The sequence below is a fragment of the Panthera tigris genome, chromosome F2 (assembly GCF_018350195.1).
Source record: "Panthera tigris isolate Pti1 chromosome F2, P.tigris_Pti1_mat1.1, whole genome shotgun sequence".
In the NCBI taxonomy this organism is placed as follows: Eukaryota; Metazoa; Chordata; class Mammalia; order Carnivora; family Felidae; genus Panthera; species Panthera tigris.
In genome coordinates, this window is record NC_056676.1 from 105,342 (window position 1) to 372,083 (window position 266,742).

The 266,742-nt window shown below is 44.5% G+C and overlaps 2 protein-coding genes, 4 long non-coding RNA genes and 1 pseudogene across 7 annotated transcripts; 4 read left to right on the top strand and 3 right to left on the bottom strand.

Annotated features, from left to right (window-relative positions):
* Positions 1–74,014: 74,014 nt before the first annotated feature.
* On the bottom strand, positions 74,015–134,418 carry LOC122235139 (nuclear pore membrane glycoprotein 210-like). Its single transcript, XM_042973607.1, has 12 exons — positions 134,357–134,418; positions 132,685–132,730; positions 132,339–132,518; positions 129,451–129,531; positions 128,247–128,378; positions 126,980–127,137; positions 123,965–124,037; positions 123,818–123,909; positions 122,033–122,207; positions 120,457–120,632; positions 113,969–114,059; positions 74,015–74,359 (listed from the first exon to the last, which is right to left on the bottom strand). The coding sequence occupies exons 2-12, from the start codon at positions 132,691–132,693 to the stop codon at positions 74,015–74,017; spliced, it is 1,512 nt and encodes a 503-aa protein (XP_042829541.1). The 5' UTR covers positions 132,694–132,730; positions 134,357–134,418.
* A 168-nt stretch (positions 134,419–134,586) lies between these two features.
* LOC122235096 (nuclear pore membrane glycoprotein 210-like) lies at positions 134,587–147,815 on the bottom strand. The gene is made up of 5 exons (XM_042973544.1): positions 146,963–147,815; positions 146,327–146,433; positions 144,453–144,557; positions 144,269–144,370; positions 134,587–135,920 (listed from the first exon to the last, which is right to left on the bottom strand). The coding sequence occupies exons 1-5, from the start codon at positions 147,327–147,329 to the stop codon at positions 135,693–135,695; spliced, it is 909 nt and encodes a 302-aa protein (XP_042829478.1). The 5' UTR covers positions 147,330–147,815; the 3' UTR covers positions 134,587–135,692.
* Positions 147,816–148,483: 668 nt separating this feature from the next.
* LOC122235140 lies at positions 148,484–149,564 on the bottom strand (annotated as a pseudogene).
* A 9-nt stretch (positions 149,565–149,573) lies between these two features.
* LOC122235031 lies at positions 149,574–166,332 on the top strand. Its single transcript, XR_006213115.1, has 3 exons — positions 149,574–149,683; positions 162,638–162,768; positions 166,301–166,332. It is a non-coding gene; the product is annotated as an uncharacterized LOC122235031 (long non-coding RNA).
* Positions 153,696–156,737, top strand: LOC122235030. The gene is made up of 3 exons (XR_006213114.1): positions 153,696–153,761; positions 154,181–154,470; positions 156,194–156,737. It is a non-coding gene; the product is annotated as an uncharacterized LOC122235030 (long non-coding RNA).
* Positions 166,333–166,410: 78 nt separating the features above from the next.
* Positions 166,411–203,529, top strand: LOC122235029. Of its 2 annotated transcripts, XR_006213112.1 has the most exons (7): positions 170,022–170,253; positions 171,368–171,486; positions 171,829–171,936; positions 179,613–179,718; positions 185,773–185,866; positions 191,584–191,678; positions 202,975–203,529. It is a non-coding gene; the product is annotated as an uncharacterized LOC122235029 (long non-coding RNA). The 2 variants fall into 2 exon arrangements; XR_006213113.1 differs by lacking the exons at positions 170,022–170,253; positions 171,368–171,486 and adding an exon at positions 166,411–166,447.
* A 1,250-nt stretch (positions 203,530–204,779) lies between these two features.
* Positions 204,780–241,099, top strand: LOC122235032. The gene is made up of 3 exons (XR_006213116.1): positions 204,780–204,839; positions 237,401–237,506; positions 241,063–241,099. It is a non-coding gene; the product is annotated as an uncharacterized LOC122235032 (long non-coding RNA).
* The last annotated feature ends 25,643 nt before the right edge of the window (positions 241,100–266,742 follow it).

Sequence of the window (266,742 nt, forward strand, 5' to 3'; positions counted from 1 at the left end):
GAGAGAGGGAGACATAGAATCTGAAGCAGGCTCCAGGCTCTGAGCTGTCAGGACAGAGCCCGACGTGGGGCTCAAACTCATGGAGTGTGAGATCATGACCTGAGCCAAAGTCAGATGCTTAACCGACTGAGCCACCCAGGTGCCCCTAGAAGAGGTTAGTTGAAAGATGTTTTCCCCACAGTGTTGTTTGACACAGTTGAGTATAAGGTACTTTCCGTGTAGGCCCCATATAAGTTTTCAAACACTTCTAACTTTGTGAAATGAGATGTTAATTGAAACATCGTTTTCCCACAGTTTTTCACAGAGCTGAATATATGGCACTTTCTGTGTAGGGCCCACATGGTTTTTCACACTCTTCTAACTTAATGAAACCAGATGGAAGTAAAAGATGGTTTCATAGAATTGAGTATATGGCACTTCCCTCATAGTTACCCACATGGGTTTTCAAATACTAACTTAGTGAAACAAGATATTAGTTGCAAAATGGATTCACCACAGTGTTGTTTGGCAGAGTTGAGTATATGGCACTTTCTGCATAGTCCCCACCTAGGTTTTCAAACACTTCTAATTTAGTGAAAACAGAGGTTAGTTGAAGATCTTTTCTCCACAGTATTTTTTTTTCACACAAACAAGTTTATGTCACTTTCATCATAGTTTCCTGCAAATGTTTTCAAAAACTTCCTGACTTAGTGAAACCATATGTTAGTTGGAAGACAGTTTCACCACACTGATGTTTCACAGAATTGAGTATATGGCATTTCCCGCAAAATTCCCCACATGGGTTTTCAAACCCTTCTAACATAGTGAAAAAATATTTTAGTTGAAAGATGGATTCCCCACTGTGCTTTTTGAAAAAGTTGAATATGTGGCACTTTCTGTATAGGTGCTGCTGTGGTTTCCAACAACTCCAACTTAGCAAAACGAGATGTTAGTTCAAAGATGGTTTTCCCACAGTGTTGTTTCACAGAGTTGAGTATATGGCCCTATCCACATAGGCCCCACATGGGTTTTCAAGCACTTCTAACTTAGAGAAGGCAGATATTAGTTGAAAAATGTTTTCCCCACAATGTTGTTTCATCGAGTTCACTATATGGCACTTTCCGTGTAGGCCCCACATAGGTTTACTAAAAATTCTATCTTTGTGAAACGAGATATTAGTTGAAAGATGGTATCCCCACAGTGTTTCACAGAGCTGAGTACATGGCACTTTTAGTGTAGGCTCTGTAATGGCTTTCAAACAATTACAACTTGGTGAAACAAGATGTTAGTTGAAAGATTGTTTTTCCCCACACTCTTGTTTCACAGAGTTGAGTATAGTGCAATTTCTGTATAGGCCCTGTATAGTTTGCAAACACTTTTTGCTGTTGAAAGATGGTTTCAACAAAGTGCTGTTAGAGAGATTTGAGTATATGGCACCTTCTGCATAGGCCACACATAGGTTTTCAAACACTTATAACTTAGTTAAACGAGATGTTAGTTGAAAGATGGTTTCCCACATTGTTTTACAGGGTAGAGTATATGGTGCTTTCCACAGAGGCTCTGCATAGTTTTCAAACAGTTCTAACTTAGTGAAACCAGATCTTAGTTGAAAGATAGTTTCACCACAGTTTTTTTTTCACATAATTGAGTTTACAGCACTTTTTTGCATAGGACCCACATATGTTTTCAAACACTTCTCAGTGAAACCAGATTTTAGTTGAAAGTTGGTTTTCCCAAAGAGTTGTTTGACAGAGTTAAGTATATGGCACTCTCTGCATTGCCCTTGCATGGGTTTTTGAACACTTCAAACTATGTGAAACTGAATGTTACTTGAAAGATGGTTTACCCCATGTTGTTTTGCAAAGTTGAGTATAAGGGACTTTATGCATAGGCCCTGCATGGGTCTTCAAGCACTTTTAACTTAGTGAAACCAAGTTAGTTAGTTGAAACTAACTAACCAACTTAGTTAGTTGAAAAATGATTTCCCCAGTGTTGTTTCACAGAATTCAGTATGACACTTTCCATGTGCACCCCACACAGGTTTACTAACCATTCTTTCTTTGTGAGATGACATGTTAGTTGAAAGATGGTACCCCCACAGTGTTTTATAAAGTTGAGTATGTGGAAGTTTTGGTGTAGGCCCCACGTTGGTTTTCAAACACTACTAACTTTTTAATTCTAAAAGGTGACTCTGTTTTTTGTGTAGCTCTGCAGATTTCCAAGTATGGTCTAAGGACCCCAGAGAGCCCCTGAAGCCCTTTTTATAGATGGCAGTGTATCTGAGAAGCACCTTTACCAAGTGTTCTCTGTGCACAGGGACACACCCACACACAAACTGGGGACCACTCTCTTGGGCGTGGTTCAAAGCACTGCTTCTGAGATACTTGCGGGCTCTTGGCCTGTGCCTCTTGGCCTGGCTCACCACACCAGGCTGTCCCCAAATGGGACCGTGCTTGAGCTAGCTCTGGACTTTATGGCACTTCTTCCATAAACACAGGGATCCAGACAGACTGAAAAGGGGCACAGAAGTGGCGGGGTGGAAGGGCCTTACTCGGGGTTAGTTGATGAGATTTCCATCAGTGGATGCAGGGATCAAGGGCTATAGGACTTACTGCAGCTGTCAGGATGGGACCAGCAGTGACTCAGTGACCTACAGGCAGGACGGTCTGGGCAGGAAGCAAGTGCAGGACATCTGAAGAGATGCCATCCTGGGCCCTCTATCTGCAGGTGTCCTGCTGTAAGCGGGCCTTTCAGTTCTCATGTGGGAGCCCACTCATTTCTCAGTGAGCGTGAGGCATGGCCCCAGTGCACCAGGTTCAAGGGAAGATGCCTGGGTGTTCAGGAGATGGATCTGTGTTAAGACATCTAGCACATCTCCTTTTTATTAACATTTGCAGAGTACTTCATTATGTCATTAACATATAGAACAAGTACTCTATTGACGTATGTATGGGGCAGCTATATATAGCCATTAACCATTCACATATTCATTAAGGAGCTGCCTAGTTATGAAATTAGTCCATCTCTCCCCACTGAACACTATTGTGTCTCTCCACCTGGGTCATCTATGCTCTATCTCTGCTGATGGAGTCTCTTTCTAGGCTGTCCCTTATCAAAATGGACAATACAAAGTAAATAAATTATAAAGAAGAACTGTAAATCTTGACAAGATATGATATTTCATGAAGTTAAGTGAAGTGAAATTAAAGATACTCTCTCACAGAGATTAAGCAGAGTCAAACACAGTCATCCACTGAGGAGAAAATCAAGGCTGGTGCCTAGATAAGCATTTCAAAGGAGAGCAAATGAAATAATAAAAGATTAAGGGTGGCCCCTGGACAAAGATGGATCCCTACTTTCCACTCTGTTCATAGCTACTATTGTTATTTTTCAAGGTAAAATCACATGCAATTGCACCCGTTTTTCATGTAATCTTGGTCTCTGTCTTAAGAGGATTAATTTCGAAAGGTCCATTCCCCGGTCCCCCTCCCCCAATCTATACATCTTTTGACTGACACTGCCACGTGAGGGCTGCACCTGCCCATGCGACATTGAACATGCACCCACCTGCCCACATCTTCCCCAGCAAGTGAGTGGTCCCCATTTTTCTCTTCATTTAGCTGATGGGTGAGTGCCAGTATGTTGGCATCCGATTCATTTTTCTTTTATTATAAATGAGGACTTTATCTTTTCAAATATTTAAAAGCATTTCTTTTTCTTTTTTGTGTACTGTCTCCCTATACTGTCATTTTTTTAACCCCTCTCTTTACTGATTTATAGGAAGTCATATGTGTTGAAAATGTCTTATCCCAGTTTTTCCTTGGTCTTCTAGCTTTTATACTATTTTTCTGCTTCTATCCTATTTTTAAATTCTGACATCAACTTTGGCAGTCTTTTGTGATTTGGGGTCCTTGCTGTGATTTTTGAAAACAACTTCTGACTCTGAGATCACTTTAATGATTCTGCCATCTTTATTTCATCTTTTCACACTTAAATGGTGCTTCATCTGAATGTTGGGGTAAGAAATTGCATCCAATGTGTTTTCTGTACATCTAAATAGCTTTCCCAACATGATCAGTTGGAGGGCACTCGTCTTCTCTATGCCGATGTCAGCTGTCACCTTCGTCGTGCCTCAGGCTCTTCCCATCACCTGTGTCCACTGCTAGACTGGCTTCTGGATGGCTGATGGGACTGGTGACAGGCTGGACCCAGTGGTCTGAGTTGGGAGCTTTATGACACCCTCACCAGTGTGTCAGGGTCTCCCTCATGTCCATTACTTGAGGGCCAGCACCAGGAAGCCGCATTTCACATGGTGCGGTCAATCAGGGAAACCATGGCTCTGCCCCAGATCAAAATGCCCTTCAGAGGCAGACAGGATTAGTTGAATGGGACACACTGGAGTGTTGGGGACTGAGCCCTCACCTCAGCAACTGGGAATGTCAGGGACCGGAATGTCTCACTCACATAGCAGGATCCAGCCACTCAGAGGGTGTGGGACTGACCCAGGGGCTGTTTCCCACTGACACTTCAGGACACATTAGGAAAAGTAAATTCAGGAGAAAACGGTAACAGACAGGAAATCTAGCCAGCCCCACCTCTACACCCTCACCAGAAGGAAAGCCCTGACCCAATGCACATTCTGGCTGAAGTCAAAATGGCACCACGTCCCAACTTGGAGAGCAGGGACTGTCTCCCTGTCTTGTCCAGGCTACATGTGTCCTTACAAACCTGGCCCAGAAGAGCACTTCCCCAGGTCCCCGGTCCCCTGTCCTTTTGCTTTGTGTTCTACTTTCCCAACTTGGAAACAAAAAGTCATGGTTAAAGGCAGATTCTGGAGCAACAGCCCAAGTTCAAACCCTGACCACACCACCCCCTACTGGGTGGACATTGATCAAGGCATGGAGCTAGGGTCTTGGTCTCCCCATCTGTAAAATGGGGATAATAGGAAAGCATGCCTTCCAAAGTGCTGCTGGGAGGGTTGAACAGACTCCTGTGTGAAGCCTAGAGACTGCCACCTACATGCAGGAAGATGACAGTGAGGGCCAGGCCATGAGCACCTTTACAGTAGTGGGTACCTGACAAGGCCATGGAAAGGGGGGTTTGGATGAGTCAAACTGGCCTCAGAAAAAAATTCAGGTGCACCATAGAGACTATGATAACAAGCACTCTAAAATCCACTGCCTTTCTAGATCACAGGGCCAGCTGCTGCCAAAGAGCTCCAGATGATGTTTTCTCAGAAGTTTGCAGCACACACAGACATGTGCCCTGTGTTCACAGAGACTTCAGGATCAGCTTGTCTGATTAGGAAAGTGTGTGTGTGTGTGTGTGTGTGTGTGTGTGTGTGTGTGTGTGTTAACCCTCTGTAGTCGGGATGGCATTTTCTGCTGAAGCTGGGATATATTTAGATTAACTCAGAATTATATTCTTCACAAAAACAGCCTTTCTAGCCACAAATAGAAAAGGTTTGTCTGTTCAAAGGAGCTGTAATGTCCCTCAGTATTTCTTGGCACTTAGGGTAGAGTTTGTACATTTTAAAATTCATTATTGGGTATACTTAGGATCATTGATTTTTTTAGTATGTGCATCATAATTTTTTTAAATTAAACTTTTTATTCTGAATCATGGATTCACATGCAGTTGTTCTTACAATCAATTCCGTGTGTCCTTTGCCCAGTTCCCCCCCACAGTGACATCTTGTAAACTGTAGGATGATCACTGGTAGGATGCAGACATTGATCCAGAGGAGCTCCTGTCTCCTGCAGGGTCCCTCCTGTCACCTCTCAGGGCCATACATGCTCCCTCAACCCTGCCATATCCTCAGCTGCCAGCAACAGCCCATCCATTATGTCCTTCTTTGAGTCTTTCCTTACAAGAATGCTTTGTAAGTGGTACTGTACAACGTGGGACCTTGTGAAATCGATGCTTCACTCAACATCATTCTTTGGAGACTCACTCAGGCTGCCCTGTCTCCATGCATTCTTGACCTGACCCCACCCAGGCTTGGACTTTTAGAAATGGTGAACCCCAGTCACTAATATTTTCTTTAGGTTGGTTTGCATTATTATGGATGAAACAGGGGTGTGTTCCTGTGTAATCCAGCCTTGCCAGATTTGGACATTGGTGGAGGCCGGGGTCCACTAGAGAGGCTCTGGATGATTTAATTAAGAATGTGATTATTTAAAAATAGATGCTCAAAAAAATTTTCCAGTGAAAAATTCTTTTGTTTTTTTTAATCTCCTTTTTTTAGCCACTTGACTGAGGTATGACTGGCATACCAAATCTGTTAATGATGAACAGGGAGGCATGAGGAGTTTGGAGAGAGGTACACGCCCATGAGACCATCCCCGAGATCTAGGCCATAAACTCTCCATCAGCTCTTGCCCGCTTTATCATCTGTATTATTATTATTTCAGAAGGGCACTCCACACAAAAACCGCCCTCCTAGGAGGTTGTGAAGGAGACCATGAAGTGTAGCTGAATGAGGGCCCTGCACCCTGGGACTGGTCCTAGCCCCGCCTGCCACTGCCACTCAGCCCCCTGCTCCCAGGGGTCTGGTTGTTCTGGAGCCCTCACATAACTGGCATCACCAAGCATGTGTCCTGCATCTGGTTTATTTCATTGTCCTCCATGTTCACCCCTGCTGTCACAAATGGTACAATTTCTTTCTTGTGAAAAAATTTTTGACAATGGCTCTATTTCTGAGTGTTAGGACACAGAAAGAAAGCCCTTCCATGTCGCTGGTGCTGGATGAAGAGTGGGCTAGAAGTAAGCAAGCCATCTCCCTGTGGAAAAGATGTGGGGAATGGGGAGCCCTGGGGCCATCTTGTGGGGGCAGAGATGGGTTCATTCCTGCCTTGAGTGCTCCCCCCAGAGAGGGCCTCACTCTCTCCTAGTACCTCATCTCACCAACAGCCCACTCAACTCCATCTGCCCCTGTCCTTCTTGCCATGTGACCCCTAATTGTCTTGAAGCTCCCTACTCACCTGAATGGAGAGGATGGTTCTTGGAGCCAGGGTTACTGCACAGATCCCCATGAGAGTTCTAGAGGAGGGGTGCAATCAGTGAACCTTCATGGCCTGAGGCTCCCTTGATAGGAAATGGGGCTTCATAAAGGCCCCCACCTGGTCCGGGTTGGGCCTGCCTGTGAAGCCTGAACGGGACTTACCTTTCCAGTTCTCTGGATGATTCAAACTGTACCCCCCAACCCCCACCCACACACCCTGAGCTAAGACAGGAAAGGGGCAGCTCAGGTCTGCAACTCCCATGGGCTCCCCCAAGGTGGATATATGCAGGGTCTGGGCTCTTAGAGCTGCAGGCTCTAAGGTTCTGCACTACCCTGAAGCAGATGGAAGAGAGGGTTCTGCCTCTCCCTGTGTGTGTGTTCTCCCACAAGGGAGATGTGAGTGAGCGTGCCAGGCCCTGTGCAGGCCTAGGAGACCAGCCAGGGGCAGCCCTGCCTTCTCAGAGGCCAGCCACTGTCAATTTAGGTGAAAAAAAAACTCCCCAGCTCTGCACACTCTGGGATAAAAAAAATAATCTTCGAACAAGGAGTCTGGGTGGCTCAGTTAGTTGAATGTCTGACTTCGGCTCAGGTCATGATCTCACAGTTCGTGAGTTTGAGTCCTGTGTGAGGCTCCGTGCTGACAGCTCAGAGCCTGGAGCCTGCTTCAGATTCTGTGTCTCCCTCTCTCTCTGCTCCTCCCCTGCTCACATGCTGTCTCTCTCTCAAAAATAAAGATTAAAACAATTTTTTTAATAAAAAAAAGAACAATCTTCAGAGATGATTCCTCCTACTTCCCCTTAGTCAGGCACTGCCCTAAACACTTTATAAACATGATCTCACTAATCTGCAACATCAGAGAAGCTTTTGAAGTAAGAACATTATCACTCTTGGTTTATACATAATCAATCTGAAGCTTGAAAGGTTAAGTCTAGGGCCCAGGGTCACATTGCTCATAGTGACCCTTGAGTGGTAGATCTAATGAAGTCACAGTGGTGCCTCAGACATTCTCTTGGTATTCCTTTAAGCAAGCTGAGCTCTCTCCTACTCCTCTCCCCTTCCTCAGGCTGGGAGAGACTCACCCTATGGGTCTTAGATGAAATGTCCCCACCTCACACTGGGCCACCAAGAACCCCATACCCTGTCTCCCATTATTAATGTCACCCAGTGTTTATTTGTGTTCGTTTCCTAGCTGTCTCCTGAAAATTTGAGAGGTTGGTGAGGGCAAAAACTGGCCTTTCTGTTCAGTGTTGTTATCTTCAGTGCTCAATCCATGTGGAACTCATCATGGCCCCTCTGTGAATGTTTGATGAATAAATAAATAAACAAGCGAGGGAGATTTGTGCCCAGGTCTGTCATGTATAGGATCCTGGCTGTGATCCATCATCCAAGAGGACCTGCTGGAGCCACATTGCCTGTGGCAGTCTTGGAGCAGTTATGAGGCCTCAGAACTATTTTTGGAGAGCCATGCTCTTCCTCCAGGGCTCATGTCATTCTACAGGCCACAGCAGATGGGAGTCCAGTGTCCACCCAAGGTCTCTAATCACAAAGAATCTCTTACCCAAGGCCCACTCCCTTCTGTTGCCATTCTAAAAGTGCAGAGAAATCAAATGCATGAAGTGTGATGATCCTCCAGGGGCCTTGTACAGAGAGGCTATTTTGGTTTTTATAAATCAAGAGACCGAGGCTTGGTGAAGGCAGATGTTCCTGGACAGAAAGTGGTGGCATCTGGGGAGGTGCTCAGAGAGCTGTACATGCTGAAGCCCTGAGTCTTCCTGCCACTGGACTGGATGCTGACTGTTCCTGGTGGCCAGAGTCCTGTCCTCCCCAGGCAGGAAGTCTGCCCCCTGCCTCTTAATGGCAAGTCTCCTCCTGTCAGCCATTAGATCTTCCTGTTCCCAGGCTCACTAGCTCAGGAGGTGTGGGGATGATGCAGTGTTAGGAATGAGGCCAACACCTGACTGAAGGCTTCTATAGAAAACTGGAGTGCTGTGGGTGTGAGAGCAGAGGGACAGGGACGGAGGGACAGGGTGGGGGGTCCTGGCACTGCCCTGCTGGCCTGAGGATGGGAAGTGGCATTTAGTTTGCAAGATAAGCCATGTGAAGGCCAGTATTTCCTTTAGTCCACTGTGCCTGTCACCACCTGCAAGGCTGGTCCTGGGGGCCCTGGCTGGCTGAGAAAAAGGAGGAATTGCATTATGATTCCAGCAAAGATGGTTTTCTTATTAAAACATGACTTGTTAAAACACAGAGCTTAGTCTGAGTAAACATTTCTAACTGCTGACAAGATGCAGAGATTTATAACACAGAGCAAGAATTAAAGAAATAAAATCCCCCTATATACTGACTGAGATGGTGAATTCTGCCCTGAAATACTACTTGATCCTATCTGCTCTTCATCTCTGCTCCTGGGAGCCTCAGTCACATTCCTGTCTTGGTACTCACAGCTTGGAAGGGCCCAGAGCCTGACCCAGGCCTTGGGGCCTCCAGGCTTGCTCCCAGGTTGAGCACCAGGTTGGCCCAGATGTCCTGGGCTCCAGGACAGCTGCACCCACTCAGCACGCCTGGACCTCAACCTCCACTTCACACACCAGCTTTGTTTACGTCCTCTCCCTGACCCCATGCTCACAGCTGCCTCTCTCTTCCAAACCATAAACACAAAAGAATGACCAAGATACACTCTCCACTGCATTTTTCTGAGAGAGACAAAACCTTATGAGAGCCTTTTGTTTCTTTCCACTTACAAGCATTTCCCTGGCAACCCTATCTCTCCATAGTCAACACCAGCTAATTTCATTTATCCCCTTTATCAAGACATTGTTTAGAGCAATAACTCATTAACTTGTCTCGCAACTTGGGAACCCTTTCACACAGGCTTTCAAGAGGCCTTCTCCCAGAGAAGGAGGCACACTGGGCTGATGGAGAGCAGAGCTGTGGGGGCTGTCTGGTCTTGGCTGGGAGACAGGCAGCTGTCCATTTATCCACTGTGCCCAATATCCACTGACTGGATTAAGTAACCTAACAAAAGGGGAACTGATGTGGCTGGGGTGACCTGCCCCATTTCTATCTCTGTGGCCTCTCCTCTGAGGCAGCCCAGGCGTGTGTGAGGGCCTGGAGCTGCCAGCATAAGACGGGCTCCAGGATGTCCCCAGGGGCTCGGTCCTCACAGATTCCCAAAGCATCCTCTCTCACTGGGACACATGCTCCTTTGGCAAAGAGACTATGTTCCAGAACTTTCTGGCTGACTTCTCCTCTTTTCCTTCATTTCCACTGTTAGGTGTTACAAAAAGCAATAGATTTGCTTCCTTGGTGTCCCTGAAGTGATTCTCTGGCAGAGGAAAACCTCTCGCAGAGGTGTCTGTGGCACCAAAGTTGAGGCTCGGGTTTTCTAGGGGGAGGATAGGATTGCTGGCCTGGCTGGGAGCTGGTGACTGAGACCAAGGACTTGCTTCAGCAGAGGGACCCAGGAGGAGCCCCATGGCTACCTTGCACATCTGCTTCACTATCTTCTTGCAAGCTGCTCTGGTCACAGCGGGGGCTGCCCTCTCCAGCCTCCTCCAGAGGGTTCCCAAGACATAGATTAGGGCTTTGCACAGACGTTTGTCTCTTTCAGCAAGTGGATTTGTGTTCCTAATCTACCCAGGACATTGTGGTTGCTCCAAGGGATGGAATAAAAAGTGAACTGGCTTTGGTTTTTAAACTCCTGCCCTATTCATTCACAACTTCCTTCCCCCACTCTGCCTCAGGTACTCCTGCTTCCTGGCTTTAAAATGTGTGCCTCTTGGGACAACCTGTGGGAATTACAGGTTGGGTGACAGTGCTCTCTATTGGTGCAGCTGGTCTGATGGTCAGACAGGGAAGGGGTTGCCTGCACAGGTCCCCCATCTAGACAGAACACCCCCTGTGTGGGGCGGCTAGCTTGACTCATGGGAACATGCGTTCTGTCTCCTTGCCAATGGGGGTTCTCAAACCCCTACAGCATACACAGCATGACCTGTCACACTCATAACCATGGGTTTCCCACTTCGGGGGCCCAGCCATGTCACATGGGGCCCCACTGTATCACTGGTGATGGACAGGGGTCAGAGGGCCTTCATTAACCCAGAACTGCAGCCTGAATGGGAAGCCCTCAAGATCAGTGTGCTTCCCACCAGATGGGCACACCAGCAGGCTCCTCACACGTAGGTGTGGGACCCTGGCCCTGCTGCATACTGTGGCTACCTACATGAATAACATTTTGTAGCTGCAAGGTGGGACAGAGTCACTCCTGGTGGGGTAGAGGCAAGGGCCCACACAGACACTAGAGGCTCCATGTGGCACATCAGCTTATGTGGGGGCCCTCCTGCCTATGCTGTCTGATCTGGGAGGGAGGCACCATAATAAGCCTCTGCTTAGATGTGGAAACTGAGGCCTCTGGACAGCCCAGCAGGTTACTCAAATGGACTCCTGGGGGCCTTGCTCTTGTGCAGGGAAAACTTCCCAAGTTGCAACAGCTGTTGCTGTTTACTGGCCCTCAGTGTGTGCATGGGGTCCCAGCCCCCACATGTGCCCTCACAAGTCACAGGATGTGGGCAGCCAAGCCTGGTGACCCTGGTTATGGCCTTCCACATGCTCCCTGCCTCCAAGCCAGGTGCTCTCTTGGATGCTGGGCCCAAGTCGGCCCCTTAAAACAGGTCCAATAATCCCAAGAGGTACCTGCTGGTTTTAATTTCAGTGTAGCGATGAGGAAAGTGAGGCAGAGAGAGGAGGTGGCCCACCTCACTGACACCCCCCCCATCTGCACTAGAGCTGGGATCCAAACTGGGTGGCCTGGAGCTGCTGTTTTGTAGCACCGTGGGCTTCCACTACGCCACACCTGCAGACTCAGCCAACCCCCATTACAGCCAGGCTCAGCCCTTCTGCAGAGGTGCCCAAGGGTGAGATGACAGGCTGAAGGTCATGCAGCAAGTCTGAAGCTGATCTGGGGGAGGGGCTGCGTTCTCTGCTTACCCCTCCAACTAACTGTGAGGGCTGGAGGGTACGCTGGCTCTGTTTGGACGAGCCCTGGGAAATGGCAAAGCATGACCAGGACAGTGGGGGCCACAGGACCCAGAAGAGGACCCCTGGAGGCCTGGGAGGCAGGGGTACCTTCTGCAGGATTTTGAGGAGCAGTTACCACCACCCCCTTCCATTGTGGTGGACTGCGTGCGAGCTGAGAAGTTTGGCCCCCACCTGTCTGTCCAGATGAGCCTTTGAGACTCCGAGGAGAAAAGCTGTGAGGCACAGGTGACTGGGAAGAGCCAGAAGCCTCCCCTTTTAATGTTCAAATAGCTCTGTCTGCTGACTTTCGTGCAGGGGGTCAGGGGGAGCAGCTTTGAAGTCAGTTCTTGGGGGATGTTCCTATAAACCTGGAACTCAATGCTTCTCTTGGGGTGCTCCACACCTTCGAGCCTGAGGCCTTTTTGGTGGCCTTGGGAAGAGTCCCACCTTGGGAAGTGGAGGGCAGAGGAGGGGGCAGCTCTGCCCGTCAGGGTGCATGCCTTCAGAGACCTGTGCCCCTTACTCTTCCTCCCTCCAGGCTTCTCAGCAGAGCCCTAGAAGTGGAAAGTGTCTGGAGAACCACCTGCTCTCCTGAGCCCTGGTGCCTTGCCCCGGCCAGCTGGCATGCCGCCCCACATTTCCCACCTCAGTCTTGGATTTACTCCTTTGCCTCATCTGCCAGCCTTGGAGCTCACAGAGGGGCTCATCCAATGGTCCAGGTTTCCCAGCACTGGACCTGCACAGGGGGACAGCAGGATTAATGAATCCATGAATCAGAAATCTGTTAGTGGGCTATCTTCTGGATTCTCAAACATCCAAACATTTCAGGACCAAAACATAAGCCAACAAATGGCCTGTGGCCCCAGCAGCTGGAATGTGAGGGGCAGCAGGGCAAATAGCCAGTCAGGGAGGGCAGTGCCAGACGAGTGGCTTCCAGGGACAGCTGCCCTTTGTAGTTTTACGGGAAGCTGGGGGTGGCATCTGGTGCCCTAACAGCCCATGCAGTGGGAAGCTGCATTCAGGGTGGCAGCTGACCCTCCATGTGTGTAGTTGTGGCCTCAAGCATCCCTCTTGGGCTCCCAGGCCGCCTTCTTCAATGACAGGGATTGTGGCAGGCCATGTGGCACATGGAGACAGGCTACTTATGAAGCCATGGCCTGTGCATGGGCTGAGAAGAGCTGGGTGAGCCCTGTGTCTCCTCCCTCTCTTGGTTCTGCATCAGTGACTTTTTCTCTCTTCCAAGGTTAAGATAGGGGACCCTGTGGCCCACCCCAAGAGCAAGAGGACTCAGTGAGCTGGTGTCCCCCGAGACTGGGCTAAGTCCTGCGCTGTCACTGCCCAGCGGTCTTGGGTGACACACTCAGCTTTGTGTGGCCAGGTTGCTCTTTGCTGTGCCCACTTATGCAGACAGCACTCCCTCCCTGTAGGGCTGTTTGGAGGATAACTAGTGGAACTTGAGGAAGTTGAGGCACTAGGAAGTCCAGGAGTGCCGTTGCTGCTGGGCTGACTGTTTTGCAGGTGACATGTCTCCCACACTTGAGAATGTCCCACAGCCAGTAGTGGGACCAGTGTGAGAGCAGAGGCCAGGATGGGGGCCCCAGGAATGGCTATGGGGCCCAGCAGCGTCTCCACCTCCATCATGAAGAAAGTGCTGCAGGGGCTGGGGTTTGAGCAAGAAGTGACACGAGGGGAAAGAACTGTGGGCACTGTGTGTGGGTGGCACAGGGTGGGCCTGAATGTGTATTTTAGTGCACAAGTTATGGGTGTGTGTTAAGAATGTGGGTACAAGGGGGTGATCTGTTAGACTTCTAAGGGGTTTCCACCCCATCCCAGTGGCTAAGGCTGGAGCATGTGTCCCAGAGCCCTCCTCCGACTCGGAGCTTACAGGGGACACAAGAGTCTGAGCCACTCCTCCCTCCGGGGTTCACTGGTGAGTCAGGGCCATGCATTAAAGTCCACCAGGTGTGGATGGAGGGCAGAAGCTTTGCGGAAGAAGTCCTGTCTCAGGCTGAACAAGCAGCCGGCCAAGGGAATGGGACGCTTTGTTCTGGATGCTCGAGGATTCCTGGCAAAGTGAGGTTGGGGGCTGTGCAGAGTCCCTCTCAGGGCCTTCTGGGAAGTGCGTTCCCAGCTCAGCTGTGTTTAAAAATTAGCAAGCAGAGGAGCCTGAGGTCCTGCAGTTAACCCCTTTAGAGCCTTTGAGGCCTGTTTGAACTGCTAATCGGGAAGGCTGAGCTGAGTTCCTTGAGGCTGGGCATCCGAGCCCAATAAACGGCGGCAGAGAACTGCTGTCTGCATGGGGTTCTCCAGGCACCTTGCCTCCTCCACAACTCCCATGTTGACAGCCTCTTTGTTTTCTCATCTCAGCCTATTCAAGGCTATTTTTAAGCTTACTGGCTTTCCATTAAGATTGGGGAGATTTTCCACCCTTGTGAGGTTATGAAATAGCAAGGACAAGACCTCCCCATGGGAGTTGATCTGGTTTCTTCCTGCACATGCTGCAGGGAGCGCCTCTTTGCTGCCCCAAATTTCAAGGGCAAAACGGAAGTAGAGGGAAGGCAGTGTGGGAAAGGGGCCTCTCCCTGCTGGCCCTGGGTAAAGGTGGCTGGTAAAGAGATATCCTGCAGGTGCGTACCAGGGGAGTCACTGTTAGGCCAGTGGCCATCTGCTGCCCAAAGTTAGGGAACCGAGTGTTGGTTCCAGGTGCTGTAGTCACCTGCCTCCTGGCTGTCACACCATTGCCATCTCCTTCCCAGGCTGTCCCTCCAGACTCAGGCCTAACACTGATCTCCTCAGGAACCATCTTGAGGCTGGCTCCTCTCTCTGAGCTGCTCCCCTAGCACCTGTGGCTTCTTGCACCATGTGTGGAGCCCTGTCTCCCAAATGTCTCTCCAGCTGGGCCCTCCACCCTCCAGACCCACATTCCCATTACCTGCCCCACAGTCCCCCTCCATGGCCTCTGTCATTGCACACCTCCATGGGCACTTAAAAGATGAATGTCCCTGTAGCTATGCAAGCTGGAAGCCCCAGGATCACTGCCAGCACTGTCCCCTCCTCACAGCAGCCTGTCACAGTGTCAGGCTGCTCACAGCCCTCCCCACACCAAGGACACCACAGTTTCCTGTGTCCACCTCCCGTCCATTCTCCACTTGGTAGAGGAAGATCCTTTCATAAAGCAAAACTGATAGGTATCCAAGGGGGTCCCTCACTGAGTGGGACCTTTCAGTGGCTCTGGGTGCTCTCAGCAAGGTCAGAGTCAACAGCACAGCCTCTCTGGTCTGGTCTCTGCCTACAGCTTCTCCCTATCCTATTCTTCAGCCTCTTTCTAGCCCTTGGGCTCATGGACTGCCTCCACCAGAGGGCCCTTTGCCTATAGCCAATGTCTGATGCCCTCCTCCCTACCTTCCCCAAGGGAGCATCTAGGACCCTAAGCTGATTCCCTGTGTAGACCTTGTTCCAGGTGGTTCCTGCACGGGCTGGCCTGCAGAACACTCCCCCTGAAAGTGTAGTAAAATACTTGCTCTCACACGGGTGGGTGGGAGACTCTCCCCTCTGGACTGTCAGGCCCTCCTGGAGGCTTTCACAAAGATTTGTTCAAGGACCAAATCAGTAAAAGGGGGCACTGATGCTGCCCTGCCTCTAAGACATAGTTCACTGCCTGGGAAAGCTCAAAGTTAGCTATGCTGTGGTCTGTATCGCCAGCAGGTGCACTTGGTGAGGGTCCACAGCCTCTGCACTGGTGAGGGTCCCAGATGGGTTACCACATACGGGGGCTCTGGAAGCACGAAGAATGAAGGAGAAGAGGAACCACACTGGGAAATGACTCCCTCCTGTCTGGAGGTAATTTGCTTCTAGATGACTTCATGTCATACCATCAGATGTTCTGTGCCTCTGCTCTCCTGAATGCACTCACACTCAGGCAGAAACATGGTCTGGCTCTGGCTCCAGTCAGTCCCCCTCTTGGGGGGGGGCACATGTCACAGCCCAGGGTCATCTGTGTGGCTTCTGGCCCCAACTGCTCCAGCACACACCTGCCACTACATCCCTGAGAAGCATGCCTGGCCACTCTCCCACCCCACCCCCGCCTTGAAGTTTGGCCAGGAGGGCGGTGAGGGCTAGTGGTGCCCCCCCCCATCTGCCTGGGGCAGCACTTCAGCCTGAGGAGCTGGGGATAGCCCTGTGTGCCAGGCACTGCCCCCCCCCCACAGGAAGTCCCCATTCTGTGACACTAAATGCTACAATTAGCAGGAGAAAGGCCTATTAGATCAGTTTCTTCTCCTGGCTGAGGCCCAGCTGCTGAGGAGGGCCAGCCCAAGCCCCAGCCTTTTTGGAGGAGCAAGGATTGAGGCCACAGTTATGAGGCCACATACATGAGGCCACATTTAAATTGCAAACAAGGGCCTCACCCAGCCCAAGGAAAGGCTCCCAGAGAAAGGCTTCAGTTTGACAGATGAAATGGCTGAGGAATGGGTAACTGCTTGGCTCCGTGAGCTCTCCTGGCTGACCTGATGGGAACATGGGTTCCTCCAGGCTTCTGTTAGTGTCCCGGTCCTTCTGGGGCCTGCCAGCAGGGAAGAATGTGGCAAAGGCCAGAGGGGGCACAAGGGAAGGAAGGACGGTGTTAGAAGCTCTCCCTGCCCTTGTCCTGCTTGGCTTGCTCAGGGGTGGTGGACCTTCCAGATCTGCTGTCCACTGAGAGCCACTCTCTCACTAGTCTGTGCCACTGCAGGAGGAGAGAGGGCCCTCCCGGCTTCCAACCAGGTGACAGGTAACCATGCCCAAAATGGCTTAGAGTCTGCAGCTGAGATAGTTCCATGGGGCCAGCCCACAGGCTATGGGACTCAAGGCACCCACCAGCCTTGAGTTATACCCCTGGCCAGGGAAGGGGATGCCTGCATCAGGGTCTCTCTCTCTCTCTACAAAGGTGAGGTGGGGCAATGTGTGCAGGGGTCTGGTAGTATGCAGGCCAGGGCTAGCTTCATTTAAAGTAGAAAAGACCATCCCAGTTCCCAGAGTGGCCCTCACTTGCAGTCATCCCAAGGGGACATTTGGCAATGTCTGCACACAGTTTGATTATCACAACTGAGTGGTTGCTACTGGTATCTCCTAGGTATCTCCAGGAAGAATGTGCCTGCCCCACATGTCCCCAGCGTGGAGACCAGGAAGTCCTGGTCTGAGAAGGACCCCCATGCACTGCTTATTTTCTGTGTTCTGAAAATGGACACAAACTTTCCTGGCCTGGCCCCTTCCTTTGTTCAGCAGCAAAGCCTGATGTACCCACTGGGCCGATCCTGTAGAGGAGACAACTGCTCTGTTATGAGTCCTCCCTTCTGGTGGAGGACACGGGCGGGCAGAGTGTGCATAGATGACTAAGGAACTAGAAAATACCATGGTGCGGTCTGTGCTTATAGAGGCTTGAGATGGAGTGCTGACCCAGTAAGCGGCTCAAGGGGCCAACTGTGGTGGCAGCTCAGAAAATGGCTCCCTGACAGGCATTATTTCAGGTGGGAACTGAAAGGGGAGAAGGAGTCACAGGAAATCTATGGGGATGAGATGGGCCAGGCAGGCAGGCATAGGGGGCTGGCACACAGGCCCTGAGGCACTTGGCTGGCTTGAGAAAGAGGCAGGAGGCTGGAGTGATGGGAACTCAGGAGAAGGACAGATAGCCGGCAGGGCAGATCTTATAACACCTGATGGAATTTGAATATTATTTCCTAGAGATATAAAACATTAGAGGGTACCTGGCAAGAGAGTAATGGGACATGCACACATTCGTTCATTCCTTCCTGGCTGTAGGGACTCCACTGCACAGGACGTGTGGTGACTCATAGCCCTAAGCCCATGAAACGCTGTCACTGAGGGCCTGTGGGAGGCAGTGTTCTATTCCATTCTTCACCCCGCCCTCTCCCCTCCCCCCCCCCCCCCGCCAAAAGACAGCTGCTTTGGTGTCATTTATTTCTATCCTTGTGCACCTGTGCCCTGGTGATTCCCGAAGTATCTTCTAGCAAGTCTGTGTGGTGTGTGATTTTAATTTAAATACAGAGATGTGGACCGAGGCCCTTGCTCTGTTTGGCATCGGTGTCACTTGGTGCCATGTTTCCACATGCCTCCAGTCTGTGTAGTGTACATCTAATCCTTACTTCTGACCACAGCACCCGGCTCCAGCCCTCTTCCTCCACAGGAAGGGCCCCACAGAGCACACATACACATAGCTTCTCACTGTTCTGCCAAGAACTGCCCTGGCTATTTACTTGGAAGGGAAACTGTTGGGTTGTAGGTATGAAATATTTTATTTGAGGAAGAATTGCTAGAAGGCACTCCAGAATATCTGTGCTTGCTTGACATTCCCACCTGCAGCACACAGGGGAGGCTTGTGTCCTGCATTTCTGCCAACACTTATCATTATCCTTCTTTCTAATTCTTCTCCAATGAAGAATACCTCTTGTGCTCATCTGCATTTTCAATGGCTGATGAACTTCAGGGTCTTTTGAGAAGTTTGTTATCCCCTGCCCCATGAAAATTGCTAATCACTATCACTCATCCACTGTCTTTACAGGCTTACTCTGTCTTTCTTGTTGGTTTGCTGGACTTCCCAGGATGTTTTAGTGATTCTTCCCTTAGCAGTTTTGTTTCAAGTATCTTGTCATTTGTCACAAGTAACCTGGGCAAAGTCACATGAGTGAGAGTGAAAATGGCAAGTCACATCTCAGTGGTGTTGCTGAAAATAGTTTTGACCTTTGCCACAATGGATTTGTTTAACAGAAATGCTTTATTTGCAACGCATTCGAGTTCATAAATTTTAGTCTTGAAGTTTGTGCTTTCTGGGGACCCCGTATGACCCCGGGGCTACCAAGGCCATGAAATTATTCTTCATGGCCTTCTCCTACTAAACAAACATCAAGGACCTTTTCCTTTTAACTCTTTCATCCATTTGGAGCCTGCTTTTTCCAGGTCAGGCAGGAATGCACATTCAGATTTCTCCACTCAGACTACTTTACCCACGGCCTCCACAGACAATCCATGGTACCTTCCTTTGGAAGCAAGGCAGTGTCCCCCACCATTCCTGTGACTGAAGCTTGGAGCATGCCCTGGGATCTGCTGGTACAAGGCCTTCTCTGTTCTCCTTTTTCAATATGGACTTGGTATTTGCAGATCTTTTTCTTTTATGTACATTTTATTTTATTTTATTTTTCAATATATGAAAATTATTGTCAAATTGGTTTCCATACAGCACCCAGTGCTCATCCCAAAAGGTGCCCTCCTCAATACCCATCACCCACCCTCCCCTCCCTCCCACCCCCCATCAACCCTCAGTTTGTTCTCAGTTTTTAAGAGTCTCTTATGCTTTGGCTCTCTCCCGCTCTAACCTCTTTTTTTTTCCTTCCCCTCCCCCATGGGTTTCTGTTAAGTTTCTCAGGATCCACATAAGAGTGAAAACATCTTTCTCTGTACGGCTTATTTCACTTAGCATCACACTCTCCAGTTCCATCCACATGGCTACAAAGGGCCATATTTCGTTCTTTCTCATTGCCCTGTAGTACTCCGTTGTGTATTTAAACCACAATTTCTTTATCCATTCATTAGTTGATGGACATTTAGGCTCTTTCCATAATTTGGCTATTGTTGAGAGTGCTGCTATAAACATTGGGGTACAAGTGCCCCTATGCATCAGTACTCCTGTATCCCTTGGGTACATTCCTAGCAGTGCTATTGCTGGGTCAAGGGTAGGTCTATTTTTAATTTTTTGAGGAACCTCCACACTGTTTCCCAGAGTGGCTGCACCAATTTGCATTCCCACCAACAGTGCAAGAGGGTTCCCGTTTCTCCACATCCTCTCCAGCATCTATAGTCTCCTGATTTGTTCATTTTGGCCACTCTGACTGGCGTGAGGTGATATCTGAGTGTGGTTTTGATTTGTATTTCCCTGATGGGGAGCGACGTTGAGCATCTTTTCATGTGCCTGTTGGCCATCCGGATGTCTTCTTTAGAGAAGTGTCTATTCATGTATTCTGCCCATTTCTTCACTGGGTTATTTGTTTTTCAGGTGTGGAGTTTGGTGAGCTCTTTATAGATTTTGGATACTAGCCCTTTGTCCGATATGTCATTTGCAAATATCTTTTCCCATTCCGTTGGTTGCCTTTTAGTTTTGTTGGTTGTTTCCTTTGCTGTGCAGAAGCTTTTTATCTTCATAAGGTCCCAGTAATTGATTTTTGCTTTTAATTCCCTTGCCTTTGGGGATGTGTCGAGTAAGAGATTGCTACGGCTGAGGTCAGAGAGGTCTTTTCCTGCTTTCTCTTCTAGGGTTTTGTAGGTTTCCTGTCTCACATTCAGGTCCTTTATGCATTTTGAGTTTATTTTTGTGAATGGCGTGAGAACGTGGTCTAGTTTCAACCTTCTGCATGTTGCTGTCCAGTTCTTCCAGCACCATTTGTTAAAGAGACTGTCTTTTTTCCATTGGATGTTCTTTCCTGCTTTGTCAAAGATGAGTTGGCCATACATTTGTGGGTCTAGTTCTGGGGTTTCTATTCTATTCCATTGGTCTATGTGTCTGTTTTTGTGCCAATACCATGCTGTCTTGATGATGACAGCTTTGTAGTAGAGGATAAAGTCTGGGATTGTGATGCCTCCTGCTTTGGTCTTCTTCTTCAAAATTACTTTGGCTATTTGGGGCCTTTTGTGGTTCCATATGAAATTTAGGATTGCTTGTTCTAGTTTTGAGAAGAATGCTGGTGCAATTTTGATTGGGATTGCATTGAATGTGTAGATAGCTTTGTGTAGTATTGTCATTTTGACAATATTTATTCTTCCAATCAATGAGCAGGAAATGTCTTTCCATTTCTTTATATCTTCTTCAATTACCTTCATAAGCTTTCTATAGTTTTCAGCATACAGATCTTTTACATCTTTGGTTAGATTTATTCCTAGGTATTTTATGCTTCTTGGTGCAATTGTGAATGGGATCAGTTTCTTTATTTGTCTTTCTGTTGGTTCATTGTTAGTGTATAAGAATGCAACTGATTTCTGTACATTGATTTTGTATCCTGCCACTTTGCTGAATTCATGTATCAGTTCTAGCAGACTTTTGGTGGAGTCTATCGGATTTTCCATGTATAGTATCATGTCATCTGCAAAAAGTGAAAGCTTGACTTCATCTTTGCCAATTTGGATGCCTTTGATTTCCTTTTGTTGTCTGATTGCTGATGCTAGAACTTCCAACACTATGTTAAACAACAGCGGTGAGAGTGGGCATCCCTGTCGTGTTCCTGATCTCAGGGAAAAAGCTCTTAGTTTTACCCCATTGAGGATGATGTTAGCTGTGGGCTTTTCATAAATGGCTTTTATGATGTTTAAGTATGTTCCTTCTATTCCGACTTTCTCAAACGTTTTTATTAAGAAAGGGTGCTGGATTTTGTCAAAGGCCTTTTCTGCATCGATTGACAGGATCATATGGTTCTTATCTTTTCTTTTATTAATGTGATGTATCACATTGATTGATTTGCAAATGTTGAACCAGCCCTGCATCCCAGGAATGAATCCCACTTGACGTGGTGAATGATTCTTTTTATAAGCTGTTGAATTCTATTTGCTAGTATCTTATTGAGATTTTTTGCATCCATATTCATCAGGGATATTGGCCTGTAGTTCTCTTTTTTTTACTGGGTCTCTGTCTGGTTTAGGAATCCAAGTAATACTGGCTTCATAGAATGAGTCTGGAAGTTTTCCTTCCTTTCAATTTTTTGTAATAGCTTGAGAAGGATAGGTATTATCTCTGCTTTAAATGTCTGGTAGAACTCCCCTGGGAAGCCATCTGGTCCTGGACTCTTATTTGTTGGGAGAATTTTGATAACCGATTCAATTTCTTCACTGGTTATGGGTCTGTTCATAACAGTGAACAGACCTTTGGAAGACTGTGTGTGTTTAGGAATTTGTCCATTTCTTCCAGGTTGCCCAATTTGTTGGCATATAATTTTTCATAGTATTCCCTGATAATTGTTGTATCTCTGAGGTATTGGTTGTCATAATTCCACTTTCCTTCATGATTTTATCTATTTGGGTCATCTCCCTTTTCTTTTTGAGAAGCCTGGATAGAGGTTTGTCAATTTTGTTTATTTTCTCAAAAAAACAACTCTTGGTTTCGTTGATCTGCTCTACAGTGTTTTTATTATTTTATTTATTTTATTTATTTTTTTTTTCTACAGTGTTTTTAGATTCTATATTGTTTATTTCTGCTCTGATATTTATTATTTCTCTTCTTCTGCTGGGTTTAGGCTGCCTTTGCTGTTCTGCTTCTATTTCCTTTAGGTGTGCTGTTAGATTTTGTATTTGGGATTTTTCTTGTTTCTTGAGATAGGCCTGGATTGCAATGTATTTTCCTCTCAGAACTGCCTTCGCTGCATCCCAAAGCGTTTGGATTGTTGCATTTTGATTTTTGTTTGTTTCCATATAATTTTGATTTCTTCTCTAATTGCCTGGTTGACCCACTCATTCTTTAGTAGGGTGTTCTTTAACCTCCATGCTTTTGGAGGTTTTCCAGACTTTTTCCTGTGATTGATTTCAAGCTTCATAGCATTGTGGTCTGAAAGTATGCATGGTATAATTTCAATACTTGTAAACTTATGAAGGGCTGTTTTGTGACCCAGTATATGATTTATCTTGGAAAATGTTCCATGTGCAGTCGAGAAGAAAGTATATTCTGTTGCTTTGGGATGCAAAGTTCTAAATATATCTGTCAAGTCCATCTGATCCAATGTATCATTCAGGGCCCTTGTTTCTTTATTGACCGTGTGTCTAGATGATCTATCCATTTCTGTAAGTGGAGTGTTAAAGTCCCCTGCAATTACCACTTTCTTATCAATAAGGTTGCTTATGTTTATGAGTAATTGTTTTATATATTTGGGGTCCCCGTATTCGGCGCATAGACATTTATAATTGTTAGCTCTTCCTGATGGATAGACCCTGTAATTATTATAGAATGCCCTTCTTCATCTCTTGTTACAGCCTTCAATTTAAAGTCTCGTTTGTCCGATATAAGTATGGCTACTCCAGCTTTCTTTTGACTTCCAGTAGCATGATAAATAGTTCTCCATCCCCTCACTCTCAATCTAAAGGTGTCCTCAGATCTAAAATGAGTCTCTTGTAGACAGCAAATAGATGGGTCTTGTTTTTTTTATCCATTCTGATACCCTATGTCTTTTGGTTGGCGCATTTAATCCATTTACATTCAGTGTTATTATAGAAAGATACGGGTTTAGAGTCATTGTGATGTCTGTATGTTTTATGCTTGTAGCGATATCTCTGGTACTTTGTCTCACAAGATTCCCCTTAGGATCTCTTGTAAGGTTGGTTTATTGGTGACGAATTCCTTCAGTTTTTGTTTGTTTGGGAAAACCTTTATCTCTCCTTCTATTCTAAATGACAGACTTGCTGGATAAAGGATTCTTGGCTGCATATTTTTTTCTCTTCATCGCATTGAAGATCTCGTGCCAATCCTTTCTGGCCTGCCAAGTTTCAAAAGAGAGATCAGTCACGAGTCTTATAGGTCTCCCTTTATATGTGAGGGCGCGTTTATCCCTTGCCGCTTTCAGAATTTTCTCTTTGTCCTTGTATTTTGCCAGTCTCACTATGATATGTCGTGCAGATCGATTCAAGTTAGGTCTGAAGGGAGTTTTCTGTGCCTCTTGGATTTCAATGCCTTTTTCCTTCCCCAGTTCAGGGAAGTTCTCAGCTATTATTTCTTCAAGTACCCCTTCAGCACCTTTGCCTCTCTCTTCCTCCTCTGGGATACCAATTATGTGTATATTATTTCTTTTTAGTGTATCACTTAGTTCTCTAATTTTCCCCTCATACTCGTGGATTTTTTTATCTCTCTTTTTCTCAGCTTCCTCATTTTCCATAACTTTATCTTCTACTTCACCTATTCTCTCCTCTGCCTCTTCAATCTGAGCCGTGGTCGTTTCCATTTTATTTTGCATGTCGTTTAAATAGTTTTTCAGCTCCTCCTGACTGTTCCTTAGTCCCTTGATCTCTGTAGCAAGAGATTCTCTGCTGTCCTCTATACTGTTTTCAAGCCCAGTGATTAATTTTATGACTATTATTCTAAATTCAATTTCTGTTATATTATTTAAATCCTTTTTGATCAGTTCATTAGCTGTTGTTTTTCCTGGAGATTCTTTTGAGGGGAATTCTTCCATTTGGTCATTTTGGATAGTCCCTGTAGTGGTGCGGTCCTGTAGGGCACTTCCCCTGTGCTGTGGTGTATAACTGGAGTTGGTGTGCGGGGCCGCAGTCAGACCTGATGTCTGTCCCCAGCCCACCCCTGGGGCCACAGTCAGACTGGTGTGTGCCTTCTCTTCCCCTCTCCTAGGGGCGGGATTCACCGTGGGGTGCTGTGGCCTATCTGGGCTACTTGCACACTGCCAGGCTTGTGGTGCTGGGGATGTGGCGTATTAGCTGGGGTGGGTAGGCAAGGTGCATGGGGGCAGGAGGGGCAGGCTTAGCTCACTTCTCCTTAGGTGATCCACTTCAGGAGGGGCCCTGTGGCAGCGGGAGGGAGTCAGACCCGCTGCCGGAGGGGTGGCTCTGCAGAAGCACAGCCTTGGTTTTTCGCATGGAGCAAGCAAGTTCCCTGGCAGGAACTGGTTCCCTTTGGGATTTGGGCTGGGGGATGGGCGAGGGAGATGGCGCTGGGGAGCGCCTTTGTTCTCTGCCAAACTGAACTCTGTTGTCCTGGGGCTCAGCAGCTCTCCCTCCCTTTGTCCTCCACCCTTCCTGCTTTCTGAGCAGAGCTGTTAACTTATGACCTCCCAGATGCTAAGTTCTGCTTGCTGTTGGAACACACTCCTTCCGGCCCCTCCACTTTTTCAAGCCAGACTTGGGGCTCTGCTTGGCCGGCGGGCCCCCCCTTTGCCCCGGCTCCCTCCCACCAGTAGGTGGAGCGTGCACCACCTCTCCGCCCTTCCTAGCCTCTTCCGTGGGCCTCTCACCTGCACTTGGCTCTGGAGACTCCGTTCTGCTAATCCCCTGGCGGTTTTCTGGGTTATTTAGCCAGGTGTAGGTGGAATCTAAGTGATCAGCAGGACACGCGGTGAGCCCAGCATCCTCCTATGCCACCATCTTCCCCCCAATCTCCCATGTACATTTTAGAAAATGTTTGTTAAGTTCCTCAAAAACTCCAACTAGAAGTTGAAGCAAAGTTGTATTCAATTTACAGATTTGTAAAAAACATGACCCTTTTTCTAACGTTAAGCTGCCGCGTCCAGAGAATGGAATGTCTCTCCATGTCAAAAGATCTTCCTTTAAATCGTTCACTAGCATTTTAAAATTTTCTCCATAAAAATCTTCCTTGTTAATTCTTATACCTTATATAAACATTGCTGCTATTCCAATTGCTGCTTTAACTTTCATTCTGCTTTTCAGTTCCTCGCTACTGGAATAAGAGCTTCAGGGAGTAGGGCCCAGGGGAGTTGGGCATGTGGATCTCATATCCAAAACCTTTGCTGAAGCATCTTTTTATTTCTAAAAGTTGACTCTGTTTTTCATGTAGCTCAGCAGATTTCCGAGTATAGTCTAAGGACCCCAGAGAGCCCCTGAGGCCCTTTCACACAAGGTCAAAACCATTTTCATCATGCTACTCAGATATCAAGAAGACTGGCCATCATAAAGATATAGTAGCAGTAAAATTTGCAAAATACAGAGATAAAAATACCCTGAGAGAAGCAAATGAAAAAAGAAGAAGACATTAAATTGCAAGGGAAGGGAAATGAGATTAGTAGCAGACTTATCAAAGAAGCATGGCAGGTCAGAAGAAGTTGCATGATATATTCAACATGCTGAATTGGAAAAGTATGCAGGCAAGAATAGTTGACCCAGGAAGTCTGTCATTCAGAATACAGGAGAGAGGAAGCGTTTCCCAACAAACAAAAACTAAAGGAGTTTGTCACCATTAAACTAGCCTTATAAGAGATACTAAAAAAAAAAAATCTTTTAGTGGGAAGGAAAGAAAAAAAGTGGCAAAAACTAGGAAAAAAAAACCAGAAAATCTCCAGAAACAACAAAAACAATTAATACAATGGCACTAAATGCGTATCTATCAACAATCAATCTGAATGTAAATGGAATAATCAAAAGACATAGGGTGTCAAAGTGAATAAAAACAAGGCCCATCTATATACTGCCTAAAAAAAGACCCATTTTAGACCTAAAGACACCTGCAAATTGAAAGAGAGAGGATGGAGGAAAATTTAAGATACAAATGGAGATTAAAAAAAAAAATTGGAGTGTCAATACTTTTATCAGACAAACCAGATGTTAAAACAAAGATTGTCACAAGATATAGAGGCATCTATAGCATAATGAAGGAGACTATACAACAGTAAGAAACAATTCATACCCCCAACTTGAGAGCACACAAATATATAAAGCAATTATTAACAAAAATAAAGGAACATACTGAAAATACTACAATAAAAATAGAGGACTTATTGCCCCACTTAAAGCAATGGGCAAATTATCTAAGCAGGAAAGTCCACATACTAGGTAACAAATCAGGCCTTGACAAATACAAAAAAGATTGAGATTACACAATGCACACTTTCTAATCACAACATGAAACTTTAATTCAACCATAAGAAAAAAATTGGAAAGGCCACAAATACTGGGAGGGTAAATAACATGCTACAAAACAATGAATGGTCATCAGGAATTCAAAAAAGAAATTAAAAAAGAAAAGAGGCAAAAAATGAAAATGGAAACATGACAGTTCAAAACCATGTGATGTAGCAAAGGTTGTACTAAGAGGAAAGTATAGAGCAATACAGACCTAATTCATAAAGGCAAGAAAAATCTCAAATAAACAACCTAACCTTACACACAAGAAGCTAAAAACAACCACAAATAAGTTCAAAGACAATAAAAGAAGGGAAATAAAGATTATAGCAGAAATAAGTGATATAGAAACTAAAAAAAAACCCAGAAAACATCAATGAAACCAGAAGATGACTCTTTGAAAAAAATTAACAAAATTGATAAATGTCTAGCCCAACTTATCAAAAAAAAAAAAAAGAGAGAAAGAAAGAACCCAAATACATGAAATCACAAATGAGAAAGGAGAAGTAACAAACAATACCACAACAATACAAAAACAATTATAAGAGAATATTATGAAAAACTATGTGGTAAAAAATAAAGCAATCTGTAAGAAATGGATAAATTCCCAGAAACATATAAACTACCATGCTGAAAGAAGAAATAATAGAAAACTTGAACAGACTAATAACTAGCAAAAAAATTGAATATATAATTATAAATTTCCCAAGGGGGAAAAAATCCAGGACCAGATGGCTTCACAGGGGAATTGTAACAATCATTCTAGAAGAGTTAATACCTATTTTTCTGAAACTATTACAAAAAAAAATACCAAAAAACAAAAAACAGAAATGGAATGCAAAATTCCAAACTGATCCTATGGGGTCAGCAGTATCCTGATGTCAAAACCAGATAAAGATTCCATTAAAAAGAAATACTCGATGAACATGGATTCAAAAATTCTCAATAAAATACCAGCAATTGATGCCTGGGTCACTCAACTGTTTAAGCATCTGATGCTTGGTTTCAGCTCAGGTCATGATCTCACAGTTCGTGGGTTCAAGTCCTGCATTGGGCTCTGTGCTGATAGTGCAAAACCTGCTTTGTATTCTCTCTCTTTCCTTCTCTCTCTACCCTTCCCTTGCTCTCTTCCCCTCCCACTCTGTCTCTCAAACAAAAACAACAAACTTAAAAAATATATAAAAAAATAAAATAAAATATCAGCAGTCTGAATCCAACATTACGTTAAAAAAATCATTCACCATGATCAATTGGGGTTTATTCCTGGGCTTCAAGCATGTTTCAATTGTTCACAAATCAATCAACATCATACACCATAATAATAAAAGAAAGGATAAAACCCATATTATCATTTCAATAGATGCAGAAAAGGGATTTGACAAAGTACAACATCTATTCATGATAAAAAACCTTCCAAAAAGTGGGGATAGAAGGAACATACCTAAATATATAAAGGCCATATATATAAAACCCATACCTAATAACATTCTTTTTTTTTAACGTTTATTTTTATTTTTGAGACAGAGAGAGACAGAGGGGCAGAGAGAGAGGGAGACACAGAATCGGAAGCGGGCTCCAGGCTCTGAGCCATCAGCCCAGAGCCTGATGCAGGGCTCGAACCCACGGACTGCGAGATCGTGACCTGAGCTGAAGTCGGACGCCTAACCGACCGAGCCACCCAGGCGCCCCCCTAATAACATTCTTAATGGGGAAGAACTTATAACTTTTCCTCTATGGTCAGGTACTAGAGAGGGATGCCCACTCTCACCACTGTTATTTAACTTAGTACTGGAATTCTTAGCCACAGCATACAATCCAAAAACAAAAGGCATCAATCAGCAAGGAAAAAGTGAAACTTTTACTGTTTGCAGCTGATATGATACTGAATGTAGAAAATATGAAAGGCTCCACCAAAAAATTGCTAAAACTGGTATACGAATTCAGAAAATTTGCATGATACAAAATCAATGGACAGATCTATTGTATGTCCGTACGTCAATAATGAAGCACCAGAAAGAAATAAGGAATGAATCCCATTATTAAATGCACCAAGCCATAAGATACACAGGAATAAAACTAACCACAAAGATAAAGATCTGTACTCAGAAAACTATAGAACACTTATGAAAGAGATTAAAGATAACACAAATAAATGGAAAAACATTCCTGTCATGGATTGGAAGAACAAATATTGTTAAAATGTCTATATTTCCCAAAGCAATCTACAAACTGAATCTAATACTTATCAAAATAACACCAACATTTTTCAGAGACAGAATAACCTAAAATATGTATGGAACCACAAAAGACCCCTAAAAGGAAAATCAACTGTGAAAAATGTAAGCAAACCTGGAGGTATCACGATTTTGGACTTCACGCTATATTACAAAGCTGTCATGATCAAGACACCATGGTATTGGAACTAAAACAGACAAATAGATCAATGGGAGATCCAACAGAAAACCCAGAAATGAGTCCACAAGTATATGGTAAATTAATCGTCATCAAAGTAGGGAACAATATCTAATGCATAAAAAAGATGTCTCTTCAAAAAATGGTGTCTGGAAAACTGGAAAGCAACATGCAAAATAATGAAACTAGACCATTTTATTACCCCATACATAAAAATAAATTCAAAATGGATGAAAGGCTTAAATTTGAGACAGGGTGTCATCAAAATTCTATAAGAGTGTCTCAGTCAGTTAAGCATCCAACTTCAGCTCAGGACATGATCTCATGGTATGGGGGTTTGAGTTCTGTAATGGGTTCTGTGCTGACACATTGAAGCCTGGAGCCTGCTTCGGATTCTGTGTCTCCTTCTCTCTCTGCCTCTCCCCCACTCACACCCTGTTTCTGTCTCTCTCAAAAATAAATAAACATTAAATTAAAAAATAATAAATTCTAGAAGAGAACACAGGTAGTAAACTCTTTGACACCAGCCATAACAACTTTTACTAGACATGACTCCTGAGGTATGGGAAGCAAAAGCAAAAATAAGCTATTGGAACTTCATAAAAAATCTTCTTCACAGAGAAGGAAACAAGAAAATAAAAGTCAACCTATGTAACAGGAGAAAATATTTTCAAATAACATATCTGGTAAAGGGTTATTATCCAAAACATATAAAAACTTATCAAACTCAACAACAAAAAAACCCAATCAATAATACAGTAAAAAAAAAAATGGGTGGAAGACATTTGGACATTCTTCCAAAGAAGACATCCAAATGGGTAACAGACACATGAAAATTTGCTGAACATCACTCATCATCAAGGAAATACAAATAAAAACTACAATAAGATAGAACCTCACACCCATCACAATGGCTAAAATTAACAACACAAGAAAGAAAAGTTGTTGGTGAGGATGTGGAAAAAGTGGAACCCACTTAACACTGTTGCATGAATACAAATTGGTACAACTACTCAAGAACAAAGTACAGAGGTTCCTCAAAAAATCCAAAATAGTATTACCCTATGATCCAGTGATTGCATACTAGGCATTTATCCAAAAGATACAAAAATACTGATTTGAAGGAAAACATGCACCCAGGTGTTTATGGCAACATTATCAACAAAAGCCAAACTATAAAAAGCGCCCGAAGGTCCATTGATTGATGAATGGATAAAGAAGATGTAGGATATATGTACACTAGTATATTACCCAGGCATCAAAAAGAATAAAAGTTGCCATTTGCAGTGGTCTTAATGGAACTAGAGAGTATTATGCTAAAAGGAATAAGTCAGTCAGAGAAAGTCAAATACCATATGATTTCACTCATATGTGTAATCTACAAATCAAAGCAAAAGATCATAGGGAGAAGAAAAAAAGAGAGGCAAACTATGAAACAGACTTGTTAACTATGGAGAACAAACAGACTTACAAGAAGGGAGGTTGAGGGAAAGGTTAAATGGGTGATGGGTATTAAGGAGAGCACTTGTGATCAGCACTGGATACTGTATGTATGTATTGAAACACTATATTGTACACTTGAATCTAATATTATCCTGTACATTACTAAATGGAATTTAAATAAAAAACTTAAAAATGTAGTTGGTAAAGAAAAGGAACAATATTTAAGCTTTATGCCAATACAATGATACAAGAGTGGCTAGAAGGTATTAATAATTGTACAGCCTTAGTTGTGATGATGATTAATAACCAAATAATCACAGACTGCCAATTACACAGACTAGCTTCCCTGCTCTAGACTTGAGAAGACCAAGAACAATAATCATTAAGGAAACTTGATGAGGCTAATAAATATTCGTAGGAAACCTAATACTCCCCAGGCACCATGACAGGCTTGAAGAGGAAAGGGGGAGGGACAGTAAGAACAAGGCAGTAAGGGAATAAAATATGGTCCCTGCCTCCAAGGAGCTGTTATCTTCTGAAGTATGCAGATGCATGCTTATGATCACAGAAACAATCAGTAGACATAGGTAGAAAATCATAACATTGCAATTAATGGTGTGTTTTATGGGTTCCTGGCATGGACCTGAGCATTCACAGTGTTGACTCCATTAATCCTCAGAACAACTATTCTATGAGATAAGTACTACTGCAAATAGCTTGAAGCAATAAACTCTGCCCATGGGTGTCTAGAGCATCTTTAGGGGCACTGAAGGACAAAAAGTAGTCTATCAGTGACAAGGGTGAGAAAGGACGTGTCAGGCAGCAAGAATAGCAAGAACAATGGCAGACGGAGAGTAGGATGTGTATGAGGACTTAAGAAAGGATCCATGTTTGGGGACCCAGCATCAAGGACGAGAGGAAATACATTCCTAGGGGAAGGGTGGTGGTGAGTTAGGTTGGGCACTAAATATGGAAAATACGAGAATTAAAGATGTTAGGGGTCATGAACGAATTTGGTATTTAGAACACTAATTCTAGAAGTCCTGGCCCAGACAGAATGTGGCAGAAAGAAACACAGGACAAGGCTCTTATAAGATTCTAGGCAACATTGCAGGAGAATGTCAAGGTTATCACAGCGTCATGCCAGCATTACATGAGGAGTATTTGGGGAAGAGACATTAAAAATTATGGAACTACTTACATTGAGTCTTGCTAAGACTCATGAATATTCAAATGAGTCCTGTGCACTGTTAATGCAGTGTCTATAAGCAGATAAAGATAGTCTAGACAAGCCTCCCTGAGGCTTGTGTAGAGAGAGGGAAGGGGTCCAGAGTCTTCAGTAGTGGGACCCACAGGACCTGACAATTGACTAGATATAATAGTGGGTCAGTACAGGGACTCAGATTAAGATGGGCAAGCAGGAGAGGAGAATGTGGTCCTGGGTGACTCTCCCATGTCCAGCTTTGGTCAGCGGATTAAGATATAATGGCACTACTAAGGTGGTAGAAGAAATGCAATGGGGAGCAGCCTGAGGCATTCATTCCAAGGTCTTCCTCTGGGTCATGCCTTGTCATATGCAAATACTCAGGCTCTGAATTATGCTGGGCCATAAAAGACACAGGATCTGTCTCTGAGTGTTACCATGGTGGTTAAGAGTGAGGATTTAGGGCAGGATTACCTGGGTTTGAATAGCAGATCTGCTACTCATTCCCTGTATGACTTTGAGGAAGCAAGTCCCCTTCTTCGTGCCTCAATTTTTTCTTTTGTAAACTAGAGATAATGATAGGACCTACCTTGTATTGTGGTTGTGAGATTTAAACGTTAATACGTGCAAACCACTTACTACCTGAACTAAAGTAATCACTGAAGAAAGCTTACCCCAGAGAAGGGTTCACTGAGCAGACAGCCAGGGGATCTTACCAGTGTTCCATGTACAGAATAACAGGGCTGATCCCACACACATATGTGAATACTCTCTAAGTCTGCAGAGCAAGGTGGTACAGATACTGTTTGAAAACTGGCTTATAACTAACCAGGGAGGGAGGATGGACAGAGAAATAGGCTTCTGTGCTGTGCAGCCCACCATGGGCTGAGATAAACAGAGACTCTGCAGCAGAGACTTTCCACCAAGACTTCACCTCTAGAGCCTTTCATATATAAATCTAAGGCATGGAATGCTCAACTTTTAAAAAATGACATTATGACAGAAATAAACATTGGAGAGAACATAATGTACATACATATCACTCAGCCAAAACATAGCTAAAGATCCTGCACTTCTCCCTGACCCATCATCCTCTTTCCATTCTAGAAATGACCACAGGTTCACATCTGGCTGTGTCATTCTCATGCCTGTCTGTGGACTGAACTTCAGTAAACAATCAATACTGTTTGGCACATAGTTTCTATATTCTTACAGGTATGTTCAGGAGGTGATGGTGCTCAGCCAGGGATGAGGAACTAATTTCATGGACTCCTGACAAGGTGATATGCTCAGGGCTCATCTGGAAGGTGTGTAGGAGGGCAGGGGAAGCAAGGAAACTTCTTGACATTTTCTGTGCAATAAGGCTCAAGAAAGAATGGGGTTTTCACCCCTCTCTCTCTTTATTCTCCTCAGTAACATGGCCATCAGGTTTACAAATCTTTGACCTGGTCTCTGGGTTGTGTGGACAGGCAGGCCTGTGCAGCAAACTCCAATGTTCAGGTGTTCTACATCCATCCCCATCCCCCTTTTCCCTTCCCTGCCTCTATTAAGGAGACCTAACATCTAAACCTTTGTTTTTCCAGATGATCCATGTGACTCAGATACAACCCATGGAAGTAAGTGTCAGCTGGGATCTCTCCACTTGCTTCTGGCTTCCTGATGAAGAGGGTTTTCCTGGGTATCACCATCCCTTGTTCCCTGGGTTAAACTGGGATGTGACAATAGAACAGTGACAGCCATTTTCAAAGTCTGGGGATCAGAGCTTATTTCTCCATTAGATGCAGGAAGCACAGTGTTTAGAACTACGATACTTTTAAGGGCCATGAAAATGTTTGAATTCCTTTTAAAATCAGAATAATAATAGAGCTCTGCTAGATTAAGCTATACCATCATAATCATAAAGTATAATTTCATTTTTTTTTGTTTTCTAGAGAAAAGAGCCCACAAAATCCAAAGTTAAGTGATAATGCAACCTGGAAAAAGAGAGATAATGAGAATCACAATTTGTCACGCCTGGTATCATTTAGCCACATAATCAATACTAGCAGCCTTCTGATGATTGCCTCATGTGACACATGAAATGTCTCTTTAAAACCTCTGTAAATCTGGAGGTCAGGTCAACATGGAGAAGTAGGGGCATCTGACTTACCGCATCTCTCAAACAAAGAAGTGCTGAAGCCAAAGGACTTTGAACTCCAAGAGTCTGGGAGGAAAAGAGACTGAATCCACCGGGAAGAAAAAGAGACAATTTGAGAAACTGTAAGTGGGCAATAGCAAACTGGGGGAGATAAAAATGGCCGAATAGGCATGGAGGAGAGGGATCCCCTTCTGCAGAGAGATAAAGGTAAGAGAAAGAGCTGCTGAGGAAGTGTATGACTATATCTGGAGAAGAGAAAAACCTAGGTCAGGAACTGAGAGGAAACCATCTCTAACTGTGGGGCTTTCTTCAGATTGGAGCTGGCTCCCTGTTCATGCACCTGGGGAGGAGAGGAGCCAGCCCTGGGTTCATTGGTAGAATAAGGGCATAGTCTGCAGTAGGAGAAAGCAGTCCCCTCCCTTGAGGGGTGCCCAATAGAACAGAGCCTGCATACATCCACCACCCCTGGGCTTAGTGGTTAAGGCAAGGGAACAGACTACAGGAGGAGAAAGCAAGCCCTCCCTGTAGTACTATGGGAAAAAAACAAAGCTTGCCTGCATCCGCCACCCTAGGGTTTGGTGGTGAGGTCAGCAGCACTGTCTGTGGCAGGAAAAAGCGGTCATCCCTGAAGTGTGGCAGAACAGACAAAGCCAGCCAGGACCACGTATCAGGCTGTACAGAGAGGCACTTCCCTAGAGCCAGAGTGCATGCAGCGGGACTTTGAATTGTAGACAAGCACCCGGCGGGCCGAGGGAGTTGGTGGAGTGAAAAGGACTGGCCTGTCTGCACCTACCACATAGTGAGGACAACTTGAAAGGAGTCCAGCAGGTCATGGAGAAGATACTGGGGGTGTCGCCATCCCCCCCCCCACCACCACCAGGCAGGGTCTCAGGGATCAGTCCTGAGGCCCATAGGGGAGGTGGAAACAGCGTACACCAAACCACACCCCTCCATGCTGGGTAACTGCATATCAGCAGGAGCCAGATGGATGCTATGCAACCAGAAGGCTCCATCCTCCAGACCTGTGATGCTGCATAGCCTGGATTAATTCCAGGACAATTCTTGTTATTTACATTTATTTTCCCTTCCTATCTCTTTCCTCCTCTAGGCTGGTTACTTTGGTTGTTGGCTTGTTTAAGCAGACATATTTAATCCATTCTCTTGATACATGTTCTACATCTCCTACTCTTCTTTCCTTTATCTCTGTCTGGAATAATCAAGCCATATAATTTCTGTCTGGACAATTTTATACTTATTTTTTCCTTGCCTCCTTCTTTATTTTCCTCTCTCTTTCTCTGGATTAAGCCATTTAGTCTCTCTGTCTAGTCAATGTTTATTTTCTTTTTGTCCCCGCCCCTGTCATTTCTCTCTTTGTATGTGCTCTTTCATCAGCACCACCTCCACTTTGTTCTTGATTTGTAGCTAGTGTTTCTGGTTTTTTTTTTGCTTTTAGACTGTTTATGTGTGTGTGTGTGTGTATGTGTGTTTGTGTGTGTGTTGGTCCATTTGTTTGTTTTAATTGTATGTGTGTTTGTGTTTCTTTGTTTCCTGTTTGTCTGTTTTTTCCTCCTTTCCAGGGCTACTTCAAGGAACAAATCAAAGCACACCTCGTGGAGGGTTAGAACCATCACTATGAGTAGAGAAATAACAAGAAAACAAAGTCACAACAGCAGAGAGAAAGTAACAGTCTACAAAAAACACCTCCTGAAGGGCCATGCCCTGGAAAGTGTATTACCCCCCTTTAATATAACAGTGCTTGCAGGTGCAGAGCACATAACAAACTTTTAAAACTCATAAGGGACAGAAATCTAGCCAAAATGATTAAACAGAAAAACTCCCCTCAAAAGAAATTCCAGGAAGAAGTGACAGTAAAGAATTGATCAAAACACATATAAGCAATATAACTGAACAAGAATTTAGAATGATAGTCATACTATTAATCATTGGGCTTGAAAAAGGCATAGACGGGGTGCCTGGGAGTCTCAGTTGGTTAAGCGTCTGACTTCAGCTCAGGTCATGATCTCAGGTTTGTGAGTTTGAGCCCCACATTGGGCTCTGTGCTGACAGCTCAGTCTGGAGCCTGAGTCAGATTCTGTCTCCCTCTCTCTCTGCCCCTACCCCTCTCATGCTCTGTCTCTCTCTCTCCTTCAAAAATAAATAAAAACATTTTTTAAAAAGGCATAGAAGAAGCAGAGAATTCATTACTGCAAATATCAAGGAACTAAAAAATAGTCATGATGAATTAAACAATGCTATAATAAGATGAAAAATAAAATGGAGGCAGCCACCATGTGGAGTGTGCCACTGAAGAGGCAGAGGGGAGAATAGGTGAATTAGAAGGTAAAATTAACAGAGGAAGCTGAGAAAAAGAGAGATTAAAAAAAAACAGGATCAAGAGGAGAGAACTAGAGAACTAAGTGATTCAATCAAATGGAAAAATATCCATATGATAGGAATTCAACAAGAAGAAGAGAAAGAGAAAGGGGTTGAAGGTGTACTTGAACAAATCATAGCTGAGAATTTCCCCAATCTGGAGAAGGAAACAAACACTGAAATGCAAGAGGCACAGAGAACTCCCTTCAGGATGTAACTTGAATTGATCTTCTGCATGACATATTCGTGAAAGTAGCAAAATACAAGGATAAAGAGAGAATTCTGAAAGCAGCTAGGGATAAATAGGCCTTAACATACAAAAGTAGAAATATAAGGATAGTAGAAGACCTATCTACCAAAACTTGGCAGGCCGGTAAGGAATGGAAGGATATCTTCAATGTGATGAACATGAAAAATATGCATCTAAGAATCCTATATCCAGCAATCCTGTCATTCAGAAGAGAAGGAGAGATTAAAGTTTTCCCAACAAACAAAAACTGAAGGAATTCATCACCACTAAACCCACCCTACAAGAGATGCTAAGGGGGATTCTGTAAGTGAAATGTTGCAAAGACCACAAAGGACCAGAGACATAACTGAAAGCATGAAACCTACAGATAACACAGTGACTCTAAACCCATATCTTTCAGTAAGAACACTGAATGTAAATGGACTATATGCTCCAATCAAAAGACATTCTGATAGGGTATCAGAATGGATAAAAAAATAAGACCCATCTATTTCCTGTTTATAAGGGACTCATTTCAGACCTTAGGACACTTTCAGATTGAAAGTGAGGGGACAGAGAAATATCTATCACGCAACTGGAAGTCAAAAGAAAGCTGGAGTAGCCATACTTATGTCAGACAAATTAGGCTTTAAATTAAAGGCTACAACAAGAGATTAAAAAGGGAATCATATAATAATTATAGGGTCTACTCATCAGGAAGGGCTAACAAGTATAAATGTCTATGCACTGAATTTGGGAGCACCCAAATAGTTTTAAAAAATGTTCACAAACACAGGAATCTTATTGATAAGAATGTGGTAATTACAGGGGACTTTAATAATCCAGACACAACAATGGACAGATCATCTAGACTCACTATCAGTAAAGAAACAATGGCCCTAAATGATACATTGGACTAGATGAATTTGACAGATATACTTAGAACTCTACATCACAAGGCAGAAGAATATAATTTTTTCTCAAGTGAACATGGAACATTCTCCAAGATAGACCACATACTGGGTCAGAAAAGAGCCCTCAATAAATATTTAAAAAATGAGATCATACCATGCACACTTTCAGAACATAATGCTATGAAACTTGAAATCAACCACAGGAAAAAGTCTGGGAAACCTCCAAAAGGGTGGCAGCTAAAGAAAATCTTACTAAAGAATGAATGGGTCAACCAGGCAATTAGAGAAGAAATTGAAAGTATACGGAAACAAATGAAAATGAAAATACAACAATCCAAATCCTTGGGGTGCAGCAAAGGCAGTCCTAAGAGGAAAATACATTGCAATCCAGGCCTATCTCCAGACATGAGAAAAATCCCAAATACAAAATCTAAGAACACACTTAAAGGAAATAGAAGAAGAACAGAAAAGAAACCCCAAGGCCGGTAGAAGAGAAATAACAAAGATCAGAACAGAAATAAATAATATAGAATCCAAACAAAAAAACAAAAAAACAAAAAAACAAAAAACCCCAGTAGAACAGATCAATGAAACCAAGAGTTTTTTTTTTTTTTTTTTTTGAAAAAATAAACAAAATTGATAAACCTCTAGCCAGGCTTCTCAAAAAGAAATGAGAGAGGACTCAAATAGATAAAATCACAAATGAAAATGGATTTATTAAAACCAATCCCTCATAAATATAAGCAATTATCAGGGAATACTATGAAAAATTATATGCCAACAAATTGGACAGCCTGAATGAAATGGACAAATTCCTAAACACCCACACACAACCAAAACTCAAACAGGAAGAAATAGAAAATTTGAACAGACCCATAACTAGTGAAGAAATTGAATCAGTTATCGAAAAATATCCCAACAAATAAGAGTCCTGGGCCTTATGGCTTCCCTGGGGAATTCTACCAGACATTTAAAGCAGAGTTAATACCTATCCTTCTCAAGCTGATCAAAAAAATAGAAAGGGAAGGAGAACTTCCGAACTCATTCTATGAAGCCAACATTAATTTGTTTTCCAAACCAGACAGAGACCCAGCAAAAAAGAGAACTACAAGCCAATATCCATGATGAATATGGATACAAAAGTTCTCCACAAGATACTAGCGAATTTTCAATTCAGCAGTATATAAAAAGTATTATTCACTGTGATCAGGTGGGATTCATTCTTGGGCTGCAGGGCTGATTCAATATTCATAAATCAATCAATGCAATATATCACATTGATAAAATAAAAGATCAGAACCATATGGTGCTGTTAATAGATGCAGAAAAAATATTTGACAAAATACAGCATCCTTTCTTGATAAATAAAAACTTTCAAGAAATTCGGGATAGAAGGAAATATGTAAACGTCGTAGAAGCCATTTATGAAATACACACAGCTAATATCATCTGCAATGGGGAAAAACTGAGAGCTTTCCCCTGAAATCAGGAACACGACAGGGATGTCCACTGTCACCACTGGTTTTTAACATAGTGTTGGAAGTCGTAGCATCAGCAATCAGACAACAAAATGAAATAAAAGGCATCGAATTTGGGAAAAATGAAGTCAAACTTTCACTTTTCCCAGACAACATGATACTCTACATGGAACACCCGACCGACTCCACCAAAAGTCTCCTGGAACTGATACATGAATTCAGGAAAGTCGGAGGGTACAAAATCAATGTACAGAAATCGGTTGCATTTTTGTACACCAATAATGAAGCAACATAAAGAGAAATGAAGAAACTGAGCCCATTCCCAATTGCACCAAGAACCAAAAAACACCTACGAATAAACCTAACCAAAGATGTAAAAGATCTGTATGCTGAGAAGTCTAGAATTCTTAGGAAGGAAATTGAAGAAGACACAAAGAAATGGAAAAAAAAATCGATGCTCATGGATTGGAAGAATAAATATTGTTAAATGTCATTACTCCCCAAAGCAATCTATGCATTCAATGCAATCCCAATGAAAATTGCACCAGCATTCTTATCAAAGCTAGAACAAACAATCCCAAAATTTGTATGGAACCTTAAATGACCCCAAATAGCAAAAGTAATATCTAAGAAGAAAACCAAAACTGGAAGTGTGGTAATCCCAGATTTAGCCTCTACTACAAAGCTGTAATCATCAAGACACCATAGTATTGGCACAATACAGCCACATAGACCAATGGAATAAAATAGAGACCCCAGAATTGCACCCACAAATGTATGGCCAACTAATCTTTGACAAAGGAGGAAAGAGTATCCAAGGGAAAAAGACAGTCTCTTTAACAAATGGTGCTGAGAGAACTGGACAGCAATGTGCAGAAGAATGAAACTAGACCACTTTCTTACACAATACACAAAAAGAAACTCCAAATGGATGAAGGACCTGAATGTGAGACAGGAAACCATCAAAACCCTAGAGGAAAAAGCAGGAAAAAACCTCTTTGACCTCAGCTGCAGCAATTTCTTACTCAAAACATCTCCAAAGGCAAGGGAATTAAAAACAAAAATGAATTATTGAGATCCCATCAGGATAAAAAGCTTCTTCACTGCAAGAGGAACAACCAAGAAAAATAAAAGGCAACCGATGGAATCGAAAAGATATTGGCAAATACATATCGGATAAAGGGCTACTATCTAAAATCTATAAGGAACTCACCAAAATCCTCACGCTATAAGCAAATAATCCAGTGAAGAAATAGACAGAAGACATGAATAGACATTTTCCAAAAAAGACATCCAGATGGCTAACAGACTCATAAAAAGATGTTCAACGTCACTCATCATCAGGGGAATACAAATCAAAACTACAATGAGATATCATCTGGTGCCAGTCAGAGTGGCTAAAATGAACAAATTGTGAGACTATAGATGCTGCACAGGATGTGGAGAAACGGGAGCCCTTTTGCACTGTTGGTGGAAATGCAAACTTGTGCAGCCGCTCTGGAAAACAGTGTGGAGGTTCTTCAAAAATTAAAAATAGAACTACTAAGAAGAAAACCAAATCGGGTGGCATCACAATCTCAGACTTTAGCCTCTACTACAAACCTGTAATAATCAAGACAGTAGGGTATTGGTACAAAAACAGAAACATAAAGCAAATGGAATAGAATACAGACCCCAGAATTGGACCCACAAATGTATGGACAACTAATTTTTGACAAAGTGAGAAAGAGTATCCAATGGAAAAAAGTCAGCCTATTTAGCAAATGGTGCTTGGAGAACTGGACAGCAACATGCCGAAAAGTGAAACTAGACCACTTTCTTACACCATACAGAAAAACAAACTCAAAATGGATGAAAGACCTGAATGGGAGATAGGAAACCATCAAAACCATAGAGGAGAAAGCAGACAACAACCACTTTGACTTCAGCTGCAGCCATTTCTTACTCGACACATCTCCAAAGGCAAGGGAACGCAAAATGAACTTTTGGGATCTCATCAAGATAAAAATCTGCACTGCAAAGGAAACAGTCAATGAAACTAAAATCCAACGGACAGAATGGGAAAAGATATTTGCAAATGACATATCGGATAAAAGGCTATTATCAAAACCTATAAAGAACTCACTAAACTCCACACCCGAAAAAACAAATAATCCAGTGAAAAAATAGGAAGAAGACATGAATAGACACTTTCCAAAGAAGACATCCAGAGGGCCAACAGACACATGAAATGATGCTCAACATCACTCATCATCAGGGAAATACAAATCAAAGCCACACTGCGATACCACCTCACACAGGTCACAGTGTCTAAAATGAACAACTCAGGAAACTACAAATGCTGAAGAGGATATGGAGAAATGGGAACCTTCTTGCACTGTTGGTGGGAATACAAACTGGTGCAGCTGCTCTGGAAAACAGGGTGGAAGTTCCTCAAAAAATTAAAAATAGAACTACCCTACGACCCAGAAATAGCACTACTAGGAATTTACCCAAGGGATACAAGTTTGCTAATGCATAGGGGCAAGTGTACCACAATGTTTATAGCAGTGATTTCAACAATAGCCAAATTATGGAAATAGCCTAAATGTTCATCAGCTGATGAATGGATAAAGAAAATGTGGTTTATATATACAATGGAATACTACTTGGCAATGAGAAAGAATGAAATCCTACCATTTGCATCAACATGGATGGAACTGGAGGGTATTATGGTGAGTGAAATAAGTCAGTCAGAGAAAGACAGATATCATGCATTTTCACTCATATGTGGATCTTGAGAAATTTAACAGAAGACCATGGGGGAAGGGAAGGGTAAAAATAAAAATTACAGAGAAGGAGGGAGGCAAACCATATGAGACTCTTAAGGACTGAGCCCTAACTATAAAATATGTGTGACTAGTCCTAACCAAAAAGGTAAAAAGTCTGTACACTGAAAACTATGGAAAACATATGAGGGAAATTGAAGAAGACACAAAGAAGTGAAAAAAAACAGTCAATGCTCATGGATTATAAGAACAAGTATTGTTAATATGTCGATACTACCTAAGGCAATCTACATATTCAATGCAATCCCTATCTAAATAATTCCAGCATTATTCACAGAGCTAGAACAAACAATCCTTAAATTTGTATGGAACCAGAAAAGACCCTGAATAGCCAAATAAGTGTTGAAAAAGAAAACCAAAGCTGGGCGCACCACAATTCTAGATTTCAAGCTGTATTACAAATCTATAATCATCAAGACAGTATAGTACTAGCACAAAAACAGACATATATGTCAGTGGAACAGAAAAGAGAACCCAGAAATGCACCCATAAATATATTGCCAACTAATCTTTAACAAAACAGGAAAGAGTATCCAATGAAAAAAAGAAAGTCTCTTCCACAAATGGTGCTGAGAAAACTGGACCACACATGGAAAAGAATGAAATTGGACCACTTTCTTACACCGTACACAAAAATAAATTCAAAATTGATGAAAACCCTAAATATGAGATAGAAAGCTATCAAAATTCTAAGGGAGAAATCACGCAGCAGCTTTTGACCTCAGCCACAGCAACTTCTTACTAGGCATCTCCAGAGTTGAGGGAAATAAAACAAAAATGAACTATTGGGATCTCATCAAGATTAAAAAAAAAAAAAAAAAAAAAAAAAAAAAAAAAAAAAAAAAAACCTCTTCGCAGTGAAGGAAACAATCAACAAAACTAAAAGGCAGCCAACAGATGGGAGATTATATTTGCAAATGACATATGGGATAAAAGGGTTAGAATCCAAAATGTATAAAGAACTTATCAAACTCAGCACCCCAAAAAACACATAATTCAATGAAGAAATGGGAAAAGACATGAATAGACAGTTTTCCAAAGAAGACATCCACATAGCTAACAGATGAAAAAGTGCTCAACATCGCTCATCATCAGAGAAGTACAAATCAAAACCACAATGAGATATCATGTCACACCTCAGAATGGCTAAAATGAAGAACTCAGGAAACAACAGATGTTGGCAAGGATGTGGAGAAAGGGGAACCCTTTTGTACTGTTGGTGTGAATGCGAATTTGTGCAGCCACTCTGGAAAACAGTATGGAGGCTTCTCAAAAAATTGAAAATTAAAAATTTACTCCACGACCCAAAAATTGCACTACTAGGTATTTATCCAAGGATGCAAAATGTAGAAGGCAACAATACATTAAATAAATTTTAATTCATTAACATACTGTGAAATATTAGTTTCTGGAGTGAATTCAGTGATTCATCACTTACATACAACATCCAGTGCTTATCACAAGTGCCATCTTTATTTCCCATCACCCATATACCCCATCCCCCACCCACTTCCCTCCATCAACTCTCAGTTTGTTCTCTATCGTTAAGAGTCTCATAGGGCTTGTTTCTCTGTCTCCATTTTTTCTTTACCCCTTCCCATATATTCATTTCTTTTCTTTTATATCTATCTATGTATTTATGATTTTTAAAAAATATTTATTTATTTTTGAGAGAGAGACAGAGTGTGAGGAGGGGAGGAGCAGAGACATAAGGAGACACAGAATCCAAAGTGGGTTCCTGACGTTGAGCTGTCAGCACAGAGCCCAATGTGGGGCTTGAACTCACAAACCATGAGATCATGACCTCAGACGAAGTTAGACACTCAACCAAATGAACCACCAGGCTCCCCTTTTTTGTTTCTTAAATTACACATATTAGTGAGATCATATAGTATTTGTCTTTCTCGGACTGACTTATTTCACTTAGCATAATGAACTCTAGCTCCATCCATGTTTTTGCAAATGGCAACATTTCTTTTTTTTTTTTTTGTTGGCTGAATAATATTCATATATGTGTACACACACACACACACACACAAACACACATCACGTCTTTTTTTTTTTAATTTGTTTTAACGTTTTATTTATTTTTGAGACAGGGAGAGACAGAGCATGAACAGGGGAGGGTCAGAGAGAGGGAGACACAGAATCTGAAACAGGCTCCAGGCTCCGAGCTGTCAGCACAGAGCCCGACGCGGGGCTTGAACTCATGGACCATGAGATCATGACCCGAGCCGAAGTCGGCCGCTTAACCGACTGAGCCACCCAGGCGCCCCAGGTCTTTTTTATCCATTAGTAAGTCAATGAACATTTGGGCCCTCTACATAGTTTGACTATTGTTGATAATGCTGCTAAAAACATACGGGTGCATGTACTCCTTCAAATCTGTATTTTTGTATACTTTTGGTAAATAGCTATAAGTGTAATTGCTGAATCATAGAGTATTTATATTTTTAACTTTTTTAGGTAACTCCATACTGTTATCCACAGTGGCAGAACAAGTTTGCATTCCCAAAAACTGTTCAAGAGTGTTCCCCTTTCTCTGGATCCTTTCCAACAGAGTCCTCTCTTGTGTTAAGTTTCGGCATTGTGAGATGTATGAGGTGGTATCTTATTGTGGTTTTGATTTATATTTCCCTAATGATAAACGATGTTGAGGATCTTTTCACATGCCTGTTATCCATCTGGATATCTTCTTTAGAAAAGTAACTATTCTTGTTTTCTGCCCATTTTTTCACTGATTATTTGTGGTGTGTGTGTGTGTGTGTGTGTGTGTTAAGCTTGATAAGTTGTTTTTAGATTTTGGGTTCTAACCCTTTATCAGATGTATCATTTGAAAATATCTTCTTCCATTTTGTAAGCTGCCTTTTAGTTTAGTTGAATATTTCCTCTGGTATACAGAAATTTTCATCTTGACGATGTCCCAATAGTTCATTTTTTGCTTTCCCGTGTCTCAAATGAAGTGTCTAGTAAGACATTGCTACAGCTGTCAGTGAGGTTGCTGCCTGTGTTATCCTCTAGAATTTTGATGTTTTCCTGTCTCACATTTGGGTATTTCATCCATTTTTAATGTATTTGTGTGTATGGTGTAAGAAAGTGTTCCACTTTTATTCTTCTGCTGTCCACTTTTCTCAACACCATTTGTGAAGAATTATCGTTTTTTCCTATTGGATATTCTGTCCCGCTTTGTCGATGTTTATTGACCATATAACTGTGGGTCCATTTCTAACTTCTCTATTCGGTTTCATTGATCTATATGTCTGTTTTGTTTTGTTTTGCCAGTACGAAACTCTTTTGATGACTACAGATTGTAATATAGCTTGAAATACTGAATCATGATGCCTCTAGTTTTGTTTTTCTTTTTCAGCTTTGCTTTGGTTATTCAGGGTCTTTTGTGTTTTCATATAAATTTTAGGATTCTTTTTTCTGGCTCTGTGAAAAATGCTGATGGTATTTTCATTAGGATTGCTTTAAACGTGTAGATTTCTTTGGGTAGTATTTGATCTTCCAACCAAGAGTAATTAATGCTTTTTCATTTTTTTGTGTGTCATCTTAAATTTCTTTCATAGGGTTTTATAGTATACAAAGTACAGATATTTTATATCTTTTTTTAAAAATTTAATGTTTATTTATTTTTAAGAGAGAGAGAAAGAAAGAATTCAAGTAGGGGAGGACAGAGAGAGAGGTCGACACAGAATCTGAATCAGGCTCTAGGCTCTGAGCTGTCAGCATAGAGTCCAACGTGGGGCTCGAACTCACAAACCATGGGATCATGACCTGAGCCAAAGTCTGATGCTCAACCGACTGAGCAACTCAGGTGTTCCTGGATATTTTACATATTTAGTTAGGTTTGTTCCTATGTATATTATTGTTTTTGGTGTAATTGCAAATTGGATTGACTCCTTGATTTCTCTTTCTACTGCTTCATTATTGGTGTATATAAATGCAACGAAATCTTCACATTGATTTTTTTGGGGGGAGGGGTGTGAGAACAGGAGCAGGGAAAGAAGGAGAGAGGCAGAAGAAGAGCTGAGAGAGAATCTTAAGCAGGCTGCATTCCCAGTAGAGCCCCTATGTGGAGCTCAAACTCATGACTGTGAAAATCTGACCTGAGCCAAATGCAGAATCCTAGGCTTAACTGACTGAGATGCCCAAGAACCCTGCCCATTGATTTTATATCCTCCAAATTTGCTGAATTCATGTATTATTTCTAGCATTTTTTTAGTGGAGTCGTTTGGATTTTCTACATAGTGTATCATGTCATCTGTAAATAATGAAAGTTCTACATCGTCCTTGCCAGTTTGAATGCATTTTATTTTTTTGTTCTGTGATGGCTCAGGCTAGGGTTTCCAGTAATATGTTAAATAGTAATAGTGAGAGTGTCCATCCTTGCCTGGTTCCTGACGATAGAGGAAAACTTCTCAGGTTTTCCCCATTGAGGATATTAGTTGGGGTTCTTTTGTATATGGTCTTTATGATGTTGAGGTATGTTCTGTCTATCCCTACTTTGTTGAGGGTTTTTGTCAATAACGGATGCTGTATCTTGTTAACTGATTTTAATGCATCTATTTTTTCTGTCTCAAATGAAGAGATCATATGATTCTTATCCTTTTTTTTAGTAATGTGATATATCACATTGCTTGATTTAGAAATATGGAACCAGCCCTGTAGTTCAGGAGTAATTCCCACTTGATCAAGGTGAATAATTCTTTAAATGTACTGTTGGATATGATTTGCTAGTATTAAACAGAATTTTGCATCTCTTCCTCAAGAGTATTGGCCTATAATTCTTTTTGTACTGTACTCTTTGGTTTTGGAATCAAGGTAATGCTTGCTTGTTAGACTGTGTTTGGATGTTTTCCTTCCATTTCTATTTTTTTTAACAATTTGAGAAGAATAAGTATTAACTCTTCTCTAAATGAGGGACATCCTCTGGGAAGCCATCTGGTGCTGGACTTTTTTGGTTTTTGGGAGATATTCTACTAATGAATCAATTTATTTACTGGTTGTGGGCACGTTCAAATTTTCTATTTATTCTTGTTTCAGTTTTGGTAGTTTTTAGGTTTCTAGGAATTTGTCCATTTCCTAGATTGCCCAGTTTGTTGGCATTTAGTTTTTTTTTTTTCTGTGGTGTTGTGATTTCTCCTCTTTCATTCATAATTTTAACTAGTTGGGTCATTTATTTTTCCTTTGTATTAAGTCTGGCTAGGGGTTTATCAATTTTATTTTATTTTTTGAGGAACCAGTTCTTAGTTTTGTTAATCCATTGTACTGATTTATTTGTTTTTATATCACTTATTTCTGTCCTAATCTTTATTATTTCCCTTTCTCTGCTGACTTTAGGCTTCTTTGCTGCTCCTTTTCTATCTCCTAGTGTGTAAATTTAGGTTGTATGAGACCTCTCTTCTTCTTGTGGTAGGCTGTAATGCAATATACTTCCCTTTAAGATTGTCTTTGCTGAATCCTAAAGGTTTGGACTGTTGTGTTTTCATTTTCATTTGCTTCCATTTATTTTTTACTTTATTCATTATTTTTAATGCTTAACCCATTCATTTTTTATTACAGTGTTCTTTAACACTTAACAATTTTTTTTTCTTGTAGCTGATTTCAAGTTTGATAGCATGGTGGTCTTAAAATATGCATGGTATGCCTTATTATTATTATTTTTATTTGTTGTGGGCTGATTTGTGATCCAGTATGTGATCTATTCTAGAGAATGTTCCATGTGCACTCAAGAAGAACGTGCATTCTGCTGCTTTAAGATGAAGGGCTCTGAATACAACTGTTTAGTACATCTGGTCCAGTGTGTCATTAAAAGCCATTTTTTCCTTGTTAATTTTCTATTTAGATGATCTGTCCATTGTTGTAAGTAGGGTGTTAAAGTCTCCTATTATTATTGTATCATTATCATTGTGTTTATTTGTGTCTGTTATTAATTGCTTTATAAATTTTGGTGCATCACAATAAGGGCATAATTATTTACAATTGTAAGATCTTCTTGATTGATTGACCTGTTAATTACTGGTTAATGCCCTTCTCCATCTCTTCTACGGTCTTTGTTTGAAAATCTAGTTTTTCTGAAATAAGTATGGCTACTTCTGCTTTTTTTTTAATGTAATAGATGTTTTGTCATCCCCTCACTTTCAATCTTTATGTCTAAAATGAGTCTCTTGTAGCAGCATATAGATGGATCTTGGTCTTTTTATCCATTCTGCTACCCTATGCTTTTGATTGGATCATTTAGTTTATTTACATTCAGAGTTATTAATGAAAGGTATGGATTTTGTGCCATTGTGTTGCTGTAGAGTTGGTGTTACTGGTGATGTTCTCTGGTCTTTCTATTTTCTTTTTTTTTTTCTTCTACTCAAAGAGTTTCCATTAAAATTTCTTGCAGGTCAGGTTTAGGGGTCATGAATTCCTTTAGTTTTTATTTGTCTGGGAAACTCTTTATCTCTCTCCTTCTACTCTGAATGATAGTCTGGCAGGATAAAGAATTCTTGGCTGTCTATTTTTCCCATGCAGCATGTTGAATATTTTCTTTCACTTCTTTCTGGCCTGCCATGTTTTTGTGGAGAGATCTACTGTGAATCTGATCTGTCTTACCTTGTAGGTTAAGGACTTTTTTCCTTGCTGCTTTCAGGATTCTTTCCTTATCTGTGTACTTTGTGAATTTGACTGATATGTCTTGGCAATGGTAGGCTTTTGTTGAATTTAATGGAAGTTCTCTGTGCTTCTTGGATTTTGATGTCTGTATCCTTCCACAGATTAGGGAAGTTTTCAGTTATAATTTGTTCAAATAAACCTCCTGCCCCTTTTTTCCTCTCTTTTCTTTTAATAGTCCTGTGATATGAATGTTTGTTATTCCATTTTAAAAGTTGCTGAGCACCCTATGTCTACCAACTATCCAATACCTTTATTTCCCTCTTCTTTTCAGCTTCATTATTTTATCTTCTATATCACTAATTCACTCCTCTGCTTTATCCATCCTCGTTTTTATGGCCTCCATTTGGTATTTCATTTCAGTTATTGCATTTTTAATTTCAGCCTGACTAAATATTGGTTATTTTGCCTCTGAAGTAAGTGATTATCTTGTGACTTCTATGTTTTTGTCATGCCCAACTAGTATCCTTATTATCATTGTTTTAAGTTCTAGTTCACATATGAGACTTATATCTGTATTGATTAAATCTCTGGCTGTGAGTTCTACTTCCTTTCCTTTCTTTTGGGGTCAATTTCTCCCTCTTATCATTTTGTTTAGAATATAAATAAATGAAGAGAAAGAAATAATGTTAGAAAGAAAGAAAGAAAGAAAACAAAAAACCTAGATCCTAAGTGGGTTTTGGTGGTGTTAAGAAAATCTCAATCCAGGAAGAGGAGTTAAGATGGCAGAGGAGCATGGAGACCCTGATCTTGTCTCATCCCTTAAACACAGCAAGATCACAACAAGCCATTTTGAACACCCAGGAAATTGATGAGATTAACACAACAACCTGCATAAGTTGAGCCACAGAACTCAGCAGGTATGTGGTGTGAAGAGGAGAACTGGAGGAGAGAAAGGCCACAGAGGGTAAGGAGCCATTTTCATAAACAAGGAGAGAAAGAGAAAACGAAAGGGGAAAGAGTGGCACATCAGGATCATGCAAGAAAAACACTCCATCAGAAAGTAGTTAGAAAGAGAGAGCAAAAACACTCGTGGGGAATTGCATGAGAAATCTGTTCCCCCAAGCCACTGACAGGGGGAAGGGAGAGGGTTTCAAAAATACCAGGATTCTATAAACATTGGAGCACATAGTCAAGTTTCAGAACTCAGTGCCTAGTGGCGCTCTGGTGACGAAGTAGGGCAAAACCACAGCAGCAGGCAGGGTGTCCTGAGGGGTCTGTGAGTCACATAGGAAGAAGCAGTTCCCTTGCTTGGAGTGCATTTGGTAGAGTTCATTCAGCCTCCCATAGGCAAAGATCCCAGCAGATCCTGGAAAGCAGCCATGTTTGCTGGTATTGGGACAAAAAGCCCAGAGTGCTGGAAAACCTGGCAATGGCTGTGTGTTGTGATTTGCCATAATCTCTGAACCTCTGCCACTGCACAATTGCACAAATGTTTTCTGTGGCAAGCTGGTGCTTGGCCATTGCTCAGCAAGACCCTCCCCCAGATAGTCAGTGTGGGTCCAAGACCTGGGAATATCTGAAGTGTGGCATTTTGAATACAACCCTATCTGAGATAAGGCTCTGGAGGCAGGTGCTGCCTGGCAGACAGGCAGTTTAACCACGGACAGGGTAGAGGAAGGGATTGGACAGAAACCTGAGACAAGGGAGGGGTGCTTGATTGTGGGTTAGTGAGAATCTGAATTTTCTGCACCAGAAACTAATGAGGCCATTTTGAGCTCTCCTGCACATGTACATGCCCACAATACACACTGACCCACTCCAGTAAGCTAAGCAGTGCCACCTACTGGAGAACAGAACCATTACATTAAGCTGCACCTAACTGCAGCCTCCAAGCACAACCCCCAGAAGCCCGGCACAAGTCTCTCCACCTGCTTAGTGTATGGACTATACAGTGGTCCACAGTTTCAGTTCTAGGGAACACTGAAAATAACTTCATTTGGGTTTCATTCTGTTTGTTCATCATTCATTTGTTCATTTTCTTTGCTCTGTTTTTGCTTGTTTCCTATTTTCTTTCTTTCCTTTCTCTTTCTAGGATACAGAAAGAGGAATTTATTTATTTATTTTTATTTTTTTAATGTTCTATTTATTTTTTTATTCTATTGTATTTGTTATATAATATTTTTTAAATTTTAAATTTTTTCTTATCTTTTCTGTTTTTTTCTTTTATTTCCCTTTTTTTTCTCTCTATTCCATCAAGGTTCTTTCAACAAGCAGACTGAAACACACCTAAGACCTAGCTTCCTTTATTTGGTTCTTTTGTTTTGTGTTAATTTTAATTTTTTACTTTATTAATGTTTTCTTCCTCCAAAATGATAAAACAAAGGAATTTACTCCAAAATAAAGAAAAGGAAGAAATGAGAGCCAGAGACTTAATCAACACAGATATAAATAAGATGTCTGAACTAGAATTCAGAACCACAATAATAAGAACACTAGCTGAGGTTGAAAACAGCATAGAAAACATCAGAAAATCCCCTTCTTCAGAGATAAAAGAAATAAAATTTCATCAGGCCAAAATTTAAAATGTTACAACCAAGATGCAATCTTGAATTGATGCCATGAAGGCAGGATGGACAAAACAGAGAAGTGACTCAGCAACATAGAAGATAAAATTATGGGAAATAATGAAGCAGAACAAAGATGGAAATAAAGGCAAAAGATCACAAGACAAGACTTAGAGAATACAGTGACTTATTGAAAATGAATAGCATCCAAATTATTGGATTTCCAGAAAATAAGGGAAGAGAAAAAGAGGTAGAAAATTTCTGGGAGCAAATTATAGTGGAAAATTTTCCTAATCTAGGGAAGGATACAGCCATCAAAATCCAGGAAACACAGGGAACTCCCACTAGATTCAACAAAAAAGACCATCACCAAAGCATATCATAGTCAAATTCACAAAATACATGGACAAGGAAAGAATTATGAAAGTAGCAACGGAAAAAAAAGTATTTGCAAGGGAAGACAGGTAGGGTTGGTAGCAGATCTGTCCACAGAAACTTGGCAGGTTAAAAAGGAGTGGCAGTATATATTCAGTGTGCTGAATCAGAAAATATGCAGCCAAGAATTCTTTATCCGGCAAGTCTGCATTCAAATTAGAAGGAAAGATTTCCCAGACAAACAAAAACTAAAGGAGTTGGTGACCAATAAACCAACCCTGCAAGAAATTTTAAAGGGGATTCTTTGAGTGGAGAACAGCAAAACAAAACTAATACAAAAAGCAACAAAGACTAGAAAGGAGCAGAGAACATCACCAGAAACACCAACTCTACAGGTAACACAATGGCACTAAATTCCTATTTTTTAGTACACATAAGTAAATAATAAATAAATAAACTAAATGCTCCAATAAAAAGACATACCGTATCACAATAGATAAGAAAATAAAACCCATCTATATGCTGCTTAAAAGACACTCATTTTAGACCTAAACACACCTGCAGATTGAAAGTAATGGGATAGAGAAACATCTGTCATGCTAATGTTGTCAAAAGTTGGAGTAGCCATACGTATATCAGACAGACTAAATTTTTAAATAAAAAAATGTAAGAAGAGATGAAGGACATTATATCATAATTAATGTTTATAACTACCAAGATAATTAAACAAATATAAATATTTATGACCCCAAGGTGGAGGCACCCAAATATATAAATCAATTAATCAAAAACATAAAAAAACCTCACTGATAATAACACCATAATAGTAAGGGGCTTCACCAACCTCCCCACCCCCCTTACAGCAATGGACAGATCACAATGGCTTTTGTTTCAGGGAGTGTGGCCGGAGTTGCAAAAGATGAGTCAGCAAACAAAATGAAGTTAAGTGAAGGTTGCTCATACTCGACTCAGAATGAGGCCCTAATTCCAGAATGAAACTTCTTTTTTATTAGGATAATTGCTAAAGACTATGTGCATAAAGTCAGCTAAGCAAGTGTGTTAATTAATTTAATGGTTTAGATTTTTCAAGGTTGAATTTCGAGTTAATTGTTTTTTTGTAACACTAGGAAGGGTCAGGTGTGAAGGAGAATCTGGCCTTGGACAATGTTAATGGATCCAGGTGTTCCTTATGAGCCGCAGCCACGTTCAGCTGTGTAAACATGTATTAAGGCCTTGTACCTTCTCCAGCCTTTCCCTTTTTTTTTAATTTTTTAATTTTTTTCAATATATGAAATTTATTGTCAAATTGGTTTCCATACAACACCCAGTGCTCATCCCAAAAGGTGCCCTCCTCAATACCCATCACCCACCCTCCCCTCCCTCCCACCCCCCATCAACCCTCAGTTTGTTCTCAGTTTTTAAGAGTCTCTTATACTTTGGCTCTCTCCCACTCTAACCTCTTTTTTTTTTTTCTTCCCCTCCCCCATGGGTTTCTGTTAAGTTTCTTAGGATCCACATAAGAGTGAAACCATATGGTATCTGTCTTTCTCTGTATAGCTTATTTCACTTAGCATCACACTCTCCAGTTCCATCCACGTTGCTACAAAAGGCCATATTTCATTCTTTCTCATTGCCACATAGTATTCCATTGTGTATATAAACCACAATTTCTTTATCCATTCATTAGTTGATGGACATTTAGGCTCTTTCCATAATTTGGCTATTGTTGAGAGTGCTGCTATAAACATTGGGGTACAAGTACCCCCATGCATCAGTACTCCTGTATCCCTTGGGTACATTCCTAGCAGTGCTATTGCTGGGTCATAGGGTAGGTCTATTTTTAATTTTCTGAGGAAACTCCACACTGCTTTCCAGAGTGGCTGCACCAATTTGCATTCCCACCAATAGTGCAAAAGGGTTCCCATTTCTTCACATCCCCTCCAGCATCTATAGTCTCCTGATTTGTTCATTTTGGCCACTCTGACTGGCGTGAGGTGATATCTGAGTGTGGTTTTGATTTGTATTTCCCTGATAAGGAGCGACGTTGAACATCTTTTCATGTGCCTGTTGGCCATCCGGATGTCTTCTTTAGAGAAGTGTCTATTCATGTATTCTGCCCATTTCTTCACTGGGTTATTTGTTTTTCGGGTGTGGAGTTTGGTGAGCTCTTTATAGATTTTGGATACTAGCCCTTTGTCCGATATGTCATTTGCAAATATCTTTTCCCATTCCGTTGGTTGCTTTTTAGTTTTGTTGGTTGTTTCCTTTGCTGTGCAGAAGCTTTTTATCTTCATAAGGTCCCAGTAATTGATTTTTGCTTTTAATTCCCTTGCCTTTGGGGATGTGTCGAGTAAGAGATTGCTACGGCTGAGGTCAGAGAGGTCTTTTCCTGCTTTCTCTTCTAGGGTTTTGATGGTTTCCTGTCTCACATTCAGGTCCTTTATCCATTTTGAGTTTATTTTTGTGAATGGTGTGAGAAAGTGGTCTAGTTTCAACCTTCTGCATGTTGCTGTCCAGTTCTCCCAGCACCATTTGTTAAAGAGACTGTCTTTTTCCCATTGGATGTTCTTTCCTGCTTCGTAAAAGATGAGTTGGCCATACGTTTGTGGGTCTAGTTCTGGGGTTTCTATTCTATTCCATTGGTCTATGTGTCTGTTTGTGTGCCAATACCATGTTGTTTTGATAATTACAGCTTTGTAGTAGAGGCTAAAGTCTGGGATTGTGATGACTCCTGCTTTGGTCTTCTTCTTGAAAATTACTTTGGCTATTCGGGGCCTTTTGTGGTTCCATATGAATTTTAGGATGGCTTGTTCTAGTTTTGAGAAGAATGCTGGTGCAATTTTGATTGCATTGAGTGTGTAGATACCTTTGGGTAGTATTGACATTTTGACAATATTTATTCTTCCAATCCATGAGCAGGGAATGTCTTTCCATTTCTTTATATCTTCTTCAATTACCTTCATAAGCTTTCTATACTTTTCAGCGTACAGATCTTTTACATCTTTGGTTAGATTTATTCCTAGGTATTTTATGCTTCTTGGTGAAATTGTGAATGGGATCAGTTTCTTTATTTGTCTTTCTGTTGGTTCATTGTTAGTGTATAAGAATGCAACTGATTTCTGTACATTGATTTTGTATCCTGCAACTTTGCTGAATTCATGTATCAGTTCTAGCAGACTTTTGGTGGAGTCTATCGGATTTTCCATGTATAGTATCATGTCATCTGCAAAAAGTGAAAGCTTGACTTCATCTTTGCCAATTTTGATGCCTTTGATTTCCTTTTGTTGTCTGCTGATGCTAGAACATCCAACACTATGTTAAACAACAGCGGTGAGAGTGGGCATCCCTGTCGTGTTCCTGATCTCAGGGAAAAAGCTCTCAGTTTTTCCCCAATGAGGATGATGTTAGCTGTGGGCTTTTCATAAATGGCTTTTATGATGTGTAAGTATGTTCCTTCAATCCCGACTTTCTCAAGGGTTTTTATTAAGAAAGTGTGCTGGATTTTGTCAAAGGCCTTTACTGCATCAATTGCCAGGATCATATGGTTCTTCTCTCTTTTTTTTTATTAATGTGATGTATCACGTTGATTGATTTGCGAATGTTGAACCAGCCCTGCATCCCAGGAATGAATCCCACTTGATCATGGTGAATAATTCTTTTTATATGCTGTTGAATACGATTTGCTAGTATCTTACTAAGAATTTTTGCATCCATGTTCATCAGGGATATTGGCCTGTAGTTCTCTTTTTTTACTGGGTCTCTGTCTGGTTTAGGAAGCAAAGTAATAATACTGGCTTCATAGAATGAGTCTGGAAGTTTTCCTTCCCTTTCTATTTCTTGGAATAGCTTGAGAAGGATAGGTATTATCTCTGCTTTAAACAAGTCTGGTAGAACTCCCCTGGGAAGCCATCTGGTCCTGGACTCTTATTTGTTGGGAGATTTTTGATAACTGATTCAATTTCTTCGCTGGTTATGGGTCTGTTCAAGCTTTCTATTTCCTCCTGATTGAGTTTTGGAAGAGTGTGGGTGTTTAGGAATTTGTCCATTCCTTCCAGGTTGTCCAGTTTGTTGGCATATAATTTTTCATAGTATCCCCTGATAATTGTTTGTATCTCTGAGGGATTGGTTGTAATAATTCCATTTGCATTCATGACTTTATCTATTTGGGTTATCTCCCTTTTCTTTTTGAGAAACCTGGCTAGAGGTTTGTCAATTTTGTTTATTTTTTCTAAAAACCAACTCTTGGTTTCGTTGATCTGCTCTACCGTTTTTTTTAGATTCTATATTGTTTATTTCTGCTCTGATCTTTATTATTTCTCTTCTTCTGCTGGGTTTAGGCTGCCTTTGCTGTTCTGCTTCTATTTCCTTTAGGTGTGCTGTTAGATTTTGTATTTGGGATTTTTCTTGTTTCTTGAGATAGGCCTGGATTGCAATGTATTTTCCTCTCAGGACTGTCTTTGCTGCATCCCAAAGCGTCTGGATTGTTTTATTTTCATTTTCGTTTGTTTCCATATATTTTTTGATTTCTTCTCTAATTGTCTGGTTGACCCACTCATTCTTTAGTAGGGTGTTCTTTAACCTTCATGCTTTTGGAGGTTTTCCAGACTTTTTCCTGTGGTTGATTTCAAGCTTCACAGCATTGTGGTCTGAAAGTATGCATGGTATAATTTCAATTCTTGTAAACTTATGAAGGGCTGTTTTGTGACCCAGTATATGATCTATCTTGGAGAATGTTCCATGTGCAGTCGAGAAGAAAGTATATTCTGTTGCTTTGGGATGCAGAGTTCTAACTATATCTGTCAAGTCCATCAGATCCAATGTATCATTCAGGGCCCTTGTTTCTTTATTGACCGTGTGTCTAGATGATCTATCCATTTCTGTGAGTGGAGTGTTAAAGTCCCCTGCAATTACCACATTCTTATCAATAAGGTTGCTTATGTTTATGAGTAATTGTTTTATATATTTGGGGGCTCCGGTATTCGGCGCCTAGACATTTATAATTGTTAGCTCTTCCTGATGGATAGACCCTGTAATTATTATAGAATGCCCTTCTTCATCTCTTGTTACAGCCTTCAATTTAAAGTCTAGTTTGTCCGATATAAGTATGGCTACTCCAGCTTTCTTTTGACTTCCAGTAGCATGATAAATAGTTCTCCATCCCCTCACTCTCAATCTAAAGGTGTCCTCAGATCTAAAATGAGTCTCTTGTAGACAGCAAATAGATGGGTCTTGTTTTTTTATCCATTCTGATACCCTATGTCTTTTGGTTGGCGCATTTAATCCATTTACATTCAGTGTTATTATAGAAAGATACGGGTTTAGAGTCATTGTGATGTCTGTATGTTTTATGCTTGTAGCGATGTCTCTGGTACTTTGTCTCACAGGATCCCCGTTAGGATCGCTTGTAGGCCTGGTTTAGTTCTGAAAAATTCCTTCAGTTTTTGTTTGGGAAGACCTTTATCTCTCCTTCTATTGTAAATGACAGACTTGCTGGATAAAGGATTCTCGGCTGCATATTTTTTCTTTTTAGCACACTGAAGATATCGTGCCAATCCTTTCTGGCCTGCCAAGTTTCAAACGAGATCAGTCACGAATCTTATAGGTCTCCCTTTATATGTGAGGGCACGTTTATCCCTTGCTGCTTTCAGAATTTTCTCTTTATCCTTGTACTTTGCCAGTTTCACTATGATATGTCGTTCAGAAGATCGATTCAAGTTAGGTCTGAAGGGAGTTTTCTGTGCCTCTTGGATTTCAATGCCTTTTTCCTTCCCCAGTTCAGGGAAGTTCTCAGCTATTATTTCTTCAAGTACCCCTTCAGCACCTTTGCCTCTCTCTTCCTCCTCTGGGATACCAATTATGTGTATATTATTTCTTTTTAGTGTATCACTTAGTTCTCTAATTTTCCCCTTATACTCCTGGATTTTTTTATCTCTCTTTTTCTCAGCTTCCTCATTTTCCATAACTTTATCTTCTACTTCACCTATTCTCTCCTCTGCCTCTTCAATATGAGCCGTCGTCATTTCCATTTTGTTTTGCATTTCGTTTAAATCGTTTTTCAGCTCTTCCTGACTTTTCCTTAGTCCCTTGATCTCTGTAGCAAGAGATTCTCTGCTGTCCTCTATACTGTTTTCAAGCCCAGCAATTAATTTTATGACTATTATTTAAATTCACTTTGTGTTATATTGTTTAAATCCTTTTTGATCAGTTCATTAGCTGTTGTTATTTCCTGGAGATTCTTCTGAGGGGAATTCTTCCGTTTGGTCACTTTGGATATTCCCTGGAGTGGTGAGGACCTGCAGGGCACTTCCCCTGTGCTGTGGTGTATAACTGGAGTTGGTGTGTGGGGCCGCAGTCAGACCTGATGTCTGCCCCCAGCCCACTGCTGGGGCCACAGTCAGACTGGTGTGTGCCTTCTCTTCCCCTCTCCTAGGGGTGGGATTCACTGTGGGGTGGTGTGGCCCATCTGGGCTACTTGCACACTGCCAGGCTTGTGGTGCTGGGGATCTGGCGTATTAGCTGGGGTGGGTAGGCAAGGTGCATGGGGGCTGGAGGGGCAGGCTTAGCTTGCTTCTCCTTAGGTGATCCACTTCAGGAGGGTCCCTGTGGCAGCGGGAGGGAGTCAGATCTGCTGCGGAGGTTTGGCTCCACAGAAGCACAGAGTTGGGTGTTTGCAGGGAGCAAGCAAGTTCCCTGGCAGGAACTGGTTCCCTTTGGGATTTGGGTTGGGGGATGGGCGAGGGAGATGGCTCTGGCGAGCGACTTTGTTCCCCACCAAACTGAGCTCTGTCGTCCGGGGGCTCAGCAGCTCTCCCTTGCTTTGTCCTCCAGCCTTTCCGCTTTCTGAGCAGAGCTGTTAACTTATGACCTCCCAGACGCTAAGCCCCGCTTGCTGTTGGAACACACTCCATCCGGCCCCTCTGCTTTTGCCAGCCAGACTCGGGGGCTCTGTCTGGTCGGCAGGCTGCCCCTCCACCCCAGCTCCCTCCCACCAGTCCGTGGAGTGCGCACTGCCTCGCCTTCCTTCCTACCCTCTTCCGTGGGCCTCTCGTCCGCGCTTGGCTCAGGAGACTCCGTTCTGCTAATCCTCTGGCGGTTTTCTGGGTTATTTAGGCAGGTGTAGGTGGAATCTAAGTGATTAGCAGGATGCACGGTGAGCCCAGCTTCCTCCTATGCTGCCATCTCCCTGTCTCCAGCCTTTCCCTTTTGAAGTCTTTTCCTTTGATGCTTCTCTCCTGCACCTCCCACAGGCTTTGAATGAAACACTTGACCAGATGGACTTGACAGATATATTCAGAACATTTCATCCTACAGTAGCAGAACACTCATTCTTCCTAGTGCACATGGAATAATCTCCAAAATATAGCACTTACTGGTACAAAAATCAGCCCTCCACAAGTACAAAAAGTTCGAGGTCATACCTCGCATATTTTGAGACCACAGTGTTATGAAACAAAAGCAATCACAAGAAAATTTTGGAAATACTTGGAGATTAAGGGACATCCTACTAAAAAGGAATGGGTTAAATGGTATTAAAGGGGAAATTAAAAAGTTAATGGAAGTAAATGAAAATTAAATCATGACAGCCCAAAATCTCTGGGATCCAGCAAAGGTGGTAATAAGATGGAGGTATAACAATCCAGGCCTTCCTAAAAAAGGAATAAAGGCCTCAATTACACAAGCTAACATTGCACCTAAAAGAGCTGGAAAAACAACAGCAAATAATGCCCCAAACTAGCAGAAGAAAGTACATAATAAAGATTAGAGTAGAAAACATTGATATTGAAACAATACAAACAAACAAACAAACAAAAAACAGTAGAACATATCAATGAAACCAGAGCTGGTTCTTTGAAACAATTAAAATTTATAAACCCCAATCGAGGTTGATTAAAAAGAAAAAGGAAAATAACCAGATAAATAATATCACAAATGAAAGCAGAGAGGTCACAATCACACAGACATACAAACAATAATAAGAAAATATGAAAAATTACAAGCCAACAAATTGAGAAAGCTGGAAGAAATGGAAAATTCTTAGAAACATATAAATTACCAAAACTGAAACAGGAAGAAATACAAAATTTGAACCCACACATAACCAGAAAGGAAATTGAATCAGTAATAACTAATTTCTCAAAAAATAGAAGTCCAGGGACAGATGGCTTCCCAGGGGTATTCTACCAAACATTTAAAGAAGAGTTAACACCTATTCTTTCAAACTGTTCCAAAGAGTAGAAATGGAATAAAAACTTCCAAAAACATTATACTAGCCAGCATTACTTTTATTCCAAACCAGGAAAAGGCTCCACTAAAAAGGAGAGCTACAGACCAATTTCCCTGATGAACATGATGCAAACATTCTCAATAAGATACTAGCAAGTGGGATCCAACAATACATTAAAAGAATTATTCACCATGATCAAGTGGGGTTTATTCCTGGGGTGCAGGGGTTTGTTCAATATCTGCAAATCAACTAATATTATACATCACATTAATAAAAGAAGGGATAAGAACCACATTATCCTCTCAATAGATGCAGAAAAACCATTTGACAAAATATAGCATCCTTTCTTGATAAAAACCCTCATGAATGTAGGGATAGAAAGATCAAGATTTAAAGGCCATATATGAAAGACCCACAGTGAATATAATCCTCAATGATTAAACACTGATTGTTTTCCCCCTATGGTCAGGAACATGACAGGGATGTCCACTCTCACCACTGTTATTCAGCATCGTGTTGGAAGTCCTAGCCTCAGCAATCAAACAACACAAAGAAATAAAAGTCATTCAAATCAGCAAGAACAAAGTCAAACTTTCACTATTTGCTGATGACATGATACTCTATGTGGAAAACCCAAAATACGCCACCAAAGAACTTCTATCACTGATACATGAATTCAGCAAGGTTTCAGTATATAAAATCAATGTGCAAAAATAGGTTGCATTGCTATACGCCAATAAAGAAGTAGCAGAAAGAGAAATCAAGGAATCTATGTCATTCATGATTGCACCAAAAACCTTCAAATACCTAGGAATAAACCTAACCATGGAGGTGAAAAGTCTATGCACTGAAAACTTTAGAATGCTTATGAAAGAAATTGAATAGAATACAAAAGAATGAAAAAAAAATCCATGCTCATGGATTTGAAGAAGAAATATTGTTAAGATGTCTACCCAAAGCAATCTACGCATGTAATGCAATCCCTATCTAAATAATGCCATCATTTTTAACAGAGCTAGAATAAAGAATTCTAAAATTTGTATGGAACCAGAAAAGACCATGGATAGCCAAAGTAATGTTGAAAAAGAAAACCAACACTGGAGGCATCACAATTCTGGACTTCAATCTGTATTACAAAGCTCTAACCATCAAGATAGTATGATACTGCCACAAAAACAGACACATAGATCAATGGAAAAGAATAGATAACCCATCAATGCACCCACAAAGGTAGGAACAACTAATCTTCGACAAAGCAGGAAAGAACATCCAATGTAAAAAAGATAGTCTCTTCAGCAAATGGTGTTGGGAAAACTGGACAGTGTCATGCACAAGAATGAAACTAGACCACCCTCTTATACCATACACAAAAATAAATTCAGAGTGGGTGAAAGACCTAAACATAAGAAAGGAAGCCATAAAAATCCTAGAGGAGAAAAGAGGCAACAATCACTTTTACCTTAGCTGCAGCAACTTCTTACTTGATATGTCTCTGGAGGCAAGTGAAACAAAAGTAAAAATGAACTATTAGGATGTCATCAAGATAAAAAGTTTCTTCACAGCAAAGAAAACAATCAGCAAAACTAAAATTCAACCAATGTAATGGGAAAATATTTGCAAATTACATATCAGATAAAAGTTTAATACCCAAAATCTGTAGAAAAACTTATCAAACTCCACACCAAAAAACAATCCAGTCATGAAATGGACAAAAGACATGACATGAATTGACACTTTTTCCCCCAAAAAAGACATCAGTATTGTTAACAGACACCTGAAAATATGCTCAGCATCATTCAACATTAGGGCAATGCAAATAAAAAATATGAGATACCACTTCACACCTGTCAGAATGGTTAAAAGTAATAATTCAGGCAACGTCATGATGCCGAGGATGCAGAGAAAGAGAAACACTTTTGTACTGCTGGTAGGAATGCAAACTGGTGTAGCCACTCTGGAAAACAGTATGGAGGCTCCTCAAAAAATTAAAAACAGAACTATACTATGACCAAACAATTGCATTACTAGGTATTTACCCAAAGGAAACTAAAATTCTAATTTGAAGGGGCACATGCACCTCAATGTTTATAGCAGCATTATAGCCAAAGTATGGAAAGAACTCAAATGTCCATCAACTGATGAATGGGTAGAGAAGATGTAGTATGTACAAATACAAGGTAATATTACTTGAAGATAAAAAATAAAATTTTTCCATTTGCAACAACGTGGAAGGAACTAGACTGCATTACACAAAATAAGTCAGTCAGAGAAATACAAATATCGTATGATTTCACTCATGTGTGGAATTTAAACAAAACAGATTAACATGGGGGAAGGGAAGCAAAAATAAGATAAAAGCAGAGAAGGAGGCAAACCATAAATAGAACAAACTTAGGGTTGCTGGTGTGGTGTTGAGTGAGGGAATGGGCTAAATGGGCAATGGGCATTAAGGAGGGCACTTGTTGGAATGAACACTTGGTGTTATATGTAAGTTATGAATCACTAAATTGTATTCCTGAAATCGTTATTACACTATATGTTAACTAGATTTAAATTAAAAAAAAGAAAATCTCAATCCCAAAATAAAAATGAATCAATAAAAATATAAAATATAAAATTATGTATATAAATTATAATATTGATAATAATAAAGAGATTGAAAAAATAAGAACATAAATGAAAAAGTAATAAAAATATAAAGAGTAAAAGTAAGATGGAAGCTAGGTCGTATTTCCCCTAGATCTGATGTTTATCCTGGTCTTTTGGGGCAGAAGCCTGCTGTGCTGATTCTCACCTTGACTTCAGTGGAAATGCACCTCCAGGGTGCAAGGGGGCGGTGCTTGATGTAAGCAGATCAGGCCTCCACTATGTGGCGCTAATTTGCTCCCTGAAGTCTTTCAGTGTTGATGGGCAGGATGAATATGGCAAAGCCCAGCCCTCTAGCCCTTGTGCTGAAAATTCATGCTGCCCACTCTTCAGCGAGCCCTCACAGTAGAGTTGTCAGTCACCACTTTTGAGTCCTCAGTTTCATTCTGAGGACTGTTTTCATCTTACCTATGTCTGAACTTTTTTATCTCACACACACGACTGAGTTTCAAAACTCCATATAAAATGTGGGGTTCCCTACATGTAAAATTTGGGATTCTCTCACTGCGGACCCATGCTGTTCCTTTGGTGGAATGTCTTGCTGCACATTTGACATTTTCTTGAAGGTTCTGGAGAGTCGTTGCATGACTGCACAGTGGTTCACATTTTATGACAAAATAGAGAGCAGAAATCTGGCACCAAGACATATTGCTCTAAATTGGATTCCCAGAACCTATGCCTGGGAACGGAGCAGGACATTGGTGGCACGTGATCTTCATGTGACACAGGGGATCCTCAGACCACCTTTTTCATTACTAGGATTCTGCTCCACTTTGCTCTCTGAGCATCTTTAAGCCAGGCACATCCCCCATGGTAGCAGACTTCCAAAAGTTCATATTTTATACCCTACTGTTTATAATTCTTGTGGTAGCCTCCATAAGCAGGCTCCCACTACTACCCACTACTACATCCACAGCTGTCTCCCTCAAGTCATTTTTCCATACCTCCTACCTTCCAAAATGTGATCAGTTTTCTACTTGTAGACTTGCGGTTTTGTTCTGGCAGGACTCCGATTGATTTCTTGGGTATTCAGAATGATTATATAATTATCAAACTGTGTTCAAGGAATGAGACAAGCTTAGGGTTCCCCTACTCTTCTGACATCTTAATTCTTCCAACTCTTCTTTAAATGTTTGTTAGAATTTGCATATGAAGTCATCTGGCCCTGGGATTTTGTTTGTTGGAAGTTTTAATATTTCTTTATTTATGGATTTATTTATTTCACTTTATTTATTTTGATAGAGAAAGAGTGTGTGCAGGGGAGGGACAAAAAGAAAGGGAGAATGACACAGAGTCTGATGCAGAGTGCAGACCCTGATGCAGGGCTCCACCCTATGAACCCTGAAATCGGGACCTGAACCAAAATCAAAAGTTGAACACTTAACTGACTGAGCCACCCAGGCCCCCTGTTGGGAGTTTTAAAATCTATTCAATTTATTTGTTGGTAATCAGTCTGTTCAAGTTTTCTATTTCTTCTTATTTCAGTTTTAGTAGTTTATGTCCCTAGAAATGTATCCATTTCTTCAGGTTGTCCAATTTATTGGGAGATAGTTTTTCATAATATTCTCTCAAATTGGTTGTATTTTTGTGGTATTGGTTATTTTATTTCATTTATTTGGTTCCCTTCTCTTTGTGTTTTCATAAGTCTGGCTAGAGTTTCAACACTCCAGAATCAATTTTATTAATTTTTTCTAAGAGCCAGCTCTTAGTTTCATTGATCTGTTATATTTTACTGGGTTTTTTTTGTTTTTGTTTTTTTTAGTTTCTATATAATTTATTTCTCCTCTAGTCTTTATTATTTCATCCAGCTTGTTGACTTTGGCTTCATTTGTTGTTCTTTCTCTACCTTCTTTAGGTGTAAGTTTAGATTGTTTATTTTAATTTTTCTTGCTTTTAATGTAGGCCTGTGTTGCCATATACTTCCCTCTTAGCACCACTGTATCTGCATCCTAATGATTTTGTAGCCTTGTGTTTTCATTTTCACTTGTTTCCCTGTATTTGTTTTATTTCTTCTTGGATTTCCTTGTTGACTCATTCATTGCTTAGTAGCATGTTCCATACCTCCATGTATTTGCTGTATTCCAATTTTTTTTTCTTGTGGTTGACCTATAGTGTCTTAGCGCTGTGGTCAGAAAAGTTGAGTGTTTTGTTACCTCAATTTCTTTGTATTTGTTGAGTTCTGTTTTGTGGAAAAATTTGTGATCTACTTTGATAAATCTTCCATGTACATTTGAAAATTAATATGTATTCTGCTGTTTGAGGATGGAATATATCTGTTTGAATATATATATATATATAATTATAATAATTATAATAATAATTATAATATATATATATAGTTTGAATATAAAGTCTCCTTCCTGTGTGCTAATCATAATCATCGTTTCCCTTTTAATTTTCTGTTTACATAATATTTACATTTATGTGAGTGGGGTATTAAAGTATCCTACTATTATTGTATTATTATAAATCATTTCCTTTAGTTTTTTATTGTTTTATGTACTTGGGTGCTCCCATGTTGGGTGAAAATTTACAATTGTCAGATCATATTGTATTGTCCCCTTTATTATGATATTGTGCCTTTTCTTATCACTTGCTACCGAGTGTTTTTTTAAGTCCAGTTTGCCCAATATAAGTATTGCTACAGTAGCTTATTTTTGACATCCATTTGCATGATAAATATTTCTCCACCCTGTCTCTTTCAATCTTCAGGTGTCTTTCAGTCTAAAATCAGTTTTTGTAGGCAGCATATAGATGGGTTTGGCTTTTTTAATCCATTCTGACATCCTATGTGTTTTGATTAGAACATTTTGTCCATTTACATTCAAGGCAATTATTAATAGATATGTATTTAGTATCATTTTATTAATTTTTTTGGTCATTTCTTTAGATTTTCTGATATTCTCTGGTCAGCCCTCCTCCTTTGGAGATTCTTCTTCCTCTCCCTGTCCAAGCATCTGGAGATTCCTTAGACTCCTGCTTTTTGTCAGATTCTTCTCCACACACTTCCTTGACCATCTGGCACTGGGATTCTCCAAATGTTGGCAATTCCCAAATCTAGATCGACAGCATGGAACACTCCTCAAAGCTCCAGACCCAGAGAGCCACTAGCTCTTTGTCCTCAAGACACCCCCAACTTCACATGACTGAACATAATTTGTCTCTTGTGTCCCCATATTCAGTCCCCTGCAATCCACCCACCTTAGCTATCTGAGGGGCTGTGGCATTTACCCTACACCGGCCTGTATCATTACTTGTTGAATTCACACATGGATTTATTATCTCCCTAACAGTTATGTAGTAAAACTCCCTAATGCCTTCAGAACACTTAAACTATACCCATACTTCTTTTTTTTTTTTTCCTAAGATTGTGGCAGTTTTATTTTTATTTTTATTTTTTTATTTTTTAATATATGAAATTTACTGTCAAATTGGTTTCCATACAACACCCAGTGCTCATCCCAAAAGGTGCCCTCCTCAATACCCATCACCCACCCTGCCCTCCCTCTCACCCTGCCCTCCCTCCCACCCCCCATCAACCCTCAGTTTTTTCTCAGTTTTTAACAGTCTCTAATGCTTTGGCTCTCTCCCACTCTAACCTCTTTTTTTTTTTTTTCTTCCCCTCCCCCATGGGTTTCTGTTATGTTTCTCAGGATCCACATAAGAGTGAAACCATATGGTATCTGTCTTTCTCTGTATGGCTTATTTCACTTAGCATCACACTCTCCAGTTCCATCCATGTTGCTACAAAAGGCCATATTTCATTTTTTCTCATTGCCACGTAGTATTCCATTGTGTATATAAACCACAATTTCTTTATCCATTCATCAGTTGATGGACATTTAGGCTCTTTCCATAATTTGGCTATTGTTGAGAGTGCCGCTATAAACATTGGGGTACAGGTGCCCCTATGCATCAGTACTCCTGTATCCCTTGGATAAATTCCTAGCAGTGCTATTGCTGGGTCATAGGGTAGGTCTATTTTTAATTTTCTGAGGAACCTCCACACTGCTTTCCAGAGCGGCTGCACCAATTTGCATTCCCACCAACAGTGCAAGAGGGTTCCTGTTTCTCCACATCCTCTCCAGCATCTATAGTCTCCTGATTTCTTCATTTTGGCCACTCTGACTGGCGTGAGGTGGTATCTGAGTGTGGTTTTGATTTGTATTTCCCTGATAAGGAGCGACGTTGAACATCTTTTCATGTGCCTGTTGGCCATCCGGATGTCTTCTTTAGAGAAGTGTCTATTCATGTTTTCTGCCCATTTCTTCACTGGGTTATTTGTTTTTCTGGTGTGGAGTTTGATGAGCTCTTTATAGATTTTGGATACTAGCCCTTTGTCCGATGTGTCATTTGCAAATATCTTTTCCCATTCCGTTGGTTGCCTTTTAGTTTTGTTGGTTGTTTCCTTTGCTGTGCAGAAGCTTTTTATCTTCATAAGGTCCCAGTAATTCACTTTTGCTTTTAATTCCCTTGCCTTTGGGGATGTGCCGAGTAAGAGATTGCTACGGCTGAGGTCAGAGAGGTCTTTTCCTGCTTTCTCCTCTAAGGTTTTGATGGTTTCCTGTCTCACATTCAGGTCCTTTATCCATTTTGAGTTTATTTTTGTGAATGGTGTGAGAAAGTGGTCTAGTTTCAACCTTCTGCATGTTGCTGTCCAGTTCTCCCAGTACCATTTGTTAAAGAGACTGTCTTTTTTCCATTGGATGTTCTTTCCTGCTTCATCAAAGATGAGTTGGCCATACGTTTGTGGGTCTAGTTCTGGGGTTTCTATTCTATTCCATTGGTCTATGTGTCTGTTTTTATGCCAATACCATGCTGTCTTGATGATGACAGCTTTGTAGTAGAGGCTAAAGTCTGGGATTGTGATGACTCCTGCTTTGGTCTTCTTCTTCAAAATGACTTTGGCTATTCGGGGCCTTTTGTGGTTCCATATGAATTTTAGGATTGCTTGTTCTAGTTTTGAGAAGAATGAAAATGGAATGATTACAACCAATCCCTCAGAGATACAAACAATTATCAGGGAATACTATGAAAAATTATATGCCAGCAAATTGGACAACCTGGAAGAAATGGACAAATTTCTAAACACCCACACTCTTCCAAAACTCAATCAGGAGGAAATAGAAAGCTTGAACAGACCCATAACCAGCGAAGAAATTGAATCGGTTATCAAAAATCTCCCAACAAATAAGAGTCCAGGACCAGATGGCTTCCCAGGGGAGTTCTACCAGACATTTAAAGCAGAGATAATACCTATCCTTCTCAAGCTATTCCAAGAAATAGAAAGGGAAGGAAAACTTCCAGACTCATTCTATGAAGCCAGTATTACTTTGCTTCCTAAACCAGACAGAGACCCAGTAAAAAAAGAGAACTACAGGCCAATATCCCTGATGAATATGGATGCAAAAATTCTTAATAAGATACTAGCAAATCGAATTCAACAGCATATAAAAAGAATTATTCACCATGATCAAGTGGGATTCATTCCTGGGATGCAGGGCTGGTTCAACATTCGCAAATCGATCAACGTGATACATCACATTAACAAAAAAAAAGAGAAGAACCATATGATCCTGTCAATCGATGCAGAAAAGGCCTTTGACAAAATCCAGCACCCTTTCTTAATAAAAACCCTTGAGAAAGTCGGGATAGAAGGAACATACTTAAAGATCATAAAGGCCATTTACGAAAAGCCCACAGCTAACATCATCCTCAATGGGGAAAAACTGAGAGCTTTTTCCCTGAGATCAGGAACACGACAGGGATGCCCACTGTCACCGCTGCTGTTTAATATAGTGCTGGAAGTTCTAGCATCAGCAATCAGACAACAAAAGGAAATCAAAGGCATCAAAATTGGCAAAGATGAAGTCAAGCTTTCGCTTTTTGCAGATGACATGATATTATACATGGAAAATCCGATAGACTCCACCAAAAGTCTGCTAGAACTGATACTTGAATTCAGCAAAGTTGCAGGATACAAAATCAACGTGCAGAAATCAGTTGCATTCTTATACACTAACAATGAAGCAACAGAAAGACAAATGAAGAAACTGATCCCATTCACAATTGCACCAAGAAGCATAAAATACCTAGGAATAAATCTAACCAAAGATGTAAAAGATCTGTATGCTGAAAACTATAGAAAGCTTATGCAGGTAATTGAAGAAGATATAAAGAAATGGAAAGACATTCCCTGCTCATGGATTGGAAGAATAAATATTGTCAAAATGTCAATACTACCCAAAGCTATCTACACATTCAATGCAATCCCAATCAAAATTATACCCATACTTCTAATTTAAGTCACCAATAAGTTATTTCAGAAACCAGCGTGTGAATCACACTTTCCTGCAAACGCAGAGGAAACTGCATCCACTAGTAGCTCTTGGCTTTTTTGATGTTTCTACTTGGAAGAAAAGTACTAGGTTCCATTAAGTTTGTAGGTCACAAATAAAATCTCAGAAATAAAAAAGTGGGGAGCATGGGATCCTTGTTTTCCTAGGACTTGAATAAACACTCGAGTTTTGGCTGCGGCATTATCACTATAGTCCTGGAATTATCACAGATGAGGGGTACACAGTGTATTGCACAATCACATGTCTATTTATACACCTGGCTTCTTTCCCCGACTATATACTAGGTAGACGACAGGTTACAGTCCCAGAAGCCCAGACCTGTGCTCAATGTATTAGAGTTGCCTGACTGAGTAGATGGACAAGTAGACAAAAAACTGGTCTACTGATTCTTAAGTAGGCCTTTCCACCTTAAGTCCTAAAAATGGGCTGGAGAGATTAGAACTGGCCTCACACTTCAAGAAGCTCTCAGATGAGATCATCTAATTCAATGAATGCCAGAACCCAATGATCCTCTTTGTGTCCGACCATGATCTCTCCTTACACAAAGCAAACACAGGCTCTGTCTTCTCCATAAATCCAGGGGTTAGAGAGTACATATATCATGGGGTACTTGTCTAGCTCCCTCATTAACTTGCTCCTGAGTGCCGATTCCATACAGTGCAGCAACATCACTGCTATTGTCCTATCTCGAGTGGCCCAGTGAGTTATTGGTTTGAACTTCATCAAGATGTTCACTCCAGCTCTGGTGGGAGTCAGCTGGCAGCCCCCAGGAGGCTCCCAGGCAGTACAATACAAATGTACAGGTGGGTCCTTTCCCAACACCTGAGCTAACTCAGTCTGTTTTGTCATTTCCAAACCTTCCAAGTCACAGACTTTCTAAAGCTTTTCCTTTGAAAGCTATTCTGTATTAGAAGCTCCCACCTGGCTGAAGCCAGGGGCCAAGAATGGGTCCTGGCTCCTCCAGTGGCGTTTCTGGTGAGATATGCTTCTAAGATGGGTCTCTGAGGCCACTCCAGGCCACCTGAAAAGCCTGTCTCTCAAATGCCCCCATGGAGGCTCTTTCCAGCCTCCTGAATGATCACCCCCACCAGGAGCTGTCAGATGCCTTCTTCTCTGACAAAGGCTTGGGCTAGGAGTCTCAACCCCTCTGTAGTCAGGCTCTGTAGTGTATGGCAGAACCTGGCCCCCACCCACCCCGCAGGAAGCTAAGGTTCCAAGGCAAAGTGCCTCCCTCCCTCAACTGAAGGCAAAGCAGATGCAAGGTGGTGGGGGTGATAGCTGTTTGTGATTTCCTTCCTCTCTGACCTTCATTGCACCTGGAGCATGCTCAGAGGGCAGTGCCACTGACCTGCAGCTAGGGTGGCATGGATCATCGGGCCTCCATCTGTCACTGACAAGCCTGATGGCTTCAGCCAGAACAAGTACCCTGCATCTCATCTATCATGCAAGATAACACCTTTCCTGCCTTTCAGAGTGTTGTAAGGATCCAGTGAGATTAGGAGTACATTTGGGAAACACTTGCTTTCATCCAGGTGTTTTCCATATTGCTATGACCAATATGCCCCACTAGTGAGAAGCCACTCTCAGGGTTCTTCCTTAAATTCAGTTACCAATAGATTTAGGCAATATTCTCCTGGCTCCCTAGCAAACTAAACATTCCCTATTTTTCTCTACTTTCTTTGTCAATGTGCATTCCTGTGACCGCTGAGCCACACTGCCTCCAGTTCTTGAAGCCAGATACCATTAGCAGTTCAGATTCCCAAAGTCTCCGAAAATGCACAGAGGCTCTGAGTGGTCATCTAACCAATCCATCCTCTGCCTTTGGGTAGGGCTTACAAAGAATACTCCTTAAAATCAATTTCTCATCTGGCCTCCAGGGTTTAGCAGAAACGAAACCACATACAGCCCAGGAGCATGCATCCCTTGCCGGGACTGGAGTCACAGCTGCTTCTAGTCACACTTAGGATTTGGTGACCCATTTTCCCAAGGGACCATCATGCTCTGCATCCATAATGCACTTCTGAACCAGCAGCACACTCATCACTTAGCCCTCTGCAGGCGTGATCTACTCCGAGGGCCTGTTTCCTCAGTGATTCATTGGTTTTGTTTTTGTTTTTGTTTGTTTTGAGAAATGTTGGGGAAGGTTGTATAGCAGTAGGGCTGGGGAAGGTGCTTACAGAAAAAAAGACACATGGTTTTTGTTTGTTTGTTTGTTTGTTATTTAAAGAATGCATCACTTCCTAACGTTGATTCATAAGCCTTTTCCCTAGATTCCAGTCAGAGGAAATTTGTAAGGAAAATCCCTTCAGGCTGACAGCGCTGAAGGTGCATATCTCTTTGGTAAAGGCAGAAGACACAGGCCTTTGCTTAGGTTTGAGGAACAGTGCACTGCTGTGGGCCACCTACAGCAATTGGTGCAGCTAATGTGGAAAACAGTGATCCACTCAAACACCTTCCCCACTCCCAACTCTCCCCTGCCCTTACACCCTTCCTCCCCCTCTGCCACTGCTCTGCCCTCCTCTGATAGGTGGGAAGGAAAAGAAGGATGGAACTAGGAGTGTTCAGGGAGGGCCTGCTACATGCAAGACCATCCTAGGCTCTTCAACGTGCACCATTTCACTTTGCACTGGTAGCCACCTGACTGAGAAGTCAAGGCGTCCAGGTACCAAGAAGCCAACAAAGTCCCTGAGCTCCTGAGTGGAAGATTTATGATCTGATCCACAGCCTGCCTCTAGAAGAGGTGCTCCCAGTTTCCTTTCCACTGCACAGCTGGAACCCATATGCAGTGCCGGAGAATGGGTACATTATGGTCTTCCTTCCAGATGGCAAATCCTTTTGGAGCAGGATTCCTGTCTGAGTACTCTCTAGATTCCCCACCACCACCTCCTCTCATTTCCCAGTTACCCCACCTGGAACAGTGCAGGCAGTTGTAGGGACTCCAAGAGAACTGGGTCCCAGTAACACTGGCCTTCAGAGCCCATTTTATGGTGAGGCTCTCCTTGTGCTTGGTCACTTTTTTTTTTTTTTTTTTTACACAGCAACTTAGCAGTACTTTTCTGCAATCATTAACTACAAAAGAAGCTTAGAAGGGATTATTTTCAGGTGTCTTGTTTTACTGTAAGTACCCTGTGGGGTGAGTTTCAGGGCCCTGCTCACACATTCCTGGGCACTCGGATGGGGGCAAGTTTACCAGCAGGGGCTGCTCACAGACATGCAGCTCTGTCACTTCCACTTTGCACATACTCAGAAGTGTCATTCCAGCTCTATTTGAGGGAGAAGGCAGTAGATGTACTCTATGGCAACTGGAAGCAGTATGTGAAATAGCCTAAACAAGGTTTGGGGAAAATTCAGTTGTGGCTGGCCACCTGTCCATCCCACCTTGTCAAGGCCAGTGGCTTGAAATGCCTGCCTGAAGGCAAAAGAAAGGTGTGGTGACCTGGAGGAACCATTCCAGAAAGGAGTCCAACATGAACCACACAAATGACCCCCTGCCTGGCTTTTCTAAATGCTTCCCTGAGGGATGTCAACCTTGCCAGGAAAACCAGGCAAAGTGTGTGTGCACACATGTGAAATTGAGAGAAAGTGAGAGAACAACTAACTTACAACACATTTTCTAGCTTATTTCTCTATGGCTTGGTTTTCTCTGACTTTGTTCACTCTATTCACTTTTTCTAAAAACACTTTTTTAAACTTCAGAGCATTCTGAGCTACACACTTAGGCAACAATGTGACCACTGTCATTTCAAGAAGACTCTTAACACAGCTGCAGGAAGGCCACACTATGAGTGTCGTCTCTGGTATGGCATCACAATGCCTGGGCTGGGGTGAATTATGACCCAGGGGATCAGCAACTGGTTCAACTAATTCCACTCCATATGAATATGCACCCACATCCCAATTCTGTCTCCCCCAGCTCCCTGTGATCCTGGCAAGCTCATCAACCAATCTGAGCCTCAGTTTCCTGAAGATGATAATCTTTTATCTCATAATGGCTTTTTGAGTATCAGATAAGATAATGGTGGTGAACGTGCTTTGTAAAATAGAATATAACCGACAAATGGAAAACAGTGCTATTATCATATTATTAATAAATGCAGGGTTTAATGCAATTAGGTTGCATTACTAATGACGTTATTTTAGTCAAACAACTTGCTGTTTTTCCTCCCTAACCTTCTTCAGAGTTCAAAGAGACAGTGAAAGACAGAAACCTGCATGGCTGGCTGGCTGGCTTCAAGGTCAAAACTCAGGCATGCATTTTTTGTGGCACAAAGGGTGGCCAATCAATTGAACACAGAAATCAGGGCGCTAAGTAGAAAGCTACCTGAACAGATGACTGCAGGGCTCAGAGGATGGAGCAGGAGGTACCAATCTGCCAGCTGCACAGCCAGGCCACTCCCCTCTCTCTAGGGATGCACCCACCCTGGAGGATAACACTTCCCTCTCGGGAAGAGCAGAGCAATACGCTCTCAGAGAGGTCCTCCACTTTTCCCCAGTAGGACCTCACCAGCCTGAGTGAGTTGTTCCCATCTGGCTGGTGTTGAGAAACCTGTGAGCCCAAGAAGGAAAATAAAACCCATGCACAACATAAATAGAAGCAGTGCACACTGATGGGAAAGATACCTGGCCCATGCCCATGCACCCTCTACACCCTCACCACTGGACCAGGTTCATGAACAGTGCATGGGCAAGACTGGGAGCTGGGGAGAAATGCAGAACCTGTGCCTGTACTTGGACCCACTGAGTCAGAACCTGCATTGTAATGTGATGCCCGGGCTCCCCTGGTACAATTCAAGTCCAAGAAGCTCTGCTCTTGTACCCAAGGGGTAGGAGATGGGGTGAGCACTCCTTGGCTCGTGTTTGGTGAGCTTCTCCCACCTGCTTTGATTCTGATGAGTTCTGGCAGCCCCTGCCTCCTGATCACTTGGTACAGAGCAGGACCACCACCCGGAGTGTGCCACTTTTCGGCAAGAAGCCCATAGGCCAGGTCAGCTTTCTCATCCTCTCCACCCAGGAATAATAGGTGACCTCAGCCTCTTCAGTGCTGTGGGAAATTCACCTTTCCTGTTCACTAAGCCTCTGTCCAAAGAACTTGAGAGGCTGGAGCGGTCACTTCCAGTCATACTTCCTTAGCAGTTGGGAGCAGGCTGCATGCTGGGCCTTTAAGCCTAGACTGTGGGGTTGGTCCCCTCTGCAGGCTGTGCAGTGCCTGGCCTGCAGTGCAGTCCCCTCCTCCATCAGGGGCTTGGCTGCTTCCTGGGCACTTACTTCCTCCAGGTGATTAGGACTGACTTTGTCATCTGTTAGTTTGTATTCATCCCATGCCCAGGGGTTGGGTCCCTACAGTGGATGACGAGACTGGGAAACTGAGGGAAAGTGGAGAAATTCGGATGCAATTCCTTCCCCTCTGAAGGTGGTATGGTCGATGGCTCGGCTCCTTGGTTTCCACCCTGCCCAGCCACTAACCAGCCATGGACACTCTGGCAAGTTCTCCAAAGTCCCCTTGTGTTTTCCCCATCTCTAAAATGGGGTGAAAGTCCCTCTACACCTTAGAGGTTTGTAGAAGATGAAACAGAATTACAGGAAATGAAAACTTGGATGAAAAGATCATTCTGGACAAGGTGTTTTATTCATTAAGATAGGCTGAGGGCACAGCTCTCAGCACCTTAAGCATACTGAACCTGAGTTGGCACAGCAGGGCCTGGTTTAGGATGAGACCCAGAGACCCAGAGTCAAGGAGTTTGCCCATGGTCACCCCTGTGGAAACTGGCAGAGGGGTGCTGTGATTCCAGGTGGAGCTCCAGGATGGTGTTCCACAGGGACTCAGAGAGGAGTCCTGCCTTGACAGTTGTCTAGACTGGCTCTCAGGCTGGGGGAATACACAAGATGCATGATAAAGGTCAGCCACACCCTCTTCATCCTCCTCCACCAGGAAGCCCTCAGAGAAATGTGCTCCATCCTTGGCTACCACCTGGTCAGGGACAAATCCAGGCAAGTTTAGTTTGTTTGTTTGTTTGTTTGTTTTCTAAATGCACAGGAGAGTGACCCCCAGGAGCTCTTTAGAAAACACACAACAGCCTCAAAGAAGTTCTTGACCTCTGAACCCAAATACATTCTGGAGCATTCAAATGTTTCCTCAGTATCTAATTGGTCTTGCCTCTGACTCCTGAAAGTTGCTCAACAGGGGGTTGATTTATTTCTCCCTTTGCCAACTGCCAATCCACTTAAAACCCTATTACTCCAAGTCTGATGCTCTGTGATATGTAAGCCTTGACTTTCTTCTTTCTCAGGCTTTCTCCTCCATTGCTGATCCAGTCACTTCTAGAGCCCATCATTTGACATTTGCTCTTGAGCAATTTAACTTACCAGATGCCCCCTGGACTCCTTTCATTTGTCTTTTACCACATACCTCCCCTGTCTTGTTCTGGAGCTGACCAAGGAGGCTTCCCCACATGGTGCCTGTGGGGGGCCATGAGAGATTTCCCCCTATGTGCCCCCTACAACTCACCAGGGGCCCCCCACCAGGTTCTCTGGATCTGGACTGACCAGCAGAATACAGTGTGGCCTGCATGGAGGACAATAGGCAGACACCTTGCAAAACCCTGCCCCAGCCAATGGTGGGACAGTCTCCAACAGGAGTTTCAGTAAGTCCTGGTTTGGGCCCCTCCACCAGGCTTGCATGCTCAGCCAGGCATCTTGGAAGCTGCTGGAATACTGACACCCAGGGGCAGAGGCAGCAACACATCATGGTATTTGCTCCTGCTGCCCCTTAATCAAGGGACATGGGGAGGAGCACACCACCCTGTCAAGGCAGAGACAGCCGCCCCCCCCCCCCACACTTCCCAGCAGTAAGATCGAGGGGTGACCCAGAGATAAACACCATCCAGGCCTGTGTTCAGAACCAAGTGAAAGACAATCAGGGAAAGCACGCACCCTGCACCCTCCTTCCCACCTGGGTTAAACCAAGGCGTGCATAGCCCCACAGATAGAAAGGGCTCACCTTGGTTTAACTGTGGGAGTTTGGGCTTTCTTTTAGTAAACACACAATTTTAAATCTTCAGAGTCTCTCAGAGCAATTTTGCAGCTGGTGAGCTATAGGGGTTTAATTAGCCTAATTACCTTCAACTTCCTGCCTCCAGAAACCTGTTCTGTAAACGTTGGCAGTGACCTGGCCCTGCGGTCTCGGCCCAGGCAGGGCTGCCTGTACCCTGTGAGCTGGGCTAGACTCTCAGACTCAGCATCGTCATGCCTAGCAGTGACCCCGATGGGCAGGAGATGCCCAATAGTCCAGGGGCCAAGACTGTTCAAGTGTCCATGGCACAGCTAATTAGGAGAATCCATATGAGATTCCCACGTACTACCACAAAGCACATCCCTCTCCAGACCTAGGGACATGCAGGTGGGAGGAGCTCCACTGAAGGCAGCCCTCCTCCAGACTCCCCTCAGCCCATGCACACTCGCACACAGACACACACATGCACACACATCATGCTATGCACAAACTGCCCTCCTCCCACTGAGATTCTTGGAATAATGGCCTTAAAGGAAATGCCTTTCCAGTGTAGATGCCATGTCTCACCCAGCTTGGGATCCTGAGAACAGAGCTGGGGAAGCAGTTCAGGGAAAGACATGTGCTTCTGGACTGCAAGGGGCAAGAGCCAGTACCCATGAGCCCTTCAATACACATCCTGCCTTCACATCACAGTTGAGAGGATTTGCCCCCAGCCTCCACCCTCATGTCAGGCTCCTGTTTACCCCAGTACCTGCAGAGGCTTCAGCTGGGGACCAAGCCAACACCTCTGTCTTTTAGGAAGAGCCCACAGGGCCATGATACAGGGCTCAGCTCAGCCTGCTCTGGCAGGCTTTCAGGAAACCACAAAGGGTTCCGATGTGTGGAAGCTGTGTTTTGCTAGATTTCAGGATATATTTAGCTGACTATAAAGTCATGGTCTACTGTGGCCCATCAACAACCAATTTGGCCCCACTAAAATGGATTCCAATTCCCTTAATACTAGTCTCCTAGCAGTCAGCTCATCAATATACATCATGTGTAGAAGCTGGGATATTGTGGGGCGCCTGGGTGGCTCAGTCGGTTAAGCGTCCGACTTCAGCTCAGGTCACGATCTCGCGGTCCGTGAGTTCGAGCCCCGCGTCGGGCTCTGGGCTGATGGCTCAGAGCCTGGAGCCTGCTTCCGATTCTGTGTCTCCCTCTCTCTCTGCCCCTCCCCCGTTCATGCTCTCTCTCTGTCTCAAAAATAAATAAAAAACATTTAAAAAAAAAAAAAAAGAAGCTGGGATATTGATTGTGGAATTTAATGGACTCATTATTTAGGATTCAGCTTGACCTCTGGAATAAACTTTTTTGGAGCTCCCCTCTCTTCCCACTACCAAATTCCAAAATGGGTGGTGGTGTGGGGCAGCAGGGATGTTGAAGGACAAGCAAAGAATTTCCTGGGGCTTGACCATAAGTCAAGGATGCTCGTAATCCAGGGTTTTCCCCCGAGCCCACATGAAGTGGCCTATACCACTGCTTGGCCCCAGATTCACTGAATTAACAAGCAGCTGCCATTGCCCTAGGATACAGCAAGCACCAGTGGTGTGATTAACATGGGTGGCACCAGTGTGTCACAATGCCTGCAGAGGCGACTTGGAGTCCATGCCAGTGCCTGTTCAATGATCAACAGAAGCTCCATGCCCCGACCCTCATATATGGTCCCCACAGCCTAGTTTCCCAGTGTTCCCTGACTCCTCACTCAGGGCCACCAACACCCATTCACTGCACAGGAGCTGCCCCCAACCTCCTAAGTCCCTGCTGTCAGGAGCATGTCCCACACATAGCTGGGGAAAGGTGGGCTCCTGGGGCAGAGAGGAAGTGGGGGGGGGGTAAGTCATCAGGAAGAGGAGGATAGCTGCGGTGGGCAGTCCAGCTACCCAGCAGGTCATGGGGAGACCTTTCCCACAAAGAATTTGGTTTGATTCTTTCTCCTCCTGATGATATCCCTGAGCAGAGACCGCTGATAAGGCCTGACCTTTTAGTAACAACCATCCCATCACTAAACATGGAACAGAGATATTCCACTTCTCAGCAGGGAAAGGGACACCAGAGTCTGTGTATCCCAACCAAGGATAGCCCTCCCTGGCCAACCTCCATTTACAGTTCTTTTGGTTTCAAGACTTTTAGGTTCAGACACAACTGGCTTCTTCCTACAAAACTATTGGCTTTTTTCATTTTCAGATCTGTGCTTTGGGGAGTAAAATTTTGATTGTGACATTTGTTTGCCAAATTGTGTGAACCAAATAAAGGCTATGACCTCTCACATACAAACTCTCCCATGCCCAGGAGAATGTGGGTGACCACAGGGAGGGGGCTTGAGGCTGTAGTCACACATCTCCTTGGAGGGAGGGCCTAGGCTCTCAGGAACTTGGCATACATCCACTTTACCTTGCCTTTACACTGTTAGTCACTTTCTGGTCCTAGAGTGGCTAGGCTCCCCGAGCATCTCAGAAAAGAGTGTAAGATTTAGAAAATAAAAAATACCAGATGCCTTGTGAACTTTCAATTTCAGGTAACAATGAATAATTTTTGTGTGCGATTATGTCCCATGCAGTACTGGGGACACAGTTATACTGAAAAATTATGCAGAGTTGACCTGAAATTCAAATGTAGCTGGCATCCTGTATTTTATCTGGCAAGTCCTCTGTGCCAGCGAACCTCCAAGGCTCTGTCTCTATAGTGAGGCTATGCTGTGGATACAACATTTTCCCCCATATTTTAAGAGAAGCAAGGGCATAACAGTAACAGAGACAATATTTTGTAAAGCCTTTGTTATGTGTGTATTCATATCCTGGGGAATAACTTCTGAACAAAGATAGTATTTAAATCCAAGCTCCATCCTTGAAGGGCCACTTATTTGCTGGTTTCTTTAAATGAAGTCCCTCTAAAATCCTTCCAATGAATCCACTATGGGCATTCAGACCACTGAAAACATGACTTTATTGCTAGTGACTTGCACTGAAAAAAACACATGGAAGTAAAATCATTTAGGTTAGCATTTCCCCAACTCAATTACATTCTTTGCAACCCTATTCCTGCAGGAACCTCCTGGAGAAAATACATGGTTTGTGGTCAAATAAACAGGAAACTGCATGTTATGTATGCCCATCTGGGAAAGTCACTGTGAATGTCATCATATAAAAGGCCTGAGGAGTATTGCAGCAAGGAAAATCACATTTGCTTATTCTAGCACTATCCAAACTTATTTGACCACAGAGCCCACTGGCCTCCAATTCCCCCTTTTAATACTTATGAGCCCTACAGATAACACTTTGGATATTAGAAACAGATGAATGCTTGCGTTAACTAACAACTAACCCTGGAGTTAGTATTTCTATTCCTTACTTGGATCCGGGGTTCTTCTGGGTTCTTCCAAAGTCATTTCCTAGCCTCGCTTACAGACCTGTTCAGTTATGGCCCTCTGTCAAGGACTTCTCCAAGCTCTACATGCTCTGAAAAGGTCCCTGACCTCATACCTCTTCAGCCCAAAGTGACCATTCCTTGCTTATCTGATCTTTCAATCAGCACCTATTGTTGACACATATAGCTTGCCTTGAGGGATCCACATATCCTGCTTTGCCTTTATATGATAGCTTGCCTTGATATGATCCACATATCCTGATTTTTTAGCTATTATTTCCTGATTCTTTCATTTCTATATATTTTGGCTCTCCAACCAGACTTGAAGCTACTTCGGGGCAAGACTCATCCTGCTTAACTACAGCCACTTAGTGCAAAATGGATTGGGCATCCAATGGGCCTTGGTAAATGTTTGTTGACAGAATTATGTCTATTCATGCACCCATATTCTAATTGTTGTAAATTTCGGGGGGGGGGGCAGGGGATGGACGGTTTCCCAAGAAGAGCCATGAGATGGCTTCTCTCCTGCACCATGAATGATCAAAGATCAATCTCAGACTTGTCTCCTGAGCCATGCACAGTGTACCCCTCACATCAGTCACTACTCCCCTGGCAGAAGCCCCAACTCTGACCCAAATCCCCAGGATGAGAAATACTTGATTTTCATCAGCTTTCCAATGACTTTCCAGTTAGTTTATATGTCAAAACTCCCAACAATTATGGGACCCACAGCCCAATGTTTGGTCCAATGCTGTGTCTCCAGTGCCTAGGTCTGGGCCTAGCAGCATCAATTTGTAAACCACTTGCATTAAAAAACGTTTAACTTTATTGTGACAAAATATATAGTACATAGCATGTATTAATTTAATCATTTTAAGTATACAGTTCAGAAGCATTAAGTACGTTCACTTTATTGTGCAAGGCATCACCACTGTCTATCTCCAGAACCTTCTCATCTTCCCAGACGGAATCTGTACCCATTAAACACTTATTCTCCATCCCTCCCCCCACCCCCCACCATTCTACTTTATGTCTTTATGAATGTGACCACTCTAGGTACCTCATATTAGTGGAAAGATGCAAGATCTGTCCCTTTGTGTCTGGCTTGTTTCACTTTGCATTATGTCCTCAAGCTTCATCCCCACTGTAGCCTGTGCCAGAATTTCCTTTCTTTAGAGGCTGAAGAGAATCCCATTACAGACATATGCCACACCCTGTCAAGTCATTCATTTATCAATGGACATTTGAATTGTTTTCACCTTTTGGCTATGGTGAATAATGCTGCTATCAACAGTAGTGTACAGGTATCTGCTCAATCCCCTACTTTCAATTCCCTGGGGTGTCCATTCGGCGGCAGAACTGCTGAATCTTACAGTAGGTTCTAGGTTTAACTTTCTGAGGAGACATCATTCTGTTTTCCACCTGCTTCTAATTTCTCATCATCAAAACTTGTTGTTTTCCATTGTTTTGTTTCTTTGTTTTGGTTTTTCATATTTTGGGTTGTGAATTGCATTTTACTTGCACCAATTGTTCCTCCTTATGTCTGTTGTAGATCAATGGATCTAATGAGAACAACCTTTGCACGTTATTTGGCGTACCACCTAGTGCATAGTCAGCAGTCCCAAGCCACTAAACAAAAATAATTTAACTTCCACGGTTCAGCCTGAGCTAATTAGCACAGGATTACTTCTGAATATTTAGACTCACCTTACACTATACCTGCCAGCAAGTGAAAGTAAAGAGAACCACTTGCTGGATAGCTTTCTCCTCATACTAGTGTCAAACAGCCCCAGCAAACAGCAAGAGGGACCTCAGGCAGTAGCTGCTCTGTGCAGCATTAACTTCAGGCCTGTCACTTGTGGACGAGCATGAAAAGGACTCTGGAAATGGTGTGGTATGGGCCATTAAGACTTGGAAAGAACAAGGAGTGAAATTATGGCCATCTGAATCCAACTGCCTGGCTTTATCTTTGCCCGACACTATGAGAGCCTATAAACAACAGCAGAGGGAAAAAGATTTAATTTCTAAAGACATAAAATTTTTAGGGCTATGTGAACTCTGAGAGTATATGGCCATCTGAGAAAACTATTTCCTGCAACTCAAACCTAGGATTCAGGGGTGAGGCCACCCGCCAAGGCTCAGTCTTCTACTCGAAATGACTGCATATCAGTCTTTCCTGCCTACCTAAACATGTTGCCACATCCCTTAGTAGAGGGCCAGATACCCAGCTGGGAATAAACACATATTTCCTGAAGCAGTAAATGTATGGATAACAAGTCTAAGAAAACCGGGGACTTTCTGGTTCCAAAGGTGAGAGAATGTTGCCTTCTTGGTACTTTCTACCCCAACTGTTGCCTTTCTCAAACGCTAAGCCTCAGTGTTGCGTAAAGACCAAGACAGCAGTCCTTCACAGAAATCCCTAATAACTGTCACAGTCTCACATGAGTTTATGGTCAAGACGGCCTTCTCCATTCCTGCCTTGGAGCCAGCCCTAGGGAATACTAATCTGGTCAGAGTAGTTTTCAATCCCCAGTCCATTTTTATGCCCCACTCCTTCATCTCACAGAAGTACTTCCTTCCAACAACAACAATGGTCATGGTGATAATGATAGCAACAATCAGCTTCCTTTATTACTTTATGGTTTACACAGGGCCTTCAACGGCATTACTTTATTTGATCCACGGCATAACCTGACAGGAAAACCAAAGAGGACCTGGATTTACCAATGGTAAGTGAGGAATATATTGTAGAACCAAGTTTCTAGATTCCAAACACTCACTCCTCTTTCTTGTTAGTGGCTTCCTATTCCTGAAATACTACCCAAGCTCATACTAATCTCAAGACCAAAACTCTCATTCTTTAGGAATGTCTTCAATTACCCTCTGAGAGGAAAGATGGCTCCCAGTGAAGAGATGCTAACCATACTAACTAATGATGACTGCGAATGATCTCACATGTTCATGGTTGTTTTAAAAATCTGTCCACAAATTCATACCCCTCTCTTCCAAAGGGGGAGTTCACTACCCTACCTTTCAGTGTGGGATGGATGGACTCAGTGACTTGCCTCTAATGAATAAATAAATTGAAATGATGTGTGATTTCAGAGACTAAGTCATAAAAGCCCCTGTGGCTTCCTCCTTGCTCTCTCTCAGCTCACTCTCGGTGGGGGAAGCCAACAGCCATATTGTGACAACATTCAAACAGCTCTATGGACATGGTCACATGGCAAAACCTGAGATCTCCTCCCAACACCCATGAAAGGGTGTTTGCGAAGTGGATCCAACAGCTCCACTCAAGCCTTCAGATGACTGCAGTCCCAGCCAGAAGACTGACTACCTCATGAGAGTCCCTGAGTGAGAACCAGAAAAACTAAGCTTCTCCTGAATTCCTGACCCACAGAAATTGTAAGATAATGTCTTTTGTGTAAAGTAGCTAAGTTTGAGGGTAGTTTTTTTGTACAGCAATAGGTACCTAAGACACTTTTCTACCACTTTGGGACTATACTTTAAGAAAGGTTGTCCATAAAAAATTATATTTATGACATTAATGTATGCTTATATTAGAATTTTAAGTATACACGAGAAAAAAGACACATTTAAAAAATATCCATATTCTCCTTCAAAGATAACTAATTTTATCATTTTAATATATAGTGTTTCATGCTTTCTATTTGTGTATGTTTTTCTTACAAAAATGAACTCATATTACTTGGAATCTGCTTGATCATTAAACAATACTGAATAATATCTCAAGTCAAAGAAAATTAGAATAATATGTGGAATAGTGCATACTATGTGCATAGTATTTTATTGGATAGGTACACAAAATATACTTAATTTTTTAAGGAGATTTAGGCTATCACCAGTGGCTAGCCATCCATGTGGCTCTTATGTGCTTTCCCAGGTATGTCCTTAGCGGTGATTGATAGAAGTACAACTGCTGGGTAAGAAAACACACATACTTCTTAAATGATTGACATACATACATATTGACATACATATTGCCAAATTACATAAAATATTGGGCAAATTTAGATCCTTCTAGCAATTTATCAGGGTGTTTCTCCCACCATACCCTGGCTAACAGCAGTGCTCATCAGAATCATTAACGGCCAATTCTAAATGAACTGAATCCTTAGTGGTGGAATTTATAGAAGACTAACAAAAAGATATCTGGGCAGCTGAGAAAGGATCTCTCTCCAATCATACACCATACTGCAATATTCCCTCTTATCTATGTCCCTCTAAGCTTCCCCTTGACTCCTCATACTTCAGCTACACAGACCAGGGGAGGAGGCAGAGGTAATCTCTGCCATGAAAGTCCCAAATGCAGTTGTAGAAAACGTGGCACCATCTTCTGGTGCCCCTCCAGACAGACAGCAGTTATCTTGGACAAAATGCACCTTTTTCTTCTGAAGATCGTCAACTGCATGCTATTCTCTAACACTAGTTATTCATTCATCCTTTTAACCTACGTAAACTCATTCTCTGATTTGTAAAATAAAAATTTAAAATAAAAGCCACCAAATGACTTATTTCTCTTGGCATGGACCAAGATGGGTAGGCAGACCAAAAGGAAGAGCTTTGATTCCTCAGACCCATGGACATGCAGCCTTGAACAGTATTTACCAGGCAGGGTTCTGTGGAAAATCCTACAAGAGGTCTAAAGGTAGGAGATAAGAATCTGGGGGATGCTCACATTACATGGATGGATGGATGGATGGATGGATGGTTGGATGGATGGATAGATGAAACCAATAGAAATGCCTATATTAGTTATGGAACTAAAGAACTTGCTAAATTATTTAAGTGTATGTTTAATATAATTTTAGCTATTTCAAAGGACATAATATTACATGTAATGATACTACCAATCCAGTTAATGGTCATTATTTTTCTCTCGTATACCCCTGCAACACATGAAGCTATGGGCCACAGTGGGTCACTGCTGGTCACCTACAAACATGTATATATTTATCTCAGGATTATTTACCAAGTGTGTATATTTTCTCCATAATCCATTCAAATAAAAATGTGTGTGTATTTTACTCCTTTGATAAGAGGCAATTTTGAGTTGATATACACTTATATGGAAAATATATATATTGTGCTGTTTGCCAGTTTAAAAAAGCCAATGTCTTGATTCAAAAGTATAAATCCGATATATATCCAAAGCCAGGGAAGGGGAATACAGAAAAGAAGCTGAAGGGGAAAAACAAGCATTCAGATGGTTGGTCACACTATCCTTGAAGCAGGATAAGAAGGTGAGACTCCCAGGAGACAGAATGGAGCAGAGAGGTGCTTGAGCCTGTGTAGACCACCTGTAGGCAGAGCTACATGTATTTGAAAGAGGTTACCATGACTCAGATGAGGTAACGGTGCTGGGCACCATGCAGGGGCAACATCCATGTAATAAACACACCTTTGTGGCAGACTGCCCCGGCTCAGGCATGTCCAGGACAGCCATCCTAAAGTGCTGTGACTCTCTGTCAAGTGCCTTCGACACCTGAGGCCTTCCTCATGGACACATATTCATGCAGAGAGCCTTGGCCATGGCCCACACACCGGCTCCTCTGGAACCCTTGCTCATGCCCCCACCTTTCCATAATACTGGCTCCATCCTCCGTGCCCCACAGCACTTCTGTACCCCTGTACCTATCTCATCTTGCCAAGACAACTCCTGGTTCCCTGACACACTGGGATGGGAAGCGTGCCCTCCTCCACTTGGGCTCCCCAGCCCTTAAAAGAGCAGAAGGGCTCTGTAACATGTGACTCGGCTGAGATGGCAAAGCTTACATCACCCGCCCTACATGCCTTAAGAGTAACTTCTACCAAATAATGAATAAAACATGATCACTTTGCATAAATTCAGAGAAGCATTTTTCTCCTAACCAAACTGAAGAAGTAAAGAATGAATTAGGCTTTCCTCATGTCCTACAGTTACTCTTCTTAAAATCACCACATGGCTGTCTTTCTTGGTCCCATGCACCATTTACCCACACAGTCTGAGGGCAGTCAAATGCCATTAGAGTACCCGGAGACAGCCAGGCCTACTCTCACCGCCGCTGGGGAGCTACCGTCGCAGCTGTCTGTGTTCTGGAGGAACACACCAACACCCTATCGTGTGACCACGAGTGAAAATGAACCAGAACAGAAATCAACTTGTGAAAACACACCCAATCTACACCCTTTATGCTACAAAAGTTACATTTCTTGGCAGACATTCTTCTCAGCATGCAGCCAAACCCTTACAACTTAATTCCGTCAACAGGCACTCCTGTCCATCTAAGTTCTTGAGTCTACCCAGGCCCAGAAAGGAGCATGGATAACAGGATTGGACCCACTTTGAAAATGGTCAGGTATTTCCCCTTCAGAGGGAAGTGGTCACATCATCTAACTGTGTGCCAGGCAATGGGGAGAGTGTCTCACATACACAGCCGAGTCTGTATTCACATCAACTCTGAGCACTGGCATTACCCCCACCCCAGGGTTAAGAAAAGCAGCTGGTACACTGAAGAAGGTGAGAAAGCTTCCTCCCTGACACCCTGCCAGGCTGCCTCATGCATCCCAGCTACTCTTCCTCTTAGGTTTATCCTATTAATTTTTATCTTTCCCTTTACTGAATGATTAACTTCCTCTCTCTTAAGAGGCCTCTACCTGGCATTCACCAGATATTCATTCCTCAGCAAAGCAATTAGTTACCTTAATCTTCCTTTATCATCAAACCTGCATCCTTAATCCCTCAGCATAAGTTCCAGGTCCCCCCAGTGATTCTAGATCCAAATGCTAGCAGGATGAAGTCAGAGCCCTAAAAGAAACCTTCAAAAACAGATGCCATTAAACTCTCATCACCATCCACCAGCATGTATCGACAGAACAACTATTATGCACGGAACCTGTGTGGTAACATGTATGGGCTGCAGGGGAGGGGAGGGGGTGCTCATTTGGACAGCATGTGCTGAATGCCCACTATAGGTTGACCTCTTTAATTAGATACGTTTGTGTCCTTTTTACAAATGAACACACTGAAGGTAAAGACTTCTTCACCTGGAAGCAGAGAGGCAGGATTATGACCCTAGAGCTGGGCCCTCCCCCTTCCCCCCATGCTGTTTAGCACAGTGCTAAGTACCCTAGGGCATACACAGAACAAGCCAGTTCCAGGCTCCAAGCACCAGCCTGGCTGTTGAACAAAAAGAGGGCCCATAATTCAAGTGAGTGTTTGCATAGGGATGAATGGCTGTCTGAAAAGAAGGGACCTGCCCCTGAGGCAGGAGAAGATGGGCTTCTGGGGAGGCCCTGAGCAGAAAAGACACGAGCCAGCTGTGATGAGGGAGATAGAGGCTGATCCTGAAGGACAACCTCACTTCAGTGCCCCAGCACATTGACCCCACCGGATGGAAGTCATTCTCATGGGCCTTTCCTTCCACTGCCCACTCACCACAGGCCTCAGGAGGCACGGGTCACTCCTCTGCTTCCACCAATTGCCCAGCCTGACACTCTCTTGGTGCCCCTACTCTTCCTTCTCATTCCTCCCTACTTGATCTTTGCTGTGGACATGGCCCTGAGGGTTCTGTGAGGGATGTAAATTGTCAGCCCAAACTGAGGGCCCCCTTTGAACACTTTTCTGGACAGATGAACGAGACTTATGGGAAAGTGGGCAGAAGGCCCTGGACTGCATCAAGGTGATTTCCTGAATGCCTGAGGATGCTGCCCATGAGAAGTCACCTGTCATCAGCAAGCCCAGCCAGCAGGGTGGGAAGGTGAATTAGTGACACCTATGCATTTCTGAGCTCTCTGAACCCTCCTGCTGCAAAGACCACAATGATCTATCTCAGAGTTCCCCACTGGTGCTCGAGCACATGCCACTCTTGCCTCTATCTAAACAAAAACATGCTGAAATCTTCAGAAAGTCTCGCTGCTGGACTCTCGGCCTCCTTCGGAACATCGTTTCAAACCAGGTGGTGCTCAGAGTACGCCCGGAGCACACAACCCAAGTGTACTCCACAAACAGAGCAGATACACAACCACCCCATCTTCCCAAACTCACCTTCCATGCCAGCTTGCCTGACCTCAACTTAGGCTCATGGTTTTCTACCTCTGCGTTTTACATTTGACCTTCCCTGCGTCTAATGTTCCCCACCCCCCCCCCCCACTCTTCATTCCTTCTTTGAAAAAATAAAGCATCAAATGTCCGGGGATCTCCCATGTGCTCAGCACAATGGTGGCATGTAAGAGAAATACGAGGAGCTGCAGCATGCTGTCCCATGAGCTCATCAGTCTACATGAACACACGTGGGGCATGAAGGGGCCCAGTAAATGCACACACGTGCCACAGGCTGAATGCAGGCAGTCCCCTCTCTCTGGGGATGTACACGGAACCTGAGTGGAAGAGAACTTTGCTGTGTAGGCAGCAGCAACTAAGGTCTTCTGGACAACAGAACTGTCAGCGGACAAATCACGAAGCCAGCAAGGCACAGAGTATACCTGGGGACCTGCTTAGTCAGGGAGAAGAGCTTCCAGAATGACAGACAAGGCTGCAAATGGAGACCAGATGTCGACTGTGGAAGGCAGGGCCAATGGAAGGAGTCAGTCTTCATCCTCCAGGCAACAGGAGGATAGCAAAGAATTTTCGAGCCACCGTGCTGTTTCGTGGGAATGGGTGCAACAGTGGCCCCGAGTGGGAGGCCTGCAGGTGGGAGCCACCAGAAGGAACCTGCTCAGATGCTCTGAGACACCTGCTGGTGAGGGGGCCCTGGGCTCTTGAGGTTGCCATGGGAACAGAAAAACAGGAGTGACGAATGTAAATGGCTTTCTTAAGGAAAACGAAGATGTTGTGACCCTGCTGAGAGCAGTGGAGAGAGAACAGTCCACGAAGACAGTGATGCTCAGAGTGGACACTTCTGTTTTGAGGGGCTTAGCATCGAAACCCTTTTCTATCTCAGAAGAACATCCCCCACCCCATCGCATGCTTCTTGATGGAAGGCAGAGCCCATATCTTCTAGAGTAGTTGAAGGAGACAGACTGTCCTCTCCCCCTCCCCTTGGCAGCCTCTGTTCAGAGGTGTGACCTCCCCCAGATGGTCCCACCTGAATGCAAAACTCAAGGGGTGACAAGGACATAGGGACAGTTTAGGATTCAGTCCCAGGGGAGGCATCCAGCAGCGATCAGGGCTGGACCTGGGGCCGTAATCAAGCCAGAGAGCTTCTGTGGTTTGACTTGGGCCGGGCTTCCTGTAGTCTGACAGACTGTGGTTCTCCAGCCCTGCTTCAGCCTGGAGATTCCTGAGTTACTCAATAGGCCCCCAACAGATTCCTTTAGTCAGAATCATACTGGTAAAAATATTAAATCTACCCCTGAAATCCTTGTTGCACTATATGCTAATTTGGATGTAAACTTTAAAAAATACAAAAAATAAAATCAATCAAATCCAATCCATGCTCTGTGCCTCTCCTCAAAGCCTTTGTCCCCAAACACCCAGATGGCACAGCCTCTTGTCAGTTGAACCCTTCTAGCTCCTCTGAACAGATGCTCACTAGGTACCCCCTTTGTACTCACTTCTATTAGCCAGAGATACACTGACTAGGCTTTAGGTGCCGCCAGGACAGAACCCACATTTTTTCAGGGTAGGGAGGGGCAGAGGGAGACAGAATTTTAAGCCATGTTCAGGGCAGAGCCCAACATGCAGCTCGATCCTGCATCCCTGGATCGTGACCTAAGCCGAAATCAAGAGTCCCACTGAGCCCCACAGGCGCCCCCACATCTTCTCTTAAACTTACCTCCGTTGCCTTTCTCTACCCCACCCATCAAAACCTGGCCCACTCCCACACTAGCACAACACTGTGGGTAGGGCAGGCACTCTGGATACACCTACAGAAGGATCTGAATTTCATTTGGTCACTCTGGGAAAAATCTGAAAAGCCTCTCACAGGAGTTAAAAGTCCACAATGATGCAATGTTTGGAAAATTTTTTTGTAAAAATATTGAGAGATAAGGTAGAGAAAGAAGAGGGCTGGTAGAGTAACATCAAAATATATTTAATGATAATTTTGTCCTCAAAATAATCCAGGCGAAAGAAGAACTGCGTACAAGTATAGATTCAACATGGGATTTATTTTACTATTCTCTTTAGTTTTGGTGTTGAAAATTTCCACAAGAAAAACCTTAAAAGATTCAAGATATCAAAATTGAATGGCTGTCTTGAGAGTCTAAGCATGAATGGAGAAGGGATTGAAATCTCCCATGACCGTGTGATAATTGCTCAGGATGGATAGTAAGCAGTGAGCTCCATGCATTTAGGAAAAGCTTGCATTTAGTCATAATGCAAAAACTTCCATTTATTAAAGAGCTTACAGGGGTGGGAGGTGGGAGATAGTGCTTCAGTAACGGAATCAGCATGGAGGGATTTCAGCCCAAAGAGCACACCAAGGGGAAGCAGTGGTGATAATACCCACTGTGTAGTGCATACAGTTCCCTGCCCCATCTTCTCCTCAGGGTGACTTGAAGGAGAATGACTGATACCCATGATTTACCTTTGTATACATAAGAAACTGCCATCCATCCCATAATCTCAGGGTCAGTGAACCAGAGCACATAAAGATACAAGGAGTCAGAAACATGCTCACGACCACAGAGACGTAACCTCCACCTTTTGATCGTGTAAATCCCATGTCCCCCTTCCTGGGAAAGCTGCCTATAAATCTACTTAAGGCATGGCGGACTGACCTCCTATGGGAACCCACCTGGTGTTCAGAAACAGAGGTGTACACTGAGATTTTTTCAAAAACCTGGTGCATCATTTCAGTGCTTTGACCGAAACTTCCTAAAGGGCTGGCTTGAGAATGACACACCCTTGCCACAGATGAACTCTGTGTCAGATGGTAAAGGCAGAAAATTAAAATCAATGGAAGATGAGCTATAAGAAAGAAGTCCATCTCTGAAGGGTTCTCCTCTTACACTCTTCTGCATCACTGGAGTTTCAGAAGGTGCTTACTGACTACATTTACTACTGGTCCAATCCTCATCTCCATCGCTGGGATTTTGCCACCATCCTGGCTGCAAATTCTTCTAAGCGGGGGTCTGTCTTTCCCTGCCCTCAGCTGCAGCTGTCACTCACAGAGGTCCCCTGCACTCATCCCTGCCTCCCCCTCTCTACTCAGGACACTCAGCAGAGACTCTGAGCTCCCTCTCCTGCTGACTTTATTTTCCTTGAGCTAAATGCAATTCCTTCCCTGCAGCACCACCTGCTTTTGTAACAGATCAACACACATGAGATGTGGCCTATCGCTGATTAACAGTTTATTATGGTTGTAACTTCTAGTGATTACAAGCCTACTTCCTTAGAGGCCCCTAAATGTGCCATCTGGGTGCCTAAGGGAACCCCCTCTGTCCACACAGGCTCATTTCACTAGGCAGGTGAATGTCCCCTCCTTTCTGGTTCTCCTTGAAGGACACAGCGTCACCCTCCCTTTAGGAAACCCTATCATTTCGATGGTAAATGTTCCTGATTGAGGCTACAGAAAAGGTTCAGTTCCTTGGAAATAAAATAAACCCCTCCTCCAAGGAACTCCCTTGCTTCCTCTTTGAATTAGAAGGAATGTGTGTTCCCCCACATATGTTAGGGAACACTACTTCTATGTCTCTTAAAAGCAGGGCTTTCCTGTGACCAAGTTGGGAGAAACTTGCATTCTGTATTCTCGCTGAGGAGAGATTCACATGCATATTAGTATAGTAAAGACTACAATTAGGGCTGTAATGGATCATTTCCCCTAATAGCATCCAGTGAGATTAGAATTTTCTAGAACTCCCTTGATTTTCAAAAATACGTGTCCTAGAATGTTCATGGCAGGGACAAGTGTTGATAACCCATCCACAGAGTCACGCACTGTTAAAGCATTTGCCTAAAATCTGCTCTGTGCCCCAGAAGACCTCAAGCAAGCTCAAGGATTCCAAGCTGCTCTGCAGGAAAGGGAAAAATAAACTTCAGCTCTGCATAACACTGACAATTAGGGCAGAAACTTCCAAGGAAATATTCTCAGGACTTTTCCCAAAAGTTGGAGCCTGCACATTCCCCCAGGAGATGCTGGGGGGATGATGGTCTCCCCCATTCCCCTGCCTGAGCTATGCCCTGATCTCCAGTGCCCACTCCAGCTGTGCAGAAACAGACTTGCCAGCCCTACCTGCCCTTCCCCACAGTGTGACAGGGAGAGAAGAGAAGTCCCTCCTAAGATATGGACTAGACATGATCCGCGCAGGGATGGGAGACAGGCACTATAGTCGTACGGGCTCACTTTTAGCACATGCCATGAGAACAGCTATCAATGTGTGAAAAATACAGTATAAATTTAATTCCTCCTGCCCAGAAAAAGCAAAACCCCATCCAGAAGAGCCGGGAGGAGGAGTCCAACAGAATGGCCAATGCAGAGGGAAGTAGCTCCATCTGTAACCCTAACACACAGGGAGCTCACCCCAGGAAGCTTTCACACTTGAGGCCTAGCTCCCTTGGGGCATCAGCCACTGGCCACAGCTCAGGAGCCTGTAGTGGGCCTGGGGCCCTCACCCACACCCTGGGGCCAGCCAAGGGTCATCCCTGCAGGGCCCTCAGAGTCCTCTCCCAAGTGCCCTGCAATTGCTCTACAGTTTCCAATCAACGCAAACTCAATGTCCAGTTAATCTCTACAAAATCAAAATCTCTACTTGGCTCTATTCATGAGCAATCTTGTAGGGAAGCCCCCACATGGCCAGCTGAAATGCTGTGAACACACACAATGACCACGCACATTGTCTGGCTACACCAGTGACAGTGAATACCTAAGACTGGGACTAAGACATTCACTTGTATATGTGAGTTGTTTTGTTTCATTTCGTTTTGTTATCCCCCCACTAAGATTTAAAGCCCAGATAGCCAAATAGTTTTGTGGAGACTGGTCATTGCTACACATTGCAGGTCTGGAGTAGCAAATGGCAAACCTTTAGATTTCCAAATGGTGGCCAGCTTTATTAACAATATCCAAGTCCTTCTGAAGGAAGCCTGCTTTCCTCCACACAGGTTGGCCCTGCCAGGGCCAGCGACAGAAGCCAGAGATACCCAGGAACCCGTGAACTCAGAGGTGCCACATGAAGACTTCAGAAGAAATTGCAGTGCAGGCTCCAAAGGGCCAGGTGGAATCTTGAACTCTAACTCACCAGGCACTTTCCATTCACTTTCCTCATCATTTTCCTCCATTTGTGGATAGGTCCCCAGGGTCAGAGAGTTGCTGAGAATTAGGCTGGTTTTGGGGGTAATGCAGGAAAAGAAAAATGCCCACCAAAATATCAAGGTGAGGAAAGGCATTTGGGAAAAGGCGATCAATGACTTTTTATCCCACAACAGAAATTTTCCAAGCATCATTTTCCCCCCATCATTGAATGCAAATCTCCAAGACGTCTTTGTATTCTTGGAGCCCAGCTCTTTTAGGAGGACCCAACACCACAGAGTAGCCCTCCAAACGAAGAAATCCTCAGAATCCCACAGCCTCAGATCACTGTGTGACTTACACTGTCAGGGCAAAGCTGTTGCATTAACTCCCACATGTTCCTTCCCAGCTTCTACATAGTCATGTACAACGTGACAGCCACACCATGAAAGCTGGAACCTGCTCTCCAGAGGAGTAACTGCATCCCCACAAAATACAAAGGAAGTAGGCGAGACATGTCACCAAAGAAGAGAACCCCTTCTAACATAGCCATTTATTCTTTACACGTTAAAAAAAATACTTATTTTTGTTTTTTTTTTCTTTCCACAGAAAAACACCATTTCCCTAAGCCAGCCAGACCTGACACAGTTTTTTGTTTTTTTTTTTGAAATAACTCAAAAATCCAATGGAAGGCAGGAAAATGCCCCTGCAGAGGCTATGGCATAAAGATGCACAGAGCTCCAGAGGTCCTGGAGCTACCACTAAGCATCTTAGTCTTTGGTTCACATGCACAGCGCCACGCAGCCCTGGATAGACTCAGAAAAGCCACTTAGGATTCAATCTTGTTCCTTGCAACACTAGAGTGGGCGATTAAGAAGACACACATCAGAGCCAGAGGGAAGGGCTCTGTTCAGATCTTGATGCTGCCTCTTACTCTGTGATCTAGTTACTCCAACACACTGGGCCTCAGTTTCCTCAACTATAGAAATGGGGATGATAAGAGCATCTACCCCACAATATTGAAATGATTAGATAAATTTATAGAACATAGTTAATATACTTCTTGAGATATAGCAAGCATGATGTAAGTGTTGCTTATTATTTTTTTTAAATTAATGTTTATTTACTTTTGAGAGAGAGAGAGGCAGAGCATGAGTTGGGGGAGAGGGGGCAGAGAAAGAGCGGGAGACACAGAATCCGAAATAGGCCGCAGTCTCTGAGCTGTCAGCACAGAGCCCGATGTGTGGTTTGAAATCCCAAACCATGAGATCATGACCTGAGCCGAAGTCAGACGCTCAACAGACTGAGCCACCCAGGTGCCCTAAGCACTGGCCATTATTAGCTAGAATTGCTTAATGCACTGAGGGCCTACTAAGGACTATGAATACAAAAGCTTCTAAATTGCAATAATAACTCTATTCATAAATTTCTGACTCGGGTACTTGAAGGTTATTGGTGCTATGCATTATCAAAATATACTAGTGAGGCCTGCAAATTCTGTCGATTTGAAATGTGTACACCTAGATATTTTTAAAGGTGTACACCTAGACTTCCAGATGTGCTCACCCTTTGTTTTTCAGGATGTACGGGACAAAATTCAAACACAGCATGTCTTATATGTGGATTGGCTTGATTCTGTGGTTTGGTCTCTTCTGGCAGATGCTGCATAGAGAAGGTGGGCATGTTCAAATGCCAGCTGCAGTCCCTGAAATCTTGAAAGGCCTGTTCCAAGCCCTTAGGATCTAGCTCTCACTTACTGATCCATGAGAATGTGACAAATTGTGCTTCTTGATAGAACTGTATTCAAACCACCATAGTCCTTTGCATCTAGCCAGAACCTACATACGCAACAAATACTCCTCTGCATTCATTTTCTTAGAGACCAGATATTTACTGTGCACCTACTATGAATGAGACGCTGTGCTAGACATTGATATACGTACACTCTCTGCCCCCACATAGCCATCCAGGCCGATTTTTTTAATCATGAAAATACACATAAAAGTATAAATTGAGATAAATGTATGAAGATAAAAACAGGGTTATGAAAGTGTATATGGAAGAGACATAATGGACACTGGCCTTAGCCAATTCTCTGCTGGAGAAGTGACATCCAAAGTGAGACCTCCAGTTTCTGGTAATGGTAGACTAGGTAATGGTAGTTGGGCCAACTGTACCACCAAAAATAATGAGCAGATTAAAAAAAATGTCAGATAAAATTATTCTTTAAACCACTGAAAAGCATAGGGGTGCCTGGGCGGCTCAATCAGGTAAGCATCCAACTCTTGATTTTCGCTCAGGTCATGATCTCGTGGTCCATGAGATTGAGCCTGCATCGTCCGGCACTGTGCTGACAGCATGGAGCCTGCTTGGGATTCTGTCTCTCCCTCTCTCTTTGCCCCTACCCTGCTTGTGTGAGCAAGCGCTCTCTCTCTCTCTCTCTCTCTCTCTCTGTCTCTCTCTCAAAATAAATAAATATTTGAGACAAAAAATAAATAAATAAAGCATCAAAGTGTAGATGAGATAGTAGTGAAGAACTAGGGAAATTTCAGAGAAATAGGAACACAAGGAGCCACTTTTGCCCTGAGGGTATTTGCCAATTCTGAAAAATTTGTTGTTTACAAGCCACTCAAACTATGGTATTTTGTTATAGCAGCCCAAAGAATCTAAGACAGAAATAGCAGCCTGGATGGGATAAGACAGAGACTCCAGCCCTGAACTTGGCTTAAGTTGGCTCTGGATACGAGGCATTAAGCAGAAACAAATACTAGAGGAAGGCACCTTCGTAACAGGTCCCAAATACAAATCAGCACAAAAACCAAAGATAACTAAGTCCACAAGGAAAGAAGCACCATGAGTAAGAACTAGTTGAAAATAATAATAATAAAAACAGAACTACAAAAACTTCAAGTATTGGAACTGTCAGACCATAAACTCTGCTTACAACATGGGAAGATTTTAAAAAGACCACTTGGAAAATATGTACCAGGAATAGGAAAACCAGTGAACTAAAAGATTTAAAGAAGAACCGAATAGAAATCTAGAAATTAATATAGTACCAACAATTGAAAACTCAAGATTTTAATACCAAAATAGATACAGTTGGGGAGAGATTTGAAAAATCAGACGAAATTATCCAGAGTATACCATTTAAAGACAGAAAGGATGGAAAATACAGAAGACAGGATAGAGAATGCAGAGGAAGAGAAAATGAAGTGTTCTGTAATCAAGACCTCAGAAAGAGAAAAGGGGATGCGGTAGAGGTAATACGTGAAGAGATAAAGGCTGACATTTTCCAGAATTTTTGTTTCTGTTTTTTAATCACAAAAATTTTTTTTACATTTACTTTTGAGAGTCAGAGCACAAGTCGGGGAGGGGCAGAGAGAGAAGCAGACACAGAATACGAAGCAGGCCCCAGGCTCCGAGCCATCAGCAAAGAGCCCGACGTAGGGCTTGAACTCACAAACCGTGAGATCATGATCTGAGCCGAAGTTGGACACTTAAGCCACTGAGGCACCCACGTGCCCCTCTTAAATTTTTTTTAATGTTTGCTTTTTAATATAATTATTGTCAAATTGGATAACATACAGCGTGTAAAGTGTGCTCTTGGCTATTAGGGTAGATTCCTGCAGTTCATCGCTTACATACAACACCCAGTGCTCATCCCAACAAGTGCTCTCCTCAATGCCCATAACCCATTTTCCCCTCTCCACCACCACCCCCATCCAATCAACCCTCAGTTTTTTCTCGGCATTTAGAGTCTCTTATTTATTTTTGAGTGTCAGAGCATGAGCAGGGGAGGGGCAGAGAGAGAGGGAGACACAGAATCCAAAGAGCTGTCAGCACAGAGCCTGACACAGAGCTCGAAACTTGAAATCATGACCTGAGCCAAAGTCAGATGCCCAGCAGACTGAGCCACCCAGGTGCCCCTCCAGAACTTTTGAAAGACATTAATATGTAACTTTAAAACCTCATTCAGTTCTAAGAAGGAAAAATGAAAAGCCAAACCTTAACATAATACGATTAAAATGTACACCACTAAAGATAAGGAGAAAAATCTTAAAGGCATCCTGAAATAACGCCAAACATATTACCTTCAATAGTGACAGCCTGACGGGTATCCTCTCAGTGAGGACAATGCACGATAGTGGAATTTTTCCTTTAATGTGCCAAAAGAAAATAACTCCCTACCTAGAATTCTATACCAACGAAAGCAACAAAATCATCCAAGGATAAAGGTAATCAAAATATTTTTTTAAAAACCAAGAGTGTTTGCCATCAGCATACTGAAATGTGAATTGTAAGGGCAATTATAAAGGATGTACTTTAGGCAGAAGTATCCTAAATGATAGACTTGAAGTATAAGAAAGAACAAATGGCAAAGAAAGTGGTAAATATGTGGTACTATCAACAAAATATTGGCTATGTAAAACAATAACAATAATGTTTTATAGTCTCCTTTAATTAAAATTTTTATCATCAATAAATAGCATGTAAGATGAGCCTGGAGAAAATAAATGTAATTATTCTAAGAGCCTCGTATTATCTGAAAAGAGGGTAAAAGTTTGATTAAACTTGAAAGTTTGAAAGTTTGAAAAATTAAGTGTTAATTTCCAAGGTAATTACTAAGAGAAAAAGACACTTTCCAAACTAGTAAATGGCAAAAGTAAAATGGTAAAAAAAATCAAGAAAGGAGGTTAAAATACCAGGGTACATGTAGAAAGAATAAAATGTTAGGTTTAAATCTAAATATATCAGCAATTACATTAAATGTGAGTAGATAGAGATATTCTAGTTAAAAGGCAAGAACTATCAGACTGGATTTTTAAAAAAATTCCGCAGTATGATATTCACAAGAGACAATGTATAATATAAAGAATCAGAAGTTGATCTGGCCAACAATAGTTTTCCAGGCAGAAAGAATAACATATGCAAAAGACCAGCAGTAGGAAAGCCCAACTGATAGGAGGTCAGTGTGGAAAGGTGTAGCGATTAAAAAGAAATACAGTCTTAACTGAGCTGGAGGTGTAGGCTTAGTCACTCCACACAGGTGCAGGCAGAAAAGAACAACAAAATTTATCCTAAATGGCTGAAAAGTATTGGAAGAAGTACACAAGACACAATCTAGGATCTCAAGCTGCAATGCAATCAACTTAAGCACAAATAATAAAAGAGCTAGTGCTTCTAAGGGCACCTTGGTCCATTTGTGAAATGGTGTGGTTCAACTATGAATTCTGAGGTGAGGATAAGCTGAAAGTGACCTGGGAAGAACCACAGGGATGATGGAGGGCTTGTATTCTGATAAGGGAATGTAGACTTGTACCTTGCAGGTGATAGGAGACTGTTGAAGGATTTTAAGCTGTAGAGTAATTTGATGAGAAGTGCATTTAAAACTAATCAGGCATGACTGTGGAAGATGAAATAAGAGGGGGAATGGAAGTAGGGAGACGAGTTAGACCACTCATGACTTCAGAGCCACTGTCATTGTTTCTTACTACCTCTCATACTCAGCATTGTACAGAGCAACAAGCACTCTTTAAGTTTATGTATTTATATGTTTTGAGAGAGGGAGAAACTAGGGAAGGGGGGAGATAGGGAGAGAGGGAGAGAGAGAGAAAGAGAGAAAGAGAGAGAGAGGGAATATCTCAAGCAGGCTCTGCACTGTCAGAGCATAGCCCAATGGGGGGCTCAAAATCAAGAGCCTTAAGATCATGACTTGAGCCAAAATCGAGTCTGGTGCTTAACTGACTGAGCCACCCAGGCACCCCAAGAAGCATGCATTATTATCTCACATTCCCTAGAGGGACCAAAATCAGAGAAGCAGAAATGGATTTTCAAGCACCCATAGATTATTCCCACCATGGTACCAAAAAGTAGAAAATTGCTTAATTTTGAAATTATAAAATCTACCCACTGTACTATTAATTAGCAAACATTAATTTAGCATTTTCTGAGGACTAGGTATCTGCTAACATGGTGGGAAATACAAAAGACTTAGCACTTTTAACTGGGAAGAGATGTTATGTCATTCGCTTTCCATAATGGCTGTGAGGCGTTTGACAACTCATTAAGTTCGACCCTCCAGGCATTGCCCAAACCCACTGTAGGTCATTATCTCGAGGTTCTGGAGTTCAAACCCTGCATCAGGGTCACTACTGTCAGCATAGAACCTGCTTCGGATTCTCTGTCCCCGCCACACTCTCGGCCCCTCCCCTGCTGTACTCTTCCAAAAATAAGTAAGTATTAAAAAAAAAAAAGCTCCCAGGTGTCACGCTCTCCTCCAGCTCTCCTCCAGACTTACAGTTCCATAGACTGCCTACCTGCTTTCGACTCCTCAGTTCATATCTCCAGCCTGGACCTCTCCCCTGAGCACCAGAGCCATATATCCTGTGGCCTACTTGATGCCTACCCTCAAGATCTCCCAGACATCTCAAACTAAAACGTTAACAAAGGCAGAGCTCCAAAATACCCACCACCCCTCTCGGTCTCTCCCATATCAGTTAATGGCCAACTCCATCCACGCAATTGCTCACACCAAAAATCTTGGAATCATCCTTGATTTCTCCTTTTATCTTGCAACTTCCAACATGTAAATAAAATTTTCAACTTACATGCTCACATGTATCCCAAATGCAACTCCTTATCATCCTCACCACCATGATCCAGGCCACACCATTCCACTGCTGGCCTGACTCATGACTCTGGTTCTGCCTTTGCTCCTCTGCTTTCCACTCGTGCACGGCAGCCAGAAGGATCCTGTTAAAACCCAGATCACCTCTCCTCTGCTCAGAACATTCCAGGCTCCCCACGCTCCCCCCACCTTTCTTCAGGGCAAAGGCAAGAGTCCCAACTGTGATCTGCAAAGCCCTATGTAAGCGGACTCTCTGCTGCCCTCTGACCTTGCTTTTTATCCTTTGCCTCTTTATTCTCTCTGCTCCAGTCACACAGGCTCCCTTACAGTCTTTCACTTGCTGTTCTCTCTGCCCAGAATGTTCTTCTTCCATTTCCACAGAACTCATCCCCTGATTTCCTTCAGGAATGTACCCAAAGATCTCCCTGGTCCCCTAACATCTCAGGGTCCGCCACCCCCTAAAATTCATATCCCACTTTCTTAATGTTTTCTCCTTAGCAGTTACAATTAGGTAATGATCCCTCATCTTGTTCACGGTCTGTCTCCCCCACCACAATGTAAGCGCTCGAGGGCAGTGATTTTGTGTTTTGTCCAGGGTCCAGCCCCAGGGTCTACTACAGTGCCTGGAACAAGGTAGGTGGTCAACACATCTGTGTAACAAGGGAAGGAGTTCTGCGGGTCACTGGTCTAGCTGGTCCAAGGTCTTCTGGTGGCCCCTTCTCCACTTGGTCACCAGACCCAGACAGCAAACATCTCAGGCCTAAGGGGACAATTCCAGCAAGGCATGATAAAGGCCCATCCCCATAGCTTGGGCACGGTCTTGGGAGGGGACTGCACAGACGTCCGCTCCTCACAAATGCCCCAGCTTCCACAGCTGCTGCTGTGCACCCTCATCTCTGCAAAGGAAAACACCCCCTGGGATGTCTTTCAAAACCAAGTCCCATGTAAACCCTTCAGCTGTTTACCTGAATTCCTTTTAATCTCCTATAGAGATGCCACTAAATAACCAGCTCTCAAGGACTCAGGGGGGGTGGGGAACACCAACTCCTCCTCAGAAAATGTTTTTATCACCCTGCTGCTGAGAAAACAGGATTTAATTTCCATCAAGAGAAGTACAAAGCAATAGAGCAATTATTCATATTTTTCCTCAGTGCTGGATTATCTAACCAGGGGTCTCAAAGCATTTAATCTCCAACAGGTAAAGGGTTTTACCCAGGCAAATGGACCTTCAGACAAAGATCTCGAGCCCCACTTGCAAGCTTGTGTGTGAACCTGCTGGACCTTCCATTTGACCTCATCATGGAGGTCATGAAATACTCTCAAAGACAGAGCCATTCACAAATGAGAACTTTCTCTTTTGGGGTAGGAGGTGGTGGGCAGAGAGGGTCTCTTCCATCTCTGTGGTTCCATCATGGGATGTCTGCTGTCTCAGTCCACATCCAATGGCATTCCCTCTGAGAGGAGCAGGACACCCCAGTGGATCTCAAGACAAGAAGCACCTGGAAGGCCCTGAGGCACTCTACTCTCTGAGAAGTCCCTTGTACAACGTCCCAGACAACCGGGACCCCAGGTCCACTGTTTTCCCAAATGCTTCTGGGGATAGGGCATTCACTCCCCGTCTTCTGGAAAGCCTGTTCTTCCTAAGTGCCATTGGTCCCCCGGGATTACTCTTTTCAAAGATCCTGGGTCTTTGTAATCACTGAGTGTTCACACTGTGCCCAGCACTTTACATAAGTTACCTCATTTAATTACTCTAGTCTGAGGAGAGAATTGCCATCCCCATTTTCAGATGGGGAAACGGAGGCTTCCACTACTTCCATCCCTTCCTAGTCGCTCTCCTTGTGACGTGGATTCTAATGCAGCATTTTATTTTAGGAACGCTGCAACCATGACTGTAATCTCTTTACCTCTTATTCTAGAAACACAGGCTAGCACTTGTAAACATACTAAAGTCTTCAAAGACAGGGAGAAAAAAAAAAAATAGCATGCTTAGCCTAAACACCAAGAAAGAATCTGAAGAAACTCAGGTTCATCACAATATCAAATAATGTGGCAGGTCAGCCTCTCAGCTGATATGACTCAAAATTAGATGCCGACCCTGTGCACCTTAATTTCACCAAGGCCCTCTATCGTCTTTGAAATAGCTTTTAGAGTAGTTTTAGTTTCATGGGAAAATTAAACAGGAAGTACAAAGTTCCAAAATACCCCCTGTCCCCAGAAATACAGTTTCCTCTCTTATTTACATCTTGTCTTAGTGTGGTACATTTGTTATAACTGATGAACCGATATTGATACATTAGCATCTACAGCTTCCTTTAGGGGTCACTCTGTATTATGTTCTATGGGTTTGGACAAATATATAATGACACGTGTGCATCATTACTGTATACAAAATAGTCCACCGCCCTAAAAATCCCCTGTGCTCTACCTGCTCATTCCTCCCTACCACCCCCCCTCCACAACTCCACCCTCTGGGAACCGCTGATCCCAAATGACAAGAAACCCTGGAACTAATAAGCAATTAGAGCAAGGTTGCCTAATACAAGCAATTGCTTTCCTATATCCTAGCCATGAACGATTGGAATTTGAAATTAAAAACACATTAGCAAAAAACAAACAAAAACCAAAAAAATGCTCAGGTATAAACAGATATGAAGCTAACAAAATATTAACATGATGCATAGGAGGAAAACTATAAGCCTCTGATGAAAGAAATCAAAGATTTACATAAATGGCTATTCCTTCGTTGAACTTGAAGAGCAAATCCTCCAATCCCCTCTGTTACCCCAATCTCAAATTGTACCAATAGTTAACAGACAAAATCTCCAACCAGAGGTAGCCCCATGGATGTGCTGCTACAAAGTTTAGGCCCTCTGCCTACTGTGGGCTGTGGCAGGGAAAGAGGTGCCCAACGGCGAAGGCATATAAAATACAAACAAGTGCTTAGTATGCATACGTCCCAAACATTGCATGGAACATATTGACACTAAAAAATTAGAAGGTAACTGTTAGTGTCAGGCGTTGTGCGGGGTAAAGATAGGAGTGTGAGTCAAAAACAATTTTTGCAGTATAAGGCCTTATTGGGAACTAAGGTTCCAGGCGAGGTTCCATGACTCAAGGAGGGAATCAGGGAAGTCGCACCCAGGTATGGTGGGATAGGGTTTTTAAGCTGTAGCAGTTCCGGGTTTAGGCTCAGGTGGGTCTTTCTCTCCTGCCAGGTTGTGCTGTTGCTCGGTAATTGGTTGACCTTCAGTTGTTCTGGAGAGCCGCTGGGGGCTCTCTGTTGGGTTGTGCTGGCGCTCGGTCATTGGTTGCCCTTCAGTTTCTTCTGGCCCGCTGGCGATGTTTCTTCCTGTGTGCTGGCGAGAGGGCCGTCCCCCTCCAGGGACATCCTAACAGTAACTTGTACTAAAGCTAAATTTAAAATTTACCTGGCGCTCCCATATGTTTATTTGCAGTATCTTGCAACCCTACTCCAATGCCTCACTGAAGCCAGACTGGGGGTGGGAGGAAGGAAGACAAGGCAAAGTAACAAACCTGTTATTGTACCCAGTGCTTCCTATTTTTCAAAGCTTTTTCAACTCTGTTTCTCCAGATTTGCTACATGTCTGAGAGGAAAACAAGACAACAATCTCCACCCTCATTAACCAGAGGAGAGGGGGAAGACAAGCACCAAGCAATGGAGCCAAGACTGTGAGAGTCAAGAACACAGCTGGCTCTCATTATGCCTTAGCCCACCTGTTCAATTAGTCCAGTGGTTGAAACGTGGGATCACCTGGCGAGCTGCCAAAAGCCCCTGAGGCTTGGGCCCCACTCCTAATGCTTGGGGATCTTTTAAAAAAACTTCATGATAGGGGTACCTGGATGGCTCAGTCCTTTGAACGTCTGAGTCTGGCTCAGGTTATGATCTCACAGTTCGTGGATTAGAGCCCCGCATCGGGCTCTGTGCTGACAGCCTAGAGCCTGCTTCGGATTCTGTGTCTCCCTCTCTCTCTGCCCCTCCCCTGCTCATGCTCTGTCTCTCTCCCTCAAAAATAAATAAACATTAAAAAAAAAACTAAAACACTTTGTGGAGGAACTGCTTTTTTAGTTTTTAAAAATGTTTAGTTGATTTCAATCAAAAAGTCACAGGCACCTGGTGGCCATGTATTGAATACCACAGATCAATAATCTCACCCATTTCTCCCCACCACCATGTTTTTCATTTTTAAGTTTTTATTGAAATTCCAGTTAGTTAACATACTACCATGTTGTTTTAAAGCAAATCCCAAACATATTATTTAATCCATGTACCAATATCTTTTAAAGCTTTCCAGATGATTGAACTGTGAAACCACGGTTGGAAACCAATCACTAGTCTATCAAATACTCAAAACTGTAACACTTCGTTTAATTAGGGGACTTTCAGCAACTTCACAACCTTGACAACCTGGTTCTAACCTTGAGTGCATATCCAATCACCTGATGAGCCCAGACTCCACTCCCAGAGATCTGGATTTGGGGAGATAACTTTTTCTCTCCCTCCTCCTCTTGCTCCTTCCCCATTTTTCCACAAGCTCGTTATGTGATTCTAATGTTCAGTCTGAATTGAGAAGCACTGCTTAAAAGTCTTTCTATATAAAGCATCTTCCACAGACCAGCCTCACCTGGAAGCTGGTTGAAAACAGCAGAATCTCGGGGCCAAACCCAGACCTTCTGAATCAGAATTTACATTTTAACAAGCTTCCCCAGGTGCACACTGAACATGCACACTGAAGTTTAAGGAGTACTACTCTAAAGCAGTGGTTCTCAGAGTGTGGTCCCCTGACCAGGACCCTTGGGCTGCAAACTTGTTAACGGTATAAGTTCTGGAGCCTCATCCCAAGCCTACAGAATCAGAAACGCTGGGGGTCAGGCAGAGCAAGCTTTATTTGTACTTTCACCAGCCCTCCTGGTGATGCTGATGCACATTCTAGTTCAAGACCCACTGCTCTGGAGTCTAGAACTTGGCTGTATTGCCCAAGCAGCAAGTACTGCTTACAAAAACAACACTTCACTTCAAAAGAGAAGCTGAAGCCATCCTTGGGCTTCTACACAAACAATTCTACATAAATTAAGATATCTCTTTTTAACTCTTTGACCTATGAAAACAAGGAGTGCAATTAAAAACAAAGCAACCTGGGATCCTTAGGAAAGTATAGGCCAATAACTGATGTTCATAAAAGCATCCAAGATACTAAACATGTCGGTGATGTTCCATACATTCTCCTTGAGAAGGCACCCAAGTTTACATTTTAGAAATAGTTCTATTACAATGTTGTACATTTCTTCCAAGCAAAAAAGAATTGCTTAGAATAGTCTATTGTGTCACATAGTTCATTCCTAAAATGGAGAGGTGGGGAGGGGCACAAGAAGAAAAGTCCTTCTAGGATGGCATGGGAGGACCCAACACCACTCTCCGGAGAAGCTCCTGTTAAGCTTTTTGAGGTCTTGAATTCTTCTGAGAACCGGAGCAAAGACCTTCTGCCTTTAAAATGCGTGTCCAGAATGTACATAAAATTTTTCACACAGTGTCAGAGGAGTCAAGGCCCCTAGGCCAATGGGTATGATGCTGAGGATGCCTATTCCGGTACAGAAAGCAGGCAGAGAGAAGAGAATGCAGCTGTCTCCGGGGGAGAACCATCAGACCCCTGCCAAATCCTAGCTTATTCTCTCACCAGCTAAACAACAATCAGAGATTCATATTCCACTGAAAAAGTGGGTGCAGGAAGGCCGGTTTTACTGCTGCCATCTATGAGTAAGGAAACTGAAATCCAGAACAGTGAGAGGCTAGTCTAGGTGGGCCAGTGACAGTCAAACTCGGGCTTTCCACTGGCCCATCTCCTGCATACTAGGATGTATGAACTCTGCCTTCCTCACAGCTCCAGGACTGCCGGGCACACCGGTCTCTCTCTCTTTACTGCCCACCTTTTAGAGCCCATCTCCCACACAGTCACAGCCTGCCACCCATTACCCTTTGTCCCCTCCTGACCAGGGAAAGCCCATTTCTGCCTCCAAGCCTCTATTCCAAGCTGGGTAGGGTTGGCCAGCCCATCCTTGAAGCCTCAATGAATCCTGAACAGGAAGAAGTCTTAAATCAATGACACTCTGGCGCTGACTGTTGTAATGCCTTTTCCCACAACTAAAAGCATGAGATCCTTGCGAGTAGAGTCATGTGCCTCATCTCTGCATCCCCAGAGTTGGCCAATGAGCACTCAACCAACCGATGAGGCAGGGAGGTCAGACACCACTCCAGACTGTGGAGATGAATAATGGAGAAGACTTCAGGCCTTTGCAAGTGTTAGTTTACCCTGGTATTGTGTTTGCGGACAAGGCTGCCTCCAGGACTAAACTTTAATCCCCTGAGGACGCAGGTGAGTTTCCTATCTTTATGTGAGAAGTACCAAGGGCCATGTTGTATAGGTGTTATATATAGAGCGGGTGGCCTTAAGACCCTCCATTTTCCTGAAGAGTCAAGTTCTTCCAAACAAAGTAGCCATAGGGTCTAGGCTGAATGCTAACGAGATATCAGGAAATGGGGAGCCTAATCCTACACACCCGCCTTTCAGGAACCCCAAACACACATTAATGGGACAAACTGCAGGTCCGGCCGCCCTCTCCCACAGCCTCACAGCTCCTCAAACCACACACACTGTCCCCAACTTCTCTCTTCTCCTCCAGCAGAGCCCCAGCAGGCTGCTCTTTGCAAAACTGTTCTCATCCATCATGCTCTGACCTGGGGTGGGAGGGTGCCTGTGTTTCCAGCACCAATGTCGCTTCTGAAGAGCTTGCGGAGGACATGGCATCTGGCAAGCTTGGAGCCCAGGGGCACACCACACAGGTGACTGTGAATGCATGTGAATGTGTGTGTACGTGAATGTGCACAAGCGTGTACAAGCACAAGTCTTGGGAGCTGGAACACAGTTGACTTTAGTAACTGGCTGCCTGCCCTGAGTCCTAGCAGCAAGCAAAGCCCTGGGTATTGCGCCCTTATTCCTATCACCTGTAAGGGGATGAGGTAGTATACGTTTCCCAGCACAGCAGCCCTTGGGAATGGGCCTCAGAGGTTGTGACTCAAGTTCAGCTCCAGGAGCACAGACAGCCCAAAGCGCCAGGCAAAGAGATCCTTGCCCCTCAGGCTGCAACTTGATGTCTCCTCGTACAGTGTCACTTTCTCTCCTGACAGTCTATTTGAAGAGCAGTGATAACCGTGAAATAAGGCAGAGAACAAGCTAAGAGAGGCCTAATGTATTGGTAAGCTGTGCAGTCAGAGAGTTCTGTGGGGCTTCAGAAATGAGGCCAAGCTGCACCTTGCAGAGGGGTCCCGGGGTGCTATGGCGGGGGGGGGGGGGTGAAACTTGCAAATGTGACGGAGGAGGTAGTAGTCATGTATGCTAGGAGACAACATGGTGAGGAGTGCAGATGAGCAGATTACAAATATATTCTCAAGATAAAAAGGACATGGGTGCAGGAAAGAGTCCTTTGCTCCCATTCCAACTTGTCAGAGGTAAAATTTTGTGTGTGTACACATGTCCAGCACATATATGTGTGTGTGTTTCTTTTTGCATGATCATACCATATCTATGATTTCAACTTACTTACTTTACTCAACCATTAGTTTTGAACATCTCTCCCTGTTAATATATAAAAATCAGCCTGAAAATTTGTAATGGTTGCTTATTCCATTACAGGAGGGTACGGAATGCCCCTTAGCTGTAGGATTTTTGTTTGTTTCCAATATTCTGCTATTTCAAATCCAGCAACTTGTCTTTGCCAGTGGGATAACCCTACAGAAGAATTTCTGGGTCAGGGGCAACTCCAAGTACATTCCTACCAACAGTTCAAACGACACTTACTGAGCATTTACCATGTGTACACAAGCGGTAAAATAAAACGGCTTTTATTTTAATGGCACTGAAAGTGAACTGATCCTGAGCTACTGACCCCAACAAGGAGGAGACCATTTATTGAGGGATGAGTTCAGGGCCTTTCTACTCTTTGTATATATTTTTCTATTGCATGCACATATATATTTTATTATAAATATTAAATGTGCATTCTAACATGTGAGTTATGAAACATCAGTGCATATCAGGTAATTACATGGCATATTTACCCCAATCTAGTACACATCATAAATTCTTTTCACTGTCTTCAGCACAACCCAGTGTGAGATTAAATTATGTGCAAAAAAAAATTTTAACCTTCACTTTTTTAGAATTCTCTCCCAGGGGTTGCAAGAATTGCCTGTGGGTGAGAACCAAATTAGTCTGTAGCCTCAAACCCACTCCCACCCCTCATACCACCCCAGCATGAAGGAACATTAACATCAGGCAATAGTTCAGCTTGCTGATTTTCCAGCTGGAAAACCAGTGAGTAGGAAGCAGGGCTCCGCACTTGGGTTCTGATTTCCTACAAAGCCAAATTTTCATTGCTCTCCCCGCGCAGACCCTTTCTCTGCACCCACCCTTTGATCAAAAGTGAAAGTCACTGCCACAGCACACAAGCCTTGGCCTCAAAGATCCGTGTTACTCACTGGTTCCCAGAAAAGCACTTGTCTGGGACACGGCTTAAGGAGCAGCCAAGAAGAGTTCATTGATCTCTGTCTCCAGGGCTCAGTGGCTTTGGCACCAAGAGGGACCAAGACTTTCCAGATGTTCCACGGAATGGCTGGACCAGCTCCAGGAAAACCCTGCAGACCTACAAAGGGACGCCTGTTCCCCAAGTGTGCGCCATTCTAAATCACAAGCTCTCTGAGGAGAGCGCCCTCCAAAGCAGGCAGGGCCTTCATAGAGAGGTCTGCAGGGTCCTCACTCCGTGTCCTGGGCCACCACCCAGCTCTGGAGCTCTGCCACTTCCATGACACCCCTCCCCCAGCATTCACATGCACAAACATTTCCCCCAAACTACCAGCTCTGGTTTCTATAGCAACAAAGCAAAAGCCAACAGGGTTTGAAAAAGCAGCACACTTGATGGCAACCATGCAGATGGGCAGAGAAAAAATCCTGGGAAACTCTGGCCTCTTCCTAGCAATCTGCCCTCAGAGGAGTGCCAGCCCACCAGGGGCCAGACTTACAAATCTAAAAACAGAGCTCTCTGCTCCCAAGGGTGCAATTCCCTTCCTTTGGCTCCACCTACCCTCCCTGGAAGAAGAGGGCCAGAGAATACACTGAATAATGCCCTACACAAGTTGGAAAGTTATCTGAACAGGGAAAAAATCCTAAATACAGCATTGGGACAATCACACTGCGATGATACCGTGACTGCTACGAATACCACTGGCTCAAACTCACTGCACATTTTTGAGCATGTCGTTTGTGCCAGGCACTAATCCAGATTGCCAGGAATGCAATGACAACCCAGCAAGATAAAATATTTGCCCTCTACAGCCTTTATGCTAGAAAAGCAAATAGATAACAAGTGAAAAAAAAATGTCAATAATAATTTCAAAAGGCACCCAGTGCAAGTAAAAAAAAAAAAAAAGCAACTCAACAACAAAAAAGATTTCCAGAGAAGATGTTATGGTATAGAAATGAAGACTGTATGACAATGTAGAAAAAAGTACACTTTCCATCTATGTGTATGGTGCTTTACTTTCAAAGTGGGTTTTCATGCATATAAACCCCTCCCACCATCACTCTCTGTTAGTGAGTAGGATGGGAATGCATCAGGACGCTCACTTGATTGAGTAGAAACAGAAGCCCAACCGTGTGAAATGACATGTTCTAGGTCCACACGTGTCACTCCTAGGATCTCTATTTACCAGATGGCCATAGAGAGAATGTAAATATCAGCCTCATATAAACATTAGGGGAAGATATTGACAACAAATGTAACTGACTCTGAAGCTATAAGATTTAGAAAAAAGCTATGTAAAAGTTTAAAAAGTAACGAACAACTATCTTTCAGGAGTGATCAAAAACCTGTAGATACATAAAAAGTTTCTCAATATCACTAATAATCAGAGAAATACAAATTAAAACTCCGAGGAAGCATTCCCCACCATGCTAACAGAAATGTAAAAGTCTGATAATACCAACTATGAAGCTATAAAGCGATTGGAAACCGTAAACATATCTGGTGGTAGCAGCAACTGGCATGATAGTTTGAACAACAATTTATCATTACCTAGTAAAGTTGAACATACACAAAAATATTGAGCCATCATTTCCACACGAAAAGAAACCTAAAGAAACTGTAGAAGCAAGTATGCCCCAGAACACAGTATTGTCCCTGATAGCAAAAACTTAAAAACGACCCAGGTATCCTGAATAGAACACCTAAATGAATTTTAATATATTAATGTAATAGAATAAAAAATGAATGAACTACGGCCACCCACATCAATATGGATGAATCTCAAAAATATAACACTGCATGAACCACAAAAGAATTTACATAGGATGTTACCACTTAAATAAACCTTCAAAAGTAAGTAAAAACAGGGGTGCCTGGGTGGCTCAGTTGGTTAGGCGTCTGACTTCAGCTCAGGTCATGATTTCACGGCTCGTGAGTTTGAGCCCCACGTCGGGCTCTGTGCTGGCAACTCACAGCCTGGAGCCTGCTTCGGATTCTGTGTCTCCCTCTCTCTCTCTACTCTTCCCCCACCACTCATGCTCTGTCTCTCTGTCTCAAAAATAAATAAACAGTAAAAAAAAAAAAAAAAAGAAAAAAAAAAGAAATTTAAGTAGGTAAAAAAAAAAACACACAATGTATTATTTAAGGAAACATACATACAGGTGGTCAAATCATAAAGAAATGGGAGAAAACAACACACAATTCAGGACAGTAGTTACCTTTGGGGATAAATGGTGAAGACAAGATCAGCAAAGGGTCACAGGGGACTACAAAGGCACCAGAAATGTGCTTTTTCTCTATCTGGATCATAGGTACATATGACCCATGATATATAATATATAATTTCCAAATAAAAATAGTGGGAAGAGAGTAAAGGAGAGAGAGAGTGTAAGGCTGATTTAAATTAACCTCAAAGGAGAGATTGATACAAGGGAAACAGATCACAAGAGGGTCTTATTTCCTCCAGTCAAACCAAGAAATTATCATTTTTCATTTTCTAAGGCAAGACAGTCTGGTGAGGGCCTCGGGCAGTATGGGAAGGAAATTGAAACTACTCTGGTTTGATTTATGTTCTAAAAAAATTAAAAATAAAAACAAAATAGGTCCTTCTGCAGTGCAAGCTAGGTCTTTCTAGTTCGCCTGGCAGTATAGTGGCTTCAAAGGCCATAATTACAGCCAGGGAGAAGTCCAGTGGCTAGACGGACATCTGTAATTAGGCAGGTGAAGTCTGCCTTACAGGCTCCAGGTGCTTGGCCGACAACCCTGCTGACCCCAAACCCACCTATGACAGGCAGTTCTCGGCATCCATACATTTCGCATTCTGACAACACACATGGATGCTCGGCTGACAGCTGGAAATCGCGTTTCGCAGTGGTGTTCTCTGCCTGCCAAGCCACTGTGCCACCTTCAAGCCTTCACCATCCTTTCCTGGACAACCGTCACTCATTAATTCATGCAACAAACATTTCCTAAGTATGCCTGGACTCTGGTGCTGTGTGAGGCCATGAAGGTAGAGCAGAGAACAAAACAGACATCGTCTCGGCCTCCATAGAACTTAGAGTCGAAAGAAAGTGATTTTGCAATTATCTTAATATTTTGCTGTTTCCTGCTTTTTGTGTTGTTAAATGAAAATAATAGTAAGAAAAAATGAGGATATTGGCCTTTGTGATAAGATACATCTTTTCTACTTCGGAGAATAGATTCTAATATAGCAAATCAGCAAAGGGTCCTCAGGGGGCTGCAAAGGCTCCTAGTTAGCCTCAGCTGGACCCTCCCAGCCTGTAAACAGGTCGACAGGTTGCCCAAATGACCAAGTGGGGAAGAATGCTGCAAATAGGATTAAAGACAGTATCTAAACAACAAGACACCATGAGAGCCATTTTAGAATATATTTTTGTTCTCTGACATACGTAGAAAAATGCTGCTACAGACCACGTCAAAATAAATTACTGCCTATACTTTGTTCTAATAGATTTATGGTTTTAGGTCTCAACATTTAGGTCTTGAATCCATTTGGAGTTTAGTGTTGTGCATGGTATAAGAAAATGGTCGAGTTTCTCCTGCATGTAGCTGTCCAGTTTTCCCAATATCATTCAATAAATGATATTGAAAAGACTCTTTTCCCCACTACCTTCATCATAGATTAGTTGGCCATAAACATGTGAATTTGTTTATGGGCTCTCTATTCTGTTCCATTGATCTCCATGTCTGTTTTTTGTGCCAGCTCCATATTGTTTTGATTACTACAGCTTTGTAATGTATCTTGATATCCGGGATTGTGATACCTCCAGCTTTGTTCTTTCTCAAGATTGCTTTGGCTACTCAGGGTCTGCTGTGGTTTCATACAAAATTTAGGATTATTGGTTCTGATTCTGTGAAAAATGCTCTTGGCATCTTATAGGGATTGCACTGAAACTGCAGATTACTTTAGGTAGTGTGGACATTTTTTTTAATGTTTATTTATTTTTGAGAGAGAGAGAGAGAGAGAGAGAGAGAAAGAGAGAGAGAGAGAGAAATGGGGGACAGGCAGAGAGGGAGGGATACAGAGAATCCAAGGCAGACTCCAGGCTCTGAGCTGTCAGCACAGAGCCTGACACGGGGCTCAAACTCATGAACTGCAAGATCATGACCTGAGCAGAAGTCAGACTCTCAACCAGCTGAGCCACCCAGGTGCTCCAGTAGTGTGGATATTTTAACTGTATTAATTCTTCCAATCCATAAGCATGGAATATTTTTGCGTTTGTTTGTGTTGTGTTCAATTTCTCTCATCAGTGTTTACAGTTTTCAGAGTACAGAGCTATTATTTCCTGGTTAAGATAATTCCTAGGTATTTTATTCTTTATGGTGCATCAGTAAGTATTTTAACTCTCTGCAATGTAATCTCCCATTACAACATTAACTCAGTTATTCAAACTTTCACTATTTTAACCTCCAGACACCTTTTTAGAAGTGTGTACAAATTTAAGGACCTACCTACAAACATAGCTGTTGGTTCTCTGAGCATGAGGAAATTCAAGAGATACTTAGGATTTCATCTTTCTGTAAGGATTGGTCTTTTCTTTTCTTTTCCTTTTATTTCTTTATTTCCTTGTTTCTTTCTTTACTTCTTTCCTTTTATTTCTCTCTTTATTCCTCTATTTATTCCTTTCCTTACTTCTTTTTTTTTTAACAAAGGAATAGTTAGATATTCCATAAGTATCAAGAGGTTAAACCAGCAACACATGAAAGTTCTGAAGGTAAAATATCAAGCATTTAAAAATATATAGGTAAACGTTAAGGGGAAATGGGTCACGTGCCTTCCTGGTGCCTCAGCTCATACAGGCAATAAATTATTAGTTGGAGTCTTTATACCTATACATCACAAACCATGGAGAGAATTTATCTATTCAAAATCAAACCATTTCTCAGGGCAAGAAGTTAAGTCAAGTCTAACCACAGGAACTTCCATTCTTCCTACATCTATAGCTCCTAGGCTTCTTAAATCTGAGGAGAAACTCTTTACTCACGGCACACATGAACTGATTCTGTTTCCCCAAAGCCTGAGGAGAAGATGCCCTCAGCACGCATGAACTGATGATCTTTCCACTGAGTCTAAGGAGAAACTCCTGAGGCCCAGCACACATGATCTGGTGCTGTTTCCCTCAAGTCTGAGGAGAAACTCCTTACCCCCAGCACGCATGCACTGATGCTGTTTCCCCTAAGCATGAGGAGAAACTCCTTAACCCTGTACACATGAAATGGTTGCTTTCAGCCTTTCTTATTGCCAAGTAGCATTCCATTGTATATACAAACCAAATCTATTTTACCCATTCATTAGTGGATGGACATTTAGGCTCTTTCCATAATTTGGCTATTGCTGAATGTGCTTCTAGAAGCCAAACCATGCCATCTGCAGCAAGATGGATGTAACTGAAGGGCATTATGCTAAGTGAAATAAGTCAGGCAGAGAAGGACCGATATCATATGTTTTCACTCATATGTGGATCTTGAGAAACTTAACAGAAAACCTTTGGGGACAGGAAGGGGGAAATTAGTTACTAACAGAGAACAGAGAAAAATTAAAGAATAAAAAAATAGTTTTAGACAGATTTCTTTTTCTTTGTATATAATACTATTTTGTTGTAAATGATAGGCACCCATAGATACACGTTTAAGTAATCAATGATGAGGTTCTCCACCAGGGACACCTGTTATATTGATACATCCCTTCCTTATTTAAACCTAGCCCAGGAAAACTTTGTTTGCTGTTTTATTGTTGTTGTTTGTCTGTTTTCACAAGTGTAAGCCAAATATATTCAATAAACATGTTAAAATAATAGTTCTGTTTCCAAAAGACCACTGAAGTCAAAGTGTTTTAAATTAATTCTATTTGGATTTCAATCCATCTTTCTTTGTTTTTGAATCCAATTAATACTAATTTGGGTAAGGGGCCTGGTAAAACCAGAAAGGCCCTTAACCCTTTCTATGTTGGGAAAACTTTGAAGTGTATGTCACTAAGACTGAGAGTCTTTAATTATAACACTGGGAAGTACAGGGGTTACACTGCAGTGATCAAGGCACTTGTCTTTCACAATCACCTTCTGTGCTCATGTAAGTACAGGGAGGGTAATTCTCATCCACCCACTGGGTCACACTCTGATTCCATATATTCAAGAAGGCAGGTATGCCAAGGGGAACCCTGAGGTGTGCTGTGTCCCAGAAATACACCTACCCTAACAATGTATTTTTCCCTCAGGGTTCCCACGCGCTAGATCTATGAAAAGAACAGAATCAGGGCCCAAGCCTGGCACAGAATGATTCAGTGAGAAGCCAAGACGTTCCCCATGCTGCCTCCAAGGCAATGATGGGGCTACAGAAGGGGAGTTTCAACTCAGTCCTACACACTGCCCACATACTTGGCCGGCCCCCGAGCCCAAGCTCTCAGCCTGAACTGCAACCTGAACCTCCCCTCATCTCAGGCATCCTGGGGAACCACTGCCTGCTGTTGCTTTGGATCATGTCTCCGCCCAGGACCTACCCTAACCATAGCCTTGCCTCTGGCCTTAGGTGTCCCTTGTCCTAGCTCTGAGGAATCAATGGAATTGAGGCCTGTGACCTCGCAAATCTTGTCAGGGAAGAAGGGGGAAGATCACCATGACATTTTCATGTATGGGATGGAGCTCCAGAAAGGGATCCCCAGCTAAAGCATAAGCCTTTCCCACAGGATCCACCAATGCCTGAACCCAAATCCTAAGGCTGACCGGCACCCTCACATTGCCCCCAACTCACCCTGCCCTGGAGATCACTGCACAGCTGGCTGTTTTCCCCTTGCCACCTCTGGGAACCGAACCCTAACCCCACGATGCCACTGTACATGCTCCTGCAGATAGGAAGAGAAAGACAAAGGTCATTATTTCATCCCATGTAAATGTGAACTAAACACTTCTTTCAGATCCTCCATTCTTACTAAGGAGCTTCTATTACCATAGAGCAAAAGTCAAACTTATGAGATCTATTCAGAATTTAACCCAGAAATGACTTTCAGAAAATTTCTTTTCAGAAAGAGCTTTAAGCAGTAAAAGATAAATTCTAGATTCCTTTTGTCTATGTTCATGAATTTATTTCTTACTCAACTCTTTCCCTTACCATTTATGTAAAATGAGCTTTAGATTTCAAAAAAATGCAAAATTTTCATAACCAGTTGAAAAATACATTGATAATTAAAGACACCATAAATTAGTGCTTATAGGCACTGCATGAAAGGAAACTGGATAGTCAAACCTAATTCTGTAACCAGGCATAAACTGGTCACTTTGGGAAATAATGATTGAAAAAAAAATGTCCTTTTATATTTCACTTTAATCCCCTATATTTTCAATGTTCTTAACATCAGCAAGTTGGCAATCCATAACCTGTATGCGCAAGTTCAAAAAGAGATGTCCTCCAGACATGGTCCCCTGTTTCACTGCTGGTCTAGAGAAGAAATAGGTGCGATAGCCAGAATACAGGATGAGTTGAGTGCTCAGAAAAAAATCACAGCATGGACATAGCAGGAGAAGGAAAGAACTCTTCTGACCTCTTACTCTAAAACATGATACAAATCCAGTTCCAGAATCAATTCCCTTAGTTAAAAGATGTACCTAAGGAACTGAGAATGTTGTAAGATGCTGTCCCATATTTGTAGGGCATTTCCTAAAATGATCCAATTAATATTAGCAGGGTCAGTTTATACTGAGAAGCTGGTGTCCTATACTGCATCCTGGCTTTGCACTTTCGGTCCAGGTAAAGTGGTCATGAAGCTTGTGGCCATGGTGTACTGGGAAACACATGTCTGGAACTTCATCACTGAAAACAGCTTAAGACAAAGTGCCCTCATTTCTCATCGACTGAGGCTACAGAACACCACCATGAGTTGGAGATATAAAGAAATTTAATATCTGAACTATCGAAGGGCCCATATAGTGGGAGAGGCAGATACATAAACAGATTGTTTTAAAAACACTGTGGTCAAAGGTAACACCCAAGATTAAAAAGTTGCAAGGTAGCATGAGAAGTTGTTTTGAGAAATGACGAAATAACTCACGAAGCAGCAAAGGTTGAAAGTGGCTGCCTGTAGAAAAACATACTGTTGATTGTTGTAGACTGCTGACTGGTATTCTAAGGTTTGTGTACATGTAACTTTGATGACAAACACATAAAATTTGTTTCTTTTGCTTGGTTTCAACATCCCTGGGGGGAAAAAAAAACACCCATCACCAACCCTTGATATACATTCTTTTATTTTTTTCTTCAAATTTCCTCAAAGATGTTTTGTTCAATCCTTTGTAAAAACATACAGTGGCAACACAATGCACCCAATTTTTAAAAAATTTTTTTGAAATTTGTCGTCAAATTGGTTCCCATACAACACCCAGTGCTCATCCCAAAAGATGCCCTCCTCAATACCCATCGCCCACCCTCCCCTCCCACCCACCCCCCATCAACCCTCAGTTTGTTCTCAGTTTTTAAGAGTCTCTTATGCTTTGGATCTCTCCCACTCTAACCTCTTTTTTTTTTGTTTTTTGTTTTCCTTCCCCTCCCCCATGGGTTCCTATTAAGTTTCTCAGGATCCACAGAAGAGTGAAAACATACGGTATCTGTCTTTCTCTGTATGGCTTATTTCACTTAGCATCACACTCTCCAATTCCATCCATGTTGCTACACAGGGCCGTATTTCATTCCGTCTCATTGCCACGTAGTACTCCATTGTGTATATAAACCACAATTTCTTTATCCATTCATCAGTTGATGGACATTTAGGTTCTATCCATAATTTGGCTATTGTTGACAGTGCTGCTATAAACATTGGGGTACAAGTGCCCCTATACTTCAGTACTCCTGTATCCCTTGGGTAAATTCCTAGCAGTGCTATTGCTGGGTCATAGGGTAGGTCTATTTTTAATTTTTTGAGGAACCTCCACACTGTTTTCCAGAGTGGCTGCACCAATTTGCATTTCCACCAACAGTGCAAGAGGGTTCCTGTTTCTCCACATCCCCTCCAGCATCTATAGTTTCCTGATTTGTTCATTTTTGCCACTCTGACTGGCGCGAGGTGGTATCTGAGTGTGGTTTTGATTTGTATTTCCCTGATGAGGAGCGACATTGAGCATCTTTTCATGTGCCTGTTGGCCATCCGGATGTCTTCTTTAGAGAAGTGTCTATTCATGTTTTCTGCCCATTTCTTCACTGGGTTATTTGTTTTTCGGGTGTGGAGTTTGGTGAGTTCTTTATAGATTTTGGATACTAGCCCTTTGTCCGATATGCCATTTTCAAACATCTTTTCCCATTCCGTTGGTTGTCTTTTAGTTTTGTTGGTTGCTTCCTTTGCTGTGCAGAAGCTTTTTTATCTTCATAAGGTCCCAGTAGTTCATTTTTGCTTTTAATTCCCTTGCCTTTGGGGATGTGTCAAGTAAGTAATTTCTACGACTGAGGTCAGAGAGGTCTTTTCCTGCTTTCTCCTCTAGGGTTTTGATGGTTTCTTGTCTCACATTCGGGTCCATAATCCATTTTGAGTTTATTTTTGTGAATGGTGTGAGAAAGTGGTCTAGTTTCAACCTTCTGCATGTTGCTGTCCAGTTCTCCCAGCACCATTTGTTAAAGAGACTGTCTTTTTTCCTTTGGGTGTTCTGTCCTGCTTTGTCAAAGATTAGTTGGCCATACATTTGTGGGTCTAGTTGTGGGGTATCTATTCTATTCCATTGGTCTATGTGTCTGTTTTTGTGCCAATACCATGCTGTCTTGGTGATTACAGCTTTGTAGTAGAGGCTAAAGTCTGGGATTGTGATGCCTCCTGCTTTGGTCTTCTTCAAAATTACTTTGGCTATTCGGGGCCTTTTGTGGTTCCATATGAATTTTAGGATTGCTTGTTCTAGTTTTGAGAAGAATGCTGGTGCAATTTTGATTGGGATTGCATTGAAAGTGTAGAGTGCTTTGGGTAGTATTGATATTTTGACAATATTTATTCTTCCAATCCATGAGTATGGATGTTTTTCCATTTCTTCACATCTGCTTCAATTTCCTTCATAAGCTTTCTATAGTTTTCAGCACACAGATCTTTTACATCTTTGGTTAGATTTATCCCTAGGTATTTTATGCTTCTTGGTGCAATTGTGAATGGGATCACTTTCTTTATTTGTCTTTCTGTTACTTCATTATTAGTGTATAAGAATGCAACTGATTTCTGTACATAGATTTTGTATCCTGCAACTTTGCTGAATTCATGTATCAGTTCTGGCAGACTTCTGGTGGAGTCTATTAGATTTTCCATGCATAATATCATGTTATCTGCAAAAAGTAAAGCTTGACTTTATCTTTGCCAATTTTGATGCCTTTGATTTCCATTTGTTGTCTGATTGCTGATGCTAGAACTTCCAACACTATGTTAAACAACAGCAGTGAGAGGGGACATCCCTGTCATGTTCCTGATCTCAGGGAAAAAGCTCAGGGAAAAACATTGAGGATGATGTTAGCTGTGGGCTTTTCATAAATGGCTTTTATGATGTTTAAGTATGTTCCTTGTATCCCGACTTTCTAGAGGTTTTTTATTAAGAAATATTGCTGAATTTTGTCAAATGCCTTTTCTGCATCGATTGACAGGATCATATGGTTCTTACCTTTTCTTTTATTAATGTGATGTATCACTTTGATTGATTTGTGAATGTTGAACCAGCCCTGCATCCCAGGAATGAATCCCATTTGATCATGGTGAATAATTCTTTTTATATGCTGTTGAATTCGATTTGCTAGTATCTTATGGAGAATTTTTGCATCCATATTCATCAGGGATATTGGCCTGTAGTTCTCTTTTTTTACTGTGTCTCGTAAACGGTCTCGTAACGGTCTCTGTCTCGTTTAGGAATCAGAGTAATACTGGCTTCATAGAATGAGTCTGGAAGTTTTCCTTCCCTTTCTATTTTTTGGAATAGCTTGAGAAGGATAGGTGTTATCTCTGCTTTAAACATCTGGTAGAACTCCCCTGGGAAGCCACCGGGTCCTGGACTCTTCTTTGTTGGGAGATTTTTGACAACTGATTCAATTTCTTCGCTGGTTATGGGTCTGTTCAAGCTTTCTATTTCCTCCTGATTGAGTTTTGGAAGTGTGTGGGTGTTTAGGAATTTGTCCATTTCTTCCCAGTTGTCCAGTTTGTTAGCATATAATTTTACATAGTGTTCCCTGATAATTACAATGCACCCAATTTACATGAATCAACACGTCAACAAATCGTCATACATGATTTTTGAACAAACAGTACTAAAGTAGCTCATGTTCTGTTTAACTAAAGTTATGGTGCTTTCAACAAAGAAATAGCTAACATGAGAAAGAAGATTCCAGTTTCAATCTGAAGGAAGGTTATTTGTGAGAAGAACCATGAAACAATGATTTTATGACATCATTATCTTAAAGAGTACCATTTTTCAGAAGTTACAAAGCACCAATACTCATGTAGAATAAGATCTTGAAAAGATGTAAACTTAAGGCAAAAGGTCTCCATTTTTTGAAAATTAATTATCTGAATGATTTGAATTTTTCTTTCAATAAATTAAAAGATCTTTCAACATGAAGGAAATATATACTATGTTCTGACACCTCAACTAATTCTGCAGACATTCAGCTCAGCTGAAAGCTTCTGTAGGACTACTTTCAAGACCAAAAAGTGGAAACCAACAATCAAAAGCCCTTTCTATACTCACAGACAAGGACTCTGGATATGGGATCTAATGAATACGAAGAAAATTTAAGTATCACAATAAAATACTTTTTAGAAAACAGAAAGGACTGGCAATATACAAGTTAGGAACAAAAGCATGTATATGTTTACCCCCACTCCCCAAATTGTTTAAATATGCACTTGAATCCTATCAGCTAAAGTAACAAAGAAGTTCTTTTTGGTGTGCGTGTGTGTGTGTGTGTGTGTGTGTGTGTGTGTGTAGTACTAGGTGGAAGATAAAACCACAATTCCGTTTAAGCAGTCAAGTTCTGTAATTCTAATTTGATCAAATGAGTCTGTTTATTACGTGTTCATAATAAGAAAGTTCTACATTAATTTGTACATTATATGATTTATTTTCTTCTTTTTCCTCGAAATCTATGATTAAAGGATAGCTTTAAATTATTTTGAAACTCACAGAGCACAAATTATGTCAAATGGCTTTGTAGGAAAAAACAGCCCCTCTGAAAATAAGAGGTCTAAGTAATTATGTGCAAATAAACTTCAAAATAAGGTAGCTGCCCCCCATAGGCCCTAGAACCCCTGCCCAAGCCATCCTTCTTCCTATGCCTGATGCTTCTCTCTCCTCCTCTGAGCTAGTCTGCATGCCCCCGGGGGCAGTAGTTCTCAACCTTTAGAATCGCCTGGAGGTCTAATTAAAACAGACTGATGGTGGGGCCCTGGGTGGCTCAGTGGGTTAAGCGTCCCACTTCAGCTCAGGTCATGATCTCCCGGTTTGTGAGTTCAAGCCCCGCTTCGGGCTCTGTGCTGACAGCTCGGAGCCTGGAGCCTGCTTCGGATTCTGTGTCCCCCTCTCTCTGCCCCTCCGCACTCACGCTCTATCTCTCAAAAATAAACATTAAAAAGAAACCCCAGGTTGTTGGGGTATTTACAGGGCCAGCCAAAATGAACCTCATGTGGAGCCTGGTGTTCAAAGCCCGCGTGACCCTGAGCAAGTGGCTTGACCTCTCTGGGCCTCTACAAACATGCGGCAGTGAGGAGTTCGCGAGATGTCACGTGGAAAGGCCTGTACACCCACAAGGGGATGCAGTGAAGGTCAGACCCCTTCCTCCCCGGCACCAGAGCATTGGAATGTGTGTGCCTTGCTCTGACCAACTTTTATAAAGTCTGTGATCACTGATTTGCATCCGCTGATCACAGGGCCAGTGCAATGGCCAGGGTGGCTACATCTCCCCTGCAGTCGGCTTTCACGGGTACACCAAAGTTTATCACAAACCCCAACACCTGTGTCTCACCTCCGGCCCGCCACAGGACATCGCCAACAGCTTCCCGCCACGCGGTAGTACAGGCTCTGTGCCCTGCCTTCCCCTCACCGCTGCCTCCTGCCCAAGCCCAGTGCTCCCCCTGTGGTCCTGCAAGCACGACACGCTCCCTCCTCAAGACTGCAGGGAACAAAGCTCTCCTTCCAGTGGCACGGAGGGTCTAGTGGACTCAGCCACCCCCATACATCAAATCCAAGTACAACTGACACACATCTTCACGGGGGAGAAGAGCCTCACCCACACCCTACCTGTTGGTCGCAAAGCTGAGGACCGAATTGTGAGCATGGAAGGTGTCTCCGGAGTTGTCGTGGAAGTGGACGGTGAAGGTCACGGTCATTCCCAAAGGCAGGGCTGCCAGAGCCTCCTTGTTCTGGGTGTGCAGGGTGGGGCTCATGGAGAGCCTCAGGTAAGACACAGGAGATACCTGGGGACAGTGAGCAGGTGTGGTGATGACTGCCCTGGGGACCAGCCTCCCAGGGAGGAGTCACTTGCCCCCAGTGGGGCCCGCCTTGGGAGGGATCGGGAGGCTGATCGACTCAGGGGTCATGGAAAGAGAAAAGGCCTTGGTCCGCTAAGCGTCCCAACCTAGCGACAAGAATCCCACCTTCCCACACAGTGGGCTGGCCTCACTAGAAGAAAACCCCCCAATCTACAAGAGTCAAAACCCATGACTTTGAAAAATTAGATCGCTATTCACATTGGCAAAAATTCCCCCTGGGCTTTCGATGTTCGGTTTCCTTCGAAAACCTGGCTCTCTGGGTGTTTAAAGTGGAAGTAATGCCCACTTGGACGGCAGAGGAAGTATTAACCAGGAGCCACGACGTGCTGACAGGTGCTCCAGGGAAAGAATCCCAGAGCCCAGAAACCCAAGCTCCAGGGAGAGCAGCCCTGGCCCTCCAACTCCGGGTAAAATCTATCCTGGCCAGAAAGTTAGCTCCGCTCAGAAGACCCAATTTCTTGGATAAAGATCGGCGGGTGCAGCAACCTCTACTCAGCTGGTGCTCACTACATACTTGCTGAGGTAGGATGAGCAGGAAGCTGCTTTCACCGACTCAAAAACCAGGCTGAAGGTTCCCTGCCAGGCATTAATTACGGAAACAAAAAGACATTAATTAAGGAAACAGATCTGTGACCACGGCAAAATCTCGAACGTGAAGTCATGTATCTTGTCTGTCACCCAGGATTCAGAAAGTGGCTATGACGAGATAGTGGAAGGAAATTCCGGGGACCCGACCCGAGGATGCTCGAGGAGGAGAAAGTCCCCGTCACCACGGAGCACGGAGGGCAGAGGGACATGGGAAGCGCCGTGATGCGGCCGGATGACCAGACCCTGACTCTCCACCACTGAAGTGACTCACTGAGCGAGTCATTTCCATGGTGAGTCCCAGTGTCCTCCTTGCCTGTAAAATGGGTCACTGAACTGCACATGCTGCCACATGTATAATGCAACCATTTCTGTGTCGGGTGCCCAGCACATGGAGTCAATGTGCATAGGCACCTATCACGTTCCAGGTGCCGGCTGCCCAGTCAGGACATGGGTGCTGGTCCCAGCAAATCACGGGCCTTGCTGGGCCTCAGTTTCCCCATCTATGAGATGAGGCCACTGCAATCCATCTCCAAGGATCTTCCGCTCTGACATCTAGAAGATGCTAGAACTTTTCAGCTAGGACCTCTGCTCCCAAGTTATTCTTCAATAAATTCTTACCTACAATTTCTCAGCTGGAAGGTGATAGATCTATTTTATACCTGCGAGGGGAGATTTTTTTTTTTTACCTCGACACGATTGCTTTTATTACTCCAAAAAGCAGGAGAGCATGAACCTACCTTTACAGCAAAGAGGATGGTCTGGTTGGCCCCAAAAGGCTCTTGGGCAGTCACTTGGATTGTGGACATCCCAATCACGGACCCTGACGTCAGGCAGCCTTTCTCGTCAACATGCACGACAGGAACCTTCTCCGGCCCGTCCAGGACACGGTAGCTCAGAGATGCTGCTCCGTCCCTTTGGAAAAAAAGCAGACTCGGTTTTTCAGAGTGTGGGAGCGGGTCACAGCAAGGGGCCCGAAATCCCTGCCCTGAGATCCAGCCATCTGGGCTTCCCGATGGCTCCTGGGAGAAGGAGCCTGATCTTAGCCCCACTGTGCATTAGGACCTGGGTGCTCAGCTCAACTTCAGCCTCATCAGTCACCCACGGGAAACTTAATTTGCAAAACCGATGGTTCCAAAGAGGGCGCTGCTTCTGGGAGAAGAGGCTGAGGCCTGAGCTCCTCTCATCAGCTGCATGGGACATATGCTGTCAAAGATCGTTTCTGGGGCAAACTTCCCCATTTGCTGCCATAAGGCAGCCTGGCACAGTGAAAGACCATCGCCAGGCAGAAGCTGAGTGTAGTCCCAATGCCCCGCAAACAGCTGCATGCCTCCTCTCTTGGCCTCCGTCTCCCCAGCTGTGAAAGGGAAGCAATGGTGTTGCCCTGTCCTGTTTCCAAGGGCAGGGAACGGGATGAAAATGGGCTGCTGGCTCAGAAAGTGGTTTGGGCTGGGTGGGAGACACATCTCAGTGTTTCATACTCTCTTTTAGGCTTACTACAGAACAAAGAAACAGCAGGGAGCAAAGGTGTTCAGCCCCCAGGGCCTGTCCCCCTCCCCGTGCTCTTTGCGTGCAGGCCGACAGACCCTCCTCAGATGACCTTAAAGTAAATGTTACTGCTTCTGCTTCAACTTTCTCCCCCATCAGTAACCCCTTGCTGGGAACCTGCAGAATTCCTCTTCATCCTTTAATAGCTCAAGCCTCACTATCTCAGACAGGCCTCCCCTAAATCCTTGCACAGAAGGCCCTTCTTTGGGCCTTGGCTTAACCGTTATACCTTGTTTCGTTGTCCCCTTCTCGTGCCGTACTTCTCGCTTCCCCACCAGCACGTCATGCACCTGTTCCAAGAGCCTAGCACACAGCCTGGCATCTAGACACGTGCACGAATGACCACCACATGTGTGCGCTCCACGGAACACGCGAGCACTCCTGTGGTCCTTACAGCCCCTCCCCAACCATGCAACTGTAGGTCACGTGCAAGTCATTGCCACCAAAGGCACCCCATTTGAATGCAAGGTGGGAATGACATTTGCAGATGTGTTTTACACCTGTGCCTTGTAGACAACGATGTGCATCCCCATCGAGTGGGGGTCTTGTTACGTGCAGGTCTGGGGTGGGGCCCGGGGTCTGCATTTTAACCGGCTCCCAGGTGATGCCCATGCTGCTGGGTCAGGAATTATTCACACTGAACAGCAAGCCTTGAAGACAAAGGGGCATTTGAAAATTTAACACTTCCAAGGTAGCACTTCTTTCCCTTTAAGGTAGCGGGTTTGAGCAGTGGGCATTCAAACCTTTCGAGGCTACGGGGAAGATAAGAAGGACCCTTGGGAACACGTGATGCGGAACAGCAGAAGACGACATCCATGGCGGAGAGAGGGGGAAATGCAGAAGCCGCACCCACTTCAAGCCCAGGAAGATGCCGTTCGCTTGAAGCACCCGCGGCTCCTGACAACTTTGACAAATGAGCCGTCGGGTGCCGAGCGCAGCGTCTCAGCCCAGCTGCAAACAAGCGCTGAGTCACGTACCTGTTTGTCTGAAGCTTTATAAACGAGTCGGGCGACATTAATATTTGCTCTGCTTCTATTTCAGGGCTCAGCAGCAGCAGCTTTTCCAATACCTAGAATGGAGGGAGTTTTGTTTCCTGTCATGCGACTGGAGTCACGGCCAGGCACCAGCTCCCCTCCAGGGAGGGAGACCAACAGGGTGGAGACAGGAGGATCACTGTTGCCAGCACCTGTCAGGTGGCTGGGGATGGGACGGGGAGGGCTGACTTTTAAGAGAGGCCCCGACAGCATCTGCTTCACGGAGCCAGGAAGCACGGGCCCCTCCCCAGATTCCCGGTGGTGGGGACATCTCTCTGGGCACGGAAGGCAGCGTAGAGAGTTACAGGACCCAGGGTCTTGCTCAGCTGCTCCTCAATGTGACCATCTCAGAATAACCCCCATCTCACTCCCTCCTGCCACGGTCCTGCGGGATCCGCACAGTGTGGGTACGGGGCATGTTGGCGAACCAGGGCAGATGATAAACCTGGTAATGTCCGAGTGAATCTGATCATCGCTCCCCAGGAGCCCCGGGGCCCTCGACGGCTCCCCAGCCCATGGTTGCTGCACTTATGGTAACTCCAGACCCCTCCCTACATGCACCCTAACTGCCCACCACCCTTCCAAGTCCCTTTCTCTAGGAACCCTTGGAAGGACCTTCCTTGGCATCCGGGTCTGGATGCTGAGCACAGCTCTGAGTTCCACACTGGCTTCCGATCTGATCAGACTGGCTGGATCCCAGGGGCTCGGTTTTCCAAGAAAACTCCCTCCCTCCCAGCACTGCTATGTTCTGATCGTATATGTAAGTCTAGATTTCTTCATCTGTAAAATGGGTCTAAAACTAATAATCCTTGCCATGTCTGTCTCAAAGAGCCGCAGGATTCCAGTAGCAATGTGCATGGCAACACTTCCGAAATGGTGAATGATAAATGACCTTTGGAGCTAGATGGGGTTCTGGCATCAGGGGAGTCCTTCCACTAGGCAGGTGGCACCCACAGTGGAGCAGCCTGATTTTGACTCGGATGCATGCACTGCACAGGAAGTACATGCAAAAATGTCTCCTCCTAACTCCTATTTGTCTTAAATGCATATTCTTTATTGTCCCTCTTTATTTTTTTTAATGTTTATTTTTCAGGGAAAGACAGAGAGGGACAAAGCATGAGCAGGGGAGGGGCAGAGAGAGAGGGAGACAGAATCCGAAGCAGGCTCCAGGCTCCGAGCTGTCGGCACAGAGCCCGACGCAGGGCTTGAACTCACGAACTGCAAGATCGCGACCTGAGCCGAAGTCAGATGCTTAAGTGACTGAGCCACCCAGGTGCCCCTATTGTCCCTCTTTAGAGGTAAATTAAGGTGCAAGAGAGATATTACTTTCCTGTTAACTCAAGTTTAAGAAAAGGAATAATGCAAGCACCAGGGTCAATGGCAACTGACAGGTGGTCTCACCATCGGGGAGAAGCGGGGGGCAATGGGGCCAGGAGGGGCTGCTTCCCATCTCCTGCTGATTTGGGCACATGTGGAAAAATGCCATGTATCTTCAGGACAAGCTGCCTATTGGATTTTTATACATCTTCCTATTTTTCAATGTTCGCAACAAATAAAAATGGTTTCAGAGCACAGAATGAGCCAAATCAAATACATCTGTGGGCTGGATCCAGCATCGCTAAGTCTCTGACATACCCAAACCTCCAACTGCTATCAGCTAGGGAAACTGAGGCACAAAGATGCTCAGTGACTCATGCAAGGTCACAGAATTCGAAGGCTGCAAAGCCCCGTCTTTATCCAATGAGGAGGTGCCAGACATGCTTTCATTTTTAACTGGGAAGAACATATATTTGCACGTGTCTGTGTTTGTATTTATCTGTGTATACATACGTGTCTGTGTCTCTGCATGCGTATGTATGTTACGTGTCTGTGTGTGTTTGTGTCTGTGTGTGTGTGTGCATGCACACATGTGCAGCCCGAGGTGAGGGGGGTTGGTAAATGACAGTTTCTTTCTTTGAAAATCTTTACCCCTGACTAGGTAGGCACCTAGGTTAGAAAATGCTTTATTTCTTCTTGAAGAGGGGACCTGATCTGTTTCTTTTCTCACGTTCAGGAGCTGCTTTCAATTTTTTCTTGCAATTTTTTTTAACGTTTATTTTTGAGAGAGGGAGAGAGAGACAGAGCATGAGTGGGAGAGGGGCAGACAGAGCGGGAGACACAGAATACGAAGCAGGCTCCAGGCTCTGGGCTGTTAGCTCAGAGCCTGACGCAGGGCTTGAACCCACAAACCGTGAGATCATGACCTGAGCTGAAGTCGGACGCTTAACTGACTGAGCCACCCAAGTACCCCCAATTTTTCTTTGCCATTTAAGGTATCCCAGAAGTTATTGGGTCCCAGAGCCTTAGTTTCACTGAGGGGCTCCGATAGTCAGGGGAGGGAGGAGGGCAGACTGGAGAGAGAGATGCAGGCACTGAGGCCTGGGTGGGAGAAAAACTGCTGAGCTCCTGGTCCTGACTCAGTGGGGCTCCTCTGGGGGCTTGGAGCAGGCCCCCTCCCTCTCTGAGGCTCGGTTTCCATCTGTGAATCGATGGGTCACACCGTCTCCCAGGCCGTACACACAGCACAGCCCTCCAGGCCTTACAGGACCCACCACCCACTCACAGCAACCTGGGGGCACACTCTGACCCCTCCCCCCTAAGGCCTCGGGCTCATCATCAAGCAGCAACGCCCACAGCGCCTGCCCCACAGGCTTCGGGAGGCACTTCACGGGTGAGGCAACACTGGGGACTGGGGAATGGCAAGTCCGCCTCTGGTAAGTGGTCTGTGAGTGTTTGCGAAATAAACACAGACAATTCAATTAATGCCCCACTCAGACAGTTCTCTGGCTTCTTTCTACCATGAAGGTGCCTCAGACTCCCAGCTCAGGATTACCCGCTCTTTAGGGAATACATCAAGCTATTTCGGACCTCCTGGACTGCCAGCCACCCGCCCCCACCCTATGCCCTCAGGCAGCCCCATCTGCGGGCTCCCCTGCAGCCCGAGAACTCCTCAGGTGTGGGGTGGCAGAAGGGCTGATGTGCCCCCGAATGGTCCCCGGGGGGAGAGGCTGCTGGGTTGGCACCTCCTCTCCCTCTGACGGCGGCTTCTGCCCACCTGTCCTTTACCTGGATTGGATCTCGTCAGTGAGCTCTTTGGCGAGGCCGTGCAGCTGTCCAGCAGCGGGGTCCAGAGCCTTGACCACCACCCTCAGCCCGGTCCGGCCTTTCACCCGGCCGTGCACGTTCATGGCAAAGTTGTACCGTGACGGCAGCCGGAGCGAAGCCTGGGATGGACACCAAATAGGTTCTCAGGGAGGGCCAGGGGCTCCAGTCCCCCCGACATCCACCTGCCTGTTCTCAAAGGCCGTCGCCTCACCGCTCCAGCCAGGGCCCGCTAACCCGTCACGGGTGCGGGAGGCAGAGTTTCACGAGGTTCATGGGTGCATGTGGGGGATGTTGGCCCAACCCAGGCGGGCAGAGCTTCTCAGAGCCCTTAGCATGTGGGGTGGGTGATGAACCGAGAGGTATTTGCTAGACCTGGCAGTTTTCCGCGAAGGGACCCTCTATTCTGGGATGTCCGTGTTATGGGAACAGTCTGAGGAAGCCCCTGGCACTGGAGACAGGACCCTCCCCACCATGCACAGACAAGGCAAGAAGAAACCTCTCAAAACCACCCCACACTCGAGTCCTGTATGACCCAGGGAGGGCAGACTAGAGTCACCAGGGCTGGAACCTGGTCCCATGGTCCCATTTCCCCACTGGCTCCCTGGGCCACACAGGCATGTCCCTTCCGTATGGGCTCGTCAACACAACGAGGGGGTTATAACTACTCGTCCAGCTCTGAGGTCTGAGGAGAGGCCAGGGTCCCTCTAAGAAGGGCTAAGGGGAGGGGGGTGGGGGTGGTTGCCCTCTGGGGTAAATCTGGAAAAAGCCCCAGGGCTGTGAGGCATGGCCTCAGAAAGAAGGTCAGAAGTACAGAGTAGGGGCCCTGACCAAGACCCTGTGACGGCCTGGAACTTTTGTGACTTCCCCACAAGGCTGCCTTCTGAAGTGGGTTACCCGCGACGCCCCTCTCTGGCACTTAGCAAGAATGTGCTTAAAGTGGAAAGGGTTGCAGGCAGTCCGGGACCGGGAAGGAGGGAGAGCTAGGAGCCCATATTCCTGGTCACGAGAGGACTGGGAACGGAGGCAGGTCACTGGGGGTGGGGGGTGGACAGTGCGGTGGCAGGATCTGGGAGAAGGTGTCCCAACGAGCCCTGAGAGAGAGCAGGACAGGGCCAGGACCAGCCTGGGAGGGAGGGGGCAGAGCTCACGTGCAGAAACGTGGGGAGAACACTCCCGGCTCCGGACGCCGGTGCATGCAGGGGGCAGGGGACGCTGGGGGGGGGGTTACCTCCTGGTGCCACCCCCGGATGTCCAGGATGTCCCGCTTGGTGACAGACCAGTGGAAGGTCAGGCCCGGCACGGCATTGCCAAAGGAGAAAGGGTTCTGGCTGTTGGTGATCCCAGTGATGTAAACAGGCATCTGCAGGAGAGAAGCCAGGCCCGTGACCAGCAGAGTCCCACCGCCAAGAGTGCCCCCCCCAAGCCCTGGGCACCTCCAGCAGCCCGGGCGCTTTCCTGTCTCCTTTGTGCAATGGGGGCCCTTCTTCCCTAACCAGAGAAGGGCCTGGCACAGGGGCGAGAAGCTCTGGTGAAATAGCAAATGAGCAAACAAGAGACAGAGCCAGCCCCTCCGCACGCGGTCCTTCTTGAGCTGTGCACGGCGTCTCGCCTTGGCTGACAGACGCCCTTGGTGACGTGGCCCCCTACAGCTTCAGGGGGCCTGCAGCCCCCCAGGCAGCCCAGCCCAGGCCACCCTGCCATCCGTGCCTCTGCTCCTCTCTCAATCTAGCAGGGGCTCCCTGCTCATGTGGAATGGGCACAGGTGGGGTTCACGGGCTCCCTCAACCCGTGCTTCCTGAGTGCCCACCAGGGGAGGCAATACCGCTAACGGGAAGAACGGACTCCATGCCAGGCCGCCTGGGTCAACTTCCAGTTCTGGCACTTACTAGCCATGCGACCTTGGGCAGAGGCCATAAGCTTTCTAGGCTTTCATTTCCCCACCCGTAACATAGAGACTGACACCAGGAGCCACCTCACAGCTTGTTGATGAGTGTCCAATGAGTCACCGCACAGAAAGCCCTGAGGTCCTGCTATCCAAGCGTTGGCTCCTGTTCCCTGCCAGGTGCTATTCCAGGTGTGGAAGGGTGACAGACTCGGGGGAGGGAGACACAGGCATCACTCAATAACTGTGCTGAGGGAGGGGGACCCAGAACTGGAGAGGGTAAATGCTATGCCCACGAGGGCTTTGCACCGGGAGCGAGAACACACAGAATGCCTGCGAGGCCTAGAGCAGGAAACGGTAGGGCTCCGTCCTAAAGCTCAGTCTGACCCCAGAGATAAGCGGGGGTTGAGCAGGAGAGGAAACAGTGACCTAGCAGCGACTTCCACTCCCCACAAGCTCAGCCTGAACCAGAACTCGGAGCCTGAGACCCGCCAGGGGGCTGCTCAGACAGCGACACCGGCAGCAGGTGCTGGAGGGGTCCCCGTCTCACCTGGGTTCCCGTCCTCATCCGAGTGATGGGGGCACGGATCCTCACCGCCTGGAGAAGCAGCACCTCCACCTCCACGAGGTCCTAGGGAAAGGGCTTTGGGCTCAGGCTGGCTGGGGCAGGGGGTTACTATCAGCCAACAACAGGTGTTTCACCAAGGGACCCCTCCAAACAGGGAGGCTCTTGCCAAGGCCAGCTTGGGAGCTGCATGGCTGGAAGGTGCTCACGGATGTCCAGCACCACCCTCCTCTTCCCAAGGCAGCCTGGTTTTGTGGGTGGCTCACCCCACACAGATCTGGCCACTGTTCCTCCCGTTCCCTTGGGGCTCCCAGCCTTGTCCTCTGAGCCTGCAGACCTATTAGATGGAGTTGTTCCGGGTCAGCACCAGAGAGACTAGGGGGCAGTGACCGGACACTGTTCTTCTCTAGGTTGGGTGGCCCTCACAAGACAGGAGTCCAGATGCTCCCGACCCTAAATCTAATGTGTTACTCTCCGTCAATGATCAGGGTGTTGGGACAAATGCGGGATACAGATAGAGTCTCGTTAGAGCAGACTGTATATTCTCCTTCATTCTGAAGTCTATACTCTTGTTAATCTGGTCAAAGATTAACCTTATCAGGCTTCTTTATAGTGCTATTGACTCTGTTGAACCCAGGCTACTAAAACCCTTAAGCCTTTTTTATATACTGAGCCCACCCTGTGTCTTGTGATCCAGGCTAATGCTTGGCATATAGTAGGTACTCAATAAACATCCATTCTCTTCCTTCTCTTCCTTGCCTTTGTCCCTTTCACTGCCCAGTCTCCTTCTGCCAGTCCTGGCCCACGCTTTGGCCATGGGTGCTGATTCTATGATCTGGTTTAGACGGATGAACTGGGAGCTTCTGAGCAGAACCCCCTACACTTTGTGGACACGTGGGCCTCAGGCTGAACCACTGCCTGCCTGGGCTCTAGGAGATGGATTTCAGATGGAACTGCTGGCAAAGTCACTCCATCTGCCCAGGGGTGCCAGACCCTCCCCCAGTTCCTCTCCCACCCCACCCGATGAGAGACACACGGAGAGAGGTGGCCCAGCGAGGTCAGACCACAAAGAGAAGTGGGATGCCTGGGTGGCTCAGTCAATTGAGCGTCTGACTCTTGGTTTCCGCTCGGGTCATGATCTCACGGTTGATGGGTTCAAGCCCCACATTGGGCTCCATACAGACAGTGGGGAGCCTGTCCTTCATCTGGTCCTTCATCTTCTCCTGCAAGACGTCTATCTGAATCCTGCTGTATGCCACAGGGCAGATTTCACATTCCCGACACTTTGTCTTTATAAAAATCAATTGGTACAATCAGGGCATCTACCTCCACGATGCAAAAGGACTTTGTGGCTTAACCGGTTACTTGCAGAGACACTGAAACTCGGGCAAACAGGAGTAAATCAATGAACTCAATGTCAGATCAAAGTCAGCCGCAGGGAAGAAGGGCACATCTCCAGGGCAGTGCACAGAGCCAGCTCCCTTGGGTGCCCTGTGTTCAGATGCTATGAGCTCATGGGAGCTCATGGACTCCTTCCAGGGGGCCCTGAATGCTGGACAAGGAGCAGGGTGACAGGGTTCTGAAAAGGCTGTCCACAGTCACGTTACACAAAACAATGCTCTTCTTAGAGCCCAGATTTCTGGCACGGTCATGTCCACGCTGCAGTCTCCCCTGAGATGCTTCCACAGGGCACCGTCAGGGAGAATCCGAGCACTCTGAGCCCTGCTCAGGAGGTGGAAACCATCTCCTGTCTCCCTTCCGGACCCCGGTGAGGTCTCTACCCCCTGGGAAACAAGGGAAACTATCGGGCTTAGAAACCGACTTTCACCCGCCTAGTGTCAGTGCCGCTAATGAGGGTCAGGAAGACCCTCCTGGGGGGAGGACTCCCCTAGCTCGGCCTTCCATTGTCTCTGCTGATCCAGAAAAGCGCTTAGCAAAAGTCCCCGAGTCCAGCCGAGAGGCTTGGGGGATAACTTAAGTTCATTGCTGCGTGATTCAGGGTCTCCTTTTCTCCTGGAAATAGAACTCTGGGTCTGAAACACTACTGATGTCCGATCGTCCACGTGCTTAGAGCAGCCTGGCTACGCACGCCCCTGAAAACACACACTGCGATCCACAAAGCGTGTCGGAACTAACAGTAACCCCTTTTCCATCAGAATGTCCCCAAGCCCTGGCCCACTAGCTGTGCCTCAGGACCGTCGTCTGGAAACAGGGTAGCCATAGACACCCTGGGGCAGGGGTGCTGAGAGAACTAGAGGGCTGCAGGCTGCGTGACCATCATGCACTGGAATGTCCCCAGGGCAGGGACGGGGTTGAAGACCAGGCTCTGTCCCTTAAGGAGCAGCTGTGGAGGGGCGCCTGGGTGGCTCAGTCAGTTAAGCGTCCGACTTCAGCCCAGGTTATGGTCTCATGGTTTGTGAGTTCAAATCCCATGTTGGGCTCTATGCTGTCAGCACAGAGCCTGCTTTGGATCCTCTCTCTCTCTCTCTCTCTCTCTCTCTCTCTCTCTCTCCCCCTCCACCACTTATGTGCTCTCTCTCTCAAAAACAAACATTAAAAAAAAAAAAAGAGCACTTGGGGAGACTCAGTCTGGAGAATTCTGAGCGATCTTGGGGGGCCCCAAGTTGGCTAGGCTGGCCCTGGTGGGTGGTCAGGTGGCAGACAGGGGCTGTGGACTCAGAGGGCAGAAGCAGGACCCTCAGAGAGGGGTGGTCCTCATGAGCAGAGCCAGAACCCAGTTAACAGACTTCCTCCCCATCCCAGCTGACCAGCACCCCAGCTCTTGAGGGGCGCAGTGCACCCCAGCATTTAGAGGGCTCATGCCCAGGGAGGCTTCGGAAGCACACACGTCCAGTGGAGCCCACGCTCGTTACCTGAGACACGATGACAAGCTTGCCGGTCTCAGCGTCCACGGCCTGCACGACCCCAGACACGGTGCCATTGCCGACGGCCAGCCCCCGCACCAGCCTGGCACTGTTTACCACGGCAACGGTCTCATTGCTGATGGAGAAGAGGATGTTGGACTGGGGCTGGGGGCCACCCTCCGAGGTGATCTGGCGTAGGGAGAAATAGCAGTGCCCATCAGCCCCCGCCTCATCCTCAGAGCTCAGGGCCCGGAGCGCCCCATCTTAGCCCTCTGCGCCCAGGAGGGCAGGCCAGCCTGGAGCTAGGCAGGGGCCACGGGTGGGGGTGGGCGAGCACGCGGCCTTTGGTTCCTACCTGCATCATAGCCCCGATGATCAGCGTCACCTTCCTGGGTATCAACCTAAACGGGGAAAGACCTGCGTGTGGAGACACAAGAGAGAAGGGGGCCATCGTGTTCCAAGCTCGCGCAGCTGGGCAGAATTCACCCCTGAATATTTTCAGGGAGGCACGGTGCCTGGACATCCCTCCTCTGTTAGAAGGGACTGGCGAGGGCCTGGGGTCCTGACCAGCTCTGGGCGGGGGGGGTGGTGCTGAGCCCCCCCCCCCCAGGATTTCAGCCCGCCCATGGGCCTGAGGATCTGTGGTTCTCAGGGGCATGTTCTGTTGTTTACAACGATGCTTCATTTCACCAGATGTGAAACCCCACGAAAAGAAAGACAATTTTATTCATGTGAGACCCCTGCGTAGAGCAGTGGTTCTCACGGCATGGTCCCCTGACCAGCAGCACCAGGGTCACCGGGCAATCGTTAGAAATACACATTCTCCAGCCCATCCCGGTCTATGAAACCAGAATGAGGCAGGGCGGTGGGGGGGGGGGGGGCGGGGAGTCCTGAAATCTATATGTTAACAAGTCCTCCAGGGGATTCCGATGCACGTCAAGGTTTACATTCCAGTGCCTTCAAGATGTTCCATTTCACTGAACTTCTCCAATTTCTACTGATAAATTGCCTGAGAATAGTGCTCTACTTCAATGCCCTCAAAACTTCTCAGATGAAGAAAGAGGGGTGTGGGGGGTCAAGGACAAGGATGTCCTGGTCTCTGCAGCACAAAGAAGCCCAACACCATCGTCCTGCACCCCCCCCCCTGCAGTGCCCGCCCGGCAGGAGCACAGGAAGAGCCTGTGCAGTGAAGGAGTGTGGCGGTCGGTCGGCCCAGGGGCTGCTTTGTGCATCAGGATTAGTCTCCGCAGGGCTGAGCTATTTATGGCAGAAATGAATTCTTCTTCACCAGAAGAAAGGAGCCCTTCCTTCTAGAGGCACGAACCAGAACCACCAGCTCCGGCACAGTTTAATATAAAGTCTATCCGCCCCTGGGTGGACGAGACCCGTGGAGGACGCTGGCAGGAGACAAGCAGCTGATGGAGAAACTTGGACGGGAAAATTTGGCCAGCAGGGACTGGGAGGCTTGTGTGAACACCTAATGCCACAAGACGAGTCCCAAGTCACACACTGAGATGACCGTGGGGTGCCCCAGAGCTCCCTCACTCAGGACCTGCTTGCTCCAGGAGCTCACGACAAAAGTCCACTGCTTCTAAGGGCGGGTACAGACCGACTGTCAAGATGGGCTTCCACACAGGAGCCTAAATCTGCCCACGGCTTCTACCCAGCCGCTCCCTTCTGGCACCAAAGGGTTTCAAGAGTGTTCTTCCGCTCCCCGGCTGTGTGACCAGCGGCTCCCTTTCTCTGAGCCACATCCTGCCCACTCTGTCCCAGAGGGAGGTAAAAGTCACTCAGGTCCCTCCCTCTGGAGCTGCCTCCCCAGATCCCTGGGACTGGTGATGGCTCCCTTTTAATCAGGGGACATTGCAGGGTATAGATTTTAACCTGGTTTCTCCACGGCAGCTTCCTGGGCTACCCCCATAACTCCCTGGCCCGCCACAGAAATGACACACTTCCCACCCCGTGCATGCATGCAGTAAGGGCAGGACTGATCCCACACAGGAAGGTGGGAAGGGAAACAGCTTTACCTCAATCTGCTGCGGGGCTGAGTTGATTCGCTGTCCAGCTTTATCACTCACGGCTGCGGTGAGGCTGGTCTGGCCAGTGGCCACACCGTGGACGCGGAACGTGGCGGTATAGTCATCAAGGGCTTCATCGAGGACCCTGGAACAGAGGGAAGGGCTGGGACTTCTCCCCTGGACCTGCCAGTCCTGTCCCTGTGATGCCTTCCTCTGACCCCTAGGAGGACTCACACCAGTGTAATGATCTGGGAGGCTGCTCGGAGCTTCAGGTCCATGAAGGCGAAGTATTTGGCCAGGAAAGGCTTCTTGTGAAAGTCCAGCACCCGGACATATGCCTTGACCGTCTTTCCAATCTCCACCTGCATCCTAGGGGACAGAAACTCAGGGTAGCCTTTGAATGACCAGTTTCATCACCTACTGTACCCTAAGGCTTTCTGTGAAAGCGTCATCAACCTTAAACCCACAGACCTAGCTTGAACTCCAGACAATCAGCCAATCAACAGATGAAAATTAATCAAGTGCCTACTGCACACAAAGAGCTTTGGGGATCCTTAAATGCAAAACTTACGCTCTCCGCTCTTAAAGAATTAAGAATCTAGTTAGAGTGAAAAGAAACAGCCAGAATGGCATACAGTAGGAGTTCCATAAGTGCTCACTGACTGAACAGCTCACATCTGGCACCATATAATACGTACAGTAAGAACTTTAAGATACCAAGAGTCAGAAATGCTTAGTGACGAAGTAGAACTCTGATCAGCAAATTACCAGTGGAAGTAAAACCACAGAAGGAACATTTGAGGCGGTGTGAGAGAATATTGGCTTTTCAAGCACTCTAAGCTGCTCGAACATTCCCCTTTTAATTACTAACCATTCTCTCCAGTCAGGAAGATAGGAACCTGACAGCAACCCTCTATAAGCCTGGCTGCAGCTCCTTCAGGTATTTGCAGTAATAAAAATTCCCTGTTTACATTAAAGAAAAGCCTAGACCTATTATGCATTCCTTTTGCAAAAGCACTTGGCATAGCTCATTTTACTCATTTGCTGATGAGATTCCAAAACCCTCACACTAGGGAGAAAATTCACCATCAGCAAGGGGTATGCCTGGCCAGTTAGTAACTACACCAGCTAGAGACCGAGAATCCCCAAGTCGGGGCTCACGAGGAGATGACGTCGGGCGGGATTCGCAATTGAGCTTTACCGATGTTGACTGGCAGGAAGAAGTATAACCTCAGAGGCTGCTTGACATCACACACGCGGAGTGACAGAGGTGAGACAACATCATAAGCTCAAAGCAACTTGGCGGGGTGGGGGTGGGGGGGCAGGCGGAGCTGGGTACAGGGACTCAGAAACAGGGCATGAGGAAGATAACTCCCACAGAAACACCGCTCTCCCAGCCTCTGTGAATCAGCAGCGAGGGGCCTTTTAGGGAGTGGCTACTGACCTTGTCAACCACACAGACGTACGGCTCCTGAATGTCCGAGACGTAGACATCGGCCTTCGCCAGGGCTGGGAAGGCCAGGCACAGGTCATGGATCATGATGGTCGACACGCCCGGGAGCAAAGGGAACACCTGGAAGGTTGGAGTGGGGCTCAGTCCTGCAGCCGCTCATGGCATCGGCCCGTTGCCCATGGGACACCATCTCCAGGAGACGGCTGGGCCAGGGCTCAGAGGAAGATCCTAACCCAAGCATTGCACTGCCCACCCCTCGCCATGAGCCCCCACTGCCGACCAGGGGAAGTGCTTGAAATTTAAAATGGTAAAACTGGGATGGATCTCCGAGAGCATTTACTCCAATTTATGAGAAGGAGAAAACGGAAGCTGCTTAAAGCAGGGCAGTCGATGGCCACGGGGCACAGAGCAATTCGGAGGTAGAATGAGGATTCCAACCCGGGATTTCCCAGCTTCTGTGCAGGCCACCTGCCTCTGCAGCTCTGGTGACGGAAGAGTGTCATGCATGACATAGCTCCTTTCCAAACAAACCTCTCACTCAGAAGTCCTAACCTGAACTTGCAGAATCTCAAAACCTGCAAAGAGACCATAGAGGCCACCACAGTCTCAAGGTTTAGCTCTGTGAGTCTCATTCATCTCTGCCTCAGCCGTGCTTGACGTAGAGACCTTGTGAACATTCCGAGGAGATGGACACACCCGGGTTACTATGTTCTGGTCTTCACTGCAAAGACCCCCCCCACCCCCAATTTTAAACCTCCTTCTTTCCCTATCTGCTTCCTGGGACCACACGTTCAGAAGCATCTCTCCCCAAATAAACTGCACCATAATCACTCTCCCACGCTGTAGATGCGCTTGTAGTGACGTGTTGTATTGTTAAGGCATGTATCTCAACTACGTGGTCTGGGGGCTGGGCAAGTGGGGTACGCCACAGAGCTGGTGGGTGAATCCAGAGCGGCGCTTCCTGTCTCTAACCCTGGCTTTGCTGCCTGCAGCTTGTGGTGTTACAGTCATGGGGGGCAGGGGATGTTGACAGTGAATGGTTCAGTGCTTGCAAAGCTAGGATTTCAATATCAAGAACCAGTGGGGGAAATAAAAAGCAGATTTCTGACCCTAATGAGAGCGCCAAAAATGATCACATCATATCCAGGTTAAAATCCTTCAAAAAATGGGGCACCTGGGCGGCTCAGCTGGTTACGTGTCTGACTTCAGCTCAGGTCATGATCTCACGGTTTGTGGGGTCGAGCCCCACGTCAGGCTCTGTGCTGACAGATCGGAGCCTGGAGCCTGTTTCGGATTCTGTGTCTTCCTCTCTCTCTGCCCCTCCCCTGCTCACACTCTGTCTCTCTCTGTCTCTCTCAAAAATAAATAAGCACTCAAAATTTTTTTTTCTAAATCCTTCAAAGACTGCCCAGAGAGTGAGTCCAAATCCTTAGCCCATCCTGGAAGAACCTGGCACGAGCTGGCCCTTGCCCATGGCTCTAATGTCACTATAAACCATGATCCCTCACCACTGTCAGGCTCCAGCCACAGTTCTGCTCTGTTCTCCAAAGCCAGCTAGCACCTGCCTGCCTGCCTGCCTGCCTGCAGACCACACAGTCCATCTTAATGATCTGGGGTTCTTCCCCTGCACCCTGTCTTCACCTGCTGGCTCCTGCTCATCCTTCAGGCCCCTGTTCAAGCATCCTTCCTCAGAAAAGCCTTCCCTGACCAGACAGCTAAGAGCTACCTCTGTTCACTTCTCCTAGTGCAGCTTTACTGCATATAATTTGGCCATGATGGAGACCGTGGTCTAGTGTCCATCCTCCCTCAGGCTGTCTTCTCGCCAGCTGTAGCCTCAGGGCAGAGCCTGGCACCCAGCACAGTACCAATAAACATGTACCAATCAGGTCAAGATCCAGGATCACAGCTCTAGGTCACTGCAGTTACGGCAAAGAAACCTGACTTTCCAGCTTGCTTCCTTAGCTTTACTTTTAGCTTTGCTAAAACCTAGAAATTCTAGGGAAAAAAAAAAAGTCTGCAAACCCCATGTACCCTCATCTCTTTGGGAAGTGCTGTGATCCAACTCCTTCAATGCACATATGGGGAAACTGAGGCCCACTCAGGACGGGAACCCAGCCTTGGAGGGGCAGCACTGGGGAGAGAACCCAGGTGCCCAAGCTCCCAGTTCAGGGCTCCTTCTGCCACACTCTGCCAGAGCAACCAGAATGGAACTGTGGGCAGGGGAGGAGGGCGGGGCCGGCCGGAAAAGGCCAGAGCTGAGGCAGGCCCCAGCCCCATTAGCAAGCTCGGCCAAGCTGGAAACCCTGCCGGTGTCATTGAGCTCAAGGGCACATCAACCCGGATGAGGCGTGCCTGAGTTATTCCACACGATGACTTAGAGTCGATTAACAAAGATCCCGTGGCGGAAATCACACTCGCCTTCCAAAGCGATGCCTGTGCAATTTGAGCCATTGCCACACGAGTCCGGAATGAAATACAGGCCGAGGAGTGGGGTCTGAAACCAGGGGCCTCCAGTTTTGCCGAGGACGATTCATCCTGGCTTATTCTCTTTCCCTCAACGGAAACTCATTTAAAAACTTGAGAGAGAAATGAGAGCTTTCTTTGAAAGCCTAACGCGAGGCTCCGATCTAATCCTCCTGCAGAAGTTATTGCTGTCAGGACCTGGCGTGTCCTTCACAGCGTGAAGAAATTACACGTTGCACTGGCTGCTGAAAGACCCGCACAGGGGAATGCACGGAAAGCTTTCTCGTTTTCTTTTTTTCTCTCCTTCAAAAGGACCATTTTGCACATTTTAAACAAAGACGGAAAGTGGCGAGGGGAAATCAATTCGTCTTCTGCTTGATTTCCCAGAGGCTGGAGGTCCGGCCACCTTCCGGGTGACAGACGCGGAGACACTGCGTGGCCTGGCCGGCCGGCCTGCCTGCTGGCACCCATCAGCTCGCCTCACCCCCCCTGAACAAAGCTCTAAGGGAGAGAGTTCACCAGGCCCCTTGGGAGACGAAGAAGCTGCTCTGGGGGAAGCGGGGGGACCTGCCAGGCAGCTGGAGGCAGAGTGGGGGCCTGCCTCACTGCAAACTCTAGACTGTGCACGTCTGTTTCTGCAGGCATTCCGGGTCCACTTGCTTCTTGACCGACATTGAGGCACGAGTATGAAGGAGAGGAGGAGGAGAAAAATCCAAGCCCAGAGCAAATTCTAATTTCCAAGTGTTGAAGGTGCCACCTGAGAACTTCAGCGAACACTGAGCCCAGAGGAAAGTCCTGTCATCTCTTCAGAGGCGATGAATGCATTACTGCTCATTAAGACACTGTCGGTGGCACCGGAGGCAGCTCGTGAGTGGGCTGGAGCCGTGACGTCTACTGGCCCCCATCAGGCCCCGAGGGTCTGCCCGCATCATCCCGGTTCCTCGCTTCCCTGGGCCCCCACACACTTCAGACTTGTCCCTTGATAGGTAGCATTCATAGAAGAGTAAGGACCGTATAAATATTTCCACACGTCACAGGAGCCATCAGCTCCCGCTTCCTATTATATAGCGTGCTTGTCAATGTTGTGCGGTGGGTCAGGCCGTGCCACGCAAGCACTGGGGTCTGTGCCCCCGACTGGATGCCATCGAGACCCCGAGGGGGTGACCACGAGCCCATGAAGATCACAGACACCGAGAAGAACCCTGGCTTGGATGCTGGGTGGAAATCCAGCCAGGGACCCCAGCCAGCCCTATGCCCTCCTGCAGGGCCAGGACTGGGACGGGTACCTCTGTCCACGGGTCACACTCAGGGGGAAAGCAGGACACACCCAAGTTCAAACCCTGAGGCTCGCACCTGCTACCCGCCTCATCTTCCTTCCTGACGCGCTTCCACAGACGTACAATGTCACCATGATCGGCTATGCATCACGGGACCAAGGAAATGGGCAGAAACACTGTGGCTCATGAGGTGTTCCCCACGGACTCCCAGTGCCTGGACCGGGACCAGGCACATGACAGGCACCAATCTTTGCGAGATGAATGCATTAGTTACAGGTACAAAGTGCTTGGCGCACAGTAGGGCCTTCCCCGCTGCTCTTATAATCGCATGATTATAAGATCCTTCTGTTGGAACGACTTGGTTTGAAACATAAAGAATCGGTGAGAAGAAAGAAACCCTAAGTTTAACTCGGGTAAACACTCCTAGGGGCAACCCAGCCAAAACTGAAACGAAGGCCCCTTGCAGAGTTTTAGGGGGTGTGAGCAGAATTCCGCACAGCCCTCCATGCATTGTGGGGACATAATAGGCTCCACAATGGGCCCGGTGCATGAGCTCCGCGGCTGCCTTCCAGAGACAGACGCTCAGAAGCCGAAACACCCAGAAGCCATTCTTGCATCCCGAATGTGTATCAATAGGAAAGAAAGAAACATTTTCTATGAGCTAATTGAAAAACTCCTGTGGGCTTTCTTGTCTCTGTGATTAAGGGAAATGAGAATGTTGCTAATTAGCAGCTGGAAAATGCCAAAGAAATGTGTAAACGTCCTTCAGAAACAACCGTCTGAGAGAAGCTGCTAGGATCTGTCACAGATTGTCAACGCTCCATGAAAAACTTCCCTGGCAGGTTACAGAAGAGGCAAGGGGGAACCAGATCCCAATCTCCACCTCGAGGTGGAGAGGTCTCTGCACAGGTGATGGGAAGCAGAGACACCAGGGCTCAAGGTGCCTTCAGGACACCTTCTGGGGCAAGAGCGACTCTTGTAGGGACTGTCACACGGGCTGCTGCTGGTACGTCCATAGTGTGCTAAGCTTGTCCTGTGGGATGTCTGCACTGGGCACCGTGTCCCATTCCATAAGGGCCACGAAGCAATGAGACATGCAAGCAAAGGGCCAGTCCACAGGCAAGAGAGAAGGGCTATAGCTCTACTAGAACCATCTGTAAAATGGGGACATTAATATTTGTCTTGATTGGAGAATCCTAGCATCTGTTGCTGAGGGGGACTGCACAGGGAACTGCAGAATTGTAGGACTGAACAGGGGCTCACAGGTCGCCTGGGGAAACTTGCCTCTGATGCTGAAATCCCATCTCTAGTTTTCCAGACAAGGGTCCCAGCTCCCATTTGGTTGCCTCCAGAGACGGGGCACTCACTACCTACAGAGGCAGCCCAGTCCAACATGGGCTCTTCAAAGCATTTGTTCTTGGAGGAAAGTTCTCTCTCTGGCTGTAGGTTTATCCTCAGGGCTTACTCAAAACGTATGGTGCGAGGTAAATATGAGTAAAGGGGTCCCCAAGTATTGTTGGCACTGTGTACATTTTTCTGAACTGCAACTTCCCTCTTCTTTATTTTTTTTAATGTTTATTTTTGAGAAAGAGAAAGAGCGAGCGAGCACGAGTGGGGGAGGGGCAGAGATAGAGAGGGAGACACAGAATCTGAAGCAGGCTCCAGGCTCTGAACTGCCAGCACAGAGCCCGACGTGGGGCTCGAACTAGTGAACTACGACACTTGAGCCAAAGTTGGACACTCAACTGACTGAGCCACCCAGGGGCCCTGAAACTTCCCTCTTCCTGATAACAGGGGAGTTATTTTTAATTTCCAGAAGTAAAGCAAAGCAAGGCATATCTCAAGCAGTCAGAATTATTTACGATTTGAGCTTTTCCTTTTAATATGAAGGATGTGACAGCAAACACTCATTTACATGGCAGGAGGGATGGCCAGGGAATTATTCTTTCTTTCATAAAGGGAACAAAAATGCTCAGGGGACAGCTTCCTATGATCTCGGGCTTCTAGCAGCACACATTTATTCCCAGGTGCTGAGAGATCATGTTTTCTTGTTCTGATTTACGGCCACACACCTCACAGGTCCTGCCATGTGAGACTGTGCCTCTGAGAGGAACAGGAACATTATGACGTGTTTCCTCACCCTTCACCGAAGGGCCATACCAGGGAAAAGCGTCCTTTCCACAGACAGGTAAAGACCAAGGCCGACCACTGGAAGAATGTAAAAAAATGTAAAAACAAATAACAAAAACAAAGAAAAACCTCAACTGTCCTCAAAAGACCCAAGCCACCAAAACTGACTCAGAAAGAAACAATGTGAATAGGCCGATAACAAACGAAGAGACTGAATTTATAATCAAAAAACTACCCACGAAGGAAAGATGATGGCCCAGTGGCTTCACCGGTTAATCCTACCAGACATTTAAGAGTAATTATTAGCTGGGCGCCTGGGTGGTTCAGTCAGCTGAGCGGCCAACTTTGGCTCAGGTCATGACTTCACAGTTCATGAGTTTGAGTCCCACATCGGGCTCACTTGCTGTCAGCTCAGAGCCCGCTTCAGATCCCCTGTCCCTCTCTTGCTCTGCGCCTCCCCTGCTCTCTCTTTCTAAAATGGATAAACATTTATTTTTTTTTAAAAGAGTAATTATTACCAAGTCTACATAAACTGTTCCAAAAATAAGAAGGAACACTTCTAAGCCATTCTGTGAGGCCGATGTCACCCTGATACCCAAACTGGACAAAGAAATCACAGAAGAGAAAAGCACGGACCAGCATCTCTTACGACTCTTAACGACACAAACCCGCCAAAATATTAGCACGCCAAAATATTAGCCCAGTTCCATATAAAAAGAACTATATGTCACGATCAAGTAGTGCTTGTCCCAAGAATGCAAGGTTGGTTTAACATCTGAAAGGCAACTAACACCATTCATCATATCAACAGAATAAAAAACAAAAAACCACATCAATATTTCAAGAGACACAGAGCATTTGACAAAGTCCAACACTCTTGTGTGTGTGTGTGTGTGTGTGTGTGTGTAAAAGCAGGGAGGAGATGGCTCAACCGTCCGGGCTTTCTGTTTGAGGTGATGAAAATGCCCCAGAACTGACTGTGGTCATGGCTGCACCTGCCTAGGAATGTATTAGACACCACTGAATCGCACACTTTAAATAGGTGGACGGTATGGCATAGGAATTATACCACAATATTAAGCTGTTGTTAAAAACCAACAGAAAGGGATGCCTGGGTGGCTCAGGCGGTTGAGCGTTGGACTCTTGATTTCAGCTCAGCTCATAATCCCGAGGTTGTGGGATGGAGCCCTGCCCTGGGCTCTGCACTGATCATGGAGCCTGCTTGGGATTCATTCATTCATTCATTCATTCATTCATTCATTCTCTCTCTCTCTCCTCCTCTGCCCCTCACCCCCCCTTGTGTGCTTTCTCTCTCTCTCAAAAACAAAAATAAAAACCTTTTTAAAAATAACAAAAGGCCACTAGAGGCACACTGCAGCTGTCCCTTAGACACAGTCTCTGCTTTCCACTCTGCCACAGTCCCCACCACCCCCTACTACTCTCTGACACTGAAACTAAGCCTCTCCCACACTTCCAGGTACGTTCCTCATGGGAAACCCTGCTCATGTCCCTCATTTACTTTCCACCTATCCCACTCCAGAGGCAAATAATTTCGTGACACCCGTGTCAAGATGGTCAGTGAATGCAAACCGAGAAAAGGACCTCTGGAGCCGCCCAAAGGCAACAGCACAGTGGCAATTTAATGACACGACTTAGGTGTCATGTCTTTGTTCTTGGCCGCCTACATTTATGACTTCTGGTAGTGGTCTGATACGTTCTCTGACACATTCCGTAGTGAGTTTGTTTTAAAGGAAGTTCGGTTTTCGTAACTGCAAAAATAACTCATTGTGCAGATATGCAGACATTTAGGATACTGGTGTTTGTTTTTACCCTTTGCTACAACTATACGGCTATTTAAAAAAAGAGAGAGAGAGAGATTTAAACAACCGAAATGCTCTACAAAGAGAGAATGGCTAAGTACAAATGACAGCATAGAAATAATCAGCCAGCCTACAGAGCAACACGGGGGGGAAAAAAAACTAAGGGTGTAACCACTGACCAAAGCAGAATACTAAATTCTTCCATATCACAGGCACAGCTAAGTCAATATTTGCAAGAATAGGAAGAAGGTCAAGAAAGGAATATGGGAAAACACAAAAAGCAGATATATCTTTCAAAAGCAATCTTCCTGGGGGGCCTGGGGCGGCTCAGTCCGTTCAGCATCCAACTCTTAATTTCGGCTCAGGTCACGATCTCACAGTTCGTGGGATCGAGCCCCGTGTTGGCCTCTGTGCTAACAGTACAGAGCCTGTTTCCCACTCTCTCTTCTCTCTCCCTCTTTCAAAATAAATCAGTAAACTTTGTTTTAAAAAAAGCAATCTTCCTTACGGTTGTCAGACTTGTGTTTATATGATAATGTTTTAATTCACAGACTGATTGACAGGAAACCATTAGCTAACTAAGAGTGTGGGTAGTTTGCAGAGAAGGAACAAAAGTCACAAATGATGGAAGTTTCGCGAACAATGAATCAGAGACTCTAAAGACGTTCCAAGTCGCATCTGCTGCGATTGAGCACCTGCTTCTGACACAACCAATCTGATAACCACAAGGCCACCGGACGAGGGATGACAAGGACGGTGGAGATGGGCCCGTACTCACCGTGGCCACGCCCCTGGCCTCCTGGTAGGTCACCTTGATGATGTCTGTGGTGCTGGTGTTGAGGAAGAAGTAGCCAGAGTCTTCTCTGATGTGCAGCTCAGCCTGCAAGGAAGGGTGGGCCTGGGTGTCGAAGGCGAGGCCCCCCCGTGGCTCACGCCCAGGTGGCAGGTGGAAGGGACCGTACCTGCACATCGGGGTGGTTGTAGATGGTCCCCTCTTCCGGGCTCACCCTCACGTCCTCCACCAGGATGAGTTCTATGGAGGCCGACACAGGCGTGAGAGGGTCGTGCTGAAGGGGTGAGGCAGTGCTATTAGATCCATAGGCAATGGCCCAACCCTGGCCAGTCTGCGGGTCGCCCCCCCCACCGACCCCTGCCCTGAAGGAGCATGGAGACCCCAGGTCCTGGCGTCACCCCAGGGCACTCATTATGTTGGGGACATAAGCCCCAGTAAAACCATCATGTTTCAAGCCCAGCTTAGAGGACACATTCCTTTGAGGCAACCAGAATTCTGCCAAGGCCGGTGCCCCACCCCAGGTGGCCCGGCCCCATGAGAGTGGTGATTCCCACGCACTCCAGGAAAGTGGGGGTGCACAGCAGATGACCTGCTGCAGTGCCCTGTGTGAGGGACGGGGACACGGGCAAACAGCATATAGGTGCTGAGAGGAGGGGCCGTGGAGGCGTCCTCATGGGGGGGCTCATGGGGGATGCAGCACAGCCCTCACTCCCCTGGGTGCTGCCCATATCCCTATGCGAAGCTGCTGCCTGTCCTTCCAGGGAGACTGCTGGACCCAACCCAGCCCTGTACTCACCTGCTTCAGCACCCGTCCCCGCCCAGCCCTGTGCTAGCCCTGGGGGTTCGACAGCGGTCCTCAGGCAATGATGCAGATTTAATCCAATGTCAGGATTACATTATAAGGGACAGTAAACGAACGGCCTGTGTCAGCGCGTAGGACAGGTTGTGAAGGCGACGAAGGGCCAGGTAGGCGCGAGGGGGGTGGGGGGGGGGACTCTCAAATGAGCAGACACCCCGAAGTGAAGGCGTGAGCAGTACTGCTAGAGAAAAGCCCACAGGCCAACGAGGCTAAGTGCAGATGCCCTGGAGGGGGAGGCCCGCGAGGCCACCCACAGCCAAGGGACTCCCTGTGCAGGTGGGGACAGACGACCTCGGGCTGAAGCCACCAGGGGCGTACAGGTGTGCTCCTTCAGGGCCAGCCTCAGTGCCACTCCCACTGGGGTCTCCACCCCCTTGCTCCCCCCCCACCCGGGAGACAATTTCAAGCCCCGTCTGCTGGAACTTAGGGTCCCTTGGAACCCCATCCCACCCTCTCCTTCCAGCCATTATCTGCTGCCTTCACCCTACTCAAAACCCACGTTGGTGTGGGTATCATTCAGCAGGACCGCTCTTGGGGAGCCCTTCCATGCACCCATTTGCCACCCAGGAGCAGTGCCTCTGCGGGGGGCCCATGAGATGCTGGGGTGGGGAGGCTCGGGTCAGCGGGCCTTGACCCAAGCGTATGCAGACGATGGCAACAGTCTGTATGTGCAGGGATGTCTGTACCATACCAGGGGGCGCACAGGGGGATCTGAGGCCCTGGGCAGCTACTGTGTGCCCAGGGTTCAGGGACTGCTTCCCAGAGGTTGACACTGTGGCTGAGCCTCCCAAACAGGAAGTAAGGGAGTGAGGGGACAGCATTCCAGGCAGTGGGGACTGGAGCTGCAAAGGCACAGAAGCCTGAGCCACCTGGGCACAACCTCGGGCGGGGTCTGAGGTCAGGGCCACGGGTGGGGGGCGGGGGGAATCAGGCTGGACAGACGAGGCTGAGGGCTCCCAAAGCTGTGCGCCGGGGCCTCGAGGTGACAGGGCCAGACTGCCTGAATGCCAGGCGTGTGGGGCAGGGGTACTGGCGGCCAGAAGCCAGAGGGAAGGCGCTCGATTCAGGGATGGGTTAGTGAATAGAGGGTGCGACCCAGCAAAGGGACTCAGGACACTGGGAGGCCGGACAGGATGCAGGCAGACGCGGGGGCCTCCCTGCCACCGGCAGGCCTGGGGACGTACCGGCTGCACCACTCTGGCCGTGCTGAGGTGGGACTGCTGGTAGCCAGTCGCGGTGGCGGAGATGGCTGTGGTTCCCGACGCCTCGTGCACCGAGATGGCCTGCAAACCTGAGTCCAGGGAGAGGAAAACGGGTGTCGGGTTTTGCCCCCTGCCTCCCTGTGATTTGCAGTATTAAATCTCCATAGTCCTAAACATACATCACTGAGTCTGTTTAAACTGCATGCACCATAAGAGTTAGCGGGCCCTGAGCAAAAGGCCCACGGTGCAGTTTCGGGGAGCTGCACAGGACTCCATGTGTGGCTGCCGAGGGGTCTGTGAAGGCAGCATGACTCAGAGCAGCACGGGTCCCAGAGGCTGGCTGATCCGTACAACCGGGGATGGGAGACACACCAGCTGTGCACCCTGAGCCCGTGTCCCCATCCCTGAAATAGAGATTCCAGGTCCTGCCTCACAGAACGTCTGTGCAGGATCAAAGCAGAGGAGTGAACTTGCTTCCTTTCCGTTCTGGATAAAGGGGAGTCCCCGACGAAAGCCCCCAGCAGCCGCCAGCCCTCCTCAGCACCCCTCTCGTCTGTCTGGGGTTTCACGACACCCTGTCCTTCTGACCTGGGTCGTCGGGCTCAACACCCAGCTCACCGTGCAACTTCTTCTGGCCGCTCCCATCGTCCCGGGCCACCAGCTGCATGGGCAGGTCAAGGTTGATGCTGGCCAGCGACGGCCTGGTCGACTCCCACTGGATGTTCAGAGAGCTGAAGTTGTCGAATCTGTGGCCCTGCTGGTCGTAGGCGGCCAGGTCCAGCAGGGGGTTGCAGTGGCTGGAGACTAGAACCTGCGAGAAGCAAAAGTCAGATGTCGTGGCCAAGCCCAGGCCTGGACACAGCCACTCTTGACCATGCGGTGCACCCTGAACCTGGCTGACTGCCTTCGGAAGGGCTCCCAGCATCCTGGCGATGGAGGGGGGCAAGTCACTAACTACCGCTGTGCAGCGGTCAAGATGCTTCATAGGCTCGTCCAACCTGGTGTCTTAGTCCACCCCGTGGTCCTTTAGGGGGGACCGGTTTGCCCTTTCAAGGAGGCCTTGGCGATATCTGAAAGCATTTTTGATTTTTATAGCTGGGTGGGGGTGCAACAGGCATCTAGTGGGTAGAGGTCAGGGATGCTGCCTAACACCCTCTAATGCACAGGACAGCCCTCAAGAAGTAAGGATCTGGCCCCAAAGGTCAGGAGTGCCAAGGTCAAGACACCCCGCCCTAGAGCCCTCCCCCAGCCAGGCTGCTCTCTCCTTCCTCTCTTGGCCTCACCTTTCCAAATCCTTGCTACCTCCTCCCTGCCCCACCGAGCCCCTCCAAGAGGAAGGCTGCCCCCACCTGGGTTTCATAGGAACGCCAGTTACAGCCTCCAAAATGTTCCAGAGCCATTCGGCTTGCAAGGCTCCTTGCAGAGCCAAGTTCTCACCTGATCCTTAAATATCCCAATGAGATGGGAGCTGTCGTCCCTACATAAAGGGTGAGGAAGCAGAGTCCCAGGGAAGAAAAGGAATAAATAAAAGGCAACTCCGAGAATGAGTGGCACACCCTTCGGGGTTCGGCTCCAAACCCTGAATTACTAACCACTCTACCATTCCCTCTTGCTCCCCAGGCAAACCCGCCCTGGGCAACCCAAGCCAAGTCGCCCTCCTTCCTCCCAGACGCTGCTTCATCCCCCACCCTCCCCGCCTCCTGGCAAGGGGGCAGGTGCGGCAGGTAGTGAAGCAGGGACCCTAGGTACATAGGCATCCGCGTCCCCCTGCCTGGCCTGGAAGCTCGGCCTGTCACCACCCCAGGCAAGCCAGTGGGAGTCACAACAGGGCCCACCTCCCAGGACTCTGTTTTAACCAAGGGTCGTATGAGACCATTTGCAAGAGGTCGGCTCACTGTAACAAACGTGCAGGCAGGGACACGGGCGGTCATGCGCATTTTTTTAAAAGATGTCCTGTGAAAACCAAGCCACAATAAGTTACTGTTTTCCATTAAACATGCTGAATTATTTGATCACATATCCATACACTTTTATTGTGTTAAATCCTAACTGTTGTGACAGCATGCTTAGCAACTAGGGTACATTAGTTTACATCTTTTTATAGATAATCTAAGAGGGTTAATTTTTCTTTTCCAGGTTTTAATCTTCTTCACCTCTTCCAAAGAAAAACAAAGGAAACATTCCTAGAATACTCACACCAACAGCTTTGCCATGTTTCTACGAACACGTATTTGCCACGTGTCCACTTGTTTTGTTGTAAAATCAGGAACTGACAAGCCTAATCTGAAAGCAAAAGCTTCAACTGGGCCTGCAAATTCTAGTCCAGATAAATCTGACACAAGATTTCCCAAAGCAGCAGCTGCCATAGTTGATATTCCCCCAAAATTCCAATAGACATCTCAATATGCCTGCAACAATCGTATTCGCATTATCCAAGAAGCCAAGCACTATGAAAGATATTGCAATGTGGATGAATACCTATCTCAGTTATCCTGTTGTGGGTGATGGCGCTTCCAATTTTTCCTGGGCGGTGGTAATGGAATGGAGGGGGTGTAGCTCCTTGAGCAGCCAGCTCCTCTCAGTGGAGTACAGGTTGTACGTGAAGTTGCACGCATGCCCGGTGCTGTGTTCAGCACCTCCATGGGCTCCTTGGGGCTGTTTTACCAGGGGCCGCTAGAACCAGCAGCCCCCACCCACAGCAGCACCAAGACTGCGGGTGGGGCGCAGCGGCCTGACCAGGCCTCAACCTGCAAGGGTGTCAGGCTCCTCAGCAGGCAGAGCAGCCTGGACCTGGCTTGCTGAGGAGCAGTGACAGGGAGCAGAGCAGGGACCGCCCACCCCTCCCCCCCCCCGCCCCCGCCTCCGTGGCAGTCCCAGAGAGCAATTTCTGGCAAGGCGGGGGAAGAAGGAGCTTGACTCCCCCTCATATGCATTCTTAAGAAGACCCAGACTCTTTGTTCAAGTTCTTCTATAAGCGCTTCCCCACTTACAGTGGACCTCCGTTTCTATCGCCTACTCTCTCAGGATGGGTTCGCTGCTGTGTCCAATCACCAGGTGGCTCTTATCTTGGTGTCACTCCTGTATCCAATCAAGAGGAAGTTCTCAACGTATCTTGCTCACTTGCCCAGTCACCAAGAGCCTCTCATATTGATCTTAACCAGGTGTCCAATCACCTGGTGGCTCTCACCTGGCCCTCCTCCCTTCCTCCCCCAGGGGCCATCTTGGATCTCGCAGTGCAGGGACAACACACGACGGCATCTTGAGCGTCCTCCTTCAGCGCAGAGCCTGGCTCTTTCTCCCCTGTGGCCCAGCCTTCCTGTCCCAGTTGAGAAACTGGAGGTGAGGTCAGTGACCCGAGGCTCACAGGCCCTGGGAGATGTGGTGTAAACAGGGTTGGACATGCCCTGCAGTCGTGGTGTTTCGTTTGTCATCATTAGCCCTACAAAGAGGTCAGCGCCCTGTGGTTGTGTCTCATTTCAGGAGGTGGGGGTTCAGGTGCACCAAAGTTGGGGTGTACGTGTTTGTATCAGGATGTTAAGGGGTGTTTCCGTGGAAACAAAAGGACAAAGGTTAAAGATTGGGGCAGATTATAACCCCAGTTCTGAGTTCTGAAGGCAGCAGGTAGAAATTACTAGATGTTGGTTTGGAAGCCTCTTGTTGTCCCACCTCAGCCTTCATGGCTTTGGGAAAAGGCCAGTTTAGTCCTCAGTGATTCCAAATCAGAAATAGGAGAAAATTGCACACATGGGTTTGGAGACTTTTTGTGAGATGTTTGAAGAGCCTGGAAGGATCCAGCCCTCACATAGTTTATAGCAAACAGTTTACAGCGAACAGGTTTAGAATCCAACGTCCACACAACTGTGTGGTGAATCTTCATTGTTCTCTTAAGTTAACCACCCGAAGTATGCATGCTAATGGTCTCCAAACTCACTCTGTCATGACTTGAATTCCATTTTGTGTGATCCCCGTCCTGCCTGTGGGGACTGAGGACCATGGTACTGTGTCCACTCATCCTGTCTGTCTGTGTCAATTGAGGGTTTTCTTTACAGCAACTGTAGGAAGGTCTGTACACAAGAAACTCTATTTGCAACTACTCAGGTCATGGTAAATGGTGAAATCACAACTACGAAAACCTAAATTATTCCCCTTACTTCCAACTGTGGTGCAAGTGAGACTAATTTGTTTGCAAAGTAAGTGTATTTTCACGATTCTTGTCCTGGTTCTTTACATAAGTGCAGCAAGGATAGCCCTCGATCATGTAGGCTATTTTCAACCCACTTTGCTGGAACCTATCCTAGGAAATCTCAGATTAATTTCTAACAGCTCCTCAAGGGCAGAGGCCAAGCCAGATATTTGCCATCAGACGTTGCCTGCAGTTCCCACTGATTTGGGTTAACTCTTTTCTTCTCAAGGTCTCCAAAATATCCCGAGGTTCTGGCACTTTCCCAGAAGTGGGTCTTTCACTCACCTGAATGGGCTGCTGGGAATCTTGCAAGCAAGGTATCTGGCTGATGTTTCCTAGGGCTTCATTCCTTCAAACTGTCTGGTCACACCTGACAGAGAGAGAGAGAGAGAGAGAGAGTGAGTGTGTGTGTGTGTGTGAGCAGGGGAGGGGCAGAGACACAGAATCCCATGCAGGTTCTGTGCTGTCCCCACACGAGACTCAATCTCACACACCCTGATGTCATGACCTGAGCCAAGATCAAGAGTCCTACACTTAACCAACTGGGCCACCCAAGCACCCTTCGGTTGACTGTGATTCATGAATATTGTGTTGGTATTATTTTGGTATCTCCTCTGCAATGTCTAGTAAAGATTTACTAGCCCATCATTGCCTTGCACGTGACATGAAGAACTTCTGGGCTTCTCACTGAATCATTGTGTGCCTGGCATGGGTCCTGATTCAGTTCTTTGAGGAGACCTAGTGGGTGTGCCCCTGAGGGCCAAAACCATGGGTGGGGTTAGGATCAAGCCACTGGAGGACATAGCCTCAGAAATAACAGCCATGTAGGGATTAACCTTCCCAGAGGAGTGAGTTGAGGGTGTGTGTTAGTGTTCTGGTCAGGCATAGCATTTGGCTCCAGGGTGTGGCCAAGCGTTTCTGAAAGGCTGAGGTCTGGGCTCATGATGAACTTCTGCAGAGCCATACAGCTTTGTATTTGTCAGGACAAACTTCTGGCTTCCTCCCTGAAAAAATCTCAGGTGGCCATGAGCACCAATTCAGTTCCTGGCCCACAGACTGCATAGCTTAGGAACAAAATCAGCTTATTTCTTAGAGTTCTGGAGGCTGGAAATGCGACATCCGGTTGTGGTATGGTCAGGTTCTTCTGAGAGCCCTCTTTCAAGGCACTGATGACTGTCTACGTGCTGTGTCTTCACACGGTGGAAGGGACAAGGGATCTCTCAGGAACCTCTCTGAAGTGGGCACTAATCTCATTGATGAGGGTTTCACTTTCATGACCTACTAATTTCTCAAAGCCCCTTCCTCCTAACATCATCTCCTTGGGGGTTATCATCTCAATGGATGAATTTGTGGGAACACAGACATTCAGAGTGCAGAACGATGAGTAAAATATTGTCAATCTGCCAAGAAAAGTTGGGTCACCGAGGCACGAAAGTCACTGTGTGCATAAGACAAGGAGGTGGGAGAGGGAGGCATGGAAATCCCAAATGTGGCCAGAGTTTCAGTGGCCTCAGAGACAGGCCATAAAGAGAATACTTGCATGCCAGGGGAACAGATTTCATTCTACATGATTGCATTTTTGCAAAATCCATTCTCTGCTGTGGGGACTCATTGCATGGGAGCTAAATCAAGGAGAGGAAAATCAGAAGAATATATCAATAATGCAGCGTGCTCACAAGGTCCCCAAAGTAAATGGATCCAGAGGGATGCCAAGCCAAGAGGGAGCAAAGGCGAAGTCACTCCAATTGGAACAGTCATGCTCTAGGAAACAGTGTGGTTGATTGCTTTTAATTTGTCTGGGCCAAGTGGCCAGATAATTGTTCAAACATCATTGTGAATGTTTCACTGCAAATGTTATTTAGATGAGATTATCAGTGAAATCAGTGGACATTGAGTCAAGCACACTGTTCTTCCCAATGTGGGTGGACCCCATCTAATCAGTTGAAGGCCTGTGTAAAAGGCCAAACTCTCACAGGCCATGAGGCTCTCTCCAGCAGAGTACCCTTGGGTTCCATCTGTAACACTGGCTCTTCCCAGTTCCATGGTGGAAAGCCTTCCAATTTGAACTTCAACTTTCTCTTGAGTCCTTAGCCAGCAAGCCTTCCCCTTCAACCGTAGGACTCACCAAATTTCCACAGCCCCAAGAGTACATTATTTTAAAGGAATCTCTCCAATAGATAGATGATAGATAGATAGATAGATAGATAGATAGATAGATAATATATACATAGATAGATACTAGATATATAGATAAGATGATAGATGATTGATGATAGATAGAAGAATAAGAAAGATAGGTGACAGGAGGATGAGAGCTAGCTAGCTAGATTGATAGATATGTGATAGATAGGTGATAGGAAGCTAGATAAGATAGGTTATAGATAATAGATGATGGACGGATAGATGGATGGATGGATGGATAGATAGATAGATAGATAGATAGATGACAGATAGATAGATAGACGATTTCCTATTGGTTCTGTTTCTCTGGAGTTCCTGAAGGCAAATTGCTTAGAGAGAAAGAAGCAGCATCTCATCTCATTCACTCCATACAATGAACACCGAAGTGCACAGCTGAGTGATGCCCCATAAATGACATGGGAAAATCCAGGCACACAGCAAGGGTGTGTGTGGTGACAGTTATCTATCCTAGACTGCCTTTGATGACCTACAGAATGAAGACTACCCTCTGCTTCCACAGCTTCTTTGTTCTTTAAAGAGCTCCTTGATGGTGAAATGGGAATATTGGAATAAAATCCCTTCCCAGGGGCAGGGTCCTTGGACATGAAGATGATGTATTTGGTCCAGTTGACACACGGGCCAGTGATGGAAGTGCCCCTCAGGTTGACCTGGATCATTTTCCTTTTAACTTTTCAAATATTGATTGATTGATTGATTGATTGATTGATTGAAAGAGAGTTAGAGCATGACCTGGAGAGGGGCAGAGGGAGAGAGAGTCAGAATCCGAAGCAGGCTCCAGGCTCTGAGCCGTCAGCACACAGCCGACACAGGGCTTGAATCCACGAACTGTGAGATCATGACCTGAGCCGATGTCAGAAGCCACCCAAGAGGCCCAGTCTTGGGTAATATTCCATCCACTCCCTTTCCCTGCCTGTGGCTGTAAAACCCATCTTGTATTCAGAGTAAAGTTCTCTCTCTCTTCCCTGTTGCAGGAGTCTTGAATAAAGTCTCACTTGCCTGTTCAGCTGGCCTGGTGTGATTTCTCCTATACAGGTCTGTGACACATCTGGAGTTCTCTTTGAGTCCTGTCTCCATACAGCACACAGATCCCAACACATGTGACTTTCCTTTGCCAGCACATGCATGATTCCTAATGCTAGGTGTGTTTTTATTTTTGGCGTGTTTAGTTTTCAGAGAGAGAGAGAGAGAGAGAGGGAGGGGAAGGGAGAGGGAGAGGGAGGGGCAGAGAGAAGGGAAGACAGATGATTCAAATCAGGCTCAGTGCTGTCAGTACAGAGCCCAATGTGGGGCTCAAACCCATGAACCACGAGATCATGACTTGAGCCGAAGTCGGATACTTAACTGACTGAGCCACCCGTGTTCCCCTGGATATGTTTTCATGCCTAGAATTGACATATCTCCTCTTGTTTAACGGTCACTTTTTACTGTTGCCCCTTTTGTATCTTATGCAGAGGAGGGAAGTAAAACCAAGTGGGCCTGCTGGGAGGAAGCAGCTACGAGTCCTTGGTCATCTGGTACTCACCCCAGTCCAGAATGGGAGCACCACCAGAAGCCTGGCTGCCTGGCAGTCACTTACAAGCCACACAGCTTGGGATCAATTTTAACCTATTACATGCTTTGGATATGTCATCTGTACCAAGGGCTGTAAGGGGTAATCATGTGAACCATAGGGTTTTGGGGATTCAAGATAGCACCTGACACTTGGAATTGCCAAAGTGTGATTCTGATCTTTGTGCATCAGGTGAGTACCTGGAACCTAAGACTTGGAACAAGGAAGACCTTTCTAATTTGTGGGATCATCAGACAGTGAAGGGGCTGGTCTCTGAAGCAGTGCACACCCTATCCTGCTGCAAGATTTCTTGCTGACTCAGCAGGCAGCAGAAATGCTCCCCATGGTAGCCCACACAAGATGTCAGACAGTCCTCATCCCACAAAAGCTGGAGGAAGAGGTCAGGCAGAAGCAATTTCCTGCCCACGCATGCAGCTTCTGTGTGGTCTGTGGTCTCACCTCACTTGTCCTTTAGCTAAATTATTTCTCTAGGACCTGACAGAGGTAGGGTCCTCTGGTTTTGGGGCAAAGGTGTCCTACTGTCTGGATATTGAGAGTCTGAGACCAGGATGCCAGCATGCTGGCATGCTTGGGTTCTGGGGAAAGCTCACACAGCTGAGAAAGAGAAATCAAAAGAGCAAGCTGTGTACTGACTTCATAAGGCTGCTGATCCCATGGGCTCCACCCTAACCACCTCTCCAAGGCCCTGCCTCCTAATACCTTCCCGGTGTGGGGGGGGGGGGGGGGGCTAGGGCTCCAACACAGGTGCTTGTGGGCAACACAACTCAGTTCACAGAAGAGGGGATCTCAGCTGTGCCCTGCCTGCAACTAAGGATCTCACTTTAAGAAGGCACCTAATGTCTCACTTGTCTCGGCCGATCCAAGCTTAGACTGGGAGCTTACAAAAGAAACACTTGCAAAATCCCTTGTCCGTCAGAGTGCCCGTGCATCTGTGCTGGCCACTCACGATCTGAAAAAAGTGTCTTCATAGGACCCATATAAATGAGGAGGACATGATACAAGCAAAAATGGGCCAGAAGGACAGCCAGTGGTTAAGTATGTAGTTACCTACTGGGAATTCTTCCTCTCCCTGCACCCCAGGTCCAGAATAACCCCACTCATCTCCCCCCACTTTCTCTCTTTCCCATGGTGACCCCATACCCTGAGAGCAGATGCAGGAGACATCGGCAGAGATGTGCCTCCACCTTATTGGGCCTGAAGTAACCAAACAAGGAAGTAGACAACTCCTCCCCCTCCAATTTACCCAGGAAACACCTACCTCATTTTATTGTGCTTTGCTTTCTTGATCTTTGAAGACACTACGTTTTGTGCAAATTGAGGGTTTGTAGGAACCGTGAGTAGAGCAAGTCTATGGGGGCCACTTTTCCTAGAGCATTTGCTGCCTCCAGGTCTCTGCTAACTTTTGCCCCTTATTATATTCTTTTCATTATTATATCTGCTCTGGTGATCTACAATCAGTGATTACCTATTGCTGAAAGCTCAGGTGAAGGTTAGCATTTTTTTCTAAAACGTGTTTTTTAAGGGGCACCTGGTTGGCTCAGGTGGTTAAGCATGTACTTCAGCTCAGGTCATAATCTCACAGTTCCTGGGTTCGAGCCCAGTGTTGGGCTCTGTGCTGATGGCTCAGAGCCAGGAGCCTGCTTCGGATTCTGTGTCTCCCTCTCTCTGTGTCACTTCCCCACTCATGCTCCATCTCTCTTTCAAGAGTAAAATGAATATATTAAAAATGTTAACAAGTATAAAGTGCTTTTTAATTATGGTATGTACATTATTTTTTCAACATAATGCTATTGTGCATGATAGACTCCAGTCTAGTCATGACTTTCATACCCATTAGGAAACCAAAAGATTCATTTGAGCCGCTTTGTGGTGGCATTCATTTTTTTTTTTGCAGTGTTCTGGACCCAAACTCACAACTTCCATGCATTCCGGAGAGTTTTCTCAATTCAGACCCCTCGGAAGAAGCCTGCAGTGGTTGTGCGGGATCAGGCATTGCAGCCAGATTTGGATGGAGGAAATGACTCTGGACTGTTCCTTCCTCAGGAGCTAAGGAATGACCACGGTTGGAAGGACTGCACTGGCTCTTAGTGAACCTAAAAAGGAGGCGGAATGTATCACATGCTGACCTCATCCCCCAAATCCATCCCCTGGGTGAGCTGGAGTAATCCACCAGTTAACATGCTGGACCACAAGGGGGAAAAAACAAGATTATGATTTTGTGTTTTAATTAAAATGCAATGCTAAGCTGTGAACACAAGCTGACCTATTTCATTTTCATTTCTTATTGTCCCTCAAGTTGCCAGGCCATGCATTCTTTCTAAACCTGGTGATCTAAAGGACCACCTTTTCCTCCTGCACACTGCATTGCTGACCTTGCCACACCAGATTTCTTCTCAAAGCTAGAACAAACAATCCTAATATTTGTATGTAACCACAAAAGACCCCGAATAGCCAAAGTAATATTGAAGAAGAAAACCAAAGTGGGAGGCATCACAATCCCAGACTTTAGCCTCTATTACAAAGCTATAATCATCAAGACAGTATGGTATTGGCACATAAACAGACACATAGACCAATAGAATAGAATACAGACCCCAAAATTGGACCCACAAATGTATGCCAACTAATCTTTGACAAAGCAGGAAAGAGGAGCAATGAGTAAGACAGTCTCTTTAACAAATGGTGCTGGGAGAACTGGAGAGGAACATGCAGAAGAATGAAATTAGACCACTTTCTTACACCACTCACAAAAATAAACTCCAAAAGGATGAAGGACCCGAATGTGAGACAGGAAACCATCAAAACTCTAGAGGAGAAAGCAGGAAAAAAAACCCTCTTTGACCTCAGCCATAGCAATTTCTTACTTGACACATCTCCAAAGGCAAGGGGATTAAAAGCAAAAATGAACTATTGGGACCACATCCAGATGAGTAGCTTCTGCACTACAAAGGAAGCAATCAACAAAACTAAAAAGCAAAGGATGGAATGGGAAAAGATATTTGCAAATGACATATTGGATAAAGGACTAGTATCTGGTATCTCCAAAGAACTCACCAAACTCCACACCCAAAAAACAAAGAATCCAATGAAGAAATGGGCATAAGACATGAATGGACGCTTTTTCAACCCTGATGACCATCAGACACATGAAAAGATCTCAACGTCACTCATCATCAGGGAAATACAAATCAAAACTACAATGAGATGTTATCTCACGCCGGTCAGGGTGGCTAAAAGGGACAGATCAGTACACTATAGGTACTGGTGAGGACGTGGAGAAAAGGGAACTGTCTTGCACTGTTGGTGGGAATGCAGACTGGTACAGTCACTCTGGAAAACAGTGTGGAGTTGAGTCCAAAAATTAAAAATAGAACTACCCTATCGCCCAGCAATGACACTGCTAGGAATCTGCCCAAAGGATACAGGAGTGCTAATGCATAGGGGCACTTGTACCCCAATGTTTATAGCAGCACTTTCAACAATAGCCACATTATGGAAAGATCCTAGTCCAACCACTGGTGAATGGATAAAGAAGATGTAGTTTATATATACAATGGGATATGACTTAGAAGTGAGAAAGAATTAAATCTGGCCATTTGCAGCAATGCAGATGAAACTAGAGGGTATTTTGCTAAGTGAAATAAGTCAGGTAAAGAAAGACAGATACCATATGTTTTCACTCCTATATGGATCTTGAGAAACTTCACAGAAGAACATGGGGGAGGGGAAGTGGAAAAAAAGTTACAGAGAGGAAGGGAGGAAGACCATAAGAGACTCTTAAGGACTGAGAACATACTAAGGGTAGATGGGGGTGTGGGGGAGAGGGGAAAGTGGGTGATGGGCAGGGAGGAGGGCACTTGCTGGGATGAGCACTGGGTGTAGTATGGAAACCAATTTGACAATAAATTAATAAATATTAAAAAAAATAAAAAATCAAACCTTCAAAAAATAAAAAATGACCTCCATGCAGGGGAAGGGTTTCTCCCCATGTGACCTATGGACCCCTTGGATCTCACTGCGTGCTTCTGAGGATTTGCCTTGCTTCCTCACCAGAGAACCACCTGGTATTGAGCTCCAGAATTTCTAACTTTGCACTCCCCTGTTTATAGAGTCCTAACGGTATTGAAACCATCTCCTTTATCACTGTCAGTGGTTTTGGGGAACAGATTTCTTGTTCAGTCCATTGTGACTGTTTCTACTCTTTCTCTTTCTGTCCAGCTACTTTTGTGGGGAGTGCTTTTCCTGTACTCTCCCTTTGTACCACACCCTCCCCACCCTTCTCTGTCCTCTTGCTGCAAAAACAGCTCCTTACCCTCCATGGCTTCTCTCTCCCAGTTCACCTCTCCAGAGCACATTCCTGCTGAATTCTGAGGCCAAGTTATGCAGATTGTTAATGTCAATCCTCAGATCAATTTCCTGGGTATGCAAAATGGTTTGGAGATGATGTAGCTGCGTTTCAGAAGCTGAGAACATCCATGCTGTTCAGCCATCTTGGCCCCCTTTAAAACTATCCCTCAGTGGAGATTTATCTGATGTGTTCCCTCATAATTAGAAAGGGGTATGGGTTTGAGGAAATAACAGAGATGAAGTGTCATTCTCCTCACATATCAAGGGAGCATGCTATCAACACGATGTATCCCTGTTGATAGTGACCATAATCACCTGGCTGAGTTCATGCTTGTCGGTGTCTCTACTGTGAACTGACTCTTTTCCTCACATTTCCATACTGTATTCTTTGGAAGGTGTCTCTACTGTGAACTGACTCTTTTCCTCACATTTCCATACTGTATTCTTTGGAAGGAAGCTACTCTCTGCAGCCCATGTTCAAGGCTCCTGAAAACAGAGTATTTACCTAAATTATTTAAAAATTTCCTACATGGAGAGTTGTCTCTTTTCTCCCATTTATTTATTTATTAAGTCATTTATTTATATCAGTATGGAGCTCTAAATATGTCTTATTCTTGGCTTAAATCCAATACTAATTTACTGATTCCCCCCTCAGATTGTTTAAGCTTTGTCTAGTGAAAGCTCTTTCAGTTGTGTCTTGTATACCTTTGACATGTCCCCCATCCTTTTCCAAGCTCTTCTTTCTTTGTGACACTACAAGATGTTCTTGTATATTCCCTGCCATAGCCCTGGAATCAGGCATTTCTCCTAGGACCCTTGCTTCCTTTTATTGAAGAATGGAATTAGAAACCAAGATATGGGTGAAAAGTGTGCTCCTCTCTACTCATGTATTTTTGTTTCTTGGCTCTCCCAGATGACAGAGAAGAAAATAGATCTATAGTTATCACTCTGTATATATACGCATGTGTATCTATATATATATGGATAGATAGATAGATACACACACACACACACACATTTATGTATATTTATTCCCCCCTCTATATCTAGTATATCTGTGTGTATCGTCGTGAGGGTGTGAGGGGCTCCGAGACAAAGCAAGTAATGTCAACAAATTTCCTCAATTTTTGTGTTTCTGAAGTCTTTATTTTTATTTCACTTAAAAGCATTTTTTTCTTTTTTTAAAATTTTTTAACGTTTATTTATTTTTGAGACATAGAGAGACAGAGCATGAATGGGGAAGGGTCAGAGACAGGGAGACACAGAATCTGAAACAGGCTCCAGGCTCTGAGCTGTCAGCACAGAGCCTGACGCGGGTCTCGAACTCACGGACCGCGATATCATGACCTGAGCCGAAGTAGGCCGCTTAACCGACTGAGCTACCCAGGCGCCCCTGAAAAGCATTTTTTAAAGTTTTGTTTTTAATTTTTATTTTGAGAGAGAGACAGAGCAATAACTGGCCAGGGACAGGGAGAGAGAGAGAGAGAGAGAGAGAGAGAGAGAGAGAATATCCCAAAGCAGGCTCCATGCTGAGAGCAGAGAGCCCATTGCAGGCTTCTTAAGCATGAGATCGTGACCTGAGCCAAAACCAAGAGTCAGAACCTTAACTGACTGAGCCACTCACTTACCCCTTCTTTCTCTTTTTAAGAATAATTTTGCTGTCAGGGTGCCTGGTGACTCATTTGGTTCAACGTCTGACTCTTGATTTTGATTCAGATCATGATCTCATGGTTTCATGAGACTTAGCCCCATGTCTGCCTTCACACTGATAGTCCAGAGACTGCTTGGGATTCTCTCTCTCCCTCTCTCTCTCTGCATCTCCCCTGCTCATATGTGTGAACTCTTTGTCTCAAAATAAATGAATAAACATCTAAAAAAAAGAATATTTTTTTTCTGGATACAGAATTCTATGTTAACTTCTTTCAATACGCTAGATAGTTCACTCCATTCTCTTCTTACTGGCATGGTTTCTGAAGAGAAGTCCAATGTAAATATCACCCTGTTCTTCTATAAGTAAGACACTTCTTCCTCTCATTTCTTACCAGAGTTTCCCTTTATCTTTGATTTTCTACACTTTGAATATGATGTGCTTATGTATATATGGAGGTTTTTTTTTTAATAGTATTTGGTGTTTCTTGAGCTTCCTGTGTCTGTGATTTAGTGTCTCTCTTTGATTTTGGAAAAGTCTCAGAAATTATTACTTCAAATATTTCTGTGATTCCTGTCTCGCCTTTCCTTCCAATATTCTAATTATATTTATGTTATTCCTTTAGTAATTGTCTTACAGTTTTGGACATTCTGCTCTTTTTCATTCATTCTTCATTTTGTGTTTTGGTTTTAGAAGTTCCTGTTGACTTGCCTTCACACTTACTGATTCTTTTCTTCCTTCTGTCCAGTCTACTGATGAACCCTTAAAGACATTCCTCATTTGTTACTATACTTTTTATTTCTAGCATTTCCTTTTAATTCTTTCTTAAAGTTTCCATCTCCCTGCTTACATTGCTACTGCTTTCTTGCACATTGTCCACTTTTCCCATTAAAGCCCTTATCATATTGCATATATTAATCTTTAACTCCCCCATATAATATTCCCAAAATGTGCCATATCTGAGTCTGGGTCTTATCCTTTCTTGGTCCCTTCTGACTGTTTATTTTTACTTTTAGCATGGCTTGTATTTTTCTGTTGAAAGGTGGATGTACAATATTGAGTAATAGAAACTAGAGTACATAGGCCTTTAGTGTGAAGTTTTATGTTTATCTGGTTAGGGGTTAGGCTGTGTTATAGCTGTAGGTGTCAAAGAATAAAACTTCTAGCATCTTTGTTTTGGTGTTCTCTGTTGTCAGCATCTTTGTTTTGGTGTTCTCTGTTGTCTTTGGGTTTTCCTAGAGACGAATTAAAGAGAAGCTGCCTTCTTTTCACAATAACCACCTATTATTTTGCACGAGTGCTCTTCATACAGTGTTAAGATGTGGTGGGAAAGGAAACCTTGGGTAGTCGTATGATTAGGTCTCAGTCTTTCAGTGAGCCTGTACCCCTGGGATATGACCTTCACAAGTGTCTTTCAGTTCTCTATTCTGGTATTGCAGGGAAGGTATAGAGGGCCAGAGGTGGGTATTACCCTTCGCTCACATTTGTTGCCTTCCAAAAAAAAAAAGTTTCTCTTGAGGGCAGGCCTTGTTAAGAGCAGAATGCTGTGGGGGCATCTTTGTTTTTGTGTTCCCTGTTGTCTTTGGGTCTTCCTAGAGACTAATTAAAGAGAAGCTTCCTTCTTTTCACAATAACCCCCTATTATTTTGCAGGAGTGCTCTTGATACAGTGTTAAGATGTGATGGGAAAGGAAACCTTGGATAGTTATATGATTAGGTCTCAGTCTTTTAGTTGGCCTGTACCCCTGGGATATGACCTTCACAAGTATCTTTATTTCAGTTTTCTATTCTGGGGTTTCAGGAAATGTGGAGAGGGCCACAGATAGGTATTACCCTTCCCTCAGGTTTGTTAACTTCCAATAAAATAGTTTCTCTTGAGGGCAGGCTTTGTTAAGAGCATAACACTGTTGGGGGGTATTTCAGAATGGTTACTTTCCCCTCCTCCTGCCACAAGCAGTAAGGGATTTCCCTCCCATCTTTCACATGAGAACCTGATTTGCGACTACTGGAGGTAAAACTCACAAAAGTGTGGGTCCCCCATAAGACCAGATCTCCAGGAGTTTTTAATTCTCAACTAGTTCTCAACTTACTTTTATTTGGTTCTCAATAATTTTAATTCCCAATTAGTTCACATGGTGCCTCCAGCAACTCTTGAATTACGGTTTAAAGTATTCCTGTCAGCAACTCCTACATGTGTCTTTCTGCTCAAGTAAGCTGTGTTTCTCTCTGTGTGCCACTCCAGTGTTGGGGGCAGCACTCTGCCCTGTGACCTCAATTCTCTTGTGGATCCTAGAAGAGTTTTGATTTCAAGTTTTTGTTTTGTTTTTTTTTTTCTTCTTGTGAGAATGGGAGTGATGACCTCCAAACTCTTTACATGCTGGACCAAAATTTGGAAGTCTACAATCAATCGCCTCTAAATCACGCAATCAACGTGGCTTATGCTGAGCACTTGCCTTGCATTGGGGAGTCGTTTTGGTAAGTACAAGGCAGCGGGTGTCTAGATGGCTAGAAGGCACCTTAAGGTGCTGAGTCTCTGGGGACACGGTGGAAAGACTGTGTTGTCACAATTCATTGCTGGAAGAAGTAAGCATGGCCTTTGTGACTCCACTGGGAGACAGTCCTTGGCACCTTGCACCTGGCTTCCTCCTGGCTTTGATCTTATGCCTACTTCTTTTGCTATTTTCCCTTATTTCCTTTCCGTGTAATAAATCTTAGCGACAACTATGACTATTTCATGAGTTCTGTGAGCTGTCTTGGGGGATCAGTGGGGGCCTGGGTACGTAAAAACAAAACAAAGGAAAACAAAAGAAAACCAGCAAACATGTTCAGATTTTAATAGAGGTATCGTTGAAACTGAAGATCACTTTGCGTAGTGGTTCATCCGAACAATATTAAATCTTCTAATTGAGGGAAATGAAGATTTTTTTTTCCATTTTATTCAGGCCTTTTAAAATTTCCTTCAGCAATACATTACAGTTCTCAGTGCACAACTCTGTTGTCTCCTTGGTACTTTATTGCTATTTTATTCCTTTTGATGCGATTGTAAGTGAAATTGTTTCCTTAATTCCATTTTTGTAGTGTTCATTTCTACTGTATAGAAATGCTACTGATTTTCACATATTGCTTTTATACCCTGAAACACTGTGGTGTTTGCTTTTTAGCACCAATAATATGTCAAGTTTTTTTCTTTTTTTAAATATATAGTATGTCGGGGGTTTTTTTTGAGGGGGGGCAGTGGGGAGGATGTTAAATCTTTGCATGTGTGTGTTCCAATCAAACTTTATTTAAAAATAGGCTGTAGATGGGGCGCCTGGGTGGCTTGGTCGGTTAAGCGTCCGACTTCGGCTCAGGTCATGATCTCACGGTCCGTGGGTTCGAGCCCCGCGTCGGGCTCTGTGCTGACAGCTCAGAGCCTAGAGCCTGTTTCAGATTCTGTGTCTCCCTCTCTCTCTGCTCCTCCCCCGTTCATGCTCTGTCTCTCTGTCTCAAAAATAAATAAACGTTAAAAAAAAATTAAAAAAAAAAAATAGGCTGTAGCTAACTGATTTCTACCTTAAATCAAAAACCTGGGGATAATTTTATCTGACCATGCAAGAGGCACTGAGGACAGAACCCAGTTGTGCTTCTTATGTAAGCAAATAAGCCTTTCTTCCTCCATTACTGCCTTTTCTTGCTTCATAGCTTAAAAGTCATTTTATTATTTTTACTTTATTTAATAAAATGTAAATATTTAAGGTATAAAATAGTATACTTTGAGATATATTTACATACATACATAGTTATGTTATATATATATATAACTATATATAGGTATATATATAGTTATATATATAGTTATATATATATATATAACTATATACAGTTATATATAGTTATATATAGTTATATATATATATATATATATACACATATATATATAGTTAAATGATTATTACAATCAAACCAATTAACATGTCCGTCTCACATAGTTACTTTTATTTTTTGGCAGTGAGAGCATCTGAGAACTACTCTTTTTTAAAATTTTTTACCATTTATTTATTTTTGAGACACAAAGAGAGACAGAGCATAAGCAAGAGAGGGGTAGAGAAAGAGGGAAATGAATCTGAAGCAAGCTCTAGGCTCTGAGCCCGATGTGGGACTCGAACTCATGAACGGAGAGAACATGACTTGAGCTGAAGTCGGACACTTAATCGACTTAGCCACCCAGGGGCTCCTGAGAGCTACTCTTATGGCAAATTTCTAGTACGCAATACAATATTATTAACTATAGTCAATCTGATGTACATTAGACCTCCAGAACTTGTTCATCGTGTATAACTGAAACCTTGCCCTGTTGACCATAAGGTAAACCATCCTTGCAACTGAGAATTCCACTTGTTCACAGTGAATTCAGCTTGCTAGTATTTTATGGAGGTTTTTTGCATTTTTATTCATCAGGAATATTGGCCTGGAGTTTTCTTTCCTTGTAGTGTCTTTTTCTGGCATTGGTATCAGGGTATTTTTGGCCTCATCGAATTAATCGGGACATATTCATTCTTCTTCAGTTTTTATGGGAGGGATGATTTTCAGAAGGATTGGTGAAGTCATTCAGCCCCAGGCTTTTCTTTGTTGGGGGTTTTGTGATTATTGATTTAATCTCTTTACTATTTATGGGTCTATTCAGATTTTTTACTTCTTCATGAGTTAGTTTATGTTGATTGCATGTTTCTAGCAATTTGTCCATTTCACCTAGGTAATCAAATTTTTGGTGTATAATTTGTCACAGTATTCTCTTATCCTTTTTATTTATGTATAATTGGTATAATCACTTTCATTTCTGATTCTAGTAATTTAAGTATTTTTCTGTTTTTCTTTTTTTGGTCAGTCCTGTTTGTCAGTTTTGTTGATTTTTTTTTCAAGGAACCAACTTTGGTTTCAGTGATTTTCTGTATTGTCCTTTTATTCTCTCTTTTATCTGTATCTGCTCTAATCTTTATTATTTCCTTCCTTCTACTAGTTTTGAGTTTAGGTTACCCTTTTAAAAAATTCCTTAAGATGTACGATTACGGTATTGACTTGAGATCTTTTTCAGTGTATGCATTTACAGATACAGATTTCCCTGCACTACCTTTGTTAAGCCCATGAGTTTTGGTATGTTGTGTTTTTGTTTGTCTTTGACTAAAGGCATTTTCATTTTCCTTGTGATTTCTTCTTTCACCCATTGGTTGTTTAAGCGTGTGCCATTCAATGTCTACCTATTTGTGAATTTTCCAATTTTTCTTTGGCAACTGATTTCTAGTTGTGTTCCACTGAGATCAGAAAAGATGTTGTATAAGTTTGGAATCTTTTAAAATGTATTAAGACTTATTGTGTAGCCTGGGGAACCTGGGTGGTTCAGTTGGTTAGGCATGTCACTTTGGCTCAGGTCATGACCACTCGATTGGTGGCTTTGAGCACCATGTCGGGCTCTGTGCTGATAGCTCAGAGCCTGGAGCCTTTTACAGATTCTGTGTGTGTCTCTCTCTCTGCTCCTTCCCTGCTCGCACTCTCTCTCTCAGAAAAATAAACAAACAAATAAAAAACCACAGCAAAAAGACTTATTGTATAGCCTAACAAATAGTATCCTGGAGAATATTCCATGTTTTCTTGAGAAGAATGTGAATTCTTCTCTTCTTGGGTAGAGTATTCTGTATATGTCGGTTCTGTATGTATACAATTGGTTTATAGCATTGTTTAATTCCTGTTTCTTTATTTATCATCTCTCTGGTTGTTGCATCTATTATTGAAAGTTAGGCAATTTAGTCTCCAACTACTATTGTAGAAAAGTCTATTTCTCCTTCAGGTTTTGCTATATATATATATTGGGGGCTGTGTTGTTGGTGCCTGTATGTTTATAATTGTTATATCCTCTTGTTGTGTTGAACATTTTATTAATAGTCTCTGTTTCTCATAACCTGTTTTGATTTAGAGTCTATTTTTTTCTTTTTCCTTTTTAAAAATATGTTTAATATTTATTTATTTTTGACAGAAAGAGAGAGCACGAGCATGAGTGGGGGAGGGGCGCAGAGAGACACACACAGAATCTGAAGCAGGCTCCAGGCTCCAAGCTCCAGTCTCCGAGCTGTCAGCACAGAGCCCGAGTGGGACTCGAACTCATGGATCCCGAGAGCATGACGTGAGTCGAAGTCAGATGCTCAACCGACTGAGCCACCCAGGCGCCCCTAAAGTCTATTTTTTTTCTGATAGTAATATAGAAACCCAGCTGTCTTTTGGTTACTCTTTGCATGAGATAAATTTTCCATCTTTTTACTTTTAATTTGTTGTGTGTACTTATATCTAAAGTGAATGTCTACCATCTGGATGGAGGATGTATTTTATCCCACATTTCAATTTATGTTTTAATAAGAGAGTTATTTTCATTTAACAAGTTTGGTAATAAAGAAGGATTTACTTCTCTTAACCTGTTTGTTTTTAGTACATCTTTTATGCTTTCTGTTCCTCAGTTTCTTTATTACTGCCCTCCTTTTTCTGGGTACTATACCACTTTGATTCCTTTTTTAAAAGTTATTACAATTAACATATAAGAGTGTAATTTACATAATGCTGATTTAGTTTCAATAGTGTATACTCTGATCCTGTATGTCTCTATTCCTACCCCAACTAGTGTTGTCACAGATTAATCTTTATGCATTTCATAGCCATTAATACTGATTTAAAATAATTGTGTTCTGCATTTGGCTATTATATAGGAAAAAGAGAGAAGTTGCAAACGATACCAAAAGTACACTAATACTGGCTTTCATATTTACCCCTGTGGTTACCTTTACCAGTGTTCTTATGGTAACCTTACCTTTTTTCTTATGACTTGGAGTTATACTCTTTAGTGTCCTTTCATTTTAGCCCAAGAAATTCTCTTTAGTGCTCCTTTTGTTTGTATTAATAACTTTTTAAATGTTCTTAAAATTTTATTTTTGAGAGAAACTGGTAGTGGGAGAGGGGCAGAGAGAGAGGGAAAGAGACAGAATCTCAAGCAGGTTCTACACTGTCAATGCAGAGCCTGATATGGGGCTCAAATCCACAGCCATGAGATCCTGACCTGGGCCAGACTCAGTGCTCAAGCGTCTGAGCCACCCAGGCACCCCAGGGGAAATCAGCTCTTCTTTTTAGGGAGGATCCTTTGTAGGTGATGAATTAGTTTTCTCTTCCTGCTTTCTAAATTCCTTCTTTGGGTTTCAACAAGTTGACTGTAAAATGTGTCATGGTGTAAATCTCTTCGAGTTTATCCTCCTTGGAATTGATTGATCTTCTTGGATGTATACATTCATGTATTTCCTCAGACTTGAGAACTTTTGGAACGTGATTTCTTCAAATATTTTATCTGCCCTTTCTATCTCTCCTCTTCTTTGGAACTCCTAAAATGAGAATGTTGATGACTTTGATGATGTCCCACAGACTGTTCATTTTTATTCATCCTTTTTTTCCTTCTTCTCTTCAGACTGGATAATTTCAAGTTCACCAATCCTTTCTTCTGCTTGCTCAAATCTGATACTGAACCTCTCTACTGAGTGTTTAGTTGTAGCTATTGTACTCAGCTTGAGAATTTGTTTGGTTTATTATTAAATTTCCTATGTCTTTATTGATATTCTCATGTTTTTCTTACATTATTTTCCTTATTCCCTTTAGTTCTTTGTCCAAGGTTTCCTTTAAATTCATTGTACATCTTTAAGAGAGTTGATTTAGCATCTTTGACAAATAAGTCTAATATTTAGTCTTCCTAGAGGATGATTGTTTCTAAATTCTTATATTTTTCCTGCAAATCAGCTGTATTTGCCTGTTTCTTTGTGTGTTTTACTATTTTTTGTTCAAAACTGGACATTTTGAGTGTCGTGTAATTCTGAAAAAGTAATCCTCTCAGCCTTCAGTGATTGCTAAGTCTTGCTTGTGAAGGGTTGAATTTATCTATTTGTGACTTTTCCAAACTTGTTCTTTCTTTTCTTTTCTTGTCTTTTTTTGTAAAGTGTCTATTCCTCATTGTATGTAGTAATTGGAGTTTACTTTCTGTTATCTCTGTGATCAGCCAGTGGCCTAAAAACAGTTTTCTTAAATGTCAGACTCCCAAAAGAGCAGGGGGAAAGTACTGCCTTTTTAAATCTCCTGGGAGCTTCTTCAATCTTTGAGGGTTAAAACTGTGGCTGCCAGTTTTTGTGCTGGCCCCTCAGTGATCAAAAGGAGCATCGGCCCGAAGAACACACAATCTAGATGTAGGGAGGGGAAGGTCCTTACTGCCCACCCTGGCTCCAGAAAGCTGTACCAGGAGCAATTCAGCTTCCCCCAATGCCTCCTACCAGGAGGATGGGGAGTAACAACCCGCCAAATGCTGAAATTTGCTAACATTTACCAGCCTCTTCATCATCTTCTTCCCTGGGTGTTTCAAATGTTTGACTAACTCGTAGAGTTCCAGAACATTTGATTCAGACAATTATGCCAGTTCAATACCTGTTTATGTGGAAGAATGGATCTTTGGAGCTTCCTACTCTACCATTTTCTTTCTGTAGGTAGGTTTTTACTTCTCTTGAGTAGATATCTGGGAGTGAAATGGGAAGTACATGTTTAATTTTTAGGAAACTGCCAAACTGCTCTCCAGCATGGTTTCCATTTTAAATTTTTTTTTTAAGGTTTATTTATTTTTGAGACAGAGAGACAGAGCATGAACGGGGGAGGGGCGGAGAGAGAGGGAGACACAGAATCGGAAGCAGGCTCCAGGCTCTGAGCCATCAGCCCAGAGCCCGATGCGGGGCTCGAACTCACGGACAGTGAGATCGTGACCTGAGCTGAAGTCGGAGGCTTCACCGACTGAGCCACCCAGGCGCCCCCCAAAGTACCATTTTAAACAATCCCACCAGAAGTGTGTGAGAGATCAGTTGCTCTGTATCTTTACCAGTGATACATATAGTCAGACTTTAATTTTAGATATTCTGGTAATTGTGTAGACATATCCCATTGTCATTTTAATTTGCATTTCCCTAATAACTTGTGATGTTGAACATATTTTCATATGCTTTTTCCATCTGCATTTCTTCTTTGGCGAAGGATCTGTTCAATCTTTTGCCCATTTTCACTTGGATTGTTTGTTTTTTTCTTAGTATTGAAAGTTGAGACATCTTTATATATTCTGAGTAAAACTCCTTTATTAGATATTTTATTTGGAAATATTCTCCCCCAATCTGTGGTTTGCCTTTTCATTCTTTTTATTATTATTATTTTTTTAGAGAGTGAGAGAATGAGAGATTGGAGGAGAGGGGCGGAGGGGGAGAAACAGAATTTTAAGCAGGCTCCACGCTCAGTGCAGAACTCAGTGTGGAGCTCTATGCCATGACCCTGGGATCATGACCTGAGCCTAAATCAAGAGTTGAACTCTTAACCTCCTGAGCCGCTGAGGAGTGTCAACCTTTTCATTCTTTTAACATATCTTTCAGTGACTATTCTTAATCTCCTATTGATTATTCTCAAAATGTAGATTATCTCATTTACTTATCAGAAAATAGTAGGGGAGCTACTATTGTAGTTTTGCAGGTGAAGAAACTAAAGCTCGGAGTTTTCCACTTGTTCAAGGTCATGTATTAGTAAGTAGTGGAGCCATAGGTTGAAACTAGGGCCTTGTGAATCCATGGACTGGGCTCTTAACCCCAGTTCAAGATTAACACCGACAGTTTGGTTGTTGAGATGAAGTTTCCTTCTGGATAAATGTTTGGCACCATAACCTCTGCCGCTAGAATGATGCAGGTCTGCCAAGCCTCTTCCATGCACCCACTTTCCCATCTTCTTTTCTCCAGACTGGTTGAGGAAATGAAGGAGATGTGTTATGAACTGGAATTAGAAAATGAGGATGTTTATGTGGCAACAACCTTTGGGGACTTCATCCAACTATTAGTGAGGAAGCTACAAGGGGACAACAAAGAGAGCGAGTGCATCATTGACTCTGTGAGTCCTGGGCCCCTCCACGTGGGCTTGGCCCTGCAGACCTCTCAAACACTCACATCCGTGATCTCAATGACACATGGGGAAAAACTGAGCATCCCAGAATCCAGGGCACTCAAGAGCCCACCTTCAATATCCCAAACTCTCCCTGGTAACTCTGATAGCCTGAGGCTGCCAGCACAGTTAGGCAAATGCAACAGAGGAAATTGTTGTCTATGGGACAAAGTCTGACCCCCAAAGATATGAGAGTAGGATATTAAGAAGTGGCATTTACAGAGTACTTCCTACCCTCTGTGTCCTATGGTGTTTTTTCCAAGCAGTTTCCTCCTTGCTGCTGTGGCTCCAGCCTCTGCCAGATCACCCTTCCAGTATTCTAGTTTTGCTGACGGACCCTAAACCCTAGTTCTGGGACCACCACTTCCTCCATTTGTCCTTTTAGTCTAGTAATGGCAGGGGCTTCCTGCTGTTATTAATCTCTGGTTTGACTCATAGCTTCTCAGCTCTTTCATCACCTGTGCAACCAACTGCATGCATTAAATTCTTTTTGTTGAAATGTCAAAAGAAAGAGAGAAAGGGAGAGAGGGAGGTAGCTATATGGAAAGAGAAGGAGAGAAAGAGACAGAGAATGAGTAATTGAGAACATTTTCCCAATAAGGGAAACAAGTGATCTTATACATTCAACTTGCATATATGGAAGTGTGATGGTATAATTGCAAACTTATTTTTATTTTTTAAATGTTGTATTCAATTTTTAGAGAGAGAGTTTGTGGGGAGGGACAAAGAGGCAGGTGGCAGAGTATCTGAAGTAGATTCTGTGTGGACCGTGGAGAGCCCAATGCAGGGTACGAACTCCCGAATCTTGAGATCACCCAAGCACCCCTGCAAGCATATTTTTAAAAGAAACTCTTGAAAAATCATCCTGAGATGTCTTGGCAGGCTACAAGCTGCTATAGGAATTAAATTTGGGATAGTTTGTTTGGATCAAAAGCTGATGAAGAAAGTGTAGGTGGCCAGGATGGATACCAGGTTGGCCTTAGGATTGTGGTCAGATGACTGATGAACAGATTTCAGGAGACAGATGGTGTTTCAGAGGATGCCATTCCATCTGGAATTTCAGGTCTACAGGGAAGTGAGCGATGGAGTTGGTGTCATGTCTGGTGACTCACAAGTGTCTGTCTGCCAACTGGCACTTCCTACTTGCAGATGCCTAGCAACCAGTCTGAGATCACATAGCGGGTAAGTGGCAGGACAGGGGTTGCAGCCCAAGCAGCCTGACCTCAGATTCCATGCTCATCATCGCTTCTTATTGCTCAGCTGCCACCGCTGCCTACATAATAGCTCCCTGGGATAAGGAGGGCAGCAGGACTGGATTTGGCTAAAGAGACCTGACAAGGCCAAGGGGCCTTGAGCCCTGGCCCCTTGGCTGTGTGTGTGTGTGTGTGTGCGTGCACGTGTGTGCATGAGTGGATATCTATCTGTCTGTGTTTCCTGTGTGTCTCTGTGGGTTCATATCTGTCACTAATGCACCTTGTGAAGACTCCACACTGCACTGAATCTGTGCGAAAATTCCCTTCCCAGGTGGAAAAGGTGGTGAAAAAGCTGACCCTCCAGATGCCCACAGCTCTTCATTAGGGATGTGTTTGGGGTGCCAAGACCTAGGAGACCGTCAACCCAACAGATGGATGTGTGAGTACACTTCCTGCACTTCCTCCTGCTCTCCCTCCACCTTCCCCCTCCAAGGCCTCCTCTCTCATCTACTCCACTTGTTGTCTGGGATCCTGGCTTAGGGAGCCTCTACTTGCACACAGAATGGTTGCAGTCAGGTTTACACTCCCTCCACAGGAATGGCCCAGAGGGGAGCTGGAGCTGGGAGGAGGGAGGATTCCAAAGGTCTGGAGCCTACTTCAGAGACTGGGACCAGAGCTAACATCCCCATGGAAGAAATGAAGCCATTCCTTCCCCCTCCACGTGTCAACAATAATCTCAGCATGGGCGTTCCCTTCTTGAATATGTGGCACCCCACTGTTGGGAACTCTTCCTTGAATCCCATGTTTGTCAGATTTTCTGGACCTTGACCTTTTTATGTCATGACCCAGTATGCGCATATCATATTCACACACACACACGCACGCACACACACACAAACACACACCTACCTGAAACAACACTTACTCCTACAGGTGCATACTCAGTTTTCCATTTTGCCCTACCTACAGCATCCCTCAGGGGCTGCAAAAAACAGCATGCTCAAATGGGTCAGTTGAAGGGAATTTAAAGAAAATAATTGACAAAGGGGTAGACCAGGTGTGGGGACACAAACAAGGGGATCCTCAGGCAGAAACATGAGCTGCTACCACTTTGAGGCCTGTTTGGGGAATCCCTGAAGGGAAGCTATGTGGACAGGGTTGCCTGGGTGCTGGGCCCTTGGGCAGGGAGGGTGTACCATGCCTGTGGTAACAAGCAGGGTGCTGGCCTTGCTGCCTCATTCAACCTCCCAGTCCCCATGGTGGAGGTTCGCCCATTGCTGGCTCAGAAGGGAGCAGCCCCTGGTTCAATGAGGAAACTAGACCACCATGGATACATATTATGGAATACAGAATACATTAGAGGGTTGAGACATTATGCAATTGTGAGAGATACTAGGAAGAAAAATCCAGAAAAGTTGTTAGAGAAAGTCACTAGACAGGCCCCAAGAACCACTGAGGGAGAAGATAGAGCCTCTCAGGAACCTAGAGGCCAGTGTCCACAGCTGCCAGAGTGGGGCCACCAAGAGCTGGTGGCAGAGTCTGTAGGAAGCTGTCACCTTTTGTTTAGACACTTCCTTAGGTTCACAGACAAGAATCTGGTGGTGGCCCAGGTTGATGGGAGTGAGGCTGAGCCTGTGTGGCAGCCCACACTTGCCATTCCTCATGACTGTCCTGAGGACCTCTGGGATGATGGTGGTTGCTTCAATGCCTTCCCCCCTGGTGGTTTCTGTAGACAGGATGCTGGAGGCAAAGGTACAGCTCAACAAAGTTGACAGTGAACAATCCTACTCAGTTCTCGTTGAGCCTCCCAAATGGTGTGCTCAGGTGATAGTTACTTCAGGGCTTTATGAGATGGCCACATCACGTGCAAGTGACATTGTCTGGAAGAACTGGAGGTATTTGGGGCTGATCGAGGGAAAAGATAGGACTATGAGAAGTAGAAACACGCAACAGGCTTCAGGATGCGACATCCCCTTAGTGGGAGACCATCCAGAGACGGTAGTGGGGTGGTCTCTACTCAAAATGGGAAGGGTGCAAAGGAACTTTTGGAGGTTGGGTGATCAGACAGGGCGGGCTCCTGAGTCCTGGCAAAGTTATTCAGCAGCAGAGCAGGGATCTTTGGGTCAGAGGTCTGGGAAGGCAGCAGCTGTAAATGCATAGTCCATCTCTCCAACGATAATAGCTGTCAAGTGGGTGATGCAAAGCAAGAAGACTTTAAACAGCTAAAGTCTGCTTGTTTGGACTACATTTAAAATAATTGGAGACATAAATGGGTATCCAGCAAGCATTTAAGCTGACAGGTCTCACCCTGCAGTGAAGACTTGAACAACTAGAGGCCAATACACAGAGACCAACTTTGGCTTGTTTATACAGATTTATACCTGTGACACATCTGTTTTTCTAGTTGATAGAACCCTGGTCTTTGAAGCGCCACAACATGGTGTTTTTCTTATTTGGTCTATAAAGCTTCTCAAAAAGTGATTTACACCTTTGCTATTCTTAACTAGAAAATTACCTGGGTGTGTCACTGTGTCTGAGGTAACCGTGTGGCTATGCCACTAGATTGCTTGTGTCTGTCCAGCCCACAGTTTCACTCACAAGCCTTATGCTACATACTGACTGTGTGCCCCGTGGGTATAGCAGGTCCAGTAGGGAGCAGGGGACCAAATCCTGTCCCAGGCCCCAGGGAGAAGCAAATAGTACTGGAATGCTCAACTAAGTGAATATCTGTAACAGTCATGCAAGGTTTGAAGAAAGGTAGAGGATGCTATCAGGACACTGGAGGGATATGTTATTGGTGAGGAGTGGACAGGAATTAGGGTTGGCTTCCCAGGGAGTGTGAGTGTGTACTTGGGGTGTTTAGGCCATGCCATGGCTGAATGCAGAGAGGAGCTGGTCAGCAGTCTTTTGTCCCAGACTTATCTCTGGGCCAGAGCACCCCCATGCACAAGTTTGAGAGCTGCTCTGGGTCTGTGGCCTCCACCTTCCTCTGGACACCCTGTCCCCTGGGCACTCTGCTTTTTGGGCTCCGTTATATCAGAGAAGGGGGCACAGTCCTAATTCCTAGGCTGTCCACAGAAGCACACCCACCGGAATCACAGGAGGGCAACTGGATTTCATAGAGCTCACACTTCAGGAGGCCTGTGTAGACGAACCTTCCCTTGAATCTCTCCCATCATCCCCCCTCTACCTCCCGACAGATGCCATCCTTGGGGGCTCACTCCACTGGATCTTCTGGTGCTTGAGCTGGACATGCTTTCCCCTGGTCAAGGCTGTCCAGAGACAGAGAGGGTGGCCTTTTTGGATGGTGACCTCCTTATTACAGAGGCAGAGGGACTGCTTTGCAGAATCACGTGCGTTATAAAATAGTTACTCCATCCATATTTTACAAAGGAAGAAAGGAAAAGAGAGGAGAGGAGAGAGGGACAGAAGGGCATCATCCTCATAGCCATCCAGCAAAGTAAACCTTACTGTCCCATTTCATAGATCAGGAAACTGAGGTCAGCACATCTGAGTGTGGCAGAGCTAGCTGTGCAGGCCAGAGCCCCTTGTTCATTGACGAAGGGCCCTGAAAGAATAGGCAAGGCTGGTCACATCCTGAGCCAATCTCCCTCCCCTCCCCCACCCCTTGACCTCATTGGCGGACCTCCTGGAAGAGCATAAGGAAGAGCTGGCCACCATCAAGGCTCTGGATGCAGATGCTGCTTACACACTTGCCCTGAAGACCCACCTGGTCATGTCCATCCAGACCTTCCACTACTTTGCTTGCTGGTGTGACAAAATTCACATGGGACTGAAGCTCTTGCCCACCAAGTGAGAGCTCACACAGGCAGGCTGGGGTCAGCAGGAAACTAGGGCAGTGTGTTAGCCTACATGCTGCATAACAGATGACCCCAGTTTATTGGTTTAAAACAACCCATCAGCTCTCATTTCTGCAGATGGGAAATTCAGGCAGGCTTGGCTAGGTTCCATGCCAGGATTTCACAAGGTCAGTGTCAAGGTATAACCAGGCTGGGCTTTATCTGGAGGTCTGGGGAAACCCTGCCTGTAGGCCTGTTCAGGTGTTGGCAGAAATCAGCTCCTGTTGTTGTAGGACTGAAGGTCCAGGTCCTTGCTGGCTGCTGGCCGAGGCTATTGCAGGCCCTGCTCTGGCCTCGCTCTGGCCCCCCAATCCCCTTGCCTTTCTCAGGTTTGGCATCCTTCTGAGTCTCTTAAACTGGAGAAAACTCTGACTTTATGGAGGCTCCTGAGGCCATGCTGGGGTTATCTGCATCGTCTCCCTATCCTCAGGTCAACTGTGCCATTCTGCATCTTTGCAGAAGGGGTGGCCCACAGCTCCTGGATACTAGGGATCAGGATGTGACCTTGGGAGCCATTTGCAGAGGTTTTCCCACCAGAGGCAGGGATGGGTCAACCCTTCCCCAGAGATATCCATCACCAACAAGTTCACTGGGGTCTGCCAGAATGGGCTCCATGCCTCTTATCCTCTCCATGGGGCTGAGAGGTGCATGTATTATGGCAGGCCTAACATCTGTTTCTCCTTCTGCTGCTGCATCACTGTTGGCTGGAGCCAACCCCCAGCTGGGGCCTCCTGGGCCAGCACAGCCTCCAGAGACAGCTTGGCCCCCCAACTCCTCCCTTCTCCGCACCAGTTTCAAAACCAGAGGCCTTACCTGTACCCAGACCAGCTTCTTGTCTGAGGATTTTGCCAGGCTCAGTGCAGGAGGCACCTTGCCCCTCATGGCTGCCTTCTCCACCTGGACCTGAAGTCCTCAGATACCTCTGTCATTCCCAGTCTGGAAGGTTTGGGTCTCCTACCTGTCTCGGTCACGGAGATTTCAGGATGGAGACAAGACCCTGTTCCTTTCTGAGCCCCAAGCACAGTCTGGCTGCCCAGGGGGAAAGGGGAAGGAAACAATGGAGCCCCCTACCAGTGACTCCCCTTGCTTCTTCCAGGGCTCCACCATCCCCATCAACCAGGCCAGAGCAAGCCACAACCTGGCCTTGACCAGGAAGGAGCCTATTGGGTGAATCACAGCGCCAGGCAAAGACTCACCACACACTAGGCACTTTTTGCGCAATTTGTAGTGTGAGTGTTCATCCCCTTTTTACGCATCTATCAAACACTATTTATTCACCGATTACTAAATGCCATACATTTCAGGCGCAGGATATACAACGATGACCAAAACTGATGGCATTGCCTGCCCTCGGGGGACTTATATCCTAGCAAATAAGACAGCTTTCACATTTAAAGTACCTGCTCCGTGCCAAGCACTGTTTCAATGACCTTATAAGTATAATTTTACTTAAGCCCCACAATAGCCGTGTATCAGTCAGCGACATAGTGGGAAACAGAGGGCACACCTGAAAAATTTTATGTGCAAAGATTATAATAATGAATATGCATAAAATTAAGAACTACAGGGCACCAAGGAGCAGTGTAAAAATAATAGAGAAATAGACAAAGGATGAGAACTAGTGCTCAACAGTAGACAGGCACCTGCCCAATCAACATAGAAAACACTAGGAATTGGGGAAATGATGTTAAACCCAGACGTGCGGGGCTATGCCTCACCATCAGACGGTCCCAAGGCCTAGGGAGAGAGAAGTCTCCTCACACTGCTTGTGGGGGGTGGGAGAAGCAGAGGGTCCACCTTTGTGAAAGGCAACTTGGCAGTGACTTTTCAGTCTCCAAATGTACCCTGCCACAGGCACAACTATGGTGACTCACTGGCACAGGTGCTCAAGGAGACAAACCCAAGAGCACTCACAGAAGCTGTTCTGGGGCCTTGACAGCAAACCCCTGCACAACCCATGCTGAACTCTGTGGCCTCCTAACCAGGGCACGGCGTGTGGCTGTGCGAAGGCATGGGACAGTGAGAGCTATGAGGACCACGTGGAACAGCTCCAGGAGAAACTCGTGTGAGGGAAGCACACTGACGAATGCCCTCTAAAATCACCAAATGTGCACCAGAGGCCCAGTGTGGTCAGCACCCAGCAAGCATTCCCACCTACCCTGTGCCCCTTACAATGTGGGGCCTCTGGGATCCACCAGCAGGGACCTCACATCCCTGTGGATGGTGTTCAAGGGCACTCAGCTTCTTTGGGAATGTGGGGGGGGGGGTGTCAGAAGGAGAATGTGTTCAGATGTCATTTGCATTGAGAGAAATGAGTACAGATGACCACACCAGGTCCTGAAGGACAGGCCTGCTGGTGAGAGCAGCCCCTGTTGGGAGAGTGGGCTGTGGATACGGGAAAACCCTGTCCTGTAGCTCCCAGAGAGGGGGCAGCCTGGGTGGGATGTGGCACTGACTCAGGGCAGGGCTTCCCACCTAGCCTGTCCCCCAGAGGACACAATATGTAGACAGTGCACCAGGACAGGCCCCCACAACAAGGAACTCCCCTGCCCAGGTGTCAGAGTGTAGAGTGAGAGCCCTGCATAGCCCATGTGCTTGGAGCCCTTTCCTTGGGCGCAGGCCTGAGAAGGGCTGGGCAGGGGGACCAGGGGCCACCTGGCTGACAGCCACAGGAATCTGCATGGTCACTGCTCTTGCAGATGCCTCCCAAGGAGTCTGTCCCCATCAGACTGAGGAGGATACTAATGCAGAGCCTCCCAGGAGTTGGGGGACTGGGAAAGTTGTCCCTATATGGGCGGGTTTATGTGTCTGCTAGAGTTGCCATAACAAAGTACTGAAACTAAGAGACTCAAGCAACACACATTTGTTGGCTTAGCATTCTGGGGCTGGAAGTTCCAGATTCAGGTGTCAGAGTGTTGGTTTCTTCCGAGGGTATGTGGGAGAATCTGCTCCAGGCGTCTCCCCAGCTTCTGGTGGCTTACTGGCAGTCTTGGGTGTTCCCCAATCTCTGCCCTCATGTTCACTTCGTGTCCTCCTTGTGCATGTCTGTTCACATGGCTGTTTTTTGAAGGACGTCAGTCCTATTGGGTTAGGTACACACCCTATTTCAGTATGACCTCGTCTTACCTAATTACATCTGGGATGGCCTAATTCCCAAATAAGGACGTTCTGGAGTTAGGATTTCAACTGTGAATTTTGGGGAGTACAGTTCAGCCATGACAGTGGGACTTCCTGACGTCCATTCTCCTTTGGAGCCCCCACAATCCTGATGACCTCACCCTCTTCTCTAGACAGTCTCACCGTGCTTCCTCCGCTTTCTCATCCTGTTGGGTCTGCTGGGTGTACATGGGGTGGGGAGTGGCTCTCCAAACCCCTGAGTATACCCTGTTGTTCCCAGGATGGTGTGCTGGTCCCCAGATTGTCCTAACCTCAGCCTTCACACACGCTCTTCCCCCTTCCTGGGTTCAGCTAAGTCATCTTTTGGGAAACATTCTGTGGTGATTATGATCATTAATATGATGAAGAAATCAAGCTAGGTAGCCTGAGCAATTCTGTGTGGACGGGCTCATTAATTGTCTGACACTGATAAAGACAGTGCCCTGTGTTTTACAGGAGTCAGGGGAAAGCAGGCTGCTGGGACCACACGTGTCATCATTAGGCCCCCCAGGACCATGAGGGGCTTCCCTTTGATGGAGACACTGCTCACCCAGAGGCTTTGTCTGGGACCAAGGGGGCACAGAGATGCTGGGTACAATCTCTTAATGCAGAGCAGACAAGCCTTGTTAGGCCTTCTCAGCTGACTGCTTCCTTTTCTCTATGGAACTACACCCTGGCCTCCCCCAAGAGGACTCTTGCTGACTTCCTCCTGGCCCACCCATTTCCAACTCTCTCCCATATTCTCTCTGCCCACCTGGGTGATCCCTGTCCTTCTCCCTGGCCCTGCCTGCTGTCAACCCCTCACTGCCTGGTGTCATGCCCTACTGGACTGTCCTTAGGCAGGTCTGACAGTTCCAATGAGAAACCATGTTCCCTGGCATTGCACCCTGCCAGGAAGAGGGGCTATTGCCACGCCGGACATACTGCCCCATCAGGGACTGGAAGGCCAGGGATGAGCTCTCTCAGGAGGACCTTGGGCACCATATCAAGATGCTTGGAGTGGAAAAGGGGTCAGGCTTGGGGAGAGGAAGCAGCTGGCAGGTGCAGTCTGGCACCCAGGCCGAGTGGAGAGACGAAGACCCACTTCTTTGTACCACAGGGTCTGTGGCATCGTCCTACCCTGGAACTATCCCCTGCTGATGCTCTCCTGGAAGACGGCTGACTGCCTGGCTGCTGGGAACACAGTGGCGATCAAGCCTGCCCAGGTGGGTCTGGGCGTGTTCCAGGTGGGGCCTATGGACTGTAGAGGAGGAGACAGGTGCCCCGTTGGGCCCTCTGCCCACCCAGGACTGGTACCTCCTCAAGGGAGGAAGGGTACTGCTGATGAGGGCTGGCCTTCCGTGGGCTCCGCTCACAGTGGCAGAGTCAGCACGCAGCAGGGGTCAGTGTGGGCTGTATGCAGTGTCTGTCCACTCGACCATGGGGTGGCTGAGTCAGGTTAGCTGTGTGTGTACCTGCAGCTACTTGGTGAGCAGAGTTAGGGATTTTCCCATAGACACCAGCCCTCTGGATTTGGGAGAAGAGAAACTCTGTTTGGTATCCCTTGTCCAGGCCACAGGCTCTGAGAGAGCTTTGGTGCTTTATTTGGCTTCAGAGCCTGAAAGTCCTGGAGGGAGCAAGGGAGTGGTGGGATTTGTACACCTGCACCCCCTCCAGCCCCTCACACAGAAGCTGCATAGGTAGATGTCAGGGTCACTCAGGCAGGCTGGAAGGGCCTGAGCAGTGTCCCCTGGGGATGAGGACACCCCCTGCACGAGCCTCAGCTTTTTCACCTGTATACTGAATGTAACAGCCTGTCCCCTGCCTGCCCCCAGGGGTGTTAGGGACTGAAGGCAAGATGCTCCATCATGTGGCTCAAGACAGCATGCTCAGGAGGTCTTCTGGCTGCTTTGGGGCAACTTGGACCTAAGAAAATTACAATTTAAAATCCAACAATAGCGACAGCTAGCATTTACAGTATTAACCCTGTGGCAGCATTTTAGTCCATAACAACTTACATGAAAAGTAAAAGTTCGCATACGTTTGCTGATTTGATTTTTTTTAATGTTTATTTATTTTTGAGACAGGGAGAGACAGAGCATGAACGGGGGAGGGTCAGAGAGAGGGAGACACAGACTCTGAAACAGGCTCCAGGCTCTGAGCTGTCAGCACAGAGCCCAACGCGGGGCTCGAACTCACAGACCGGGAGATCAGGACCTAAGCTGAAGTCGGCCGCTTAACCGACTGAGCCACCCAGGCGCCCCACGTTTGCTTATTTGAGCATGGCAACAACCCTCTGAGATGACCCATAACCTCTCGCATTATTGGGGTTTGCTGTGCACAGATCCAGGAATTGTCCCTAGAAGGCCCGGTAGTAGGCCCGTGCCCTCCCAGGGCCAGCACCCCACAGATTTTGTGGCTCAGCCTAAGACCACGTGGTGGGCGGGGCACAACCCAACCTTTACAAGGAAAATTACCTGGGTTAGAAGAGGAGCCACTGCTCACAGGGCTGAGGAGGGCAACGGCCTCCAGCCATGAGGTGGTAATTAGAATCTCACACCCATCAGGGAGCTCTTGGCACTGCCTGGCACTGAGGTGCTTCCAGGCAGTCCTGGATCGCTCCACTCCCTGAATGAAGTAGGTATGAACATTCAGGAAGGGGCCAGGCCTGGCTACAAGGCTGGAGCCTGCTAGGAGAAGGCACTAGAAGATACAGGAGGGAGCACCTTTACTCCCCACTTTCCCCTGGAGCTGTGAGGAAGCTACCTGGGGTAGCTCTCTTCTTCTTCTTCTGGAATTCCTATGATATGGATATTGTTCCGTTTGATTGCATCACTTAGTGCTCTAATTCTCCCCTCATACTCCTGGATTTTTTTTATCTGTCTTTTTCTCAGCTTTCTCTTTTTCCATAATTATCTCTTCTAATTCACCTATTGTCCCCTCTGCCTCTTCAATCCGTGCTATGGCCACCTCTATTTTATTTTGCACCTCATTTATAGTATTGTTTAGCTCCTTCTATTTCTTAGTCCCTTGATCTCTGTAGCAATAGATTCTTTGCTGTCCTCTATGCTTTTTTCAGTGCCAGCGATTAATTTTATGACTATTGTTCTAAATTATTTTTTCGTTATATTGCTTTAAATCGCTTTTGATCAATTCATTAGCTGTGGCTACTTCCTGGGGTTTCTTTTGAGAAGAATTCTTCCGTTTCATCATTTTGGGTAGTCCCTGAGGTGACTCCAAACTGCAGCCACTTCCCCTGTGCTGTCTGGAGTAACTTGTGTTGGTGGGCAGGGCCACAGTCAGACCCGATGTCTGCCCCCAGCCCACCGCTTGGGCCACAGTCAGACTTGTGTGTACCTTATCTTCCCCTCTCCCAGGGGCAGTACTCACTGTGGAGTAGTGTGGCCCTTGTCTGGGCTACATCCACACTGCCAGGCTTGTGGTGCTGCTTCGATGGGAACTGGCCAAGGGCGTATTAGAAGGGGTGGATCTGCGAGGTGCACAGGGGCTGGAGGGTCAGGCTTAGCTAGCTTTGCCACCGGTGGTCCCCTGTGGGAGGGGCCCTAGAGCACCATGAGGGAGACAGGCCAGTGAGAGAGATGGATCCATAGAAGCACAACATTGGGCATTTGCCCGCTGCAAGCAAGTTCAGTGATGGAAACTGGTTCCCTTTGGAATTTCAGCTGGGGAATGGGAGAGGGAAATTGCACTTGCCAGTGCCTTTGTTCCCTGCTGAGCTGAGCTCTGTCTTCCTGGGCTCAACAACTCTCCCTCCTGGAGTCCTCTCACCCTCCCTCCTCTCTGAGAGCAGAGCTGTTGACTTTTAACATTCCAGATGTTAAGTCCCACTGGCTGTCAGAACTCACATGGTCCAGCCCCTCCACTTTTGCAAGCCAGAATTCTGGGGCTCTGCCTTGCAGGGCGGGCTCCCCCTCCACTGCCCTGGCTCCCTCCCGCCAATCCGTGTATTGCGAACCACCTCTCTGCCCTTCCTACCCTCTTCCGTGGGCCTCTTGTCTATACTTGGCTCCGGAGAGTCCGTTCTGCTAGTCTTTTGGCAGTTTCTGGGTTATTTAGGCAGATGTGGGTGGAATCTAAGCGATCAGCAGCACGTGGTAAGCCCAGTGTCCTCCCACACCGCCATCTTCCCCTCTGGAAGCAACTTCATAATAGACATGTCTCTTTTGCTAGAGAAATTAAAAAAAATAGAGTATTGGGAATTCATGTATATAAAATGTTTCTGCACAGTGAACTAAATTATCAACAAAACTAAAAGGCAACCTTTAGAATGGGAGAAGTCATTGCCAACATCATACCTGATAAAGGGTTAGTATCCAAAATGGATTAAAAAAAACTTATAAAAATGAACACCAAAAAACAAATAATCAACTTAAAAATGGTCACAAGGCAGTAATAGCCATTTTCTGAAGAAGATATAGAGATAGCTAACAAACACATGGAAAGATGCTAAAATCACTCATCATTCATTCTTTTTTTAAAAAAAATTTAATGCTTATTTACTTTTGAGAGAGAGACAGAGGAGTGAGTAGGGGAGGGACAGAGATAGAGGGAGACATAGAATCTGAAGCAGACTCCAGGCTCTGAGCTTGGCACCAGCGAACCAGATGCAGGGCTCAAACTCATGAACAGCAAGATCACAACCTGATCTGAAGTCAGATTCTTAACCAACTGAGCCACACAGGCACCTCAACTCATCATTCATTCTTGTGACTGCTTTTGCTGCATCCCAAAGGTTTATTTTTTTTTTACATTTATTTAGTTTTTTTGAGAAACAGAGTGAGCCAAAGCATGAGCGGGGGAGGGGCAGAGAGACAAGGAGACACAGAATCTGAAGCAGGCTCCAGGCTCTGAGCAAGTGGTCAGCACAGAGCCTGATGCGAGGCTCGAACCCATGAACTGTGAGATCATGACCTGAGCCGAAGTCAGATGCTCAATCGACTGAGCCACCCAGGTGCCCCCCAAAGGTTTTAGACTGCTGTGTTCTCATTATTATTTGTTTCCATATATTTTTCATTATGTTTTTAAATTTCTAATTTGGCCCATTTATTCTTTAGCAGTATGTTGTTTAACATTCACGTATTTGTGGTTTTTCAAAAAAAATATTGTGGCTGACTTCCAGTTTCATAGCATTGTGGTTAGAAAATAATCATAGTATTATCTAAATCTTTTTGCACTTATTGAGACCTTATTTGTGACCTAGTATGTGATCCTCCCTGGAGAATGTCCCATATGCACTTGAAAAGACTGTGTAGTCTGCTTCTTTAATATGGATAGTTCTGACTATATCAGCTAAATCCATCTGGTCCAGTGTGTCTTTCATAGCAATTATTACCTTGTTGATTTCTGCTTAGATTAGTTGTCCACAGCTGTCATTGTGGCATTAACATCTGTTAATACTATTAATGACTTCCTGTGTATTTGTTACTGTTCTGTGTATTTGAGTGTTCCAATTTGGGCATAAATATTTACAATTGTTAGATCTTTTTGTTAATTAGACATCTTTATTATGATAGAGCGACCTTATTCATCTCTTGTTAGCCTTTGGTTTAAAATCTAGTTTCTCTAATGTAAGTATTGCTCCTCTGGCTTTCTTTTGACATCCATTTTCATGATAAATATCTCTCCATCCCTTCACTTCCAGTGTGCAGGTGTCTTTAGGTATAAAGTGATTCTCTTAAAGGCAGCATATTCACGGGTGTTGTTTTCCTTATGCATTCTGACACACTATGTCTCTTGATTGGAGCATGTAGTCTACATTCAGAGTGACTATTGACAATTATTAATTTACTGCCATGTTTGTTTTGTCATTGCTTACGGAGATTTTCTCTTTTTCCTTCTAGTCTTTGTTGTTTTTGTCTTTCTCAAAGAATTCCCTTTTACTATTCCTTGAAGGTCTGGTTTAATGGTCATGAACCAATATAGTATTGTTTGTCAGGGAAACTATTTATCTCTGCTATTCTGAATGACAGCCTTCATGTATAGAGTATTCTCAGCTACACATTTCTCCCATTCAGTGTGTTGAATATATCATGCCACTCCTTTCGGCTGGCTTGGTTTCTGTGGGGGACGTCTGCTGTTAACATCATTTGTCTTTCCTTAGAATTTGGATTTCTTTTTTCTTCTACTTTCAGGATGTTTTTAGTATCTCTATATTTTACAAATTGTATTACAATATGTATTTGATTTTGGCTTGTTTTGTTGAATTTGATGGGGTTCTCTATATCTTTTGGATTTGGATGTCTCAGATTATGGAAGTCTTCAGCTATAATTTCTTTTTGGAGCAATTGTAGGTGGGATTTTTTATCTTTTTACTACATCATCACGAGTATAGAAATGAACAGACTCCTGCATAATAATTGTGTATTGTATAACTTTATTGAATTAATTTTCAATTCCAGTGGTTTCTTGGTAGATTAATTGAGGTTTTGTATATAGTATCATATCATCTGCAAATAGTAAGTTTTCATTCTCCCTTACCATGTTGGATGACTTTTCTTTTTTTTTTTCTTGTCCTATTGCTATGTTTACCACTTTTTGTATTATGTTGAACAAAGATGGTGAAAGTAGATATCTGTACTTCCTTCCTGATCATAGAGGAAAGGTTTTCACTTTGTCACCATTGAGTATGTTAGCATGTTTTATTTTTATACATGGCCTTTTTCATGTTGAGGTATATACTTTCTTTTTTTTAATTTTTTTAATGTTTATTTATTTTTGAGACAGAGAGAGACAGAGCATGAGCAGGGAAGGGGCCGAGAGAGAGGGAGACACAGAATGTGAAGCAGGCTCCAGGCTCTGAGCTGTCAGCACAGAGCCTGACGTGGGGCTCGAACTCAGGAACTGTGAGATCATGACCTGAGCCAAAGTCAGATGCTTAACTGACTGAGCCACCCAGGTGCCCCAAGGTATATACTTTCTAAACCCACTTTGTTGAGTTGTTAAAATGAACAGATGATGTATTTTGTCAAATGCTTTGTCTGCATCTATAGAGATGATCGTATGCTATTTACCCTTCATCTTTTTAAGTATGATTTATAAAATTGTTTTACCTGTGAATTGTGAACCACCCATGCATTCCTAAAATAAATCACAGTGGATTGTGATTAATGATGTTTACATTTTAGGGGCACCTGGGTGGTTCTGTCGGTTAAGCGTCCGACGTCGGCTTCAGGTCATGATCTCACGGTTCGTGAGCCATTTGCTGAAGGGGAACATCTCTATGGATTTGTATAACTCCACAGTGCATTCTCCATTTTCAGAGAAGAAAGAAGATGTCTACAAAGGTTTCTACAATGCAATCATGGTCCACCTTCAGCTTCACTGTCCTGTGACACACTCACAACCCTGTTTCTGGTGAGTCTATCGGGGCCATTGCTCAACTGTACCGGTCTCAGCCCCTCCGGTCCTCCACCCTGCAGTCCGGTCCTCCCATTGCTGCCACACTGAGGGGCATGCAGCACGCACAAGCTGAACTCATCTTCAGGTTTCCCATGTGGAGCTGAAGTATCTGACTTTGAGAAGTGGTTATAGACATCACTTCCATTTCAGGAAAATGACTCCTTGCAAGAAAGGGTCAGGGTTAATTTTGGAAAAAAAACAAAAAACAAAAACAAAAAAACTTCCCAAAGATATGTTTTACTTAGCCCATAATGAATGAGCTCCCCCATCTTTGGGGCCAGACTGATGGAATATTGGGGAAAGTTCTGGTAGGGAGATATTTGGGTTGAAGTGACTGATCCATACATTGGGAGGTACAAGGATATTCCCCTCATCCTGTCTAATTGGGGTGATCTGAAAAGTCAACTTATTGCAGCCATTCTGTGTTGCTGTGTTCTCCAGTGTAAGTGAAGATGCTGGTTTTGCCTAAAGAGAGGAAGAATTAACCTGTCAGGAAACAGGCACATGGGGCATGCTCCCCAGAAAAGGCTGGACTAGGGATGGGAATGGTCTTGGGTGTATGCCTAAGGAAGAACATGAGACCCCGGGTCCTGTGATTAATAGTGAGTGTTCCACATCTCCTATGGAGTGCCAAGGTGAATGTGAGAGGACCCCACTCCTGTCCTAAGTTTATGCAGAGAGAGGGAGGGACTGGCCTTGAGGTTGCCAGATGAGCTGACCACCAGCATGTTCCTCTGTGACTCCACTGTGGTGGTGGGCATGAGGCAAAGTTCATTCCCAAGCAGGCATTCAGTAAGTGTGGCTAGAGTGGATGTGTCATGTCTCATACAAGTCAGCACACCAGTTCAGGGCTCACTCCTCTATCTGACCTGGCTCCCTTTGGCAGGTCTTGGGAGGGATGATATTTAGGCTAAAGACACCAGTAAGAGGAGCCAATTGGATGTAAGTTTTGAGCAAGCCCAACATCAATGACAACCATCCCATTAAAACCCATCATTACCTACTTCTACTAGAATAAACTAAACTTCTCAAATGCCCTCAACACACCGAACACACTTTTCCTCAATAATTCCCACTGTCAACCAGACTTTTGGTCTTTACAAGTACTTATCCTTCCATCTTTGGAAATACATTTGGCAAACAATGTGTTTTAGCTACCCTATGCACTCATCGTTGCCTGTAGAGAAGAAAGCCATGATGATGTGACTTTCCACACAGGTTGCTGCCCTGTATCTTCCCAGCTGTGTCTGGCCAGGGCTCACTGTGCTCCTTCTGGTTTAGCACAGAACTGGGGCTACATTTGGTAGTCACAGTCTTATTGACCCACCACTTGCTAACACACCAGATTTAAGAACATCCAGAGTCTTATGACACACCCTAAATATGAAAGGTGAATAATTAAGAACACTCGCCAAATAAACCCCAGAGAAATGTCATCTTTAATATGTCACACAATTCACAGACCCCCAGAGCCAATGATGACCTAGGAGTTAGGATTCCCAATGGATTTGAAAGGAGACATCATTAAAAACATGCTTTGGCAAGCAATTACAAAAGTGTTTGAAACAAATGAGAATAAGTCTCAGGAAAGGAAGAAAGGTGTAAAGAAGTACATAATGGACAATTACAACTGAAAAGGATAATGACTACAATTTTTAAAATACAAACATACACACAGACAACACAAAGAATAAAACTAATATTTATGTCACAGGAGTCTCAGAAAGAGAAAATATAAAAAAGTAGGGACTAAAAATATATTTCAAGAGAAAAATAAAAAAAAAATTGTTTCAGGAAGTCATGGCTGATGTGCCAAATTTGACAAAAGATGTGAACCTAATGATCTAAGAAAATGCGTAAATACCAAAGAGTTGAAACCTCAAGAAGTCCACCAAGAAACATGCTATGGACTACACTATGCTCCCACCCCATTCACAATTTTCCAGTTCTATCCCCATAAACTTGCATGTGGGGCCTTGGAAGATAATGAGGTTATGTTAGGTCACAAGTTTAGGACCCTCATGATGAGGTTAGCATGCATACAAGGAGAGATGCCAGAGAGCTGGCACACTCTCTCCATGCACACATACAGAGAGAGGTCATGTGAGCACAAAGCCAGAAGGTGGCCATCCGCAAGCCAAGAAGATGAGTCTCCCCAGAACGTGACCACACTGGTGCCTTTGTTGGATTTCTACCCTAGAAACTGTAAGAAAGTGCATTATGGATATTTATCCATTGGCTTAAACTTAGTGCATTTTTACACATTGCAATAAAGCAAGATTCAGAAACTAAAATACATGGTGAATTGGACTTTATCAAGATTAAAACATTTTGCTCTTTTTAAAATTTTTTTAACGTTTATTTATTTTTGAGACAGAGAAAGACAGAACATGAATGGGGGAGGGTCAGAGAGAGAGATGGAGACACAGAATCTGAAACAGGCTCCAGGCTCTGAGCTGTCAGCACAGAGCCCGACCCGGGGCTTGAACTCACGAACCGCAAGATCATGACCTGAGCTGAAGTTGGACGCTTAACCGACTGAGTCACCCCGGTGCCCCATTTTTAAAATTTTTTTTAACGTTTATTTATTTTTGAGACAGAGAGAGACAGAACATGAACGGGGGAGGGTCAGAGAGAGAGAACATTTTGCTCTTTTAAAGACCCTGTTAGCTAACAATATAACATATATTATAATTTTATTAATTATATAAATAATAAATATAATTATTATAATTATAATGATGATACTATAATGTAAATTATATTGAAAATAATGTAGGGGCACCTGAGTGGCTCAGTCCATTAAGTGTCCGACTTTAACTCAGGTCAAGATCTCCTTGTTCATGTGTTCGAACCCTACATCAGTCTCTGTGCTAACAGCTCAGAGCCTGGAGCCTGCTTCAGGTTCTGTGTCTCCCCCACTTGCACTCTGTCTCTCTCAAAAAAAATAATAAACATTTAAAAATATCCTGTTAATATGATAAAAATGCAAGCTATACACTAGATGAACATGTTTGCAAACCACACATGTGACAAAAAGAACTTGTGTCTACACAGTATAAAAAAATTCAGAATTCAACAAAAAATAATAAGGAAAACATTTTCCAAATGGGAAATGGACAAAATACATGAAGAAACATTTCAGCAAAGACAACATACAGGTGGCATAAGCACATGAGAAAATGTTCTACATCGCTAGCCATGAGGTAAATACAAATGACCACTGACTGAGTAATCACTCCCTGCCTGTTAGAAGAGCTAGTTCAACTAATACAGTGAAAAGATAAAATGTTGGAAAGAGGCGGCTCTCTCATGCATTGCTGGTGGGAATGTAAATAGCACAGCCACTCTGGCAAGACAGTTTGATAGCTGAACATAAACCCTACAAGCTAGCGGTCAGGTTCCTGGACATTTATTTATCCCAGAGAATTTAAACTTAAAATCCCACAAAACACTGAGCACAAATGTTCACTGCAGGGTAATGTGTAATAGCCAAACCACTGAAAGCAAACAAAATGTCCCTCCAATGGATAAACAAAGCATTCCATCCACACTAGGGAGCCCTACACAGTGATAAAGAACATATATACATATATATGTATACACACACACACACACACACACACACACAAAGTAAACTCAGCTAAACAGTCTTCTCAGTGGAGATGCAGAGCCAGGAGGGAGGCATCAGCATAATGTTCAAAATGAAATGGAAACATCATTCACTTACATTTCAATACGTGCCATGACATGGAGACACACGTCAGGGTTCTGGTAGGTAGGAAGCTGCTTCCAAGGAGAATGCAGGCAAATGGTGTGTATTGAGCCAATGAAGCAGGAGTCCACTTCTGGGATGAGACTGATCAATGAGGCAGAAAACTGGTAAAGTTTTTAATGCTAGCAGAGGTCATTGGCTTTTGTATAGCATGAGATCATTTACATTGCCCCTGGGGGGAGAAAGGTTTTGCATCTCTATTCTCCTAGGCTTGTGGCTTAGTTTTCTCTTCACTTGTGCACTTGAAAGAGTCCTAACAGGTCCTCATTGTACACAGTATGTCCAAGTTGCCAGAGTCCAGAGTCCCTTGGTGGGCTTGTGTGATGGCGCCCTTACCATGACCATGAAGTCCACAGACGAGTTTTGTGCTTTTCCTGTAAGTCCTGCTTCTAACAGGTCCAGTCTGGGGGTGCCTATTTGCAAGTCCTCAGGTGAGGACATGTGATGAAGGCTGGAGATTGGGACTAGCCTTCAATGATCTATATTTCCATGACTCCCTGCTCTCCTTCCAGTGCTGCGTAGGTTCGTGCCCTTGATGCTCCTTTCATATAAACCCTTGACTACTTGGTCTCTCTACTCCTCCTCACCATGTATGGTAGTCCTGTGGCTACCCTTGAAACCTCAGGCATAAGTTTTCTTGCCCACCTCTGCACACTGGCCCACCAGATCAGGGTCTGGTACACCTTACACGTTCAATAGATGCTTGTTGAAAAATTGCACGTAGGATGCCCTGTCTCCCTCTGTCCCCAAAATAAATAAACATTGAAAAGAAATTGAAAAAAAAAGAAAAGAAAAATCACACGGATGAGTTGGGATCCGAGGCACACTGTGAAGAAAACATGGGGGTTGGGAGGTAGTGGAGGTGGAAAGGCAGTTCCACAGAGTTGAAGGACATGACAAAGTCAGCGATGGCAGGGTGGACTTGAGGGTGGGACCAATGGTGGTGTAGTCCAGGTAGGGCCATGGGAAAGGCATGCAGAGCTGAAAAGCACCGACATTTCAAGGAGGAGGGAGGTGGAAGGAGTCTCGTATTCCCAGTGTGTCTCCCTGTCCCTCAGGGCTGCCCTTTCAGTCATGGGTCACAAGTGGGGAGGGTGCACAGCTGCAGATGTCCACAGTTAGCAGGAGCCTGAGGGAGACTGAGGAACAAACACAGAGGCCTAGGATGCAAGAGGGAGCACTAAGTTCATGTACAGCCACCTCCCTGTGAAACCAGCTTTTCAAAACCTTCCTGGGTCTCTTCAGGGATGACAGGGAGGTCTCCACCTGGGGAAGAGACACCTGACAGTCCCTCTCCCACTAGCCTGGTCTCTGGAGCCCTCTCTCTGGCCCCTGGCTGTCAGGCTGGTGGGCAGGCAGTCATACCATGTGGTGGGCGCACAGAGGTGCGGTGTTGCAGACCCTGGCACCCAGCAGCTGTGTCCCCCGCGGGGGGTGGGGGAGGCGGGGAGGGAATTGGATCCTGGATCCAAGAGGTGTGCAGGAGTGAGCCCACGGGTGCGCATAGGAGCATGGGTCAGGGGCGGAGCCCGGTGAGGGATGCAGCTGAGGGTGCAGCTGTGCTATGCATCCTGGCTCCCAGACCACCTGCCACCCCAAGCTCCCAAGTCTCTCTGCCAGCCAGGGGCTTTCGCCCACCCCACTCCCCCACCAGGGACATGGCTGCTGCCTGGCACCTGTGTCCAGGTAGCTGTGGAGGTAGCGGTAGCGGGGCACTTGCAGGGAGGACTGGGAGCCATGAACCTCCAGCCCCGGAAGGTGGTGGCCCTGCTGCTCCTGCTGCTCCTGGAGGCAGAGGCCAAGTCCCAGGACGTGCTCCCAAAGGCGCCTCTCAGCTGCAGCTGCACTCCTGGAGCACCAACACTGCCAGGGGCTGAGCATGATGCAATGCCCCCAGGTGCCCCCAAAAGACCATCTGGAGAAGCCTAAAGGTGGAGCAGCTGAGACCCACAGCCTCCCTCCAGGACCTGCCTCAGTCGCGGCGCTGCCAAGGTAGGGATCCTAGTGACAAGGTGCCATGTGGCCTTCCCCCTGCCCCTCTCTGTCTTCCCCTTTCATCCCCAACCCCCTCCCTCATGCTGCGGGGTTCTTCTTGGGCTCCTTTCTGGCTGCGGTCATAGGAGTGACCTTTATGGGTTGTACCCTGGTTCCCTGGAGGAGGAGGGTCCGAGATGGAGTAGGGGGTTAGGCTCCGGTGGTGGGGAGAAGCACAGGTACAGAGAGGGGACACCCTGAGTGCCCTTGGAGGTCTGACTGGGTTGGTGGCTGGAGGGTGGAGGTGCAAACAAACGGAAAGAACGCGTGGACCTGCGGTTGTCAGAAAATGTCAAGGCAGGGCCAGGGAAGTCGCAGTCATGAGCAGGATGAAACAATCCTGCCTGTGAAAATGAAGCGCAGGGACCTCAGTTTGCAGAGAAACATTCCAGGGAGAGTCAGGGTGGTGGGCTTGAGTTGCTGGAGCCCAGCCAGGGAACTTGTTGAAGCCATTTAGAGTGGAAGCGGCAGGTCAACACAAGCCTCCTGCCGCCCCCCTCCACACCCCCTGCCCTGCCCCACCCCACCCCTGGTAGCAAGGTTGCACCCTCTGATGGGGCAGGGAGATCCCACCCCACTTTTGGCTAAAGGCGGTCCTCTAACATGGGAGTTAATGGGACTATGGGGTATGGAGTCTGAATTAGGGGTTGTGCAACTCCCTTTGAGCTCTTCATTTCTGAAGGCAATTTGCATTCAATCACTGAACTCAAAGCAAATGGGCGATGAATAAGTGAAGCTTCGTTCTTTTAGAGGGTGTCCAGACTCTTTTGTACTTGGAGTTGTGTGCTGGAGAGGACTGGGTTTTTGGGATTCAGCACAAAATAATCTTTGGGAAATGTTCGGTGGGAACGTCTTCTTCGCAGTCTCCCAAGGAAGGCGGATGGAAAAGCTCCTTGTTCCAGGCAGACTTGTCGGTTTTGTTCTTCATATCTGGGAGGCGTGGTGCTTCATGTTTCTGTGGAGCACCTCCTCTCTTGCATTCATCCCGTGTTCCAAGAGTTTCATACCTTAGGAATCACATCTCCTCTGGGACTCACCAGGCAGCACCAGGGAGAATTGACTCTGAGACCACCATGTCCCTAGAAACCAGTGCATGTGTATGTCAGCAGGCAGTGCTTACCTCTCAGCCTCCTTTTGAAATCAGCTCTTGAGAAAATGCTCTTTCATTCCATGGGTTCTCCCTCTCCCAGGTTGTTGGGGTGTGTGTGTGTGTGTGTGTGTGTGTGTGTGTGTGTGTGTGAGTGTGGTGCTGTGGACTGTATGTAGTCTGGACCACGATAGGGTCCCAGTTCTTTCCAAAGACACTGTTTTGTTGCATGGGAATATCTCATTTCAATAGACTGTTCCAATCTTGTCTCAAAGGTTGAAAATATCCTGAAGACAGCACCATGACCTCACTGAAAGCAAAAGCCTAAGAGCAGAGGCTTTCACAAACTTACATATCAAGATGACTGGTACTTTAGGTTTTCAGTAACATGGTGTGGTGTAGGCCACTTTCAGCAGCAGCTGCTCCTAAGCATCTGTTTTGTCCTTGGGGGGCGGGGGGTGAGTTGTCTCTCTCAGAAATTAAGGAGATTATGATTATCTTGAATATTATTATTTTCATGATTACCATGATTGCTATATTCTTCATATCCCATCGCATGGAATTTGATACATGTGCTCGATACCCGAAATGTTTTCATCACAAAATGCTCGCTACAACAAGGAGGAAAAACTCACTGTTGTGTGATGGACAATGTACCTTACCTTTATTGTACTGTTTTAGTGGTATGTACATATGTTGACTGATGAGAGTGTCCACTTAGATCTAAGGAGATTTTTGTGATATAATGATACTTCAATAAACCATAAAAATAATTGAAAATCTGACATAGCTAGTAATCTAAGCACTCTGTCCTCTTTGATATGAAATACTAAGTAAAGAAATCATCTTTCAAAAACTTCTGAGTCATCATAATTCCTTATTATTCAGGTAGGTCTGGTGAGTGTAATGGAATGAACTAAGGTCTTTGAAATAGAGGAAGCTAGAATTTGAGCTATTGAAGTCATATTTACTCTCTATTTCCCTGTTGACATGGTCTTTTTTTATTTGCTGATGTCTTTTGCCCTTTATGTCTTTTGTCTATTTCCCTCCTTCCTGCCCCTCACCTCTGCAATCATCTTTATGTATTTATGAGTTTGTTTTATTATGTTTTGAGGATTTTTGTATTTTGTTTTCTTATTTTTGTTTCAATTTCTACATATATGTGCGAGCATTTGGTATTTGGCTTTCTCTGTGTGATGTATTTCACTTAGCATAATGCCCTCCAGGCCATTCAAAACAATGTGGCATAATACAGGTGTGAAGGTATTTTGGGGAGTTAGTGATTTCATGTGTTCTGAGTAATACCTAGGGGGGTTATTGAGGGAAATTGCTGGATGATATGGATGTTCTAGTTTGAATTTTTTGAAGAAACTTTATATTGTTTTCGACTGCTGCTGCACCAAGTTCTAATCCCACCAACAGAGCACAATGATTCGCTTTCCTCCACAGTTTACCCAACCCTTGTAATTTCTTGTCTTTTTGATAAGATCATTCAGACAGGTTTCAGGTGATTTCTCTTTGGCTTTGGCTTTTCATTTCCCTAATGTGGAGTGACATTGAACATCTCTTCATGTATGTGGTGGCCATCTGCATGTCTTCATTGGAAAAATGCCTCTTGAGGACTCTGCCAGTTTCATCATTGCTCTTTGCTTTTGCATTGTTGTCCTATAGGAGTTCTTCATATCTTTTGTGTATTATCCCTTTACCATGTATGTAGTTTGCAAGTATTTTCTCCCATTAACTATGTTGCCTTTTCATTCCTTTGAAGATATTTTTGCTGTGCAGAACTCATTTTTATTTAGTTTCATGTAGTCCCACTTCTTTATTTTTCCTTTGTACCTTTGGCTTCTGGTGTCGAATCCAAAAACTCAGTGTTTAGACTGAGATGAAAAACATCCTCGTGGTTTTGGCATTTGGATTTGTCCAGCAGAGCCAAGGAGAGCAGAAAGGATTGCTTAAGACTCCATGCAAGTCAAGAGAGGTGAGAGGGAGTTTAAGAGACATCTCCGTGAGCTGCTCTCAAGCTCCCATATTCATTAAGCCTACAAACAATGTACAACACATCAGTGGGCCACATATTGGAAAGAACGTAGTGAAGACATGGTGAAAACCAAATATAGATAGGATAAAATATTCCATGCGACAACATGTTCTAAGGACTTTGTGAGCACATGCAGAACCCAACCCCTAGATACACATCCACTGGATCAGTGAAGTCTAGCCTGCCCCCCAGATACACACCAAGTAGGTGAGAGAACTGCTGCTGGCTGTTTGCACCAAGGCCAGAGAGCAGTGATCTGCTTTGCAAAGCCTTCCCTATAATCTCCTAACGCAGGACATAGTTGTGTGATACCACACCTTCTGCCCAAGTTTGTATCCAGGATATTTCTGGTTTTAGGTCTTAAGTCTAATACATTTTGAATTCGTTTCTGTGTGTGGTGTTAAATAGGTGTCAAGTTGTTTTTCTGTGCGTGTTGTTTTTCTGTGCCCAGTGTTCCTGACACCATCTATTGAGGAGATTGCCTTTTCCTCATGTTATATTCTTGATTCTTTTGTTGTGAATTAATTGGTTACATCTGTGTGGGTTTCTTCCTGGCCCTTCAGTTCTGTTCCAATGATCTGTGTGTCTGCTTTTAGCCCAATACCGTACTGCTTGGGTTATTGTAGCTTTGAGATCTAGTTTAAAATCAGAAAGCATGATGCATCCAGCTGTGTTCTTCCTTCTCAAAATGACTTTGGTATTCAGAGCCTTTTGTGGTTCTGTCCACATTGAAGGATTATTCTAGTTTTGGAGACGTGCTTAAACTTTGATAGGGATCGTACCTAGGGAATGTGCAGATGGCTTTAAGTAGTGTGAATATTTTGACAATCTTAATTCTTGGGATCCACTAGCATGGAATGTCTTTCCGCTTATTTCTGTCTCCAAATTCTTTCTCCACTGATTTCTGGGTTTAAGTACAGAGGTCTTCATCTTCTTGGTTAAAGTCATTCTTTTCTTTTTTGAGTTTTCTATGTTTATTCTTGACAGAGAGAGAGAGATACATAGACACAGAGACAGAGAAAAAGAGAGAGAGAGCGTGGATGAGTGGGGAAGAGGTGAGAGAAAGGGAGACACAGACTCTGAAGCAGGCTCCAGACTCTGAGTTGTCAGCACAAAAAATTAACCCTCTTAGATTATCTATAAAAAGATGTAAACTAATGTAGCCTAGTTACTAAGCATGCTGTCACAACAGTTAGGATTTAACACAATAAAAGTGTATGGAATATGGGGTCAAATAATTCAGCATGTTTAATGGAAAACAGTAACTTATTGTGGCTTGGTTTTCACAGGACATCTTTTAAAAAATGTTTAGTATCATTTGTATGAATTGGTGAAATGCTTTTTTATCAATGGCAGTCAACATTTTAGCTTTTCTTTAGATATCAAAATATCATTTAAGTATCAGTCATTGATGTACTGTACTGACTTGGGGTTTCCTTATTTGTTATTTCATGTGTGTGCATGCATGAAAGGGTCTTCCTTTGTGGCTCTTGTTCTCTAGTTACTATTCAACCTTGAGACCTTTTTCCACAGTACTGAAGATATTTAGTCTAAGTTAAAGGTTTTTCTTTTTTCCCCATTTGACAACATCAATCTTGTACTGTTTTACAGTAAACATTTATAATCACATAATTTCAGTCACTTTATTAACTCATCCTATTCAAGATAGATGCACACTTCAAGTATTTTACGTATCTATTACTCATTTTAATTTTCTGACCTCACTATCTCAAGAGCCAGAGGTTAATCAGAATGAGGTATTATGTGGTGTCCCTACTACATAAAAGTATAAATGTTAATAAGTGTATTTTCAGTTGATTTTTTAACCTTTAATTCCTTAATTTTGAGTCAATACATGGTCATTTCTAACAGCTTAGGTGAAGAAAATGATTACTTTAGCGTCTTTTATAAATCAGGAGTATGGAATGAAGGTAAAATAAGGGGGTTGAAATGTCACTTGGAAATTAGGACTCTAAAACCTTTTTTTTTTTTTTTTTTTTTTTTTTTTTTTTGTTAGAGAAGAAGAAAATGGGAAATGTTGAGAAGGCTTATGGTATAAGCGGTGAAGTTGTGGTGTTTAGAGGGTTGATGAGATAAAATTATATTGTTTGGGATGGATTTTGTTTCCCCAAAGTGTCTTCTCATCTGCTTTGAACGACTCTGAGTACTCCATACTCATAATCCTGGTGTCTTATCTCATTTAGTGAATTTTATTTCCGGATAATTACATGGAGCTGAAAACTATATATTTTATATTTTGCTTTTTTTCTATGAATAGTCTAGTAGTCCAAGTGATGTGAGGAGAAATCTTTTTTGTCTTCTTTTTTCTTTTGTGATGTTCAAGTAATGTTCTAGGTTGAAATTACTTATGTTCAGCCTTCCATACCTGAAATATAGCATAACTATATAGGAATCATGAGTTTTAATTTTAGCATATGCTAAAATTACTCTTACTTGTAAGAGTAAACACCATGGAGAAGAAAAACTGAAGTGAAAGTTATTGTTTGGACTTTTAAAAACTGAGAACAAACTGAGGGTTGATGGGGGATGGGAAGGAGGGGAGGCTGGGTGATGGGCATTGAGGAGGACTCCTGTTGGGAGGAGCACTGGGTGTTGTTTGGAAACCAATTTGACAATAAATTTCATATTTAAAAAAAGAAAGTTACTGTTTGGGCCACTGAAATTATTTATATTCTAAATAGAGACAACAGAAGGGACACTTCTAAGAAGGATATATTTTCAGCTACCTTATTTTGAAGTTTTATTTGCACATAATTACTTAGACCTCTTATTTTCAGAGGGGCTGTTTTTTCCTACAAAGCCATTTGACATAATTTTTGCTCTGTGAGTTTCAAACTAATTTAAAGCTATCCTTTAATCATAGATTTCAAGGAAAAAGAAGAAAATAAATCATATAATGTACAAATTAATGTATAACTTTCTTATTATGAACACGTAATACAACAGACTCATTTGATCAAATTAGAATTACAGAACTTGACTCCTTAAACGGAATTGTGGTTTTATCTTCCACCTAGTACTACACACACACACTCACACACACACACACACACACACACACACCCCAAAAAGAATTTCTTTGTTACTTTAGCTGATAGCATTCAAGTGCTTATTTAAACAATTTGGGGAGTGGGGGTAAACATATACATGCTTTTGTTCCTAACTTGTATATTGCCAGTCCTTTCTGTTTTCTAAAAAGTATTTTATTGTGATACTTAAATTTTCTTATTCATTAGATCCCATATCCAGAGTCCTTGTCTTTGAATATTGAAAGGGCTTTTGATTGTTGGTTTCCACTTTTTGGTCTTGAAAGTAGTCCTACAGAAGCTTTCAGCTGAGCTGAATGTCTGCAGAATTAGTTGAGGTGTCAGAACATAGTATATATTTCCTTCATGTTGAAAGATCTTTTAATTTATTGAAAGAAAAATTCAAATCATTCAGATAATTAATTTTCAAAAAATGGAGACCTTTTGCCTTAAGTTTACATCTTTTCAAGATCTTATTCTACATGAGTATTGGTGCTTTGTAACTTCTGAAAAATGGTACTCTTTAAGATAGTGATGTGATAAAATCATTGTTTCATGGTACTTGTCACAAATAACCTTACTTCAGATTGAAACTGGAATCTTCTTTCTCATGTTAGCTATTTCTTTGTTGAAAGCACCATAACTTTAGTTAAACAGAATATGAGCTACTTTAGTACTGTTTGTTCAAAAATCATGTATGACGATTTGTTGACGTGTTGATTCATGTAAATTGGGTGCATTGTAATTATCAGGGAATACTATGAAAAATTATATGCGAACAAACTGGACAACTGGGAAGAAATGGACAAATTCCTAAACACCCACACACTTCCAAAACTCAATCAGGAGGAAATAGAAAGCTTGAACAGACCCATAACCAGCGAAGAAATTGAATCAGTTGTCAAAAATCTCCCAACAAAGAAGAGTCCAGGACCCGGTGGCTTCCCAGGGGAGTTCTACCAGATGTTTAAAGCAGAGATAACACCTATCCTTCTCAAGCTATTCTAAAAAATAGAAAGGGAAGGAAAACTTCCAGACTCATTCTATGAAGCCAGTATTACTTTGATTCCTAAACGAGACAGAGACCGTTACGAGACCGTTTACGAGACACAGTAAGAAAAGAGAACTACAGGCCAATATCCCTGATGAATATGGATGCAAAAATTCTCCATAAGATACTAGCAAATCGAATTCAACAGCATATAAAAAGAATTATTCACCATGATCAAATGGGATTCATTCCTGGGATGCAGGGCTGGTTCAACATTCACAAATCAATCAAAGTGATACATCACATTAATAAAAGAAAAGATAAGAACCATATGATCCTGTCAATCGATGCAGAAAAGGCATTTGACAAAATTCAGCAATATTTCTTAAAAAAAAACCCTCGAGAAAGTCAGGGTACAAGGAACATACTTAAACATCATAAAAGCCATTTATGAAAAGCCCACAGCTAACATCATCCTCAATGTTTTTCCCTTTTTCCCCTGAGATCAGGAACACGACAGGGATGTCCCCTCTCACTGCTGTTGTTTAACATAGTGTTGGAAGTTCTAGCATCAGCAATCAGACAACAAAAAGAAATCAAAGGCATCAAAATTGGCAAAGATGAAGTCAAGCTTTCGCTTTTTGCAGATGACATGATATTATACATGGAAAATCCGATAGACTCTACCAGAAGTCTGCTAGAACTGATACATGAATTCAGCAAAGTCGCAGGATACAAAATCAATGTACAGAAATCAGTTGCATTCTTATACACTAATAATGAAGCAACAGAAAGACAAATAAAGAAACTGATCCCATTCACAATTGCACCAAGAAGCATAAAATACTAGGGATAAATCTAACCAAAGATGTAAAAGATCTGAATGCTGAAAACTATAGAAAGCTTATGAAGGAAATTGAAGCAGATATAAAGAAATGGAAAAACATCCATACTCATGGATTGGAAGAATAAATATTGTCAAAATATCAATACTACCCAAAGCACTCTACACTTTCAATGCAATCCCAATCAAAATTGCACTAGCATTCTTCTCGAAACTAGAACAAGCAATCCTAAAATTCATATGGAACCACAAAAGGCCCCAAATAGCCAAAGTAATTTTGAAGAAGAAGACCAAAGCAGGAGGCATCACAATCCCAGACTTTAGCCTCTACTACAAAGCTGTAATCATGAAGACAGCATGGTATTGGCACAAAAAGAGACACACAGACCAATGGAATAGAATAGATACCCCAGAACTAGACCCACAAACGTATGGCCAACTAATCTTTGACAAAGCAGGACAGAACATCCAATGGAAAAAAGACAGTCTCTTTAACAAATGGTGCTGGGAGAACTGGACAGCAACATGCAGAAGGTTGAAACTAGACCACTTTCTCACACCATTCACAAAAATAAACTCAAAATGAATAAAGGACCTGAATGTGAGACAGGAAACCATCAAAACCCTAGAGGAGAAAGCAGGAAAAGACCTCTCTGACCTCAGTCGTAGAAATTACTTACTTGACACATCCCCAAAGGCAAGGAAATTAAAAGCAAAAATGAACTACTGGGACCTTATGAAGATAAAAAAGCTTCTGCACAGCAAAGGAAGCAACCAACAAAACTAAAAGACAACCAACGGAATGGGAAAAGATGTTTGAAAATGGCATATCGGACAAAGGGCTAGTATCCAAAATCTATAAAGAGCTCACCAAACTCCACACCCGAAAAACAAATAACCCAGTGAAGAAATGGGCAGAAAACATGAATAGACACTTCTCTAAAGAAGACATCCAGATGGCCAACAGGCACATGAAAAGATGCTCAACGTCGCTCCTCATCAGGGAAATACAAATCAAAACCACACTCAGATACCACCTCACGCCAGTCAGAGTGGCCAAAATGAACAAATCAGGAAACTATAGATGCTGACGAGGATGTGGAGAAACGGGAACCCTCTTGCACTGTTGGTGGGAATGCAAATTGGTGCAGCCACTCTGGAAAACAGTGTGGAGGTTCCTCAAAAAATTAAAAATAGACCTACCCTATGACCCAGCAATAGCACTGCTAGGAATTTACCCAAGGGATACAGGAGTACTGATGCATAGGGGCACTTGTACCCCAATGTTTATAGCAGCACTCTCAACAATAGCCAAATTATGGATAGAACCTAAATGTCCATCAACTGATGAATGGATAAAGAAATTGTGGTTTATATACACAATGGAGTACTACGTGGCAATGAGACGGAATGAAATATGGCCCTTTGTAGCAACATGGATGGAATTGAAGAGTCTGATGCTAAGTGAAATAAGCCATACAGAGAAAGACAGATACCATATGTTTTCACTCTTATGTGGATCCTGAGAAACTTAACAGGAACCCATGGTGGAGGGGAAGGAAAACATAAAACAAAAAAAGAGGTTAGAGTGGAAGAGATCCAAAGCATAAGAGACTCTTAAAAACTGAGAACAAACTGAGGGTTGATGGGGGGTGGGTGGGACGGGAGGGTGGGCGATGGGTATTGAGGAGGGCACCTTTTGGGATGAGCACTGGGTATTGTATCGGAACCAATTTGACAATAAATTTCAAAAAAATTTTTTAAAAATTGGGTGCATTGTGTTGCCACTGTATGTTTTTACAAAGGATTGAACAAAATATCTTTGAGGAAATTTGAAGAAAAAAAGAAAAGAATGTATATCAAGGGTTGGTGATGGGTGTTTTTTTTCCCCCCAGGGCTGTTGAAACCAAGCAAAAGAAACAAATTTTATGTGTTTGTCATCAACCTTACATGTGCACAAACTTTAAAATACCAGTCAGCAGTCTACAACAGTCAACAGTATGTTTTCCTACAGGCAGCCACTTTCAACCTTTGCTGCTTCGTGAGTTATTTCGTCATTTCTCAAAACAACTTCTTATGCTACCTTGCAACTTTTTACTCTTGGGTGTTACCTTTGACCACAGTGTTTTTAAAACAATCTGTTTATGTATCTGCCTCTCCCACTATATGGGCCCTTCAATAGTTCAGATATTAAATTTCTTTATATCTCCAACTCATGGTGGTGTTCTGTAGCCTCAGTCGATGAGAAATGAGGGCACTTTGTCTTAAGCTGTTTTCAGTGATGAAGTTCCAGACATGTGTTTCCCAGTACACCATGGCCACAAGCTTCATGACCACTTTACCTGGACCGAAAGTGCAAAGCCAGGATGCAGTATAGGACACCAGCTTCTCAGTATAAACTGACCCTGCTAATATTAATTGGATCATTTTAGGAAATGCCCTACAAATATGGGACAGCATTTTACAACATTCTCAGTTCCTTAGGTACATCTTTTAACTAAGGGAATTGATTCTGGAACTGGATTTGTATCATGTTTTAGAGTAAGAGGTCAGAAGAGTTCTTTCCTTCTCCTACTATGTCCATGCTGTGATTTTTTTCTGAGCACTCAACTCATCCTGTATTCTGGATATTGCACCTATTTCTTCTCTAGACCAGCAGTGAAACAGGGGACCATGTCTGGAGGACTTCTCTTTTTGAACTTACACATACAGGTTATGGATTACCAACTTCATGATGTTAAGAACATTGAAAATATAGGGGATTAAAGTGAAATATAAAAGGACATTTTTTTTTCAATCATTATTTCCCAAAGTGACCAGTTTATGCCTGGTTACAGAATTCGGTTTGACTATCCAGTTTCCTTTCATACAGTGCCTATAAGCACTAATTTATGATGTCTTTAATTATCAATGTATTTTTCAACTGGTTATCAAAATTTTCCATTTTTTTGAAATCTAAAGCTCATTTTACATAAACGGTAAGGGAAAGAGTTGAGTAAGAAATAAATTCATGAACATAGACAAAAGGAATCTAGAATTTATCTTTTACTGCTTAAAGCTCTTTCTGAAAAGAAATTTTCTGAAAGTCATTTCTGGGTTAAATTCTGAATAGATCTCATAAGTTTGACTTTTGCTCTATGGTAACAGAAGCTCCTTAGTAAGAATGGAGGATCTGAAAGAAGTGTTTAGTTCACATTTACATGGGATGAAATAATGACCTTTGTCTTTCTCTTCCTCTCTGCAGGAGCACGTGCAGTGGCATCATGGGGTTAGGGTTCGGTTCCCGGAGGTGGCAAGGGGAAAACAGCCAGCTGTGCAGTGATCTCCAGAGCAGGGTGAGTTGGGGGCAATGTGAGGGTGCCGGTCAGCCTTAGGATTTGGGTTCAGGCGTTGGTTGATCCTGTGGGAAAGGCTTATGCTTTAGCTGGGGATCCCTTTCTGGAGCTCCATCCCATACATGAAAATGTCATGGTGATCTTCCCCCTTCTTCCCTGACAAGATTTGCGAGGTCATGGGCCTCAATTCCATTGATTCTTCAGAGCTAGGACGAGGGACACCTAAGGCCAGAGCCAAGGCTCTGGTTAGGGTAGGTCCTGGGCGGAGACATGATCCAAAGCAACAGCAGGCAGTGGTTCCCCAGGATGCCTGAGATGAGGAGAGGTTCAGGTTGCAGTTCAGGCTGAGAGCTTGGGCTCGGGGGCCGGCCGAGTATGTGGGCAGTGTGTAGGACTGAGTTGAAACTCCCCTTCTGTAGCCCCATCATTGCCTTGGAGGCAGCATGGGGAACGTCTTGGCTTCTCACTGAATCATTCTGTGCCATGCTTGGGCCCTGATTCTGTTCTTTTCATAGATCTGGCACGTGGGAACCCTGAGGGAAAAATACATTGTTAGGGTAGGCGTATTTCTGGGACACAGCATACCTCAGGGTTCCCCTTGGCATACCTGCCTTCTTGAATATATGGAATCAGAGTGTGACCCAGTGGGTGGATGAGAATTCCCCTCCCTGTACTTACATGAGCACAGAAGGTGATTGTGAAGGACAAGTGCCTTGATCACTGCAGTGTAACCCCTGTACTTCCCAGTGTTATAATTAAAGACTCTCAGTCTTAGTGACATAAACTTCAAAGTTTTCCCAACATAGAAAGGGTTAAGGGCATTTCTGGTTTTACCAGGCCCCTTACACAAATAAGTATTAATAGGATTCAAAAACAGAGAAAGATGGATTGCAATCCAAATAGAATTAATTTAAAACACTTTGACTTCAGTGGTTTTTTGGAAACAGAACCATTATTTTAACATGTTTATTGAATATATTTGGCTTACACTTGTGAAAACAAACAAACAAACAACAACGATAAAACAGCAAACAAAGTTTTCCTGGGCTAGGTTTAAATAAGGAAGGGATGTATCAATATAACAGGTGTCCCTGGTGGAGAACTTCATCACTGATTACTTAAATGTGTATCTATGGGTGCCTATCATTTACAACAAAATAGTATTATATACAAAGAAAAAGAAATCTGTCTAAAACTATTTTTTTATGCTTTAATTTTTCTCTGTTCTCTGTTAGTAACTAATTTCCCCCTTCCTGTCCGCAAAGGTTTTCTGTTAAGTTTCTCAAGATCCACATATGAGTGAAAACATATGATATCTGTCCTTCTCTGCCTGACTTATTTCACTTAGCATAATGCCCTTCAGTTACATCCATCTTGCTGCAGATGGCATGGTTTGGTTTATAGAAGCACATTCAGCAATAGCCAAATTATGGAAAGAGCCTAAATGTCCATCCACTAATGAATGCATAAAATAGATTTGGTTTGTATATACAATGGAATGCTACTTGGCAATAAGAAAGGCTGAAAGCAACCATTTCATGTGTACAGGGTTAAGGAGTTTCTCCTCATGCTTAGGGGAAACAGCATCAGTTCATGTGGGTTGGGGGTAAGGAATTTCTTCTCAGAAGGAAGCGAGACAGCATCAGTTCAGGCATGCTAGGAGTAAGGACTCTCTCCTCAGATGCACGTGACACAGCATCCGTTCATGTGTGCGTGGGGGTAAGGAGCTTCTCCTGAGACTAATGGATGCAGCTTCACTTTATGCGTGCTAGGGGTAAGGAGTTTTCCTCAGACTTACGGGAAACCGCAGTAGTTCATGGGTGCTGAGGGTAAGGAGTTTGTCCTCAGAATTAAGTGAGACAGCATCAGTTCCCATGTGCAGTGGATAAGGAGTTTCTCCTGAGACGTAGGCAAACAGAACCAGTCCATGGGTGCCAGGCATTTTGGAGTTTCTCCTCAGACTTAGGGGAAACAGCATCAGTGCATGCGTGCTGGGGGTAAGGAGTTTCTCCTCAGACTTAATAGAAAAAGGTTCAGTGTTGTGTGCTGAGGCTAGGAGTTTCTCCTCAGAGTCAGGGAAATAGTATGAAGTCGGGTGTGCTGGGGGTAAGGAGCTTCTCCTCAGACTCAAGGGAAACTGCGTCAGTTCACGCGTGCTGGAGGTAAGGAGTTTCTCCTCAGAATTATGGGAAACACAGCGTCAGTTCACATGTGCTGGGCATAAGGAGTTTCTCCTCAGACTTGAGGGAAACAGCATCAGTTCATGTGTGCAGGCGGTAAGGAGTTTCTCCTCACACTTAGGGACACAGCATCAGTTCGTTTGTGCTGGGCATAAGGAGTTTCTCCTCAGACTTGAGGGGAAACAGCATCAGTTCATGTGTGCAGGGGGTAAGGAGTTTCTCCTCACACTTAGGGACACAGAATCAGTTCAGGTGTGCTGGGCATAAGGAGTTTCTCCTCAGACTGAGGGGAAAGAGCACCAGTTCATGGTTGTTGGGGGTAAGGAGTTTCACCTCAAACTTAACGGGTACAGCATGAGGTCATGTGTGCTTGGAAGCAGTTTTCCTCAGACTTAAGGGAATCAGCATCGCTTCATGGGTGCTGGGGGTAAAGAATTTTTTCTCCTCAGACTTGAGGGAAACTGCATCAGTTCATGGGTGCTGCCGGTACGGAATTTCTTCTCGGACTTAGGGGAAGCAGCGTCATTTCATTTGTGCTGGGGTAAGGAGTTTCTCCTCAGACGTGAGGGAAACAGCACCAGATCATGTGTGCTGGGCATCAGCGGTTTCTCCTTAGATTTACCGGAAAGATCATCAGTTCATGCGTGCTGAGGGTATCTTCTCCTCAGACTTTGGGGAAACAGAATCAGTTCATGTGTGCCGTGAGTAAAGAGTTTCTCCTCAGATTTAAGAAGCACAGGAGCTATAGATGTAGGAAGAATGGAAGTTCCTTTGATTAGACTGTACTTAACTTCTTGCCCTGAGAAATGGTTTGATTTTGAATAGATAAATTCTCAGCATGGTTTGTGATGTATTGGTATAAAGACTCCAATTAATAATTTATTGCCTGTATGAGCTGAGGCACCAGGAAGGCACGTGACCCATTTCCCCTTAACGTTTACCTATATATTTTTAAATGCTTGATATTTTACCTTCAGAACTTTCATGTATTGCTGGTTTAACCTCTTGATGCTTATGGAATATCTAACTATTCCTTTATTAAAAAAAAAAGAAGTAAGGAAAGGAATAAATAGAGGAATAAAGAGAGAAATAAGAGGAAAGAAGTAAAGAAAGAGAGAAGGAAGGAAAGAAATAAAAGGAAAAGAAAAGACCAATCCTTACAGAAAGATGAAATCCTAAGTATCTCTTGAATTTCCTCATGCTCAGAGAACCAACAGCTATGTTTGTGGCTAGGTCCTTAAATTTGTACACACTTCTAAAAAGGTGTCTGGAGGTCAAAAGAGTGAAAGTGTGAATAACTGAGTTAATGTTGTAATGGGAGATTACATTGCAGAGAGTTAAAATATTTACTGTTGCACCGAAAAGAATAAAATACCTAGGAATTATTTTAACCAGGAAATAATAGCTCTGTACTCTGAAAACTGTAAACACTGATGAGAGAAATTGAACACAACACAAACAAACGGAAAAATATTCCATGCTCATGGATTGGAAGAATTAATACAGTTAAAATATCCACACTACTGGAGCACCTGGGTGGCTCAGCTGGTTAAGAGTCTGACTTCTGCTCAGGTCATGATCTTGCAGTTCATGAGTTTGAGCCCCGTGTCAGGCTCTGTGCTGACAGCTCAGAGCCTGGAGTCTGCCTTGGACTCTCTGTATCCCTCCCTCTCTGCCTGTCCGCCATTTCTCTCTCTCTCTCTCTCTCTCTCTCTCTCTCTCTCTCTCTGCCTCTCTCTCAAAAATAAATAAACATTAAAAAAAATGTCCACACTACCTAAAGTAATCTGCAGGTTCAGTGCAATCCCTATAAGATGCCAACAGCATTTTTCACAGAATCAGAACCAATAATCCTAAATTTTGTATGAAACCATAGCAGACCCTGAGTAGCCAAAGCAATCTTGAGAAAGAACAAAGCTGGAGGTATCACAATCCCGGATTTCAAGATATATTACAAAGCTGTAGTAATCAAAACAATACGGAACTGGCACAAAAACAGACGTGGAGATCAATGGAACAGAATAGAGAGCCCATGAATAAACTCACATTTTTATGGCCAACTAATCTATGATGAAGGTAGTGGGGAAAAGAGTCTTTTCAATATCATTTATTGAATGATATTGGGAAAGCTGGACAGCTACATGCAGGAGAAACTCGACCACTTTCTTAGACCATGCACAACACTAAACTCCAAATGGATTAAAGACCTAAATGTTGAGACCTAAAACCATAAATCTATTAGAACAAAGTATAGGCAGTAATTTATTTTGACGTGGTCTGTAGCAGCATTTTTCTACATATGTCAGAGAACAAAAATATATTATAAAATGGCTCTCATTGTGTCTTGTTGTTTAGATACTGTCTTTAATCCTATTTCCAGCATTCTTCCCCACTTGGTCATTTGGGCAACCTGTCGACCTGTTTACAGGCTGGGAGGGTCCAGCTGAGGCTAACTAGGGGCCTTTTCAGCCCCCTGAGGACCCTTTGCTGATTTGTTATATTAGAATCTATTCTCCAAAGTAGAAAAGATGTATCTTATCACAAAGGCCGACATTCTCATTTTTTCTTACTATTATTTTTATTTAACAACAAAAAAAGCAGGAAACAGCAAAATATTAAAATAATTGCAAAATCACTTTCTTTAGACTCTAAGTTCTATGGAGGCCGAGACGATGTCTGTTTTGTTCTCTGCTCTACCTTCATGGCCTCACACAGCACCAGGGTCCAGGCATACTTAGGAAATGTTTGTTGCATGAATTAATGAGTGACAGTTGTCCAGGAAAGTATGGTGAAGGCGTGAAGGTGGCACAGTGGCTTGGCAGGCAGAGAACACCACTGTGAAACGCGATTTCCAGCTGTCAGCCGAGCATCCATGTGTGTTGTCAGAATGCGAAATGTATGGATGCCGAGAACTGCCTGTCATAGGTGGGTTTGGGGTCAGCAGGGTTGTCGGCCAAGCACCTGGAGCCTGTAAGGCAGACTTCACCTGCCTAATTACAGATGTCCGTCTAGCCACTGGACTTGTCCCTGGCTGTAATTATGGCCTTTGAAGCCACTATACTGCCAGGCCAACTAGAAAGACCAAGCTTGGACTGCAGAAGGACCTATTTTGTTTTTATTTTTAATTTTTTAGAACATAAATCAAACCAGAGTACTTTCAATTTCCTTCCCATACTGCCCGAGGCCCTCACCAGACTGTCTTGCATTAGAAAATGAAAAATGATAATTTCTTGGTTTGCCTGGAGGAAATAATACCCTCTTGTGATCTGTTTCCCTTGTATCACTCTCTCCTTTGAGGTTAATTTAAATCAGCCTTTCTCTCTCTCCCTTACCCTCTTCCCACTATTTTTATTTGGAAATTATATATTATATATCATGGGTCATATGTACCTATGATCCAGATAGAGAAAAAGCACATTTCTGGTGCCTTTGTAGCCCCCTGTGACCCTTTGCTGATCTTGTCTTCACCATTTATCCCCAAAGGTAACTACTGTCCTGAATTGTGTGTTATTTTCTCCCATTTCTTTATGATTTGACCACCTGTATGTATGTTTCCTTAAATAATACATTGTTTTTTTTTTTTACCTGCTTTAATTTTCTTTTCTTTTTTTTTTTTTTTTTTACTGTTTATTTATTTTTGAGACAGAGAGACAGACCATGAGTGGTGGGGGAAGAGTAGAGAGAGAGAGGGAGACACAGAATCCGAAGCAGGCTCCAGGCTGTGAGTTGCCAGCACAGAGCCCGACGTGGGGCTCAAACTCACGAGCCGTGAAATCATGACCTGAGCTGAAGTCAGATGCCTAACCAACTGACCCACCCAGGCATCCCTGTTTTTACTTAGTTTTGAAGGTTTATTTAAGTGGTAACATCCTATGTAAATTCTTTTGTGATTCATGCAGTGTTATATTTTTGAGATTCATCCATATTGATGTGGGTGGCCGTAGTTCATTCATTTTTTTATTCTATTACATTAATATATTAAAATTTATTTAGGTGTTCTATTCAGGATACCTGGGTCATTTTTAAGTTTTTGCTATCAGGGACAATACTGTTTTCTGGGGCATACTTGCTTCTACAGTTTCTTTAGGTTTCTTTTCGTGTGGAAATGTTGGCTCAATATTTTTGTGTATGTTCAACTTTACTAGGTAATGATAAATTGTTGTTCAAACTATCATGCCAGTTGCTGCTACCACCAGACATGTTTACGGTTTCCAATCACTTTATAGCTTCATAGTTGGTATTATCAGACTTTTACATTTCTGCTAGTATGGTGGGGAATGCTTCCTCGGAGTTTTAATTTGTATTTCTCTGATTATTAGTGATATTGAGAAACTTTTTATGTATCTACAGGTTTTTGATCACTCCTGAAAGATAGTTGTTCATTACTTTTTAAACTTTTACATAGCTTTTTTCTAAATCTTATAGCTTCAGAGTCAGTTACATTTGTGGCAAATATCTTCCCCTAATGTTTATATGAGGCTGATATTTACATTCTCTCTATGGCCATCTGGTAAATAGAGATCCTAGGAGTGAAACGTGTGGACCTAGAACATGTCATTTCACACGGTTGGGCTTCTGTTTCTGCTCAATCAGGTGAGCGTCCTGATGCATTCCCATCCTACTCACTAACAGAGAGTGATGGCGGGAGGGGTTTATATGCATGAAAACCCACTTTGAAAGTAAAGCACCATACACATAGATGGAAAGTGTACTTTTTTCTACATTGTCATACAGTCTTCATTTCTATACCAGAACATCTTCTCTGGAGATCTTTTTAGTTGTTGAGTTGCTTTTTTTTTTTTTTTTTTTAATTGCACTGGGTGCCTTTTGAAATTATTGACATTTTTTTTCACTTGTCATCTATTTGCTTTTCTAGCATAAAGGCTGTAGAGGGCAAATATTTTATCTTGCTGGGTTGTCATTGCATTCCTGGCAATCTGGATTAGTGCCTGGCACAAACTACGTGCTCAAAAATGTGCAGTGAGTTTGAGCCAGTGGTATTCGTAGCAGTCATGGTATCATCGCAGTGTGATCGTCCCAATGCTGTATTTAGGATTTGTTCCCTGTTCAGATAACTTTCCAACTTGTGTAGGGCATTATTCAGTGTACTCTCTGGCCCTCTTCTTTCCAGGGAGGGTAGGTGGAGCCAAAGGAAGGGAATTGCACCCTTGGGAGCAGAGAGCTCAGTTTTTAGATTTGTAGCTCTGGCCCCTGGTGGGCTGGCACTCCTCTGAGGGCAGATTGCTAGGAAGAGGCCAGAGTTTCCCAGGATTTTTTCTCAGCCCATCTGCATGGTTGCCATCAAGTTTGCTGCTTTTTCAAACCCTGTTGGCTTTTGCTTTGTTGCTATAGAAACCAGAGCTGGTAGTTTGGGGGAAATGTTTGTGCATGTGAATGCTGGGGGGGAGGTGTCATGTAAGTGGCAGAGCTCCAGAGCTGGGTGGTGGCCCAGGACACGGAGTGAGGACCCTGCAGACCTCTCTATGAAGGCCCTGCCTGCTTTGGAGGGCGCTCTCCTCAGAGAGCTTGTGATTTAGAATGGCGCACACTTGGGGAACAGGCGTCCCCTTGTAGGTCTGCAGGGCTTTCCTGGAGCTGGTCCAGCCATTCCGTGGAACATCTGGAAAGTCTTGGCCCCTCCTGATGCCAAAGCCACTGAGCCCTGGAGACAGAGATCAATGAACTCTTCTTGGCTGCTCCTTAAGCCGTGTCCCAGACAAGTGCTTTTCTGGGAACCAGTGAGTAACATGGATCTTTGAGGCCAAGGCTTGTGTGCTGTGGCAGTGACTTTCACTTTTGATCAAAGGGTGGGGGCAAAGGGTCTGCGTGGGGAGAGCAATGAGAATTTGGCTTTGTAGGAAATCAGAACCCAAGTGCGGAGCCCTGCTTCCTACTCACTGGTTTTCCAGCTGGAAAATCAGCAAGCTGAGCTATTGCCTGATGTTAATGTTCCTTCATGCTGGGGCTGGTATGAGGGGTGGGAGTGGGTTTGCGGCTACAGACTAATTTGGTTCTCCCCCACAGGCAATTCTTGCAACCCCTGTGAGAGAATTCTAAAAAAGTGAAGGTTAATTTTTTTTTTTTTTTTGCAAATAATTTCATCTCACACTGGGTTGTGCTGAAGACAGTGAAAAGAATTTATGATGTGTACTAGATTGGGGTAAATATGCCATGTAATTACCTGATATGCACTGATGTTTCATAACTCACATGTTAGAATGCACATTTAATATTTATAATAAAATATATATGTGCATGCAATAGAAAAATATATACAAAGAGTAGAAAGGCCCTGAACTCATCCCTCAATAAATGGTCTCCTCCTTGTTGGGGTCAGTAGCTCAGGATCAGTTTACTTTCAGTGCCATTAAAATAAAAGCTGTTTTATTTTACCGCTTGTGTACACATGGTAAATGCTCAGTAAGTGCCATTTGAACTGTTGGTAGGAATGTACTTGGAGTTGCCCCTGACCCAGAAATTCTTCTGTAGGGTTATCCCACTGGCAAAGACAAATTGCTGGATTTGAAATAGCAGAATATTGGAAACAAGCAAAAATCCTACAGCTGAGGGGCATTCCGTACCCTCCTGTAGTGGAATAAGCAACCATTACAAGTTTTCAGGCTGATTTTTATATATTAACAGGGAGAGATGTTCAAAACTAATGGTTGAGTAAAGTAAGTTGATATCATACATATGGTATGATGGTGCAAAAAGAAACACACACACATATACGTGCTGGACATGTGTACACACACAAAATTTTACCTCCGACAAGTTGGAATGGGAGCAAAGGACTCTTTCCTGCCCCCATGTCCTTTTTATCTTGAGAATATATTTGTAATCTGCTCATCCGCACTCCTCACCATGTTGTCTCCTAGCACACATGACTACTACCTCCTCCATCACATTTGAAAGTTTCACCCCCACCCCCCGCCATAGCACCCCGGGACCCCTCCGTAAGGTGCAGCTTGGCCTCATTTCTGAAGCCCCACAGGACTCTCTGACTGCACAGCTTAGCAATACATTAGGCCTCTCTTAGGTTGTTCTCTGCCTTATTTCACGGTTACCACTGCTCTTCAAATAGACTGTCAGGAGAGAAAATGACACTGTACAAGGAGACATCAAGTTGCAGCCTGAGGGGAAGGATCTCTTTGCCTGGCCCTTTGGGCTGTCTGTGCTCCTGGAGCTGGACTTGAGTCACAACCTCTGAGGCCCATTCCCAAGGGCTGCTGTGCTGGGAAACGTATACTACCTCATCCCCTTACAGGTGACAGGAATAAGGGCACAATACCCAGGGCTTTGCTTGCTGCTAGGACTCAGGGCAGGCAGCCAGTTACTAAAGTCAACTGTGTTCCAGCTCCCAAGACTTGTGCTTGTACATGCTTGTGCACATTCACGTACACACATGTGCATTCACAGTCACCTGTGTGGTGTGCCCCTGGGCTCCAGGCTTGCCAGATGCTGTGTCCTCCGCAAGCTCTTCAGAAGCGACATTGGTGCTGGAAACACAGGCACCCTCCCACCCCAGGTCAGAGCGTGATGGATGAGAACAGTTTTGCAAAGAGCAGCCTGCTGGGGCTCTGCTGGAGGAGAAGAGAGAAGTTGGGGACAGTGTGTGTGGTTTGAGGAGCCGTGAGGCTGTGGGAGAGGGCGGCCGGACCTGCAGTTTGTCCCATTAATGTGTGTTTGGGGTTCCTGAAAGGCGGGTGTGTAGGATTAGGCTCCCCATTTCCTGATATCTCGTTAGCATTCAGTCTAGACCCTATGGCTACTTTGTTTGGAAGAACTTGACTCTTCAGGAAAATGGAGGGTCTTAAGGCCACCCGCTCCATATATAACACCTATACAACATGGCCCTTGGTACTTCTCACATAAAGATAGGAAACTCACCTGCGTCCTCAGGGGATTAAAGTTTAGTCCTGGAGGCAGCCTTGTCTGCAAACACAATACCAGGGTAAACTAACACTTGCAAAGGCCTGAAGTCTTCTCCATTATTAATCTCCACAGTCTGGAGTGGTGTCTGGCCTCCCTGCCTCATCGGTTTGTGGAGTGCTCACTGGCCAACTCTGGGGATGCAGAGATGAGGCACATGACTCTACTCGCAAGGATCTCATGCTTTTAATTGTGGGAAAAGGCATTACAACAGTCAGCGCCAGAGTGTCATTGATTTAAGACTTCTTCCTGTTCAGGATTCATTGAGGCTTCAAGGATGGGCTGGCCAACCCTACCCTGCTTGGAATAGAGGCTTGGAGGGAGAAATGGGCTTTCCCTGGTCAGGAGGGGACAAAGGGTAATGGATGGCAGGCTGTGACTGTGTGGGAGATGGGCTCTAAAGGGTGGGCAGTAAAGAGAGAGAGACCGGTGTGCCTGGCAGTCCTGGAGCTGTGAGGAAGGCAGAGTTCTTGCATCCTAGTATGCAGGAGATGGGCCAGTGGAAAGCCCGAGTTTGACTGTCACTGGCCCACCTAGACTAGCCTCTCACTGTTCTGGATTTCAGTTTCCTTACTCGTAGATGGCAGCAGTAAAACCGGCCTTCCTGCACCCACTTTTTCAGTGGAATATGAATCTCTGATTGTTGTTTAGCTGGTGAGAGAATAAGCTAGGATTTGGCAGGGGTCTGAATGGTTCTCTCCTGGAGACAGCTGCATTCTCTTCTCTCTGCCTGCTTTCTGTACCGGAATAGGCATCCTCAGCATCATACCCATTGGTCTAGGGGCCTTGACTCCTCTGACAGTGTGTGAAAATTTTTATGTACATTCTGGACACGCATTTTAAAGGCAGAACGTCTTTGCTCCAGTTCTCAGAAGAATTCAAGACCTCAAAAAGCTTAACAGGAGCTTCTCCGGAGAGTGGTGTTGGGTCCTCCCATGCCATCCTAGAAGAACTTTTCTTCTTGTGCCCCTCCCCCACCTCTCCATTTTAGGAATGGACTATGTGACACAATAGACTATTCTAAACAATTCTTTTTTGCTTGGAAGAAATGTACAACATTGTAATAGAACTATTTCTAAAATGTAAACTTGGGTGCCTTCTCAAGGAGAATGTATGGAACATCACCGACATGTTTAGTATCTTGGATGCTTTTATGAACATCAGTTATTGGCCTATACTTTCCTAAGGATCCCAGGTTGCTTTGTTTTTAATTGCACTCCTTGCTTTCATATGTCAAAGAGAGTTAAAAAGAGATATCTTAATTTATGTAGACTTGTTTGTGTAGAAGCCCAAGGATGGCTTCAGCTTCTCTTTTGAAGTGAAGTGTTGTTTTTGTAAGCAGTACTTGCTGCTTGGGCAATACAGTCAAGTTCTAGACTCCAGAGCAGTGGGTCTTGAACTAGAATGTGCATCAGCATCACCAGGAGGGCTGGTGAAAGTACAAATAAAGCTTGCTCTGCCTGACCCCCAGCGTTTCTGATTCTGTAGGCTTGGGATGAGGCTCCAGAACTTATACTGTTACCAAGGTTGCAGCCCAAGTGTCCTGGTCAGGGGACCACACTCTGAGAACCACTGCTTTAGAGTAGTACTCCTTCAACTTCAGTGTGCATGTTCAGTGTGCACCTGGGGAAGCTTGTTAAAATGTAAATTCTGATTCAGAAGGCCTGGGTTGGGCCCCAAGATTCTGCTGTTTTCAACCAGCTTCCAGGTGAGGCTGGTCTGTGGAAGATGCTTTATATAGAAAGACTTTTAAGCAGTGCTTCTCAATTCAGACTGCACATTAGAATCCCATAATGAGCTTGTGGAAAAATGGGGAAGGAGCAAGAGGAGGAGGGAGAGAAAAAGTTATCTCCCCAAATCCAGATCTCTGGGAGTGGAGTCTGGGCTCATCAGGTGATTGGATATGCACTCAAGGTTAGAACCTGGTTGTCAAGGTTGTGAAGTTGCTGAAAGTCCCCAAATTAAATGAAGTGTTACAGTTTTGAGTATTTGATAGACTAGTGATTGGTTTCGAACCGTGGTTTCACAGTTAAATCATCTGGAAAGCTTTAAAAGATATTGGTACATGGATTAAATAGTATGTTTGGGATTTGCTTTAAAACAACATGGTAGTATGATAACTAACTGGAATTTCAATAAAAACTTAAAAAATGAAAAACATGGTGGTGGGGAGAAATGGGTGAGATTATTGATCTGGGGTATCCAATACATAGACACCAGCTGCCTGTGACTTTTTGAATTGAAATCAACTAAACATTTTTAAAAACTAAAAAAGCAGTTGTTCCCACGAAGTGTTTTAGTTTTTGTTTTTTTTTTTAATTTTTATTTATTTTTGAGGGAGAGAGAGCATGAGCAGGGGAGGGGCAGAGAGAGGGAGACACAGAATCCGAAGCAGGCTCTAGGCTGTCAACACAGAGCCCTACGCGGGGCTGAAATCCAGGAAGTGTGAGATCATAACCTGAGCCAAACTCAGACGTTCAACGGACTGAGCCATCCAGGTACCCCTATCATGAAGTTTTTTTAAAAGATACCCAGGCATTAGGAGTGGGGCCCAAGCCTCAGGGGCTTTTGGCAGCTCGCCAGGTGATCCCACCTTTCAACCACTGGACTAATTGAACAGGTGGGCTAAGGCATAATGAGAGCCAGCTGTGTTCTTGACTCTCACAGTCTTGGCTCCATTGCTTGGTGCTTGTCTTCCCCCTCTCCTCTGGTTAATGAGGGTGGAGATTGTTGTCTTGTTTTCCTCTCAGACATGTAGCAAATCTGGAGAAACAGAGTTGAAAAAGCTTTGAAAAATATGAAGCACTGGGTACAATAACAGGTTTGTTACTTTGCTTTGTCTTCCTTCCTCCCACCCCCAGTCTGGCTTCAGTGAGGCCTTGGAGTAGGGTGGCAAGATACTGCAAATAAACATACAGGAGCCCCAGGTAAATTTTAAATTTAGCTTTAGTACAAGTTACTGTTAGGATGTCCCTGGAGGGGGACGGCCCTCTCGCCAGCACACAGGAAGAAAAATCGCCAGCGGGCCAGAAGAAACTGAAGGGCAACCAATCACCGAGCGCCAGCACAACCCAACAGAGAGCCCCCAGCGGCTCTCCAGAACAACTGAAGGTCAACCAATTACCGAGCAACAGCACAACCTGGCAGGAGAGAAAGACCCACCTGAGCCTAAACCCGGAACTGCTACAGCTTAAAAACCCTACCCCACCATACCTGGGTGAGACTTCCCTGATTCCCTCCTTGAGTCATGGAACCTCGCCTGGAACCTTAGTTCCCAATAAGGCCTTATACTGCAACAATTGTTTTTGACTCTCACTCCTATCTTTACCCCGCACAACGCCTGACACTAACAGTTACCTTCTAATTTTTTAGTGTAAATATGTTCCATGCAATGTTTGGGACGTATGCATACTAAGAACTTATTTGTATTTTATATGCCTTCCCCGTTGGGCACCTCTTTCCCTGCCACAGCCCACAGTAGGCAGAGGGCCTGAACTTTGTAGCAGCACATCCATGGGGCTACCTCTGCTTGGAGATTTTGTCTGTTAACTATTGCGACAATTTGAGATCGGGGTAACAGAGGGGATTGGAGGATTTGCTCTTCAAGTTCAACGAAGGAATAGCCATTTATGTAAATCTTTGATTTCTTTCATCAGAGGCTTATAGTTTTCCTCCTATGCATCATGTTAATATTTTGTTAGCTTCATATCTGTTTATACCTGAGCATTTTTTTGTTTTTTGTTTGTTTTTTGCTAATGTGTTTTTAATTTCAAATTCCAATCGCTCATGGCTAGGATACAGGAAAGCAATTGCTTGTATTAGGCAACCTTGCTCTAATTGCTTATTAGTTCCAGGGTTTCTTGTCATTTGGGATCAGCGGTTCCCAGAGGGTGGAGTTGTGGAGGGGGGTGGTAGGGAGGAATGAGCAGGTAGAGCACAGGGGATTTTTAGGGCGGTGGACTATTTTGTATACAGTAATGATGCACACGGGTCATTATATATTTGTCCAAACCCATAGAACATAATACAGAGTGACCCCTAAAGGAAGCTGTAGATGCTAATGTATCAATATAGGTTCATCAGTTATAACAAATGTACCACACTAAGACAAGATGTAAATAAGAGAGGAAACTGTGTTTCTGGGGACAGGGGGTATTTCGGAACTTTGTACTTCCTGTTTAATTTTCCCATAAAACTAAAACTACTCTAAAAGCTATTTCAAAGATGATAGAGGGCCTTGGTGAAATTAAGGTGCACAGGGTCGGCATCTAATTTTGAGTCATATCAGCTGAGAGGCTGACCTGCCACATTATTTGATCCTATGATGAACCTGAGTTTCTTCAGATTCTTTCTTGGTGTTTAGGCTAAGCATGCTGTGTTTTTTTTTTCTCCCTGTCTTTGAAGACTTTAGTGTGTTTACAAGTGCTAGCCTGTATTTCTAGAATAAGAGGTAAAGAGACTACAGTCATGGTTGCAGCGTTCCTAAAATAAAATGCCGCATTAGAACCCACGTCACAAGGAGAGTGGCTAGGAAGGGATGGAAGTAGTGGAAGCCTCCGTTACCCCATCTGAAAATGGGAATGGCAATTCTCTCCTCAGACTAGAGTAATTAAATGAGGTAAATTATGTAAAGTGCTGGGCACAGTGTGAACACTCAGTGATCACAAAGACCCAGGATCTTTCAAAAGAGTAATCCCGGGGGACCAATGGCACTTAGGAAGAACAGGCTTTCCAGGAGACGGAGAGTGAATGTCCTATCCCCAGAAGCATTTGGGAAAACAGTGGACCTGGGGTCCCGGTTGTCTGGGACGTTGTGCAAGGGACTTGTCAGAGAGTAGAGTGCCTCAGGGCCTTCCAGGTGCTTCTTGTCTTGAGATCCACTGGGGTGTCCTGCTCCTCTCAGAGGGAATGCCATTGGATGTGGAATGAGACAGCAGACATCCCATGAACCACGGAGATGGAAGAGACCCTCTCTGCCCCCCACTTCCTACCCCAAAAGAGAAAGTTCTCATTTGTGAATGGCTCTGCCTTTGAGAGTATTTCATGACCTCCATGATGAGGTCAAATGGAAGGTCCAGCAGGTTCCCACACAAGCCTGCAAGTGGGGCTCGAGATCTTTGTCTGAAGGTGCATTTGCCTGGGCAAAACCCTTTACCTGTTGGAGATTAAATGCTTTGAGACCCCTGGTTAGATAATCCAGCACTGAGGAAAAATATGAATAATCGCTCTATTGCTTTGTACTTCTCTTGATGGAAATTAAATCCTGTTTTCTCAGCAGCAGGGTGATAAAAACATTTTCTGAGGAGGAGTTGGTGTTCCCCACCCCCCCTGAGTCCTTGAGAGCTGGTTATTTAGTGGCATGTCTATAGGAGATTAAAAGGAATTCAGGCAAACAGCTGAAGGGTTTACATGGGACTTGGTTTTTAAAGACATCCCAGGGGGTATTTTCCTTTGCAGAGATGAGGGTGCACAGCAGCAGCTGTGAAAGCTGGGGCATTTGTGAGGAGCGGACGTCTGTGCAGTCCCCTCCCAAGACCGTGCCCAAGCGATGGGGATGGGCCTTTATCACGCCTTGCTGGAATTGTCCCCTTAGGCCTGAGATGTTTGCTGTCTGAGTCTGGTGACCAAGTGGAGAAGGGGCCACCAGAAGACCTTGGACCAGCTAGACCAGTGACCCGCAGAACTCCTTCCCTTGTTACACAGATGTGTTGACCACCTACCTTGTTCCAGGCACTGTAGTAGACCCTGGGGCTGGACCCTGGACAAAACACAAAATCACTGCCCTCGAGCGCTTACATTCTGGTGGGGGAGACAGACCGCGAACAAGATGAGGGATCATTACCTAATTGTAACTGCTAAGGAGAAAACATTAAGAAAGTGGGATATGAATTTTAGGGGGTGGCGGACCCTGAGATGTTAGGGGACCAGGGAGATCTTTGGGTACATTCCTGAAGGAAATCAGGGGATGAGTTCTGCGGAAATGGAAGAAGAACATTCTGGGCAGAGAGAACAGCAAGTGAAAGAGTGTAAGGGAGCCTGTGTGACTGGAGCAGAGAGAATAAAGAGGCAAAGGATAAAAGCAAGGTCAGAGGGCAGCAGAGAGTCCGCTTACATAGGGCTTTGCAGATCACATTTGGGACTCTTGCCTTTGCCCTGAAGAAAGGTGGGGGGAGCGTGGGGAGCCTGGAATGTTCTGAGCAGAGGAGAGGTGATCTGGGTTTTAACAGGATCCTTCTGGCTGCCGTGCACGAGTGGAAAGCAGAGGACAAAGGCAGAACCAGAGTCATGAGTCAGGCCAGCAGTGGAATGGTGTGGCCTGGATCATGGTGGTGAGGATGATAAGGAGTTGCATTTGGGGTACATGTGAGCATGCAAGTTGAAAATCTTATTTATATGTTGGAAGTTGCAAGATAAAAGGAGAAATCAAGGATGATTCCAAGATGTTTGGTGTGAGCAATTGCGTGGATGGAATTGGCCATTAACTGATACGGGAGAGACCGAGAGGGATGGTGGGTATTTTGGAGCTCTGCCTCTGTTACGTTTTAGTTCGAGATGTCTGGGAGATCTTGAGGGTAGGCATCAAGTAGGCCACAGGATATATGGCTCTGGTGCTCAGGGGAGAGGTCCAGGCTGGAGATGTGAACTGAGGAGTCGAGAGCAGGTAGGCAGTCTATGCAACTGTAAGTCTGGAGGAGAGCTGGAGGAGAGCGTGACACCTGGCAGCTTTTTTTTTTTTTAATACATATTTATTTTTGGAAGAGTACAGCAGGGGAGGGGCCGAGAGTGTGGCGGGGACAGAGAATCCGAAGCAGGTTCTATGCTGACAGTAGCGACCCTGATGCAGGGTTTGAACTCCAGAACCACGAGATAATGACCTACAGGGTATTGGGCAATGGCTGGAGGGTGGAACTTAATGAGTTGTCAAAGGCCTCACAGCCATTTTGGAAAGCGAATGACATAACATCTCTTCCCAGTTAAAAGTGCTAAGTCTTTTGTATTTCCCACCATGTTAGCAGATGCCTAGTCCTCAGAAAATGCTAAATTAATGTTTGCTAATTAATAGTACAGTGGGTAGATTTTATTATTTCAAAATTAAGCAATTTTCTACTTTTTGGTACCATGGTGGGAATAATCTATGGGTGCTTGAAAATCCATTTCTGCTTCTCTGATTTTGGTCCCTCTAGGGAATGTGAGATAATAATGCATGCTTCTTGGGGTGCCTGGGTGGCTCAGTCAGTTAAACACCAGACTCGATTTTGGCTCAGGTCATGATCTTAAGGCTCTTGATTTTGAGCCCCCCATTGGACTATGCTCTGACAGTGCAGAGCCTGCTTGAGATTCTCTCTCTCTCTCTCTCTCTCTCTCTCTGTCTCTCCCTATCTCCCCCCTTCCCTACTTTCTCCCTCTGTCAAAATATATAAATACATAAACTTAAAGAGTGCTTGTTTCTCTGTACAATGCTGAGTATGAGAGGTAGTAAGAAACAATGACAGTGGCTCTGAAGTCATGAGTGGTCTAACTCGTCTCCCTACTTCCATTCCCCCTCTTATTTCATCTTCCACAGTCATGCCTGATTAGTTTTAAATGCACTTCTCATCAAATTACTCTACAGCTTAAAATCCTTCAACAGTCTCCTATCACCTGCAACATACAAACCTACATTCCCTTATCAGAATACAAGTCCTCCATCATCCCTGTGGTTCTTCCCAGGTTACTTTCAGCTTATCCTCACCTCCGAATTCATAGTTGAACCACACCATTTCACAAATGGACCAAGGTGCCCTTAGAAGCACTAGCTCTTTTATTATTTGTGCTTAAGTCGATTGCATTGCAGCTTGAGATCCTAGATTGTGTCTTGTGTACTTCTTCCAATACTTTTCAGCCATTTAGGATAAACTTTGTTGTTCTTTTCTGCCTGCACCTGTGTGGAGTGGCTAAGCCTACACCTCCAGCTCAGTTAAGACTGTATTTCTTTTTAATCGCTACACCTTTCCACACTGACCTCCTATCAGTTGGGCTTTCCTACTGCTGGCCTTTTGCGTATGTTATTCTTTCTGCCTGGAAAACTATTGTTGGCCAGATCAACTTCTGATTCTTTATATTATACATTGTCTCTTGTGAATATCATACTGCGGAATTTTTTAAAAAATCCAGTCTGATAGTTCTTGCCTTTTAACTAGAATATCTCTATCTACTCACATTTAATGTAATTACTGATATATTTAGATTTAAACCTAACATTTTATTCTTTCTACATGTACCCTGGTATTTTAACCTCCTTTCTTGATTTTTTTACCATTTTACTTTTGCCATTTATTAGTTTGGAAAATGTCTTTTTCTCTTAGGAACTACCTTGGAAATTAACACTTAATTTTTCAAACTTTCAAACTTTAAAGTTTAATCAAACTTTTACCCTCTTTTCAGATCATACGAGGCTCTTAGAATAATTACACTTTATTCTATAATTATTTTCCCCATGCTCATCTTACATGCTATTTATTGATGATAACAATTTTAATTAAAGGAAACTATAAAACATTATTGTTATTGTTTTACATAGCCAATATTTTGTTGATAGTACCACATATTTATCACTTTCTTTGCTCTTTGTTCTTTCTTATACTTCAAGTCTATCATTTAGGATACTTCTGCCTAAAGTACATCCTTTGTAATTGCCCTTAGAATTCACATTTCAGTATGCCGGTGGCAAACACTCTTAGTTTTTTAAAAAATATTTTGATGACATTTATCCTTGGATGATTTTGTTGCTTTCGTTGGTATAGAATTCTAGGTAGGGAGTTATTTTCTTTTGGCACATTAAAGGAAAAATCCACTATCGTGCATTGTCCTCACTGAGAGGATACCCGTCAGGCTGTCACTATTGAAGGTAATATGTTTGGCTTTATTTCAGGATCCCTTTAAGATTTTTCACCATATCTTTAGTGGTGTACATTTTAATCGTATTGTGTTAAGGTCTGGCTTTTTATTTTTCCTTCTTAGAACTGAATGAGGTTTTAAAGTTACATATTAATGCCTTTCAAAAGCTCTGGAGGGGCACCTGAGTGGCTCAGTCTGCTGGGCATCTGACTTTGGCTCAGTCATGATCTCAAGTTTCGAGCTCTGTGTCAGGCTCTGTGCTGACAGCTCTTTGGATTCTGTGTCTCCCTCTCTCTCTGCCCCTCCCCTGCTCATGCTCTGTCACTCAAAAATAAATAAGAGACTCTTAAATGCCGAGAAAAAACTGAGGGTTGATTGGATGGGGGTGGTGGTGGAGAGGGGAAAATGGGTTATGGGCATTGAGGAGAGCACTTGTTGGGATGAGCACTGGGTGTTGTATGTAAGCGATGAACTGCAGGAATCTACCCTAATAGCCAAGAGCACACTTTACACGCTGTATGTTAGCCAATTTGACGATAATTGTATTAAAAAGTAAACATTAAAAAATTTTAAAAAGGGGCACGTGGGTGCCTCAGTGGGTTAAGTGTCCACCTTCGGCTCAGATCATGATCTCACGGTTTGTGAGTTCAAGCCCCGCATCGGGCTCTTTGCTGATGGCTTGGAGCCTGGGGCCTGCTTCGCATTCTGTGTCTGCTTCTCTCTCTGCTCCTCCCCGACTTGTGCTCTGACTCTCAAAAGTAAATGTAAAAAAAAAATTTTTGTGATTAAAAAAAGGAAACAAAAATTCTGGAAAATGATTAGCCTTTATCTCTTCACGTATTACCTCTACCGCGTCCCCTTTTCTCTTTCTGAGGTCTTGATTACAGAACACTTCATTTTCTCTTCCTCTGCATTCTCTATCCTGTCTTCTGTGTTTTCCATCCTTTCTGTCTTTAAATGGTATACTCTGGATAATTTAGTCTGATTTTTCAAATCTCTCCCCAACTGTATCTAATTTGGTATTAAAATCTTGAGTTTTAAATTGTTGGTACTATATTAATTTCTAGATTTCTATTCGGTTCTTCTTTAAGTCTTTTAGGTCACTGGTTTTCCTATTCCTGGTACATATTTTCCAAGTGGTCTTTTTAAAATCTTCCCATGTTGTACGGGAACCCTCTTGCACTGTTGGTGGGAATGCAAATTGGTGCAGCCGCTCTGGAAAGCAGTGTGGAGGTTCCTCAGAAAATTAAAAATAGACCTACCCTATGACCCAGCAATAGCACTGCTAGGAATTTATCCAAGGGATACAGGAGTACTGATGCATAGGGGCACTTGTACACCAATGTTTATAGAAGCACTCTCAACAATAGCCAAATTATGAAAAGAGCCTAAAGGTCCATCAACTGATGAATGGATAATGAAATTGTGGTTTATATTCACAATGGAATACTACGTGGCAATGAGAAAGAATGAAATATGGCCTTTTGTAGCAACGTGGTTGGAACTGGAGAGTGTGATGCTAAGTGAAATAAGCCATACAGAGAAAGACAGATACCATATGGTTTCACTCTTATGTGGATCCTGAGAAACGTAACAGAAACCCATGGGGGAGGGGAAGGAAAAAAAAAAAGAGGTTAGAGTGGGAGAGAGCCAAAGCATAAGAGACTGTTAAAAACTGAGAACAAACTGAGGGTTGATGGAGGGTGGGAGGGAGGGGGGGTAGGAAGGAGGGGAGGGTGGGTGATGGGTATTGAGGAGGGCACCTTTTGGGATGAGCACTGGGTGTTGTATGGAAACCAATTTGACAGTAAATTTCATATATTAAAAAATAAAAAATAAATAAATAAATAAAATTTAAAAAGATAAATAAATAAATAAATAAAAATAAAATCTTCCCATGTTGTAAGCATAGTTTATGGTCTGACAGTTCCAATACTTGAAGTTTTTGTAGTTCTGTTTTTATTATTATTTTTTTCAACTAGTTCTTACTCATGGTGCTTCTTTCCTTGTGGACTTCGTTATCTTTGGTTTTTGTGCTGATTTGTATTTGGGACCTGTTACAAAGGTGCCTTCCTCTAGTATTTGCTCCTGCTTAATGCCTCATATCCAGAGCCAACTTAAGCCAAGTTTAGGGCTGGAGTCTCTGTCTTATCCCATCCAGGCTGCTATTTCTGTCTTAGATTCTTTGGGCTGCTATAACAAAATACCATAGATTGAGTGGCTTGTAAACAACAAATTTTTCAGAATTGGCAAATACCCTCAGGGCAAAAGTGGTTCCTTGTGTTCCTATTTCTCTGAAATTTCCCTAGTTCTTCACTACTATCTCATCTACACTTTGATGCTTTATTTATTTATTTTTTGTCTCAAATATTTATTTATTTTGAGAGAGAGAGAGAGAGAAAGAGAGAGAGAGAGAGAGAGAGAGCGCTTGCTCACACAAGCAGGGTAGGGGCAAAGAGAGAGGGAGAGACAGAATCCCAAGCAGGCTCCACGCTGTCAGCACAGTGCCGGACGATGCAGGCTCAATCTCATGGACCACGAGATCATGACCTGAGCGAAAATCAAGAGTTGGATGCTTACCTGATTGAGCCACCCAGGCACCCCTATACTTTTCAGTGGTTTAAAGAATAATTTTATCTGACATTTTTTTTTAATCTGCTCATTATTTTTGGTGGTACAGTTGGCCCAACTACCATTACCTAGTCTACCATTACCAGAAACTGGAGGTCTCACTTTGGATGTCACTTCTCCAGCAGAGAATTGGCTAAGGCCAGTGTCCATTATGTCTCTTCCATATGCACTTTCATAACCCTGTTTTTATCTTCATACATTTATCTCAATTTGTACTTTTATGTGTATTTTCATGATTAAAAAAATCGGCCTGGATGGCTATGTGGGGGCAGAGAGTGTACGTATATCAGTGTCTAGCACAGTGTCTCATTCATAGTAGGTGCACAGTAAATATCTGGTCTCTAGGAAAATGAATGCAGTGGAGTATTTATTGGGTCTGTAGGTTCTGGCTAGATGCAAAGGACTATGGTGGTTTGAATACACTTCTATCAAGAAGCACAATTTGTCACATTCTCATGGATCAGTAAGTGAGAGCTATATCCTAAGGGCTTGGAACAGGTCTTTCAAGATTTCAGGGACTGCAGCTGGCATTTGAACATGCCCACCTTCTCTATGCAGCATCTGCCAGAAGAGACCAAACCACAGAATCAAGGCAAACCACATATAAGACACGCTGTGTTTGAATTTTGCCCCGTACATCCTGAAGAACAAAGGGTGAGCACATCTGGAAGTCTAGGTGTACACCTTTAAAAATATCTAGGTGTACACATTTCAAATCGACCGAATTTGCAGGCCTCACTAGTATATTTTGATAATGCATAGCACCAATAACCTTCAAGTACCCGAATCAGAAATCTATGAATATAGTTATTATTGCAATTTAGAAGCTTTTGTATTCAGAGTCCTTAGTAGGCCCTCAGTGCATTAAGCAATTCTAGCTAATAATGGCCATTGCTTAGGGCACCTGGGTGGCTCAGTCGGTTGAGCGTCTGACTTCGGCTCAGGTCATGATCTCATGGTTTAGGAGTTCGAACCCCACATTGGGCTCTGTGCCGATGCAGCTCAGAGACTGTGGCCTGTTTCGGATTCTGTGTCTCCCGCTCTATCTCTGTCCCCTCTCCCCCAACTCATGCTCTGCCTCTCTCTCTCTCTCAAAAATAAATAAACATTATTTTTTAAAAAGAATAATAGCCAACACTTATATCATGCTTGCTATACCTCAAGAAGTATATTAACTATGTTCTGTAAATTTAATCATTTCAATATTGTGGGGTAGATGCTCTTATAATCCCCATTTCTATAGTTGAGGAAACTGAGGCCCAGTGTGATGGAGTAACTAGATCACAGCGTAAGAGGCAACATCAATATTTGAACAGAGCCCTTCCCTCTGGCTCTGATGTGTGTCTTCTTAATCTCCCACTCTAGTGTTGCAAGGAACAAGATTGAATTCTAAGTGGCTTTTCTGAGGCTATCCAGGGCTGTGTGAGACTGTGCATGTGAACCAAAGACTAAGAAGCTCAGTGGTAACTCCAGGACCTCTGGAGCTCTGTGCATCTTTATGCCATGGCCTCTGCAGGGGCATTTTCCTGCCTTCCATTGGATTTTTGAGTTATTTCAAAAAAAACTAATGTGTCAGGTCTGGCTGGCTTAGGGAAATGACATTTTTCTGTGGAAAGAAAAAAAAAACAAAAATAAGTAATTTTTTTAACGTGTAAAGAATAAATGGCTATGTTAGAAGGGGTTCTCTTCTTTGGTGACATGTCTTGTCTACTTCCTTAGTATTTTGTGGGGATGCAGTTACTCCTCTGTGGAGAGCAGGTTCCAGCTTTCATGGTGGGGCTGTCTCATTGTACATGAAGCTGGGATGTAGAAGCTGGGAAGGGACATGTGGGAGTTAATGCAACAGCTTTGCCCTGACAGTGTAAGTCACACAGCGATCTGAGGCTGTGGGATTCTGAGGATTTCTTCGTTGGGAGGGCTACTCTGTGGTGTTGGGTCCTCCTAAAACAGCTTGGCTCCAAGAATACAAAGAAGTCTTGGGGATTTGCATTCAATGATGGGGGAAAAATGATGCTTGGAAAATTTCTGTTGTGGGATATAAAGTCATTGATCGCCTTTTCCCAAATGCCTTTCCTCACCTTGTTATTTTGGTGGGCATTTTTCTTTTCCTGCATTACCCCCAAAACCAGCCTAATTCTCATCAACTCTCTGACCCTGGGGACCTGTCCACAAATGGAGGAAAATGATGAGAAGGAAAGTGAATGGAAAGTGCCTGGTGAGTTAGAGTTCAAGATTCCACCTGCCCCTTTGGAGCCTGCACTGTGCTTTCTTCTGAAGTCTTCATGTGGCACCTCTGAGTTCAAGGGTTCCTGGGTATCTCTGGCTTCTGTCGCTGGCCCTGGCAGGGCCAACCTGTGTGGAGGAAAGCAGGCTTCCTTCAGAAGGACTTGGATATTGTTAATAAAGCTGGCCACCATTTGGAAATCTAAAGGTTTGCCATTTGCTCCTCCAAACCTGGACGGAAACCACATGCCACAGCAATCTGTAGCAATGACCAGTCACCACAAAACTATTTGGCTATCTGGGCTTTAAATCTTAGTGGGGGGACAACAAAACGAAACAAAACAAAACAACTCACATATACAAGTGAATGTCTTAGTCCCAGTCTTAGGTATTCACTGTCACTGCTGTAGCCAGACACTGTGCGTGGTCATTGTGTGTGTTCACAGCATTTCAGCTGGCCATGTGGGGGCTTCCCTACAAGATTGCTCGTGAATAGAGCCAAGTAGAGATTTTGATTTTGTAGAGATTAACTGGACATTGAGTTTGCATTGATTGGAAACTGTAGAGCAATTGCAGGGCACTTGGGAGAGGACTCTGAAGGCCCTGCAGGGATGACCCTCGGCTGGCCCTAGGGTGTGGGTGAGGGCCCCAGGCCCATTACAGGCTCCTGAGCTGTGGCCAGTGGCTGATGCCCCAAGGGAGCTAGGCCTCAAGTGTGAAAGGTTCCTGGGGTGAGCTCCCTGTGTGTTAGGGTTACAGATGGAGCTACTTCCCTCTGCATTGGCCATTCTGATGGACTCCTCCTCCCGGCTCCTCTGGATGGGGTTTTGCTTTTCCTGGGCAGGAGGAATTAAATTTATACTGTATTTTTCACACATTGATAGCTGTTCTCATGGCATGTGCTAAAAGTGAGCCCGTACGACTGTAGTGCCTGTCTCCCATCCCTGCACGGATCATGTCTAGTCCATATCTTACGAGGGACTTCTCTTCTCTCCCTGTCACACTGTGGGGAAGGGCAGGTAGGGCTGGCAAGTCTGTTTCTGCACAGCTGGAGTGGGCACTGGAGATCAGGGCATAGCAAAGGCAGGGGAATGGGGGAGACCATCATTCTCCCAGCATCTCCTGGAGAAATGTGCAGTCTCCAACTTTGGGGAAAGGTCCTGAGAATCTTTATTTGGAAGTTTCTTCCCTAATTGTCAGTGTTATGCAGAGCTGAAGTTTATTTTTTCCCTTCCTGCATAGCAGCTTGGAATCCTTGAGCTTGCTTGAGGTCTTCTGGGGCACGGAGCAGATTTTAGGCAAATGCTTTAAGAGTGGGTGACTCTGTGGATGGGTTATCAGCACTTGTCCCTGCCATGAACGTTCTAGGACATGTATTTTTGAAAATCAAGACTGTTGTGAACATCTGGGCGCCTGAAGTCAGCCCTGTTTTAGGTGGAAGGGACAATTGGGAGAGATGTCTGGAATAGCAGCCAGGAAATGGAGTGAGAGGGCTTCTGGGTTCAAGTGCTGTCTGTCCCTGGACAAGAAGTTACTTGACCTGAGTTCAGTTTTGTCTTTAGTAAAATAAGCTACTATTTACTTATTTGTTGAAAGGATGCCAAGATAATGTCTCCATTTTATTGATGGGTGGACCAAGATCCAGATGTAACCTGCACAAGGTTTCCAGAATGAAGGCAGGATGGCAATGATGCAGTCGGCCTGGGCTCAAGTGCAGCTTCCCCAACTGTAGCCCCTGTGGCCCCGAGCAGGATATTTAGTCTTCATAACCTCCATTTCTTTATGAGTGAAATCAGAGTAGTGTCTTGTCTTGACACCTATGACAGTGTTACAGGAATAAAGGGAGGCAGTGTAGGCCCTGGAACCTGTAGGGAGTGTTACAGCTGTAGAGCATTTCTAGCTTTATAGCTTCCTGGTGACTGAGCAGGGCTGAGACTGAGCTTTCTGGGATTCCTGGCCTCTGGGCTCTTAAAGTGATTTTTAAACATATGTTCATGGCTAGTTTTTCTACTACAAAAGTAATACTTAGCATAAAATTTCAGCTAAGACAAAAGGGTGTAAACTGGAGAGGGAAAGACACTCCTCCCCCAATCTGTTCTATTCTCCAGAGATGACTTCTGTTTACTTCTTCTGTAACCTTCCAGAAACTGGGCACATGGACACACACAGACATTAACTTCTATAAGTTATGTAAACAGATAATCTCTTCTATATGGGCTATGATTTTTTTCCACCAGGAGCCCAAATGATGAAAACTCAGGTCACTCCCCGAATTTGGTTAAGAAGCAGTGCCATATGAGCAGAGATTTTTTATCTTGGTACCTCTAGATTTTAAAAAATGCTGAAAGCAGTTCTTAGCAGCTCACCACTTTCAGCATTATCTCCTTTGCACTTGGCAGAAAGAATCTCTCCTCAAAAAATTATGTTGTTAATGCTATGGTTTTCCACTGGTCCACCCAGTTAAATTTAATCACACGATGTGACATCCAAATAAAATGATGTGTGTGTGTGGAAGGAAGGACCTGACAAAGCTTCCCTTTTTGGATCCGAGAGAATATAGCAAAGCTGTCTTCAGGAAGCCCTGTTTGCAGAGCCCTCCTTCTTGGGACATTTATATTTGCAGCTAACTCTTCAGTGTCCTTGGATAAAGCTGTTGCCATTAATTGGATCGTAGAAGATGGCTGCATGTATTTTTAAAACATGTCTCCCTACACACAAATCTAGCCAACTTTGTTTTAAAAATCAGTTAATCTACATGAATTCATGTATCCCTTTGATTGTATTGGACCTGCCTGCTCTTTGAGCACTACACAATCATCCCCTAGTCTGACTTCTTTGCCTGTCATTGGCAAGAAATGGGGTTTAGTTCCATGGTTAAAGCAAACACTTCACACATCCTAAAGTGAATATTTTAGGGTTGGAACACCTCTTAGGATTTCATTTTGCAATGTGAAATGTTTTCTCTTATGGCTCAAAAAAAATCCATAGATTTACAGGGTTTTGGTGCTTTGGTTTTTATGTTATTTTCCCAAAATGTTACATGTAAGACCATTTAAAAAATCTAAATCCTATTTTAAATGCACTAGGGAACCTTAAAGGAATCCTGTTGAGTTATGTGTTTTGCTTTGTCTCACTGAAGTCTTTTTGGTAACATAAGTGCAAGAATCAGGTGTGGAGAGACTGTTGGGCCCACCCCCTCTTTAGGGTCTGGATCCTTTCCTCGGGGCTCCCTGATCAGAGACCTCCCCAGGGGCCTCCCTTGGCCTCTTGTGATGGACCCAGCTCTTGCTTGCAGGTATAACCCTTACCTGCCATAGCCCATGGGCTCTGGGCTCCACTCTATGGCTGACTTCTGTTCTGGGTCCTGGAATGCATGGTGAGTTGATTTCAGAACTGTCCTCAGTCCAGGTAGCTCTGGCTACACGACTCTAGGTTCCCTTCTGACACTTGTCCCAATTCCTACCCTGCTGCTCTGCTGCACACTGACAGCTCTGACCTCCTTCCCCTTGGTCTGGCCACTGCCTGCTTTCCTGCCTGTTAGTCTAATTCTTCCCAAGAACTCCTTGCCTTGTGGCTCTCTGTTATCTTAGAGCAGCACTTTGAGATTGTGTCAAGAGCATTTCCTTCAAGGGGTCATGGCATTTTAAGGCTAGCAGTGATACAAACCTGCCATATTAATTTCCTGTTGTGTCAAAAACTGAAGAAATAGGAATGTTTCTTGCTTAAAAACAAAAACAATAGCAACAACAACAAAACACAAACAGAGCCATGGAGGTACAGGAAATATTCCAGCTATCTTGTGTCACAGCACAGAAGGATAACTGACCTGAAAATAGTAACCCTGCGATGGGTCTTGATAGTACTTTTGAAATCAGATGATTTTTGAGAAAAAAGAAACAAACAAAAAAAACCTTTCCAATGCTTGGCTGTAATCTAAAGGAAGCATTGCACTTTATTGCTCTGATTTTCTTTTCATGAGGCTCATAAAACTTTGTCTCTAAATTCCAATGTGCTGAAAAGTTATGAGTATTACAGATTTAGCCAGTATATTTCAAAGTATGGAAAATATACTTTTCTTGGTTATGATTTCTGGATCCTAATAATAATTAGTAGTAATAAATACCACCCTTCAATAATAATAATAATAATAATAATAATAATACTCTTCCTCGTTTCCCACCAACACCCTTCTCCTACCCTACCCCTGCTCCCCAAAGACCTTTCAGGTTACTCTTCTTTTCTGTCTCCCTTTGAGGTGGATGATGTCATTGCCCCCACTGGGCAGAACAGAGGGTCTCTAACTCACAGTTTAAATGTCATGGGTTGCAGTTAGAACCCAGGTATATTTCTTCTTCTGGTAAACTCTGCTGCCTGGGATTTACATGGTTTCAACTTCTGGTGGCATGCAACATATAGTTGCCACTCCAGGTGTTTTGGCATCATTACTTACTTGAGAGGCAGGCATCTATGTCGACCTGACCCAGGATGCACGCTTGGTTTCAGAAGGCCAGGTTTTCATCATTTTTCCCACAGTCAGCCATACAAGAGGTTTCCTGCCTGGATGGAATGTAGACTATGACTATTTAGAATCCCAGTCATTACAGTGCGACTGAGAGGTTAGGTCATCCTTGCAGGAACACAGAGCTGGAGTATGGATCAAGGTTCCGTTTCAGGAAGCAGAATCCACTATAGCAAACTGCAGGAGGAAGGGATTTGTTGCAGGGAATTGACTGGCTTGAATTATTAAGAGTTCTGATGATGCTGTTCTCCAGATGGAGGTTTCACAACTGAGTGTCCGAAAGCCATACTAGAGAGCTGGACCACCAAGGAAGCTGCTACCTCTTTTACAGTGATGGAGCAGCATCCCCAGGACCACGTTGGCACTGCCATGCTTAAGAGGCTGCCTCAATCAAAACCAGCCACACTGCTGTGATCTATACCCACACATGGGTGTTTTAGTCCTTCTCCTGACACCCATGAAACTGGCATCTGCATGCTGGAACCTTGGCTAAAACCATCATAGAAGAACTGAATGCCTCTTGGACTTGGCTTGCTGTGGAAGGAGTGACAACAGAACTATGACCTCTGCCTCACTTTTGCTTTCCAAATTTCCCAACAGTACATCTAAATGGCCCCGCTGAACTCACATCTGGAACCTTAGCCCTGAGAGATCTGGGAGATGTGGTTCTGGCTTTGCATCCCCTGCAGAACAGGTGGGCACACTGGGAGGAGAATAGCATGTGTGCTGAAAGCCAATCTTTTGTGTCCTTCATGCTTGATGGTCAGTATAAATGGGCCTTGATTTTTGAGTCAGCTTATGTGGACAGGAATGAAGTTATAGCCAGAGCATGGAATTGTCATAAATCTTTCGGGGTTTATGTGTTAATGACTCCAGATAACAGACAGCAAGGAGTTAAAAGCAGCAAAGGCCACAGGTTTGCCCTCTGGTTTCTGCTTAGCTTCTTTGGGACTATTAAGCTGTAGCTGCAACATCCCAAGGGGGAGTTCTAGAAAATTCTAATCTCACTGGATGCTATTAGGGGAAATGATACATTACAGTCCTAGTTGTAGTCTTTACCATACTAATATGCGTGTGAATCTCTCCTCAGCGAGAATACAGAATGCAAGTTTCTCCCAACTTGGGCACAGGAAAGCCCTGCTTTTAAGAGACATAGAAGTAGTGTTCCCTAACATATGTGGGGGAACACACATTCCTTCTAATTCAAAGAGGAAGCAAGGGAGTTCCTTGGAGGAGGGGTTTATTTTATTTCCAAGGAACTGAACCTTTTCTGTAGCCTCAATCAGGAACATTTACCATCGATATGATAGGGTTTCCTAAAGGGAGGGTGACGCTGTGTCCTTCAAGGAGAACCAGAAAGGAGGGGACATTCACCTGCCTAGTGAAATGAGCCTGTGTGAACAGAAGGGGTTCCCTTAGGCACCCAGATGGCACATTTAGGGGCCTGTAAGGAATTAGGCTTGTAATCACTAGAAGTTACAACAATAATAAAGTGTTAATCAGTGATAGGCCACATCTCATGTGTGTTGATCTGTTATAGACAACAGGTGGTGTTGCAGGGAAAGAATTTCATTTAGCTCAAGGAAAATAAAGTCAGCAGGAGAGGGAGCTCAGAGTCTCTGCTGAGTGTCCTGGGTAGAGAGGGGGAGGCAGGGATGAGTGCAGGGGACCTCTGTAAGTGACAGCTGCAGCTGAGGGCAGGGGCAGACAGACCCCCGCTTAGAAGAATTTGCAGCAAGGATGGCGGCAAAATCCCAGTGATGGAGATGAGGATTGGACCAGTAGTAAATGTAGTCAGTAAGCACCTTCTGAAACTCCAGTGATGCAGAAGAGGGTAAGAGGAGAACCCTTCAGAGATGGACTTCTCTCTTATAGCTCATCTTCCATTGATTTTAATTTTCTGCCTTTACCATCTGACACAGAGGTCATCTGTGGCAAGGGTGTGTCATTCTCAAGCCAGCCCTTTAGGAAGTTTCGGTCAAAGCACTGAAATGATGCACCAGGTTTTTGAAAAAATCTCAGTGTACACCTCTGTTTCTGAACACCAGGTGGGTTCCCACAGGAGGTCAGTCCGCCATGCCTTAAGTAAATTTATAGGCAGCTTTCCCAGGGACGGGGACATGGGAATTACAAGATCAAAAGGTGGAAGTTACGTCTCTGTGGTCGTGAGCATGTTTCTGACTCCTTATATCTTTATGTGCTCTGAGTCACTGACCCTGAGATTATGGGATGGATGGCAGTTTCTTATGTATACAAAGGTAAATCACGGGTATCAGTCATTCTCCTCCAAGTCACCCTGAGGAGCAGATGGGGCAGGGAACTGTATGCACTACACAGTGGGTATTGTCACCACTGCTTCCCCTTTGTGTGATCTTTGGGCTGAAATCCCTCCATGCTGATTCCGTTACTGAAGCACTATCTCCCACCTCCCACCCCTGTAAGCTCTTTAATAAATGGAAGTTTTTGCATTATGACAAATGCAAGTTTTTCCTAAATGCATGGAGCTCACTGCTTACTCTCCATCCTGAGCAATTATCACGCGGTCATGGGAGATTTCAATCCCTTCTCCATTCATGCTTAGACTCTCAAGACAGCCATTAAATTTTGATATCTTGAATCTTTTAAGGTTTTTATTGTGGAAATTTTCAACATCAAAACTACAGAGAATAGTAAAATAAATCCCATGTTGAATCTATACTTGTACGCAGTTCTTCTTTCGCCTGGATTATTTTGAGGACAAAATTATCATTAAATATATTTTGATGTTACTCTACCAGCCCTCTTCTTTCTCTACCTTATCTCTCAATATTTTTACAAAAACTTTTCCAAACATTGCATCATTGTGGACTTTTAACTCCTGTGAGAGGCTTTTCAGATTTTTCCAGAGTGACTAAATGAAATTCAGATCCTTCTGTAGGTGTATCCAGAGTGCCTGCCCTACCCACAGTGTTGTGTTAGTGTGGGAGTGGGCCAGGTTTTGATGGGTGGGGTAGAGAAAGGCAACGGAGGTAAGTTTAGGAGAAGATGTGGGAGCGCCTGTGGGGCTCAGTGGGACTCTTGATTTTGGCTTAGGTCATGATCCAGGGACGCAGGATCGAGCTGCATGTTGGGCTCTGCCCTGAACATGGAGCTTGCTTAAAATTCTGTCTCCCTCTGCCCCTCCCTACCCTTAAAAAATGTGGGTTCTGTCCTGGCTGCACCTAAAGCCTAGTCAGTGTAACTCTGGCTAATAGAAGTGAGTACAAAGGGGGTAGGTACCTAGTGAGCATCTGTTCAGAGGAGCTAGAAGGTTTCAACTGACAAGAGGCTGTGCCATCTGGGTGTTTGGGGACAAAGGCTTTGAGGAGGGGCAAAGAGCATGGATTTGATTTGATTTATTTTATTTTATTTTTTAAAGTTTACATCAAAATTAGCATATAGTGCAACAAGGATTTCAGTAGTAGATTTAATATTTTTACCAGGATGATTCTGACTAAAGGAATCTGTTGGGGGCCTATTGAGTAACTCAGGAATCTCCAGGCTGAAGCAGGGCTGGAGAACCACAGTCTGTCAGACTACAGGAAGCCCGGCCCAAGTCAAACCACAGAAGCTCTCTGGCTTGATTACGTCCCCAGGTTCAGCCCTGATCGCTGCTGGATGCCTCCCCTGAGACTGAATCCTAAACTGTCCCTATTTCCTTGTCACCCCTTGAGTTTTGCAGTTCAGGTGGGACCATCTGGGGGAGGTCATACCTCTGAACAGAGGCTGCCAAGGGGAGGGGGAGAGGACAGTCTGTCTCCTTCAACTACTCTAGAAGATATGGGCTCTGCCTTCCATCAAGAAGCATGCGATGGGGTGGGGGATGTTCTTCCGAGATAGAAAAGGGTTTCGATGCTAAGCCCCTCAAAACAGAAGTGTCCACTCTGAGCATCACTGTCTTCGTGGACTGTTCTCTCTCCACTGCTCTCAGCAGGGTCACAACATCTTCGTTTTCCTTAAGAAAGCCATTTACATTAGTCATTCCTGTTTTTCTGTTCCCATGGCAACCTCAAGAGCCCAGGGTCCCCTCACCAACAGGTGTCTGAGAGCATCTGAGCAGGTTCTTTCTGGTGGCTCCCACCTGCAGGCCTCCCACTCAGGGCCGCTGCTGCACCCATCTCCACGAAACAGCACGGTGGCTCGAAAATTCTTTGCTATCCTCCTGTTGCCTGGAGGATAAAGTCTGAATCCTTCCATTGGCCCTGCCTTCCACAGTCGACATCTGGTCTACATTTGCAGCCTTGTCTGTCATTCTGGAAACTCTTCTCCCTGACTAAGCAGGTCCCCAGGTACACCCTGTGCCTTGCTGGCTTCGTGCTTTGTCCGCTGACAGTTCTGCTGTCCAGAATACCTTAGTTGCTGCTGCCTACAAAGCAAAGTTCTCTTCCGCTCATGTTCCGTGTATATCCCCAGAGAGAGGGGACTGCCTGCATTCAGCCTGTGGCACGTGTGTGCATTTACTGGGCCCCTTCGTGCCCCACGTGTGTTCATGTAGACTGATGAGCTCATCGGACAGCATGCTGCAGTTCCTCGTATTTCTCTTACATGCCAGCACTGTGCTGAGCACATGGGAGCTCCCCGGACATTTGATGCTTTATTTTTTCAAAGAAGGAATGAAGAGTGGGGGGGAACATTAGACGCAGGGAAGGTCAAATGTAAAGCACAGAGGTAGAAAACCATGAGCCTAAGTTGAGGTCAGGCAAGCTGGCATGGAAGGTGAGTTTGGGAAGATGGGGTGGTTGTGTATCTGCTCTGTTTGTGGAGTACACTTGGGTTGTGTGCTCCAGGCGTACTCTGAGCACCACCTGGTTTGAAACAATGTTCCGAAGGAGGCCGAGAGTCCAGCAGCCAGGCTTTCTGGAGATTTCAGCATGTTTTTGTATAGATAGAGGCAAGAGTGGCATGTGCTCGAGCACCAGTGGGGAACTCTGAGATAGATCATTGTTGTCTTTGCAGCAGGAGGGTTCAGAGAGCTCAGAAATGTATAGGTGTCACTAATTCACCTTCCCACCCTGCTGGCTGGGCTTGCTGATGACAGGTGACTTCTCATGGGCAGCATCCTCAGGCATTCAGGAAATCACCTTGACGCAGTCCAGGGCCTTCTGCCCACTTTCCCATAAGTCTTGTTCATCTGTCCAGAAAAGTGTTTAAAGGGGGCCCTCAGTTTGGGCTGACAATTTACATCCCTCACAGAACCCTCAGGGCCATGTCCACAGCAAAGATCAAGTAGGGAGGAATGAGAAGGAAGAGTAGGGGCACCAAGAGAGTGTCAGGCTGGGCAATTGGTGGAAGCAGAGAAGTGACCCGTGCCTCCTGAGGCCTGTGGTGAGTGGGCAGTGGAAGGAAAGGCCCATGAGAATGACTGCCATCCGGTGGGGTCAATGTGCTGGGGCTCTGAAGTGAGGTTGTCCTTCAAGATCAGCCTCTATCTCCCTCATCACAGCTGGCTCATGTCTTTTCTGCTCAGGGCCTCCCCAGAAGCCCATCTTCTCCTGCTTCAGGGGCAGGCCCCTTCTTTTCAGACAGTCATTCATCCCTCTGCAAACACTCACTTGAATTATGGGTCCTCTTTTTGTTCAACAGCCAGGCTGGTGCTTGGAGCCTGGAACTGGCTTGTTCTGTGTATGTCCTAGGGTACTTAGCACTGTGCCAAACAGCATGGGGGGAAGGGGGAGGGCCCAGCTCTAGGGCCATAATCCTGCCTCTCTGCTTCCAGGTGAAGAAGTCTTTACCTTCAGTGTGTTCATTTGTAAAAAGGACACAAATGTATCAAATTAAAGAGGTCAACCTATAGTGGGCATTCAGCACATGCTGTCCAAATGAGCACCCCCTCCCCTCCCCTGCAGCCCATACATGTTACCACACAGGTTCCGTGCATAATAGTTGTTCTGTCGATACATGCTGGTAGATGGTGATGAGAGTTTAATGACATCTGTTTTTGACGGTTTCTTTTAGGGCTCTGACTTCATCCTGCCAGCATTCGGATCTAGAATCACTGGGGGGACCTGGAACTTATGCTGAGGGATTAAGGATGCAGGTTTGATGATAAAGGAAGATTAAGGTAACTAATTGCTTTGTTGAGAAATGAATATCTGGTGAATGCCAGGTAGAGGCCTCTTAAGAGAGAGGAAGTTAATCATTCAGTAAAGGGAAAGATAAAAATTAATAGGATAAACCTAAGAGGGAGAATAGCTGGGATGCATGAGGCAGCCTGGCAGGGTGTTAGGGAGGCAGCTTTCTCACCTTCTTCAGTGTGCTTTTCTTAACCCTGGGGTGGGGGTAATGCCAGTGCTCAGAGTTGATGCGAATACAGACTCGGCTGTGTATGTGAGACACTCTCCCCATTGCCTGGCACACAGTTAGATGATGTGACCACTTCCCTCTGAAGGGGAAATACCTGACCATTTTCAAAGTGGCTCCAATCCTGTTATCCATGCTCCTTTCTGGGCCTGGGTAGACTCAAGAACTTAGACGGACAGGAGTGCCTGTTGATGGAATTAAGTTTTAAGGGTTTGGCTTCATGCTGAGAAGAATGTCTGCCAAGAAATATAACTTTTGCAGCATAAAGGGTATAGATTGGGTGTGTTTTCACAAGTTGATTTCTGTTCTGATTCATTTTCACTCGTGGTCACATGATAGGGTGTTGGTGTGTTCCTCCAGAACACAGACAGCTGCGACGGTAGCTCCCAAGCGGTGGTGAGAGTAAACCTGGCTGTCTCCGGGTACTCTAATGGCATTTGACTGCCCTCAGACTGTGTGGGTAAATGGTGCATGGGACCAAGAAAGACAGCCATGTGGTGATTTTAAGAAGAGTAACTGTAGGACACGAGGAAAGCCTAATTCATTCTTTACTTCTTCAGTTTGGTTAGGAGGAAAATGCTTCTCTGAATTTATGCAAAGTGATCATGTTTTATTCATCGTTTGGTAGAAATCACTCTTAAGGCATGTAGAGCGGGTGATGTAAGCTTTGCCATCTCAGCTGAGTCACATGTTACAGAGCCCTTCTGCTCTGTTAAGGGTTGGGGAACCCAAGTGGAGGAGGGCACACTTCCCATCCCAGTGTGTGAGGGAACCAGGAGTTGTCTTGGCAAGATGAGATAGGTACAGGGGTACAGAAGTGCCGTGGGGCACGGAGGATGGAGCCACTAATATGGAAAGGTGGGGGCATGAGCAAGGGTTCCAGAGGAGCCGGTGTGTGGGCCATGGCCAAGGCTCTCTGCATGAATATGTGTCCATGAGGGAGGCCTCAGGTGTTGAAGGCACTTGACAGAGAGTCACAGCACTTTAGGATGGCTGTCCTGGACATGTCTGAGCCGGGGCAGTCTGCCACAAAGGTGTGTTTATTACATGGATGTTGCCCCTGCATGGTGCCCAGCACCGCTACCTCATCTGAGTCATGGTAACCTCTTTCAAACACATGTAGCTCTGCCTAAAGGTGGTCTACACAGGCTCAAGCACCTCTCTGCTCCATTCTGTCTCCTGGGAGTCTCACCTTCTTATCCTGCTTCAAGGATAGTGTGACCAACCACCTGAATGCTTGTTTTTCCCCTTAAGCTTCTTTTCTGTATTCCCCTTCCCTGCCTTTGGATATATATCAGATTTATACTTTTGAATCAAGACATTGGCTTTTTAAACTGGCAAACAGCACAATATACATATTTTCCATATAAGGGTATATCAACTCAAAATTACCTCTTAACAAAGGAGTAAAATACACACACATTTTTATTTGAATGGATTATGGAGAAAATATACACACTTGGTAAATAATCCTGAGATAAATTTATACGTGTTTTTAGGTGACCAGCAGTGACCCACTGTGGCCCATAGCTTCATGTGCTGCAGGGGTATACGAGAGAAAAATAATGGCCATTAAATGGATTGGTAGTATCATTACATGTAATATTATGTCCTTTGAAATAGCTAAAATTATATTAAACATGCACTTAAATAATTTAGCAAGTTCTTTAGTTCCATAACTAATATAGGCATTACTATTGGTTTCATCTATCCATCCATCCATCCATCCGTCCATCCATCCATGTAATGTGAGCATCCCGCAGATTCTTATCTCTTACCTTTAGACCTCTTGTAGGATTTTCCACAGAACACTGCCTGGTAAATTCTGTTCAAGGCTGCATGTCCATCGGTCTGAGGAATCAAAACTCATCCTTTTGGTCTGCCTGCCCATTTTGGTCCATGCCAAGATAAATAAGTCATTTGGTGGCTTTTATTTTAAATTTTTATTTTACAAATCAGAGAATGAGTTTACATAGGTTAAAAGGATGAATGAATAACTAGTGTTAGAGAATAACATGCAGTTGACGATCTGCAGAAGAAAAAGGTGCATTTTGTCCAAGATAACTGCTGTCTGTCGGGAGGGGCACCAGAAGATGGTGCCACGTTTTCTACAACTGCATTTGGGGACTTTCATGGCAGAGATTACCTCTGCCTCCTCCCTTGGTCTGTGTAGCTGAAGTAAGAGGAGCCAAGGGGAAGCTTAGAGGGACATAGATGAGAGGGAATATTGCAGTATGGTGTATTATTGGAGAGAGATCCTTTCTCAGCCGCCCAGATATCTTTTTGTTAGTCTTCTATAAATTCCACCACTAGAGATTCAGTTCATTTAGAATTGGCCATTAATGATTCTGATGAGCACTCCTATTAGCCAGGGTATGGTGGGAGAAACACCCTGATAAATTGCTAGAAGGATCTAAATTTGCCCAATATTTTATGTAATTTGGCAATATGTACGCCAATCATTTAAGAAGTATGTGCGTTTTCTTACCCAGCAGTTGTACTTCTATCAATCACCACTAAGGACATACGTGGGCAAGCACATAAGAGCCACATGGATGGTTAGCCACTGGTGATAGCCTAAATCTCCTTAAAAAATTAAGTATATTCTGTGTACGTATCCAATAAAATACTATGCACATAGTATGCACTATTCCACATATTATTCTAATTTTCTTTTTTTTTTTTTTTAATTTTTTTTATTTTTTAATATATGAAATTTACTGTCAAATTGGTTTCCATACAACACCCAGTGCTCATCCCAAAAGGTGCCCTCCTCAATACCCATCACCCACCCTGCCCTCCCTCCCACCCTGCCCTCCCTCCCACCCCCCATCAACCCTCAGTTTGTTCTCAGTTTTTAACAGTCTCTAATGCTTTGGCTCTCTCCCACTCTAACCTCTTTTTTTTTTTTTTCCTTCCCCTCCCCCATGGGTTTCTGTTATGTTTCTCAGGATCCACATAAGAGTGAAACCATATGGTATCTGTCTTTCTCTGTATGGCTTATTTCACTTAGCATCACACTCTCCAGTTCCATCCATGTTGCTACAAAAGGCCATATTTCATTTTTTCTCATTGCCACGTAGTATTCCATTGTGTATATAAACCACAATTTCTTTATCCATTCATCAGTTGATGGACATTTAGGCTCTTTCCACAATTTGGCTATTGTTGAGAGTGCCGCTATAAACATTGGGGTACAGGTGCCCCTATGCATCAGTACTCCTGTATCCCTTGGATAAATTCCTAGCAGTGCTATTGCTGGGTCATAGGGTAGGTCTATTTTTAATTTTCTGAGGAACCTCCATACTGTTTTCCAGAGCGGCTGCACCAATTTGCATTCCCACCAACAGTGCAAGAGGGTTCCTGTTTCTCCACATCCTCTCCAGCATCTATAGTCTCCTGATTTCTTCATTTTGGCCACTCTGACTGGCGTGAGGTGGTATCTGAGTGTGGTTTTTATTCTAATTTTCTTTGACTTGAAATATTATTCAGTATTGTTGAATGATCAAGCAGATTCCAAGTAATATGAGTTCATTTTTGTAAGAAAAACATACACAAATAGAAATCATGAAACACTATATATTAAAATGATAAAATTAGTTATCTTTAAAGGAGAATATGGATAATTTTTTTAAATGTGCCTTTTTTCTCGTGTGTACTTAAAATTCTAATATAAGCATACATTAATGTTATAAATATAATTTTTTATGGACAACCTTTCTTAAAGTATAGTCCCAAAGTGGTAGAAAACTGTCTTAGGTACATATCGCTGTACAAAAATCTGCCCTCAAACTTAGCTATCTTACAAAAAAGACATTATCTTACAATTTCTGTGGGTGAGGAATTCAAGAGAAGCTTAGTTTTGCTGGTTCTCATTCAGGGACTCTCATGAGGTAGTCAGTCTTCTGGCTGGGACTGCAGTCATCTGAAGGCTTGAGCTGGGCTGTTGGATCCACTTCACAAACACGCTTTCATGGATGTTGGCAGGAGACCTCAGGTTTTGCCATGTGACTATGTCCATAGAGCTGTTTGAATGTTGTCACAATATGGCTGTTGGCTTCCCCCACCGAGAGTGAGCTGAGAGAGAGCAAGTAGGAAGCCACAGGGGCTTTTATGACTTAGTCTCTGAAATCACACATCATTTCAATTTATTTATTCATTAGAGGCACGTCACTGAGTCCATCCATCCCACACTGAAAGGTAGGGTAGTAAGCTCCCCCTTTGGAAGAGAGGGGTATCAATTTGTGGACAGATTTTTAAAACAACCATGAACATGTGAGATCATTCGCAGTCATTAGTTAGTATGGTTAGGATCTCTTCACTGGGATTCATCTTTCCTCTCAGAGGGTAATTGAAAACATTCCTAAAGAATGAGAGTTGTGGTCTTGAGATTAGTATGAGCTTGGGTAGTATTTAAGGAATAGGAAGCCACTAACAAGAAAGAGGAGTGAGTTTTTGGAATCTAGAAACTTGATTCTACCATATATTCCTCACATACCATTGGTAAATCCAGTTTCTCTTTGGTTTTCCTGTCAGGTTATGCCGTGGATCAAATAAACTAATGCAGTTGAAGGCCCTGTGTAAACCATAAATCAATAAAGGAAGCTGGTTATTGCTATCATTATCACCATGACCATTGTTGTTGTTGGAAGGAGGTACTGCTGTGAAATGAAGGAGTGGGGCATAAAAATGGACTGGGGATTGAAAACTATTCTAACCAGATTAGTATTCCCTAGGGCTTGCTCCAAGGCAGGAATGGAGAAGGCCTGTCTTGACCATAAACTTATGTGAGACTGTGACAGTTATAGGGATTTCTGTGAAGGACTGCTGTCTTGGTCTTTACGGAACACTGAGGCTTAGTCTTTGAGAAAGGCAACAGTTGGGGTAGAAAGTACCAAGAAGGCAACATTCTCTCACCTTTGGAACCAGAAAGTCCCCAGTTTTCTTAGACGTGTTATCCATACATTTATTGCTTCAGGAAATATGTATTTATTCCCAGCTGGGTATCAGGCTCTCTACTAAGGGATGTGGCAACATGTTTAGGTAGGCAGGAAAGACTGATATGCAGTCATTTCGAGTAGAAGACTGAGACTTGGCGGATGGTCTCACCCCTGAATCCTAGGTTTGAGTTGCAGGAAATAGTTTTCTCAGATGACCATATACTCTCAGAGTTCACATAGCCCTAAAAATTTTATGTCTTTAGAAATTAAAGCTTTTTCCCTCTGCTGTTGTTTATAGGCTCTCATAGTGTCAGGCAAAGATAAAGCCAGGCAGTTGCATTCAGATGGCCATAATTTCACTCCTTTTTCCTTCCGAGTCTTAATGACCCATACCACACCATTTCCAGAGGTCTTTTCATGCTCGTCCACAAGTGACAGGCCTGAAGTTAATGCTGCACAGAGCAGCTACTGCCTGAGGTCCCTCTTGCTGTTTGCTGGGGCTGTTTGACACTATTATGAGGAGAAAGCTATCCAGCAAGTGGTTCTCTTTACTTTCACTTGCTGGCAGGTATAGTGTAAGGTGAGTCTAAATACTCAGAAGTAATCCTGTGCTAATTAGCTCAGGCTGAACTGTGGAAATTAAATTATTTTTGTTTAGTGGCTTGGGACTGCTGACTATGCACTAGGTGGTACGCCAAATAACGTGCAAAGGTTGTTCTCATTAGATCCATTACTCTACAACAGACATAAGGAGGAACAATTGGTGCAAGTAAAATGCAATTCACAATCCAAAATATGAAAAATCAAAACAAACAAAAAATGGAAAACAACAAGTTTTGATGATGAGAAATTAGAAGCAGGTGGAAAACAGAATGATGTTTCCTCAGAAAGTTAAACCTAGAACCTACTGTAAGATTCAGCAGTTCTGCTGCCGAATGGACACCCCAGGAAATTGAAAGCAGAGGATTGAGCAGATACCTGTACACTACTGTTGATAGCAGCTTTATTCACAATAGCCAAAAGGTGAAAACAATTCAAATGTCCATTGATAAATGAATGACTTGACAGGGTGTGGTATATGTCTGTAATGGGATTCTCTTCAGCCTCTAAAGGAAGGAAATTCTGGCACAGGCTACAGTGGGGATGAAGCTTGAGGACATACTGCAAAGTGAAACAAGCCAGACACAAAGGGACAGCTCTTGTATCTTTCCACTAATATGAGGTACCTAGAGTGGCCACATTCAGAGAGACATAAAGTAGAATGGTGGTTACTGGTGGGGGGTGGGGGGAGGGATGGAAAATCAGTGTTTAATGGGTACAGATTCAGTCTGGGAAGATGAGAACGTTCTGGAGATAGACAGTGGTGATGCCTTGCACAATAAAGTGAATGTCCTTAATGCTTCTGAACTGTATATTTAAAATGATTAATACATGCTATGTAATATATATTTTGTCACAATAAAGTTAAACGTTTTTTAATGCAAGTGGTTTACAAATTGATGCTGCTAGGCCCAGACCTAGGCACTGGAGACACAGCATTAGACCAAACATTGGGCTGTGGGTCCCATAATTGTTGGGAATTTTGACATATAAACTAACTGGAAAGTCACTGTAAAGCTGATGAAACTCAAGTATTTCTCATCCCGGGGATGTGGGTCAGAGTTGGGGCTTCTGCCAGGGAAGTAGTGACTGATGTGAGGGGTACACTGTGCATAGCTCAGGAGACAAGTCTGAGATTGATCTTTGATCGTTCATGGTGCAGGAGAGAAGCCATCTCATGGCTCTTCTAGGGAAACCGTCCATCCCCCCCACCCCGGAATTTACAACAATTAGAATATGGGTGCATGAATAGACATAATTCTGTCAACAAACATTTACCAAGGCCCATTGGATGCCCAATTCATTTTGCACTAAGTGGCTGTAGTTAAGCAGGACGAGTCTAGCCCCCAAGTAGCTTCAAGTCTGGTTGGAGAGACAAAATATATAGAAATGAAAGAATCAGGAAATAATAGCTAAAAAATCAGGATATGTGGATCATATCAAGGCAAGCTATCATATCAAGGCAAAGCAGGATATGTGGATCCCTCAAGGCAAGCTATATGTGTCGACAATAGGTGCTGATTGAAAGATCAGATAAGCAAGGAATCGTCACTTTGGGCTGGAGAGGTATGAGGTCAGGGACATTTTCAGAGCATGCAGAGCTTGGAGAAGGCCTTGACAGAGGGCCATAACTGAACAGGTCTGTAAGCGAGGCTAGGAAAAGACTTTGGAAGAACCTATAAGAACCCCGGATCCAAGTAAGGAACAGAAATACTAACTGAAGGGTTAGTTGTTAGTTAACGCAAGCATTCATCTGTTTCTAATATCCAAAGTGTTATCTGTAGGGCTCATAAGTATTAAAAGGGGGAATTGGAGGCCAGTGGGCTCTGTGGTCAAATAAGTTTGGATAGTGCTGGAATAAGCAAATGAGATTTTCCTTACTGCAATACTCCTCAGGCCTTTTATATGATGACATTCACAGTGACTTTCCCAGATGGGCATACATAACATGCAGTTTCCTGTTTATTTGACCACAAACCATGTATTTTCTCCAGGAAGTTCCTGCAGGAATAGGGTTGCAAAGAATGTAATTGAGTTGGGGAAATGCTAACCTAAATGATTTTACTTCCATGTGTTTTTTTTCAGTGCAAGTCACTAGCAATAAAGTCATGTTTTCAGTGGTCTGAATGTCCAAGTGGATTCATTGGAAGGAATTTAGGGGGACTTCATTTAAAGAAACCAGCAAATAAGTGGCCCTTCAAGGATGGAGCTTGGATTTAAATACCATCTTTGTTCAGAAGTTATTCCCCAGGATATGAATACACACATAACATAGGTTTTACAAAATATTGTTTCTGTTACTGTTATGCCCTTGCTTCTCTTAAAATATGGGGAAGGATTTTGTATCCACAGCATAGCCTCACTATAGAGACAGAGCCTTGGAGGTTAGCTGGCACAGAGGACTTGCCAGATAAAATACAGGATGCCAGCTACATTTGAATTTCAGATCAACTCTGCATAATTTTTCAGTATAACTGTGTCCCCAATACTGCATAGGACATAATTGCACACAAAAATTATTCATTGTTACCTGAAATTGAAATTTCTCAAGGCATCTGGTATTTTTATTTTCTAAATCTTACACTCTCGTCCGAGATGCTCCGGGAGCCTAGCCACTCTAAGACCAGAAAGTGACTAACAATGTAAAGGGAAGGTAAAGTGGATGTATGCCAAGTTCCTGAGAGCCTAGGCCCTCCCTCCAAGGAGATGTATGACTACATCCTCAAGCCCCCTCCTTGTGCTCACCCCCATTCTCCTGGGCATGGGAGAGTTTGTATGTGAGAGGTCATAGCCTTTAGTTGGTTCACTCAATTTTGCAAACAAATGTCACAATCAAAAGTTTACTCCCCAAAGCACAGATCTGAAAATGAAAAAAGCCAATAGTTTTGTAGGAAGAAGCCAGTTGTGTCTGAACCTAAAAGTCTTGAAACCAAAAGAACTGTAAATGGAGGTTGGCCAGGGAGGGCTATCCTTGGTTGTGATACACAGACTCTGGTGTCCCTTTCCCTGCTGAGAAGTGGAATATCTCTGATCCATGTTTAGTGATGGGATGGTTGTTACTAAAAGATCGGGCCTTATCAGCGGTCTCTGCTCAGGGATATCATCGGGAGGAGAAAGAATCAAACAAAATTCTTTGTGGGAAAGGTCTCCCCATGACCTGCTGGGTAGCTGGACTGCCCACCACAGCTATCCTCCTCTTCCTGATGACTTACACCCCCCACTTCCTCTCTGCCCCAGGAGCCCACCTTTCCCCAGCTGTGTGTGGGACATGCTCCTGACAGAGGGACTTAGGAGGTTGGGGGCAGCTCCTGTGCAATGAATGGATGTTGGTGGCCCTGAGTGAGGAGTCAGGGAACACTGGGAAACTAGGCTTTGGGGGCCATGTATGAGGGTCGGGGCATGGAGCTTCTGTTGACCATTGAACAGGCACTGGTATGGACTCCAAGTCACCTCTGCAGACATTGTGACACACTGGTGCCACCCATGTTAATCACACCACTGGTGATTGCTGTATCCTATGGCAATGGCAGCTGCTTGTTAATTCAGTGAATCTGGGACCAAGCAGTGGTATAGGCTACTTCATGTGGGCTTGGGGGAAAACCCTGGATTATGAGAATTCTTGACTTATGGTCAAGCCCCAGGAAATTCTTTTCTTGTTCTTCAAAATCCCTGCCGCCCCACACCACCACCCATTTTGGAATTTGGTAGTGGAAAGAGAGGGAAGCTCCAAAAAAGTTTATTCCAGAGGTCAAGCTGAATCCTAAATAATGAGTCCATTAAATTCCACAATCAATATCCCAGCTTCTAAACATGATGTATATTGATGAGCTGACTGCTAGGAGACTAGTACTAAGGGAATTGGAATCCATTTTAGTGGGGCCAAATTGGTTATTGATGGGCCATAGTAGACCATGACTTTATAGTCAGCTAAATATATCCTGAAGTCTAGCAAAACACAGCTTCCTCACATCGGAGCCCTTTGTGCTTTCCTGAAAGCCTGCCAGAGCAGGGTTTCCACTGGGCCCTGTATCATGGCCCTGTGGGCTCTTCCTAAACGATAGAGGTGTTGGCTCAGACCCCAGCTGAAGCCTCTGCAGGTACTGGGGTGAACAGGAGCCTGACAGGAGAGTGGAGGCTGGGGGCAAAGCCCCTCAACTGTGATGTGAAGGCAGGATGTGTATTGAAGGGCTCACGGGGACTGGCTCTTTCCCTTTGCAGTCCAGAAGCACATGTCTTTCCCTGAACTGCTTCCCCAGCTCTGTTCTCAGGATCCCAAGCTGGGTGAGACATGGCATCTACACTGGAAAGCCATTTCCTTTAAGGCCATTATTCCAAGAGTCTCAGTGGAAGGAGGGCAGTTTGTCCATAGCATGATGTGTGTGCATGGGCTGAGGGGAGTCTGGAGGAGGGCTGCCTTCAGTGGAGCACTCCAGCCTTCCTCCACCTCCCACCTGCATGTCCCTAGGTCTGGAGAGTGACATGCTTTCTGGTAGTAAGTGGAAATCTCATATGGATTCTCCTAATTAGCTGTGCCATGGACACTTGAACAGCCTTGTCCCCTGGACTATTGGGCATCTTCTGCCCACTGGGGCCACTGCTAGGCATGACGATGCTGAGTCTGAGAGTCTAGCCCAGCTCACAGGGTACAGGCAGCTCTGTCTGGGCCGAGACTGCAGGGCTAGGTCACTGCCAACGTTTACAGAACAGGTTTTCGGAGGCAGGAAGTTGAAGGTAATTAAGCTAATTAAACCCCTATAGCTCACAAGCTGCAAAATTGCTCTGAGAAACTCTGAAGATTTAAAATTGTGTGTTTACTAAAAGAAAGCCCCAACTCCCACAATTGAAACAAGGTGAGCCCTTTCTACCTGTGGGGTTATGCACGCCTTGGTTTAACCCAGGTGGGAAGGAGGGTGCAGGGTGCGTGTTTTCCCTGATTGTCTTTCACTTGGTTCTGAACACAGGCCTGGATGGTGTTTATCTCTGGGTCACCCCTCAATGTTAATGCTGGGAAGTAGGGGGGAGGCGGCTGTCTCTGCCTTGACAGGGTGGTGTGCTCCTCCCCATGTCCCTTGATTAAGGGGCAGCAGGAGCAAATACCATGATGTGTTGCTGCCTCTGCCCCTGGGTGTCAGTATTCCAGCAGCTTTCAAGACACCTGGCTGAGCGTGCAAGCCTGGTGGAGGGGCCCCAGGCCAGCACTGACTGAAACTCCTGTTGGAGACTGTCCCACCATTGGCTGGAACAGGGTTTTGCAAAGTGTCTGCCTATTGTCCTCCATCCAGGCTACACTGGATTCTGCTGGTCAGTCCAGATCCAGAGAACCTGGTGGGGGGCCCCTGGTGAGTTGTAGGGGGCACATAGGGGGAAATCTCTCATGGCCCCCCACAGGCACCATGTGGGGAAGCCCCCTTGGTCAGCCCCAGAACAAGACAGGGGAGGTATGTGGTAAGAGACAGATGAAAGGAGTCCAGGAGGTATCTGGTAAGTTAAATTGCTCAAGAGCAAATGTTAAATGATGGACTCTAGAAGTGACTGGATCAGCAATGGAGGAGAAAGCCTGAGAAAGAAGAAAGTCAAGGCTTACATATCATAGAGCATCAGACATGGAGTAACAGGGTTTTAATTGGATTGGCAGTTGGCAAAGGGAGAAATAAATCAACCCCCTGTTGAGCAACTTTCAGGAGTCAGAGGCAAGACCAATTAGATACTGAGGAAACATTTGAATGCTCCAGATTGTATTTGGGTTCAGAGGTCAAGAACTTCTTTGAGGCTGTTGTGTGTTTTCTAAAGAGCTCCTGGGGGTCACTCTCCTGTGCATTTAGAAAACAAAAAACAAAAAAAGAAAAAACTAAACTTGACTGGATTTGTCCCTGACCATGTGGTAGCCAAGGATGGAGCACATTTCTCTGAGGGCTTCCTGGTGGAGGAGGATGAAGAGGATGTGGCTGACATTTGTCATGCATCTTGTGTATTCCCCCAGCCTAAGAGCCAGTCTAGACAACTGTCAAGGCAGGACTCCTCTCTGAGTCCCTGTGGAACACCAGCCTGGAGCTCCACCTGGAATCACAGCACCCCTCTGCCAGTTTCCACAGGGGTGACCATGGGCAAACTCCTTGACTCTGGGTCTCCGGGTCTCATCCTAAACCAGGCCCTGTTGTGCCAACTCAGGTTCAGCATGCTTAAGGTGCTGAGAGCTGTGCCCTCAGCCTATCTTAATGAATAAAACACCTTGTCCAGAATGATCTGTTCATCCAAGTTTTCACTTCCTATAATTCGGTTTCATCTTCTACGAACCTCTAAGGTGTGGAGGGACTTTCGCCCCATTTTAGAGATGGGGAAAACACAAGGGGACTTTGGGGAACTTGCCAGAGTGTCTATGGCTGGTTACTGGATGGGCAGGGTGGAAACCAAGGAGCCAAGCCGTCGACCATACCACCTTCAGAGGGGAAGGAATTGCATCCGAGTTTCTCCACTTTCCCTCAGTTTCCCAGTCTCGTCATCCACTGTAGGGGCCCAACCCCTGGGCATGGGATGAATACAAACTAACAGATGACAAAGTCAGTCCTAATCACCTGGAGGAAGTAAGTGCCCAGGAAGCAGCCAGGTCCCTGATGGGGGAGGGGACTGCACTGCAGACCAGGCACTGCACAGCCTGCAGAGGGGACCAACCCCACGGTCTAGGGTTAAAGGCCCAGCGTGCAGCCTGCTCCCAACTGCTAAGGAAGTGTGATTGGAAGTGACTGCTCCAGCCTCTCAAGTTCTTTGGACAGAGGCTTAGTGAACAGGAAAAGTGAATTTCCCACAGCACTGAAGAGGCTGAGGTCACCTGTTATTCCTGAGTGGAGAGGAGGAGAAAGCTGATCTGGCCTATGGGCTTCTTGCCAAAAAGTGGCACACTCCGGGTGGTGGTCCTGCTCTGTACCAAGTGATCAGGAGGCAGGGGCTGCCAGAACTCATCAGAATCAAAGCAGGTGGGAGAAGTTCACCAAACACGAGCCAAGGAGTGCTCACCCCATCTCCTACCCCTTGGGTACAAGAGCAGTGCTTCTTGGACTTGAATTGTACAAGGGGAGCACGGGCATCACACTACAATGCAGGTTCTGACTCAGTGGGTCGAAGTACAGCCACAGATTCTGCATTTCTCCCCAGTTCCCAGTCTTGCCCATGCACGGACCTGGCCCAGTGGTGAGGGTGTAGAGGGGGCATGGGCCAGATGTCTTTTCCTATCAGTGTGTACTGCTTCTATTTCTGTTGTGCATGGCTTTTATTTTCCTTCTTGGGCTTACAGGTTTCTCAAAACCAGGCGGATGGGAACAACTCACTCAGGCTGGTGAGGTCCTACTGGGGAAAAGTGGAGGACCTCTCTGAGAGCGTATTGCTCTGCTCTTTCCGAGAGGGAAGGGTCATCATCCTGGGCGGGTGCATCCCTAGAGAGAGGGGAGTGGGCTGGCTGTGCAGCTGACAGATTGGTACCTCCTGCTCCATCCTCTGGGCCCTGCAGTCATCTGTTCAGGTAGCTTTCTACTTAGCGCTCTGATTTCTGTGTTCAATCGATTGGCCACACTTTGTGCCACAAAAAATGCATGACTGAGTTTTGACCTTGAAGCCAGCCAGCCATGCAGGTTTCTGTCTTTCACTGTCTCTTTGAACTATGAAGAAGGTTAGGGAGGAAAAATATCAAGCTGTGTGACTAAAATAACGTCATTAGTAATGCAATCTTCTTGCATTAAATCCTGCATTTATTATACGATAATACGATATAATACGATAATAACACTCTTTTCCATTTGTCGGTTATATTCTATTTTACAAAGCACATTCACCGCCATTATCTTATTTGATACTCAAAAAGCCACTATGAGATAAAAGATTATCATCTTCAGGAAACTGAGGCTCAGATTGGTTTATGAGCTTGCCAGGATCACAGGGAGCTGGGGGAGACAGAATTGGGATGTGGGTGCATATTCATATGGAGTGGAATTAGTTGAACCAGTTGCTGATCCCCTGGGTCATAATTCACCCCAGCCCAGGCATCGTGATGCCATACCAGAGACGACACTCATAGTGTGGCCTTCCTGCAGCTGGGTGCTAAGAGTCTTCCTGAAATGACAGTGGTCACATTGTTACTTAAGTGCATAGCTGAGAATGCTCTGAAGTTTAAAAAAGTGTTTTTAGAAAAATTGAATAAAGTGAACAAAGTCAGAGAAAACCAAACCATAGAGAAATAAGCTAGAAAACGTGTTGTAAGTTAGTTGTTCTCTCACTTTCTCTCAATGTCGCATGTGTGCACACACACTTTGCCTGGTTTTCCTGGCAAGGTTGACATCCCTCAGGGAAGCATTTAGAAAAGCCAGGCAGGGGGTCATTTGTGTGGTGCATGTTGGACTCCTTTCTGGAATGGTTCCTCCAGGTCACCACACCTTTCTTTTGCCTTCAGGCAGGCATTTCAAGCCACTGGCCTTGACAAGGTGGGATGGACAGATGGCCAGCCACAACTGAATTTTCCCCAAACCTTGTTTAGGCTATTTCAAATGCTGCTTCCAGTTACCATAGAGACAGTCTACTGCCTTCTCCCTCAAATAGCTGGAATCACACTTGTGAGTATGTGCAAAGTGGAAGTGACAGAGCAGCATATCTGTGAGCAGCCCCTGCTGGTAAACTTGCCCCCATCCGAGTGCCCAGGAACGTGTGAGCAGGGCCCTGAAACTCACCCCACAGGGTACTTATAGCAAAACAAGACACCTGAGAACAATCCCTTCTAAGCTTCTTTTGTAGTTAATGATTCCAGGAAAGTACTGCTAAGTTGCTGTGTAAAAAAGAAAAAAAAAAAGTGACCAAGCACAAGGAGAGTCTTACCATAAAATTGGCTCTGAAGGCCACTGTTACTGGGACCCAGTTCTTCTGGAGTCCCTGCAACTGCCTGCACTGTTCCAGGTGGGGTAACTGGGAAATGAGAGGAGGTGGTGGCGGGGAATCTAGAGAGTACTCAAACAGGAATCCTGCTCTGAAGGGATTTGCCATCTGGAGGGAAGGCCATAATGTACCCATTCTCCAGCACTGCATATGGGTTCCAGCTGTGCAGTGGAAAGGAAACTGGGAGCGCCTCTCCCAGAGGCAGGCTGTGGATCAGATCATAAATCTTCCACTCAGGAGCTCAGGGACTTTGTTGGCTTCTTGGTACCTGGGCGCCTTGACTTCTCAGTCAGGTGGCTACCAGTGCAAAGTGAAATGGTGCACGTTGAAGAGCCTAGGATGGTCTTGCATGTAGCAGGCCCTCCCTGAACACTCCTAGTTCCATCCTTCTTTTCCTTCCCACCTATCAGAGGAGGGTAGAGCAGTGGCAGAGGGGGAGGAAGGGTGTAAGGGTAGGGGAGAGTTTGGAGTGGGGAAGGGGTTGGAGTGGATCACTGTTTTCCACATTAGCTGCACCAATTGCTGTAGGTGGCCCACAGCAGTGCACTGTTGCTCAAACCTAGGCAAAGGCCTGTGTCTTCTGCCTTTACCAAAGAGATATGCACCTTCAGCACTGTCAGCCTGAAGGGATTTTCCTTACAAATTTCTTTTGACTGGAATCTAGGGAAAAGGTTTATGAATTAACATTAGGAAGTGATGCATTCTTTAAAAAACAAACAAACAAAAAAACCCTGTGTCTTTTTTGCTGTAAGCACCTTCCCCAGCCCTACTGCTACACAACCCTCCCCAACATTTCTCAAAACAAACAAAAACAAAGACAAAACCAATGAATCACTGAGGAAACAGGCCCTCGGAGTAGATCACGCCTGCAGAGGGCTAGGTGATGAGTGTGCTGCTGGTTCAGAAGTGCATTATGGATGCAGAGCATGATGGTCCCTTGGGACAATGTGTCACCAAATCCTAAGTGTGACTGGAAGCAGCTGTGACTCCAGGCCCGGGAAGGCCATGCATGCTCCTGGGCTGTATATGGTTTCGTTTCCGCTAAACCCTGTAGGCCAGATGAGAAATTGATTTTAAGGAGTATTCTTTGTAAGCCCTACCCAAAGGCAGAGGATGGATTGGTTAGATGACCACTCAGAGCCTCTGTGCATTTTCTGAGACTTTGGGAATCTGAACTGCTAATGGTATCTGGCTTCAGGGACTGGAGGCAGTGTGGCTCAGCGGTCACAGGCATGCACACTGACAAAGAAAGTAGAGAAAAATAGGGAATGTTTAGTTTGCTAGGGAGCCAGGGGAATATTGCCTAAACCTATTGGTAACTGAATTTAAGGAAGAACCCTGAGAGTGGCTTCTCACTAGTGGGGCATATTGGTCATAGCAATACGGAAAACACCTGGATGAAAGCAAGTGTTTCCCAAACGTACTCCTAATCTCACTGGATCCTTACAACACTCTGAAAGGCAGGAAAGGTGTTATCTTGCATGATAGATGAGATGCAGGGTACTTGTTCTGCCTGAAGCCATCAGGCTTGTCAGTGACAGATGGAGGCCCGATGATCCATGCCACCCTAGCTGCAGGTCAGTGGCACTGCCCTCTGAGCATGCTCCAGGTGTAATGAAGGTCAGAGAGGAAGGAAATCACATACAGCCCCCACCACCTTGCATCTGCTTTGCCTTCAGTTGATGGAGGGGGCATTTTGCCTTGGAAACTTAGCTTCCTGCGGGGTGAATGGGGGCCAGGTTCTGCCATACACTACAGAGCCTGACTACAGAGGGTTGAGACTCCTAGCCCAAGCCTTTGTCACAGAAGAAGGCATCTGACAGCTCCTAGTGGGGGTGATCATTCAGGAGGCTGGAAAGAGCCTCCATGGGGGCATTTGAGAGACAGGCTTTTCAGGTGGCCTGGAGTGGCCTCAGAGACCCATCTTAGAAGCATATCTCACCAGAAAAGCCACTGGACCCATTCTTGGCCCCTGGCTTCATCCAGGTGGGGGCTTCTAATACAGAATAGCTTTCAAAGGAAAAGCTTTAGAAAGTCTGTGACGTGGAAGGTTTGGCAATGGTAAAACAGACTGAGTTAACTCAGGTGTTGAGAAAGGGCCCACCTGTTCATTTGTAGTGTACTGCCTGGGAGCCTCCTGGGGGCTGCCAGCTGACTCCCACCAGAGCTGGAGTGAACATCTTGATGAAGTTCAAGCCAATAACTCACTGGGACACTCGAGATAGGACAATAGCAGTGATGTTGCTGTACTGTATGTAATTGGCACTCAGGAGCAAGTTAATGAGGGAGCTAGACAAGTACCCCATGATATATGTACTCTCTAGCCCCTGGATTTATGGAGAAGACAGAGCCTGTGTTTGCTTTGTGTAAGGAGAGATCATGGTCGGACACAAAGAGGATCATTGGGTTCTGGCATTCATTGAATGAGATGATCTCATCTGGGAGCTTCTTGAAGTGTGAGGCCAGTTCTAATCTCTCCAGCCCATTTTTAGGACTTAAGGTGCAAAGGCCTGCTTAAGCATCAGTAGACCAGTTTTTTGTCGACTTGTCCATCTACTCCAGTCAGGCAACTCTAACACATTGAGCACAGCTCTGGGCTTTTGGGACTGTAACCTGTCGTCTACCTAGTATATAGTCAGGGAAAGAAGCCAGGTGTATAAATAGACATGTCATTGTGCAATACACAGTGTTCGCCTCATCTGTGATAATTCCAGGACTATAGTGATAATGCCGCAGCCAAAACTCGAGTGTTTATTCAAGTCCTAGGAAAACAAGGATCCCTCACCCCCCACTTTTTTATTTCTGAGATTTTATTTGTGACCTACAAACTTAATGGAACCTAGTACTTTTCTTCCAAGTAGAAACATTAAAAAAGCCAAGAGCTACTAGTGGATGCAGTTTTCTCTGCGTTTGCAGCAAAGTGTGATTCACACGCTGGTTTCTGAAATAACTTATTGGTGACTTAAATTAGAAGTATGGGTATAGTTTAAGTGTTCTGAAGGCATTAGGGAGTTTTACTACATAACTGTTAGGGAGATAATAAATCCATATGTGAATTCAACAAGTAATGATACAGGCCGGTGTAGGGTAAATGACACAGCCCCTCAGATAGCTGAGGTGGGTGGATTGTAGGTCCTGGGACTGAATATGGGAACACAAGAGACAAATTATGTTCAGTCGTGTGAAGTTGGGGGTGTCTTGAGGACAAAGAGCTGGTGGCTCTCTGGGTCTGGAGCTTTGAGGAGTGTTCCATGCTGTCGATCTAGATTTGGGAACATTTTTAGATTGCTAACATTTGGAGAATCCCAGTGCCAGATGGTCAAGGAAGTGTGTGGAGAAGAATCTTACAAAACTCAGGAGTGTAAGGACTCCCCAGATGCTTGGACAGGGAGAGGAAGAAGAATCTCCAAAGGAGGAGGGCTGACCAGAGGAGCTGAAGAAAAACCGGGAGGTGGAGGTGGGGGCTGTTCCCCAAACCAAAGAGCCTTTTGGCACAAACAGGTAGCTAGTTTCTGATGTTCATGAGGGATCCAGATGAGAGCAAGGCAGCAACACTTGTTGGAATCTAGCATTCTGGATGAGAGACATGTCAAGAGGAAATTGAGGGCAAGGTCAGGTGCACTGAAGGGACTAGGAGGGTCCACCTTCAGGACTGTAACAGGAGGAGAAAGTACAGGTCAGAGCTTTTAATATCCACCACCCCCCTGAGGTGGGGGCTGTTGTCTTCTTATTACAGAGGAGACCAGGCTCAGAGAGTTGAAATATTTTGTCACTTTTCACATTACTATTACAAACAGAAACCCTGCTCTCACACACCCCCGTAAAGGTTATTCAGTGTTTCCCAAAGGTACTACAAACAGAGCATGGCGGCGTGGGGATTCAAATCCCAGTATGCCTGGCTCTGAAGTCTGGGACTTTACTACTCAAAGTGTGGTGTGGGGACCAGTAACATGGGCATCACTGATGAGAAATGCAGCTTCTCAAACCCCACCCCAGACCTACTCAGAATCTCCTGAATAAAGTTCAGGTGAGATACATGCACTTTATTTTTTTTTCTTTTATTAATATTTATTTATTGGGGGGAGGGGCAGAAAAAGGAGGAGGGGCAGAAAGAGAGGGAGAGAGAGAATCCCAAGCAGGCTCCATGCTGTCTGGACTCTATATAGCACAGAGCCTGACACAGGGCTCGATCCCACAACCCCAGGATCATGACCTAAGCATAAATTAAGGGTCAGACATCACCGACCAAGCCACCCAGGTGCCCCAAGATTAAATTTCTTTGAACTGCTAAGGGGCCTGGGTGGCTCAGTCAGTTAAGCATCCAACCTCAGCTCAGGTCATGATCTCATGGATATGTGGGTTCAGGCCTAAGTGCTGACAACCCAGAGCCCAGAGCCTGCCTCAGATTGTGTCTCCCTCTCTTTCTGCTCCTCCCCCACCCAGGATCTGTCTCTCTCTCCCAAAAATAAACGTTAAAAAATTATTAATAAATAAATACATTTCTTTGAACTGTTAAAAGGTCACCTGTTCCCTCCTTCTTAGAAAGCTCAGCCTTAGAGGTAGAAAGGCTTGGATGTGAATCCCAGCACTGCTGCCTATTCAAGGTATTGACTAGGTATTGACTGACTAAGTTACTTTAACCACTCAGAGCTTCAGCTTCCTTCTGTAGAATGAAGACACCTGCACAGGGTTCATATGAGAATTCAGCGATGTGACACTGGTTAAATGTGAATAGATGCTCAATAAATGCTCCCTATAATTGTAGAAGGAATTCATCTTTTGACTTGAGTCGCCTTGAACAGAACGCTGGAGCAAAGAAAATGCTCAGTAAAGGAAAGAAACAGGGATATGTGCCCTACCTGCCTGAGGCCTCCTCACTACAATTCTACCCCTCTATCCTAGATGAACAGTCTTCCCATAAACACCTCCCTGTCAATCCATAATGCTCTCCTTAATCCACTCCTATTTTGTCTGCCTATCCTCCAAAATACAGCTTAGCTCACTCAAAGCCTCCCTCCTCTATTTTAGTCCCTGAGGTTGTGTGCCTCCCATTTTAATATGTAGTCTTTTGGCCTCTGCTGTCCCACAGCTTTTTCTGGATCTGAAGTGAAAATGCTGGAGGGCAGAGATTTTATTTTGACCTCTTTTGTGCAGCACCCTCTCAACCCTCATTTCTCTTCCTCACCCTGAAAAAGACCCAATAGTGCTAAATAAAAACCCAACAAATAATTAGTATTTAATGCAAGGCGGGGGGGGGGCAGGGCAAAGACTCCCGTTTTATATAGGATGAAGAAGTGACCACCATGTAGGAACAAAACAAAACTGGCGATGGTTGAAATCTCCCAGAGAGGGGGGGTGGTTTCTGTTTACTGGGTACAGTTTCAGACCTGCAAGATGAAAAGAGTTCTGGAGATGGTGGCTGCACAACACTGTGAATGTTCTTAATGGCGCTGAACTGCACACTTAAAAATGTTTATGAGGCTGGGGTACCTTGGTAGCTCGTTGGTTAAGCATCTGATTTCAGCTCAAGTCATGATCTTGTTCAAGGGTTAGAGCCCCACATAGGGCTCTGTGTTGACAGCTCAGATCCTAGAGCCTGCTTCAGATTGTGCCTCCCTCTCTCTTTGCCCCTTCCCTGCTCATGCTCTGTCTCTCAAAAATAAACGTTAATTTTTTTCAAAATAATGCTTATGATGCTAAATTTCATGTTATATATGCTTCATCACATACAATTATTCTTTAAAAATAATAATTAAGTTAATTTTTTAAATAATTATTTAAGAGGTGCCTGGCTGGCTCTGTCAGTGGAGCATGGGACTCTTGATCTCCAGGTCATGAGTTCAAGCCCCACTGGGGGCCTAGAGCCTATTTAGAATTAAGTAAATAAAAGGTGAAAAATAAAAAGCCAAATTAAAATATCTAAAATTCCTTTCTAACATAAAAACAATTAAAATTTTAAATTAAAAATGTTTAATTTAAAATTCTCTTAAAATACTGAGGAAAAGGTAGAGAAAAACAAAAATCTCAAAGCTCCTGGAGAAAAATGAACTGATCAGTTGTATCTCCTTCCATCTCTACTCTAAGACCAGTCTTTAAGTTGTTCTTCCCTGTATTCCTAATACCTGGCATGCAACAGTCGATTCTGCATACAGAAAAATCAGTGGATGAACACATGGCGCATCAATGAATGCACGATTAATATAGGTACCAAACTTCACCGCAAATGCAAGCTATCCCACCAGTCCATACCGTCTTGTTAAAGATTTTCTCATGCCGCATTTGGTTGTAACCAAGTATCTTTAAAATCTCTCCTCCCTGTTGCAGAAATTGGCTAATGCCAGAATGCCAACCCCCCCCCCCCCCCCCCCGCCCAGGCTAAAGTTGCTGACCACGAGATGTTTTGAAGGGACCAAAGAGCCTGGGCCTAGACAGGACTGTTCTTCCTCCAGTTAGAAGTCTAAATTTAGCAAACTACTCATTCAAAATAGCCCAGCGAGGAGGAAGGGTAGGAAAGTGAAAGAAAGATTATCTCATGAAGACATACGATGTTTGGTAAGATCATCTTATTCCACCACCTGCATGCCCCCAGCTTATTCTGGACAGGAGATACATGCACTTTAAAGTGTGAGAAGCACTGCTCTGCGCTTTCCTCCGCACTACCTGTTAATAATCCAGGTATCAGGTAAGAAGGACCCAAACTACTTTGGGAGAAGAGAAATGGGGCAAAAGGTGTGCATTTCCCTTCTCTGTACAGTTTGAAAAGCTGCATATGCTCAGGTGGCCTTGTGGAGCTCCCTTTACCAGGAAGGGCATGCACTGGCCACCAAGCTGTGGGACTGGGGCCACGATGCCCACCTTGACCAGACACTGATGGAGCACCCTGGGCTCTGGGTGAGTTTTCCTGCATTTTTAATTAACAACCATTTTCTTCAAATAATAATTCAGATGCAAAGGAAGGAAACACTCTTTCCATTGCCAGTGTAATTGAGCTGTGTAGATTAGCCTGATCTTTGTTGCCTCTTCAAAGCTCTCCAAAGGGAAGATAACTCTTGTGCAAGAGGTGTGTTCAGATATTTTGCTTCTGAAAGATTCAGTATGTGCCTACCTATGAGGGGTTTTTGGGGTTTTGTTTGTTTTTGTTTTGTTTTGTTTTTAGCAGCCGCCTCCTTAAATACTTTTTTTTAATGTTTTATTTATTTTTGAGAGAGAGAGAGAGACAGAGTACGAGTAGGGGAGGGGCAGAGAGAGGAGGAGACACAGAATCTGAAGCAGGCTCCACTCTCTGAGCTGTCAGCACAGAGCCCAATGCAGGGCTCAAACCCATGAACCATAAGATCATGACTTGAGATAAAGTCGGATGCTTAACCAACTGAGCCACTTAAGCACCCCTGAATATTTGTTTTTTGAGCGAGCCGTTTCCTTCAGGGTTCTGCCTGATCCCTTCTCATCTATACCTAAAGCAACCAGACCACATGCAAAATGACTAAAAGGAAGTGAGATTTTAAGTATTTTTCAAAGTGACTCATAGTTGGTTGTGAAGTGAATTTAGTGAATCTCAAAGAACTTTATACACACAAACACACACACACACACACACAAAATAAAAAATAACAAAGTGCATCATATGCAGTAGGGGCAACATTTGTTCTGTGAAAGTTCTCTTTCAGTTATATAAATGTGTGTGTCCCGAGTTTCTGTGCCAAAAATAGATTTTCATACTCTGGGGTTGAGGTCAAAAAGTATGGGAGCCACTGACCCATTTCATTGGCTCCCTATTTATACAATAATTGAAATCAGACCATTTTTTTTAATTACCCTATTTCCAGGCTGATATACACCCATTGTTTTCAGTAATTGGTATTAGAAAGCATTCCCAGAGAGTCCAAACATCAACCATGTTGAAGATCTGCTTGTCTGGTTCAAACTCGCAGCCAGAAGAGGATCCCCTTTTATATTACTTTTGGCCAGTGATAACCAAGACGCTGGATGCCAGCCTTTCTCTTCCTGTTTGCCAGTAGGTATGTGCATGAATAGCCTCATTTGTAAGCTGCTTCCTCAAAACAGCAGGTATTCCATGCATCGTGGGATGCACCTTCTTGTTAGAAACTTGTCCTGGGGGTTGATCCAAACCCGGCTTGCCTAAAGCTTTCACTCTGGCAGGCGTTGGTCAATCCCCTGGAGCTCTACAGAGTGAATCTGTCATGCTCTTCACACAGTCCTGCAAAAAAGAAAAAAAAGCGGGTTTTGTTTTCTCTGAAGCTTTTCCTTTTGTTGACTTAAGCGATTCAGGGTATTATGGGAGCAAGAGTCTTCATGAGCCTACCTTAGCATCTCTGAACCTTTTGAACTTTTTTGAACGTTTGTCAAAAAGAGAGCACACTTCACTAAATGCAGTTGAAATTAGTGCTCTGAGCAAGGACTTCTGCTTCTGTCAGTGCTAGTGATATGACCCTGGGTTAGCCATCTCATCTCTGGGCCTTGGTTTCCTCATTTGTAAAGTGAGGTTGCTTGGCTGCGTGACCCACTTTACAAAGTTCTGGTTTTGGGGTTAACTAGGAGGAGGGGGTATATGACTCTCAACATCAAATATTATTCTCAGTTTCCTGTTAAAGTGGTTGATGAGCCATAATCAGATTAGGAATTTTTTAAGAGTCCACAGATTCTTTCATTGATGGCAAATTATTCAAGTGTTGCTTTTATTGCCTTGACATACATAGAAATGAATTAATACCATGCATAGCTCTCCCAGAGCACCCAGCCCTGGGGATTACACATGTAAACTCAATAGCGAAATCTTTATTGGGCTTCCTTCCTCAAATTTATATTTCCCCTTATTATCAGCCACCAAAAAAAATATACATTTTTCTTAGGATTTACCATACTGTATAATTTCAGACTGAAGAGATTTTTTTTTTTATGTTTATTTATTTATTTTGAGAGAATGAGAGAGAGAGAGAGACGGAATCCCACGCAGGCTCTGGCTGTCAGCACCGAGCTCAACATGGGGCTCAATCTCAACGAACGTGAGAGCATGACTTGAGCCTAAATCAAGTTAGATGCTTAACCGACTGAGCCACCCAGGCTCCCCTCAGACTGAAAAGATTTTTGTTCATTCCCTGCACCTGAAGTTTTGTGCAAAATAATTCAAAACAATGGAAGAGTAGGGCATGCTGTTCTTTCAGCCCAATGAGAGTCTTTATTTTTTTTTAAGGAATGAATAGATGTTTTTTTTTAAAAGTGTTTAGCTTGTCCATCCGTTGTTAACATCTAAACACATCTTCAATATCCATGCTATGAATTTATAAAAAGAAAGGTTTTAAATATTAATGAAATTGAGAATTGGCTGTTCTTATGAGTATTCTAGAATTCACTAAAACTCCAGTGAACCCTAAAGAACTCAGCCCCTCATCATTAGAGATTAGGTCCCCCTGGGACCTCTCTAGGAGCAAGCATTTTTTACATGAGGAGTGAAAAAAAGGGCAAATGAAAGTCACCGTAGCCTCCTAGAGATGGACTTAGATTTTCAAACCTTCCCAAAGTGGTACCAAGCCCACACCATCTTTCCACATTTTCTGGTTAGCTCAGCGGGGGATGGTGATAGTGGGGCTGTGTCCTGGCCTTGTTTGGGTGTGACTCAGCCCTGTGTGCTCTTGGTCCCAAAGGGGAGGTCACAAGAGATGTGGGTGGGATGAACAAACCTGGGGGAAACTTTTCCCTAACCCCCCTCCCCGGCAATGGAGACCTCTGCAGCATCCACATCCTCTTAGAATTGTCATCAGCCAGAAAAGGTAAGACCGTGTTCCAAATCTTTCTAAAGGAGCTCACCCTTTACTGTGAAAAGAAGGTAGAACTTGAAGAGTTTAGGGTGGTTCTTGGGCTCATGAGAGGAGAGGCCGCCAGGTTGAGAAGGAAACGTAGACACAGAGAAGGACCCCTCTGCTCTATGGTGGGCTTGTGGTGGTCTCTTCCTGCATGACTTACTTTCCCTTGAAAGTTTTCTAGGACGTAGTATTTTTATGGCAGGAGAGTGTCATGGGTTTCTTCTGTTTGCATTGGGGAAATTTCTTATTTGACAGATGCATGTCTGCAGTAATAGCATTTTATCTGGACAATTTCCACATCCTCTCACACTGAGTATTTGTTTAGCCAAATAGAGAATGTTCAATGTTCTGGTCTCTCTCAGCTATACTTTTATAAGAACATACTGTCCCAACACAGTAAAACCCCATCTTGTTATTCATCAGCTCACTTAATATTGCACATGCAACCTTGCCTGCTCTCCATGGAAGGGGTGGGTGGGCACGTCTTCCCCCAACCTGTGAGGGAGGAGGTTTGTAAGGAGGCTTCTAGCTTCACCTCTCTGTGTCTGCTCTCTGAAAGCACTTTACTCTAACTTTTGTTCAAAATCACAACTCCTGTATTTTTAGTGAAGCTCTGATCATTGTACCAAACATGTTGCATTATGCCTCTATTATTTGGTTACCATTTTGCAAGGACTGTGGAGCACAGCATGACCAGAACCAAGAAGCATCTTGACTTGTCAAGGAGCCAAGGCAGAGGTAGCTCTTCTTATGTGAAGGTCTGTGAGTATAAACACACGTACGTAGGTGATGACCATAAAGGCTATGTGGGATTAAGGACCAGAAAAAGGTTCAGACAATAAATGGAATTTCAGGAGGGAAAATCACCATAGAAATCATTTTTAGGTTTCTATAGTTCCTTTAAAACCAGATAATTAAATTCAGTCCAAATCCCTGAAACTTTCATGGATTTCATGTGTATAGTAAACCAATCTGTACACCAGCTGGAAAGTAAAGGCATATATAGGAATTATTTTCCATGGGTCATGTTTATTGCCAGCTTGAGTCCTCTGTGGCGAGGCTGGCCAAGGCTGACAGCGGGGTGGGGCACACAGGAGCCTGTTGGGGGGCAGTGCAACGCCTCTGAGCCTGAGTCCCACAAGCCTGTCTGTGTTTTTGCAGAAGCCCAGAGGACAGACAGTGTTGTTAGGCCAGATGTCAAAGAAGTTGGAAGGCCTCACAGCTCTTTCCAGGGCCCAAATTATGTTGTCCTTCCTCTCAAACAGCCCTTGTCTTCAAGGAGCATCCTTTTCAGATAGGTATACAGGGAGGGCAGAATTGAAAAGCTAAACAAGGCAAGATCTGTGATGTGAACACATACACAGATGGCCCTGAGAGGAAATACTTCCAAACACTAACAGTTCTGTGTTTGGATGGTGGAGTTTTTGAATAGCTTTTCTTCCACACCTGTTTAATTGGCCAGATTTTTTCGATAATCTTATATAGTGTTCATGACGGAAATAAAAAGGTTGCTATTCAAGAGATGTCACAGACAGATGAAAATGAATGTCAGAGCAGGTGGTAGGGACAGGCCAGTAGAGAGAGGGAGGGGGATGGAGTGATTGTGGGCCAAGGCCCCAGGAAAGGCATCTGTGGGCTGGGCTGGAGAAGGGGGGTTGGGGCTGCTAATGGGTGCAGAGGGAGGAGAGTGTAAGCTACTTAAGGGGCCTGGAGACTCTCACTGGGAAGAGCTGGCAGGATGTGGCAGTGGCCAGCATGTCCCAGTGGGGGAGACAACCACCCAGAGAGTGTGTCAGAACAGACATGAAGCCAGCTGGTTCTGGCTTGAATAAGGCTTATGTAAATAAAGGTGGCTGTGCAGAGATAGCTGGTTTCACTTCAATTTATTTGAAAATGGGAGCACATCAGGACCCAGAGAGGAGGAAGGGAGGGGGGTGGGTGGACCATGGGAAAGAAGCCTGGTCTGAGCTGGGGGCAGGGGTGATGCAGCACAGAGAGCCAATCCAGAGAGCAGAAGCAGGCTGACACTTGTCAGCACCAGTTTCCCCTGGAAGACCAGCTGTGGGCAGGCCATGTTGGATCTTCAGGCACTGGCTTGGACTCAGAGACCCTCTTCCTTTCCAAGGCATGTCATCTCCAAATTACTTGGTGAGGGAGGCCGCAGGGAAGCCCATGTGTGTGAAGGTGTTTGCCTCTACCCTCCAGTCTGGCTCAATATGCTCGACCTGTGTCTGTCAGGCATGGGAAGGCTTCAGACGGGTGAAGGAGAGACACTGGTAAGGGGAAGAGGAAGGCACTTGGAACCAAGACCTGGCTTGTGTCACCCCAACCGTGCCAGTTGCCTGGTGATCTCAGGCCAGCCAGCGGGTCTCAGGCTTTGTTTCCACATGCCTGCATGGTGGCCAGCCACGGCAGTCCACCCCTGTCATCTTCATCTCCTGCAGCCTCAAGACTGGTGGGGCGGGGGCCAGTGGCCCCCCTGGGAGGTAAGGACACTACTTTGCTCTGCAGTGTTAAGGCAGGGTCTGAACAATCTCACAGTCAAGTTTCTCTTTGGCAAGAGAAAAGCTTCATTCCTAAGGTCTCATGGAGGAAGTAAAGTGACCTTAGCTTGAGGGTAAAACTTTAGAAGGTGAAGGGGTGTACACTAGGGCTTCAACTTTAGGCTTTCTAAATGGCAGCTCAATAATTAATCACATAGGGGAGTGTAAATGGTGCAGCTGCTTTGTAAATGGTCTATCAGTCCCTCCAGTGAATAAACAGAGATGTACCTGACCCAGCAATTCCAATTTCTAGGTATGTTCCCAAGAGCAATGAAAACCTATGTCCACACAAAACTTGTAATGGTCTTCGTGGCATTATTCACAATAGCCAAAGAGCAGAGACAACACACATGTCTGTGAGCTGTTGAATGGATAAGTGAGATATGGAATATTCATACAAGGGAATGTTATTGAGCCATAGAAAGGAATGAAGTATGGATACCTGGTACAGCATGAATAAACTTGAAAATATTGTCTAAGTAAAAGAAACCAGACACAAATACTGGTATTAGAGAATTCCACCATGTGAAATGTCCAGAGTAGGCAAATCTGTAGATAGGAAATGCATTAGTGGTTGACTAGGCTGGAGATGGGGAATTGGAGAGTTATGGGGATGACAGTTTAAAAGAGGCTTTTTTTCAGGTGAAAAAGTGCTTTAAAATGGACTGTGGTGATGGTTGCACAAGTCTATATGCATTGAATAGTATAGTTTAAAGGGATGAAATTATGGTATGTGAAGTTTTGTAAAACGATCAATCCAATAATTGTCCACTCCCCTCGCCTTGCTTGGGCCTATGGTTAAACATTTCTAACAAGCGGCCACTCAGCCCATTCCTGCTAAACTGAGCTTCAGAAATGAGAGACGCACACTCTAAGATGGACGTCAGACACGAGGAAGTCTGCAGATGGCCCCTGCCCTAAAATATTGACTTAAAAATATATCACAGAAAAGAATGCCAATGATTAGGCAGAGGTCTCAATGAACCAGAGGATATTGAAGAATATGGGCCAAATACAGCTGTGTGTGTGTTGGGGGTCTGGGGGGGGGGGCATCTTACATGTCAAAGCCCATAATAGAATCCCCCAGTTTTTGTAAATAGGAGATGTACTATATGTGGGGTTGGAGCTGCTGAAATTCCTATGTCCTCCGAGAGAAACTGACTGGGGATGATAGAAAATATAGATGAATAAGGTGCAATTGCCTAAAAAGAGTTAATGGGATCCCCTTAAAAGATGGGGAAAATTGGTGATTGTTGGCCTTAATGGAACACTTATGCTTTTCCAGACACTGTGTTGTATGTCTTAGTGTATTTGTTCCTCACAAGCCAAGCCAATGAGTTATTTGCTATTAGCACCCCCGTTTTCCAGATTAGGAAACTCAAATAGTTGGGTCACTTGCCTAAGATCATACAGCTGGCAAGTGGCAGAGCTAGGATAAATTGACAAGCCGGTCACAGTGGCCAGAGCCCCTGGCCTGCTGTCTCTGGCCATAAGCAGTTTCCTCCAGGTACGTGTATGTGCTAACCAAACACTATCATTTCCCACATGTGCCATTCCATAGCAAAGGTACACTTGTGTGACACCCCTGGGCCATAGCCCTTCTGTGTGACCTTGGAGGGCACATCTAGTATTGTCTTCATTTTGGTATCTCCTCCTGGTGTGATGCCTGCTGGCTTAGAGAAAGGACTCGATACATAATTTGGGTGTATAACAAATGAAGGTGGTTAACTGATTTCTAGATTGGTTTCTATATTTGTCAGCAGAGGGGATAGAAGTATAATTATAAATTATATATATATATATATATCCATTTGCACCCTTATATAGGAAAAGTGAGCCTAAGATTCAAATGATATTATAAGTGGGCAGGTACTCTGAGATCTCAAAAACCTTTTCTGCACAGAAGACATCTTCCGTTTAGGGACTTGATTTTCTTAAGGATATCAGATGACATGTGTGTGGTTGCTAATGAGCTATTGTTCCTCTGGGAGGTCACACCGAAAGCTGTGGAGTGGAGATGGCATGAGTGTGTCTCCAGTGACATCCACTTGAGGCTGTTTCTGACTCGGGGGGGGGCTGCAGTAGCCTGGATAATTAAAATCCATAGAATTGGTTCAGGACAGGGAACAGTTAAGCCCTATTTCAAAGGAACTGTCCCCAAGGACTCCTCTGGATTAATG

Excerpts from the sequence above, each read along its gene's own strand:
- LOC122235139 (XM_042973607.1), bottom strand. Across the intron at positions 129,532-132,338 it reads AGCTTGTCATCGTGTCTCAG|GACCTCGTGGAGGTGGAGGT; the intron begins GTAACGAGCGTG and ends CCCTTTCCCTAG. Across the intron at positions 114,060-120,456 it reads CTCAGCTTTGCGACCAACAG|GAGCATGTACAGTGGCATCG; the intron begins GTAGGGTGTGGG and ends TCCTATCTGCAG.
- LOC122235096 (XM_042973544.1), bottom strand. The coding sequence starts at position 147,329 with ATGAAGCATCTTGACCGCTGCACAGCGGTAGTTAGTGACTTGCCCCCC. Across the intron at positions 146,434-146,962 it reads CGGCCAGAAGAAGTTGCACG|GTTTGCAGGCCATCTCGGTG; the intron begins GTGAGCTGGGTG and ends CCCTGGACTCAG. Across the intron at positions 144,558-146,326 it reads CGGCCAGAGTGGTGCAGCCG|CACGACCCTCTCACGCCTGT; the intron begins GTACGTCCCCAG and ends TCACCCCTTCAG.